We start from the raw sequence: 202,351 nt of genomic DNA, 5'->3' as shown, positions 1-202,351 counted from the left end.
AACGGATTGTTCTACAAGAGACCTGTGAGACAGAGTAGAGTAGGGGTTAAACTGTCTGTCTAGTATCCTGGAGACATGAGTTTCAATCCCCATTCTGCCACAAAACTTTACTGGGTCAGTCACTCTGTCTCAGGCAAACCAACATCAGAGGACTGTTGTAGATAAAATGGATGAGGGGAGAATAAAGTTGCAAGCTGCCAAACTGTCATAATGTTTTCCCTCAGAGTTTCATGGTAGAGGGTTACCTGTTGTTTTCTCTATATAGCAGAGACTAATCACTCAGCCCTAGGAAATTAGATAGTTGTACTGATCTGAGAACATTAAGGCAAAGTTCTTATCAGGTTGAAGGACAAGGGAAGACCTAACAGAAGCTAAGGAGATCTTGAGTGTATAAGTTGTCCTTACAATAATTTATGCATTAAAATTACAGGACTGAAAGTCCACAAGATATAACAAAAGAAATCAAGTCGATCGAGTCGTCAGTCTTGGTAACAGAAAGCTGTGTGTATGTTATGTGCTGTCAGGTTGCTTCTAACTTATGAATTATGACCTGCAAAACTATCCTTTCTTTAATAGCTTTACACAGTCTTGCAAACTGAAGGCCATGGCTTCCTGGCTGAGCCAATTCATCACATGTTGGGTCTTTCTCTTTCTCTACTGCCTTCAATTTTTCCTAGCATTACTGTCTTTTCCAGGAAGGTATTAACTATTAAAATTTGGCAAATTCATACTTATCAATTACACCCAGTGAACTTCAAACTGTTTTTCATCAGGTTAGCAATATACACATATACAAGGTCACACTATTTTCCTCTACATTAAAGGTAAAGGTAGTCCCCTGTTCAAGCACCAGTGTGACGTCACATCACAACATTTACTAGGCAGACTGTTAATAGGGTTGTTTGCCATTGCCTTCCCCAGTTGTCTACAGTTTATCTCCAGCAAGCTGGGTACTAATTTTACTGATCTGGGAAGAATGGTAGGCTGAATCAACCTTGAGCTGGCTGCGTGAAATTGACTTCCATTGGGACTGAACTCAGGCCATGAGCAGAGCTTGGACTGTAGCACAGCAGCTTACCACTCTGTGCCAAAGGGCCACTTTTTCATTCATATTAAATAACCAGAATTAAAGTTGGTTCTCTTACAAATAACTTACTGATTAAAAACCCTACTGTTCTGCCTATACCACCTTTGCAAGTACAAAAAGGAAAATAACTAATTAACTGTAACTGATTTGGTTGTTGTGGGTTTTATGGGCTGTGTGTTCGTGGTCTGGTAGATCTTGTTCCTAATGTTTTGCCTGTATCTGTGGCTGGCATCTTCAGAGGTGTATCACACTGTGTCCAGTGACAAGGGAATGTTTAGTGGGGTATATATTTTCCATGTCCCAGAGCGGGAACCAGTCAGTAAGGCCGTTTCCGCACGGGCGGAATATGGCAGCCTGGGGATGGCAAAAATGCCGTCCCCAGGCTGCCATTCTTCCTTCCACAGGCATGAAGCTACATCGCAGCAGCGCCGCCTTTAAGCCGCCTCGACCGGGAAGCTAACTTTTGTGGAAAACGCCGCTTTGAAGCCGCTGCCGCGTAAAAGGTGCCTTCCCCACTCTCCCTCCCTGCATCTTACTCTTGTCCTCGGGCCTCCAGCGCGTTGCTGAGTTCTGGGATTTCGCCCCCCTGCCCTGCGATGCGTGAGCAGGCGCGCAGGGCCGGGTAATGTCCTCAGGCCTCGGTGACGCAGTTGGGGCCTGCATATGCCGGATCGGCCTTTGGCGACGGCGCTTAGAAGTATCGCCGTCGTCCCGGCTCTTTCTGGGACCGTTCATGCGAACGGTCCCAGCGTCGTCGGGTCGGCGTCGAGTACACTGACCCAGCCGCTTCCGCCTCTGTGCGGAAACGGCCTAAGTGTTTAGGTGGAATTTACTATGCAAAGGTGTGGTTAACTGCATTGTATTGAGGGTAGGGTTTTTAATCCATTCACATTAGTATTTACATTTGCATTCCCTGCAGCAGCAACAGTATTAGTGAATGCAAATCCTGTTTCTGGGTGTAGTCCATTGTCCATGAACCTAGCATTCCCTTGGCCTTTGATTCTTGTGTTTTTAAGTACTGGTAGTCAACTTATGTCAGTTCTCAGAATCTGTTCCTTCTTGTTGAAGTTGTCTTGATGTTTGTGGATTTCAATGGCCTCCTTGTGTAGTCTGACATAGTAACCATCTGAATTGTCCAGAATTTCAGTGTTTTCAAATAAAATGTTATGTCCAGTTTTGTTTAGAGCATGTTCTGCTACTACAGATTTTTTGGGATGGTTAAGCCAACAGCGTCTTTTGTGTTCTTTAGCTGATTTGTTTTAAGGTAAATGTTAACCAATGAACAGTTTGTTAAGATAGTATAAAAGCTTTCCGCTACACACAGATTTCTGCCTGTGTGTACACCAAATATGCATTTTCAAGACAGCTTCCCACAATATGTGATTTTCACAATATTTGCATGTTATTGTCCACAATTGACTTAATTGTACATTACATTCCACATTCCAAGGAACAGACATCTTATTCAGCACATTAATGTAGAATGATAACCATATGTGAAATACATTCCCATCTTTAATTTTTAAAAAGTTGCTTGCTTCTTTCATTGTGAAGATATGTCTTCCCCCTTATGTCTCGGCACATGAAGGACTGGAGAACTTTATTTTTAAATGAAATCTGGGAACTCCAAGAATCTGTTGCACATATTGTTACATTCGAATACAAATTTTGTCAACGAAAATTACTTCCATATAGGTGGGAAAATCAGAATTTTCTATCTAAACTCTGGATCTTTCCTGAAACTTTACGACAAAGTTGGTTTGAGATAGATCAGAAAAAATCTAGAGAAAAGAATGGATCCATATAGATACTGGAAAAGCCATACTGACTGATGCAAAAACAAACAGACAAACCAGATTTCCAACAGCATTGAACTTGGGATGGCCAGGTTGAAATGGCCAATAGTAGTCTGAGAGTAGCTCATGCATATAGTTTGTTGGTATGTTTATCTCTGCCATGCTGATTAATGTAATTGTTTTGGATTGGGACCAGACAGAAAATTTTACCTACATGAAAGTCATCATTCTTCAATTAAGGAACTTCAAATGGAGACCCTAGCAGGAAATTTCTGAATTTAAAGGTACCACCCATTTGAACCAAGGCTTAAACAGAGATGACATCTTTTTTAGCCTTCACAGGAGTTAGATTACTTTACTATGTAGTCCATGTTATCATCAACTACAGCTGTCGAGAATGCTCACTGTAATTATCTCACATACGTATGAGTTTTCTACAGGAATGTCAAAGATTGCTGAATTTGGGCAACATGGGTAAAAAATGCCCCAATAAATTTGTTAGACCAAAAGGCTGCAATAAAACTCCAGGAAGCCACTTTTATCATTGTTGTTTGTTGTGTTTTCAAAATAAGGTTGGAAGACAGGGAAGACTGTAAAAGTTACATCAATTATCTTCTAACAATATCTGATAAATTAAAATTAACAGCATTAGAGTTTAACGAACAACCAAAAACTGGCTTTTTAAAGGGGACTCAATAAAAAAATTGATGCATTTGTCTTAGTTTTAGAGTGGAAAGAAGGTTTAACACTTGATGAATCTATTGCAAAACTTAGACAAAAATGTAAGATAACTGAAAGATCAGATCTGTGTGAGGGATTGTATTCAAAAGGATCGAGTTACACTGTGACTCAGAACAGTACAGGGATAGGCAAGCTTAGGAATACCTGTGGTCATTTTGCAAGAAACTGTCAGAGAGAAATGAATCAGTTAATCTTAGGTATACCGAGTCTGAAACTAGTAAGACAGGGATACCTGCTTTTTATTTATTTTATTTAACGTATATCCCACCTTATCCCTGCAAGGCTTAGGGCGGGTTACAGCATAAAACTTAAAACAATCAATTGAACTTTCAAAACAAAGTCAAACAAAAGATCAAAATAAAACAATTTAAAGAGCAAATATTTTTGTCCCACAAAATGAGAAGGGGCTTGCAATTAGAAATAATAGTTTAAAGTCTGGAAGATAGATAATGGACAGTGGATGCACAAGTCATAGTATTCATTCAGAAAAATTCTTCAAGAATATTGATAGAAGTGCAAATGTAACACATCAGGTAAGATTATGAGAATTCAAGGATCAGGGAATGGATATCTATAGTTTAATTTACCCAAAGAGACTATTGAGCACTTTACATACCAGAATTAGATTGCAATATTCTAAGTGTGTCAGCTCTAGATAGGAAAGGTTTTGCTATACACTTTTAAAAGGTAGATGCACAGTAACTAAAAATAATATACTTTATGCATTTATGCATTTGCCAATAATAGTCTGTATGAACTGAGTCTTTCAGAACCATGTGCAAATATAGCCCAGATGTGCACAGAACAGAATAGTCTGGAACTATGGCATAAGAGACTTGGAGATAGAGATACAAAGATGATCTCTGAACTACAAAATGAGAACCTTGCACATTACCAGGATAACAAAATAAAGTGCATAGATTGTACTACAGTGAATGATGTCAGATTCTCTTTTCCACTAAGAACAGAAAAGAGAAGCACTAGAGTACTGGACATTATACACAGTGATATTTGTGGACCTTTTAACATGCTATCATTAGGAGAAAACAAATATGCTCTAATATTTGTTGATGATTTTTCAAGGTACTGTGTAACCTACATAATGAAAGAAAAGAGCTTTAGCATGAAATGCTAAAGAAATATGCTGTGATGGAAACCAACAAATTCGAGAGAAAACCAAAGGTGCTTCAGACAGACAATGGCAGTGAGTATATCTCACACCACACACAAGAATTTCTTGATGCACAAGGAATTCTGCACAGAAGGATTGTTGCTCATACACCTGAGCAGAATGGGGTTGTCGAGATAAAACTAAGATATCTCCTAGAGATGACCAAATGTATGTTGGTAGGAGTTAAATTGTCTAGCAGGCTTTGGGCAGAAGCTATGGTCACAGCAACATATCTCCAGAATAGATTGCCCACAAAAGGCATCACAAAAACACCATACCAGCTTTGGCATGCCAGAGTATCAGATATGCAGCATATTAGAGCATTTGACAGCCAAGCATTTTTATACATTCCAAAAGAAAGAAAACAAAAACTTGATCACAGAACAGAGCCATGCATTTTAATTGGCTATGTACCCGGATGCAAGGGATACAGAGTGCTGAATACCAGAATAGAGCAAGTCACAATTAGACATGTGGTCTGTTTTGATTAAAGAAAGCAACCTGATCAGAAAGAAATCATTCCAAGAACATCTCAACCACTTGTTAAGACACTAACCCTCATGTCAGAACCAGAGAGATAATTTCTCATACTGAATACTGTGAGCCCCAATTCTGATCAAAAAACTTGAGATACCACAGAATGCAGAAGAAGTGCCGTAAAAGAATGCAGCAAAAGAAGGAGATATGGATGAAGATGTAACAAGTGATGTGGTAGAGGAGGTACAGAGAACAAGCCAAATTCCTGAACAACCCAGATGCTCATCACCAGTGGCTTGGGGGAGATGGTGCCCGGGCCCGCTCCCCCACTTACCTTAGTTCAGCTGGCTGAAAAAGCAGCCTGGCTGGGCTACCAGCTAAACTGAGGTAAGTGGAGGGGCCTGCCCCCCATGGGACCCTGTGGGGTCCACTTACCTTAGTTCAGCCAGCTGAAAAAGCAGCCTGGCTGGGCCAACAACCACTTCAGTGGCCCGGCCCTGCCAGGCTGCTCCAGGCCGCGGGGCCTGGCTGGTTGGGCAGGGCTGGGCAGAGACACCCAGCAGTGGCTTCTGCCAGGCCAGACTTTTTGTATATGGGATATATAATAATAATGTTTGTATGATTTTAATATATTGTTGCACACAATTTGATGAAATTGTACAATTCATTGTAATATTTATTATATATGTATTTTTAGGATCATTTCCTTTAGCCATTTGGCTAGATAATAATATTCAACAAGTGTAAATAGGTTTATTATGGAATATTGATGCACTGAAGAAGACAATGTCAGTCGAAAACACCTGCACGCAAAGCTTTTTGCTCTGTGATTGCCACGCCTCTTCTGTGACTGCCACGCTTGTGCTCTTCTCTTCATGATCACTCTGCCGACTCTTAATTGGATACACCTGACTTCGAATTACCTAGTATTTCAAATGGTGGTGATTACTAAAGACTTTTGAGAGAATTGCTATTCAGCTATATGAACATTTTGAACTCTTATGAGGTGCCAGTTTATGAATGCAGTGTAGATCTATTTTGCGCAATGTTTATTGATTCCTAATACACTTTATGTGATCTTCTGTGTGCTTTTCCATTGCTACTTGCCTCCTGTGCTTTGCGGTTTTTGCCTTGGCTGGGCTATTTGTTTCTGTTGGTGTTTTGCCGCTGCGCATTCGCTTTGTTTGGTTCGAAATGCCTTAGCAGACCTGATGCTTGGAAGCAGCAGCAGCAGAAGGCTATTGCTTTCACATCCTGCATGTGAGCTCCCAAAGGCATCTGGTGAGCCACTGCGAGTAGCAGAGTGCTGGACTAGATGGACTCTGGTCTGATCCAGCAGGTTCTTTCTTATGTTCTTATGTTATGTCTACCAACAACAAAAAGATCAGATATAGCTACTGCAGTTGGAATCTTAAGCAGAAAAGTCAGTGTACCAACACAGAGTGACTGGATTGCAGTGAAAAGAGTAGTAAGGTACCTTAAGGGGACTATAGATTTAAAGTTATCTGCTAACAGCAGTTCTACACTGACTTGTTATACTGATTCAGACTGGGCAGGTGATACCACAGACTATAAATCAACAAGTGCATATTTATTTTTGTATGGGAGTGGTTCTATTTCATGGGCCACAAGAAGCAACAGTTCTATCAACAGAGTCTCAATACATCGCCACAGTAGAAGCATGCAGAGAATTACTATGGCTGAAGAAACTGCTAAATGACTTTGGAATATGGAGCAAAGATGCATTATCATGATGGAGGCAAACCAAAGTTGTATCAGACTCTCTCCCAAATAGAAAAAATACAGGTGCGCACCAAACACATTGGTGTGCGATACTACTTAGTGCATGACAGTAGAACAGGGCATCATAGAAATGAATATTGTCTGACCAATGAGATGACAGTGGATATTCTGAATAAGCATTTACCAAAGGACAGATTTGAGAATCTACGCATCAAGCTTGGACTTATGAGTTCTTGTATGCAAGTCTAAGGGGTGTTAGTTTTTTTTCATTCTGGCATACAAGCACTGCATGCTGGGAGAATTTTCAAAAGGTAAAACATTATACCTGTGTCAGTTAAGTCAGCTGACTAAAATCTTAATTCAAGATTATGTTCTTATCTGTTTCTGAGAGTTCAGACATTGTTTATTGTTCTGCTTGAAACCTGAAACCCATAATATGTAAATATGAAAAAGTGTTACTTTGTGTTTTTTAATGTAACAAAGTAAGTAAACTAACTGGTTGTGGTGGGTTTTCCGGGCTGTGTGGCCCTGGTCTGGTAGATCTTATTCCTAATGTTTTGCCTGCACCTGTGGCTGGCATCTTCAGAGATGTATCACAGTACAGTAAGTAAACTAAGTTTCAACAGTTCATATGAGGGAAAGGATGACTTATTTACCAGAGAAAAGTAATTAGCTGATCTTAACTGATGCAACAACTTTAGTCTCCAAACTTTCCTGCCTACTCTGTTAGGCATCCTATGAATCAAAGAAAAATTAGCAAATCCAATTTTAAATTATTTTTTCCTTTACTGCATTGTTTTCTAATTTTGTAACAAAGTCTTATTGTATGGTTTATTGTACATCTTATATTGTGTTTACCACATTACTTTTGGATCTCGTGATCTACCTTCAGTCTCAACAAGAAAGCTGGACTGTAAATAAATGCATTGTTTTTGCAGCAAAAGATTAACACAATAAGCCCAATGGAATTTGTAGCTACTATTTCAACAAGGAAGGGTTGTTTGTTTTACTTACTGGAAAGTGGATTCCCTTTGACTTACTTGCAGGTTTGTTTTCCATTTCTATATACATAATCATTCTTCCACTAGATAAATTTGTTTTTAAAATATTGAAACCAGTTTTAGGGAGAAAGCAGTCTATATGTTAGTGTATCACTTGTTTATTAAAAGGCCCTGATAATCACATGAGGCACGACAGACTTTCAGCTACATTTTGCTGCAAACCTGCTCACAGCAGGTAGCTTACTCAGTCTGAAAATTAATTTCAAGAAACATGACTGACCACTGAGTAATTTAGCAATAGTTTTTGCTGAACCTTTTGTGGTAAACAATGTTGTTAGCCGAGCAGAAGAGTGACTAGACTTCAAAATGAATAGGCCTACAGGCAAGTACTGAAATACTTCATTGCCCAATAGTATGCTAGAAATTCTTTTATTATGAGCAAAGCACATTAAATTCCTAGGCAGACTCCACACTACCAACATGAGAAAACAGAAACCTACATTTAATTCTCCTCTTTAGCTCAGGAAAACCAGAGGCATGCTTCTGAATTCTGTGTCACAAATATTTTGCAAATTAAAATGATTTAAACAAGCTGTCACATAGTTAAACAGAGCAATTTTCAAAATAAAGACTCAAATGTATAGCAGACTATCCCCAGAAATAGGCAATACCCATGTCGGTGGTAGCATTTGTAATGCAGCAGCAGATGAAAATACTTCCCCTTTTTTTTCATGACCTGGGGGCCCACATACTCGAAGGACCGCCTCTCCCTCATGTTTCTGTGCAGAAGCTTTGTTCTTCCCAGCAAGATCTATTCCCAGCAAGATCACATTCTGCAACAGCCAGGGCTCACGATTTTTTCAGTGGTTTTTTTCAGATGCTTGTGTAACAGCCTCCCAGAAGAGGTCAGGGTGGCTTCTACCCTCCTGGCTTTCTGGAGAGGCTGTAAAACAATTATTCAGTAAAGCTTTCAGGGTATTCAGAGTTTGTGCGAAAGGGAATCTCTCTCTAGTTGTGCATAAGATATTTTTGGATTAGTGCTATAAGGTCATTTTAATGTATTTTATATTTATTCTTTTAGTGTTTAACTGTTTTAGCTCTGCATACAGTAATGTTTTATTTCAGTGTTGTTACTCATTTTAGATTCTGGGCTCTTTGGTGTAAATGTATAGCTCCTTTCAGGAGTAATCAGGGTGAAGAAATTGCAGCCCTCTCCTCTCAGTCTTGCTGCAAGTTTGTGTACTGGCAAACAATGAACACCAGGGATCCAGAGACCAAAGCAATACTGTTCTTCCAGATTCAACTCTCCTCTGCTTTATCTGAACTGAACTGAAACCTTTAATGGCATTCAGATAACAATAATACATCCTTTTTAAAAATACAAATTTATATTATAATGTATCAGGGGATCTTACATTTTAACCCCTAAAAAAATGATAAATTAAAAACTAAATAAAGTGTTTCAAAGGTTACATTAAGAACACCTTGCAATTAAAATACAGATGAATCTGGCAGTCAACCCTAAGACTTCTCTTGAGCCACTGTCCAGAAAGAAGAGGGATTTCTGTTGGTTCAGGAAATGCTGCTGTCAATCAACAAAGGTGCTGGTGGAACTTCTCTTGTTGCATTACATAAAGGACAATGGCGAAGTCATTATTAGGTAATAACCGCTGCCTCCAGATGCGGATCATAGTTTTCGACATCCTCGCCAGCATGATGCTGGCAGGGATGATGGAACTGAAGCACATAATATCTGAGAGCGAAGCCTGACAATAATAATCTATGGTAGGATATGATGAATTGACTCTTCACAATTCATGTTATGGCGTATTTTCCTCACCAGATCTCAGGGAAGATGGCATGATTTTACATCTCGCCAAGGAGATTGTAAATCGGAGTTTGGGTTCAGGAAGTAAATATAAATAGTTTGATATATTTGTTTTCCCTAAAGAAATGCCAAGATACAAAGGTGATAAAAATACAAATTTATAAAAGAGCATATAATAAAATAGGGATCTATATTTTAACCCCCCCTCTAAAATGATAAATTAAAAACTAAATAAAGTGTTTCAAAGGTTACATTAAGAACACCTTGCAATTAAAATACAGATGAATCTGGCAGTCAACCCTAAGACTTCTCTTGAGCCACTGTCCAGAAAGAAGAGGGATTTCTGTTGGTCTGTGAAAATGCTGTTGTCAATCAACAAAGGTGCCAGGAACTTCCCTCTTGTTGCATTACATAAAGGACAATGGTGTAGGTCACACAGGTGTCAAACTCGCGGCCCTCCAGATGTTATGGACTACAGTTCTCATCATCCCCTGCCAGCATGATGCTGGCAGGGGATGATGGGAACTGAAGTACATAATATCTGGAGAGCCGCGAGTTTGACACCTATGGTAGGATATGATGAACTGACTCTTCACAATTCATGTTACAAATGCAAAGCCTTTCATGGCGTGGTATTTTCATCTCCCTACCAGATCTCAGGGAAGATGGCATGATTTTACATCTCGCCAAGGAGATTGTAAATCGGAGTTTGGGTTCAGGAAGTAAATATAAATAGTTTGATATATTTGTTTTCCCTAAAGAAATGCCAAGATACAAAGGTGATCAGAATCTACTAGCCTTAACAATCAGACTCTGATACTCTAAATCATAGGGTCTGTCTCTGATTGTGCTAAACACTTCATTAGAGGACAGCATAACTAAGGTGTCTACCGAAAGTCCCATCCTTCCTAGTTGGCCCTCAATATGGGTCCACCTTTCTGAGGAATGCAATATAGTTAGCCTGGCATGAAAGACTCTAGCTCTCACAGGTGAAACAGAGGCAGGACCAGTATTTAAAAGTAATGCACCAGGCCCTCATTTCAAGTAGATGCAGCATCTCTGCTTTATCACCCCTCATCATTTTCCAGAAAAAAATTAACAACTCTCTCCAAGCTCTAGGGTCCTTCACAGGCTGTTTATTTTCTCTTCCTTATAAGTAAACCTTGAGTACGGAGATAGTGACAAAACTTATAAAGCCATGGGCTCACAATGAAAAATAGGTAACATATAATAATAGTCAATCTCTATTGAATAAGTGCTCCTTGCCAGGCCAACAACTGTCTGAAGCATTAGTGGAGACATGGGGACATAGGCATTGTGTGTGTAGTGACATCATATCCAGGAAAAAATTGAAGTGATGTTAAGTTGCTCTGGCGATCTCTGGAAACTCTAGTAAGACCATAGACTTTCTGATGATTTCTAGAATGTGGTATTACTTCTGGGTTTTCTGTGGAGCTGATGTCATACTGCATGTGATGCTGGTGAGGTTTTTTCCTCCTGCTGCCATTCTGAGCTGAGATGGGCAGCAAACGTTGCCGACAGGAGGTCTTCTGCTGCAGCAGAAATCCTGGCAACTTTGGTGATGCTTTTAAAATTAATTTAGAAGAAAAAAGTCAAACAACTTATCGGCTGTAACACACAAACACATCACCTTTCATAATCACTTCCATTTTCTCCGTTCAGAAATGGAATTCAAAGGACATGTGAAAAGAATGAGATAGTGATTATTTGCTCATTACATACCTGGATGTTTCCAGTATCGGTGAGATGTACAATCCATCAGAAAATAAACTGAGCCACATGCCTACTTAGTAGATTTGTTTTAGGAAGAGTTGAACGGGTTCTCCTTTAAGTCACTGGGCCGAAACTATGGTATCTGTCAAAGGTGGGGGTGGATCTAAAGTCCAGGGCTCCAAATTATTACTGGGTTATTTTTAAGAAATGGAGATTTGCATGGAGATCTTGTTCCATAGGAAATAGTTCTTTACTCCTTTGAAATTAAAAATGCCTGAAAAGGATAAATTAGACAAACATCTCTTAAAATGGATTAGTTCTTCCTTTATGACATAGCTAACATTGCCACTCATATTATTGTAATCTTTAATGTTAGCAGTTTAACAGGGCAGCACTTGGAAGTGGTTAACCACAGTTATGCTGAATCAAATCCGGCAGAGCTTTAAAGCTCAGCACATGGACCTATCATGACAGAAAAACTATATCTGAATAATCAAACCAAGAGGTTGGCATTATTTCCAGTAACAATAATGAAAAATCATATGCTGACTCTCATGATGGAATTACCTTTTTAAAAAGAAGCTAAGAACACAACTAGGAGCCTTAACAAGTTTTCTTTTCTATAATATACCTGACTCAAATACAGAATATCCATAAAACTATGACTCTTTGCAAGCCAGTGACTGGCATTACTTAACCCAGAAGACACACAGCACTTTCCCCATAGACTGGGAGAGGAGCAAAAAAACAAACACAATTATGTGAATCCAATTTCAATTTATGTAGCCAATTCCTGCCCATAATGGTAAGGCCTTTTCCTCACACTACACACAAAATTAAATAATTGTGCTGCCCTTAGTATGGCACTGATAGAAGTGCCCTGCTTGCCATGGAAATGGTTTTTTCTGCCTGTATTTGAAGCTGCACACCAGTGGCATAGCGCCAATGGGGTGGGGGAGGGGAGGCGATGCCCCAGGTGAAGCTATGGCAGAGGCGTGGCCGAGGCATGCAGGGAGCTTTCCATAATGTTCGGGGGCAGGGGCACAGGGTGCGCATGTGCCCCAGGTGTAGTTTCCCCTCACTCCACCCCTGATGCAAACCCACTAATTTTAAAGGTGGTGGTCTGGCTGGGGTCCATAAGATATTAAAAGTGTTTTCTCTTGTTATGGAAAATGCTGTTCCCATGACCACTTCCATCTCCAGGGTGTGACCTGCAATGGCTACTTGAATTCAAACTGGTGGTGAATAGTCATCACCCAAGGCATACACTCCATGATTGTCAACTTCACTGTCTTCATTGCCTGAGTCCACTAAGTTGGCACGTCACTCTTGATACTGCTGTCTCACTGGTTAGGGGGTGGCAGCTGTGAGTTACACCAGCACACTAAATGTCCCCTGCAATGGCAGCACCAGTGAACTGTCTCTCAAAAAAGACAACAGGAAGAATGAAGCAGGGCACCACAGTGAAAAAAAACCTGTTGCTGCCTGCCCTTGGAGAGGTCATGAAACTGTAGTTTTGGTGCCAGCCCAGCCCAATCCTGCAAATCCTTTTTTCAACTCCTCTGAAACGGCTATACTTGTTACACAGCCAGTTCTGTGGCCACAGTAATGTCCACTACTGTTTTAAAACCAAGCCCAACAGATAGCATTGTATTGCCTGATCAAGTATGCTTGCAACAAGACTGTCATGCAGCATTCAGTTTAGGGAAAGCTCCAAAGTCACAGAATTCAGTCAAAGAATGCAACTCTGCCTCAAATTCAGAAGTAGTTTCATCTGTTTCTGCTGGCAACTGAGAAATTTATGGGATTGGTGGACCGTTGCTGAAGGCTTACATGACGTTGTACCAGAGTAAACAATTCTTTCAGAGTTTTCTCATCCAGAGGTGCCACCAGCTTTCTTAAGAGGATATATTAATATACCAGATAGCATTCTGAGAAAAATATATTAAGTGTTTTACATTTTGTGTAAGTACAGCTTTTTAAGTAGAAGATAGAAATGTTTAAATGTAAATGTTTTAAGATATATGTTGATAGAATGTCTAAACTTTGCTGTCTAGATTGAGAATTATGTTTCAATGGTTTTTTTTGTATAAGAAAGTCTTTCTTGAACTTTTATAACCTTTCTACTTCACTGTAAAAGTCACATGATCCTGCATATCTCTGAAGCTAACAGGCGGATGTCTTGTCAGCCTGCCAAGAACTTGCTAGGTGTTCTCTGCACAGTCACTCATGTGACCTGCAAATAGGACATTGCTCCCTCCCCTTTCAGCTTTCAGTGGGAAATTGACCTAAAGTAATCTAGGGCTACATAGAAAGCCTGTCTTCCCAGGGGGCTGGATTAAGATGACCTCATTATAGTCAGGTGGGGGGGGGGGAGTGAGATAATGCTTAAATCCCTATAAATTGAGACATTTCAGTTCATTCTTTGTTCTTCAGCCTGACTCTCCAGCCAGGTTGTGAGATGCCACTGGGCACCTATAGTCTGGACTTAGAGCCAGGATGCAAACTGCCGCTGGACTCTTGGGCATGGCTTCCAGTCCATCCTATGCCATGGGACTTGGTTCTTGCCTGGCAGGTAACCTTCCAGTTTCCTGCTGGGGTGGAAAGCCAATAAGCTGTATTTTTGCCTTCTTGGTTTTCCAGCAAGAAAGTAAGTTTGTTAGGTAAAGTTTGTTTTATTCTATTTGTTTTCTCTTAGAAAATTTGTTTTATTTAAGTCGGTTTATTTTTACCTATTTCATTCCTGATATGTGTCAAATAAATATCTATATTTTTAAGGCTCCGGAGTCATTGATTGGGTTTATGGGCTCCAGGGGTTTTCAAAGCTGGGTCACTAGGGTGTGACAGCATTTTGATTTGAACCAGATAAGCAGATGAGCTCACAATATGTCTTTTGCCCACAAACACTCAAAAATAAAGATTTCTGCTGGTTGGCATCTTTAGTCTTGTTAGTTTTATAGAAATGTTCCAGCCTTTCATCATACCCAGGCCATCCTTTACTCCACCAAATTCCAGCATGACACTATACTCAACACAGCCACTGTAGCTTTTTCTATAGCATCCAACTCTCAGACAGAACAGATCTTTGTTAGAATATAAGCAAGGCCTGGTAGCAACCAACCAAAAAGAAAGGTGAAACTAAAGCAAAGGCATTTATTTTAAAGGATCATGTTAAAATAACTATAGTATACCATATGATAAGGAAACATCAACACATTCATGACTGTTCATGATATAACAGTGGGCATTATGCATGGAACACTTACCTTGGAGCTCCTCTCTAAGCAGTACGCTTGTAGTGGGTCTCCTTGCATTTCTCTGTTTACATGCAAGGAGGCAGTCCATAACGTGCAGTGCAGTTTGTCTGCTGAACTTTGCTGGCTCTGTTTCTGGTGTTCAGTTCTCTTAAAGGCACAGATCTCACCACAACTGGTAGCCTCAAGACTGCTGCCTTTGTAAAAGTCTGTAAATTACTATAATACTGAAATTACTGTTATTGCAGTTATCTAGCCCATTCCAAAAAGGATCCCCCCCAAATGAAAGAGGCAAAGCAATTTCCTGGGCACCAAGGTGCTGAAAAAGGGTATCATGTGTCCTCCCCCTTTCCACTCTACCCCTCCCCCCTCTCTCTCCCTGCTGCTATTGCTGCCACATGCGAAATAGAGGCTTGTTTCAAAGTAGAGGCTTGTTGGAAATAAAGTTTTAAATACCCCTCCTGATCATTGGGAAATATGGAAGTTGTGGTGCGGAGCCAAAAAGGAACCATACTTGTAGCATTCCTTGCAAAATCCAACTCCCTGTTATTATTATATTGAGATATCAATATCTTGATATGAACAGTTAGAGAAGAAGGAAGGAGCCAGCAACATGGAGGGGGGAGGGGAAAGGCATGTATGGAAATGCAAGGGAGTGGGAAGCTAGATAGGCTGGCTGTGGGTGGAAGGAACATGTCCAAGGCAACACTGTGCTTGCTGGCGAATCTGTCTGCTCTGGCAGGAAAAAATAAATTAAAAATACGCTACAAGTAGAGTTACTAGTCACAAAGAGAATGGAAAGTGAAAGCAGGACTCGAGGAAATATGTCTGCACAAGAAATCTTGCCATGACAGACGTTCACTCTCATCGTGCTCAAGACATCTTGTGCATAGTTGACCAGTGGTACCTCCCATCTGCTTCAAGTTGCCAAAGAGGTACAGTACAACATTTAAGTTATTTTCCCCTATCTGCTGCCTATCAAACATGTGGCATTTGGAAGCACTATTTCCCCCAGTTCTGTAAAACTGTAATGAGGAACTGTGCTGGAAAGGCAGCCTGCACAAACAATTAACCACAAAAGCCAACAACAAAGATGGAGTGGTGGGACCATAACATTTGTCTTGTTCAGTAATCTGCCTCTGAAGTCCACTGGAAAAAAGTGACTGCAAGAGCAAGGTAGGTAAGTAAAGGAAGGGTGAGCAGGTGCCTCATAGTATGTCCCTAGCATCTTCAATACACTCCTCCTAAACAAACCAAGATGCATGAAGCACTTAAATCCAAGCATGGAGTGGCTGTCCACTGCCCCTTGCTGTGTTGCCTCTAATACCATAATTAGAGTTGCCTGGGATACATGGGTAATGGCTATTGGTGTTGTTACATTGTTTCTACTAGTTTTGTTTTGTGTTTGGAAGTACATAGAGTTGTAACAGTGTTGAACTGGTGTAATGCCCAGTGTAATATCCTTGGTACAGCAACCAGTGGCATAGCACGACCATTGAATTAGTCTTTGAGTATACAGAATGGACTTAAATGATCTTGTACTATTACTCACAGCTTATTAAAAATCTCTCACATCAAGCAAGTAAAAAAACAATTTCACAGAGCTACTGTCAGACGCATAGCAGCAATGGGGACATCCGGGGCAGCTTGTCCCAAGCGCCGCCATTGCTGTCACGTGTTGGGGGGCCGGGGACGGAGTGGGGCATGTCAGGGGCATTTCAATGGTGGGAGGGTGCGTATGGGCAGCTCATGGCCCGGCACAGTTCCCGCTCCCTCGTCACTGGCTACTGTATGTTTGAACATGTTGGTTCAGCATAACCGATATGGCATACCACTGGGATACTGTTTCATTCACAAATATGTGCTAAGTATGAGGATAGGTAGAACTATTTTGCTCATCTCTAATGCTGAGTATGGATACATAATAGTAAAATGCTATCTGCGAAAGACAAACAAAACCCCCAGCCAGCTTGGTTTTAAAAGTATTCTAGACCTGTGTGGTAGTTTTGACCATTTATTTTACAACTTAAAATGTTTCCGTTTGTTTTTGAATCTTTTATGTAAATGCAGATTAATAGTTGGGTGTTTTTTAAATGTTGGCACATAGAAGAGATTACTTATTCCAGTAACGATGTTATTGGGTATAATCCGGTTTCTGTTGTCTGATACACCCGAACTGCCTCCATTTCATACCAACCTTAAGCAGCTTCATTTGAAAAACGAGGTGCACTTGGACTGGTCCCAAAGACTAAACTAACAAAAGGGCTTGCCTATTACATGAATCCTGGGAGGCTATCAAAAGTCATTCTCTTATCTATTCTGGTTAGAAATCAGAAGCTGGTCTATATTTATTTCATTATTTGAGTTTCCCTGTCCCCTTTCATTATACAGCAGTGCTTTTTATGCAACCTAAAATGAAAGGTAACCAAGATCCTCCAATACAAGGCCGTTTCCGCATGGGCCAAAACTTCAAAGACCTGGAAGGCGATAAGCGTAAAACGCCCCATGACCCCCCAGGTCAGCCGTTAAACTGGTATGCGGCGTTCTTGCTGGAAACTTGCCAGCAGCGCCGCAACCTGGCTGGCTGCCTTCCCCTCCCCTCAGAGCAAAGCGTCCAGGCCGCCCTTTAAAAACAACCCTTTCGCGGGAAAGGGTTGTTTTTTGAGAACAATGATCTTCCAGCGTGCAGCTGTGCGAACAGCAACCCCGCCGGGAACCGCAGCTATTTCCCTTCCCTTCTGCCAATCCCCGTCGTCTGCCTGCTGGCCTCCGAAGCCCCTCCCCTCACTGTCCTCCGACCCCTGGAGGTCCGGGAGGGCAGGCGTCGAAGCGGGGCTTCGGAGGCCAGCAGGCTGTGACGGGGACAAGGTGAGTGGGAAAGGGAAGGGGGCAGAGGCGGCTCCATGCGGAGCCGCCTGTCATCCGCCGGCCTCTCCTGAGGCCGCCCGCACGCTTGCGTGCGAACGGCCTCCGCCCCCATGCCAGGAGAATTCTTGCCAGCGTGGGGGCGCCTGGGGGGCCGTGCGGAAATGGCCCAAGAAACTGTTTTAATACATGATACTAAAAGCTGTCAAACAATTGTTCTGTCCCATCACCAGTACCTGGAAAATGCCTGAAACTGTGCTAATGATGATGATTTGCAGGATCTGCGGGCACAGCACAATATGTATGAAAGAAGCCAAAAGTCAGCAACAAATTAAACAAAAGCAGCAAACATCGGTATATAGTGCAAAGCTTACTTAAGGAACTCACTGCTGGGGGAATTAGAAATGATAATAGTTATTTTGATGATCATCGTCAGTTGTCAATGTGGCTAAATGTGTTCAGGACATTTAGGAATAACGGTAAAAAGAAATCTCTTTTTTATAGAAAATTGGTCTTCTTGTTGCTATGGTGTCAAAAAAGAATACCCTAAAATGACGAAAGTATCACTATAGTTTGGACTTGACATTCCACCCCAGTTTTTGGTGATGGCTACAATCTGTGTAAAGATAGATAATTAATCTAAAGAGCTGTTTTAAAGTTTAACCCAATTAAAAAAACTATTTGTTTTTATTTTCAAAACATTAATTGTAAATACTAATCTATTTCCCTCCCCATCACTTCCATTATTCAGCTTATTTATAGCATTATTGAAAGAACGAGCTCCTTCTTTCAGGATAGATATTATATCTGATATTATATCAGGATAGGCATATTATTTTTTATATATTTTGTTTTTCTCATGTTAGTATTCAGCTTTTGTTTCAAAGGTGCAATTTACCTGTGTGCACAGGCAGAGGGTCACAAGTATCTATAAAGTGATCTTCAATTAAATCAATGTACTGAAACCATTAGTAAATTAGAATTTCCAGCCCTGCTATAACTTGGCACAAGGGAGGACTTTCCTGTGGCAGAAGAGTTTTTGCTGTTTTCTCCCTCCCTGCACCTTTGGAAAACCCATTAAAGCAGAGGTGGGATCCAACCAGTTCTCACCACTTCTCTAGAAGTGGTTACTAATTTTTTCTGAGTGCCAAGAAGGGGTTACTAAAGCAACCTCCCTGCCCAATAGGGACTGGGGGTGCGTGTGTGTGACGGTGCCACTGTTTGAATCCCACCACCATCGGAACCTGTTATTAAAATTTTTGGATCCCACCACTGCATTAGAGGCAGTGTGGCACTGCCTTTGCCATGTTGCCACCCCCTGCTATAGCAATCTGAATTGTGCTGTAAAGCAGTTAAACAAAACAAATACACGTATGTGTAGGAGTACTGATAAGTATTGGTGAGGGGATACGGAACCAAACAAAAAACTCTTTGCCTGCTGGTGGAAGATAGTAATAGATGGAAACAGACAAAACTCCCTGGGGAGGGAGTTCCAAAATGTTGGAGCCATGAATAAGAAGGCCCTTTCTCAGATTATCACCCTTCTAGCCTCATGTTTAATATTTAATTTATAATGAGTAGATATAGTTTTATTGTATTTATTATGAAATTGTATATGCATTGTCTTATTGGAAATAACAAGCCAGAAAGGGGAGGGGTGGTATAAAATATTAATAAAATAAATAAAAAATAAAAGATCTGAAGCAGGTCTTCTGAAGTTGCCTGGAGATACTGGAATGGATCCTACTTTTCTTTCCCTAAGTGGGGAATGATGGTCTGAAAGAAGTAAGCTTGCTTCAGAGGAAAAAAAGTATGTTTTCCTCTGGAGCATGACTACTATCTTAGCAAAAAGGACTCATAGACTCAAACACAATGAAATAATAATACCAAATTCTGAAGAGAAAAAGTTCCCTTGAGTTTCAGTTCTTGGCACATACCAATTCAAAATGTATAGAAAAACAAATAATTATAACGTGGTATTGTTGACATTTGGTACACTTTCTGCTCTTATGACCTAGTAAGAAATTGTGATAGCATTTGTGCCCTTATGGCACAAATAATAAAGCAAGCATTTAACTTTGCAAAGTAGTGGTTGGACACCCAGTGATACGGTGCTTACATTCAATTTTATGCATATAATTCTTAATAATCAAGGCTTATATACATAGCAAACTCAATAACATCTTGTTTGTCACTGTGGCTTCTACAAGCTCTCAGAGGGTGGTTCTGATCTAAAGCGCTACTTTAGGTGTATTCAGGAACTATGTGTACTCAGTGGCATTTTTATTCTTTGAAATACAGACTCCCCAATGGCATACCACAACTCCTTTTTAAGCGTCACACAGTTTGAAAAGCAATTTGCTTTCCAGCATGAGCAAGCCCCTCATATTTAAGAAGTACAAGACCAACTCTACTTCAAATTAGTCATGTGTTTTTTTGAATCTGGGCCAACAGGTATATAATGCTACCCAAAATTACCAAATACAAGGGTAATTCATGCCTACCAAACAAGGTGGTCAAGGAATGTGCTGTGTAAATGTATAAAAACATGCCTTCTTCTGTATTGACGTAGCTTGTAACAACATGGGCTAGGACTGGGTCATCTCAATTTCTTGTGGAGTCCCTTTGATACAACCAGCAACTACCGAATTATTCCCCAAACCTAAAACAGTGCTTCTTATTTTCTTGAGTAATTAGATGCTAATGATCAATGTCTTCTCGTGGAAAAAAAATGTCTCCCTGGTGTGTGTGTGGGTTCATTTTTATGCAGTCTAATCATATAGTCAACTAAGCCTTTTCTTTGCATATTACTCAGATTGGATTTTCCAGAGCTGAGAATTTTGATTTGTAGAAATAGATTCATATTTGTGACTGTGTTTTAGGCTGTACAGATACTGGAAAAGCCCCACTGATCCATGTTGATTAGCAACAACCAATATGTCAATAATTATTTAGTGAAAAACAGAATAGGGGCTGTCTCAAGCATCTAATAATCATTGTAAGCCTGTTTTATATTGTTCTATAGTAGTTTATTAATATTTCTAACAGATAAAAATACTGTGCTGGACTAAATTTTAGTTTCAGTGTAGTCCTATGTATGTTTACTAAAAAGGCAAGTCCCACTGAACTAAATTTACTTTATTCTCAGGCAAATGTGAATGAGTGCAATTCTGAACATAGTTCATGTAAAATCCAATTGATTTTAGCAACATTTACTTTAAAATAACTATGTATAGAACGAGGTAGCATTGTGAACCCGATAGAATTGAATGAGTAAATGTTTTTTATTATTTTGATGAAAAGATCATGGATCTTGCAACTTTTTCAAGCGTTTACACTGGGTTTCATAGAATAATAGTAGTATGTGTTTCTTTATATGCCTTGTTCTTCACCGGATACCTGTGTCTCCTCTAACAAATAATCGCAAGAACAAAATATCTTAATATACCTTCTTTAGCAGGTATTAGTCTGCATCTGTTATTCATTTTACATGGGAAGAATCAGGCCTCAGCTGAAAGACACTGAAACTCAGAATTGTGGGATTTTCAATTGTGGAACCATGGACTAGCTCAGGCTCATCCAAGTGAAATGGTATGTGAACCTTAACAAACCTTTTTTGAGTTTTCTTCTGATCATTTGTATGTCCTTCTCCTTGGGGAAACAAGATTACTGTTTGGGCCTCTAAGTAATGGATAAAATACAGTCAGCGAGGAAAGCTACTTTAGAGACAGTAAATAGCAACATATAAAGTAACAGACATTACTCAGTTTGATAATAACAGATTTCATTGTTCCAAGAATAGTTGAGCTGTCATACACCTGGATAGTAAAGAAATAAGCTTCACTTTTTTCTTTAGGTGCTATTAACCAGAGAACCTTCAGGAAAACATGAACCTGCTGTACACTGAGTCAGACCATTGGTACATTGGTGCATTGCCCAGTCTGACTGGTGGCAGCTCCCCAACTGCTCAGTCAGGGAGAGGTCTTTCCCAGCATGCGCTATTGTTTTAAGTGAAGAACCTGAGGCACGAGCCAAGGATCTTCTGCCAGCAAAATGTGGATAGAGCTAGGGCTCCTCCCTCAATGTTGTGCTTCTGCACTGATGGCATTAAGCCAGTGATCATCAGCACATCACAGTCTATAAATAAGCATTGTGCAAAGTGGCATTTACCCCCCCCCCCCAACTACTCTCAATCAATTACACTGATACTACCTTATGTAGTATTGTGGGAGAAACATCAACATTCTCATCAAGTCCTGTATTCTTTGCAAAATTTTAGCAACTGGCAGTTACAACTGGATAAACCTCTTGGTTTATCAAATGCTCTCTTGGTTTGTTTCTAAGAGAGAGAAAAATCCTAACATCTTAACATTCCCTTTTAGGAAAAATTCTGGAATACTGTGATGATTCTGGCTTTTCTTTTTTAATTTCTTTTCATCTCCATCATAGCCTTTTAGATAGTGATTATAACTGCACACAGTATTCTTAAGAGGGCAGCATCATAGAGTTATGCGACATTATTATGCATAGGCTCTTTTCCGTCTCTTTAGTCATCACTCTTAGCACAGATTCATGTTACTGTAGCAGTACTGCAGAGATCATGTATGTTACAATCTCTTTTCTGGGTCGCCACAATAAATATAGACCTTGTAAGTGTGTGTGTATGGACTTCTTCAACCTTCTGAAGGATTATTATTCTGCTTCCATGTAAAAATGAATTTATGCTTGTAAATATATACCATGGCAATACAACTTCTGTTCCCAGTGACAACTCACATGTCCTATACACAAATATGAAGACACATATTTGGATTGGGTGTTATCGATAGACAAACACACTTCATCTTCCCTCACCACATGGCAACCAAAACATAGCACTGTCATTCACCCATTGTTCATTCATCATAGATAACTTTGACTTCTTCCCTATAGGAATCTGGAGGTGACTACTGGGTTGCATTAATGAATTATGCTTCTGACACATTTCTTGGAGTCAACAAGATCATTACCTCTTTTTATACACACTGAAATGCTCATAGTTGCTCCTTCACCAGGTATACTCTGGTTGGGATAAAGATCTCTGAATTGCAATGAAGTACAAGAAACTTGGGGGAATTCTAAGCTGGTTGGTTTAAAGACAGCCACTCCAGTTTTTACTGATGGGACCATCTCTTTAAGTTCAATCAATAACAGCAGGCAAGCTTCTCCAGGTGGAAGTGCTTAATCAGAGGTGCACAGCAGCAGCCTCCTATTTAAAGAGAGAGATAGAGAAATAAAAACACCCACTTTTTGCAGTGCAGTGGTAGAAGGACGGTTGTGGATGTATTGCTGGAGCAGAAACTGCAGAAAGGTGGAAAGGAAGTAAATTGACAGGTCATTAATAACTTCTACCAATCCCTCCTTTTGAATGAGGAGAAAATAGCACAATAGCCATAATAGTGCATTGCTGTAGTACTACATATGCTAAATAAATTGAGATGAGAGAAGTCTGGGACCAGACCAGAGTGCATACACAGGAAATCAATAGGTGGGTATGAATTTCATCTGGACTGTAATAACAGAGTGAACCAAGCATCATGGAATAACTCTTGTGTAGATTAGGCTTAGATGGGTTCTTAACCCCCCCCCCCCCCGCCCCCTGCTTTTTACTGTTTTCTGAGACAAAAATTTAGGTTGTTACATCTGTAATTTTCTCCCTTCCTCAATTGTGTTTGTGTGGATGCCACAACTTTGGTCTCTGAGGACATACCTCAAAGCCACCCTTTATTCTTCTTTGTGGAAGTTATACTTCTATTGATTTTGCAAAGTGTTCTGGGTATCCCAAAACCTGATAGTGTATCTTCATGCAATCTGATTCAGTACATTGGGTAACTGGGTTTTGGGATCCTGGGTAACCACAGTTCATAAAAATTACATCATAAAAAGTGCGTATTTATCAGGTCCTGATGGCACATTGATACAGAACCTCAAATGCCTTGCACAGATGTTCTTCAGAGTAAATAATTTTAAGCTCAATTTCCCAAGCCTACTCTCTAATAAATGAACTCTGTAAGGGTGATCTGACTTTACTTTTTTCTCCTGTGCTGTGTTTTAAATTTTCTACAGCAAGGGGTGCATGGTTAGGGTATCTTTAGGCAGAACTAATCTTATGTGATGGGATCATGGTGCGAGGCGTTAAGAAGGCCATTTGGCTGGAGCCTCACATTTACCAAAGGCCTAAAATGCAGGCTTTGGATATTATCTCCAAATGAAGTTATGCATACGATCCTAGAGATACACTGACAGGAGTGTGTCCTGCTGCCAGACTGCGTGATCTGAACTGCACATGCTATGAAGTCATATCCTCCTCCATTTAGAGGCAGCGAGGCCAGGATCTCCATTTAGAGGCAGCTGGGCCCCTGTGGTAGTGTAGGAGGCCATGCCAGGAGCTCTCCTGCCTCTGCCCTGTACTTCTTCATTTTCTGATATACTGGGAAGTGGCCTAGGCCATTCTTGTCCTCTGAGAGATCCTGAGTCTGAACTCTTGATTTGGGATATTAGAAGTGGCTTACTGTTCCACCGAGACCAGTTTCCTTTGTAAGAATTCTAGCAATCAGAAGATACTAGGTGCTCAAACATAAATGACAAAGTTCCTCACTAGAGACTGTTGAGAAAACTCAGCAATGAAGGAATAAGAGGGGAAGTCCTCCTATGGATTAAAAACTGGTTGAGAAACAGGAAGCAAAGGGTGGGTGTAAATGGGAAGTTCTCACAATGGAGAGATGTCGGGAGTGGTGTCCCCCAAGGATCCGTTTTGGGACCAGTGCTCTTTAACTTATTCATAATGACCTGGAAGTAGGGGTGGGTAGCGTGGTGGCCAAGTTTGCAGATGATACCAAATTATGTAAGAGGTGGTGGAGAACCACAAAGGGATTCTTGGCGCAAGAGCTCCAAAGCGGACCTTGATAAATTAGGGTGGAGTGGGCTCAGAAATGGCAAATGCAGTTCAATATGTAGCAAAATGTAAAGTGCGATGCACATAGAGGGCAAAATCCAAACTTCATTACATACATGCGCTTACAGGGGTCAGTGCTATCAGTCCTGAACCAGGAAAGGGATTTGGGCGTCTTAGTGGATTAGTCTCCATGGGAACTGTCCAACTCAATGCATGGCAGCTGTAGAAAAAAGGCAAACTCTATGCTGGGGATAATTAGAAAGGAGTTGATAATAAAACTGCAAAGGATTGTCAATCATGCCCATATATATAAAGCAGTGAAGTGCGACGCGCGACTTGGAATACTGGTGTTCAGTTCCTTGGTGTCGCCACATCTCAAAAAAAGGACATCGAGAAGAGATAGAAAGAAGTGCAGAGAAGGGCAAGAGACGAGGATGATTGAAGGATTGGAGCACCTTCCTTTATGAGGAGAGAGGCTGCAGCGTTTGGGGACTCTCTTTTAGTTTGGAGAGGAGACGTCTGAGGGGGGATATGGATTGAAGTCTATAAAATTATGCATGGGGTAGAAAAATGTTGACAGAGAGAAATTTTTCTCTCTTTCTCACAATACTAGAGCCAGGGGGCATTCATTGAAAATGCCGAGGGGGAAGAATTAGGACTAATAAAAGGAAACACTTCTTCACACTTAGCGTGTGATTGGAGGTGTTTGGAATATGTCAGCCACAGCGGGAGGTGGTGATGGCCCACTAACCTGGATAGCTTTAAAAGGGCTTGGACAGATTTATGGAGGAGAAGTCAATCTATGGCTACCAATCTTGATCCTCCTTGATCTCAGATTGCAAATGCCTTAACAGACCAGGTGCTCAGGAGCAGCAGCAGCAGCAGCAGGCCATTGCTTTCACATCCTGCATGTGAGCTCCCAAAGGCACCTGGTGGGCCACTGCGAGTAGCAGAATGCTGGACTAGATGGACTCTGGTCTGATCCAGCAGGCTAGTTCTTATGTTCTTATGTTCTTAAATGGACTGTAATTCAGCAGTGAACCATCTACTCATGATTTAAGCATACGTTATATTAAACCATTCTGGTTATCTTGTAAATATCATAATGCAGATCCAGGAAGTCCTGTGCTGGGCGTGCTAGTTCTGTGGTTCTAGGAAGGCCAGGGCTTAAAATAAATGTCATTGTCAGCAGAGACAGATGTGTCATGTATTTGCATAGTGATCTTGTAGAGTGTGCATGTTTTAAGTGGGCCATCCAAACCAGGATCAATGAGTCCGAATCTTCATGAAAATGGGGCTTACTCTGGATTGCCAGAAGGACCTTGGGGTTTGTTTTTGTTTTTTAATTACAACTGATCTTCAGATAATAGAGATCAGTTGCCCTGGAGAAAATGGCTGCTTTGGAGGATGGACTGTATGGCTTTATATCCCAGACAGATGCCTACTTCCCAAATCCTACCATTTCCAGACTCCACCCCCATATCTCCAGGTATTTCTCCACCCCTGATTTGGCAATCCTAGTCAAACCAAATCCTAACTACCATCTGTAATTTGTGGGACACAATATAGCTGCTGGATATGAAAAGTCATTTGTGGTCTAAAATAGAATAAACCAACAGGATTTTGTGTAGGTTTCCTAAGGAAGCTATACCACCAATTGGGCCTGTGAATACTCATGGTGCTGGCAGTAAACCAGAACTAGAAATGAAAGAACATGAATTTAAGACTATACCTCTTTTCGGTCATTATTAGGGGTATCGGGAAGATGATGGCATGCTGTGTAATCACCATTTTATCAGAAAGGGGCAGTATGCATATTTTCAGTTAACATGCATCAGATCCCTGATTTTTCCAGCCCATTTCAATTGTTACATTTTGCGAGTGCTATGGGAAGAACACAATCCACAATCTTTCCAATACATATGGGTATACCGAAGCTGAAAACGTGTGCTGTTCGTTTCAGACAAAATGGTGACCGTGAGTATCAGCAGAGTCGTGTGTACCACACTCAGTGTGTGGTAAACTGTAGCAACTGAACATGGCAAGGAGACACGCCTGTACTGCTAGCTGTGTGGAAAGTCGCTTTTGGAACAAAATGTGCCAGTCTCTGTGCTTGGAGTCTGAGGTAGCCTGTTGACTAGAGTATATAGATGGGTATGTTTCTGCTGCTGCCCTATTGGGATGGAGATTTGGACAGGTACTGTCAGCTGCCTGTGTGATGCTTGAACGTGCCTGCGCGTGAGAATGGGACAGTAGCGAGTTTACCACACGTGAGTTATTTATAAGCAGAGAGGCTAAGTATACACCCGGAGTGGGAAGACTAATAACGTTTCTGGTCTAAATCAGTGGAAGTACCGGAGTGTTGCGGGTTTAGCAGATCCAGGGTGCGACTGGCCAGAGGGCAAGTGTCGGCGCGGCATGGCTTGAAAGCATTTCGGTCGCCCGGTGTTGTTCTGGCTGGCTGTGGAATCCAGTCCGCAGTTTCTGTGTCTCCTTCGCAGTCTCTGTCTCTGGCAGCGACGGAGGGCGGCGCGGCCAATGCACGGAACAGCCAGTTGTTTAAAATCCTTCTAGAACCGTTTCTAATTCCCCCTTGCGCCGGGGAAGGGAGAGCGGGAGGGGGAGGAGGAGCCGGAGGCTGGGGGGGAGGGAGCCGGCGGAGAGGAGGAGAGAGCAGCCTGTCCTGGTCTCTGCCTGTCAATCACGACGCAGGAGGCGTGTCCGAGTGCGAAGCGAGCCAATAGCGCGTGTGTGTGGCGGCGTCTCCATGGTGACTGGGCTGTTCCTGGGGAGGCTGTGATGGGTTGACAGGTGCGTGACAGTCGGAGCTCTCTGCAGGCATGTACGGCAAAGGCAAGAGCAACAGCAGCGTCCCGTCCGACAGCCAGGCCAGGGAGAAGTGAGTACAGCCCGCCGGACCGCACAGATTCACTGGGCGGGGGGCTCGCAGACGCCCGGCACAAAGTAACTTTCCCGCTTGTGGCAGAGGGGGCCACGCACGCGCTCGGGGAGCGCAGCCTTAGCGCGGGAGGGAGTTGGGGGGGCGGGGGACGGACGCCACAAGTCGGGGTGTAGGGAACTGGAGGGGGTGTTTGTCTGCCTGTGCGCGTGCGTGTGTGTAGTACAAGTGAAGCGCGCGAGACTCCTGTCCAGGCGGCGATGGGGACTAGCGGGGTCCCTTCCGAGGGGGGTGGGGCCGGGTGTCTGGCACTCTTTCCGTGCTGGCGGGGGACGGGACAGGAGGTGCCCGAGCCCCGCACAACCCTGGGAGGGCGACGGGAGGCTGTAGAAGAAAGTGTTTCCCGCTGACTGTGGCGCCTCACGCCGCGGGGAAGCTTTGGGGTAGTGTTTGCGTTTGGACTCCAAAGTCCCTTTGCTTGGTGGGGGTTTCCTCCTCCCTCCGTGTCCACCAAGGGTCGTAGCGTGGGTTAGGAAGGTGAGGCGGAGGTGGTGTTGGAGTAAATTTGGTAACAAAAGAGCTTGAACTACGCTGGTGTGAGGCTTCCGCTGGGGAGAGAGGGAGTAACAGAACAGAAGCCTCCTTGCGCCGCCTGTTAACTCCGAGACACTCAACTTTTCTTTTTCTTTTTTAATCAGGACCTTCTATCTTACTCCTCTTCTGCACCTCCTTTTCCTTCTTCTGCCTTGAGTACTTTCTTCTGGCACATCGTGGCCTACTAGGTTGGGAGTAGAAGACCCGTGTAGTTAATTTCAAAAAGAAAAGGGCTGCTGATTTTCCCCTACTTTAAATGCAGTGCCTGTTGATGGGTGGAGGGCTTTTGGGATAGAACACGTTTCGAGACGGAGGTGAAATCGTGTTGTCTGTAGAGGGAGGAACGGAAGTAACGTTTGAGACTGGGTTAGGAGAAGAATGGCAGAGGTGGTCAGGGTGCTGGTAGATAGATGCTTCTGTACCTAAACCTGTAATAATTTTGTTGAATGAAGAGATATTCTGACCTACATAAGAATATATTATCTTGGAGTGCTTCGATTCCAGCTATTTTGGAAGCACTAAGAACTTTTCAAAAGGAGAATAAGTTTGTTGTAAACAAAGCATTCCATATTTACTTAGTATGCAAGCAGGATACCATATTTAATCATTTTGTACTTGCTGAGCTTTGATTGTAAGTGCGCTTGTTCGCTTTAGTTTGTTTGCAAGACTTTTTAAACTGGAGAATTGATCCAAGTGATTAAATCCAAAAGCAGTGTCAACAAATCAAAAGTGCACAAAAATGTGTAGTTGTGTTTTTGGAAGTTGTTACTTGCAATTGTGAGTCATTGCTGAATCTGGATTTCTGAAGCTTCTTTCACTTCAAACTGTAAATGCAGCTACAGTGTGCCTCATAGGCATAGTAGAACACAGGGAAGAGATGGTTGTGAAGAATGGTGTTTCTGATAGGATGAGTATTCTGGGAGATTGGTGGAAGAAGAAAGTAGTAACTTTCTGTCTCCTTGCACCAGTCATCTGCATAGGTCTAGGACAAGGTGTGTGAGGTCATGGGCTGCTGACCACAAATTTTCTTCTAAAAAGTCATTGAGCTTAGAACTTCACTCAGCATGAGAATGAATATGTTAACCATGTTGATATATTTCCCTTGGGGCGGTTTGCTGTGAACCTTCACCTAAAGGGTTTCCTTGCAGCATTTTGGAGAGCATTACTTCCTGATTCCAGACAAAGAAGTAGGCCAGATCCTTTAATCAGTTGTCAGTTGTTTGATCATTGTATGCGTATGCATGGGAAGAGTTCAAGGGAGGGGACAAAAAAGTAAATAGTGTGACTAAAATATAGAACAGAAAATAATGGAACAATTTTAATTTTTTAAAGCATTGAATTGTTTCAAACAAACAATTCGAAAGAAACTTCATTCTTGTTTATATATAATTGAATCTAATATATTTTGACTAAAGTTATGAACTAGTTTTGGATTTGTGATTGCTTCTATGTTTAGCTATTATCAGTTCATAAACTTATGAAGTCTGTTGCAAGGTGGAATGAATGGGAGTAAATATTAGTAAAATAAAGGCCTCTGTTGAATCTTTCTGTAGAAACATGGGTATGGGTGTTTTTGTTTTTAGAATGTGTTTGTTGCCCATTTGTTCTGCTGGCTACACAAATATGTTATATCTTTGTTTGTGATATAAATAATTTTAAACAGAAGACCGTAAAGTTAACACGGACACCGAGTCATAGGTACCCTCAGAAGAGAAGTTAGTGGAACTGCTAGATGGTGCTATTTGATATGAATACATTCACTTACCCATTTATTTCAGCTTGCTCCAAGTAATATGTATTGCTGTTTTACAGTTTGCGTGATCCAGTACAGTAATTTAAATAAAACAACATTGGGTGCGATCTAGCACTCTCACCTTTGTATCAAGTAAGGAGCATTGTTTGGAAATTAGGGAGAAATTGTTGAACTATTGATTCCACCATTTATATAGGATATATATTTTGTGCATATAATCTTTTCAAGTGACTTTCAGTGGATCGAGGCAAAATGATCACTCTAAATATCTTCTTTAGTGATGTTTTAAATTAAGAGTTCTGTACATTTGTTTTCTTATGGTACTTTTCTGCCATAGTACAGTTTTCACTCTGGGGACATGGTTCTATAGAGAGCAGTTGTCATATCAAAATGAGGACAGTTAAAGAGAGTTCAGGGAAACATCCTTCTGTGCTTTTTATAAACTGATGATAAACTAACTTCTCCAAATAAGTGAAACTGAATTTTTTAAAATATCTGAAATACTGTTTTGAAACAAATCTTTATAGTTCTTGTTTTGACAGAAGATTTAAGTGTTTACACACAAATGCAGTGATACATCAGCATAATACAGCACTTCTGGGTATAATCTGGGATCTAGTTTGTGTTCTTAGTCCATTTTTAAAATGGAAATACAAGGGTGCTCACTTGTCTTCAGAATTAGAGTGACTGTTTTTAAATGAGCTTTGTGGGATTCAGCGTGTTTACTTAATCAGATCAAGAAGAAAGTGTATTTGTGCTTGACAATACTTCCTAGAAGTTTAATATTGCCATTTTGCTAATATAAAGTTGTACCTTATAGTTCTGCTTGAATTTGTGGTCTAAGTCAATGTGAACATTGATACAGTAAATCTGGATGAGTCTTGTGTACCTACAGAGAATGGAATGTTCTTTGTTGTGGTCTCAAAGTGGAAACATAATGGAGTTGTCTGTCTTTTTGCTATACTGCCATACTTTGTTTTTGAAAATAAGTATGTTGTACTTTAAATTGGGGATCTCTGTGTTGTAAATTATATATGTATAATTTATCAACACTTGCAAGTCATTTTTCAGGCAAACCTATTGTATCCATCTTGATATAAGACATTGCTAGTTGCAGGAAAAATATATTTGCAAAGAGTTTATGTAGGCACTTAATTCCCTGGCATATGCTGTGTGTATATCTGCTTGTCCACACGGAGAATCTCTGTTGTAAGAAAACGCAAGCATGTTGATATACTAAAGACTGCACTTAATGAACAGAACTACCATTGCGAAGGGATGCCTCTGAATTCAGCTTTAGTTTTCTTACTGCTTTTGTAATTACATTTGCTTTTCTTGTGTCCTGACTATAAGAGAATTTAATTTTAATGGACCTCATAACCAACATTCATTACAATTGCTGATGAGTGCATATGAAACAACTTTAGGAAAATTTTGCATATTTCAGCAAATTGCTGGATTTGTACCTCTGCAGGAGGTCTTTGGCAGTGGGTCTATAATTACTACTCAAATAAATAACTACTTTAGCATTATTTTATAATGCTAAAATAAATCTTCAGTATAAATCTCTAAGACTGCCTAATAACCACTGTTCTAGAACATGTAAATGATTTCAGGTTGTTTACCTTGAGAGATACTGTTGTGAAGCATGTTATTTTCTTGCTTCCCCAGAGTATGATGGTGCTTCTTGACCACCTAGTTTTTCCCCTCTTTCCTTCAGTATTTCCCAAACCTGCTGTCCTGATGTTTTGAAAAAAATTGTAGCAAAGCTGGAATGGCACCCTTACAGATGGGAGACTAGCTCTTCCTAGTACTGCTCATATCAATGCCAATTGTCCAACTTCAATCCCCCCCAAAGGCCTTCCCCCACTTCCACTGGAGCACTAAAGCAATTGAATATAGTTATAGTATTAAAATTTGCTAATTGTTTGTCATGTTCTCTGGATTCCAAGTTTTTTTGTAATACTAGGTCTTTAGCCCCTTTCATTGTGGAGATAACACCTTTTCCTTAGTCTAGAGACTGAAAAAAATGAAATTTTGGAATTTGGAAAAGCTGACACATTATTAGAAAACCATAATGCTATAACAATACTCAGTTGTTGGTGCTTCCCCCCTCCCCGAATCCCCTGATGGGCGTGTATGGGTGTCTACTGCCAGGGCAGAGAAAATGAGCAGGACGCCACCCTATGGAAACCCTGTTTCTGCTATGCTGTATTGGCAGCTACAGCAGTGTTGGGGAATTGCCACAAGCCAGTTCAGGTATGGAAAACTCCTATGAGATTAGATTGTAAGGATCATCTGTGTACTCTTTGGTGCACAGATAAGTCAGTTTTGGGAGAGGAAAATTTTTGGGAACTCCTATACTGGGACTCTCCTAGTATAACGACACTCCTAAAAACTTTGCTTTGAAGAAGGGAGAGAACTTAACATTAAAGGTGACTCTTTTTGGTAAAAATGTGAATATATTGTCACTAAACATTTATTTAGTGCCAGCACAAAATGTTGTTGGACCTTGACCAGAAGGCTTGGAATCTGGATTGTAGCGGTGACTGAGGGTTTGTTTAAGTTTAAATTTCTTTTAGAGTGTGCTGATTGGCTCTGATTATTTTCCTCAAATAACACAGATACTATGTTTTGTATAAGAGAAACAGTTTCAAAGTAAATATTGTAGAAGTCATCTAAATTCATTGCTCATTTAAATTAGTACATCAAAAAGCAGTTTCCTGTATGGAAGCTAGGAAGTCATTTTAACAAGCTCAGGGCTTCATATGCTATGACCACTGTGTGCAGAAGTGCCCTCTGCACTGATGTAATCCAACTGCTACCACCAACATTGACAAATCCTCACATACATATGTGAGCTGGATGCAGCATAATCTAAAAATTAGCTCAGGCAATTATAAAACCTTGCAACTATAAGCAAGTCAGTGATACTGTGGCATTTGTCATGCTCACAAGCGGTACAGCTTGGATTCACAGGGACTCAACTTCCTGAACCAATGCACGTACGGTCAGAAGGAAAACTATTGTGCTGTGTTGAATATCAACTGGTTTTAATTGCTTTTTTGGAGGTGATGGATCTGAGAACTGAAGGAAAAGTGGATGCACAAAGATGTATTTTGCTAACAGTCTTAGTAGACTAGCCTCTGTATATTTATCAAATCAGTATTTTAATAGCGCACTTTGTAGGACTTAATTCAAAATAATTGGAACGTGTTCATGGGAGCCAGTATAGTTATGACTTCTGGCACCCTAAAGACTAGTTGCTAGTAGAGAGCAGTGTTAACATTGGAAGCGAGAACAGGATTGACAGGATAATCTGTTTAAAAGTTCCAGTAGATACTTGTTCTGCATAACTTTTCTGTTCCTTAAGTTTCAGCATGTATGATAGACATCTCCTCTACAGCTGTACTAGGTTTGATCTGAAGTAGTGGATGATTTATGTAAACCTGTTATAGGTGTCTGTAAATAGTGTTTGAGGCTTGAAAAAGGCCTCTCTAGCTTTCCCAACATCTCTTGCAGGGGGCTGGAGATACCATTAATAGATTCAGATGTCTGTTCTGGGCCTTTTCCAGGGTTGAGGAATCATTCCAAGCTGAAGTTTGTTTCTTCGACCGGCACAGCATGACTAAATTCTTATTGATGTATCTTAATTTCTGTTATTTAATCATAATTACTGTTGGTATAGCAACATTATTTAAAGTTTTTATATAACCAAATACTTGGATGGTCAACTTCATCATTTCTAGCTTGTTTTTTGCTGTTGTTAAGGGAAAAGCTTTAATTGCTATTCTTCCTTGAATATGAATTTTTATTATGGCTTGTTTTTCTTTATACAGAGGCACTAAAACAATTCTGCAAAGTCAGAATTAAATGTGCGTAAAATGTGTAATTTGTACTGTTCTACTGTGCCCATCTTTCTTAGATTTTGGCTATATAAAATCATAAAATAGTAGGTTATATATTGATGAGTGAGAGCCAGTGAGATGTACAGAAAGTGAGAGCCAATGTGATGTTCTGGTTAATTTTGGACTAGGATTGGGAAACCCAGGTTCAAATCCCTACTTGGCCATGGAGCTTCTTGGGTGACCTTGGGCCAGTCACATTGTCTGAGCCCTGACCGGGGCAAGTACTGGTATTTGGATTTGAGAACTCTAGAGAATACCAATGGCGTGATGTGGAAGCAGGCAATGGCAAACCTCCTCTGAATGGTTCTTGCCGTGAAGGCCTTTTAGGGTTTCTTCAAGTCAGCTGTGGCTTGACAGAAAGAAAAGGAAGTTGCCAAACTCTGTGGGGCTCCGTTGAATACAGAGGACCTTGCATTCTGAAGCTTCCCAGTTATTCCTCTTGAGTTGGGATTTAGAATGTTCTGGATATGATTTCATAGAGAATGGGGTGACCTCTGCATGAGTGAAATCTCTTTGGCACCCAAGAGTGCCTGAAGAAGAAGAAGAAGAAGAAGAGGAAGACAAAGAGGAGGAGTTTGGATTTATATCCTCCCTTTCTCTCCTGCAGGAGACTCAAAGGGGCTTACAATCTCCTTGCCCTTCCCCCCTCACAACAAACACCCTGTGAGGTGGGTGGGGCTGAGAGAGCTCCGAGAAGCTGTGACTAGCCCAAGGTCACCCAGCTGGTGTGTGTGGGAGTGTACAGGCTAATCTGAATTTCCCAGATAAGCCTCCACAGCTCAGGTGGCAGAGCTGGGAATCAAACCCGGTTCCTCCAGATTAGATACACGAGCTCTTAACCTCCTACACCACTGCTGCTCTTTAGGATAGCATAGTCTTGAGGAACTAGTGTTCTTTTTTTAAAAAATGGAATTCTAATGGGTTTAAAGAAGGCAGTCTATATGACGAGCATCTTCCTTGCCTGGAAGAATGATTTACTAATATTTTTCTCAATACTATTAACATAAGCAAATCAGTTCCACAGTTTTGTTTATAGTTGGGCAGTGAAGCCAGAATCCTCATTGTGTTTTCAAATAACCTGTAATACTTAAGTAAAATAGATGGTGTCTTCTGACTAGTGATTAGCAAGTAGAAGCTTCTAAAAACAATAAAAATTCTATTTATATGTTATCATGTGAAAAATTGTGGTTCTTATACTAGTAGTAATGTGTCTTGACCCCTTGTAAAGGCATCAAGACACTTAGCCACTCACTTATCTCCTTAAATTCTAATTAATATTGAGTTCTCATAAGTGATTGTGTTTTCATTTGCTGGGATTGCACTGTAATTTGATTGTGAAACCTATGGCAGCTAGAATCTACACAATGGCTTTCAACATGGCTTTCTTCAACATTTCATCCCATGTTAAAAATGATCACATGTGCAGTTTCACAAAAGAGACTCAAAGTTATATAAAGGTACTATGTAAAAGCACTCTATTGAGTCTGAACAAGGAAACTAGTTTTCCTGTTCCCTGACATTGCAGTAAGAAGTTATTTCAAGCCACTTTACAGTCAAAACCCAGTTGCTGCCATAGCATTTATATTCCAGGTATCGAGAAGAAATGTCAGAATCAAGCCATTGAACAGAAAGTTGTTACTCATCTGTTCTTGAGATTAATAATTGGCAAATCTAGATATGCTTTTGTTTGTTTTTTAATACCTTTCTTTTTTATTCCTCTGGATGGAGACAATTTTGCTTGTTGTAAATGGCAGTAATACCTGTTTTCTGGGCAATTGTGAAAGAAAAACCGGTTCTTCTGTGTATTCTGCCTCTCCACTTTGAAGTTCCCCTCCCCCGTTTTCACAGCTGTGCTACCCATAAAACCAATTCTGCATAAAACCCCTTTAAACAGTGAATTGGCTCACTATAATGAAATTACTATGTCTTGCTGCATGAACTGCAGGTTGTGGATTTGTTCCTGCTGGTATGCTTATTCTTCAGATTTAAGCTGTGATCCCTGAGTCTCTTAAACCAGTTTAAGGACAAACACACCAGCTTACATTGTTTGCTCTGCTCTTCTGTTGTCTATCTTATTTCCTTCATAGCAATTGCGTTATTTTCCATGCTAGGGGTGGCAGCCCTCCTCTTCTCTGAAGTTCACCACTGTAATCTTATTTTCTTCCCTAATGTTCACATTTATCATGTCAGCAGGGAGGCAAACCATTACACTTTGTGATTTGGTTCTGGTTCTGCTATAAGTAACGTAGCTTCATCTTGATTCTGGGTCAGGCTAATAAAGTTCACTGATAAACTTACCAGTTTTGTTTTAATTTACAAACCAACCAGTTTTGTTTTAATCATCATGGGAAAACATGAGCATGTTTTGGGAAATTATAGAGGCAAGCCACTCCTTTTGAGTGTTTCCCCATGTTCTTGACAGGCATAGAGCTGCTGCACATTTAAAAGAAGGCCTGCACCAGAGGCATAAGCAGGCTCTTGACTTGTGGATTTCTGGCCTGGGGTCCTGACCATTGCACACAACAAACAGAAGAAGGCCTGCCACTACTGGAGAGGGAGATAGTTAATTACCTGAAAACCAGGAGCTAAACTGACATAGAATACATGTTGGACATCACTAATATCAGCATGTCATAACTATTATCTCAGATTACTTTGTGGCTTCTTTGTGGATGTTACCATATTGAATGTGTGGGATGGGGAAGGGGTTATTAGTGGTTATTAGTGGTGCTGAGAGCAATCTACCTGGAGCAGGATGTTTGATGAATGCACTATTTCAGTGCAGATTAGAGCTAGTAGTTTGGGGTGAACTTTAACAGATGGTCAGTATTTGACAAGAATGCTTTTCTCCCATCTAACCTCCATAGTATCCTGAGAGTTGACAGCACAAGTGCCCTATTTCTTCCACCGCCACACTAATACTGTTCAGTACCAGATCAGTGAGGCACCAAAGTGCATGCCTCTGCAGAATGTTACAGAAAGAGAAAATTGACCTGGCTTGCATAATAGAGGCATGGTTGGAAGAAAATTATATTGTTTACCATGGAGCTGGGAGATGTGTAAAACGATGCTGGTGGAGAACTCAAACTGAATCTGTCAGGTCATGTTGTAAACCTCTTTGGAAGACCTGTGAAGCAGCTGTGACAGTGACAAAGAAATGTTACTTCTCTGTTAGCCAGCCAGCTCAGGACCATCCCAAATGTTCAAAATAGCTCAGCATCTGGTGACTCTGAAATCTGAGCCTTTTCTATCTCAGGGAGAGACTATTGTGATTAAGTTGTGATACTTTGGGAGAGATTTTCTCTGATAAAATATTGCAAATACAGTCAGTAATATAGTAAATACAGTAATATAGATCTATCAGAAGGAAATGCCGAATACATCACTTGGTCTGTGGACTTTTTGGACTCCATTTTTGTGATGGATATTAGTAAGATGCTGGGATCTGTAATGTCCATTACTTGTGTCTTGAATCCTTGCCCATCCTGGCTGCTAAAATCGTGTAAGGACCACCTAACAAGCCCTTAGTATCTGACATTAATTAGTTACTAACACAAAGCAGCTTCCCTCAGCCATTCAAAGAGGCAGTTATCCATCCACTACTTTAAAAATTGTCCCTACAGAAGCCAATAATCAGCCAGTGTCTAATCTTTCAAAGTGATTGAGAGAGCAGAAGCAAACTCCAGGTCTTCTTGGGTAAGTCATCTGCTCTAAACCCTTTCCAACCTGGCAGTCAGATCTATCTGTGGGATGGGAACAGAGGCGTTCCTCCCATTGGGCAAAGTGGGGAGTTGCCCAGGACCCCCCCCCCCACTTGTGGGTGCCAAAATGCAGGTTTGTTTGTGGGATTTTTTTTTTGTATTTTCAGTGTTTTTTCCGTTTTTGGCCTGCAAGGGGTGCAGTTTTTAGGTTAGCAGCACTGGAATTTCAGGGATTTTTCAGGAGACTCTCCTGATAATATCACCCAGGATTGGTGAGGTTTGGTTTAGGGAGTCAAAAGTTATGGACTCCCAAAGGGAGTGCCCCATCCTCCATTGTTTCCAATGGGAGCTAATAGGAGATGGGGGCTACACCTTTGAGGGTCCATAACTTTGGACCCCCTGAACCAAACTTCACCAAACCTGAGTGGTATCATCAATAGGGGCTCACGAAGATACTCTAAAATTTTGGTGCTGCTATCTTAATAATTGCACCCTTGACAGCAGGGACCCCCTAAATTTCCCCAGATTCTCCTTTTAACTCCACCCCCTTCCTGCCAATGCTTGTTTTCTTTCTTTCTTTTATTCTCTCAATGCCTAATAAAGGTTATTATTATTATTAAATTCACCCCCTTCAGCATGGATTTAAAGGGAGAATCTGAGGTCCCCAGTTTAAACATTGAAAGGGATGCTGTTTCAGGGTGGGGGAGAATCCACCCCAAAATAGCATCACGTTCAATGTTGTTTAAACTGGGGACCCCAGATTCTCCCTTTAAGGTGGATTTAAAAGGAGAATCTGGGCTCCCTTGTTTAAACACCATTGAAAATTATGCTGTTTGAGGGTGGATTCCAGCATCACTTGTTTAAACTAGGGAGCCCAAATTCGACTTTTAAATCCACCTTAAAGGGAGAATCTGGGGTCCCCAGTTTAAATAACATTGAAAGTGATGCTGTTTCCCCTAATTGGGGGGACTGGATACAACACCATAAAATGTTTTCATAGCAGTAATAAAACATTTTGAAAGCATTTTTAAATTGTTTTTTAAAAAACATTTCTGCTGTGTGGCATGGCCCATTGCTGTGTTCAGATTTGTGAGTTGGGGCATGTTCTATAATGTGAGGGTGACTTTGAAAGGACCTGATGGAAAAATTATTGTTTGGTCACGGTGGGACAGGGTGGCCACCGATGGGGGGGCATCAAACTCAGGTTTTGCTCAGGGCTCCAGTTTGCCTAGGTACGCCACTGGATGGGAATAGCCATGTTAGCTTTCATTAGCAACTTTTGTCTGAATGTAGACAAAGGCCATGCCACTTCATTGGCCCTACAAGATTGATCTGCAGCCTATGAAACAGCCGGCCATATTATCTTGTTCAGATGTTTGGTGCCAAAGTAGTTATTGGACATGTTTTGGATTGTTTAAATTGTTCCTCATTAATAAGACTCCATGGGAGACCAGTTGGACACTAGTTATCATCTGTATGGGACCTATCATATGGGGTTCCATGGGACACAATCCTATCTCAGTGATCTTTGATCTGTGTGTGGAGCCCTTAGGACAATTTCTTTATAATTTTGAGGTTGTCATGCTTTCACTCAAGGACCCAAAGCAAATACAAGTTGAGTCAAGGAAAACAGAAACAGTAACTATTATTTGAACATGCAGCTTCCAGAGCTGAACTAAGGCTATTTATGGGATGGTGCCTGCTGCTGTAGCAGTGATGTGAAGTCTGCAGGCACTCACAGCTGCTGGTTGTGGATCAGCAGACAGGCCTCAGGCAATTAGTTGTGTATTTCAGCATCTGAGCTGGACTTTCTTTGTTCTCAAGGTCTTGTGGGCATCCATGGTTCCTTTGCAACAGATCTCTTTCCTTCATGAATCCATCAGTAATCCCAGGTTCTGGTATTGGTTCATGAGCCTGTAGGTCTTCTAGTCCAGTAGCCACAACTGACCACAATTTCCTGAATGTCAGAGGGTCAGGCACTTCTATATCCAACACCATAATGTATTTATCCTCTGATGAGGACTTATCAGACCCAATCCTGCCTATCATCAGTATGCTGATGTTTCCCATCTCTGTGTCTCTTTATCCAAATCTTTTGGTGATGCAGTGGAAGAACTGAATCACTGCATATTTGTGGTTAAATGATTAAGAGTGAACAAATTGAAGCTAACTCTTGGAAAGATAGAAGTAATGCTGGTTGGGAAGAGATGTTGAAGAATATTTTGCTCCCGACTTTTAATGATCCTTGTTGACGTGGCTGAAAACCTAGGGGCTATCTGGATCCAGCCTTTCTGTTGAGGGAGCGAGTTAACACAACTTCAAAAAATGTTTTGTTCCAATTCAGTTGAGTCCCAAAGATGCCCCCCTGCCTTGATACAGCTAATTTGGTCATTTAGACTCATGCCGTGGTAAAAGTAGTTTTGGGCTCAATTCAAATTATTGAATATCAATCACTTCATGCCCATGGAGGCTTGCATCTGCTGGACTGCCTATATTCCACTGTGACAGCATATGAGCAGGGCCTTCTGCAGGTTCTTTCTCCCCTGCAAATGGGCAATATCAGCAACTCCCTGTAAATGTGGATTCTCTATGGTGGCCTCCATCTTGTGCAACAGCCTACCTGATGAGGTCAGGAAAGCTTTTACTCTTCTGGCGTTCTGCAAAGTATGCAAAAATGAATTATTTAGGAGGTTTCTTTTACACAGGTAATAGGGCAGTACTGCAGTGAAATGATTCAGAAAGATGTTATGTTAAAGGGTTGAGGATAGTGAATTATCCTGCTGTGTATTCTGCAAAACTATTTGGTCTAAATATAATATGTAGTTTCTGTGACATGTTAATACTTTTGCTTTGTTCAGCTCTGTTTCAGATTTCTGCAATACAAATGCTATTGTACTTATTGGATGTCCCATCCTATTGATTTTATTGAATTTGACTGTGGAATCCTCCTTGTGGCTAAGTGAGAAATAACGTAAATAAATATATTGACTTGCCTTTATGCAAATACAGTGGAACCTCGGTTTTCATTGCCTTCGGTTTTCATTGGTTTCAGTTTTCATCGATTTTTTCAGTGAAAAATTTGTCTTGGTTTTCATTGATTTGCCTTGGTTTTCATTGATTTGCAGTAAGGTGCCGGGGTTTGTGGAGAAAAATCACCCAGACAAAGCTGTTGCAGGTCATGTCTGCAACTTATTTAATGACAATGTCTTGCCCCATTTCAGACAAATCTTAAAGAGGCGTCAGAAACAGACCTCTTTGGACAGCTTTCTGGTGCGACATTGGTCCACTGGCTCTGAAGCTGATCCTAGTGTTGTTTGTTACTGTTTTCAGCATTAAACACTATGTTTATTCACCCAAAAATGTGTTTTTTGTATGTTTTTTGGAGTGCTTAGAACGGATTAATTGGATTTACATGATTCGTATGGAAAAGTTTCATCAGTTTCGGTTTTCATCAATTCTTTTTGGACAGATTACCAATGAAAACCAAGGTTCCATTGTACTATCATATTCCTTATACTTGACTGTTAACTACAGTGTTGGAAATTTGGAACAGTGGAAAGGTAAATGGGAATGTAACAAATAGAAAAATGTATAATCCTACATTATTGAGGAAGCATTTTTTTTTAAAAAAAATTAACCTAAAAATGTGTCTACTACCCACTTAGGATATTCTTAGGGTATATGGGGAAGTTTCCCTAGAGCTCATCCGTATGTTGCAACCAAAACAGAACATTGCTTTTTTGCTTGGTTTTATTAAGGTAAACTGTTCATGTGTGAAGCAGCATTGTTGTAGTGTGTAACCTTTTCCTTCAATGACTCTTCCTGATCGCGGGAGGTAGTATGTACCTCCATGTTATTTTCTTTAGGAGAACCTTTAGTCTGAAAGAACGTGTGTGTTCCCTTTTTTATTTAGGTCCATCATGGTGAAGGGGTGGTAGATTAATTTCCACAATTTTCTTTTATAATTTATCCATTGGTTGGCTGTGTAGTATGGTTTATTTTCCTACTGCTTGTATGTGGAGTGTTTCTTTACTTTTTCTAAAATGGTGCCTACCTTGTTTGTACTGTCCCTCCCCCTTTTTACCTGGATTTTCATAAATTAGATAATCCATAACCATTATTAGTCCTGTGCATTTAAAAAAAATGGAAAAACTCCCCCTCAAAAACAGTCAGTGGTGTGCACAAGTGTATCACATTTCTTTCAGTTGGTATAAAAATTCTGACCTATTTCTGTGTTACCATAGATATTTGTGTACATAGCACTGCATTAGTTTAAAAAGTGCAAAGACCTTATTAATTTTGAAAAAGAAAAAGCAATACATATGTAAATGTATTGCCCTCTTAAAGAAAATATCTGTTCTGGTAATGACTGAGAAGAATTGCTTTATTATTTATAGTTTCACTTTGTTATTTATAGTCCACCTTTCTCACTGAGATTCAAGGTGGATTATATAGTTTCGTTCACCACAAAAGCCCTAAAGATAATGCCTAAGAAACCAGACTTCCCATTCTAGCCCTTTCTGGGTTATCAATATCTATCTAGTAGAGAATAATCAATATCTAGTCGAGAAAGGACCTATTTATGAAGTCTGATAAGTGAGAATTAACCTAGAGATGGTTGGGCTCATCTAACTTCCCATCCTAATAACTAATCAGTTGATTTTAAACGGGATCATGCAGAATTCAGAAACTTCTCCCATGTCCCAGATGGTCTTTAAAATTAAGAAGGAACGACACGTGTATTTGCACTTCTGTTTTAAAGTGGGAAGGGTAGTTTGTGCTCTTTTAAATTAATTGGGAACACTAAGTGCATTGTGGCATGCGAACAAGGTTTTTTTTTTTTTTAGAAAAAATTGTGTACTGTGGTCCGAGGAACACATAAATTGTTTGTGATTTGCTGAAGTGGAGGCCTGCCATTGTCTATATTTTTGTATCTAAATGGAAAAATAGTTCATGTGAACAAAAAGAATGAAACGTTTAGTAATAGCAAAATACATGTGCAGAGCAGTCTTTACAGGCTCCAGAGATCTGAGCCTTAAAAATAAGGTAAAGCAAATACCTTTATAATCTGGAGTCAGTAAATTTAATGACTGTTGGAGTGAAGAAAACCTGGAAGCATCCCTTTTAACAATTTTTTCTTTTTAGTTGAGGTTAAAAAAATAGTTCTAGCATATTTTGTCATTGGTTTCATTCCTACTGCCAGAGTACTAATCTCTATTCTAGTAGTCATTTTGTTTATTGCAGGTGTCGCTTTTGCTTCAAACTGGCTGTCCATTTTTAAACTAATGTTCCCCTCTCAATGTTCCCCTCTTATAAGATGACTTTTTAATGCAGGAAAATCTTATCAAAAGTTGGGGGTCGTCTTATAGGCCAGGCATCCCCCATCCCCTGCTTGGACTTGCCACCGCCTAGCCGATCGACTGGCCACTCCGGCGAGGGAGCTCCCTGCAGCCAGCCCGGCAACGATGAGGGCCCAGGGGCATTCCCTGCTCCTGCATCAGATGGGCTAGGGGACTCCCATGGCGGAGGGAACCCCAGGGGACTGCCCCTTCAACAGCGGAGCTTCCCCTGTCCTCTCCCCGGGCTTGCCGGGGAATGGGAATTCCTCTGGGGGGGACCCCCATTGACAACCTCACGCCAGCGGGGATCAGCGGCCTGACAAGCGTGAAGTCCCGCGTGACAGCCAGCAACGAGGCAGAGGGGTCTGCTCTGTCCCGCCCCCATGATGATCAGTCGGCCTCCACCGAGGCCAAGGAAGGCCACCTGGGGTGCCGCCGCCGCCGCTCTGTCCCACCCCCACGACAATCAGCCGGCCTCTGCCGAGGCCAAGGAAGGCCATCCGGGGTGCCGCTGCCGCCGGGGCTCTGTCCCGCCCCCGCGACAATTGGCCTGCCTCTCCTGAGGCCAAGGCCACACAGGGTGTCGCCGCTGCCTCTGCCACGGGGTAGTCTTTTTTTATATATATATATATGTACTTTATTTAAGTTTCAACATATTTCAACATAAGTTACAGATATAAACAAGAATATTGAACGTAAAAGATGAGAAAAGAAGAAAAGCTTGACAAACTAGTACAAGATTATTTCAAATAGCAGTAATAAATTGTACTTTTTACATTACATTCATGTAATTGTGTTTGTTTCCATTTACTGCTATGGTTGCTATTACCTAACCTATAAAGAAAGAGAGAAAGAACGAACTACCAACTTAAATAAGAAATTCAAAATAAGGAAAGAACCCTATCACCATCACATCTAGTGGGAGAACTTCTCCTTGAACAAAATTATCACTTAGCTTGCGATTTTGACAGTTTCCACTTATATATCAAGTATGTAGGCATATATTGCTTATCCTGAACTGTTACATATATTTCCTTATACTAATCTTTGCCATCTTGCAGTTTATTCTGTCTTATAAAGTACTTATATTCTACTGATCATCTTAATTTACATTACAGTATATCTTTCCTTAATTTAACCTTAACTTTCACTGTAGTGACTACTATAGTGACTACTAGTTGATACTTATATACAGCTTATTGTCCTTTCTACAAATTGTATCTTTGTTTAATGAACAGTTTCCATTGGTCCCATTTTGACTTATACGGTGAGTATGTGCCAAAATCTATATTTTAACTGGAAAAGTGGGGGGTCATCTTATACCCCAGTCGTCTTATACGCCGGTATATATGGTATAGGTTTTTTAAATATGTACTGTTGATTGTTTGGTAAAGCATTTTAAAAGAAAATGAAACTGCCCATTAGATTATGTTCATTATACATTTGAGCTTTATTCCTTTGAAGCAAGTAGACAACTGCCACTAGTACCCCAACTCTGAACACATTAAATGAAATTAACTCTTCTTGGAAACTTTATTTTTTATTTGGGTAATTAGTTTGTAGTGTAAAACAAAATAACAGTCCAATAGCTCCTTAAAGACAAACAGAATTTTTCAGGGTATACGCTTTCATGAGTCAAAGCTGATTTCATCAGATATTTTTCATACAAACATAACTGTGCATGTTGAGACATGAGCTTAGAACTCAATATACTCCCTTAAATCAGAATTTAAAAAGAAAAATATGGAGACTTTGTTCTTCATTGGTTAGTCCTAGTGTGAATTTGAACTCTTCTGTACTTGATCTCTTCCAGAGCCTCATTTTGAGAACCTCCATAAATTCCTTTCTTTACAATATGTTATTGAATCTAATGGGTTGAGGTTAGTGTGTGATGAGGATGAGGTTGTATGGAGAGCAGACCGAGTGGTACTCCTTTACTTTTTCAGGGTGAAAGTGTCATTTTCTTTGTGTTTTAATGGCCTGTGGAAGGGTCAGTGGCAAGATTAGAAGCTTGTGAAAGATAGCTACATAACTATTAGTAATGCCGCTCTGTGGTTATGGGTGCGGGTTAGCTGAAAGTTTTCCTGTATCATACCAATTTGAAGAGTTGTTTTGTCTTATTGCATTCTCCACTCAGTGGGTAGTGAGGTGGAGAGAGATACAAATCAACTTGTTGCTCATTGCATCTTAGTGGCAAGTTCGATCTCATGATTTAAAAGCTACTGCTATAAAGTTTAAAAGTGTTTATTTAATTGACTGCTAAGTTTCTGTGGCTTCAGAATATTAAGTACAAATGTATCACTACAATGACGATTCAAAAGCCATTTTTTTTACTTACATGGGAGGAATGTGCTTAGAAATATTTGTTTAGGCTTTATAAGTGAGGTATGCCCTTTGAGCACCCATGAAGGGGTTTGTGTGTGTGTGCTGAAATTTGAGCTCCCTGTTGCCACTCTGACCTAGTCTTTGCAGAAAGCTTCTTTCCCATCTTCCAGCCCCAAAGAACTGCTTTAAATGAGGAATGAATTTCAATGGAACTGAATGAATTAACAGTAAGTCCTGAATGTACAATACAATAGTCCTGAGTTTACATTCATTTTAAAGTATTTACAGTTCTTGTCTCCTAGGAAGAATATCTCTGGCCTCTTCCGCACATGCAGAATAAGCACTTTGCAGCTGTGCGGAACAGCAAAATCCACTTCCAAACAGTTGTGAACGTGGATTGAAAGTGCATTATTCTGCATGTGCAGAAGGGGCCTCTGCCTCTTATTAAAGCCTTGATTAGTTTTCTAGCAATCGGTTAATGTGTTAAAACTGCAAACATCTACCAAGTTTGAAGGCATATACATATGCTCTGGTGGACCTTCTGAATTTCCTTTTTTTTTTTTTTGCATTGATAACAGCGAGGACCTCAAACATAGGCAAATGGGATAGAAGTGTAACATTTCAGTAGAATGAAGGCTGGATTTTATCATCTGTTTCTACTAAGAGTCCACAACTTTTTTTGAGCCTGCAGGCGCCTTTGGAATTTTGAGAAGGCGTAGTGAGTGCTATCGCAAAATGGCTGCCCCAAAAGGCAGAGCTAAATGGAATTCCTCCTGGGAAGAAGGGGAATTGAGCCACACACCAAGGAAAGACCATGTGGTTACTAGTCTTCCTGGTCCTCCAGTGGAAAACTCTTTCATTTAAATGAAGGCACCCAGTAACAAGTTCTTGCAATAGCCCTGTCCACTTTCAGAGAAGCTTGGAAGGTATCAAGGGAAGTATTTTCAAGTGCAGCATGATGTCATGGTTACCATTGGGGAACTCTGATATATATGAATAAAGCACATTTTTCCTTGATACAGAAGATTAAAATTTAGCACTTTCATAATGAATATTACAAGCTCATCTAGCTCAAACTAGCAGTTTATCTGGTCATGTGTCCTGTTTCTACCAGCTATGTACTTTTGTAGTACTTCAGCGTCCATGTCATCTGTGTTATATACATAATTTTAATTGGATTCTGATGTGTGAGCTATGTAACATCAGTTAAACATATTTCAGTGAATGTGCCTAGCATGCACTTCCTCGGGTTTTTGGAAAAATGGTTTCAAGTGCCATTTAGAAGTATAATCTTTTTATTATAGGGTTCTATCTGTATATTTACAGATGATATCCAAAGAGTACCTGTAGTAGTGCACTGCCGACCCAGCAGTGCCGTAGTAGAACGTTGGGACGCCGACGGACCTGCGGCCTTGCCGGTCGCATCGCACCCCCACTCCTCATCCCCCATGAGTCACGGGTCGTGAACTGTCTGGCTCAATCACCGGGCGCAGGGACAATGATCTTGCCCCCAGGTGAGGATTAGGCTCAGACGCGTACGCTCCTCTCCGCACGTAGCCAGATGAGATCACGCATCACCTGATGATCCTCTCGACCTCCAGCTCTCGCTGAACTCCCCAGTCCTCCCTCCCTGCACCTGATAGAAAGTAACAATAAAAGGTGCCAGGAACCCGGCCAGGCGGGAGACTCGCTAGGAACCACCGACGTCGGTCTCCGGCTGTGATCTCCACCAGATGTTATCTCGTCTAGTCTGGATTCTTCGTGACGTGGGTGGGCCTTCCTGGCTAGTGCCGAGAACCGGAATCCTCGAGACCTCCACCCTGCTCACATTAAGCCTGGGAGGGCGATACCCGAGTCCGTGGATTCTAAATCCAGGGACCACCGTTTGGTGTCGCCTGTCCTCTGGATGCGGTATCCAGAGACAGCGTCTAGGACACTCTCGTCCGGCGGAACGCAGTGAGTATGGGAGCTTGCAAAGCAGGGCTTATGACAAACCGTTGGCCAGACTGAAATCGCGGCCAGGGTCAGTAAGAGAAGGGAGCTCAGCAAGGCCAGTTCGAGATTGAAGCTCGAAGTGTCCATGGTGTTGCAGAGGGGACATTGAATCTTAAAAGGACTGGGAAGACATCGGGCGCCTCTTAGCTGCAGAGCCTCGTGGCAGCCGATTAACCAAGCTGCTACTGTGATGGAGACAATGTTTTGTCGCCATCGGCCACTGCGGCTCCTTATGAGCGCCCTCCTTCGATCTTTCACCTTCAATTTCAGCAGATTTCTCTATCCACCGGTGGGCCTGTCCTCCTTCTGCCCCCCCCTCCATCCTTCACCCATTTCCAAGAGCTCTCATGGCTCAGCGCTGCTCCGCTTCATTTTCGAAGCCACTGCACCTCCGTCAAGCGCCCGCGTAATGGCGGGTTCAAACTCTGCGCCAGAGCGTGTAGCCGATCTGCAGAAGAAAACCCTGGCGGGCTGATGCCGAAGATTCGCATTGTGCCGTCCGCTACGATGGGGAGGAGGTGCGTCATCGTGAGTTGTCAGTACCGCCCTAAAGCTATATAACATCCTTGCGAGGCTCCATAGAAGCAATGCGGGGCCATTAAAGTCACTAGCCCTCAGTAGAGAGGCATGTTGGAGGCCATCGCCAGGAACCACCCTAATGGTTCAGATGACTGGGAAGACCACCTTCGCATGCTCCACCAGGCCCTGCAATTTGTGAGTCTGGGAAAGTGGAGTTCCGCCAGCAGTGCTTCAACAGAGCCGCCACCTCTGTGGCCACCGCCCGCTCAGCTTGCTACGGTTTCGATGCTTTTGCCAATCCCGCGATCGATTTGTCCTGAAGGCCACCCTTGCAATTAAGCCTCTGAGTGTATATAAGGCATTTGTCCAAAGTCCCAATGCCGGCCAGCCAGCAGAGTTTCTCCTCCATTAAATAAAACCCCAGAGCCCTATGCTGGAATTTGTAAACAGGCTCCAGGAAGCGCTCAAGAGGCAGGTAGATGGCGAGGAGGCCAGAGCGAGCTCCTCATGCTTCGCAAAGGCGGCTTCCATGGAACATGAAGACAATCAGGCCTAGGCAAAATCCACAGACGGCGGCCTTAGCTTAAGGCTTGCCAGGACATTGGGTCCTCCGCCCGCAAGCTAGCCTCCTCGCGCAGCACTCCACCGGCGGAGGAGGATGACGGACGGTGTAGAGCGGTAGAGGCTGACCCGATGGAGGAGGTCCAGGAGGAAGGCCGCCTAAAACCGGTGCCGTTGCCAGAAGGGCTTCCATTGGAGGCGACTGCCCGTGGAAGCCCGCCGGAAGTCCCAGCCAGGACCAAGGAGGAGAGTGCTAGAGACGGGCCAAAGCGCCCGGGCCCTGCCAAAGAGCCACCCCTCGTGGCATCTGGCTCATGCATAGCCATCTCATACAAAGTTCCCCACGAGGTTCTTGTAAGCCCCAACTCAGTATGGCGGGCCCATCCCTGCGGGACAGTGCGGGCTGTAGTGCTGCCAAAGGCCTCTAAGCTGAACAGGGACTGTTCATGATCCCGGAGTGATCGACTCCGCACCAAAGACCCATCCACCTCCAGGTCTGGATCAAATATCCCACAGGAGCTGCCGGAGCCAGCTCATCAGCTGTTCTTATCGCTGCGCTGCCGGCCAATAAAGGCTACGAGGCCCCAGCAGCGCCGTACACCGCGTCGCGGTGGGGCGCTATCAGGAGCTCCGTCCATATCTGGGCTTCGCCGCGAAGGATGTAAGTTCAAAGGGTATGGTGGACACGGTAATGATGTTACCCGTCATCAGAGCGGCCGAATTAGCCCGACCAGTGGCGACCCGAGGGGCTTCACCCGCACATCTGGGGTGAAATAGAGCCATGAGCCAGACATCGCCCGCTCACGGTCAACAGCCCAGGACGGCGGCGGCTGCAGTCGCCATCGTTCTAGATATCCTGTCAATCTCTGGGGAAGAGACCTCATGGAGTCAGGATTCGCTTGACTCTGGTTTGGGGCCGGAGTAGAGAGCGCCACAGGTCATTGATCCCAATCTTGCCCTCAGAGCTATTTTTTCTAGCTCCTGGGAAGAGCTGTTTCCCTCTCCCTCCTCTTCTCCTTCTATTTTTTAGGCCAGTGGCGGGAGAATTATTGGCTGGCTGGCCTCCCTGGATTAAAATCTGGGCCGATCTGATACCGTAACTATCAGGACAGGCCCCGGATTTTAAAAGGGGCTGCCGCCATTATACTAATACCCTAAAGGGTTGCAAAACACAGATCTCCCGCGGTTGGGTGGTGTGGTGTTTGCCTGCTTCCGTGACGCCCTTAAGGAAGCGGTCCGGTGGCTAACCAAGGATAGTCGATCCACAAAATTTTACATACCATCCAACTGCCATTAGCCACCAAGGTCCACGGTAAATTGCTCCTTATGAAACCCCCCTTCCTTTCTCCTTTGTGGTATGCGGGAATTTGCCTCTAATTGCCTGATTGCTTCATTCCCGGATGCACCCATCCCCAAAGGTGCTCCCGGCCCCTTTGTGTTGCTGATTAAGCATGCATACCCACAATCCCCAAGGAGCTAGCCTGTTCCTTCCCTCGAGGCTCCGGACTTTCATGGCCTTTTTCCCTGATGGCTCTGAAGCCAATTCCCACCAGGGTGGCCACCACCTCCCTGCCCTCCCTGTCAAACAACTAAAAAAAGAAAGAAGAGGAGTGTGGTGGCCCCAGGAGAGTGCATTAGAAGCAGCCAGCCCTACAGGCTGCAAGAGCAGCCTCCCTCCTTCCCATGTGAAATCTAAGCACTTGCTTCGTCCCCAATCTCATGCATCCGCTCTAGAGCCCCAGGCCTGTGGACCCAGCCCAGCCCAACCTGGGGAAGGGGTGTGACTCAGTCCCTCTTCCACACTACAGGTTTCCCGTGGACTCCGATTAAACCCAAGACAGGCCAGCAGATGACAGAGAAACCAACCCCATCCGGAGATGGAACACATCTCTCCTAGAGGATCCGCCCAGCGATCCCGGCTTAGGAAACGCCCGTCGCCAAGCCCAAAGACCCGAATGACCTGGGAGGCGTCAGGCGACCACCAGCCGAGCCCTAAGCTGCTGCTCAGCAAGGAACCCGAGGCAGCCGAGAACCTGTGTGCAGCTCTCTTCGCGATCATCACCACCAACTCAAGCGACCACCATCCTTTGCCTGCTCTACTTGCCTCCTGCCGATGGCGTCGTACCCCTGGCAAGCTTTCACCAGGCCAACATCTGGGAGCAGTTTGCTGCCGCTACCAGCGTCTCATCTTTCTGCCTGGAGCCCAGTACCCTAGAAATTCGGGGAGCCTGTTAAGCTCCTGCCTGCTCCCCGTCTGCAAAGCACCGGAGACTTCCTAAGCGGAGTCTGGAGGCTGGAGCCCTTCAGATGCCTCATCCATCAGATATTCTATGGCCTTGACTGGGGACGTCGTCCAAACCCTCCGGCTGGGCTCTTTCCCTTGTCACGCCAAGGCAGTGCAGCTAACCACGGAGTCCAACACCTGCGCCCGCATCACGGCGCAGCGAGCAGAGGAAACCGACCCGGGCCCATTAAATTGACTCGGCCAGTTGGAGACTTCTGCACACACATGGAGGACATTCCCCGGTGGAAACATCCCTGCTCCCCAGGGGCTGGTTCTGGACCTCTTGAGGGGAGAGGGCGTTAACTACATCCCGACTCCCTGCGGAACTCTTTGCTGCCTCAGTCACCTCACCATTGTCCTACCCCAGGCTCCCGCGGGAGGCCAGGCGCCCGCCGCCCGCTCAGCCCTGCCTTCGACCCCTCCTGGCGGGCGGCGGTGCCTTCCCCTCTCAGCGGAGTTGTGTCTCCCTCGCCTTCCCTGGTGGGAGTCCCGGACTGCGCTTCCCACCACAATGCTAAGACTATTGGCGGCTGGCCTGTGCCCTTCGCAGAAAGTCCATCAGCTCTACCTCCACCGGCTCTGGATGCCCTGGCCTCCGAGCAGCAGGAACCGTCAAAGCGACCCTGAACTGTCGTGCGCTGTGATTATTTGTTGTTACATCACCAAGGAGTTGTGAGATATTACATAATATGTGTTGTTTTAATCTCTTTCTGATAATTCCCAGATTGATCCACATGAAGTCGTGAGTTGCAAGAAGTTGTATCTAATCTGAAGTATGATGTTTGCCCCATTGGTGAGTCAAGCCCCTCTGGAGCTGGCCGGAGGATGGTTGGCTGTGTACAGCTCTGCATTGGTTAATTGTGTGCCTTGTTATGGATCTTGTTTCATTCAATGCGTGTCTAATATTGCCTGTAGCATTAATATGAAACCCAGCTTTTCCTTACGCAGCCAAGTTCTAATGTTGCACAAGCAGCTTAGTCAACTTGACCATCACGGCCGGAGGAGACAAGCGTCCTTTAAGTAAGCCTTAGGCGTTTATTTGAATTTTCTAAAATGTAAAAGGAGGAGATGCTTGGTAGTGCGCTGCCATTAGCAGTGCAGTAATAGTAGAAGCGTTGGGGCGCCCGGCCGGACCTGCGGCCTTGCGATTAGCATGCCACCCCACTCCTCATCCCCATGAGTCGCGGGTGCGTGAACTGTCTGAAGCTCAATCACGAGCAGGGACAATGATCTGCCCCGGAAGGTGAGGATTAGGCTCAGGCAGCGTCGCTCCCTCTCCATACGTAGCCAGATGAGATCCGCATCACCTGATGATCTCGACCTCCGGCTCTCCCGGGGCTGCAGTCCGCCACTCCCTGCGCCCGATAGGTAACAATAAAGGTGCCAGGAACGTAGGCGGGGGGGGGGGGGGCTTCGCTAGGAACACGGACCTCCGGTCTCCCGCTGCTGGCGATCTCCACCAGATGTTATCTCCGCGTCTCGTCTCGTTCTTACGCTGACCGCGTGGGTCGACTACAGTACCTAAATATATGCTACATGATTTTTGGTCCAATTGAACAACTTGGTCCAGTTGCATGAGTTAGTACAGAAATGTTTTGTTTTATGGATGCTAGATCTTGTGATTTCTTCATAATTTTTAGTCAGTGGCTTTCTGTCATAGTTGGACTATTATACAGTAACTATGAGACATTAAACAGGGTACCCTAGGTATTCTTGAAAATTGGCATGGAAAGTAATAACTGTCTTGTCAAGCAACAGTTGTTTTACTCTCTCATAAACTGGTTCATTTCAATACCATTTGTGTTGCCTATCCTCTGTTGGCTTGTTCCCAGGCTGAAGAAAAAATGTGTATATGACTACACCTCTAAAAGGTGGTGGTGCTACTACTACCACCACCACCACCACCACCACCACCACCACCACCACCACCACCACCACCACCACCACCACCACCACCACCACTACTACTCAGAAAAGACAAACAGAAGTATGCTTGACTAAAAATTATGAGCTCAAGCAGCCTTTAGATCTGCATTGCTCTCCCTCTGCAGCTGCCTGTTGAACTGATTGACGTTCACAGTAACAGCTAGTGATACGTTATGGCATGATATACATTATATCAACTGATGTCCAAAGAAGATTTTGAAAAAGAAATTATGCTGGACTAATGTAGGCTCCCTTATGTAAATATAAACACTGCTGTGGTCCCAAGTTTCCTTTCAAAAAATCTAAGGGAAATAGTACAGTGGAACCTCGGTTTTCACCGCTAATCCGTCCGGCGATGGGCGGCGAAAACCAAAAATGGCATACTCCAAGGTATGCCGTTTGCGCATGTGCAACACTGTTTGCACATCTGCAATGCAGGCATGCACTGATGGTATTCAAAAGTTGCCTCGAAAGCCGAGGCAACCACCAATCTCCGAGGCTACCAAATGGCCGGGGACAGCCGGCGAAGACTGAAACCATCGATCTCTGAGGGCAGTGAAGACCCAGGTTTGACTGTACTAAAATAATGCAGGATCTTTCAACAGTAATTGAAGATAAAACTAGTGCTGTTGAAGTATGAACCTGATACTGGTAGGAGCATATCCAGCTGTAAACTACTGGTAAGTTGTCAGTGTAAACACATCTTTAGCTAGATGTGAAAGTACCTCAAGTTTATTATACATCCAGTAAAATCTAGTTTCAGTTGTCTGCTTTTGTTGTTGCTTATTTAAATAATCCGCAGACACATTGCATATTGTATCGGCTTTAAAATAAAAGGTGTGAAATGAGGATTTTTAGAAAGTGACTTAACTTTTCTGTGTCTTTTATTACAGTATGTTCGCTGAATCAGTACTCAGTGACATGTATTGATTTAATTCTCCAGTGACACCCACCAAAAATAGCAATGGCATATTATAAAAATTGACATCCCCAAATTTATTTCCTTTATGTTATAACAATAAAATATTAAACAATATAAAGAAACAGTTGTAAATCAGATGGCAAATATTCTGATTGGCACCTTGGTTTAATTTATAATATGTGATATGAAAAGAAATTGAGAGTCCTTTCTATACAAACAGCCTTCTCAAATCATGTGGTAGACTTTTTTGATAGAACTGGTAATAGCATCTGCTGATAATGCTATGTCCTGTCTTCATGTGATAGACAAAATGTATTATTTTCTTTTAATTTAGCCAGTTAGATGAGTTTTCCAGGTCAGTCTATAGGGCTACTCAACCCTCCTACCCCATGAAGCTAAGCAAAAAATTCATTGCTACAGGAGTTAGCCTTTCTCTTGAATTTACACTCCTCTTGTATTTATACTGTATTTCAGTGTGTGTGTGGGGGGGTGGGGTATAGTTGTGCACAGCCTCTACCTACTTCTGGACAGCCTCCAGAAATAGTCATAAGAGCCCTTCTGTCTCATACTAGTGCTTTTATATAGCTGTTGATTGATGCTCTGTATACTGGAACAGTCTTTCCTGTGTTCCTTTTTACGGAACTTAATGTAATAGGGGAGAGGTTGGTTCATGGGAGATAGTTGCAGGAAAATCACATGCATCCATTTTGGCAGCTGCTACTAAGCGAGGAAAAGGAGACCGCAATCAGTTCACCACCCCACTTCTATATTCCTAAACATTAGTACAATGAAAAAGCAGTGGTCAATGGAGAAAGAGGTGTATGCATCTTCTATGGAGGTGATTATGATGCTACTGGTTCAAGGTTCTGAATGACCAGATTTCAGTTGGTGCCTGGCACCTGATGGTTGTGGCTATGGCTGGGTTATATGTTGCCCTATTTACTGAGCTGTTTTGGGATAGACCCAGGTTCTGAAAAAGGATTGGGATTGAGAAAAACCTGAAAAGCCCTCCTCCTTTTTAGTAGAAAATGGTAGTTGCCTGATCTTTGGAAGTTCCCAAAATTTTTAAAACTCTGAATCTAAAGGGTCATACTTCCAATGACAACACTTACTAGAAAAAGAATTGTGCTGTGAAAAATGCTCTTGATACAGAGTTTGCTCTTAACTAAAAATACAGAGTGTTGGAATGATATTGTTTGCCTTATTCATAACCTCAATTATAACTCTTAGAATTGTGGTTTTAAAAAGCTGGCTCTTATTTTTGAGACGAACTTTCTTTCTTGACCTTCAAGTACATGAAATGGTGACTAAAGTTGAGTGGAAAAGAACTACATAATTGGGATGCAGAATATGACATCTCAAATGGATTGCTAAAACTGATTAAAGAACAATGAAAAGCAGAATGTGCCTCTACCTTCAGTTGCATTGGTAGTGTTAGTACAGCTTTTTTTCTCTTCGGGCTTTGCAAAATATTCCCAAAAGAAGCTCATAATCGGTAGTTAATTACTTAAAAGTTTTCAAAATACATTTTAAGCTTTCAAGCTTTACACTTCAGTTCTACATAGGAACTACTGTATCGCTCACAAAGCTTTCCTTACCAGAATGGGAAAGAAAACCCAATTTGGGCATAATCCACAAGCTTGTTGTGACACTAGTATGTGCTTCCCTAGTAATCTTCTGCTTCTCTTGGACTTGGAAAGCCTATGGCAAACGTCGGGTCCTGAAACCACAAAGTACATACTACCGTATATACTCGTGTATAAGTCGACCCGCAAATAAGTCAAGGCACCTAATTTTACCACAAAAAACGGGGAAAACTTATTGACTCGTGTATAAGTCGAGGGTGGGAAATGCAGCATCAGTTGAGGCATCAGTAGGTTAAATGTTTTTGAATATTTATTTCAAAGAAAAACAGTAAACTTGCTCTGTAAGTGGAAAAGAGGGTCAACAAGAACAATATGGTATCAACAATAACCTTAAAAGTACAAAAACCTTAGCTCAACCAGCAACCAAGCTAAAACACAAGAGTTAAAATCCTTCTAAACTTGATTCCTCATCATCATCTGTATGTCCAAATATAACCCAACTTAGATTTTAAGAGAGATATTATCAGAAATGAAAAATCTACTATTAGCTTCCATTGTAAACAATGGGGGATGGGGCATCCCCTTTGGGGGTCAATAACTTTGGATCCCCTGACCCAAACTTCACCAAACGTGGCTGGTATCATAAAAGAGAGACTCACTCCTGATGAGACCAGCCAGAGTTTTATTAAGTTTGGTTCAGAAAGATCCCAAAGTTATGGACCCTCAAAAGGGTAGCCCCATCTACTAATAGCTCCCATTGAAAACAATGGGGAATGGGGGCACCTCCTTTGGGGGTCCATAACTTTGGACCCCCTGAACCAAACTTTACCAAATGTGGCTGGTAACATCAGGAGAGTCTCCTGAGCGTACCCTGAAATTTTGGTGCCTCTAGCATAAAAACTGCAAAGTAAAAACACACACACAATTTTAATGACCCGCATATAAGTCGAGGGGAGCTTTTTCAGCATTAAAAATGTGCTGAAAAATTCGACTTATACATGAGTATATACGGTACTTTAGTTTCAGGAAGCCGCAATCTCATGGCAATTTATATTTTACTTGTTATGGTTGTTCACATGGGTCGCATGTATGCCATTATATGGTAGGTCTGTTGTGTTTTGATCACTGCTACTTCCACCTACCAATGGTGTGCTTGAGCAGGGGCTTATATACGGAAGCCACCATATATAAGCGCAAGCACTGAAAACCCCTCGCCTTCCCTTGCAGCCTGGCTGGGTCCAGCAGTAAACTATGTGTACTATCTCTGAAGCCCGCGTGGACTTTGAAGACGGAGCTTGCAGTTTAAAGCTGGACCTAGCCAGGCAGAACTGACCTGACTGGGTCCAGTTTTATACTGGACTTGGCAGGCGGAGCCCAAAGTTTAAAGCTGAACTCGTCTGGAGCTGAGCAGAGTTCTTTGTGGAAGGGGGCTGGGCCCAGGGCACACTCTTCAAGCTGCACCCAGGGTACTCACCTTGGTTGTCCCACCCTAGATACACCTCTGTGCTTGGGTCTTGCCATGGCATAACTGTCTGCATTGGTGTAGATGTCTGTCAAATCAATTCAGTGGCTAACAAGGAGTGTGTACCTTTTGATGCAGTCTTGATTACATACAACACAACAAAAAGCGAACCTACTAAATGTGAAGGTCATTTAGCAAAGTGCTAATACAGCTTCAGCTTTTGATGTACTGAACTTCAAGTACCTAATGAAAATAAGGGAATACTTAGAGATACTGAAAAGTATAATGTATTTTTTAACAGTTGCCCAAAATCAAAGATCAAGGGAAAAGGAACTACAAGAAATCATTTTCTTAGTTGTCCTCTATTTGTAGTCAATGTTTCTAAAGATTGATAGCCTTGTAAATATATGAAACTCACCTTAAAATCAGCAGCATTTCAATGTTCCTCATAAAGTAACTTATAAAAACGATCATTGTTAAGCTAACAACATGATACCTGTATGGGAAACTGACTGTGGTATTGAGAGGCTAAGCGGAAGAGGACATTGCTGAATTAGCAGGTTACTACAAACCTGTGTTAAAATCTGCCATATAATAACTTTAAAATGAAAGAAGGGCATCTTTCTACAGAAGTGCATTCCTTTCCCAAGTCCCCCAAGATGTTGAATTCACCACCACCATATGCATTACCTTTGGCTAGTCTGCTTGCATTTACTATTCAGGCTTGTGGGTTAGCTGCATCTCCTATTCGCACATCTAAAAAAAAAGTTTCAGTCTGTCTTAGTCAACACTGAGGTAGGTTAAAAAAAACCTAAGTCTTGTCCTTTCCCCATATGTAAGACAACTGCCTGTATGGTATGCTTGTTGTTAATCAGTCTCTATAACAGTAGCAGGATCTGGGGCCAGTCACAGTTTTCTGGGATATATATTGAGGCAAGAGAGACTTGCATGCACTTCAAACATCAGTTGCTGCAAAGGAAGGCTTTAATATTAATTAAAATGTAGCTAAGATACAAAGAGGTATTATGAAAGACATAAAAGAAGACATTATTTATGAGTGATCCCTTTAGTCTTCACCATTGAAATAAGCAGATACTACATGTTCACAAACTACATTTACATCCTTATGTGGTAAAGTTAAACGTTTTAAACTTATTTAAATTCTTTGGGAATATTTGTAATTCATGCACATTTTCAGTAAGTGTTCATTTTTTTGAGAAAGTGTGAACATTAAGTCATTACAGGCAGATTTTATAACCTGATTGGATAAAAGTTTAATTTTAAATTGAGCCCCTGGAATATATTTACAACTACCTAAGATGAGTTGCACCTGCTCCTGCAGCAGAAGAGTTGCATAGGGAAAGTTCATTCTGCATCTGGTAAGAGCCTTATGGTGAAAGATTTGCAAAGAACTGAGGATGTGATTTCAGTTAATACAATTTATAGATCTGCTGTGTTCAAAATCAACTAATGTTCATTGGCATTCACTTGTCTTTTTTTCTGCATGGCCAAAACCTTTCTGTGAGAAAGGTTAGTGTGAGACACAATGATGCGTCACCATGCTAAGTTTGGCAGACACACATATGTTAGCACTGCCAAACCTGTACTTGGAGCACAGTGTAAAATTCCTGTGTTCATCCAGTTGCTCCTCTGCATTGACTTTGAATCATGACTAATATGTGTGAGTTCTTTTTTTTTTTAGTTAGAATGGTAATACTCATCTATGTGCCTAATGGGGCATTTCAAAGAGAATAATGCAGACATGTTCACCAATGCAGACCTGGATGAATAACTGATCTGTCTTGCTGTGCCACTGTAACAAATGTACACATTGCAACACTAGTTCTAAACTGAAGTACTTGACTACATGAAATTGCCTTACATTGAGCCAGACCATTGGTCTGTCGAGATAAGTACTGTGTGCTCTAATGGCAGTAGCTCTCCAGGGACTTGGGTAGCAGTCTTGCACAACTTACTCTGTGTTCCTTTAACTAGAGATTCTAGGGATTGAACCAGGGACTTTCCACATGGAAATCAGGTACTCTGCTCTTCTGTTCTGTACCGCTGCATTCTAACATAGCCTTAATTGCCTGTCATTGCTGTTTTGAGTTAGAGAGTTGGAGGATCATGTTTTTCTATTTCTCATAAAGTTAAAAAAAAATCTCCTGGGAAAGAATCTGATTGTTCTGATAAAGTTCCTGTAAAGTTGTAAAGCTACCAAATCTCAGTAATGTATTTTAATATCTATTTGTTTTCATTTTAAAACCCAATAGAAGTGTCTTAAACATGATTCGATACAATTACTAGATGATAGTGTCCAGTTTTTATATGACAGGGTCCTCAGATTCATTTTGCTCTGAATCTGTATATTAAACACATGTGTACTGATAGCTTTTGGTGCTGGACATTTAAGGAATATTCAAATCTAGCTGGCAACATGGTTTGGAAAACTCTTTACTCTTAGATAAGAAAAGCTTGAACTATTCTTTCAATGTCAACTTAGCTTTCCAGGCTGATTTGAAAATATGTACGCTTATTGCTGTACCCTAGGATGGTGCTGTAAAGACCTAGGAGATTTCAGAATGTTGTGGTTAATACTACTTATTCTTGAGCATTAGGTGACTTTTTATGCTAAATTGCTGTTACTGTATTATTAATATTTTGTTTGCAGTACGTATACCTAATCTTCGGGGCGCTTAAATCCATCTTGGAAAGATGAAGCCCTGTTTCTGTTTGTGTTGACTATAAGAATACATTGCATAACACACTTAGTTGACAGTTGAAGAGCTTATGATTGACAGTGATGGAACAGCCTTATTATTGATTGGCTTTCCTGGAAAAGATATATATTGTAAGCCATTTCCAAAGTCAAAGACCTAATTCACATTTGATTGTTAGATTAGATATTGTCCTATGGATTCAGCTGTACTTTGCTGCAAAAATTCTTAAGTTAAAGTTACTTTGTTTAATATATTTTGACCTTAGAAGTACTCAGTGTGCACCATGAATAAAGTGCTGTCTGGATAAGTGTTGGCTGATTGTATGAGGTGTGCAAAATGTGAACTAGCCTTAAAGTGTTGGTTTGTGAAGTTCTTTGTGGATCTGAAGTGTATTAACAGAGGTAGCTCTGATCACAAAGGTGGAGGACAGGGAAACCATTATTTAATCTTCGTTGTATACGCTCAGTTGTTCTGAATTTTCTTTCAAATCTGTCTAAGCAGGTATTGACCAGGCCAACTTCTGCTTTGCTTATGAGATCTGACAAGATCAGCCCTTGTGACTGTATTTGTTGTATTCCTGGAAGCCCCAGGGAAAGAAATAACTGGAGCAGCAACAAAATTTAACCTTCGTACTATATATCACAACTGAACTCTTACCAGTAGCCACCAGGAAAAAAGCTACATATGACAGTTAGTATGTAGTTCAATCTAAAATGGTCTTATAATATATCATGAAATGAAATTTTTAGCATCTGTCTTTGAATAGAAAATCGTGAATAGCAAGAAGCTTAAATGGGCAGAAGTGTGTAACTTCCTACAATTTGTGTTGATGCTTTGACCAACAATTGTGAAATTAAACATATTCAGAAGTGCTTTACAGTGTAATAAGAATAAAAAGTTAGGTCAAACCCCCAAGGAGAAAACACTTTAAAGTTCTGTAGTGGGGCGGCAATAGAGCAAGGGATGGTAAGAAGAAAAGAACATGCACCAATGCAATTTCATATGCTAGTATGTAAAGGATAGTTTGCAAGAGAAGATTAGAAAACGTAATTTTCCAAATGAATTTGGCAGTGAAAGTTGTTTGTTCCCTATATACATTTTTGAGAGGAAGAGGAAAGATGTAGGAGTTAGTTTAGATAGTCATCTTTAATATCAAGGTGTTTTTTTTTTGCTAACTTAAGGGAGGGGAGGAAGGCCATCTGAGATGGATTCAGTCACTGCCTTCAGCCATGGGCCTGACAGAACATCTCCGTCTTTTAGGAATTGTGGAATTGAAGTAAATTGGTTGGGGCCTGAGTTTAAAAGAGATACTGGGAGATTTTTAAATAGATATTGTAAGCATTTTCATTGGTAAATAGCACTTGCAGGATCCACGTTTGAGGAAAGAGAAACAAGTAACAATATAGAATTTCTGGCAATTTTGAAGCCTTGGAGAAAAATGACATTTTGGAGATAATTGAAATATGTGCAATACTTGCTTTCCTATCAAACCTCAACTTTTTTTTACTGATTAAATAACAGAAAAGCAATGATGACGACAACGACGATGATGATACATAGCAGCACCTGGTGACAGCAGGATCACTGAAAAAGAACACTTCTATGAAATGGCACAAACTATATGTTAAATTTAGAAGATTTAAAACTTGGTGATTCACTAGATTACATGCTGATAAAACCTACAGTCATTTGAAATATACTCTTTGAAAAGGTTATACAATTCTGTGTAACCTGTTAAGAATTGCATGGACACAAATAGAGATAGATAGTGGCTTAGTAGCAGAACAAATGCTTTACAGACAGAAAATCTGTGGCATCTCCATTTGAAGGTTATTGGGTGGTAGATTATGGAAATAGTTTGCTCTGTCTGGATGCTGGAGACTGCTGCCAGTCAGTAGACAATATTTATCTAGATTGATAAATGGTCTGACAATATGAGGCAACTGTATCTTCAGTTAGTTTGGAAATGATGGGCAATCTTATATTCCAAAATACTCGATTGTTTTTAATAATAAGATTATGGCTATTTTCTTGCAATTACTGTTAACTCCTATTTTACAGGAGGAGCTGAGGCTGAAAAACAGACTTGTCAAATATATCCATTGGATTTATAATCCAATCAGGGTTTGGACACAGGTTCTTCATAGGTTCTGACCTCAAACTCTAACCTGCTCATGCATGTGTTCTAGTGAGCATATACGTTGAAACTGAAATATTTTCAACTTAGACATTAATTCTTCTTTCCCCCCTTTAAGTACAAGAGCTAAGCTTTTTCTGGAGGCTCTGTTGAATTTAATATGTTTTACCTAAATTGGATCAGTTAAAAGAATAGACATAAAAAGCAGGTAGGAACTTTCCCCATTGCTGTTGAAGCTATGTCTAAACAGTAGCAGTAAAATTATTCTACCTTGGATATAGCATTTACTTGTTTTATATGAACTGAAAGCACATTTGAATATCCAAAGGCTAAAGGTATTTGAACTGGCTCTTAAAGTCTGGTATTCTGAGTACTGACTGTGGGATTGGAGGGCTCTTTCTGTTGATCCTACATGATGCTAAATACAATAAGTTGAGCTTCACTATATTCACTAGGATTCAAAGATCTTATTATTGGCGGGAGGGAAACAGAACAAAAAGGCAAGTTTCTGGTTCTGGTGAAACAGTTCCTGCTGCCAAAAAGACCAGTCTATTTATCTCTAGATAAAAACCAAACTAGAGGAATGTTAAATCATTCTACAAATTCATATTCTTCCCTGAGCTAGAGAACATCTTGTGGGTAATTCCTATGTTGTGGGTGATTTTGACCATCCAATTGGGGAGATAGGAAATAATTTTTTCTCCCTCTTCCAGTTGGAGTGGGAACACCCCTTTCCCAGTTTCATTCCTGGCTCAAAGAATAGCACGTAGCTAGATTACCTGTGCTAGTTCTTTCTTCTAATTCTAATTGAACTCTAATTCTTCCTGACTCTCTGTAAGTCTCATTTCTAATTCTCAAGACTTCTGTCCTCTCTACCTCTCCTGGCTCATCCTCTTTTCCCCTTCTCCTTTTTCTGAGGGTTGATTTCATACCAGCTCCATCTGGCTTCAGCAGAGGGAGATTTTTCTTCTCAAGCCAGGACTATGGAAAGGAACTGTAACTCTGACTTCCTCTCTGAGGAAGACATAGACTGCCCACTGGAAGCCAGGTCTCCCTCAGATGCCACGGGCACACCATCTGTGGTGTCGCACAAGAGACTTGACAATGGGACGGCCATTTCAGGGTCTGATGCAAACAGATGTGCAAAACTACAGCCAACAGACAAAATGGCTGCCTCATCTTCCCGTCACTGTTCTTGAGGGTTCCAGCAGACAAGCAGAGGATACCAACATGAGCAAGGAGGCTTGCAGCTCCCTATGCCATGACTCTCCAGCAGACACAAATTGGTAATCCCTCCATCCCGAAATTAAAGAGACGAAGTAAAATGTTTGATAATTCAGGGTATTCTGGGTCTGCACTCCTGAGACCAGATCATTGCCTCCCTAATTCCTTTCAGAAGGGACTCTAGCCCACAAAGGGACATTAAAAGCTATCCTTGCCTAAGGAAGGAAAGTGCCCCAGGGAGAGGCAAGCCATAGCCCACCAATGCAGCCCTTAAGAGAAATCACCTGTCAGGGAACCTTGCCCTATTTCAAAAGGTGAGTCAGAGACCAGGGAAAAGGGTAAATTGTTCGCTGAGGAAGGTGGGGAGTTAAATGATTCAGAGGTGCCTGAGAAAGAGGCTCATTACTTCAGGGGAGAGAACTATCAATATTTCCTTGCCAAATGCATGGCAGACCTCCACTTACAAGGCCCTGCAGGAGATGAGGAACCTCTAATCACAGATAGGGAATTCCCCCACACCATGGTTCTGCCAAAGAGAAGGTGTTTCCTTTCCCCTCCTTTGAGAATAGGATGAGGGCAGAATGGAAGAAACCCATGGCAAATAGACAGTTCTCTAGTCACATCAAAAAGTTTCACACATCTCCTCCATGTGCTAATGAGTTCTTGCAGGTGCCACTAGTGGATGCTACGGTTCCTGCCCTACAATCCTTTGGCTTGCTCTTCAAGGATGGTGATAGTCACATCAAACTGGTCCGGCAAAGTCCTGGATTAAATATTGGTCAAAACCAAAGACAAGACCAAGGCCATGCCAAAGAGTCTTCAGACAGATGATCTATGGGACATCAGTCCTTTCATTCACACCACACCTTTCCCAGATATTGCCAGGACTTCAAAATGAATTCCTGGAATGAACTCAGACAACAATTCCAGGAGGGCCAGTATGGTCTCAAGTTTATCCGCAGACACGACAAGCCTGAACACAACAACAAATCTGGCAAAGCATGATACCAGGCCATTTCTAATAGGGGGAAGGGTAGCATTCTAAGTCAGACATGGATTCAGTTCTGGACAGACAGCTGGGCCATCGAGGTGACCTCTTTGAGCTACAAAATTTCTCTCAGATCCCCCCAAACCACATGCTAGCTTCCTCCCCTCCCGTTGACTCAGAAAAAAAGATTAAGAACCCTTTCAGCAGTCCACCACCTCCGGAGATCCAGGCCATTGAGGCAGTGCCATCATTGGAAAGAGGAGATGATATTTTTCACTGTTCTCAAGCGAAATGGTAATTGGAGGGCCATCCTCATCCTCCAGCTTATCAGTCACTTTGTGAGACCAAGACACTTAACTGGTTCTGAACATCATGCAGCAGGTCCACCAACCTCATTTCTCTTCCCTTCTGGGTTTGCTGACATCCATCATGGATGCCATTCAATGGGGGAGGTTTCACACAGGAGCCTCCTGCAGCTGCTAGCACCATACCAAGTTGACTTAATTTAGAAAAAGCGCCATCTCCATATTCGTTCCACGCCAGGACATGCATCCTCATTTGGTGAATCAAACTATTGAACCTTCTTCAGGGCAAGTGTTATTGGATTCCCCACCAAATCAGGTATTTACAGATGCCAGTCTTCGAGGTTGAGGGGCCTCGGTGGAGGACTGTCTAGCTCAAGGGATCTGGACCCCAGGGAGTCTGTTCTACCAATCAACAGACCTTCTTAAGAAGACACTGCTCTGGGCAGTCCCGTAAGATATCCTCCAGCTTAAGGGAGAATGACCATTGGTATTTACCTGTGAATGGTCATTCTCCTTTGAGCGGAAGGAGAACATTTTGTGGGTGACTCCCACCATCAAATTGGAAAGGCAGGAAATAATTTTTTTCTCTTCCTGTTGGAGTGGGAACGCCCCTTCTCAGTGTGTGTTGGGGTCATATATAGCAGGTGTTATGCCTTATGAGAGCAGCAGTGGTGTAGTGGTTAAGAGCACTCTAATCTGGAGGAACCGGGTTTGATTCCCCGCTCTGCCACTTTAGCTATGGAAGCTTATATGGGGAAATAGATTAGCCTGTGCACTCCAACACACGCCAGCTGAGTGACCTTGGGCTAGTCACAGCGCTTCGGAGCTCTCTCAGCCCCAGCCATCTCAGGGTGTTTGTTGTTTGGGGGGGGGGAGGAAATTGTAAGCCCCTTTGAGTCTCCTTACAGGAGAGAAAGGGTGGGGGGTATAAATTCAAACTCTTCTTATAAAATGTCATTTTCCCATGGAAAATTTTTGATCATAAAACCAAGCCTAGGTGTGTGTCACTGTGTTAGCTCACATTTATTTGTTATCCTTGTGTTTCTCCTTGCCTCCCACACATACTTTTCCCCCTTTATATTTTCCTGAAAATCAGATGGTGAACTGCTAACAAAGCAGCAAACACAACTTTGTCTGGTTTGCTTAGGAGGCTTCTTCAGTCTTGTTTATAACTACACTTCTATATCTGAGCATTTTCCCAAGCCTTGATTCAATACCACAGAGTTTTTATTTTTTTGGTTTAAGTAGTTACTTGTGGTCTTTTGCTTCATGTTATGCTCTCAAATAGTTACTAAAAATAGTGTATAGCATCTGGTGCATGTAGTATTTTGTACATTTATACTGCATTGTTTGTGGTGGTTCAAGACACTTCACAAATGCTGATGTAAATCATCACCTCAGATGTGATTATTGATTTGATTTTGTGTGTGTATTAATAGTTAGTGGGTATGGCCTTAAAAGAAAAAATACTTCTGCTCAGCAGTGTCTATGGGTTCGAGTCTAGACCTTCTATGTGCCCCTAAGATATCTTTCTATAGCTTTTGACTTCGTTTAAAATCTAAAAAATGTCAGAAGTTGCAGGATAAAATAGAAAAGAGCTGGAGTTGAAATGAATTTGCACGGAAAACCTCAGACTTTTGCCTTTGGGAATTTTGATGCCAGATATTCTCCAAATAATCTTTTGAAGTATTTCAGCCAATAATATTTGATAGTTAATGGTACAGTGATACATCTGTGTAGTTTCAGATATTCTGTATGCCACTAGAACACATCTAACATTTCCCTGTGTAAATGTAGATGTAGAACACATCTAACATTTCCTTGTGTAAAGCAACAGTTACAGAGTCTTTTGTGGAAACTTGTCCACCATTTTTGATGTTTTAGTTATATTGTCCTTGAAAAGAGGTGAAAAGAAGTTTGTTTTCCTAGGAAGCTGTTTGAAAATCAGTTTATTTGATTGTCGCTTAGACATGTAGTACTACTTGACTGATGAGTTAAAAAATTCTGACAGCATTTGATCCAACATGAAATGATAATAATCCTTGACCATCTATGAGATGTCATGTATAAAGCAAACTACAAATAAATTAAAATGCCCACAGGAGGAAAGGCAGTATGATATAGCTCCTTGGTGGCGAACCTATGGCACTCCAGATGTTAATGAACTACAATTCCCATCAGTCCCCGCCAGCATGGCCAATTGGCCATTCTGGCAGGGGCTGATGGGAATTGTAGTCCATGAATATCTGGAGTGCCATTGGTTCGCCACCATGGACTTAGAAACTAGGAGAGAACCAATTTCTAATTGGAGAGCACTGACAGAACCCAGGGTAGCCCCTCCTCCAGGCAGGCCTTTATTGGGCACAGTCCCTAGGAGGATTGCCAGCTCCAAATTTGGTAAGTCCTTGGGAATTTTAGAGGTGGCGTCTGAGCAGGGTGGGTTTTGGGAAGGGAAAGACTTCAATGGGATATAATGCCATAGAGCAGGGGTAGGGAACCTGCGGCTCTCCAGATGTTCAGGAACTACAATTCCCATCAGCCTCTGTCAGCATGGCCAATTGGCCATGCTGGTAGGGGCTGATGGGAATTGTAGTTCCTGAACATCTGGAGAGCCGCAGGTTCCCTACCCCTGCCATAGAGTCTATCTTTCAAAATGACCATTTTCTCAACTGATGTCTGTCGCTTAGAGATCAGTAAATTTCAGGAAATATCTAACAACCATCTTGAGGTTGGCAACTCTTAACTTCAACGCAGTCTGGAAGAACTGGCCTAGCCACACCTATGCAATCAGAGGATGGACCAAGGGCTGATGAGAGAGGGCTAAGGATGTATAAATGCTTCTCCTCCCCTTTGGTGAGATGTATGTGGAGTGTGATAAAGGACTCTTAAAACCCCCCATGATGCATAGTCTGGCAAACTTTTTTCCCCAGTGCATGTATTCTGTCCATCTGTGGCAAATGCTTCTAGGCTGGACCAGCACATGCTCACTATTCCTCTACATTCATTGTCACAGTACATAAATATATTGTGAGTACAGGGCTTTTGTTTTATGCCTGTCACTGTGCCTGTCAATCTATTGCAGTGGTCCAGAAATATCATTTGCTGTTGAGAAAGGTGTTTCTCCCTATGCATCTAGTAGCCATTATTATTGGTGCAACTGTTTCTGCAAGCTGTCTTTGGTGTGTGCTTATAACCTTTGACTGGAATGTAGTGGTTTCCTTTCTGATAGCAGCAGGTTGCCGAGAACACATGTTATTGTTTCAAGGTCTGTAATAGTGTCTTCTTAGCTTTTTATACAGACTCTTTCCATGTGTACTAGAAGGGAGGGCTGTTGTTCAATTAATGTTGGTTGGTTCATCTGTTAAACTTGCCTAAAGATGCATATGAATAAATTCCACATTTTAGTGGAAGAACTACATTTAAAACAGATCAAAACCAGATACAACTACCAATATAAAATTAACTACTTCCAAATGGCCTATGAGCTGTAATAAAGAATGACTACATTTAATACAGAATTGGACATATTTAATACAAAATTTCCGCAAAAGAGAACTGCTTTGTTTTCTTTAAGAAATAGTATAAGAACTTTGAAATATAAAATGTAAGAGAACATGGAATTACATTTTCCAGTTTCTTCTGAGGAAAAAACCCCTTATTTATAGTCAAAAGAAAAGACTGAATTAAAAAGGAATGGTATTAAAGGAGTGCTTCTGTATATGGGAGGTTCTATCAAAGCACAGCCTTGTAGAATTACAGCAAACCTTCACTTCCTTTGGCATCTTGTTCCCAACAGCTGCCAGTTACATGTAAATGCACTATGTCCTAGAATAACATAAGGACTGCTATGCAGAGTTCTTGGATAAAGCAGACCTGAAAGTGAAACCTGACTCAGTAATAGTTTCTCCATCATTGTGAGGGGGAGCAGCCAGTGACATGACCCTCTGTGACTTGCCCAAGTGGTACCCAGGAACCATTTTAGGTAGTTACGCCTGGGTAAGACTATCCCACACTTCCCACTGGATGATCATCTGTATTACTGTTTCACCAAAAGAAAAAAGCCAAAATTGTAACTTCATTTGCCACATGTGTTTTTGTTTTAGAATGCTCTATTTGGATCCTAGTGCCTACCTAGCACACTAAGACCCAAACGGAGCATTTTAAAACAAAGATGGTCCAGCACATGGTGAAAGAAGTTACAATTTGTTGTTGTTTTCTTTTGGTGAGACAGAGTATATTAACCTGTAGTTACAGACATTAATTAGGCAAGTAAAACTTCATGGCTAGGAGTTGTCTTTTCTTTGTTTTACCTGCTTTCCTATGTGGTTTTTGGCTTCATAATACCAAATATTCTTTATCTACTTTGAAATTTTGAAAACTGTTTTATGATGCATTTCTGTATTGTTTGTCTGAGGTTACTTTCTTTATGGAAAAATTAGCCTAATATCTGTGAAGTTGTTTGTGTATTGAATGATGGAGAAGCTGTGAAACTGAATCTTGAGCAATTCTTCCATGTTTTAAAAGGACACACGAAAAGATTGAGTAGATAATTTAAATTATAAAAAACGAGGGCTTGTTTTCACTTCCCATTTAGCTAACTACATTAGTAAATAGAGAACCAGGAAGCAAAAAAGAAGAAGGTAGGACTAACTTTTGTTAAATTTGTATGTGCTGTTTTATGCAAAATTCAAGATTTGCCCATCATGTCATTCCTGTAAAATTAAAGAGAAATAAGAATATGTAAATTACTTATATTGTTTTGTCTCTTAATTCAGTAGTTGCCTTTAACAACAAAGAATAGAACCAGCAGGTGAAAATCTTATTACCATATAGCTACCAAAGCCTTGTCTTCTTCCTCAGAATGCTTTTCAGTTCCTTGCAGAGATAACCTTCTGCCTTAGCCATCTGTTAAAAGGACGAAAACACTTTTAGATATTTCCGGTACACATGATGAAAACAAATGATTATAGCTATTCTTATAAGATATTGCAGCTCTTTCATGTGTTCTTGAACTTAGATATTTTTTCTTCCATTTTTCTAATGTTACATGAATAATTCTTTGCCTGTTCTCTTGTTCTACTAATTAAATTAGAGGGACGAGAGAAGAAGTTTTAATTTTGTATTTCTTGATCAAACAGCTTCTGAAGGAAACCCAGAGCAAGCAAGTCTGTTTGGAAATTTATGCTTCTTCCTTGGAAAATAGATGCAGAAATACTTAGGTTCCAATTAAATATAGCATGTAAGCACATACAATATTATTTTAGCAGCCTGCCATTTCTCTGGAGGGCAGAGAAATGGCAGGGAAGCAATGTGTCGTCTTTTTTCTGCCATTGTTTCCTTGGCCCACATTCATTTTCAAGTGAATTTTTTTCTTGCTTGGTTCTAAATGTATGACATACTAAGACACCTTTGGTGAAAATCCACCTTGGAAGTTGATCTGAAGTAGAGAAATGGATCGATCACTAACCATTTCCAGCACCGATTGTCATTCTAGGGAGCTTTTCCATTTTTTTTTTTTAAAATGACTTTTGGGGTAGTATTGTGTTTGTGTATGATGCTGAGTTTGACTTGGTGAAAACAAGAGTTGAAAGTCATCAGCTTAATACTGTCAAGCTTGGACGTATATCCTGAACTGAAAAATTTATCTGAGACAAAAGGTGGTAGCAGCAAGTGAAAACTTCACAATCAGGATTTTCCCTTCAAAATATATTGTTTTTATTATCAGTGTGTTTCAGCCAGTTCCAACTATTTTCAAAAGTTAAATTTAAAAGCAGCGTGGCAACAGGTTATTTTCTTCATTGCATCCCTATCCAGGTTAGGAGTAGAACTAGGAGAGAGAGAATGGATTGCCTGCTCCATCCATCTCTTGAGGCTGCTGAGAAGTTCTCTGATCCCTTGGCTGTTAGCAACAAGAATCTTCTATTTGTAATTAATAGTTTCTGCTCAGTGACTAGAGCCTAAGAGACTCAACAGGGGTTCTTGTTCTCTTACCCCAGTGGCAGTCTAGCCTAAATGTCATAGTAGGAGGAAGAGACCAACCAGTTTCATTTGACCTTCCTACTTTTCACAAGAATGGTACTTTTCACAAGAATGGTAGTGTAGGCACAGCAATTGGAGCAAGGCAGTGGCATAAGTGGCAAAGGATCCTGCTTCTGGCTTAGATTGAGCTATTTCTTTCCAAACCCAGAACCATATCGTCATATATATCCCAAATCATGGGGTTCAAATAGCTTGCCTTTCTCTCTAGTAGCTTTATTCCTGTCCACATAGAGTTAAGGGCGGGGGGGCGGGGGGAGCTTCATGTATCCTCTTGATCATTCTCATTATGGAAGAACACATTTTAAATTGATATTCATGTGAGCAGATCCATTCCTGTTCTGTGGTGATGGTGCGCAAAACTGGGTTACCTTACAATCTGTGGCCTTTCTACCTAAGGAATGTGGGAATCAGATTTTACAGAAGGAGGAAAAAGTTTTGTTCAGATTCAAATTTGGTTACACATTGCTACTATTTACCTCTCTCATTTTGTACCTTTGTGACAAAAGAAATGCTAAGTCACTTCACATCAATAACATATTTATGGAATATAAAAGCATAAATGAACAATCCAAAAGCAATGGTAGTATAATATTTTCAATTGCAATTAGATGAAACATCACAGAGTAGTGAATAAGCTCTCCCTCAGGACTTGGTGTGAGACTGGAATTCACTGAGGGAGTTGAACAGTTGCATTCTAGAAAAATACCCATTTTATAGATGGGGAATATTTGAGGTTGTAATGGAAATACTGGTTGCACACATAAAACAACAGAGATGTTCTACTACAGGGTCAAAGCTCATCCCATGGGCTTTTAAATAAATACTCCTGTATTTTATTCTTTGTCCTGAGAGTGTTGAATTGAAACTGTACACACATTCACATTACCCGCCCTGTCAGAGAGCCATTCAGACATGCACAGAGAAAGGAAAACAGTGGAGCCAGCAGTCATCATGGTTCACTGCAAATTACCTGGTAGTCTACAGGTAAAGTGTTGCCAGTATTCTGGGCAGTCTCAGGGTAGTCCTTTGCCTTATTTGAGTCACTTTGAGTGAGGAGCGATAGGGGTCACTTTGAGTGAGGAGCGATAGGCCAAGCCTCCTTACTAATCAAGCAGTTTTCTAAAGAGCAAGAAAGAGGGGTGGGATTTCAGTTGCTAACACCAGTGGTTGAGCAAGTTGTATATGTAAAAGAGTCAGCCTTTTCTTTGTTTTTTGTGGTTTCCACACAGGGACAGCCTTGTGAGCTTTCCTTTCTCCTGGTATGACTGCTGATAAAGCATGGTGGTTGACCGGGTTTTCACATGGCAGACTTTCTCACAGTTTCCCTGTCCCGGCCCCCAAGCAGTGGCCACCTTTCACATATTTCACAATGGTATATCAATATAATATTGTACTCATTTTTTAAAAAAATTAAAAGCTGGGGGATGGGTAGGAAATGACTGCCACTTGTGGCCAGCCATCCAGGTTTTACTGCCATCTTTTCCAAATCTTTGGTGTAAAGCAGCTTTGGGAGAGATCAGTGAAAAGCCAGAGAAATCCTGACGGGTGTATGGATGCATCATGATAAACTTCCCAACCACATTGAATCTGAGGGAAATAACCTGTGTAAAAATGGCCTTGGTCAGTCTTCCTTCCTGCGCCCTCTGTTCAAACTCCAACAAGTTTCTCAAGTGGAATAGTCAATTGAAGAGAGAGAGTGTGGGGGTGGGGGGTGGATGGTGGATGGTGGCAGAGCAGCAGTACTGTTTTTCTGTCCCTTCTGCATGATTATACCTTTTCCTTCATCGAGGTTCTCCAAGCCATTTTAGGACAATAGATCGCAATTGGAATCAAAACAGTGTAGACTGAGAAATGCCTAGTGTAGTGTTCAGTGAAGATAAATGTGCCACATACATGCTACATACATATTTTAGGAGAAGAAATTGTTGAAAGATAGTGTTCTGAATAAATGTAGGTCATTCTTGTGCCATTCCCTGGAGTCCTGTCCAGGCAAATAGCTGTCATCTTCTTTTTATTTCTTTTACATTGATTATGTGCGCTTTCTCTTCTTTCCACTAATGTTGCCTAGGCATGAGAAGATACACTCCTCTCTCAGAACACCTTTGGGGCAAGGAGGGAAGGAAGATAGGGAGAGAGCGGCACAGCAGCAAAAGGAAAACCATTTCAGTATTCTGAGTGGTTTCTGAAATCATGGAGGCTACTATGCAAATCATCCTAGAATCCATCCGTGGGAAGTATATGCTGATGAGGTCTTGGTCTGGCAAAAGAACTGTCTATGATGGGCAATGGAAGCCAAACTGTTGAAACAAGTAGAATTATGTGTACTGACAAAAATATACGTAGTGACATCCACTGGTTGTATGAATGAACTAAAAATGGACTAGAGAAGTGGCTTCATTTAGCAGTGGTGATTGTAGTTCTTGACAAGTGGTAATCAGGCTTTTGTAAGAATCGGAGAGATAAATAATGCATATTCATTTAGTAGCCAATAATTGGATAATTCCCTTAACACCTCAATTAATTAATCAACTTATTTCTACAGGGTTTATAATTTGAAAAACTACTTTTATAATGAGCAAAGTCATTCGAACCTATCTTTGGATACACAAAATCAACATCATCCATTTTTCTAAAAATAATTGCCACATAAAATTGACTAAATAAAAATAATCAAATGATGTCCTTACCATATCAGAAGAGTTTATGATGCATTCCTCATCTGTTTCTGCTGTTGTAAAGTAGAGATTCAGTCTGTATTCAGTGTTCATTATTTTTCTGGAAAAGACGTGGATTATTTCCTCTCAGTCTTGTCATGGTTTTGGGGATCACTGAAAGTGTGACTGGTCTGTTATGTGGGTCTGCTAACTGATACTTTCTGACATTGAATTCTCTAAAGATGAAGCACAGTGCTTCAAATCTTTGAAAATTTTCTGAAGAGATTGTTGGTATTTTTATAGCAATTTTATTGTTGCCTTTTAATAACCATATCGTAAGTTAAGCAGTGTGTGTGACTGGCTTGAGGTCACCCAGCCAGCTCTTTACGCTATGTCATTGCGAGATCATTTTTGATATCTTTTCTACTATGCGCTTGGGCACAGCGGCCCTAATCCAGTGGTGGCGAACCTATGGCACTCCAGATGTTCATGGACTACAATTCCCATCAGTCCCTGCCAGCATGGGCCATGCTGGCAGGAGATGGTGGGAATTGTAGTCCATGAACATCTGGAGTGCCATAGGTTCGCCACCATGGCCCTAATCTTTACCAGACACATCAGCCCATGTCCCTTTTATACATCTACAGCCATAGAGGTTTGTTACGCTTTCTGACTTTCACTCATTGATCCTAACTAAACATCACCTGTGAAGCTTCTTATTTTCCCATCCTGTAAAACCAGACCTGGAAAATATTTATTGAATTATTTTTATAATATTCTCAAGCAGATGAGGACTAGACCTGAATGTCTGAAGTTTCTTTCGTCGAGAAAACTGAAAACTTCTTTCACTGTGAGAACAAAGTGAAAAGCTGAAGTAGGCAGGAAGGAAAAAACACACAAGCTTAGCAAGATTTCAGTAGTTGCATAGCCAGAAAAACTAGTTCTGTGCCTTGAACAATTGAATCAACCAGCTGCTCTCTTGCCACTAGACAGATAGTCTGCAGTTTCATAAATGAAATTAATTGACTGGAAAGCATGGAAGGTAGAATGGTTGAAAGAACATGCCTATCACATTTGACTTAAGAAAATGCTAATGCATACGAAGAACTCATTGCAGAAATGCTTAAGATGAAATAGATCCTGATGTGCTTTGCTATATCTGAAGAACTTGTGTCGCATTGCAAGATGTTGGTTATCCATATATTTGTGTCTGACAAAGGGAGCTTTGACTCTCAAAAATTTTTATCCCCCAAATCATTGGTCTCTAAGGTGTTACTGTACTCGAATATAGCTCATCCAAATATATTGCTTGATTTCTTACAAATATCTCACTTTTAAAATTTGTTTACTAAAAAGAAGCTAAGCATACTAAAGCCCTATCCAAAGGAGGCGCTTGCACTGGCAGAGGGGTGGATCTGCTGGCAGGCGGCTGCTGCAGCCCTCCACAGTAGTGGCATGCAGTGCTGAATGCCACACCAGCAGCTCTGTGCCCCCCTGCTGCTACCAGTGTAGCGGGGCAGTCCAGGGGTGTGGTTGGGAAGGAGCTGGCACAAGTCAGCTTCCACCTGGCCATTGCCCCTATTATGCTGGCGGCCGGGGCTACAGGGAGACTTTTTTTTTGTTTTTGACCTCTCCACACTCTGGAAAGCTCCCTTGGGAATGGTGGGGCGATGTGGTTGTGACACAATGTCCAGGCGCCCAGTCGCTTAAATGGGCTTCCTATCAGGTCACACTGTTCTTTACGAGTATCACACAATTTTTCCGGAAAACCCGCAATACTCCTTGTAACCTAAAAATGTAGGAGATTGAAACACAATGTTTTCCTGGTCTCAATCCCCCTCCTGCTGTGCCAACTGCAGACTTTGTCAGTTATCTGTTTACTATTTTCCTGTGAATCTGTGTGAACCAGAATTAATAGAGATACCTTTTCATTTTTAGACCTATGGTTTTGGTTCTATATGGTCAGTTTATCCTCAGAATTCAGGTGGAACAGCTGTGTTAGCTCTCTGCGGCAAAACCAAGGAGGAATTTGTGGGGCTGGTACCTCTTTGTTTAACTTCTGAATGAATTTTTAATTTTTTAAATTTGATTTCTAACCCGCCCTTTCTTGGTGCAAGCTGAGCTCAGTGAGGCTAAGAACATACAATTCCGTCTTCAGTTTGTAGATTCAAAATTTAATTTCTTCTGAAGTGACAGCAAAGGAGAAGTTGTGTTTTATTTTTCTGACAGGGTTCCTATTAACAGCTGCAATGATTTATTGCATCTTCAGGCTGGCAAAACTTCACTTGTTGAATTTCTGTTTATCGTGCTGCTGCTGAAGATGCGTGAAGTCTCAGTGGAAAAAAATAGTATTGGCTGCACACATGCCCAAGTCTGTAAGATGGATCAAGAAAGCTTCTCGCCATTGTTCAGGCAGAATTGCATTTTCCAGTATTTATCACATTAACAGTATGTACAGATTAAATCCAAAAACAAACCAAATCTTGCATTAGAATTTTATCAAAGGCTATTCACCTAAATGTGCATAAATCCTTCTGAAATCATTGGAATCCTACTTTTGAATACTCATGAACAGGGTCAGAATGAAGATTTCTACTTGAGGCTTTATTATTATCATCATTTTTACTATTGTTATTGTTGTGAGCAGCAGCAGTAGTAATATTCTCTTTATACTGTGCATCTTTTTATTATGGGGCAGCCATTATTTTAGCAATAAGATTATTTTGTTTAGAAGTGGTCTCATCAGAGCTCCTCAGAAGTCAAGAGAGGCCTGGACCGCTTCTGCTGCTGCTGGACCCAGTATAGAGCATGTCCTTCAGCCACTGACAGAGGAGGATATTAATTCATTGTGTTCACTGTAGGGAGTGTAACCCAGTAATGAGACCCAAGTTTAAAGTTGTACATTGAACATTTTCTTCTTTAAATCCAGTCAGTGTATCTCTGTGATTGTATGTATTACCTCATTTAGCAATAATGTGAAAAAAAATCTAAATTTGAGGCTCTTTATAAATATGAGACCCTGGGCCAAATGGTGCTCCTGATCCCCTCCCATGATAGGCTCTTGATCTCATCACAAATAGTACATCTGAGTTCTGAATGATGTTGGCTAGCTCTTATGATAAACAGGAATCTGGAGCTAGGAGAGTAAAGCATTCAGAAGGTGATTTTGTTGAGAAATACTCTGTACTTCTAAAATTATAGCTATGTTGTATTGTTTACTGTAAGCATGGCTTTGTGTGGATAAATATAGATTAATAGAAGCTGAACAGTTATGAGCTAACTGGACCTGTGCCCAAGATAATAAAATATTGACAGACTGATTTTTGTATAATAGCATTCTTAGCTTTGCCTATGATTTTTTCCACATAAACAATTGGAAGATGTTGGTAAAGTAGATGAAACTGAGTTTGCTCTTCTTTGTATTTCCTTTCTTTGATAATATATACCTCAGACTATAAGTTTGAACTTTGCAAGTCAATTTTTCTCCTTTTTTTATTTCCAGGTTAGCATTGTATGTATATGAATATCTGCTCCATGTAGGAGCACAGAAATCAGCTCAGACGTTCTTATCAGAGGTATGTTTCTTATCATCTTTTATCTTTTCAACAACTTTAGATAAAGAGTACCATACCAGATGGAAAAGATTTAAATCAGCCTTGTAAACTATAGTTCAGCAGTTGTCAATCACAATTTACATGAGCTTACTTCCCTTAACATACATTCTTTCACCTGTCAGGATTTGACTTTGCTAGTGTGGAGAAAGAGAATGGGAAGCTGCAGGACTTTTCCTTTGAACATTTCTGCAGGTGGAAAAAAGCAGCTGTGTAGTATGGTTGCTTGTCTGTGTGGTCCACTTGATACTAACTGGAGCCTTGCTTGATCACCTGGAAACAGCATTTCCATGTCACCAGCTGAGAATTTGTTTACAAGCTTGATTGAAGCAATATTGAAACAATTGTGGTATTTGGTAATCATGTCAAATTAGATATTTTTCTATATCCAAAGTAATATAGCTTTTGCAGGATTCATAAAAATTAGTTATGCCAAAAATGTGGCAATCCTCTGAATTCTCTGATTTTTTAGTATCATTGAATATGTTCTCTGGATAGCAACCCTAATTCCTGGCAACAATATCCCTTTTGGGGGTAATGTGTGAGTATTGTTTAATGTCAATAAGTCTTTTCCATTCTCAACATTAAATAACTTAATTTAGAGTAGCAGAAATTAAGGTAAACATATCCAAATATATGTAGAAACATATCCTCCCCCTCCCTTGCATACTACCCCTGCCTCCCTCCCTCCCCTCCCCTTGCAGGCCACCCCTGCTTCCCCTCCCTACACTAGCGTGGGTGGGCCATGTCCAGATTCCAGGGCCCCTCCCCCTTTTCCCTTGCATGCCACCCCTCACTTACTCCCCTCCCCTCACTCCCCTTTCCTTGCATGCTACCCTTCCCCCTGACACAGGGCTGCTTTTGAAGAACTCTCAGAAACTGGAAACTGGAAGCCATTTAATCAGCATTGATTTCAACTAGTTACTGTCAATTTCACATGACTGTGGATTTTACTTCCATAAGCATTGAACTTCTCATCTTCTCTCTCAAGGCTTTCTCTTTCCATACAATCTTTGTTTCAATTGACTGTGTCACCCTCCAACCCTGCTCATGATCCTTAACCTTTCAGCTGTACCACTCTTGAGCATCCTAGAGTCTCCTGGAGTCTCCTGCTTTTTTCTTTCTCCCATGTATCTGATTTATTGGTGGACTCCCTTCCCAGAATGCATGTGTGATGTCACTTCTCTTACATGCTCCAATTCTTAAAGTTCTAGCTTTTGTGTGAAACCTCTGGCATACTCTTTCAGTGCTGGCCCCTGATTAAAGTAAGCCTCAATACATGTTATTAGAATAAACCATATTTTCCCCATGTTCATTAATTCTTTCATCTTCTTCCCTTACTTTCGTTATGTTTCTTGTGCCTAATTTTAGCTTGTACGTTTCTTGGTGATGATCTTGTTTACTTGCACTCTATAAAGTGCTGGCCACATTTGTGATGTGAAACAAATGAAAATAAAAACTCTGTTGGCTTTTGAGAGAGCCACTTCTAAGATTCATTAACTGTTTCTTCAGTGAAAAGAATATGTTTTTGTGTGGCCAAACAGTAGTGTAATCTTTATTCATGCGCTAGATGTGAAACAAATGAAAATAAAAACTCTGTTGGCTTTTGAGAGAGCCACTTCTAAGATTCATTAACTGTTTCTTCAGTGAAAAGAATATGTTTTTGTGTGGCCAAACAGTAGTGTAATCTTTATTCATGCGCTAGATGACTTATTTGGATGGTAGGAGAGGAATTTACCCTGCAGTGAAGGTATTAATAATACTCTGATTGGCATTAATACTTTGATTAGCATGGAGATAATAGAGAGAGATATTGGGATTCTTTCTTGAACTAGAACTCACTTTTGTCCAATGGAGTTGGTAAGCAATTAAAAAAATGGAAGTACCGTTTCAGACAATACTAACTTGTGGAATTCCCTGTTACAAGCATGGTAATGGCCATTAGCTTTTATAGTGTCTAAAAGAGTGTAGGCAAATTAATGGAGAATACATTGGTGAACAGCTAGCAGATATCAGGACTATGTGGAACTGGTGAAGTCCACATACTCCTTTGCCTCAGATGCTGAGGCCACATGGGGAAAGGCTGTTGCTTTTAGGATCTGCTTATAAGGTTCCCAGAAGCATGCAGCTGGTTACTGTTGATAATGGCCTGCTGGATGGGCCTTTGGATTGATGCAGTGGAATTACCCTTACATTTCTTGTGATTGAGTTTTACAATCCTAATAGCAATAGCTGCAGGAGAGATGGAGAAAAATCAATGGATAGTAAGGGAGATGTGTGGGAGTATGCTTTTATATTTATATACTTTTGCTAAATTGAAAAAAGTTTAATCACTGTTTATGGTTTTAGATAAGATGGGAAAAGAACATCACATTGGGCGAACCCCCAGGATTCTTACATTCTTGGTGGTGGTAAGTGTTTGCTTTCTGTTTTCATTAAAGCTTGACAACATCATATTAACTTTGTGCAGAAATAACTGAAATATATGCGGTGTCCTCTGGGAAATTTTTTTAAGATGAGGAACATTTAAAGGAGAACAAAACATCCAGTCTAGTAAAGAAAACAGGTAGAATAGTTCTTTGCTTTTCAATTAGTCTTGCTTGGTTTCTTTTAAGAAGAAAAGATCTTCAAAATCATTACATTGTTTTCTCCTCTGTGTAAGATACTTAGAAATACCTATACAAAAGGTAGCTTCATTTGTCAAATAGGTGTTTACAGCAGGTCCAGTGGAAAGGACTACTAATAAATTGTTAAGTTGGATATTTATTTAGGTAGTTCGTATGCTGCTTTTCAACCCATTCTGGAGGCTGTCATGGGGATGACAAAAATAAAAAATTAAACATCAAATGTAAAAATATCCCAAAACTACCCATGTATATACATGGAGCAAGTACAAGTACATCCAGTAGTCCGTCAAATAATCTTGCAGAACAGAAATTTCTTGGGTTTCCTCTAGAGGGCCTGCAGCAATGACAACAGTTTGAACTTTTGTGGGGGAGGAGTTCCACAGCTGGGGGTGGCTAAAAATGCTCTCCCATAGACCAGTCTTGCTTCAAATAAGGCATACTCTGGAAGAAAGGGCTCATACATCGGTCTCATTGCCCAGATAGGTTGGTACTAAAGATCAGTGCTGCAACCTTGAATTGAGACCAGATGTAAACCAGAAGCCAGTGTTGCTGTAGAAGAATTCATGTTATATGTTCACTCTGTCAGGATCCAGCAGGGACTTAGCTGCTATACTTAGTGCTAGCTGAAGCTTCTGTACAATCTTGCAGGGCAGCTCCACAAAAAGAGTGTTGCAGTATGAAGACTTGCTTGGCCATTGCTAGATCTGCTTTCTTCAGAAAAGCAGTTGGAGAAGCTGCTTCAGCTTCGTAATGAGATTTGTAATGATTTCTGACATTTGACTGTCCAGGGACAATAAGGGATCAAAGAACCCCCTCAAACCACACCCAGGCTTTCAGAAGGAGTGTAACCTCAACTAGAACAGATCATTAACCTGTTTGTACATGAGCCCTGTTTCCAGTCCATAGTGCTTCCACTTTGTATGGATTAGGGGTAAAGTTAAACAGCACTGGGAAGAAAAATGGAGGGCTTCATTTTTTAAAACTTTATTTAAACACCGCTACCATGCCAACATGGAATGGTGGCACAGCAGTAGACCACTATAGCATTGGGGGTGGCAGTGGGATCCTGACAGACAAATCCCACCCTTAATGTTGCAGAGGTCTATTGCCATGCCATCACTCCATGTTGGCATTGAAGCAGTGTTTAAATAAAGTAAAAAATAAAATGAAGCCCGCCATTTTCTTTCCCAGTGTTGTCAGTATTCCATTCCCTCCCACCCCCTTCGAGGGACAATGGGAGGGATGGAAGCCTCTCAGTGGGACCTGGAGATCTCCTAAGATGCAGCCCATTTCCTGATTTCCCCAAAGCGGCTCTCCTGCATAAGGAGGGTGAGCAGATAGAGAATATCTGGTGCCAGCAATGCCTTTCACCTTCCAGCATCTTCAGGACCTCTTGACGAAGGACGATCTGACAGCCTCTGGATGTGTGTTGACCCATGGAATTGCCTTCATGAGACATGGCAAAGAAGCCTCCTCCTCAATTGCCACTCCCCCTTCCTATGTCTAGACAAATGCTACACCCAGTGTTAGCCAAAATGCTGCCGTTTGCCCCTTTTAGAGTGGGGAATTAACGAAGGGCAGACCTTGCTTAATGAGAGGCCGAGGAAGCTTGGAATCTTGGTTGCCAGAGTTTACGGAGAGTTGCTTTAGCAAAAAATCCACATGAGAACTTGTAAAAGTTTTACAAGTTTTATTAAGAGGAAAATATTAAAAAAAACATGGGCACATCATAATCAAAGCAGTGGGACACACACTCAGTCCTAGGATATAAAAAGTTTTGAGTGGGTAGGTTTGAAAAAGCAGAGGAATTTGTCAGGATAGGTTATACTACCTTATCTTGGAGCAGAGTGGTCCAATGAACAGAACTTAGCAACCCGTGCTAAGCTCAAGCAAAGAGAAGCAGAGCATTGGGGACAGTATCAACAGACAGATGTCCATGAGATACTGAACACTGAATGTTCTGAGAGGGGGCTAATTATAGGGAGAAGTGGGCCCTTAGTATTATGCAGAGTGACCCTTAATCTCCCAGGACAAAAAGCACCCTTGTCTTTCTGGGGAAAGAAAAGAGGATAAATAATCTGATGGTTTGAGTACTTGGCTTAAGTGGCTAAGCCTAGAAATGGCCAAAAGTGGGAAGAAGCTGATTCAGTTACAACTGTAAAACAATGGCAGTGCAAATAAGGTGGTCTTTAGAGGGAAGTTAGTCAGAAGAAGAAATCGAGATTAGCATTGTACTGGCAGGAACACCTTGGAGCAAGCACATTAGCATGTTTTTTGTCTTAGCGAGGCTGATAGATCAGGACTTGAGGTGAAAATAGCTTTTTCTAGTAGAAGATATTGTTTTTACCTTAATCCCTTTAGGAAGGCAGATTATTAATCCCTTTAGCAAGGCAGATAAGGACGAGAGTAAGTTCTGACAAGTTTTACTGTCCTTGTGGGTATACTAGCCAATGCAAAATAATGGTACTTTGGCCCTGCACTGCCAGGCACCCCAAGGGTTGGCTGGATGGGTAGAGACAGGGCTCCTCCTATGGGTCAGTCTGGTTATACTAGGACACTCTTATGAAGGTGACCATAGAGAAGGAGCACTTTCTGTGGACACTCAACCCTTCTATGTCCCTTCAAATTTGCATCCACATAGTCTGTCTGCAGCTGCCTAAACAAGACTGGGGGGGGGGGAGAGAAGCTTTGTTTCGTGACACTGACCTCTGCTGCAGAAATCTGGCTGGCCATGGGGACCCACAGAGGCAGAAAGAAGCTTTCCAAGGCACCCATTTTGTTCTGCTTTTGACCTTTTCAGGTACCCTGAAAAGGGGAAGGGGCTTTGGTTACTTCAGAGATAGGAATTCCCACATCCTGTAATAGCATATATAATGACTTTACAGGACATGGATTTGTTTCTGCTAGTTGAGGACATTTGCACTTCCATAATTTTTTCCTGAAATTCCAGCCATTACGGGATGTAAAGGGAACTTCACAGCTGTTCCCTCTATGGAGCTTTCTCCTGTGAATCTGCTTACTGTGAGTTGGCTGCATGTATGCCTAAGGGCTCTGGGCCTTGGGATGAAAAGGAGGTGTCAGACCATCTATTTGGAAGGCGTTGGAAGGGTGGCATTTTATCCAATATGGCCAGCTGGAATCTTGAGGCACTTAATAGGTGCGGCCCTTATCCTTCTTGCCAACAGTCCCTTAAGACGTCCATTCTCCACAGTTTTATCTCACTTTGGCCCTCCATTAGCATATCCAAATGGGACCAAAGTTCTAGGAAGCTGTTTGACCTCTGCAGGCCTTTGTTTTGCTAGGCCTTCTTATAGTGACCAGCTTAACTTGCCCTTGCTGAGAGGCAGACTTTCTGTGCTTAAAGAGACTGGGATCCTGGGAACCTTTCCTGGCTATCTGTTCCTTCCTCTACACACCTCTCCTCCAACTCTGCACAGGCGCTCCACTTTGCTACCCAGTTCAGAGAACTCATTGAGGGCAGCCTCAATGTAACCCCAATCTGCTGGATTTGTCTGCCCACCCTTGATCTCAACCTTCCTGTCCCCCTGCTCAGTGGCCCAGGCTCCTACACTGCTGCTTTGTCTGCACAGATAACATCCTGTTTGAAAGAACAGGGAGATGAAAACTATGGTGACCATAAGATACAATGAGATGGTTTGAGTACTGTGGAGCTTTTGTTTTAAGAATACAATCTAAAGTGCAAGTTATGTCCTTTTTCCACTTTTAGTGTTTTTTGGGATCTCTACTGTGCAGCTCCAGAAAGACGTGAAACGTGTGAACACTCAAGTGAAGCTAAAGCCTTTCATGACTACGTAAGTTTCCGGTACTTTCTACATTCTGTAGTTAACAGGAGACGGGAGACTAACACTGATCTTGTACACATTGCAAGAATTTACTTTTAGCAGACTGGAAAGGATGCATCCTGAAGAGAGAGAAATAGGTAGTTGTCCTGTAGATAAGATTAGAGGTTGTTATACTTTGATAAACTTGATTGTATATGGCAATGGTAAAAGGGAGGAAGGAGGGTATGTAGGCAAAAAGTGATTTATAGGGAAGAACAGAATTATATACCCCTATAAATGATCCATCAGTACTGCGTAGTGTACCTAATAGAAAAAATAGTTTTGGATAACTGCCCCCCTCCTCCCCCAAAGTTAAGAAACCTAATCAAAGCTCCTGCAAATATTCTGGTAGCCTGCTTATGTAAGCGTTACGAAAAGGGTTTGGCACAATTAGTTAGGTGCCTCTTGAGTGCAAACTGTTTTATAACAGGTGGAGGCAAGACCACACTTGCACAGCTTTCATTAGTTTCAGCAAGATTTTTCTGCATGAAGTTGTTCATAAATTGTCCTCTGGCTGTAGCACGAGGTTTTGGGGAGATGGCAGTTAGTGTGCTTTGATAGTCATGGTTGCAAGCATGTACATGTGAGGCCTGGATTCATCCCTGAAATCTACTTTGGCTGCATGGTGACGGTTTCCTGTCAGAATGAGGGTTTCAACGGAAGTTGTGAAAAACAAAAACATGGATTTGGTGTGATTTCTGTGTCAGCTTGTACTATTTGAGCAAAACCTAGAATCGTTAGTGTAGAACTTATACAACTCCTTTTCCCTACCTCACAGTTCTCCTTCCTTTTCATCCCCCGCATTCTGCAGGGAGGAATTTAATTAGCTGTGGACAAAAAACTCCTGGTTGCTCAACATATCTTTGCTGAATAAGTCACAGGTTTCTAGGACTAGAATTTCCCGACTATTATTGGTTTCATCAGAACATTGTTTATTTATTATTTATTTGCAAAATTTGTACCCTGTCTTTAAGCCCTTACACAGATTGCCGAGGCAGCTAACAATTTAAAACACACATGTTATGAAACTATTACAATCAGCCCTCTTCCACACATATACGAGTGACTTAATTTAAAAAACAAAGTAAAAATATTCACTGAACAGTTAAAAATATGTATCAAAAGTTACATAGCTTATGTGGATTCTGCCAGTACTGGAGGCTTACTATGAGCTGCAATATTTGCACCCTCCACATTTAAGTCTGTTGGTGGTTATGCCAGCATTTAAAGGACTTGTCACTTTGTATTATGCTGTGTGCTGCTCCATGCAGTATATTCAGTGTTCCATTTATGGGTTAATTGTTTATGATATTCTGCAAGTAATGCACAATCTAGCCAAGATTCAGCATTTTTATGTTGTTTTAAGTACTTTTGATTCAAAGCAAGTTCTAAGTGCGTGAATAATGGTAGTAGCAACATTGCAAGTATACTGTTCAGTGATATAACTCAGTTGTAGTAGTCTACATCAGATAGCTTTACATTCTCTCTTCTGATGAAACAAAAATGTTGTCCTGAAAATGTGTTGTATCCTCAGAGGGAAAAAAACACAAAAGGGCTTTCTCTATGGCAGGATGAAATCACATAGGGCAAAAAAACTGAATGATGGCAGATGCTTTAATTATTTGACTGTTAAGGACCGCATGTTTGGAGATGGGTGTTCTTCAGAGGCAGAATAACTTCTGGGGAAGCTATCATCGCTTTCATATCACATCTTTATGTACTTCCATATTTACTTCCAGTTCATTTGCTACAAATGAACAAATGAAGCTGCCTTATGTGGTAACCCTATGTAGATAATCTGCTTGTGTGGTAATTCACCATGAAAATAGGCAAAGTGGGAGTGGGGCTGGGCTAGTGTGCTTGTATTCAATCTCCCTCCTCACACAGTAAGCCAACACACAAATGGGCTATCTTCACGGGGTTCCTGAGTCAAACCATTGGTCTGTCAAGGTCAGTTTTGTCTTCTCTGACAGTGACTTCCAAGGCCTCTGACATCTCCTGTTACCTGATCCTTTTAAATGGGAGGTGCTGGAGGTTGCTCCTGAAACATTCTGCGTGCAAAGCAGATGTTCTTCCACTGTGTAACAGCGCCACCCCACATTAGAGTTTTATGGGGTTGTTTGTTTGTTTGTTTACACCTTAACTTCCCTCCTGGTTCAGGGTGGCTGTTCCTTTAAATTGGAGGGTGTCTCAAATTTGTTTTCAGCCTTCCCCACATAGTTGAATGCCTTTAGAAGAGAAGACTGGAGATCTAAAGTGTTTGGGTCTGTTTATAAATGTGAAGATTGATGTGGTATTTTGGGGTGAAGGAAATTGGACAAGTTGGTGAGAGGTTTGTGACTGAATCTTCTGAGTGCTTTAATTGGTAAGTGGAAACTGTGTGGGATCCAATCAGATTGGCACTAATTCAGATTGCTACCATTTTCTCAAGCAGCCAACTAGACTTGCTATTTGGCCTGTTGATACTAATGCATAAATTACCCTTTTTCTAACTATTCCCCAGTAACTATTTGCCAATTAAAAGTGCTTGAAATATCAATTCATTGATTTCCCAGCATCTTGTCAAATCTGGTTCTCATCCTTGCAAATGCCATTACAGCCAGACCGCCCTGTTGCATGGGAGAGTAATTTTCCCATGCCAGAAAAACCCATTTTCCCATGCCAGTCCCATGCCAGAAAAACATGACTTCCTTTTATATTCTGAGGAACTTTATTACGCAGTAACTTAGTTGATTATATAAAAATCAAGAAGCAGACAGCATATGTCCAACTTGTTTTAGATAACATCATGACTATACTGGTAAATAAGCAGTCCATGCATTAAAAAGGCTGGTCATGTAAACTGTATCCATAGTGATTCATAGATGCTGGAACCATAATTTTGTTTATATTATTCTGTGCAGTTTCAGTTTTTATGCCCCAGAATCTCTAGGAAATGTGAGGAATCTATTGTCATGCTGTAATTGACTCTGCTGTAGTGGTGTTTGACAGTTAACAAAGGAGAAGTTCATTGTGGGATACAGCTGAACAAAAAAAATACTGTTGCTATGCTTATAATTGTAGATGCTAGGCTCAGGGAGCAATGCCACTTGAACTGTACCATTGGAGAAGTGATTCATGTGACTGTATATAGCTAATCCAAACATATGTGATATCGTGATGTGGAATTGCTTGTTAAACAGTTCCTATAAATGCTTTTAAAAGTACACATTTTGGAAAATTCGACTAAATGCTTGCGATTTAAAAATAAAATTCCAGCATTACAGATATGTATATGGATTTTTTAAAAATGTAAAGTTTTTATCATTGATAAATATTAGTTTTATTGTTGCTGTAAAGGCTGAAGCAGTGAGTAAATCTGTAGCAAATATGAAATATTACATAGAAATTGGTCCCTTCCGCACTCGCAGAATAATGCACTTTCAATCCACTTTCAATGCACTTTGCAGCTGGATTTTACTGGGCAGAATAGCAAAATCCACTTGCAAACAAGTGGATTGAAAGTGCATTATTCTTCATGTGTGGAAGGGGCCTTAGAATTACTTTTTATTACTCAGTATTCTTGCTCCAGCTGATGAAAATCTTAGCCCATACGTATTTCTGTCCAAGATATAACAATTCCATTTTTTTTTAAAAAAATGTGAAGTTTGGGCAACACGACAAAATTAATGTAAGGACTGAACCTTAGCTTGAATTAAACTTCTATTGATGATATTTATTAGTGAAGCTATATAAAAGAGAAAATGGATTAAGGGAAAGTATTGGGAAAGTATTAAATGTTATCAGTTTGTTTATTTGTTTATTACATTTGTACCCTGCCAAATCTCCCTGAGGACTCAGGGCGGCTTCCAATAAAATATATAAAACAATATAATGAAATACAAGTTTATAAGGATTCTATCCAGCGACAACTAAGCATTTAAGTGAGATTGAATTTCGATGTGGGGGCAGGGGGAAGCCTGCTGACTTTGCGGTAGGCACTGGCCCCTGGGCCAGCTCCACGTCCTTGCTAGCGCTGATGGGAGACATTGCAAAGGGGGGGGGGGCAGTAGCATTGTTGTGGTACCCCTGGGACGTGTTCACAGCACCCCAGGGTACTGCAGAACCCTGAACGGTATCACACTGGGAATCACTGGTCTACAGTATGAAGTTTTCTGTGCCATCTCTAATTGCTCATTTTTTCCTTTGGAAACATGGCTGAATATTTGAAAAATTTGCTGTATATTTTGAATGCGAATAGGCTTGCCTCAAGAAGCATTTTACTCATTCTAAGGAAGAAAATGATGTGGCTGGCCTCCACCAGGGCTTTTAGTGCCTTGGCCCCAGCCTGGGGGAACACTGTGCCTCTGGCCATCTGGGCCCTGCGGGACCTTGGGCAGTTCCACAGGGCTTGTAAAAAGGAGTTGTTCCACTGGGCCTTTGGGGGAGATGGCTGCTGATGTGTGTGTGCCATTCCCTATATAAGGGAATGATGGGGCCACCCCCGGGGAAGTTTAGCTAGCTTGCCATCTGAGTTGTTTAAACTGTTTTTAACTTTTATTATATTTCTGATGTTATGATGTTTTATTGTGGTTTGTGGGGCGGTATTTTAAATATGATAAATAAATAAATAAAATTTCCTAAGAGTTTCAATTCAGTTGTCCCAAATTTGTCAATTCAGAAAAATTGGAAAAAGCACACATTTTTAGGGGTTTTCTTCTTGGGTCTCACATCTCTAGTTAGAACCTTACAGATTAATTAGACAACATTATATTTTCTCCTCTTGGCTTCATTTGTATATCTCTTTATAGAAGTGTTTGCTTTTTTACTGTTGTTTCTAAGTTTTGAAGGTGAGTGGTGTTTTGGAATTCTGAAGCATTAGCTTTGGTTTGATTTTTATTTTGTTTTTATTTTGTTGGATGTCATTCACCTTTTATAGTTCATTTCGGTAGTATAAAATATATTAAGCTTATTTTTTTAACTTGATTTGAGTGTTACAGTTTTAGAGGTGTTTCGTTGTCTGAAATGTTATTGTTTAAGAGAGTATTATTTATTTAACCCTTAGAGCAGTGGTTCTCAACCTTCCAAATGCCGCGACCCTTTAATATAGTTCCTAATGTTGTGGTGACCACCCAACCCTAACATTTATCCATTTTCCAGATGGAGAACACTGATGCAGAGAGTCTTAGGCGACCCCTGTGAAAGGGACTGCAACCCACAGATTGAGAACCACTGCCTTAGAGAGTACTATTTATTTAAAATACTGTTTTATCTATTGGGAAGATGTTTTTGTTACTAGCCCTGTATTCTGCAGTTCAGCATGACTCCTAATCTTTTGTTGACAGAAGCTGTCATTCTGATAATTTTCTTTTGTCTAGACCTAAATCCCATGTCTGCTAGTGTAGTGGTTATTCACTGTTGTTTTGTTTCTGTCCTAGTAGTACAAACAAGTGACAATGACATAAAGCTGTTTCCTTCTGTGTTTATCAGTAACTCCATCATGAAGATGTGCCAAGTCACTTCAACTTATGACTCTATGATTTAATGTCCTCCAAATTGCCCTGTTGTTAACAGTCTTGTTCAGGTCTTGCAAACTGAGAGTTGTGGCTTCCTTGATTGAGTCAATCCATCTCATGTTGGGTCTGCTGCTGTCAACTTTTCCTAGCATTATTATCTTTTCCAGTTAACTCTTGTCTTCTCTTGATATGACCAAAGTATGATAACCTCAGTTTGGTCATTTTATTTTTGAGGTAGAATTGAGGCTTGGTTTGATCAATAACCTACTACTTTGTCTTTTTGGCAGTCCATAGTTTCCATAAAACTCTCTTCCAACATGGCATTTCAAAGGAATTAACTTTGTTCCCGTCAACTTTGATTGTTGTCCAATTTTCACATCCATAGATAATAATGGGAATACTGTGGCATGAATTAACTTGATCTTGGTTTTCAGTAGCACATCCTTACACATCATTCCTAGCTCCTTCATGGCTGTTCTTCCAGTCTCAATCTCCTTCTAATTCTAGTTGCTGTCTAGTTTCCCTTTTGGTTGACAGTTGAGCCAGGGAATAGAAAACCTTTAACCATTTCAATTTCTTCATCATCAAACTTAGTAAAGTAATCCCTCTAGTAACATAACTTTAGTAAAGTAAAACTTTAGTAAAGTAAAAGTACTAAAGTACTAAACTTTAGTAAAGTAAAAGTACTAAAGTAAAACTTTAGTAAAGTAAAAGGCATTACTTTTGTCATCTTGATGTTCAGTTGTAATCTTGCTTTGGCACTTTCTGATTTAACCTTCATCTGTAATCATTTCAAGTCTTCATTATTTTCTGCCAGTGATGTGGTGTCATCAGCATAGCTCGAAATGTTAATGCCCCCCCTTTGCACTCCACCTTCATCTAAATCTAATCCAGCTTTCCTTATAATATGTTATCCAAATCAATTGCCCATATGCAGAGATAAAGTACATCTATTTCTGACAACTTTGCCAATTGGAAACCATTCAGTTTCTCCATATTATGTCATAACAGTAGCCATTTATCCAGAGTACAGACTATGCATCAAAACAGATACTGTGGCACACCCATTTCTTTTAAAATCAGTCATTTTTTTCATGATCCACATAGTCCGAAGCTTTGCTATAATCTATGAAACACAATCTAATTTTTTTCTGAAGTTCTTGTATGCGCCAGTACTGAACATAAATTTGCGGTATGATCTCTAGTGTCTCTTCTGAATCCAACTTATTTATTCATTCATTATTACTTTTGTACCCTGCCCTGCCCCACACAGGCTCAGGGTACCTAACAACATTTAAACACAGAATCAATTTAAAATCAATAAAACCAACTCATAATTTACAAAAATGTATAGTGCTGACTACTGTAAATCACCAAGGGGAAGTGGTGGGATTTATATCTGATAAAAGATGGAAAATGGGGGATATCTTTTGGGCCAGAGCCTACCAGGAGGTTTTCACTCACCAAGCATAGTGATCTTCGGAGCACGTAACAGTCCCACATATGCTGACCCCAGAAACTTTAGGACCTTAAAGGTAAGTATCAGGACCTTGATCCAGTACTCCACTTGGAGTCAGTGCTGCTGGCAGAACACTAGTATAATACTTGCCTACCACACAATCCCCATGAGGATCCTCACTCCTGCATTCTGCACCAGCTTGCAGTAATCTTGTCTAGAGGTGACCGTTGCATGGATCACGTGTACATATATGCATAAAAAAGAAATCAGGTTGGTTAAAAGGCAGTGAGTTAGAAAATTGTGACTGTCCCCAGGTGAATCAACACTGTTGGTGCTTACACAGTTGAACCTTGTTGATTTTAAACTGAGTTAGTTTGAATCTGCTGTGATATTTAAAAATACTTCTACTCCTTTCTGAAGCACTAGTTAATAGTGTTCTGTTTTTTGTGGGATCCCAGAACTAAGCAACATACAGTGCAGTGAAACTGAAAAGTGTAAAATTTGTAAGGATCACTTGGAATGCTTAATTGGCAAAGTGAAATCAAATTTGTCAGCCACTGGAACTCACTGAATTTGTTGACATGGATCAAGTTTAATGTTTTCTATGAGTCTTAATTACTACTGCACGTAGGCAACTAATTGTCAATTGTCAAATGTGAGCTTTATTTTTTTAAAAAAATCTGTTTTTCTCAGCTCTCTGTAAACACAAGTGAACTTTTAAAAGAAAGAAAATATGTGGTACAATTTGTTACCTTAAGAAAAACAAATTCCATTGGTAGTGGTGCTTATGACACCAAGCCGATGAGGGTCAGCAATGTCTGTTAAAAAAAAAAGCTGCTGCTTCTGACAAAGGCATCCACTTCTATTTTAATTTTTAATCCTGACCTGCCATGCATTCAGATTCATTGCCTGTAACTGTACAAGAATCAACATATTATTGCATGTGTTTGGTGAACCATGGAATTAGTTGTGCATTCATTTCCAGTTACTTGGTTTCTAAATGTATTCTTTTGGGACCTAAACAATGCCATGTTGTCAATATTTTTTGTTCTAGATGCTCAGTAGTTTTCCATTTAACATTATTCCAAGGGTTTTTGAATTGCACCCAACTGCCTTTATGATATCTTCTTGAAGGAAGAGAAAAAGTTCCCATATTAATATCAAACAGTGAAGGCCATGTTCCCCTCATATAGTCATTCGCAAATTTAGCCTTTGGGTTTAATAAACATGAGCTGTTGTGGTGTTGTTTTTTTCTGGATGGTTTGGTACAGTTCAGTTAAATAACACTACTCAAAATAAGCCCGCCTTCATTGGTTTTCAGAAACATGAAACTGCCTTGTGATACTTTTACAGCTGAATTATCCACATTTAGAGTACATTTGTCTAACAAGTGCAGTTGCTGTATGGTAAGAATATTTTTACCTCAAGCATAAAGTCAAACTATGGTTACAGAAACTTAATTATGGTTTGACATGAAGTCAAACCAGAACAAGTAGCTCTCACTGGTATTTCCCTAAATATGTGTTCTAAGGGAAGGGGGGCATGCTTCTTTCCGACTACATTTTGGTCCCTTTAAGCAAAGGCTGTTGTATTATAGAAGACTGGAAAGTTAAGCTGAAGGAAGTAAGAAAGATTCTGAATACTAATGTCTAGCAGAAACTGCTGGGGAGGGGACAGAAGGAGAATGCCTAAGTTCTGCCATCATCATCATCCTCAACATCATCATCATCTTTATACCCCACCAGAGGTGTATCTAGGGAAAATTGAGCTCACAGCAAAATCTGAACGCCCCCCCCCCCCCGATCCATTTTCCTTAGATTTTGCCCCGGGCTCATTTTCCCTAGATGCGCCTTTGCCTAGGTGGGATGACCAATTCTACCACCACCATGGACAATCCTTCCACCTGCTCTGCACCCCAAAGGGGCATCTTCTCCTTGTAGTGCAAAGCTGTGCCAGGATCCCCATTGGTTGGCGGGTTTGCCCCCAGGCTAGTGAGGCGCAGGACACTGAAGGCTCACACATGCTTACTCGCGAGTCAGGCAGGCAAGCCAACCCTGAAGGCACCCCTTACCCTTTGAGCGCATTGTGGCCCATGTCAGTGGATGTTCTTGTAGTTAGTTCTGTCTGTAGGGCTTGATGGGTTGTTAGAAGGGGAAAGGAAAACAGGCGTTTTGTTTTGCCCACCTAAAATCCGAGGTCAGCAAATGGCATCTCGGTCCTTTTCCCCTCCTTGAGAGACCTTTAGCACATCTTTAGAAGAAGAAGAATAGTTTGGATTTATACCCCACCTTTCTCTCCTGTAGGAGACTGAAAGGGGCTTACAATATCCTTTCCCTTCCCCCCCTCAACAAACTGTGAGGTGGGTGTGGCTGAGAGAGCTCAGAAGAACTGTGTCTAGCCCAAGGTCACCTTCCCTAGCATGCCACCCCTCACTCCCTCCCCTTCTCTTGCATGCCACCCTCCCTCCCTCCCTCCCTCCCTCAGGGTGGGTGGGCAAGGTCCTGATGCCGGGTCCTCTCCCTCCCCTCCCTTGTATGTCACCCCTCACTCTCTCCCCTCCCTTGCATGCCACCCCTGCCTCCCCTCTCCCTCCCTCCGCTAGGGTGGGTGGGCAAGGTCCAGATGTCGGGCCCCCTCCCCTTTCCCCCTCCCTTGCATGCCACCCCTCCTTCCCTCCCGTCCTCCCCTCCCCTCAAGGAATAAGAGGGGAAGTCCTCCTATGGATTAAAAACTGGCTGAGAAACAGGAAGCAAAGGGTGGGTGTAAATGGGAAGTTCTCACAACCCAAACAAGATGGCCTCCAACCACCCAGGAGAAGACCCCTTCACGGTGAGTATCCAATGGGTCATTCTCACAATGGAGAGATGTAGGGAGTGGTGTCCCCCAAGGATCCATTTGGGACCAGTGCTCTTTAACCTATTCATAAATGACAGGGAAGTATGGGTGGGTAGCGTGGTGGCCAAGTTTGCGGATGATACCAAATTATGTAGGGTGGTGAGAACCGCAAATCCCTAGATAAGCCTCCACAGCTCAAGTGGCAGAGTGGGGAATCAAACCCGGTTCCTCCAGATTAGAATGCACCTGCTCTTAATCACTACGCCCTTTAGCAGAGGGGACCAGAGCAGCAATCCGGAAAGGGTCAAAAGGGTCCCAGCCTTACCGATATTGTGGGATTGCTTGGCAACCCCTAAAGAGGGTCATTGTGGAGGTCCTCAAAGGGCTTATATTTCTTAAAACTAGAGGTGTTGCTTTTGTTATTTGGACAGCGCTTTACCTCACTTTTTCTTATTTCAAATTTTCCTGCAAACATGGGAGCGTTTCTGCAGTATGTCATAAAGTTACAATCTCTCAGGCATCTAGTTCTCTGAGTAAAAAAACTATTAATATTTTAAAAAAATGAATGGCCATTCAGTTCTGCTAGAGGCAACTTGTGGTCAGAAATTTTGCTAGGCCAACATAGGCGAGAAGTATACCATAGTGATCAGGCAAAAGCCAAGCTGTTTACTTCATACTTGTGGGGCTTTACACATGGGATTATAGCATCAAATTCAGTGTACCGTTGGGATTTTAACTTGCATTTTAAAGGTGTTCTAGTGTTCTTCAATAACTGTGGTGACTGTTATGCTGAAAATTTACAAAATGATTTACAACTTTTGGTTTGATGGAGTTTTTATGAAACTGTTTCTGAAAAGGTGGTAAGACAGTATTAATCACCTATTAGGGAAGGAAGGGCCTGGGATCTGAATTCACTCTTTTCCACGTGCTTCATAAATTATGGGTGTTGTCAAAATTGTGCTGATCATCTGTCGCATCTTTGTAAATAGAGAGGTTCATATGGGAGCAAAGAATCCTTATGAAAACCTACTCTCTCTTGTGATTTTTTTTGTTTTTGGGAGATGTGGGGGCTAAGTAATGGGTGTGAAATCAGATAAGACTGGGTCATTGGGATTTATAAGTGGCTGAAATTACTTGAGTCACAACACCTGTTAATGAAAAAGTGACATGAAAAAATATGTTTTAAACTGACTACTGTATGTTAATTATAATGTGTGATAATGAAATTTTCTATAAAGGTCTGTTGGTATTTTAAATCATTAGGATATAGTTAAGAAATGTTACTAGAAGAAGGGCTAGAACAACCTGAAGGTTACATAAAGGAGCAGAGTCTTCTGAAGACAGGATTTCTTTATGCCTCTGGTCATTGAATTATATATATTTTTTCTCTAACGTCTCATTCCCACTCCACCTCTTCCAACCTTAATTATGCCTGGTGATCTGCTACATGATGTTTCAAGTCTCTATGCCTGGGGTTTTGAAACCTTGTCATGTGACAGTGAGAGCCTGCTGCAGTCTAGAAGCAAATCATCTGACTTTCATAAGTTTTAATTAAAGAGAAAAGTGGAAGAACCCTTTCTCATTCCTAGGCACAGGTCCAGGAAGACTATGGAAAATGGATGAGCAAGCTGTAAGGGAGGCTTTTTAAAGGAAGTATCTCTTAATAGCAGCAACTATCTGAAAAGAAAAATAGAGCTATTCATAAAAACTGAAAAGGTAATTCCTGAACTAATCATGCCCCCTTAGTGGCTACTTTGCTAAGAACTGGGTAAGTTTCCCATCTGTGGGGTTGACCTGGTTTTCTCTTTCCAGGCTCTGAAAAGCTTTGAATCTGCACTATCCATCAATAAACATGGCCCTTTCATATTCTTTATTACTTAAATGGTTTTTTACACCAACTTGAAGATTCTCCTATTTTTTTAAAAAACATTTGCTTTGATTTGTAGAGGACTTTTCATTATCAGATGAAATGGGTGAAAAATATAATTTGTATTAAATTGTGTATAGAAATAAATCTATACCCACAACATTTTTTTTATAAAATTGAAGCTGGGAATTGCATCACACAATTCCTATTCACAATGGTCATTAGTTTCACATACATAGCACAAATCAGTAATATTGCTGAAATAAAAGAAATGATGTCTGAATTCTCACAAAACTTCTAACACACCTGTTGGTTGCTTTGTTTCTCACTGTGACACAGGGGCCTTGCTTTAGAATATAGTGCCATCATGCAAGGTTCTGTGATCAGATAGGATACCTGGTGCTTGCTCAAAGTCACTGTACTCTGTGAACAGACCAAGCTGCCCAGAAACAGATGCACACTTTTGCGTTCTGTCACAATGGCTGCTATAATGATCTCTGAAGTCTTGTGAAGCCGTCTTGCAAGACATTGGGTGCTACGTTGAGCTGTTATAGCAACCTGGCTAGAGGGTGGGGTCGTCTCTAAACTCAAACCAGAGGAAAATGAGAGCAACTATATTCAGAGGGAGAGGAACTCTAGTGGAGCGGATGGGAGGAGAAGAAGAGAATCAGAGGAGATTCCACCCCTCAATTCATCTTCATCCACCTATTATTGTAAGTGTAGAAGATAGCCATGTTAGATTGTTATATGAGTCCAATAGGACCTTAAAAGATTAAAAGTTTATTTCATGCTGAGCTTTTGTGAGTCAGTGCTTACTTCCTTATACTCATAGAAGTGTACATCCATTTGGCCTGGTTTAATACCCAGCAGAAAATCTTCCTTTAGTTTATCTAAGAAAGTGAGACCTGGTTCAAAAAAAGCTTATGCTGAAATAAATTTTATTGGTCTTTAAAATTCCTACTGGAATTCATGTTTGAGAATAAATTGTCTCATGTGGAGTTTCAAAACAGAAGAGCTGGTTTCATGCCCTGGTTTTTTCAACCTTTAAGGAGTCTCAGAGAAGCTTACAATTGCCTTTTCTTCCCTCCCCACAACAGACACCTTGTGAGTTAGATGAGGCTGAAAGAGTTCTGAGAGAACTGTGACTAGCCTAAGCAGGCTTCACCTGTAGCAGTGGGGAAACAAGCCTGGTTCACCAGATTAGAGTTCGCTGTGCATGTCAGGGAGTGGCAAGTCAAACCTGGTTCTCCAGAGGATAGTCCACTGCTCTTCAGGAGCAGCAGTGGCGTAGGAGGTTAAGAGCTCATGTATCTAATCTGGAGGAACCGGTTTTCATTCCCAGCTCTGCCACCTGAGCTCTGGAGGCTTATCTGGGGAATTCAGATTAGCCTGTACACTCCCACACACGCCAGCTGGGTGACCTTGGGCTAGTCACAGCTTCTCAAAGCTCTCTCAGCCCCACCTACCTCACAGGGTGTTTGTTGTGAGGGGGGAAGGGCAAGGAGATTGTAAGCCCCTTTGAGTCTCCTGCAGGAGAGAAAGGAGGGATATAAATCTAAACTCTTCTTCTTCTTAACTAGTATACCATTCTGAATGCTATGTTCAAGGCAAGAGGGACTGAAGAGAACTTTAAAGTGTCTCGCTCTACAGCTTACATTTCTTTTTCAGAGGAAGAGAAGTCCTGATTTTTTGGTAGATCATCAGTTACTATTATTGATTGTATTCCCATAGTGTTGTGGCAGAATTCTTCCAAAGCTCTTTTGACCTCAGTTTTTTAATAGTTGATTTTTTTGTTCTTATAGTCTGAAAAATCAAGTTTTACATCCAAGTTAAATCTTAAATTATTCAGCTGTTTAATCCTATTCCTACTTTTTCACTGTTGCTTAAAAAGCAACACAGCTTCCTTGAGGTATTTGGTTGGCTAATGGATACAAAGTACTGAACTAGATGGATCTTGGTCAATTATAGTATTGTATAAATAATGATTCAGCAAGTGTTCTCAAATAACTGCACTTCATCCAGACGTCCCAATTTGGTCATCACACTTTATGAAACAAATGCATTCCTAAAGATCTCTCAGGTATAAACTAAATGGGCTGGAGGATGATCAATGTCTTTTAATGATCAGGCATGTAGAATAACATACAATTTAAAAGAAAAACAGTGTTGAATAAAAATAGTACATATTTTCACAAAACTGTACCAAGCGAACACAATTGCTTGGAAATCTAATATGGAAAGTTGCTGTGTTGCCAGTAGGTGGTGGTGGCAGTGAGCCACTATGATATGATTGGTGATTTTCAGTGCAATAATTTTGTCTGATTTTTTTCTGACTTTAATCCATAAGATTTTATGCAGGGTTGGGGGAGAGCTGTAGAATGAATTCACATGATACAGCAATTGTGTGGTCTTTCCAAAATTCTACTTGGGAGAACAGAAATGAACCCACCCCTTTATGAGTAATGATTTCTAGCACTTAAAAACCTTGAAATTCAACTACCTTGTATTATTATTGAAACATTTATATCATGCTGTTCTTTTGTCATGGAAACCCGTGCCACCTTGTGTTCTGTGTTGCAAGAAAGGCAGGATATAAATGTAGTAATAATCATTTAATAAATGCTAATTGAATTGAAAGGTTTTTGGTAATATATTGCATTTGGTCAGCATTTATTTCTTTGCAGAACTAGTTTTTCATTCCATGCAGACAAAGTAACATGTTGCAACTTGTTGAAATTTAACAGAAACGCTTCTTCAGTGAAGCTCCCTTTGGAACTCTTCTCTTTGTTTAACTAATGTATGTGGCCCCTGAAATCATCACTTTATGTCCTAATTAGTACAGTGTTTCAGAGGCGGAGGCAGTTATCTCAGTTGGTAATTCGATGTGAATTTATGTATGCTAAGGTAGTATTTTTTCTCCAGGTCAATTTACAGCTCCATATGTGACTTCTGCTTCCTCTTCTCTTCTGTATCAGAGGAGTAATCAGAATTTTCTTAGGAGTAAAAGAACCAAAGATAACCAGAAGGTCTAAACATCTGGTCATTGAAAACCCTTTCTATAGTGTTAGAAGTTTGTGACTTTCTAGCATTCTAGCATTTGGGTTCAAGGGAGAACCAAAAAGTAGTGGACACTTCTTTTCATATTTTACTCCAAACTCTGTACTCCATACTTTACTTCCATTGTTAAGCTATATGCTACCACTGTCTCTTGAATCCACATGGATCAATTTCCTTGTCTACCACCCTTTAGCATTGCCTTCCAACTCCCACCATCTCACTGCCCTTGTCCAGTAATCAAAGCTCCTAGTTTTCCAGGCATCTCTCAATTTAGTGAAACAAAGCCTCACAGTCCCAGTGATGCTCCCTGAACTCTCAACAGAGTTTGGGAAGCCCTGTTGGATATGCATAGCTTCAAGGTTTCCTGGATGACACATCGGCTTTTGATCCCTTCCAGTCCGGCTTCCGTGCTGGGCATGGGACGGAGACTGTTCTTGTCGCCGTCACAGATACACTCCGCATGCAGCTTGACCAAGGCGGATCGGCGCTGCTGGTATTGTTAGATCTTACCCTTGGCGTTTGATGGCAGTCGAACCATGACCTTCCTGACCCACCTTGCCTAGCTTGCCTCGAGTCGCGGGGCACTGTCCTTCAATGGATTGCCCTCCGTTTCTCGGGGGTCAGAAGGCCTCAACAAGTGAGATGCTGGGGATGAGGACCTCCCGGAAGGTGCCAGCTTAATTGCGGTGTACCCCAGGGGAGACGCATTATTATCCCGCTGTTGTTTAACTATCTACATGCGACCCCTTGCTCAGCTGAAGTCGCGAGGAGTTTTGGGCTGTCTTGTCATCAGTATCGCGAGGATGACACTCAGCTCATTCTGTTGTTGATGGAGGGGAACAGCCACCGCCCCTGCAGCTCTACAGCATTGTTTGGAGAAGCCGGTTAGCTGGTTGGATTCGCGACAGAGTAGGTTAAAACTGAATCCCATCGAAGAGCCGGAGAATCACCTCTGGCTGGAGTGCGTGAGGGGAGAGAGGGATGTTTCAGCTGCCCGGTGTCGGGGAGGGAGGTCACATTGGCACCGACCCCCCCTCCGTGCGCATAACCTAGGGGGGGTCCACCTGGATTCGTCTCTATCAATGGAGACCCAGGTGGCCCATATAACCCGGGTTGCTTTTTTCCTACCTGCTCGCCAGAGCCCGGCGGCTGGCCCTTCCTCTCCCAGACCGATCTGGCCACAGTGATCCATGCAACAGTCATCTCCAGACCTAGACTAATTGTAACTTGCTCTGGCTGGGCCTCCCACTTAGCCGTCTGACCGAGGAGAGTTAAAGAAAAACTGGTCCAAAATGCAGCTGCGCGTCTGCTTACAGGCAATGCCACCTGGGGATCATATCCAGCCTGAATAGCTGCGCCAGCTGCATTGGCTCCCAGTGGGAGTTCTGAATCATCTTCAAGGTGTTGGTGCTGACAGCGCTTTAAGGCCCCTTCTGTGACCCTGGGACCCTTCATTATCTTCGGGACGCCGCATCGCCCCATATGTCCCTACTCTGACCTCTTAGGCTCCTCGCGGAGAGCCAAATCTACTGGTGGTCCCTGGCCCTCGATGATACGGCTGGCCTCCCACACACAGGCCAGGGGCTTTTACAGCCCTGGCCCCAGCCTGGTGGAACCTCTCCCACCAGCCGTCCGGGCCTCTGCACCCAGGAGACCTTACTGAATTCCGCAGAGGCCTGTAAAGAGCCGGAGTTGTTCCGCCCGGAGCTTTTGAGAGGATCCAGCCGTTGATGAATTGCCCATGTGGCCTTTACATCTGTTGCCTCTGCCATCTGGGGTTTGCTGACCTTCCCCTGAAAGAGGGTTTGGGAATGGATCTGTTGGGCCAGCCCTTCATTGCGTGTTAGTCTTAATCTTTATACTAGTTTTATTTTACTGCTGCTTTTAACGGTTTTAGCTATTTTATTTGTATACGTGCATCCTTATTTGTATATGTGCATTGTACTGTACACCGCCCAGAGCCCTACGGGGATGGGGCGGTATAATAAATCAATCAAATAAATAAATAAATAAATAAATAAATAAATAAATAAATAAATAAATAAATAAATAAATAAATAAATAGCTTAACATACTGTGTATGATGTCTGAGGAATGAAGTGAACTGTTATGTGCTCCTGCTTTTTGGGGCAGTGGAGGTCAAATAGCCAGGGAGAGATGGATGCTGGGGACCTCCAAAGTCATCTGACTTAAATCACCATTAATCATGCCTTCAGATCAGCTGCAGGGGCAGTGTTCAGAATAACTAGATATTTTAAAACAAGTGTGAGTTATATATTGAAACATAATTGCAAAGTAGTGGTCACACATCACTGTATCGCTGAGAATTTTCTAGGTTCTGGTATAGTTCTTAAGAGTGGTGGATTCTCATCTAGAGAACTGGGTTTGATTTCCCATTCCTCCACACAAGCAGTGAACTCTAATCTAGAGAACCATGTTTGATTCCCCACTTCTTCACATGAAACTTGCTGGGTGACTGTGGACTACTCACAGTTCTCTAAGAACTCTCTCAGCCCCACCTACCTCACAAGGTTCCTATTGTGAGGAGGGAAAGGGAAGGTGATTGTAAGCTCCTTTGAGACTCCTTTCAGTAGAGAAAAGCAGGGTATAAATCCAAACTCTTCTTCAGTTGCTGAATTTCTATTAATTGTGGCTAATCACTCATGTTAGCTATTATAGTGAGTTGTTATAGCAATAGCCAAGAATCACTTGTCAAAATAACATATATCATCTCTGTCCACTCTTTCAGGCTTCCTGTATGTTTGATTTTGTTGTCTTTTTCTGTGCTTAAATTCTTACAATAAAATCAGCAAGTTTTTAGTATTTGGATGTTTCAGCTTTCTTGCAAAACCCTTATGTTTATAGATTCAAGTGTCAAAATAAATGTATGAAATAGAGTTTTGCCTGATGATGTGATGAACACAGGCCTCAGAGAAATAATGTTAGATAATGATCGTATCTTAATATAGTTTATATCTTAATATCCATGTAAAATACATGTGATATCTTGGATAATGAATAGTTTATGATCGTTGCTTTGGGATGGGGAAAAGGGATGGTAGTGTTGCTTTGGAATTTGTAGTGGCCTTAATAGTCCTTAAGGAAGTGGTTCTATGGAGCCTCTGAATTGAAATAGTATTCAAAATTATACTGTGTTATGTCAAAATCTGAGACCAACCGTGCATTTTTGCATTGATGACACAGTAGATGGTGTTTATTAGTGGCACAGTGACAGTGAATGTTTGAGGGCTTCAGTCACCCCTGCCTGGAATATTTGGCTACCTAGGCTCAGTTTTGAAGTTTTACAGTTTTTTGTTCGTGTCTTAGTTGAAAGGTGTTTTATTTTTGCTGATTCATTAGAACATGAAACAGTGATTTAGTGGTACATAAATGTCCCGTTTATGCTTTATGAAGCAGTTGAAATGTAATAAAGGAGATGTCCTTGAAAAGTGATAACCTTTAAATTTGTTCCCATATCCACCTCTTCTGTGAAAACTTTCTTTTAAAAATCATGTGATTAGGTTGTGTACATGGAAGCAAAAAATGTCACATAGAGGTATAGAAAGCAGATATAGATTTATCAGTTTATTTTCTTTGTCACCGTCCACTCCTGGCTGCCTCTGTCCATACTTTGTCATCCCAGTTGGTTTAATTTTTATGTGTTCAGATGTTGCTATTAATTTACTGCACATGTTATTGTTCTTGAACTAATATTTTTCCCGCAAACCTAGAGGTCATTTCAGGTTTTCAGAGCTGTGAATTGCATCTTCTGCTGGCCTCGTTGGACAGACTTGGCCATTGCTATGGGGGCAGGCCTAGGTATTGGATATAAGTATTAACCAACGATTCTCACACAGTGGAAATTTAAGAAAACATAGCTGTATTGAGGCCTAATTAACATTCTACTTCAGGGTCAGCATTCTACTTCAGGGTCACCAATACAGTCACCAGTCATGATGATAAATTTAATTTTGATGACCAGCAGTGAAGCTCCTTGAGTAATAAGGGTTTGTTTTATCAAAAAGCTGCTGGCAGTATAAGAATCCAAAGGGTATATCTAGTGAAAGTAGTCTCCCTGAAAGCAGTCTCTTCTCAATAAATGGTAGACTTGCATGATTCAGTTAGCACAAGCATTAGAAGCTGCTCGTTTGTAGACTTTCACCAAATTGCCAACCATTGCTTCTTTGCTCCAGCTCCAGTATATTTTGGTGGCGCATGAGATTTTTTGGCTTGCAGCAGATATAGTCTAATATAATTCAGACTGCAGTTCTATGTTTGTGTTATCTTGAAGAAAATCATTCCATCATCCCTAATTCACTCCAGCCCGCATCCTCATGACTATTTGTCCAATGTCGGTTCCAGGACCCCAAGAATTGGGGCGTGTGGGTTGAAAGGACTTCTGGATGCATGAGTATGGCAAATATATGCCTTCATCACTTTCTTCCATTGATGGAACACTTGGATTAAGGCAGGAAGGTAAAGGAAAAGCTATAGTAGGCTGGAGAAATAGTAACCAATTTGAAATCAAAAGAGAGCAGCACCTGCTCATATTTTCCCTAATAACTTCATGTTTTTCAGAAATAGTAGCATTCTATATTAAACACCCTAGAGAAAGATTTTAAAACTATTTTAAATTATGTCAGCTGCACTAAAGCAACAAATTCCCCAATTTCTCATTCTGATTGTCTGGATCTTGATTCCGTAAGCAGCCACACTTTTTTCAAATTCACCTAATTTTATGAGTCTCACAATTATTTATTTATTTATATTTATTTATTTATTGTTTAGACTTTTATACCGCCCAATCCCCTAGGGATTTGTACTTAAAGCTCAGGTTTCTGCTATATTGACAATTGGATGATTCCTATTCTCAAGTTAAATCATTTTGTGTAGATAAAATTTTTAATGTGACTCGTATCTATCCACAGTCAAAAGATGATATAGTTCTTGGTACAAAAGATGGTGTATAGCTCTAAGAGAGATACTCCCAATTGATGTGTTTTCTATTTGTAAATCTGCATCTTTTATTGCTGTACAGTAGTTAGTTAATTCAGGATACTTTATTAATAGAAAAAAAATAAAAAGCAGTGTTACAAGCTTGACTTTTTCAAGGGCATGCTGGTTGTGCAAATGCTGTTACAGAGAGCTCAAAATCAGGAGTCAGTGGCCTGTTTTGTGAGCATCCTCAATGCAAGAGTTAACATGTAAAAAAGCTACCTGTGTGATTATACCATAACTTTAGCTGGAAAGCCATTTAATTTGACAGCATAAGGGGAAGGAACTGAAGGAGGGGTTAGAGAGCATATAGCCAGTGGCAGGAAATAAACCTCTATATAGATTGTGCAATTAGCTAATCAGTTTTTTAATGTTTAGAGGGCAAACTTTAAAGAAAGAATTTTTTTTTACATCAGAAATGTTTGGAAGTCCAGATTCATTCAATTAATAAGAAAATTGTGAAGGTGAACAATTTTATCCATATCTATTTTATTTTTAGTCTGTTAATTAATGAGACAGGGTTGCAGTGCTGTATGTTGAATATAATGGTAGCTGTATTGCTTGAGACATATATCACCTTAGCTGCTGAGCTGAGAAGGTTGTATGGAGCATGTTATAATGGATTAACTCACCTAATATCCCATCACTATCGGCTGTTTTTCATATTTTTAATCAAATAGTATCAGTATCTTTTTAAAATTCCTTATGTCTCCTTGTTAGACTAATGTGCTTTCCCTTTATTCAGGAAGTGTCTAATGGCATTTGAGGGAGGGAAAACTCATTAGCTTCCTTCCTGACTAATGTAATTTTTATTTCCTGTTGTAACTGTGGTCTCTGCCAAAACTAACAATGAGAACTGAAAGCATTATCATGTACAAAACATTTCTTGTTTGGTCAAGAATGCAATTCGTGAAATGCATTGTTATCATTCAACCAGCAAACGTTCTACATAATATTATATGTATATCTTTATGTACTTTTGCTTGTACATGTTTGGGAAAAATTGTTCACAATATGGGCAACTCAGTATACCTAATGTATGTCTACCTGTATTTCCATCATTAAGCAAGATATGTTCAAGACTGGCCTTTTATATTTTCTGTAGCTGACTTCTGAAACAGACTTCTACTTAGGCTGTCAGCCAAGATTAAAAAAAATATTCCAGTCACTGGGCCAAAGTGGCTTTAGCTTCCTTGGCTGACAAAAGTATGGTTTCAGTCAATATCTTAAGAGATCTCTGAACCATCTCTAAAGTCAAATTCAACTTTTGTCAGGTGAGTAAAACAAGACTGCGCATTCAGGTACCAACTATGTTTTAATGCTAATGTTAACCATTTTTTCAGAGAATGAGTTCATTTTTGTAACTTCAAGTATACTTCTCTTGCTGAAGAAAACACATTTTTAAAGCAGTTCTTAGTAGATACTTAAATTGTGTTTGGAATTTATATTACCCTGTTTCCCCGAATATAAGACATCCCCGGAAAATAAGGCGTAGTAGAGGTTTTGCTGAAGTGTGAAATATAAGGCATCCCCCGAAAGTAAGACGTAGCAAAGTTTTTGTTTGGAAGCATGCCTGATGAACAGAACACAGAAAAATAAGACATCCCCTGAAAATAAGACATAGCGCATCTTTGGGAGCAAAAATTAATATAAGACACTGTTTTATTCTCGGGGAAACACGGTACGTTGAAGGCAAGTCAGATATTAACTAATTCTAATTGAGGCTTGAATACACATTTGTCTTCTACATTATTATAATAACTGATCAAATTTGGAAAATTAATGATGCTCTGTAATAGCCTGACATTCAGATCTGACTATTGTTTTGGCATATCTGTCTGGTTTAGAGTTCAGGAATGTCAAGAAGAAGGTAGTGGAGTAATGAGAATGATTCAGCAAATGTGTACAACTTGCTTCCATCTGTCTTTCTTAGAAACTGATAAACCACTTGCTAACTTGGGGGTGGGAGATTGGTTTGGTTTGATTCTGTATATGCTGAGTGGCTCTTGCTTGTTTGTTGCATGTGATTGTACTTGGGACTGCCTATGCTAGGCATAGGTGCAAACCTTTTGCTTGTGTTTATTGGTCTGTAGGCAGATAGTGTTGCAGAATGAGAGAAGTGGAGCAAATGCCACACTCCCTACTCTCCCCCAGCAACCAGGAGGATCTGCCACTGACCAGAAAGGAGGAGATGATTTGGTTTCATGTTGCGGTTATGAGGGATGAGTTAGGAACCTCCAAATCTTTATAATGTCACTTAATAACACTTGTGAATGAAGACGCAGTTAGGAAACACAGAGAGGATAAAATATTTCCAAATGTGTCGCATTGAGGTGAAGTGTGAGAAGGATCAGGATTTTAATTCCCTTGCTTTTGTGTTCTGTTTTTATTTAAATACAGACCCGTGGCTTAGTTTTCTCCGTGAAAATTGTCATGGAGTATTGCTTGGGTGATAGGCATAATCCCTGAGAATTATATTCCACTTGGATGGTCTAAAACCATAGCTGAAAATCTGTTTGCTGTTGAAACCAGTAGGAATAAAGTAGTGCAATAAAATGGCCTCCCTGGATGAGCATAAGGAATTATAGGGCTGATAAAGGATAAAAAATTTGAGACTTAAAAAATTAAAAAAAGTTTAGCTACATCTGAAAATGTAACATAACATTGAAAGAAATGAGAAAAACTGAAGAAATGGCATTTGATTTTACGTCTGTCATGCTCTCAAGATGCAGAATTTACTCAGCAAAGATTAAAAGGCTGCAGAATTCACATATGTAATAATGCTCTAAAACTGTCTAAAACTTTCAAAGTATTGCTCAGTGTCTCCTTACGGTTTTGCTTGATTAAATTATCAAACCTTCTTTGTGTTCTTAGATTATTTTATAAAATTCCTTTAAATCAAAGTGTACAATAAAATAAAACAGCACTAATAATCTTAATATGAGCACCTGGTTCTATTTTACTATTGATTTATGAATATACTAACTAATTAGATAGTATATCCCTGTTCTTATTCTGGAATCAATGGTTTTTAATTTCGGGATTTATTTACTTACTTCATTTATACCCCAATGAGAACCAGAAGCAGTTCACATAATTCTCTTCAATTTATCCTCTGGAGGCCCTCTGGAGTAGGTTAGGGTGACAGTATGTGGCTTGTTCAAGGTCACCCAGTGAACGTCAATTTTAGAGTGGGGATTCAAATCAGGTCTCTATAGTCCAATAGTCAAATCATTGAAGTGACATAATGCTACGATTTTCAAAAGAGGGTGAACATCTTATTATGAAAAAGAAAAGGAAGTAAAATCAGTACCGAATGGCTCATGGTACTAACTGACTCTAGAAAGATTGACTAAAAAACGAATTCATTTTTTTCTTAAACATTTTAAGAATCGTGCCAACTGCAATATACCAGTTAGATGAGCCTGTACGAATCTAGAGGGGTCCTGTTCAAATTAAATATTTAAATACAAAAATAAAATAATAGAGTTTATTTTCACTTTAATTGATAAAACTAGAGAATATACTTACACAACTGATCCAAATAACTGCAAATATTTTAAATTCACTGCCTAGTTTCTGCTTAATAGCAGAAAAATAATTTAATTCTGTATACATTTTAAATCAAATACTTTTGAAAATCGCGCTTTCCTTTATTAATACTTGTTCAGACTTGTAGCTTTTGTAGGTTCATTGGAGGAGGATGTTATTGGTTAGCAGTGTAAACAGATTCTCACTGGTGTTGAACATTTTGGAGATCTCATTAATGAGGTTGTTTATGCAACACTACATTGAATTGTATATATTTATACAAGAGAACTCAAGCCATTAAAGTTTCTAGATTCTTAAAATGTTGTATTATTACATTTATATCCCACCCCTCCCCTACCAAGGCAGGCAGGGGGCGGCTAACAATACAAAACATTTCAACAATTAAAATATATAAATTAAAATCAGTTGGTTAAAAGGATAAGCTACAGTACAACCAAAATATTTCAATGGATTTAGAAAGTTGTAACTGTTTAGGATTATGCTTCAGATCATTCTGATTTTTATGTAAATAAATACCTTGTATAGAATTTTATCAGCAAAAGTTACCTGACTTTTGCAATGTTACCATTTCCTTTCCATTTCAAACAATATTTGTTCATCAGGGAAAGTGGTGTTTGGAATTTTTTGATTTATTTAAAAAAGAGAAAACAGCTCAAGACCCTAACAATGAGAGATTGTAGACATTCAAAGTATGTTTATTTGAGAGGAGACAAAGCCATAGCAGGTGACAGGTACAGTTTTGCATCACATACAACTTGCCAGTGTAGGTGAAGTGAAAGTGCCTGTCTGATTAGATAAACCTGACTTTGGACCACAGATCAAATTCATCTAAGGCTTCACGTATTCAAGTGTCAAACAAGACTTCATTGTATGTATTGTTGAAATCTTTCATGGCCAGAATCTACTGACTGTTTTGAGTTTTCCAGACTGACCGTGGTTTGGTAGTTTTGCTTATAACATTTTGCCCATGACATGCCTTTGAAGATGTCAGCCATAGATGCAGGTGAAACGTTAGGAGCAGAAACTATCAGATCTTGACCCCACAGCCTGGAAGGCCACAACAGCCAAAAGAATTCATAAAAATACAGAATGCAAATTAGTAAAGATTCCTAGTCCATAGTGATTATGCTGTGATATATTGGGCAATTCCTTTCATAAGAGGTTCTGTAACTTTATGTAGACATTTGTGTGCCTCTACCATGTTTTTTTAATGTTCTGGTGCTGCTTGCATCTCAATAACATGGATGGGAGTTACTGCACCTTTATTTACATTGATGCTGAATTACTGGTAACCCTTTTATAATAGACACACTGGTGTTTATTCTTTGAGCATTCAGCATGCTTTCAGTTTGTGGTCTTTTTCTCCCCATTATTATTTTACCATTGTGCTACTTCATAATCATGTTGGGTACAGGATAACCTCACTGTTGCATGATCAATGTAGGACAGTGTATTTTTTGTAGAGGCATTAGTCTTTTGCCACAGATAAGAGAGTGACTTGCCTTTCACTCAACCATGCCCTCACACCTGGCATCCATAAGGTCTTACATGGTGCACCTCAGTGGTGGGATTCAAATAATTTAACAACCGGTTCTGGTGGTGGGATTCAAATAATTTAACAACTGGTTGTTTACAACCACCATTTTGACAACCGGTTCTGCCAAAGTGGTGCGAACCTGCTGAATCCCACCACTAGTACACCTGTGTTCAAATGATTCTTACTTCATTTTGAGTTGCTTTACATATGCAAACACTACTTTTAATGTTGCATTGCTGCAACAATACTTGTGCTTTGTCATATCAAGTGTCATCTTTGCAGAGGGTAGTATTGAAGAGACCGTGCTGTAGGCAAATGCACTTTAAATCAACATACATTTTAATAAAAAAGGTGAACCACATACTATGGAACAGTATGTAAAATTAACTCTTTGCTTGCATAAATGACAGATAGTACTGAACCGAATACTGTGGAAACACAGCTGCTAAGTAAGACTACACAAGAAAGCCATTGAAATTCCCAAGCACCAGGACAGTTTCAACGAAAAGGAAGAGAGTCTGAAAATGAACAAAACCTGGTTACCAGTACTAAACCTGGTTACCAGTACTAAACAATACCAACCCAAAAACCAGAAGACTTTTCAAATACTATTCAGCAATCCACCAGATACTACTACTACTACTACTACTACTACTACTACTACTACTACTACTACTACTACTACTACTACTACATCATTAAATTTATAACCCGCTTTCCCCCTAAGGGCTCAGGGCGGTGAACAATAGAAGAAAACAAAACTGTAAACATAATAACAATATAAACAATTAAAACAATTTCAGCATATATACAATAAAACCAGGAACCATAAAACAGCTGACGGCATCAGATATCCCTCCCTCTTGCACCCACGGGAGGCCAGATGGATTGGGTGTGATGGACTCAGTTTGGCTGGCCAAACGCCTGGCGGAACAGGTCTAAGTGCTGGGGCCTGCGGAGCCTCAGCAAGTCACTTGGGATACCAGGTCTCTCTCGGGAGCCTGTTCCACCAGGAAGGTGGTACTACAAATTTCCTCCTCTGCCACACCTCACTCCAGTTTCTGAGATGAGTCACTTTCAGACCACCAGGATGCATTTGAAGCTGCTAATGAACTCTACCCAGATACATGCTAATGCAATTGCAACTGCAAATGAACTTCACCTAGACACATGCGAGTGCACCTCCTCCTCCTCCCACCCATGAGGTGGACAAAATAGGTACTCTAGTTCACAATCACTCCACACTGTGCCACAGAAAGGAACACATCTTACTGTGACATGCCTCTGAAGATGACAGTCATAGATGGTGGACAAAATGTTAGGAGTAAAAACTATCAGACCATAGCCACATAACCCAGAAAACCTGCAACATCTAATTGTCTGTTTTATTTTCTTATACTGTGTATGTTCCTTCTGCTGTGTATGTTAATCTAACTTCCAAATCTTAACAAATCTCAGCAATGTATATATAATCCAGTTCTACCCTTATTTGTCTTGTATGAGGCTAATCATTTTATTAAGTTACTTTATAAATAATTCTGGGCTACACAGCTGTACAGTGGTTCTCCATCTGAAGTAAAAAAGTGTTTTCCAGCTAATGAAAACTGTGAAAACAGCATATTTTAAAAGTGGAAGATCTGTAAAGACTTGCAGGTGAGAGGAAATCCTTCTCCTTTCCCTGTTCCGATGTTTTGTAGAGCTGCTTGGCTTTGAAACCACTGTGAAAGCCACTGCCAGTCACCTGGAAAATGTGATTTTTGCAGGCAAGGTAATCAGTGGAATTTTAGAACTCAAACAGTGCTCTGTATAATTTCAACCACATCTCTCAGCCCTAGTCCATTGCCACAAGATCCCAATGTAAAGGTAATTTGGCAGTGGCTTGGGGCAGAAAGTTTGCTAAGTGCTGACTACCCCAAATCAGTCATAAGCGGGATAGGTTCTGTCATCCATTTTTTACAAATCAACTGTTGTGGCTTGGGGCTGAAAACGTTTATCTTGCACTTTCAGCCTCAAGTCATTACTAAAGACCCCACAATCCAGGCAGCAGCTGGAGCCATTTTGAATTGGACTATTTAGGGTTTGTGCATAGACAGATATCAGTGTTCCGATTTGAACCTTTTTTTACCCTTCAATTCTGTGTTCAAAGTTTTTGTTACTTTGTTTGCTTGCTTGCTTGCATACATGCATGCTAACATGATGGTTAAACCTGATTTTCCGAAATATTTAACTTGGCCTGGGTGACCCCTCCTTGAGATTTTTTTTTGATCCACACAAGTGGCTGTCTGGAATTGTTAAATATGATTCCAACATATTTACAGAACATAGTACATGGCTTTTGAAATCATACTTGAGAAAATGATGCTCCATACATCAAATTGCAACATCTTTCCAGTCTGCAGAGACTTTAAAAATTGGGAAAATGTTGGTGCATAAAAGCCAGAAGTTCTAATTACAGGATCATGTGTAGTGTTACAAATCTTGTACAATAATTAATTCTCTGAGAATTAATCCCTTCAGATAATAACTCTTGGGCCATAGAATTAGGGGAAATGAATGTTTGCTTAAAAGTTAAGCAAATAAGCTTAAATTTCTGTGATATTTTTGTTTGTTTTTTGTATTCTTCCAAAGTTGTTCCAGATTACAAGGTTTCTTTTTAGTTGGTATCATGAGAGTGGCATAATAGATCACAAAAAACTGAACTGAATTCTTGTAATGGTATACTGTACTAGTTCCCAGAACTTTAGAACCTCTCCACTTTTTATTACCACATGTGGAAATTGCAAGCATTACAATTTGTACAACACCAACAAGAATCATATATTGCTTCATTACATTTATTTAATTTATTTAAAACTATTTTTCTTAGATTGGTTATAAGTAAATGTAAGTGTAGAAAACAGTTTTCTATGTTTTCTGTTATTGCATTCTAAAAAAATTTTCTTCAATAATTTTTCACTCTTTCAGTCTTTTCCCCAGGACTGAAAGAGAGCTTTTAAGCAAAATAGGTTTATTTTTCAAAATCGCACTTACTGTTAACTTCCTATTCATTTGATCTAGTTAAATTGATTTTCAAAATGTCTCAGGTGAAAGCAGTGAAGTGAAGTGATCTTACGTACTCATGTACTTTAAACAATATTAAAGAATTATTAAAAGAACATCCTATTTAATAGCTTCCTCCAAATTTATAAGTGATTGGGAAGCTGTTAAAATTATGTTCTCGGCAGAGCAATGTAATGTCTTGAGATCATGCTATGAGTAGATAAGCAGTTACACCTATCTATGTATATGTTGCTGATTTTTATTTCTCCCTTGTCTCCCCCCCAGCCCTCCAGCCAATTGGCATTTTAGGAGACAGAAAATAGTCAACTCATTTGTCCTTCCCTTCCTGTTGTTATCTTTGGACCGTCCTCCATGTGCTGTATGTAGGTGGTTGTTTCATTTCTTTCGTGGGTTGCTGTGCTGGAATATCCTTTACATCTCAATTCTGATGTATGAGATAATTATCTCACAAAATGTAGGGTTGTTTATATTTGAATGGTTCCATCCAGTTTTGAAAACCAAATATTCCTTGCAATATGAAGATATGCAGCAGAGTAGATCCACCTACATCCAACTGAGCTTCCTCCTATTTTGTTGCCGCATACACTTCCCTTTATCCTTGTAGTACTTTACACGGACTGCTTGCAAGTAAGGAGGTTATTCTTTTATTTTCTCTGGATCATAAGTAAGCTGCAAAGCTCTGAAATCCTCTCTTTTAAGTCATCATATTGGCTCCCTGTTTATAGTAAGCTAGATCCAATTATTCCAGAATGCTGAACAAATAATGACAACATTTTTGTTAGACAGTGATTTACACACACACAAAATTAATAACTTGGTTAAATAACATGGGCCTGCTATAAACTTTTTGGATCACCACCAGATTTCAAATGATATAATCAACTGGTGCTGTGGCATCGCAAGTAATTTAATGAGCATAATTGTCAGTACAGTGTGATCATACTACTAGTGACTTCAAATTTCTGTAAATAGTGGCTCACCCTGTGTTATATATGTGTATAAATCAGATGTTGAAAGTTTGTAAGTAAAAATACATTTTGGCATAAATACTCTTGGTCTGCATCCTCAGATCAAGGAGGATCAAGATTGGTAGCCATAGATTGACTTCTCCTCCATAAATCTGTCCAATCCCCTTTTAAAGCTATCCAGGTTAGTGGCCGTCACCACCAAACACCAATCATCGCGTTAAGTTAGAAAGAAAAAAAAATGTTTTATAGAAGGTCTCATAATTCTTCCCCCCAGCATTTTTCAATATTAAGATGCCCCCCTGGTTTTAGTATTGTGTGAGAGAAAAGAATTTCTCTCTGTCAGCAACTTGTTACTCTAAGCCCAATGCCACTTAATTTTATAGACTTCCAATCCATATCCCCTTCAGACGTCTCCTCTCCAAACTAAAGAGTCCCAAACGCTGCAGCCTCTGCTCATAAAGAAGGTGCTCCAATCCCTCAATCATCCTCGTTGCCCTTCTCTGCACTTTTCCTATCTCTTCGATATCCTTTTGGAGATGTGGCTAAGCCAGGGAGCTAAGACACAGTTACTCCAGAGTGTGGTCCACTGCACTGCTTATATATAAAGGGCATGACAATCTTTGCAGTTTATTCTCAATTCGCTTTCCTGTGCATTCGGATAGAGTTTGCCTTTTTTACAGCTGCCATGCATTGAGTTGACATTCCCATGAAACTATCAACTAAGATGCTCAAATCCCTTTCCTGGTCTGTGACTGATAGCACTGACCCCTGTAGCATGTATGTGATGTTTGGATACACTGATATATTTTTTCAACTGTGATGCCTTTGTCCCTCAAATTCAGTGTTAGTGGTAGATGATATGCAAGGATAAAATTGGAAGCTGCCACCAGGTCTCAATTATAGCTGTCTGTAAGCAAGAACTGAACTGGGGGATCACACAATGCGACTTGGAAGAAAATTGTTACTGTAAATATGGTTGTCTTTAGATAGAAATGATCATGGTCTCCTGAAAACTTGAGGATGACGTTAAGTGTTACTTTAGGGAATAACGTATTTCTTTGAAGTATTATTGCAATTCATCTTAAAGCAATAACACTATATGTCTTCAGCTACTTATTTAAGTAGCATACTTTAATACTCTCAGGCGGTGCTCCTAAATTCATTTACTCTTGAAATAAGTTCCATTGCATATGGTTTGTAGTAGAATGACAAATTTGGGTATGTGAATTAGACCCATGGGATCTATTGTAGAATACTCACTTCTGTTCTTTACATAGCACAGAGTAAATGCTACACTGATCTTATGAATCAACTTCAGCTGCCACAACAGAAACTGTTGTTATCATTCTGTTAATTGAAGTTGTAACTGGCACTGAGAACAGAACAAAGAGGTTTTAAGAAATCGTTTGCTACAGGAGAACAATATTGAAACCCCTGTTGGGAATAGTGCTACCACAATACCCCTAGTGATTGCCAGCATACTAGTCATTGGCACTTCGTTCTTCACAATTATAAAACCTTCATGGAATCTCAAGAATAATGTCAGAATGTTTAAATTTTTACTGCACTTGATATGCAAATTCAATTTACTCTGGTAGTATCTTCATTGTAGAAAACTATTCTTGCTAGATATATTTACCTTGTATTTTGGCTATTCTTTATTGTTTATATCTTAAAAGGATTTATTAGTTTGTCATGTAGCAGGTTTAAAAGGACATTTTTCTATAAGCAATTTTTTTGTAAAAGAATTCCTATTTGCAGCAATCTAAAACACCTGTGGTATTTATAGTTTAATACAGGTGCCTGAGGAATGAATTATACTGAAGTAAAATTACTGCTGTAGATGAAATGGCAAGTTATCCTGCATCTAAATCATGCAGTTGGTTCCCTTACTTTATTTATTATATTTTGAATTTTTATGTTGTTAAAGCTATATATCAAGATTTTTCATTGTCTTTAATATTTGCACTCAAGTTCTAAATGAGCTTCTAAAAGACCAGATTGAAAGATTGTATTTGACACAAATGTACAAGGAGAGGTAGATTATAATTACGATTACTGTAGCCATTTTTTTAAGAGAGTACAGATTCTATTGGCATAGGTCCCACATCCCCAGAATGGTATTGACCGTTACAGTCCTGCTTCACAATCACCAATAAAAATAAGAACCCCTTTTTCTGCTGGCCACGACCAAAGGCTTTGATTTGGTGATTAGTTTTTTTCTTTTTCGAAATATACAGTAAATGTCAGAACATTAATTTTATTTGTATTTGTAAATCACTTCACTTTTATGTCTTCCTGTTAATAAAAGGAATATAGTTAAAACAATGCAGTCAGAAGCCCTATGTTGTTTCTGTTTGTCAAAACCATGGCCATACAGTTTCTCTTCATTGTTATGCTTAGTTGCATTCCCTTCCATCCAATCCAAAATCTGCATCGAAAGGTTTTCTTGTGACAGGGCAGGTCTGTTCTGCTTCTATTTATGAGGCCCTGCAAAAGTGACAAGGACAATGTCCTTGAACCAGTGGATGTCTCCTGCTATTTCTCTAGACACCAGTCTTGATTCTGGTCTTCTTTTGCTGTATCTTTCCTATTTATCTGCAAATTCCATTACCTGGATGAAGTAAGAACCATTAAACCCAGGCCACCAGTATTCATGATACAAACAGCGTGTGAGGATCAAAGCTTCCTCCAAAATCATCATTTATGGAGGAGAAGTCGATCTATGGCTACCAATCTTGATCCTCCTTGATCTCAGATTGCAAATGCCTTAGCAGACCAGGTGCTCAGGAGCAGCAGAAGGCCATTGCTTTCACATCCTGCATAGCCAAGGAGTTCCCAAAAAAAAAGACCCCTGGTGGGCCACTGCGAGTAGCAGAGTGCTGGACTAGATGGACTCTGGTCTGATCCAGCAGGCTTGTTCTTATGTTCTTATATAGATGTTTGTCTATTATGGTTTTCATCATTCATCCACAACCTCTTTTATTCACTGCTCATGCTAGAACTAGTCTCAAGACATTCCTGTTGGCTTTGGAATCTATCAGACTTTGTTTCTACTTTTCATATATCATACATATGTCATCAGAATTCAGTGCTATCTTTCCACCACAGCACTTCCAAACAGCTGTGCTACCATCCATTCTTTGGAAAAAGTTCTATTCTTCCTTCAAAAAGGAGCCATAGAAAAATACCAGCTTCTTAATATATCACTGGCTTCTACTCCTAGAACTTAATTATGCGTAAAAAAAGGGAGGATTATGCCTGATCTCAGAGGAGTCAATGAATACATTTTCCAGAAGATGTCTTGAATGGATTACTTATCCACTCTTTCACTTTTTCATTCCAGCACTTGGTTTGCATCTATAGACTTTCAGATGCATATTTCCACATTACTACAAGGCCAGATATGGAAAACAACTTTGATCTGGAACTCTACAATTAGGTGGTCATGCCTTTCACTAGACAAGGAATACAGTTTTCCCTCAACACCCTCTTCTGTCCCCATCTATCCTTCATGTCTCTCTACATCCTATGCTCCTTGATACTCTCTGTGTGTGTTTTACAGAATTGCATTGGTATGTTTATTATTTTTGGTTCTTCAATAAAAATTGTAAATCTTCTTAAATTCTGGTTTGTGTGGATTTCTAAGGGGAAAGACCTCTATAAAACATAGGTGTAAGATTTCCGCTTAGCCTCTTGCATTGCAAAGTCTGTTCCTACTAATTCCCCAAACTAAAAGGGACCAGACCGGATTAATTTGGGTAACAGTTATATATTTTCCTTTATAGATATAATTGAGTTCTTAAGAAATTCTTTTTTTAAAAGGGGAGCAAGTTTTATGTGCAGTATTATTTTACAAAAATCTAGTGATGAAGACAGTTAGGCTTCTAGCCACTTCTCTAGACTGTGGTTGGCTTAAACAGTGCAAGAAACTTGGATTTCTCAGGAATGAATTGAAATAGACTAGACCTTTTCTATTCAACCTTTGTGTCAACCAGCAAATATCCTCCCCACTTAAAATGATACGGTCACTGTGGCAGAAATGGGAGTCCCTTAGGATGTACGGTTCCTAAGCATTGTGGGTCTTGCAGATTAAAATCAATGCTTCTTCATCCACAATCAAACCATGGATTATAGTAACTTTAATAACATTAATTAACTTAATTACATTTGTTAATTAAAGTAATGAAGCTTGCATTAAACTGTGCAAAGCAAATAATTGATTCTCTGCTAGCCGATAGACTTCTTGAAGCATTTGGAACTGGAACTATGTATAGTTTGACTTACTGTTGTTCCAAGTCCCTGCATAGGTGTTCATATTGATGCTTTTTAAATATTTTCCCATTCATGAAGTAAGTAATGATGACAGCTAAACAACTATATCTGAATGCTGTTGTCCCTTTTCTTTATTGTGAGTACTTCTAAGTGTCTGTCTTGCCTTTAACTATGAGGCCATATTGGGGACCCCATTGCTGAAACGTATTCTGAAGCAATCCAGTGTTTCTGTGGCATTGCATCTGTGCCATGCTAGAAATCTGCTACAGTGCAGATAACATATCATGTTGATTTTCTGAACCTGTTTTAAACGTTTCTGGTCCTGGGAATATGACAATCATATGAATAGAGAACTACTTCCATTTCTGACCTTTATTAAAGAATCTTGCTATAGGTAGCAAAAAGTATCCAACTCCATCATGAGCTTTCAAATCATTATGCCATAGAAAGTATCTAGATATAGCTGGAAGTAACTGACCTGAACCTGCTTTAAAAGTTCAGAATTTTTATATTGAAACAAGTGCTGATTTCTTTTTTGTAGGACAGGAGATAGTTATACGTCATTCTTTCTGTTTACTGTATGTTATACTGTATCTTAGATACTTATCTTAGATACTGCCATTATTAACTTATTAAATTTTCCCAAGTTCTAACTATTACTATTTCTCCCTCCCTCCCTCTTTTAGCTGCTTAAACCTCTAAATTACGCACGCATGCGCACGCGTTCACACACACACACACACACACACACACACACACACACACACACACACACACATACACATATATGTAGGCTAAACTATACTCTACAGCAGGGGTCCCCAAACTTTTTAAACAGGGGGCCAGTTCACTGTCCCTCAGACTGTTGGAGGGCCGGACTAAAAAAAACTATGAACAAATTCCTATGCACAAATGATTGTAAAATGTTTGATTTCACCTTTCAGCCTTTCTGTGCAGTTGGTCTATTTTTTTTAGGAACAGTGACCAGAAGTATGTCTAAATTACAGGGGTGGGCTCCAAATATTGTTGGGGCGGCTGTGGAATACCTTCCCCTGTAAGCAGCGGAACTTTCCCTCTAATGAAAGCATTCCCATGCTAACCCAGGATCCAGGTATCTTCCTGGGTTCTTTCCTCCCTAGCAGCCACAGCGATCGCATTAAGCCAGCCTGGCTGGAGTGCCAATGGGGAAGTGAGAGTGGAACAAGAGAAAGCACTGAGAGGAAAAACAACACATGGAGTAGCTGAGAGGGGAGGGCGGAGCAGGCGTTGCCACATGTAAGGTTTCCAACTCTGGGTCAGAAAATTCATGGAGATTTGGGGGTGCCATCATGTAACTGCAATCAACAGCCGTTGGGGCCGGTTCCTCCTCTCCCTCGAGCCCCCACTGCACATGAATGGAGCCATCGCTGCCATGCCTGGCGGGCCGGATAAATGCCTTCAGGGGGCCACATTTGGCCCCCGGGCCATGAAGGCTTTAGGGACCCCTGCTCTACAGCATGGAAGTTGAAGCTAAGGTCCTAAGCTGCTTTTTTCTTTTTGTGGGATCCAAACAACCCTGTTAGGATAAGGATGCTGTGACGGATTAGGCTTTTATATTGTTAATTTGAAAAGGTGAAGTTCAGCCAGAGCAAGAGCACCAAGTGTTAACCAGAGCGCCACCTGATTGGCTGGCTGAAATGAGGTAGCCAGGAGCCACCGAGGGGAGATAAAGCAGGAAAAGCCTGTCAGAATGACAGATGAGGGAGAATTGGGAGATTTCAGAGTTTTGAAAGTAGCTTGTGAACTTGTGTGACATATAAATCGTGTCAGTCCTCAGGTTCAGTCAGGGGAGATCGTGTCTAAAGGCAGAGAGAGCCAGAGACAGATGGAGAACGGCTAGGGGACCAGTATTCTCGAAGAGACCTCAAAGACTGAGAGGAAAGAGCCTTATTTTCACTAGAGGCTAGGAGGCCTGATGGTGGTGGAAAACAAGAAGGAAGCTTATCTCACAGGGACATTCCTAAGACCACACAGAGGGCTTGGGTGTTGTCTCAAGAGGAGACCACACCTCAATACTAGAACCAGAGAGCCCATGAGGGTGCGTTTAGCTTAACTAGTAGAGTTAAGTGTGGGTTTAGTGAAACCCCAGACTTTAATCTGTCCCAAACCAGTGTGAGACCCTTTGGAGTTAAGGGTGGAAGTTTTAGGAGAGTGTTCAGAACTGTGTTGAAAAGGTTTACCCTAAACAGAGACACCTGTGCGTAAGTGAAGTTATCTGGAAACTGAAACAATCATATTTAAGTGAAGCTATATCTTAACTGTAACTGAAACAGCCATTTAAGAAACTGCATTTGCTCTGTAACATCTAAGTATATATCTGCCTAAAGAAACCAGAAACACTTAAGTACCTCTCTGTAATAACAACCCGAGAAGAAAGCTTGTAAAATAAAATCTAGTTTCGTTTTATCTTTCAAAAACCTCTCTCAATTCCATATTTTTACCTCAGGAATGGTGGCAGCATATATATTAGTATTCCTGACATGATTTTTTACTAAAGGGGCTTGTGTGTGTGCGTGAGTGGGAAGTGCTTAGGCAAAAAGGCAGCTATCAAATATCCACCCCCAGCAACATGTTTCCCCCCTGTTGGGCCTCTGTCTTTCTTCAGGGAGTGAGAGGTGTTGCAGATGGCTAAATGGAAGGAGGGGGGTTGTCTGGGGGGCTGTAAGTGGAAGAAATATCAAGTTCCTATTCCTATCTACTACCTTTGGCACCTGTGATAACAAATAGCTAGTGTCTCACCCTGCCCTTCTCCTTGGCAGAAGGCACAGAGCCAACAAAATGCTGGATGGAAGCTTTGTGATCTGAGCTCCCAGTTTTGAAAAATAATTATTATCAGGTGTGATTCTGGTCTGGACAGCTGCATAGGAAAACAGAGGTTTATGTTCCTCTCCCCCATACCATTTTCCCGACCTGAAACACTTCCTGGGAACCATGATTTGATTGAGCCTTTTCAAGATCATTTATGACTTTAAAAACAGCACAGGTGGGGGAGGGGAGGTTCAATCCCTGTTTCTGTGGTAATCTAGCTCAGAATCTGGCTCCCTTGTGCCCGATGAGTATGCACTAAGCTTCCATTAAAAAAAAAAAAAAAAAAAAAAACCCTTCTGCCCTTAGAGGAGCTGTGTGGATCATGTACCCTTACTCCAGTGTTAGTGTCTCTGCATTTGTCCCTAACACAACCCTGCCTGGTCACAGCCAGTTGCATAGATACAAATTGTTAATCTTTCCTAAGCTTCATTTCCACAACACACCATAGGCCAGCCACCTCATAGTTTGATTTTAACTTTACCTAACATCCCTACATTGTGTTCAATAAAATGTTGTTTTCTGCCATGATGCAGTTCACACAACGCTTGTTCTCAAGGGATCTTTGCATTACAGCTGAGGCTTTCCCTAAGGATAGTTATGAGCTCAATGAAGTTCTGTCTTCAGTATTAAAAACAATAATTGGGTAAGAAAGTCATAATTCATTCTATATGACTATGTTCCTTGAAACATATAATCTAATTTCAAACAGACAGAAGTTCAAGAAAGCTTCCCATGATATGGGACTCTGAATTCTGATTTCAATGTGTTTATGAAACCATGATCCAATTTAAAAGCATAAATGCAAAACAGCAAGGTTCTATTGAATTTAATTTTAATAAGTGTACAGATTTTGATAATTTTGCTCAGACTATAGGTTATGAAACCTGTTAATGGTTTCTGATGATAACACTATAATGATATATTGATTATTTTACAAGGCACACTCAGAACATGTTTTGTCACTGAACAGTAGCTTTTTACCTTTCTTGGTCATTTGGTTGACTTTAATTTTTTGCTTCTATGTCTGACGAATTCATGAGATTGGCAGATGGAATTCAGATAATTATGACATAGCTTTGATGAAGTAAAATTTCAGAATACTGTGTTTTTCAATAAAATAAACTTTTTAAAAAGTATGCCAAGCAAAATTGCTCAACTTCATCTTGTGTATTAATTCTCCTTTTTAAAATCTGGCTGTATGGTTGGGGCAGTCATCTGTTTTCTTGAGGCTGTAGTCCAGAGGTAACATTTCTATCAAACCACAAGGGTAAAATTGAAACATTGTCCATAACTTTTGGACTCCACTATCTCACATACTATAAGATATAAGACTGTAGAAAACTATGCACCTTAATCATACCAGCACCAGAAAGAAATAATGAAGAATATAGATTCAGTATCTTCACATATCATTAATTGTTGACAAGTACAATTCATTGGATCTTTTCTCAGATCTGCTATAATGGAGCAGCCAGGCTAAGAGATGGCCATTTAAAAAATCCTGTGTATTCTGGACTGGCTATTGAAGGCAGCTGCTCATGTTCTTTCAACTCCTCCCCACCCCCCACTTGTAATCAGAGGGACTGGGGTGTCTTCAGAATGTTGAACCCCGTGCTTGTTGTTTTAGGGAAGTTGCATTTTTTCATGATAGTCCTATTCTAACTACAACTGGAGGAAGATGATTTGGCAGCGAACAAGAGGCTAATGGAATAGCCAAGAAGCCAGCGGTCACAGAATGAAAGTGCCACCCCTTGGTCATGGAACCCCTCAGTGGCCACAAGAGTTGCTAGGGCCATGAGCTGGTACTAGCTGCTTTATCCACTCTCAGCCCACTTTAGATTTTTACCTGGTATAATTTAATAACTAAATGTTTACTGATTTTCTTTATGCTGAATATTAGAGAAGTCTTACAAAATATGACCTCATTGTGTTTCTCCTCATCCACTCTTTTGTTTACCTTCAGGGGAAATAAAAGCATCACCTTATGCCAGCCTAATCAAATTTAGTTTTCTTATATTCTCAAAATTACATGGCACACTTCTTTAAGCTGGTTATTGTGCCAAAAGCTTGAAAATGGAATTTACAGGTGTGCATTCATATACTAGGTGCAAAAGTGACATCCAGTGGCCAGTTAAGTTAATTAGAAGTAGTATTCTATAGAGCAGATATTAAACACAGTAAATATTATAACACAGTAAATATTATATTAAACACAGTAAATATTATAACACAGTAAATCTTGTGTTATATGCTCATGGGCCTGTTGTATTATAAAATGCACAGCTGAGAGGTTAAACGTAACTCACAGTGGTGGGATTCAAATAATTTAACAACTAGTTCTGGTGGTGGGATTCAAATAATTTAACAACTGGTTGTTTACAAGCACCATTTTAACAACTGGTTCTGCCGAAGTTGTGCGAACCTGCTGAATCCCACCACTGAACTCACTTCTTAATACAACGTTGGATTCCTCTCTTTTTTCTCTTAGGCTCTCTACTCATTTTGATAGTGTTCAAAAGTAGCTGATGTTGTATTTTGCTTTACTTAATTTTTTTGGAGCAAAGAAACATTAGTTTAACAATTCAGTCTAGGACAGAGAATGTAGCAGAATCATGAACAAAATTATGATCCATATCTCTGATATAACTTCAGCTTTAAAATATAGCTAAATCCATCTATATTGCATTTTTAAACGTATTATTTCTTCAATTTTAGAAAATGCTTTAAAAGTTTTGACATCCACAGGAGCTTCTGGGAGGTCAACTGCCACCACTCCCATTTTTAGATGGAGAATGAAGGCAGAGACAGAAGTGGGGTCTTGCCCAGAGTCATTCAGTGGATTCATATAGAAGGCATTTGCTGCATGCTCTCCTCCTCCAACTTTCTGTTAAGTGAACCATGCTGGCTACTTGTCTGTTTATTCTGCATCATCAATGTGTATGGCAGGTCACGGAATCTAAGACTGATTGGTATCTGTATCTATCATGTCTGTATCATTGAATGTTTGACCTAAAGTCAGAATAAACATATAAAATAAATAAAGGGAGGACAGGGGTGTGGAGTTAAACTGAAAAAAATGTTTTCAGTCTTGTTATATGTACTTAGCCCTCTTCCCTACAGAAAATAAGCCTAGGGGAGTATTAGGAAGATTCACTGAGTAAATTGACTTTGAGAAGCCATTTGAAAGAAGTGATACAGGTGGTATCAGAAGATGTTTAGGGCAGGGAAGTTCAATACAAAAGGGACAAAAAGGAACAAATAGTAGATTTGTTCTGGAGAGGAGGGGTCTTTCAGACAATTCAGAGTGTTCTGCTGGAGGCACAGCTCTTCCCCTCCCATAAAGCCTGGCCAGAATTTTAAGGTGGGCCAGATATTGTACCTTTCATGCAGTAACAGTGGTTAGTGGGAACAGAAGCTGTTCCTAGCCTGAAATCTTCGTCATTCCTTTTTCATTTCGTTTCATAGTTGAGTTGTTGCCAGCAATAATCTAAAATAAATAAGTATTTTAAATGATCTGTTTGTTTACTTGGGAGAAAAGACAGGTGGCAGGGAGGAGTTCTGTCCTTGCATCCCCTGTGCTTGCTTCCCTGAGAAGTTGTTTCTTATAGTTAAAGGGCCTGGCTGGAGCAACATGGGGTGTAGCTTGGGGGACTGCTGCAAGAAGAGGCAATTGTTAAGAGGTTAGGACTCCTTTCCCCTTTGTATAAGCAGAATTGCCTTCCTTCCTTACATTATGTCACCCTTTGGATCCAAGCCAGTATCCCAAATATTTCTGGATCATATTCTGCATTTGGATTTTGGATGTTTTGCCTGGCAAATACTAACGCTTGTTGGTTAGCCAAATTCAATTTGAGGCTGAGCTTCAGTAGACCCATACCCAGCCAAATGGATGAACTGGTCTTCAGTTAACTAAACGAATATTGGGAATTCTTCCTTACTAACTGCCTTTCATGTGCAATTATAAGACCATTTATTCAAGCAACTTATGTTTGAACAAATAAAGTAACAGTTTTGCCTTATTATTTTTGATAGTGAGAAGTATTGATATAAAATTGAGGAAATTTTTGAAAAATGTCTTATAGAGAGTATTACTTTCTGCTTTACCACACTGTGTGGGAGGCAGTATCTTGGTTTTATGCCTATTGTGCAATGACACAGGTTTATTTTTCCTTTGTTCTTTTCAGAGCGCTGCAGCAGCTCCCAGTCCAGTGCTAGGAAACATTCCCCCAGGAGATGGCATGCCAGTAGGTCCTGTACCACCGGGTTTTTTTCAGGTATTCAGACAAATTATGATTATAGGAATTTAGGACTAAGAAATGGGTCCTAGCATTATTTGGTGCTGCTGCAAGACCTATTTCAGCTTATACCATGTATAAATGCATTGTATTTAAATATGACGTCTGGGGTGTTGGAAGGGAATTGGATAGGGCATCTCTGGTGAGTAAGGCAAAAGATTATCCTTTTTGAAGTGAGGAGTTGAAATTGTGAAGCAGTGCAAAATTAATCTACAGGGATGAAATATTAGATGTACAGTAACTTCAGAGTACCAGCAAGGTTGTGGTTTCTGGACTAACCTAAAGAACTAGTGCTTGCTTTACCCTTCCCATTAGCCTTCATTTACCTGAGATTGTATAATGTTGGTATCTCAGGGGCTAGCATTTCTTGTGGGAGACTGGTATCTTGAACTCCAAAAGCTTGAACTGGCAATATGTGTTCTTAACAGGAGAACATGATTCTGGCTACAGGTCCCTTCTTCATTGTTTGATGGTCTGCTGTTGTGGTTTAGATGGGTTAGGGTTAGGGTTTAAATGCGGTACTGGAAACTTGTTTTATCCTACGTTGCACAAGGACTGGCTTCCTGCACTTACGTGGATGGAAGTAGAAAATTGCTGTGACTAATTAAATCTGTTAAATGAGGAAAAAACATGATCCAAATGGTCATGATAGAGAGCGTCTTGTTCCTCAGAGACTGAGAAAAAGGCCAAGTCAGTGGGAATGCATGTTGGATTCATTGCTTGTTCCTGAATGAAGGTTTAGAGCACAGTTAGAAGTCTTGTTTCTATGTGTGAATGAGAGAGAGAAGAGAGAAGCATGCAAAGTTCAAAACAAGATATTTGCCTGGAGGGAAAGAATTTCATTAAGTAATGTCCTGTGTAATACAAGATAAATGCATATTGGTGACTGACTTTTTTTGAGCAGAGATGGAGATATTGTAGAACTATTCAGAATCAGTTGTTCCCAGGGTAGGTACAAATTACTTTTTAAAAAAAGACATAGTAGATTTTTAATTCAAAGTTTTAAAAATCTAACTTGTATTTTACATTTTTCAAAATTTTAGTAAATAGTGTATGCTTAAAAAGTAAAATCTGGTACAGTACAGACATGTTACAAATTTACACTAATATCAGCTAATTTCTCAGTTTTTATCAACGGTATTTAGTTAAAGGCTAGTTTTCTATGAAAGATTTAACAGGCAGAAACTGTTTAACTTTTGATGTTAAGAATATAAACAAATCATGTGTATATTATTGTGAGCTTCCTTTTGGATCTAGTGGCAAGTGGATCATCTCAGGCATGAGATCTGTTAACTTTATGCCCTCAAATCAGTTCCCCGACCTCTGCAGTATTCTCAGCAGTATATGAATATCTGACTGGAATGTTTAAATTTAAATTAGAGATTTGCGTGATCAATGTGTGTGATTTACACCATTATTCAAATCAATCTACACTGGTTACTCTGTGTCCAAATTGTGATATAAATTGTTCATTCAACAAATGTATTTGTTGGTGAACAATGTCAGTCTTCATTTGTACTTCTGTAAATGCTTATCATTGATTTAGTTAGTCAACCCTTAAACTGTAGACAAAGAAAAACCTTTCCTGGTTGCTTCTATCTGTCCCTGTCCTCTTCCTTTCTTGATGTGATTGTAAACAATCCATAGTTAAAATGTGAAGGTGGAATTTTACCATCAATTCAATAAAATAGGTTATAAACAAGTTAATTACCAAGCACAGCATGATAAGGAAAGCTGGTTATTTTGTGAGGGAATAGGAATTTGTTTTGGCAATCTAGGACATGCTATTAATATTAACATTGTAAGTCTAATGTATTTTAGTGTATCTTCTCATCTGTGTAGGATTTCTTTGGCACTCTGGTGGTTAACCCTTGGTTGGCAATTAGCCCAGTTTGGTCCATCCTTTGCTCAGTATGAAGCATGCTACACTATTTTTCTACACTTCTAAAGTAATATGAGACTTATTATGTAGCCCTGCATGCAGAGGACTATACAAATGATGTTCAATTTATGCTATTTTTACACATAAAGGTGGGTGTCAAATGAATTACAATCTTTCTCATCATGCTTCTGTGCAAAGGTTCTTGCATGGTTCTTTTAAAGGATTATGCACCTGATTGTCCGATGAGCAAAAGAGTCAGCTGCATTGTCTGAACTGGGCTCAGATTCAAAGAAGTTTGGTTCTTGTGTCTGCTTAGCTGATGCACGATATTGTTGTTTCCTTATTGGATGAGGTGTTTGTAATAGAATTCTTCTAAAGTTAAGGCCTCAAAATGGCAATTAAAATTAGAAGAGACAAGCAGTTGTGATCAGTTCTATTTCATTCATTGTTATTTCTGACTTCAAGCAGGCTAAATCCTACTACTATCCAGTATAACGTTGAACTGCTTGACATTAAGTCTGACATTCTTTCTAGTAGCTATAAGATAATATTCACAGTTCCTAAAATCTCCTTAGTCTCGTGGGACTCTTGTCAGTGTGCAACATGCACAGATTTATCATATAAATATGTTGTCTTCCATTTCCCTCAATATATTGATCTTTGTTCCAGATAAGACATTAAGCTGTGGACTCATTCTACTTGGGGAACTGTACCACATTCTAAACAAAAAGCTAGTCACTGCACAATGATAACACGGACTGAAACTTCAGTATGGTTGCACTAAAAAGAGAAACAATGAATAGCCATATAAAAAAGAGCAAGGCATCGACTGTCAGAAGGAAGAAAAATTACTCTCTCTGGTCAGAAGCATTTCTGTGGCCATTTTATTGTTGTTCATTTAAAGTTCGGAAAACAACCGAATTAAAGTACATACAGTTATTTCTTAAGATGAAGTGGTATCAAGTGTAAAAATGAAATTCTTGCATTCACCACTTCTATCAGTCTAGCACAGTGACAATGGTACCAGGTCCAGAGAACAACAGAGAGGCTCATAGAAAAAATGAATAACAGTGGACAAATTTGTGTCAAAGTTACCAGTCTCTTCTGACATGTATAATTGCAGAAAAAGATTGGATGTGTTCTGTGAATGATTCTCAATTAACATGGGTCAAAAGCAAACCCAGCCACAGCTGCATAGACTGTGTACATTGGGGGTCCCATTACATGAGACATGAAACATCAGTTGGGTTGCCTCACCCTAACCTATGTCTCACATCTGATTGGGATTCACCTTCAAAAGAGCGGGAGGGTTAATCAGCTGCAGAGCATAGCATGAGAGAATTTAACCCTTATTCCCTTCCATTCTGCATTGTTTTCAACAGCAGAAAATGGTTTCCAGGGGCCATTTGTCCAGTTCTGGAACCACCCAACCCAACTGGTATTTCATGTCTCATGTAATAAAACTCTTAAACTTTCAATAAGTGGCAGAAACCTCTGCACTGAGTTTTCATAATATTCAGGTGTTTTACAGACATCTGTGTTTCATGTAGATTCTCTGGTTGATCTTGATTTTCATCGCATAAGGAACTGGATCCAACAGTTCTCTTCTGTTCAGAGCTTTTTGTAGTCATGCTCCAGTGGGAAAGCCTCTTAATTAGCTGTAGAGAACAGGATCCCAGCCTATGTTCCTGTGTAAGAAAAATAGCTGTTTCACATGCAGAATCACTTGTACAAGGCCAGGAAGGTTCATATGCATAACTGTACATTTTAGCTTTGGAATCACAGCACCCAACCATATCAGCATCTACCAAATAGTTTTAAATTGCCTATCATTAATTACCATTCTCTTATTCTGTAATGTCTCATCTTCAGTGGGCAAATAAACTGATGGTACTCCTATGACAATTTTCATTTCTGTGTACTCTCTCTTTTTGTGCTACTTTTATGCTACTTTTTATGCTACCTTGCTGAGTGGAAGAAAATCCAGAGCAGCATTGTGGGGTACATTATTTTCTGAAGAAAAAGTACAGAAGATTCATTTTGTATATAAATGACAGGTAGAGCAGACATGTAAACAGGTACACATCACAGTTCTAGCATTAAAGCAGCAACCACACCCACCTGTCTTCTTACAAAGGAGACAGTCACTTTTGCAGGTTCCCAAAGGTGTTTCTTGCCAATCAGCGTACGAGGATCTGTAAGATGTTGTGTCAAGTCAACATGAAGTCCGAATGTACATAAGGACAGCGTGTTGCCAAACTCACACCCCACCCTTTCCTATCCTCCCATTTTGCATGTAGCACAGTGGAGGAATCCTGATTTACCAGTTACATCTGGCTACCTGTGATGTACAAATGCAAGTAAATAGCTAAACAGGAGCTCATTTACTCTCACACCCCAGGATACAACCATGGTTTGTGGGAAGAGAAGCTCATTTCAGTTAAACTGCTTTCTTGTATTTGTGCAGTACAAAACTGGAGTTAGTTTTAAATCAGTATTTTTTTTGTTATATATAAGGGAGATGTAGAGATACATGCAAGCTCAGCAAAAAGCTGGTTTGTGCACATTCTGTTTAATGCTGGCTTGATGTGATGTCCAAATGCAGCCAGAGACTTCTCTGTGTCTTCAAGATCCCTGCCACTTTAGAGCAGATGATAAATCAGACTTGCAGTTTAGAACTGTCGTCTCATGTTGCAATTGTAAAAGGCAAGAAACCAGATGACGAAAAAGCTGGAGTAATGATGAACTTGAATGATTCACGTGAAGACTGATATGTCTCAAACCATCACTTTCAGAAGTGCCGAGTTTGCAAAAGTATATCTGGTAATAGTTCTGGGTGTTCAATATATTGATCAGTAAGAATCATGAACTGATGTCAAAAATATAATTTTGGTATTCAGAGCTATGTTTCTGGCTCTGAATCACTATCCCTATCAGTATAAAGTTTTACAGATTACCTCCTAGACAAAAGTCTTGTGGTTGATCTATATGCTTTTTTAAAGAAGTAAGAACCACAGGTAATAAATAGCTATTTACTGTGCGCCACAGATAATGAATGTTCATTTCAAGTATTGTTCTGTTTGGGTGAATAGATGGAATAAACATTACTTCCCATAGCAGAGAAGATCAGAACAGAAAGCTTTTCAGTGGCTAGGAGGGTAGATAAGTAATATGAATCTGTCATCAATGTGATCATAATGACGTTGGCATAGTGGCTGTCATTCCCCATGGTCTTCAGTTGATACTTTCCTTTTAATTGGAATCTTAGATTGATGGTGTGTGTAGAGTGGGAAAGGGCATGGTTCACCTAGGGAAGTTTCAGTTGCTTCTGCTTCTGTAGTAATATTTTGTGTTCCATTTCAAATGTAATGTCTACATTAGAAAATAAATGAATAATATGATAGAATCTGTATAAGAGAGAATTAAGACTGAGTCCAACTACTGAACCATTTTTAGATCCATCACATTTCAAAAATCGTGCCCTGTGTTAGGACTGAACACTTCGTCTTGAAATAGTCATTGATAGTAATTTGAAATTGGTATGTGCTACCTGGCAGTGAAATTCTTTGACAGACCAGACTGCATCATCTAATGCACACATGTTTTCTAATTTCTCGCTGTTAGTGGTGTCATTACATTGACTGTTAACATGTCATGATAGTTTCTGTGAGGAGCTTTATTGGCTGCATAGCAGTCTCAAAGAACAAATTTGCAGGAACCTACAACAATGTGATGCAATGGAAAGCATCACAAAAATGCTGTTTTCTGTATCACATTTGGCAGTATAGGAATAATTGCATTTACATCATTGCTCTTTTCATTTGCAGATAGTTTTAATTGTAGAACTTGAGACTCAAACTCTTGTCCCATCTTCATTTTGTGTAAGACAGCCAAAGGACAAGGTCCAGTGCTTCTTCTCTCTCTCACCGATGCTTATACTTAAGAAGGAAGCATGGGGATGATGTGAAATTCCACCTACAGCCATTGACTGCCAAGGGATGCCAATAGAGGGATCCCCACCAACACTGGCAGATTTTGGGGGCACAGAAGAGTACAGCTGGAAAGGGAGAATGAGAATACCCTATGGACAAACTAAAGATCAGTGTTTTGGATCTGGCTCATCGTATTTTTTCCATCCAGAAGCAATCACGCAGACAATAGAATTAACTTTATAATTTACTCAACGGAAGCAGTAGCACTGTTATAATTTACTCAAAGGAAGCAGTATGGTACTTAAAGCTCTGAGAGAAACAGATCTTTCTTGCACATACATTTTTATTTTGTGCTGTTTGCAAGCTAGCGACTAAATGGCTTACCCTGGTGACTAGAAATCATTGATCTGCTTACAGTAATAGTTATGAGCTGTCTTCTTCCAAAATATGAATTGTATAGTTGATCATCACAGCTAGCAACAACCAATGGTATTCATAGAATGGTAGATACAGATGAGGACAGAAGTGTTGACAACAAGATTGAAAGTCATATTTTATATGTTGTTCTTATGTAAAGGCTGATGGAAAAACTATGTAAGATTGTCATGCCATCTAGTGGCTATTGGATTCTCTGCATTTGCCTTTAAGAGTAATGCAGACTTGTTGTGTTGGAGCTGAATGACTATTATAGTATATGTTCTTATTATCACCATGATATACTTACTGTAGTATATTAACTACAGTAAGATGGATTACAGTAGCTCTGTGGCCACTTCATTATTCCTGATACAGGCCTCTGAGATTACTAAACAGAAAGCTTAGGGTGAAGGCTGAAACACTTCAGCCATATATATTAAAAATAGTGATATGTTTTTGTGATGTCCTATAAACTAAGCTTTTCCTCTGCCTGAAAGATTCACCTGAAGTATCTTAATTTACCATGTTCTGAAGATGTCAGTAGTCCATTCAACTTGCTTACAGTGTAGATATATTTGGATAGTTCTCTCAAACTGAGCAAAGTTTATGTTCTTGCTCTCCCCCCTCTCACTGCAACTACACCCACCCAAACAATCTTATTAACCCCTAGCCACCACCTTATTCAGGCTTATCCAAGACAACTTGGGGAAATACAGAGAGCATAATAGCAAATAGTAAGGTTCATCTTAATTTTGCTGACAAAATGTAGCATGCTAACACAAAGTGCCACTGTGACTAATCAATATTAATCAGTTTCCTAATGTGATTTTTATTCTTGTTTGCTGTATTTGCTATGGTTTGTTGACTTATTGTCTGCAAACAGGTGTGCAAATTATGTGGTGGAAAAATATTGATACACTGATGAAGGATGGCTAGCACTTTAAGGATGAAATCTTTATCATCTGCAAAAACGTCTTGTGTTTCCTGTTACTCTTCCGAGTAAATCCTTGATTATTCAGTTCAATTCCTCTTCTCTTTATTAAAACAGAATGGCCCCATACTGGGAAGACAGCATGGTGTATTAGTTAGAGTGTCAGGCTGTCGTTGTGGAGGCTGAGACTCAGCTCTCCACCCTCACGAAGTTGACTTCATAATCTTATAGCTATCACATTTTCTAATTCTAACTTGCTTCACAGAGTAGTTGTGAGCATCAAATACATGGAAGGGCCATGAACACAGTTGTGTTACTTGTTCTTTCCCTCTCTGACAGCAAGATGCTAAGGGAAAAGGGCAGCAAGCAGTGGTTTTCCAGGAAACCTTGCATTGGTTGGAAATGAGTACAGACCTGAGGGGAAAAAAGCTGGGAAACTATTTTGCGGAAATGTACATATGAATGTAGGGTTCTTACTGTGCAAAAATGCTATTTGAGGGGTGGATCCAGCCATCATTTCCTCTGTTAAAAAAAGGAGAGGGGTCTCTTTTGACCTCTAGAAAGGCTATGCAGGGGGGCATTATGGGACCTGCATGGACAAAAGCTTGTGCGGGATGGGAGAAGGGAAGTGGATGAAAGTGAGAGGGAAATCCAGTGAAACCAAACCTTGGAAAGTGAGAGGGAAATCCAGTGAAACCAAACCTTGCCAATGGTTGTGGCAGAATTGAAAGTCTTCTTAGGAGCAGCATCATGAAGGATTTTTTCCTCCTGTTCAACAAAGGCAGCCTAGAGAAAATGCCATCCGATTTTCTATTAGTCAGCCGTTTTTCAGCACTTTTCCAAAGCTACTGTCTCCTTCAGGCTTTGTTTTCCCAGAACAAAACCTTGGCAATTGCTAGATGTAACAGATTCAAAAGATTACAGACTTGTACTTATACATGTAAATTTTATATCCTGCTGACTTCCAAAGGCATACTGTAGTTAACAGCCAAAATTCAAAGAAGGTGTTTATTCTTCCCCATTTTCCCATGCAGTTGTTACAAGGTGAAATAGATTTGCATGGCATCTACAGCCAAAACCACTTGTTTCAGAATGAATGCTCCTGCTGGTATATTTTTAAAGAAAGCTGTGGCTACTCATGTGGCTGTCTTATTGCATGTGTGATTACTGCATATCATGGCCATAAATGTGTTTTTCAGAAGCTCTTGCCAGCCTTAATTCAGAGTTCATTGCAATTCTACTAATGTGAAAGGACTTCACACAAGGATGCCTGTTGGCAGAAAATATGAAACAAAAAAAAATTAATGCAGAAATTGAATTTTTGCAGAAGTCTGACCATATTAGAAGCAAGAGTGCAAGAACATCTTTAAAAACTTCTTTTAAATGTGTCTTCTAAATGTTTGACTGCCACATAGTCTGGGAATATGCCAGACCCAGCAGTGTGGGTTTCTATTTTGTGAATTAATAGTCTACCCCATTGCTACTAAGTTTGGATCTTCAAGCAGTAGGGTATCAAACAACCAGTGACTTATTTCCCTAGGGACAGAGGGTACCCTCTGTCACTGGGCGCCACTGATCTGGTCATGTGGGGGGTGTAAAACACCCCCCACGTGACCAGGAAGACAGCAAGGCAGCAGGAAGTCCTGCTGCCTTGTCTTCTGGCACCCTCAGTCCCGCCCATGTTGCCATTGACATGGGTGGGGCCAAGGAAGCCAGAGGACCCCCCCAAGCCTTGCCCCCCTCCCGGCTGCCAGCTCTCCCCAACCACCCCTCCCGGCTGCTGGCTCCGAGCTGGCAGTCCCATCTGCCCTCCCTTCTGGGGAGGACAAAAGCAACTGGAAGGCTCCATGCTGGGGCCTTTGCTTTTATAAGCTCGGGGACATGGCTCCACCCCCAAGTTTATAAAAGGAAAGGCCCCAGCACGGAGCCTTCTAGTTGCTTCTGTCCTCCCCAGGGGCGGGGTGGGATGGGGTGTGAGGCCAGGGCGGGGAGTGGACCCCACCTCAGGCATAGTGGGGAGGTGCCCCGGGCACCATTTCCCCCCCCGGTACGTCCCTGCATACAACTCTCTTGCCTGCCACAGGAGGACTGATGTTTTGCTACTGTGTTACATTTGGAATCTTATGACATCATCTGAAGGCCTGAGACTCGTGTGTGTGTGTTATTTTCAGGAAGGATTTGTTGGATGCTCTTTATCCTCAGAAGAAATTTTATATTGCCTTGGCAGTTCACCTACCCTATCTCTGCATGCTGGTAGACTTGAGTAGTGTGGTGAGATTGCAAGTAGACATCTGTTACTTGCATTGTCTGTTTTATAGCATGAAAGAGAGTCATGTGGTGCTGAGAGAAGGCAGCATGGTGTAGTGATTGAGAGCATGTGGACTCTAATCTGGAGAACTGGGTTTGAGTTCCCACTCCTCCACATGAGTGGCAGACTCTTATCTGGTGAACTGGATTTGTTTCCGACACCCACTCATGAAGCCTGCTGGGTGACCTTGGGCTAGTCACAGTTCTCTCAGAACTCTGCAGTCCCACCTACCTCACAAGGTGTCTGTTGTGGAAGGAAGAAGGGAAAAGGAGTTTGTAAGCCACCTTGAGACTCCTTACAGGACAGAAAAGGGAGGTATAAGTCCAAACTCCTCTTCTTCTGCCACTTCAGAATTCATGCGGGGGACAGTCATTTGTTTGAAAGGGTTCTGCCATCAATATTACATTTCAGTTGGAAACTAGTATATTAGGGACGGGATTCGGCTGAAGTTCTTTACTCCAACATGTTAGATTTCCATAGCCTTGTGGCACAGAATTACTCTAGTTAGCAAATTCCCTGGGAATATTAAACTATTCTCAATGTTTCACTTGGCTCTAAGAAAGGGACTAGAGGGGGTTAAGTCTGTAGCTGACGCAGCAATGAAATTTTAAAACATTCTAGCTGATTGTGAAGAGCAAGACTTGAAAAACATTTTATAAATATGTAGCAATTATTTTAAGTGATTGCAGCTCTTTGCATATCTGCTGTGAAAATATATTTAAGAATTTTCTGGTGGGAGCACTTATTTCTATGAGCAACTTAAAAGTTTTTGCCTTTTTGCCTTCTACTATAAAACACTCAAAAGACAATTTTGTAGAGTCTATTCCTGTAATCATTAGAATATTGTTTATAGGAATCTGACATGTGCCACCACAAACTTTAATCTACCCTTGGTAACATTTTGCAATATCCCTGGGTCTAGAAGAGCCTCTCCCTCAGGAGCTACTGTCATTGTAGTATTAAGACATTTTTAATCCTAAAGAGAACCAAATTAATTTAGCTTTTCAAATAACAAAATTGTACCTGCACACTTATATAGTTAGCCATACTAGGGTGACTTAGCTTCTGTATGTTGACCAAAGTCAACCTGTCATCAACATGTAATAAGATTATCTCCACTATTTAGTCATATTGGGAAATGAGGTTAGTACAGATCTGTTTGATTTTTTTAAAGCCAAGTTATCAAAGGGTACTAATGTCCTACCACTTCACCCTTATGCCTATTAGCACAAGAGCTCCAATGTGGATGACTCTGATTTAAAGTCTTTGTTGTTTGTAATATACAGGAACATCTACACCTATCTATAGCAGGACTGCCACGGGGACAGTCTCTCACGAGACAGGCATAATGCATAGTCCGAGAATTTATTCATTTAGAGATGTTTTAATGCCATCTCTCCAACAAAATATTATAATTAATAGAAATGCTGCATTACAACCCAATCATATCATAAAAACATAGACCACTCAGCAGTTTAAAATAACAATTTCCAGACTAAACTGATTTTACCAGATCAAATTAATTAAAAGTGTGGGTAAACAGATAAGACTTGGCCTGGCTACTGAAAGAGAGCAACAAAGGTACAGGTGGAGGGCATTTCATGATGTGATTAAATACCATAACCTCAGTTCAGTTATTTTAGCTTCTAGGGAGACTTGATTTGATCTAGAGCCCTCTTAATTTTTCTTTTTGGCAGTCTATTGTACCCATGAATGCCTAGAGTGTAAAACTTCCTAATATGGATCCAATTCCCAGTAGAAGCACAGCAGTGTTCAAATTATATGCTGTATACATTCTACTGTATTTGGGAGCGGGGGGCGGGGGGGGGGGAGAGACCGTGTAATTAAAAGCCTGCCATGAAGCAGTAATAAAGAGTCAGAGTGGTGTAGGGTTAAGAGCAGCAGACATTAATCTGGAGCAGGGGTCGGGAACCTTTTCCCCTCAAAGAGCCATTTGGCTCACCACCAAATTTGGCTCACCACCAAAGAGCCATTTGGCTCACCCCCACCCCACCCCCCCACCCATTCGCTCACCCCCCGTCCGCTCCCCCGCCGACTTGCTCGCTCGCTCGCCCTCCCTCCCCCCACCCGCTCACCCCCCCGCGGGCTGGAGATGTGCCGCCCTAGCTTCTGCAGAGGCGGTGAGACCCGGCCGGCTCGGCCTGCCCGGCCGCCGGGAGAGCGCCCGCCCCGCAAGCAACGGGGCGGGCAGGAGCCAAAGCCCGCGGCACAGCCTTGCCGGCCACGGGCTGGAGATGTGCCCACCCTGCTTCCTGCAGGGCAGGCGAAGAGGGGCCCGGCGGCTCGGCCTGCCTGGCCGCCGGGAGAGCGCCCGCCCCACAAGCAGCGGGGTGGGCAGGAGCCAAAGCCCCCACGTGCGGCCTCGCTGGCCGCGGGCTGGAGATGTGCCCGCCCTGCTTCCTGCAGGGCGGGCGAAGAGGGGGCCGGCGGCTCCGCTCATGGAGCCGCAGAACAGCGGCGGAAGAGCCGCATGCGGCTCGCGAGCCGCGGGTTCCCGACCCCTGATCTGGAGGATCAGATTTGATTGCCCAATCCCTCACATTAAGCCTGCTGGGTGATCTTGGGCCAGACATAGTTCTCTCAGAACTCTCTCAGCAGGCAATAGCAAACCATTTCCAAACATCTCTTGCCTTGAAAACTCTATGAAGTCACCATGTCAACTGTGATTTGATGGCACTTTCTGACACTGCCAGTGAAGCAGAACTTCAATTGTACCTTTAGGTACTTAACACAGACAGTGGAAATGCACAGTTTTCTTCATAATTGCAAATAACTGATAACATTTGAATACTTACTCTAATGTAATGCCAGAAGAAAACCACAGCAGCTATTTTCATTTCTGGGCATAATTTTTTTTAAATGTGTTGTTCATAGAAATGTTCAGCTTGTGTAAACTGTTAATTATGCACAGAAAAATCTCTTTGACTACAAAAATTAATCTTGTCTTAAGAACTGATATGACAATGTTGATAAAGACTATTCATGTAGTGGGCCTAGTCTTGTTGGCCATCCCACACCTGTGGCATGTTGCCCTCTATCTGCATGGTCAAAATACTTAATGTTGTGGTATACCTATCACGTGGCTCAAGTCTATATACATTGATCTTTAAAAATATTAATTAAAATGCACAAACTAGGGCATTGCTATTTAGATTCTCTCCCCCCGCCAAATTACATGTACACTCTTTCAAGGAAAGACAATTTAAAGCCTAGCATGTTGTGGCTTGTTAGAAAGTACATTGAGTCACTCTGCGTTCTTACCAAACATGTTCAACTAACACAAATACAGCATATTTATTAGGTGGCAGCTAAGACTTCAGTAATTAAGGCATACATTTGTTTTAAATTCACACTTAGGAAATAGGAGAATACTTTCTCTTATTTTCACTGTGTTGAATCCTTCTGTTCTTATTGAAGAAGAGTTTGGATTTGAAGAAGAGTTTGGATTTATACCCCGCCTTTCTCTCCTGCAAGGAATCTCAAACTGGCTTCCAAAATTCTTCCCTTCCTCTCCCCACAACAGATACCTAGTGAGGTAAGTGGGGCTGAGGAAATCCTGAGGGAACTGTGACTAGCCTTCACGTGTAGCAGCAGGAAAACAAATCTAGTTCACTAGATAAGAGTTCCTTGCTCATATGAAAGAGTGGAGACTCAAACCTGGCTGTCTTTGATATACATATGCAAAACAGGACACAGCTGAACACGGGGCAATGAGGAAGGGTAAGAAATTCTGTGAGTAGAGTTCTTTGTGCTAGTGAAAGCTGTGCTGCATCCATGCTGCTTAGCTCTCTTTGAATACAAGGGTCCCATGTACTCAGAAATGTCTTTTCATGGATCCAGTGATAGGGAATGGGAAGTTCCACTTCTGTGAGCAAAAGGAACTCACAAGGTTGGACCCCATAATGCATTAACAAAATGACCACAAATCTTTCTGGTATTCATCTTCCTTTAGCAGTTCTTTATTACCCCAAGAAACTTAACTCTCAGGGTTGCAGAACTTAGTTTGGGAGGCTGCAGTGGGGAGGGGGGAAAGGGCAAAATTGGCGTTTTTGTCTTTTCAGTCAATATTTCTGTCAGCACAGCTGAAGAAGGAAGTAATAATTTCACTCCACTCTCCTTCCACTGCAGCTTCCTAAGTCATGTGACTATTAGGGCCTTCAACCTGGGGAACATCAAGTCGTATATCACTGGATCTGGGATTACCAACCCATAGTATGTAGGATTCAATCTGTTGGTGTTGAGCTACATCAAAATTGCAGGCTATATATATAAGTTAAATATAGACTTGTAACTTTTTTTTGAAAATCTGTTTTCACAGTGGAAACAAAGTGAAATTGTGCTTAAACTTTTCCTTGCCAGCAATTTCCTTATTTCAAACTTACACCCAAGCTCCTGGGTGGGAGTGGTACGAGAAGGAATTTCAGCCTCTTCCAGAAATTACTTTTCTTCCTTAAAAGGGCTATCAACGAGGGATGTAGATATAGATTTTTGCTGGGGGCGGGCCATGCCCCCACCTGCCTCTGGAGCATGACCCCGCCCTCCCCTACCCCCCCACCAGCTGGGCTCCCAGCTGACAGCCAGCAGCCCCTTCTGCCCTCCCTTCTGGGCAGAGGCGTGACTAGGGAAAATGGAGCCCCGTGCAAAATCTGAGTTTTTGTGCGCACCGCCCCCCAATGGGCGGCTGCAGTGATGCTGGAATCCACCCCCAAACAGCATCACTTTCAATTGTGTTTAAACTAAAGAGCCCAAATTCTCCTTTTAAATCCACCATAAAGGGAGAATCTGGGGTCCCCAGTTAAAACAACATTGAAAGTAATGCTGTTTTGGAGTGGATTATCCCCCACCCTGGAACAGCATCACTTTCAATGTTTAAACTGGGGACCTCAGATTCTCCCTTTAAATCCATGCCGAAGGGGGATTTAAAAGGAGAATCTGGGGAAACCTGGGGGGTGCCTGCTGTCAGGGGTGCAGTTGTTATTAGCAGCGCCAAACTTTCAAGGTATCTCAAGGAGACTCTCCTAATGATACTATCAGGTTTGGTGATGTTTGGTTCAGGGGATCCAAAGTTATGGACCCTCAAATGTGCAGACCCCGTCTTCTATAGCTCCCATTGGAAACAATGGGGGATGGGGCACCCGCTTTGAGAGTCCATAATTTGGACCCCCTGGACCAAACGTCACAAAACCTGGGTGGTATCAGTAAGAGACTCTCCTTATGGTACCACCCAGGTTTGGTCAGGGGCGTACCTAGGCAAACTGGTGCCCGTGGACAAAAACTGAGTTTGGCGCCCCCCCCCCTCGGCCCAGCGTATTGGCGGCCACCCTCCCCCACCATGATCAAACAATGATTTTTTGTACCAGCTCACAAAACACCTCTCACTCCCAGCAAAACATACATGGCTCTCTCCCCACCAACTCTTTTCCTAATTTCCTAATCACAACAACCCTATGAGGTAGGTTGTTAGCCTGAGAAACAACTCCAAAGCCAGTGCAAGTGGGTATTAAGCATGTAAATCTCTCACAAATCACCCCCAGCAAAACATTTACCAAACAAATGTCAGCATCATCTCTCACAAAACACCTGCAGTGGAATCCACCCCCAAACAGCATCACTTTCAATGGTGTTTAAACTAGGGAGCTCAGATTCTTCTTTTAAACCTACGTTAAAGGGATAATCTGGGGTCCTCGGTTCGAACAAAATTGAAAGTGATGCTGTTTGGGGGCGGATTCTCCCCCACCCTGAAACAGCATCATTTTTCAGGGTTGGAGATTCAGATGAAACAAATAGCAGATTCAGCTGGAATCTGGGCAAATTTGGGCACATTCGGACAAAAATTGTCTGATTATGTCCTGCCCAAATATGAACAAATGTGAATGCAAGGTATTTGAACTTTTGGGGGTTATTTTTGGTGGTTTTTTTGGCCTGCAGGGAGCACATTTTTAAAGCTAGCGGCACCATGATTTCAGGGTACCATCCAGAGACTGCCCTGATGATACCACCTGAGTTTGGCGATGTTTGGTTCAGGGGCAGCAAAGTTCTGGACGCCCAAATGGAATGCCCCCATCCCCATTGTTTTCAATGGGAGCTAACCTGAGATGGGGGCTACCCATTTGAGGGACCATAACTTTGGTCCTCCTGAACCTAACTTCACAAAACTTGGGTGGCATCATAACAATAGTTAACAGGTGATACCCTGAAATTTTGGTGTCACTAGCTTTAAAAATACACCCCTTCCAGGCACCCCAAGAAATTTGCCCAAGATTCTTTGTTTTGCAGTGACTTTGCTCCATTATAGCTAATGAGGAATTTCTGAGGCAGGCTGCACATTTTTGAAGATAGAGGCACCAGACTTTCAAGGTGGCTCCAGGAAGCCCTCCTGGTAATAGCATCCAGGCTTGGAGACTTTTGCTTCTGAGGGTCCAATTTTATGGGCCCCCAAAAGGCTTATTTTGTTTCCCTGCTCCTGCACATGAAGCCTGCTGGCTGAGTTCTCTCAGAACTTCTCAGCGCCCCCACCCACCCCCAAAAGCAAAGCTCACCAAGCTTGGATGCTATTACTCAAGGCCTCTTGGAGCCACCTTGAAAGTCTGGCGCCTCTATCTTCAAAAATGTGTGGTCATTGCTTACACACTCAGAAATTTCCCAGAATCTGCCAGGCTTTTCAGCAAGTTCTGTGGTGGGAAAAAATATTTTTCCCACCATAGACTTCAATGGGGCTTTCTGTTATGCCCAGCTCTGTGGTAGAGGTTTCAACAGGAGGCACTGTGGTAGTGGTCTTTCTCTGGACTCACACAAGCAACCCTGCAGGAAATAAGTGCCCCCGCACTTATTTCCTGCAGAACCTACTACTGTCAGTGAGTCTCCTGAAAGGAACCAGCCAACTTTGCTAAAGTTTGCCTGTGATGGCCGAATGCTGTGGGCATCAGGTTCATCTTCAACTCGATGCCCACAGCATTTTCCTCTTCCACACACATTTTAGCAAATTTGGCTTGTTCCTTTCAGGAGACTCACACCAGCATCTACAGGAAATGCCCCCACCCAGAACAAGATCCCTACCACAGTGCCTCCTGTTGAAACCTCTACCACAGAGCCATCTGGGCATAACAGAAAGCCCCATTGAAGTCTATGGTGGGGAAAGTAATTTTTCCCACCACAGAACTTGCTGAAGAGTCTGGCAGATCCTGGGGAATGTCTGAGTGTGTAAGCGCTGGCTGCACATTTTTGAAGATAGAGGCGCCAGACTTTCATGGTGGCTCCAAGAGGCCTTGAGTAATAGCATCCAAGCTTGGTGAGCTTTGCTTCTGGAGGTGGGGGGAGTTGAGAGAGTTCTGAGAGAACTCAGCCCACAGGCTTTCATGTGCAGGAGCGGGGAAACAAAATAAGCCTTTTAGGGGCCCATAAAATTGAACCCCCAGAACAAAGGTCTCCAAACCTGGATGCTATTACCAGGACGCCCTCCTGGAGCCACCCTGAAAGTCTGGTGCCTCTATCTTAAAAAATGTGCAGCCTGCCTACACACTCAGAAATTCCCCATTGGCTACAATGGAGCAAAGTCACTGCAAAACAAAGAATCTTGGGCAAATTTCTTGGGGTGCCTGGAAGGGGTGTATTTTTAAAGCTAGTGGCACCAGATTTTCAGGGTATCATCTGTTAACTATTCTTATAATGCCACCCAAGTTTGGTGAAGTTAGGTTCAGGGGGACCAAAGTTATGGTCCCTCAAATGGGTAGCCCCCATCTCAGGTTAGCTCCCATTGAAAACAATGGGGATAGGGGCATCCCCTTTGGGGGTCCATAACTTTGCTTCCCCTGAACCAAACATCACCAAATCTGGGTGGTACCATCAGGACAGTCTCTGGATGGTACCCTGAAATTTTGGTGCTGCTAGCCTTAAACATGCGCCCTCTGCAGGCCGAAACATGAAAAAACACTTAAAAACTTTAAAAACACACAAACGACCCTGAAATGTTGGCGCCCCCCATGTGACCAAATGGGGGCACCCGGGGACAGAGGGTACCCCCTGTCCCTAGGCAGGAACGCCACTGGGTTTGGTGAAGTTTGGTTCATGGGAGTCAAAGTTATGGACCCTCAAATGTGTAGCCCCATCTTCTATTAGCTCCCATTGGAAACAATGGGGGATGGGGCACCCCCTTTGGGAGTCAATAACTTTGGTCCCCCCAAACCAAACTTCACAAAAACTGGGTTGTATCAGTAAGAGACTCTCCTGATGGTACCCAGGTTTGGTGAAGTTTGGTTCATGGGAGTCAAAGTTATGGACCCTCAAATGTGTAGCCCCATCTTCTATTAGCTCCCATTGGAAACAATGGGGGATGGGGCACCCCCTTTGGGAGTCAATAACTTTGGTCCCCCCAAACCAAACTTCACAAAAACTGGGTTGTATCAGTAAGAGACTCTCCTGATGGTACCACCCAGGTTTGGTGAAGTTTGGTTCTGGAGTCCAAAGTTATGGACTCTCCAAGGTGTAGCCCCCATCTTCTATTAACTCCCATTGGAAACAATGGGGAATGGGGACAACCCCTTTGGGAGTTCATAACTTCGGGCCCTTTAAACCAAACCTCACCAAACCTGGGTAGTGTCATCCGGAGAGTCTCCCACAACATCCCTGAAATTTTGGTGCTGCTAGCCTAAAAAGTGCACCCCCTGCAGGCCAAAAACAAAAAAAACCTTACAATATTTTAAAAATCACCAACGGGGGGCAGAGCTTTGGACATGTAATGCGGGTTTTGAACCTGAGAAACCCCCCCCCCTCCCTTACCTACGTCCTTGCTGTCAACTGAATGTTACTCTGTTTGGTCATAATGTGTTTTGAGTGTTTTGCATTTTATTATTTACCTAGCAAGTTCTGTAGCAGGGATCCTCAACCTTTTTGAACCTGCTGGCACCATTGGAGTTCTGACAAAACATGGTGGGCACAAACACAAAATGGATGCCACAAAATGGCTGCTACAACTTACCTGCATCCATTCAGTGAAGATCCCTGTGTCAGGGTGGCAGCTGCTGCCAAATAATATTTTCAAAAGCCAATCAAATTTCCAAGAGCCAATCTGGATCCTTGCTGGGAAAAGCTCCACTTGACCCTGCCCACTTTCCATTCTTTCCATTGAGTTTCCCACAGAATTAATTATGGTTTGGATGCTTAACTTGTTTCTGCATACTCCTAAAAATCAGGGCCATCAAGCAGAAGTTTGTATATCATGTAGAATTTTTCCATCTGGAAGAACAGGTTGGCATAAATTCAATCAACAACCTTTTATTGGCATAGTTAAAAGAAAAGAAAATTTTACAAAGTTGGGTTCATAAGAGAATGGAGTTACATGGCTTGCAGTGGTTGGCATAAACTTATCTACAGCGTATTATGTTGAAATTTATGACCACCTCAAAGTTCAGAGTTTGTTAATTTATTTTTTCGTTGATTTCTATCTCATTCTCCAAATCATCCCAGGGTGGATATGCATCCCAAGGTATTACAGAAGTAGTATTACTTCAGCATAGGTATCTCTCAAGTAGAAGTCTATAAGTTATAAATAAAATCCATTGCATGCAGTTTCCTTTAAGAACATTGTAACAGTAAACACAAAATCAGAATCAGCATGAGTTTCTATCAGTTTCGTTAAAGTACTCCAACTAAAGTACACAGAATGCTCATTGATTTTTCTGAATAGCAATATCTACCTACAGTTGTTTAATTCACATAGTTGTAACTTTTTGTGTAGGCATTTCTGGTTAATGCTCTGTGGAGATCTGAAGTTAGGTGACCATGCATTCCCACCCTTGAAAACAGAAGGAAGCCATTTACATCCTCTTTCCCCTGAGGTGAAGAGTCCCTACTCACGTTTGTCAATTTTTTTTTCATTTTCATATTAGGCGGGTGGCACATTTTCATATTAGGTGGGTGGCACAAGGAGGCCTCTTTTTCTTTACAGAGAGCTCAGTCCCCAGATGCTAGTTTAAGAAATGCTGGTCTGCAGTTTTAGGCAGAAAAGATAAGATATCCATCTCAAAACAGATAAAAGCCAGTGTAGTATAGTGTTCAGAAATCTGAATAAGGATTTGCAAGGTTCAAGTTTAAACCCCAACTCTGACTTCGGCCAGCCACAGACTCTCTCGGTCTTAAAGAGTTGTTGGGAGGTTAAAATGGAGGAGATGAGAACAAATAAGTTGCTTGGACTCCCCATTGGGAAGATAGGCAAGGTATAAATGAAATAAATTGATTAAAAACATTACCAGTGAGGACTCCTTCCCCCTCTCATAGTCTTTATAAGAGTATACTATTGTTAAAGCAAAAGTAGTGTATTTGCACCTTAGGATAAAATTTAAAAATGAATATTCATGGCAACCTTTTGCTATCAGGGGGTGCTTAAGTAAGAGATTAAAAATTGATAATGTGATGTGAAAGGATAATGTGAAAATACAAGTGTGGATTACCAAAATATTTTAATCCCTGATACAACTTCCTTGGCATCTATATATTTGAATCCTTAATGTCTTTTTTCATTCATATCCATTCATCAGTGCTGGTGTGGTATGCTCGTCCATTGTCATTCCACTTCATTAGCTCATTCCATTACAGACAAGGTACAAATTAGTTTTTCATTTGTTATGGTACAATGTCTGGTAGCTTCCGCCCCACTTCACTGCTCACAGTTTCCAGAATCCTGTTGCTTTAGGCTGTTTACTTGTCTTATAGCATTTATAACCCTGCTGTTTTTATTTATTTTACTAAGTAAAAGGTGTGTTAATGTTCTTGGGGATTGCATGCATGCCTGCCCAAACTGCTGTGCTACTTGTACCAAGGCATAACTAGAAAATCATTAAAATGATTATTTGAAATTTTCTGCAGAACATGTGGTCAAATGTTTGTGCTGCTGTATCCAAAAACAATGCTTCTATGACATATCCATGATGATACTGCATAGATTTTGGTTCTCTCCATTATATACCTTACTTTCAAAATGTGATAAAGCAAATCTTTGGTGTTCTTGGGAAGGGAAGCAATGCATAAGAGCATCATAAAGATTATACTGTTCCATTTCTGTTATACTTAATTTGTGGAAGGGGATTGGAATAAAAAAGCCAAAATGAAGCCAGTTCTTTAGATGTGTTATTACAATGTGAAAACAGGAATGGTTTTTTATTTATTGGGTGAAGTATGATGTTGATTCTCATTCTTTTCATGTTTACAAATTTTCTCATTCAGTTCATGAATTTCTTTTAGAGAACCAAAGCAAATATTGACAAACTATTAATTTATGTCCCCTCTTTTTGACATTTTAACACATTTCACACTATATATGGCTGTAATTTTTTTTTCAATACATACAAGACATAAGTAGATTTGAGGGTCATCGTTTCTTTCCTCCTGATCCTAAATATTTGTACCCAGCATCACTGTAACACTTCTGCAATCAGGTATTTCAGTATGTTTTGTGTTGTCCTAATGTTGCATGATGTGTCCTAATCACTGGTCTTAGGACCATGTTTGCACAAGGCCATTTTTATGCAGTTAGTGTATCTATTGGCAATGTGGTCTACTAAATGGGTTTTGGCCATCACATTTGGAACAGACTTTGTAAAGTACTCACATTGATACTAGTATGTTGAACTGAAGAGAGCAGTGTGTTGACCTTCAAAGGAACTGATCACTCAAGTTCTGCTTAATGGTCCATCCTAAAAAAATGTGGGAAGGTTGGAATGAAATAGGGAAAATAGCCTAGAACAAATGTCTCTAATCTTTCCCCCAATTTTATTAATCCATAGGGACCTGCAGGTTCACAGCCTTCACCCCATGCACAGCCCCCCACTCACAACCCCAGCAATCCCACGATGGGACCTCATGGTCAGGTAGGAAGGTATACAAAAGAACCCATCTGAAAAACCTTACTTGCAATTGCCAATACAATGATGGTTTTCTCATTTCAAATCTGCCATTTAACTTTCCCTCTCTACCCAAAGTGGTTCATATTTCAGACCAGATGCTCTGTAGTATTCATCTTCAATACTTTCTTCCAATAGTACATTGAATCACATTGCTGTGCCCCTTTTCATCATATTCTTACTTATTTACTTAATAAATGATGTGGTTTGTTCATTTCACTATTTTTGTAATTACTTTCCTAACACTTTTGTACTTGGTTAATGGCAATGTTGGCATATAGCATGGGCAAGCTCTTTTGCCATTACTGTTTTCTCATTCATTTTGGTGTTACATACAATTTGTCTGATTTTATCATTTCTGAATGTAGCATAGTTTGTGTGTTTTTTACTAAAGATTCATTGATTTTTAAAAAACTCATTATTTCAGAAGAATAATTACATTGGTGACATTGAAATACCTTCTGTGTATTGTGTGTTAAGCTTGCCAAAACATGTGATGCTATAATGCTAGTAAATTGTTCAGAACCACTCCATACATTTCAGAAAATTAATCCTTGAAGTTCCGTTTACTTTTCTGTAGGCCTAGAATATGATTCTGTACATTCTTTTGTAGCTAATGATTCTTTTTTAGTTAGTGATTTTGTCGTTAGAGAGAAGAGTAGAATGTACAATCTGGAACAGTTGTGGATAAAGCAAAGGGGTATTTCCAAACTGTGCCTTTACTTCCTTTGCTCAGTGCTTGTGGAGATAGAAATGGTAGGGAGCAAGCAGCTCGGGGGGCCATCAATCTTCTCCTGCCATTGACTGACTAAATTTGATTTTGTCAGAAGTTCAGCAATTCCCAGTTTCTTGTTGTCTAGGTACTGTTGCAGTTTCAGGTTCTATCCTATCCCTTAATGATGTAATACAATTATTTTTGTCTGCTCTAAGGTTATGTATTAAAACCACTGTAATCTCCCATTGGCTTAAACTGATGTCTTGTTGCTTGAATGTGGGCTCAGAAGTTGGCAGCTGTCCAGGGCTCATTGCGGGAAGTGAGCACTCCCTGAAAGAAATGTCTTCTCACATTACTTGTGGTTGCTCCTCTGTCCCTTCCTTCTTCAGCTCGAGCCATTGCTTCCTGATAACCATTTGAATCCAACAGCATTATGCTGCTGTAAGATTTTATCTGTAGCTAATCCTGAGATATTAATAGAATAAAAGGAAGGTTGTATTTAGCTTGCAGTCAACTGGTGACAGGTCCTTGTCAGTGTGACAAAGATGTATGGACTGAATTTGGCTTGCTCAAGGAAGAATGCTAGGCTGGTTTTGAACATATTGACCATTTTTCATATACCTAGTGAGCAATTTAAACACCTGAGTGTTTAACACCATAGCGGCTTGAATTCTGAAGGTTTAGAAAAATACTATATTTAACTAGGCAGACAAATTATGCTGTGTCTGTAAAGCTAACATAGAAGTTAGGAGACAGTGATGATATGTCTGGGACTGAATTTGAATATGGGGTATATGTTAATACATTTTTTTTGCACAGTCTGTGTAACAGTTTGTGGCTATATGATGATGTATCGATGTGCACAGTCATCACACACCTGTACATTAAATATATGACATGTGGCAGAATAGTGTGCTAAATATTATTGCCATGATGATATGAGACCCTGGTGCTAGTGCAGGGGTAGGGAACCTTTAACACTCAAAGAGCCATTTGGACCCGTTTTCCATGGGAAAAGAAAACACTTGGAGCCGCAAATAATTTTTGACATTTAAAATAAAGATAACACTGTATATATTGGGTTTTTAAACCTTTTTACTCCGCTCATTCTGAGAAGTGCATGGATGCGTCCACCCTGCTGCCTGCAGGGCAGGCAAGGATGGGGCCAGCGGCTCAGCCTCACTGGCCACCGGGAAAGCGCCCGCCCCGCTCCAATGGGGCAGGCGAGAGGGGAAGCCCGCAGCGCGGCCCAGCCGGCTGCGGGCAGTTGGTGCACCCACACTGCTGCCTGCAGGGCGGGCAAGGATGGGGCCAGCAGCTCGGCTCGTGGAGCCGCAGTACAAGGGCAGAAGAGCCGCATGCGGCTCTCGAGCCGCAGGTTCCCTACCCCTGTGCTAGTGGAACACACCACAACCCACAGTGCCAGATTCACTATTTTTAAGTACAGAAAATTTCCTTGCATGAGTTAAGAAGTTGCTGTTATGGTTAAAAACAGAGCTGTGCCAGATTTTTATTTGTTTAATTTTCATACTGAAGTTTGCACATTTAACAGGCAGCATTTTGTTGAGCATCTAAGCAAATCACATGAAATAAAAGCTTTTGTTTTGTTTTGTTTTTTGCTTTCCTGAATTGTGAAATAAAGGAATTGTGCAATCCCTGAGCTAATTTCACCAGGGTCAGTAAAGGATTTCAGCTTGTTTAGCTGAAATTTAGATAAAATCCTTTTTTACTTCTTTAATCCCTGCTTTAGCTCTACAGTAACAAGGATTGTGGGGAAGCTTTACAGATCATAAAGAGTATCTGTCTAAATTTTAGTGCTAATTACAATTTATTCCTGCTAGTTCAGGCTCAACTTTTTTTTCACTGAATTGATCACAGACAGGTCTAATTTTAGATGTAAGGAGTTCTTGAGTTCCACTCCAAAGATGCACGATTGGATTGCTGCTAAGAGAGAAAGTTGCTGTAGGATGTCTCTTGTTCCAAATTATAACCATTAAGTGATATCTCCCTGCCTGTCAGGAAGAAAGGAAAGAGAAAAACATTTGATGCACATTTGAATATAGTTCTAAGTCAGTGCTTCCCAACCTAAGGGTTGGGGACCCTAAGCTGCTGCTGAGATTTTTGCAAAGTGTATATGAATCCATGCATGCACTAAGTACTGTCGTTTTGATCTTTTTGTCTTTAAGTATTTTCACAATCAACAGATACTAATAGTACTGTTACTGTTATGTGGGGAGGGCATCTACAAAGTTTTTTGACCTTTAAAAGAGGTCTTCATACTAGAAAAGGTTGGGAACCACTAGTTGAAATGAAGGGTAGTATCAAATCCCTCTGTTAAATCAATTTAAAATGAGTACATTTCTATTATTAATGCAGCCATTTCATTTTTTAGCCATTCATGTCTCCCCGGTACCCAGGAGGCCCCAGGCCACCTTTAAGGATACCCAATCAGGTAACAATCCTTTTTACTAATGAAGCACAAGTGGAAAAATGTACTTTATACTACAAAAGCAACGTATTTGCTAATTCAACAGGACATACACAACTATTTGATGTAATGCAACAAAACTTTAGTTAGACATTTGCTTCAAGTGTGTACTTTAAGCAGTTCCCTATATACGAAGTCAAGAAGGATTTGATCTTGTTTATCTGTTTGTAGCAAAGTGAAACAGCACTGTAGCACTTGAGAAAGTAAGTGTCTCTGTGACAGGTCTTCCTCACCAATTACATTCTAAGGATGTAAATAACGCCACCCAAAAACTACTACATTTTTGAGGAACAGAAACGTTGCCCCCCTAACTTTATTTACTGTATGCATATCATATAATCTTCCTTATCACACTTTCTTTAGCCATAAGTCAGGTTTATAAAGCATTTCTCAGTGATGATATTTTTAAAAACTAAACCCAGGGTCTCTCTGACAGTTCAAGCTCAACAGGACTAATGTCAAACCAAAGACTCTATGGAGAGGCAATTGAAGGGGGCACTTTTGCTAGCCCAGCAATCTCAACAGGACTGTCAAACCTGGGAATCACAGCGGGACAAATCCAAGCAAAGGATGGGGGTGTTGCAAGCCTAACAGAACAAATGGCAATATACACAATGCCCAGTGGAACCCAGTGCTTCTGTGGCAGTACAAGCTCATCAGAACCAAAGGGAAAACACAGCAGAACAAAGCCAAGATTGAGTAGTGAGCAACACTGTAAAAACATAAAGCGGGTCTTGCAAAGCAAAAAAAAACACCCTCTTGAAACTGATGTTTGGGAGAGCCCAAAAATACCCAAAAAATGCCAGTAAGGTATTGATGATTCTTTAAATCCCAGATCAGACCTTCTTTTTACCAGAAGCACTTTCATCTTGTTGGGACTAAGGTTCTATTTATTAGCCCACATCCACTCCAAAATTGCCTCCAGGCACTGGTTCAGGGTTTCTACAGCCTTCCTGGGATTAACAGGAAGTGGGAGATAGACCTTAATGTCACCCCCATATTTCTGACAACCCTGCCCAGATCGTAGAACCATAGAATTGGGAAGGAGTCATAGAGACCATCTGATCCAATCCCCTGTTCAGTACAGGATTAGCCTTAAAGCATGCCTGACAAGTGTTTGTATAGCCGCTGCTACACAATTGCCAGTGAGAGGGAGCTCACCAACTCCCCAGGCAGGTGAGTTCTAATGCTGAACTACTCCTACTGTAAAAACAAATGTAATGATATCTGCCCCTAATTTATACCCATTATTGTGAGTCCTGTCCTCTGCTGCTGATAGGTTCATCTCACTGCCCTCTTCTAAGTGACAGCCAGGTGCTTAAAGAGAGCAATAATGTCCCCTCTCAACCTTTTTTCCAAAATGAACATTCCCAAGCCCCTTGCCCTTTACTGATAAGTCTTGGTCTCCAGGCTCCTAATCATCCTTGTTGCACTCCTTTGTACCCCTCCATTCTGTCCACGCTCTTTTTGAAGTCAGGCCTACAGAACTGCACAAAGTACTCCAGGTATGGCCTGGCCAATGTGATGGACAGAGGGACTATGACATCTTGTGGTTTGGATGTTATGCCTATGGCTCACCCTGAGACCACATTAGTCTTTTTTTTTCTCGCTGCATCACACTGACAACTCACAATTAGCTTACAGTCTGCCCATGCCTCAAGGTCTTGTTCACACACACTACTACTCTGAATTGTATTCTCCCCCCCCCATCCAATATGTGTGCTTCTCATTTTTGTTAGCCAGATTAAGAACTCTGCACTTATCCTTGTTCAATTGCATCTTGTTCACATCTGCCCATTTTCCAAGTGTGTTCTGATCTTGTTGAATTCTGTGTCTTCTGAGCTGTTCACTATTCCTCCCAGTTTAGTGTAATCTGCTGATTTAATTAGTATTCCTGTACCCCTCATTCAGATAATTTATGAAAAAGTTGAAAAGTACTGGGCTCAGAACCAAGCCCTGTGACACCCCACTGGATACCTTATTCCAATCAGATGACATGCCATTGACAAATACACTTTGAGTTTGTTTCCACAACCAGTTCCCTATCCGCCTAAATATCCTAGGGGGCAGTCAGCAGTCCTTCAGATGATCTATGGATGATCTCATCCAGCAGTTTCATGTAGATATTAAAGAACATATGAGGTAAGATTGAATCTTGCAGGACCAAAAGCCAAATGGCGAGGTCTGAGCAGCATTCTTGTAGCACCACTTTATACCTTAAATTTTAGGTTGATAAACTTGTAGATTCAAGTAGGCCTAAGTTTCTGTCCTATGTAATATGCTGTAAAAGTAAAATAAAATGTGAATGTTTAAAAAGGATACAATTTATATTTATTTCCTAATGATATTTCTCTTTATAGGCACTTGCAGGTGTCCCAGGAAGTCAGCCATTATTGCCTAGCGGAATGGATCCAACACGACAACAAGGTTCTTACATTTATATTAGATATGACAGTTAGGTGTTCTTTTTGTTTCATGCTGTGTTCTCCATCACTATTTTCAGTAGTTGGAGGGTCAACAAATTGGTACTATTGAGGGGAACTAGTCGGAATATTTCTCTTATTGTGTGACAGTAAGTGGAAATCCCATGGACAAGATAAACAGAAACATTCTGTTTATTGTACTGCTACTCAGTTTAGTTGATCTGTCTAAATCTTGAGTTTAGATAATTTTGTATTGCTATGTTAATTTTGCATCATAGCATATCTTCATTGTTCTAAATCCTGTAGCTTGTATCCTAATGCTCCATTCCACTCAACCTTCCTCCAGCCTAAGGAGCCTTGGTCTAACAGAAATTGCTCTTCTGTTTGAAGGCTTCTGAGAGTGGGAAGTAGTATAATAGCTCAGAGTGGAGGGAGTTGAAGGGGGTGGAACTGGTGAATTTAGGCAGGATCGAATCCAATAACTGTCATTTGAAAAGAAAAGTATTTATGTCATTGTTTGGTGCATTAAGGTTTTGTAGAAGGCACCATTTTAGAAAGAGCATGAGAAGAAAAATTTCTTAGGTAGTGCCTTCTATATAAATGGCAAACCCTAATATGTATATTTCACATTTTTAAGGTCATCCAAATATGGGCGGGCCAATGCAAAGAATGACTCCTCCTAGAGGAATGGTTCCACTAGGACCTCAGGTACATTGCTTGAGATTTCAGTTCTCAGGGTTATGTTGTTATAATTTCCTTTCTTCTTACTTGAATTATACTACAAGTATACTGTGATTTTGTACAGTTAGATTCAAGTTCAGTAGCACCTCAGAGACTAACAAGATTGGGGGGGAGAGGAGCTTTCAAGAATCAAAGTTCCGTTTGTTAGCTGCTAGGACAAGTTGAGATCTGAGTCTTTGTATCCCCCTCAGAAGATACGATATAGTGTTCTCAGCTTTGGATTGGGAAATTTCTGGAGATTTTAAGCCTGGAAACGGTGGGATAAGGGGAAGAGAGGAACCTCAGCAGCAAATAATGCTATAAAGTCTACCTTCCAAATCAGCCATTTTTTCCAGAGGAACTGATGTTTGTAACTTGAAATCTAGTAATTCCCGGAAACTGCCACCCTGGTGGAATAGGTGTTGTAAAGGTACAATACATATTGTAATCAACTTGATTAAAGCAGAGGGGGAATGCTTGGGGGCACAAAAATTGATATTTGTAGTGAGATAAGAATCCTATGTCCCTGTTCAGCCCTGAGAGGTTCATTGTTCTGAACTTGCAAATGATTTCAAGGTCAGCAGTCTCACACTGTAATTGCCCCTTGAAGTTTCCTTGTTTGAGTACTGCCACTTTTAGGTCAGTTTGGCTGTAAACACTAGATTGGTATTGTCAAAGGCTTTTCCAGCCAGAATCACTGATGTGTTGTGAGGTTACCGGGCTGTATGGCCGTGTTCTAGTAGCACTTTCTCCTGACGTTTTGCCTGCATCTGTGGCTGGCATCTTCAGAGGATCTGATGGTAACAAAGCAAGTGGAGTATACATACCTGTGGAAAATCCAGGGTGGGAGCAAGAACCATTTGCCTGCTAACAAGTGTAAAGGGTGCAGTTAGCAAGCTAGATTTGCATGGGTTGCGTGGGATCCACCCATTTAGCATGTAACCATGAAGATAGCATGATCAACAGAAGAAGAGCTGCAAGACAAAGAAGAAACAACTGGAAAGATAAGCAGCCACCCAGAGGGAAAGTGTTATTACCATACATCAAGGAAATCACTGATCATATAGGGAAACTGGTGAAGAAACATAACCTCGAAACAATCTACAGACCCACTAAGAAAATTCAACAAATGCTACATTCAGCAAAGGATAAGAGGGATCCTCTAACTTCTGCAGGAGTCTACTGTGTACTATGCAGCTGTGGAAAAGTCTATGTAGGGACCACCAAACGCAGCACCCAGACATGAATCAAAGTACATGAAAGGCACTGCAGACTAATTCAGCCGGAAAAATCAGCAATAGCAGAATATGTTCTAAACCAAGCTGGGCACAGAATATTTGAAATCACAGAAATTCTGGACCACTCTGACAACCACTATGTCAGACTACACAGAGAAGCCACTGAAATCTACAAGCACATGGACAATTTCAACAGAAAGAAACCATTAAAATGAAAAAAAATTGGCTATCAGTACTGAAAAACACTAGAATCAAAATAGTGACTAATGAATACCACCCAGACAAAGGATGTCTCCAGGCAGTAAGCAATCAAAGGACTAGTGAACACCACATAGATAAAGGATGTCTCTAGGCAGTAAGCAATCAAAGGGATCAAAAGGCCAGGCTGCTACAATGCAGATGCCCTCACTAATTGATCATGCAATCTTCATGGTTACTCACATGCTAAATGGGTGGATCCCACCGAACACATGCAAATCTAGCTTGCTAATTGCATCCTTTACACTTGTTAACAGGCAAATGGTTCTTTCTCCCACCCTGGATATTCCACAGATATGTACTCCACTTGCTTTACTGCTATCAGATCCTCTGAAGATGTCAGCCAGATGCAGGCGAAATCAGCAGAAAATGCTACAAGAACATGGCCATACAGCCCCGGAAACCACACTAACACCCCACTAGATTGGTATGTTTAAGACAGTGACTAGAGACATGTAGATAGTTGGCAATCAGAAGGTTTTGGTATTTATATACAGTTGTATTTAGAAAATGTATTTCTTGTATGTATTGGTTCATAGTCAGGTTGATGGTGGAGTATAAGCTGTTGAAGACCTTGTGAAATTTCTCCAGTACTTCTTTCCCATGTGTCTAAATGATGAAAATGACATCAATAAATCTTAGGTGCAAGAGGGATACAGATTTCTCAGGATGTCTGTGATGTCTTGCACATAACTGGAGGCTTCAGTAGCATAAGGTCTGAGAATAACATCCATGTATCTAGATACCCCTACAGTGATGGTGTCTATGCCTGAGACAATAGGACATGTGTTTCCAAACTTGTATATTTTGGACAGAAGGTAAAAAATTCCTGATTCTTGTGGTATATCCATACACATCTGTTCCTCTATGTGTGCAAACAATTCCTTCAAAATCCTGTTTAGTTCTTTTTTGGTATTCCTGAGTAGAGTCTGAGAATAGATGTTTGTAGAAGAGGTATTGGAGAGTTTCCTTTTAGCTTCCTAAATGTAGTCTGATATGTCTATAATGACAACTAATCCTCCTTTGTCAGCTCCATTAATAATGATGTCTGGATTGTTTCTGAGGTTGTTTATTGCATTTCTTTTGTTCTAGGGGAGGTTGATTTTGAACAGAATTGCAGTCAATTTCTGTGACATCACCTCTGTATCTGCTCCATTACTTGATCATTTCAAGGTCCATCTGGTCCAATACTTTGTTTCCAACAGCAACCAGTGAACTGCCTCTGGAAGCTCACAAGTAGAGCCAAAAGCTTCTCATTCTTGCTTTCTCCCACTGTCTGAAATTCAGTAATATTCTATGCTTAGAGATTGCATTTAATTGTGATAAATGGTCAGAAGCTGTGAGTTGATTTGTCCTTGTCCCCAACTTACTTCAAATGAAGTATGAGCTCTATTGGCTGTGGAGAAAACAGCAACCGATCAGATAAAGGGAGCTGTCCATTTTGCTTTCCTGCTTCTTCTCACTTTCAGCCTTCTCCTGTGGTTGACCTACCTACCTTCCCTGCAGGCAGCAGGAGATTACCTGGTTGTTATATGTGTCAGTGTAGAAATTTGGGGGGAGGGGTTTCTTGGAAAATGACTATGCCAGGAGCCTCTGTTTCTCCTGCTCTGTGGTTTCTGTGAGATGAGTTTTCCCCCCATTAAATAGGCCAGGTTTTATAACTGGTTAGACCACCATTAGTTCACAGGAACAGGGCAGCAAGGGTTAATTGGCAAGCAGACATCTACATGATGGCAGGTGTGTCTGGAACCACCCATTACATGCCTTGCAGCTGGATATGCTGTGAAGGAGCACTCTTGGTGTTGAGCATAACCTTTTGAACCTGGTAGTAGCATTAGCAGCATATCTGATGAGAGGGATGTAACTGGGCACCACTGTGTGTGGGCAATGATAACAGGTTTGGAGCCTGGGTGAATCTGTTCAGAAGGCAGTTCGTGTGGATGGTTAGCACAGCCTGCTCTCCATATCATTAGTTCATTAAAATACGCAGTGACATAAATCAGCCATTTACATAAGCTGAATACAGTGAAATAAACAAACTAGTTGAACCCATGCTTAATGTCTCATGTTTTCATTTGGGATTGCCGGGGCAAGCAGTCCAGGATGCTTGAGTAAACATTCCTGAGACAAACTAGAAGTGTCTTAGTGATGAAAATCTTATTCATACGGTTTTATGTGCCATATTAATTTACTGTATTCCTTTTACAGAAAATATTGAAAACATACAACTAGGTCAAAATATAGTTACTTTGTTCCCATCATATGTACATAATCAAGCCTTCAATGTATTGCTTTCAAATAACATTAAACCACCTTTATGTTGCAGTTTCTGGGATAAATTAAAAAAAATGTTAAAAAGAAAGATATACAGGAAAGAAACAAAACAGAAAAAAAGTTCAACAAATTCTATTTGATCATTCAGAACCTATTTATACAAGTTATTTTTATCAGTCTACTGCAACTCTTTCTCAAAACTGCCTTTTTATATGGCATTTGGATATTATCCATTTCTTTTTTGGAAAAAAAATTGAATATTTACTCCAATTTATGAAGAGAGTTGATAATATTTAAAATCTCTTTCATAAAGTACAATCATGAAACTGATTTGATTAAGCGTTTCAGGAAAAGAAAATAGAAGAATGTGAATTGTTAGGTTTCTAATAGAAGAAAAATAAATTATGTCGGAAGGAAGGTAGGACTTACTGTAAAGGTTCTACTCTGGGGAAAGGAGGCCTGTCAACTCAAACTTCCTGTCTGTGGCAGTGGAGTTACCCAGATCTTCAGTTTGGGAACTCCCCAAACCATAAGTAAACACACTTGAATAAATAATCTGAGTAAATAATATAGCCAACAGTCCGGGTTAAGCATGAGGAAAAACACAGCATCAAGTCAATTAGACAGGAAAAATTGTAGAAGGATTCAGCCAGAGCCAGGGGTAGGGAACCTGCGGCTCTCCAGATGTTCAGGAACTACAATTCCCATCAGCCTCTGTCAGCATGGCCAATTGGCCATGCTGGTAGGGACTGATGGGAATTGTAGTTCCTGAACATCTGGAGAGCCGCAGGTTCCCTACCCCTGAGCCAGACTGAAATATTTTCACCGTCTCCCAAAGAAGGGTAGGGTAAGATGTTTTTCTTCCTTCAGAGAAGAAGGAACCTTTCTCACTCTGAGGTGGAGGGTATCTTATCATGGATCATAAGGGGATTGGGTGGAATAATAAGAGATTAGTAAAAACCTGCTAGATTATGATAAATGTTCATTATGTCTAGATCCAGATCTTTCTTTGCACAAGGAGGACTGATTTCTGTCGATTTCCAATTTCCATTGTTGTATGTGATTACAGGAACCTGAATCCGATGGGATAGTAGCACAGCAGGAAGGCGGGAGGAGTTTCCAGCTTTCCCCTGGGCTATTGCACTGAGTGCTTACACATACATTCCGCCCCCCTTAGTGCAGATAATTGCCCCTCCTTCCCCCACCCCCATCTCCCCATATTGCTTCCAAATTGAATTCCCACAGGTAACTTGAGGTTGGCATCTTGGATCGAGTCCCTGTGACAATTACATGAATATGAAATGTTTACAGCAAGCTCAAATACTGCAATGTATATATTTTCTGGTGAAGTAAATTTCTTTGGCAAAATATCTCAAAATAATCAACTTTATTTCATGGTTTTCTTTGTTTTATTTTGCTAGATAGTACTTGAGTTTGTATGTATATGTTCTTTAGAAGTGCCATATTGCTTAATTTAAATTTCTGTCCTAAAGAATTTTTTTACAAAAGTGAAGAGCATTGACATTTTTTCCAAGAACAGAGAGTTCTGTGACACCAGAAGTTCATGGAGGTACATCCTACCTTTTATGTTAGGTGGGGGAAGATAGTTTAGTTGTGCTTTGCATGAAGAAGATCCCCAGGTCCATATGCTGCCATCTATAGGTAAATGGACAGGGATCTCTGGGTAAACCTTTCCACTGCACTGTCAGAGTAGAAAAGCTGGCTAGATGGCCTGACTTAATATAATGTTGCAATTCTGTGTATATTATGAAGGTGTAAACCCAATTCAATCCAGTGGAACTTACATTTGAGAAAGTGCACCTGCTTGGAATGAATACTACTCAGACTTCCTGATTACTGAGTTAAGAAAAGCTTTTAAGAAAAACGTGATTTCATTTTTTTAAAAGAGTAAATAAAAGTGGTGCATGGACTATTTTTTATAGTTCAGGTGAACTTTTTCCAATCTCTTGAGATACTGACAGTGAAACAGGAAACAAAACAGCGGCAGCATTGAGAGAGGTTACTTTTGAGGTGCAAAACAGCCTCTGCTGAACACATATGTAAAAATCAGTCACAAGCTTCTGAAGGTCTTAAAAACACTAGGTAGCAAATTCCTTTCCATTGAAAGGCCAAGTTGATAAACATTTTCACCACTGGTGAGTGTTTTTTGTGGAACACTTCATAAGAGCTATTTCAACACACATTTTGGCTTTGATTGGAACTTGGCATTGGACTACTTATACACACTCCAATACGATTTCACATCCTTTAAATAATTTTAGTACTTGCTATATATTAAGAGAGCATAGAAGTAATTATTTGTTATAGATAAAAAATACCCACACACCCCACAGCTGAAATTATTAAAATGTGGCATTAAGACAGACTTCTAAAATTATTCATCTGACTGAAACTGCCAGTATGGAATCCTTTCAAATATTTTTAGAATCTTGAGTGATCTTCCATGAAATGGCTGTTTAATAATCTTCGGGAATTAAATATGGTTACTGTAGCTTTATTGTTAGGATAATAAGACTTTTAGGTAATGCTAAATAGATTCATTCTTCAGAAACAGTGGAGGAATAATTGTTCTGAAAAAGTCAAGCAACTCAAATTCTGAAAATGAATGACAATGCCCTATCCAATCTGCAGATGTGTAGGGAAGTCATTAACCTGCTGTCCTTTCTTTCCCCCCTCCTCTTTGGTTTTGTTTTTTTGTTTTGTGGTAGTCTGACCCTTGGTTATCATTGCAGAACTATGGAGGTGCAATGAGACCCCCACTGAATGCTTTAGGTGGCCCTGGAATGCCTGGAATGAACATGTAAGCAAAATAATGTTCTACTATGACACTTATAAGAAGATAATCTTTCTCTTTTAAATTAAGGCTAACGGCAGTAATGTATGTAGAATGTTATTTGATAAACTGCTTGAACATTAGCAATTGTGACAATTAGCAATTTTGCTCTTCATCTGGCATAAAACTTTATAATCTATGATCCAAAACTTGTTCATTAAAAACTAAGATTCCCTGCTGGAAAGCTGCATTGGAATTGAGTTTAATAATGTTTTTTTCTGTTGTGTTGTATTTAACTTTCATTTATACCTAATAAGGCAAATATAAAGAAGGTCACTGTTTTGGTCTTTAAAATACTTGTTTGTGTCTGAATTTTCTTTCCTCAGTAGTTTTATGGTGGTGTAGGATAGTTTTAATTATTAGTAAAACAGCTGTATCTTTGAAACTTATAGTACTATTAGTATATTTTATTTGGTTTTCGACTTTGTAGATGATATCTTACTTTTGGTTTCGCAAGACATGATATTTGAACCTTGTCTACTACCGGTATATGTAAATGTGTAGCATTTAAAGTATGTGAAGTTATATGCAGAGTTGCCATGTTTGAGATATGGCTGATAGCGATGGAGAAGATGACCTTCTCAAATAACACAATTTTCTATGATCAGTGCTAAGTTTAAACGAACCAGCCTACATCACATGGGTAAACAGAGGTCCACCTTTGTACCTGCACAACTCTCTATCCAATATGTCCCCTCCACATGAAAGAAACCGTACGTGATGACTATTTTCTCATTTGGTATTGAATCCATTTTGAGGGAAATGTTTTTACATTAATAAAAAACCTCTGTGAGCTACCCTAAGGTAAAATGCAGAGATTATGCAGACATGCCAGTCAGCTCAGCTCTGGGTAATCAATCGATGCAAGATGCAAGAAGTCGAAGGCTTTCACAGCTGGATTCAACTGGTTGTGGTGAGTTTTCCGGGCTGTGTGGCCGTGGTCTGATGGATCTCTGTTACACACTGTGATACACTTCTGAAGATGCCAGCCACAGATGAAGGCGAAACGTTAGGAACAAGATCCACCAGACCACAGCCACGCAGCCTGGAAAACCACCGCAACCAGTCAGGATCTTGGTCATAATACTGTTTCCAGGAGAACGTAGGGTTAACCTGCTTGTGGTTGACTATTGATGTTCATGGAGTTTAGATGAGCCAGCACCAGAGCTAAGTTTAATGTCATCTTTGTGAGAGAACAAGCAGGGAATCTGCAATTGTAGATGCAACTGAAATTTGCAAAAGAACAAGATAAATGTACCCCACCCAGGTCTAAGTTATCTTCCCTGTTAGTTTTATTATACAGATTAGATGCCACCTCTCCAGGGATCTGGCCAAAAGTAAATTATACAAGTAAAAAAAAAATGTAAAAAGTAACCATAATAAATTACTAATAAAAAACCAAACCATGGGTATAAAAACAAAAAAACACCATTAAATATCTTAAAGTTATATCTATAAACAGCCTAGAAGTTGACCACAGAAATAGCTTTAATAGATAGACCGTTTAAATTAACAACTGGATAAAGAGAAATGGCTTGCTGCCTAAAGGATAATAGGCAAGGCCACAAAAGGAGAAGGCCTTTTAGAAGTGCCACAACTGGCAAAAGCCCTGTATCTGGTTGCCACTAATCTCTGAAAGCAGGAACATAGAGAATAGGGTCTAGGAAGAGGATCTTAATTAGTGGCAGTACAGGAGGATACTGCCCAGAGCTCTTTAGGACTTTAAATATGAGAACCAGTATTTTGAATTGTGACTAGAAGCATAACAGGCAGTGAACAGGCAGCTCTTTCACCACCATAATACTGTACACAAATCCCAAAATAGCTTGGTCATGGCATTTTGGACCAATTAAAGTTTCTAAAATATTTTAAAATTCACCTTCACTGATGTCTGTGCTTGATGATATCAAAACATTAGTTGTTGTGAGCAGATGACACTTTTATATGACATAACCATAGCTGTTAAAAGATGCTATGTGTTAGAGAAGAGACCTGAACTTCTGTGAGTACCCTCTGCTGGCCATTCAAGGTAGGCCCCCTTGGCCCCATAGGGACCTAGCTACCCTTCTGGAACAAACAAGACTTGCCTCTGGCTTCTGTTCATAAGCTCTTTACTTCCTTCAGGCAGTTAACAGCACTCCTGCAAAATGGAGCCCATGCACCACACCAACCTCTTTCCCTGCTTCCCTTTTATCCTTCTCAGGAGGTTCCCTCCCTCCTGGGAGCTCCCTGCTCCAACCTGCTAATGGTTGGTGAGTTATCTGTTGAACCCTGCTGGCCTGGGACTGGCTCTTTAGCTTTCCAGACCCTCCTCCTCAATTGCAGCCTGGTTGGGGCTGTGCCAGCCCCACCCCACTCTAAGGCTGCTGAGGACTGCTGATTATAACTTGGCCAGGGCTGTGCTGCCTCCCCCCTTTTCTGTGGAACTGCTGAGGCTCGTTGTTGCTGCTCAGGCTTCCTGCCGTTTTTCTGCAGTTCCTCCCAGCTTCTGGCTTCCTGGAGATCCTTTATTATTTTGGTAATTCCAGGGGGGGTGGGGCGCCAGTTGTGGGGTGTTCCTGGGTTCCTGGGTAGGCATTTGTGGAGGGGGGTGGAACAGCTGCTGGGTGCTGGGAGGCAGCCCCATCTCTGGACAACCTCCAACTGTACAGCAGCATTCAGCAGTACCCCCTGTTACTAACCTATTTCTTCAGGGAAAGTGTAACCCTTCACAGACAAGCTGACTCTTCAGACATTGATCTGCTTTGTCATTGACTAGCAACAATGTCATTGTGCTTCTGGCTTGGAGTGCCATAAAAAGGAAGAAATCCAGAGTCATTCCCAGATTTTTGATAGTAGGTGTAGTTGTGAATTCCACCCTATCTAAATTGGGCAGCTGGAACCCCAACCCTGAGTCACTCCAGCCCAGCCATAGAACTTCTGTCTTCGATTAATTGAGTTTCAGCTGGTTCTGATTCAACCATTTCACTGCTGCCCCCAGACCACTGCCTCTAAATTATCTAGGACAGTGTCCAACTGGCCTTCCATCAACAGATATAGCTGGGTGTCATCTGCATATTGATGACAACTCATCCCGAAACCCCAGACCAACTGGGCAAGTGGTTCACATATAGATGTTAAATAACGTCTATAGACCTAGTTGTCAAGAAACTGTCCTGTCTGGGTAGCATTTAATTGCAAATCCTCGAATGATCTCTTCCAGCATTTTCAGCTGTATGTCAAACAGGAATAGAAACAAGTTAGAATCCTTAGAGAATCCACAGTATAAATACAATGGGGCTGAACAGCAGCCCCCCAGAATCACCTTCTGATATCAGCCAGCCAGGAAAGACAAAACCATTGAAGCAAGATGCCTCCTACCCCCCAATTCCACTAAAGCATGATGCCTCCCACCCACCTCTTAATACCAACCTAGCCAGCTTCTTCAAAAGAATACTCTGGTGGTTGCTATCCAGTAGGATGAACAGAAATGAACATATTATCTCACTTCCAACTAAGATAATTAATCAGGGCAACTAAGACCGTTTTTATTCCTAACCAGATTACAATATATCTAGATAATCAATCTTTTCCAACATTTCCTGAAACTGCATAGTTAACATCTGCCTGAGCACCTTGCCCAAATGGCATTTTGGGCACGAGGCCATAATTATTTAAGTAATTAAGTTCCATAAATGTCTGATGATCCTAGATTTTACTTTTAGAGATCTTTGTGATTTTTTTAAGAAGTCAAATGCAACCCCTTCCCATTCTGCTAACTAGCCTTAGCTATTGTGAAACTTCCACAGATCTTCATGTTTCTTTTGAAAGGTTAACCATAGAGCCAGGTGTCTCTATATGAGAAACCACACAAATAAGCTGAAGAAGAAAGCAGTTTTGTTTTTCCCTAATATACATCTGGAATAACTTATTTACCTTATGTTACCTAGCACTTTCATTTAATCAGCCCACTGAACTACAATGATGGTATTGAATTAGAGGACGTATACATCAATGAAACATCAAATAATTTTGTGGCATGTTGGAGATTAATAGTGCAAAATAGTCTATAGCTATTCCAGTGTAAGATCTTTCAGTGAGTTTAGGCTAAGAAAAAAATCTATGTATAATTACACTAACAAATGTACTATGGCATAATATTTAGAGACACTATTATTGTTTCTAGCTAGATTGAGCTGAACTGTGCTAATATATACTCCACCAATAATACTCCACCAATTTTGTTTTTTATTTTATTTTTTTACAATAGCTACAGGTTGAGAATGGACAGGTGTGAATTTGCACAAAAGAAAACTAATATGCTTATTTAGATAGCATATTTAGTCAAAATACATAGATAGTTCAAATTAAATTATCATGTGATCTTTTATATTTTAGGGGTCCAGGAGGTGGTAGACCTTGGCCAAACCCCACAAATGCTAATTCTGTGAGTAAATATTGAAATTCTGTTGCAGTTATGCCTCTTTAAAATGTAAGTAAATAAAGAATAACAGCATGTGAGTGGTTTGTTCATATTAGAATTAATTAGCAGAGAAGAGGGCTACATCAGATTTTTCCTAATCTGAAACGGAAGTTTTCTTTGACTAGGATAATCCCTTATTCTTTGATTATCCTATACATAATTCAGTGTTATAAAATGGTCTTTTAGCAACCATATTGCTTACATGAACATCATTAAAGAAAATTTAAAGGTTAATATTTTGTTAGATGTAGCCAGTTGAATAAGGGTACAGTTAAACGTACTAAAATGGTATCTTAAATAAGGTTTGACAGGATCCCTTTTTGCTGGCTTTTGTCTTTTAGATACCATACTCTTCTGCATCACCAGGGAATTATGTAGTAAGTATACTTCTCTCTTTGTGGGTGGGTGCATGCTTGTTTTTATTCATTAGTATAGATGTTACAATTTATTTAGGTTAAGAAATGGATGTCCAGATGTTATAGAAAAGCCCATGTGTATTGGTTGAGAAGTGAATGTCTGATCTGTTTTGTGTCATTGTGTCTGCAATCTATCTATAGCACATATGTTGAGGTTCATTAGTAGAACAGTTAGCAGTCTGGCCAAAATTGCCCTGAATGCTGTGTTTTACTTTCACATATGTTCTCTAACTGGTACAATGCATAGATAGGCTCCAGTAATGAAAAAGTAAAGTCAGCTGTTTCAAAGGACAGAATAATTGAATGCAGTAATTTGGCAATTGCATTTTGAAGGGCCTCAAAATCATCTAAAACTAGTGTTACAAATATATTTTCAAGGAATGTTTCACTTTGTTGTTATTTAGTGACATGAAAACTGTTAAGTTCACTTTGCCCCTTGCATTGTTTTATTTAAACTCTACTAGTTTGCCTCACTAAAAAAGGAATGGGTCTCATTCTGAGCTCTTCTGCATATGGAATCCCCATGACAGTCAAAGGAAGATCTGTTAGAAGGGGGAAATGAACCATTAAAAAAAAAAAACTTTTACAGTCAAAATTTTACAACCAGTGATTTTAGTGTGATAATGCAAGTGTGAAAATGCATTCATAGAAACCATGATCACAAGCAGTTGCCTTATCCAATCCAAAATGCACATTTGACATTCTGCTCCAAAAATATACTTTATCCCGGCAACATGTGGATGTACAGTACTTGGGAGGTAGGTGAAGAGCTAAACTTTTCCACTTTCCCTGATGCTGAATAACTTGGCACCATAGGCAAAACATCAGGCAAGGCAAATTGATGCCTTCCTCCAAGACTGACTACAGTTCCAGAGTTATGGGAAAGAAGCACAATTTTCCCAGTATCATTTTATTTGGGAATTTTAAATCTGCTATTCTCTACTAAATGCTGACTAAAAATGATTTATTAAAAAAAAACAGAAAACATCCGTATCACAAATAATTAAACTCGGGTTACTTCACCAATCTACCTGTTATCAAAAGACGAATCGATGAGGGGATTTGAGCAGCAGTTCTGCCTTTATGGTCAGACTTCTCCCAGTGAGTCAGGACATACTTCGCCTCTCCCCATTCCAAACAAGGAACTCTATTTCAGAATTATATTTTTTTACTTATTTCTTAGAATCTGAAAGCATTATTTGGTTTGGGAGGCAGATTTAGAAAAGCAGGCTTGGTATTATCACTAGATAGGAAGAGCAGAAAACAATAAAAGGCATGAATAAAGTTGGCGAAAAAATTGCAATTCTCCATCTTACCTCTGTAAAACAAGACAGGATTTTAGATACTATCATGTATTCATTCCTACTTAAAATATTGGTTTTATTGTGGAAAATGTTAAACACTGCTTGTTTTATTTAATTAATGTTTAAATAAAAACAATGTTATGTCAGTTTTGATGTCACTTCTAGATTTTACTGTAGCTGCAAATGTGGTATGAAAACAGTTATGCTGACTCTGCTGAGTGCTGAGGTGGTTGGGGCTAAAATAATTAGAAATGTTTAATTAAAAACAATAGCTTGCTTGATAATAATGTCATTCTGATTTGATGGTTAATATATTAACAACACAGAAAGACTTTAAAAAGGAAGGAAAACATGCCTTTAGAGTCTAATAAATTTTGTGAACATTAAATGAGTCGGAAATCAATCTCATCTTTAATGTAATGTATTAGCTGCAGTTGTACATATCTGTGTTCAGATTTTACAATTTTGATGAGCCAGCATTAACAAATAGTAATCGTCATTCATTTATTAACCAGCATTGATCGATATAATAATTGAAAACCTTGTGATGTATTGTACGGACTTGATGAAGGTTGTATGAACTGAGAACAGACTTTTTGAATACTATTTGCTCTGGCCATGTGCTTAGTATGCTATCCCATTGGAAGACAAGGGGGAATTGCCAGGAACCCATACAAACCCCTTGCTTGTTGAGATTGGAATATTGGACTTACTGTAAAGGTTCCTGCTGTTTGTGGAAGAGGCTATTTAAGGCTATGCATGGGTTTTCCTTCTCCCATAGTCCCTGGTGGCAGAAAATAGGTTGCTCTTTCCATTGCTCAGTGGTCAGAGTACTCTTCAATTCAGAAATTCCTGCATTTGTTCAGTGATTGCAATATGTGTCCAACTATGAAAAAATGCTAGAACATTTAATTGTGATGTCTGAACCATAACAAGATAGGATTAAAAACAATGAATTCAAATACAGGGGGAGAAATATACATTCCGCCACAATTAACAACATGGCCACAGAGGAATGAAGGAATCCATTTCCTCTTCTTCAAACAGAAGTAAACTTCATAAGTACAGTGTTCCATTCTTATTTGAAAAGCAGGAGGACATCTTGGTATGCTTGGATTGTTACGAAGCCTACTAGAAAACAATGAGGAAACAACAGCTCTCTGCCAACCAGACAAAATTTGACCATCTGCTGAAGGACCTGCTACCCAAAAGCTGCATCAGTCAATCCACCTCTTTACATATATTCATGACAGATGCATTAGTGGTGAAACCCATGGAAGTAGAGGCACTTCTTAATGAATGAGCAATTATTCCCTCAGGGAACTGTAGACATGAGATGTTTACTCAGTGGCAACACATTCCTTCGGTCACCTGATGAATTCTGCCTTGTACTTTCTTGCTCCTAATTATATAATAGGCCATGAAAAGGGAGTCTTATTTTTTGGTTGAGAACTGTTCAGGTAATATAAATACATAATGCTGTGCATGAGTCCAGAATATGCCAGTTCTTTTCTTTGGCATGTACAGGCTTTGAGCAAGAAGAAGAAAGATAGAACTCCTGTAATCTGTAAAAGAATGAAGTCACCTTGAGCCTAATGGAGGGATAAAGAACCACCAGATCTTTGTGCAAGATATGTAATCTCTCTGCTCTGGAATGGGTTCCCAACGTTAATATGCATCTTTCCAGCCTCGGGGGGGGGGGAAGGATTTTAAGAGTAATGGGTTAACTTTCAGATAAAAGAGATTTTTTAATCCTAAATTCAAAAGAAGCAATAACTGATTTGAAAGGAACCAGAAACAACCCTAATACTATTAAGGAAAATTTTAAGGCAAAAAAGTTTATTCCTTCATTTTAACTTCTTATTACAGACTCCTCATTTTAGGATAATAAATTCTCCATTAGCTGCTTAACTGAGAGGGCTAGCATCTATATAAAAAGGCATGTTCTAAAAGATGAATTCTCCACTAGTTTCTCAATCTGGAGAACTAGCATAAATAAATAAATTCTAACATATCTTACCTCAGTTCTAACTCTAATACAATATTACAATATTTTCACCAGTTTTCAAGAACAATGTAACAATAGCATGAGCTGGCCACTTCTCATCTAATTGGAGCACTCAGGTTGGCAGGTTTTACACCAGCATTATTTAGACTTACTCAGAAGAGAAGGTAGAATCATAGAGCTGGAAGAGACCAATCCCCTGCAAATGCATCAACCAATCCCCTGCAATGCACAAACACAATATACAGACCAAACACATAATCAAAGCACTGATATTGGCAACCCAAGCAAGTAGTCATGATGAGAGATTGAGGTAGATAGAGGATAACAGGAAAAAGAATTAAAAGAATGAAAAAGCGGCCAGAGGCCTTCCCTGGAGCTCAGTTCCTACTTTTTATGCCTTGCCAGGCCATCCTCGTACTATAGACTAATGTGACAAGTGTCAAAGCAATCAAAAATAGTTATGCATGCCAGATTTGTTATACGGCTAGTTCTAGATCTCTACCAGCTTGAAGTCAAAGTTTTCCAAGTACCTAAGGTCACTCAGCTGAAGTCCTGTCACAGGTTCTGATCTTAATTTGATGGTTTAGTGCTGCTGTTTTAATGTTTTATTATTGCTATTTCATATCTGCTTGAAATGGTTTTAGCAGTTTAATGTCATACTATTTTAAACTGTAAATTGCTTTGAGATACTTTTTGGATTAAAAGCAACATAGAAATGTTTAAAATGAATAAATCCAAGGGACTATTGTTGCTATTTTGTAGGCAGCGTCATATACTTTTTTTGATCGGGGGCTGGGGGGGGACCTTTCCCTTTCAATTTAGATTTCACAACAGTTCTGAATTTAATAATTGTGATTTCACCCAGTATTTTCACATGCCCTTGAATATTTTATTGAGTATAGTTCGTGAAGGATAAGTAGAGCGTAAAGCTTCCTGGGTGAATTTCCTGTGTCTGTAGCCCAAAAGTCCTTGTCTTTTGTGTTAGGTTTCTTGAAAGATATCACATTTCAGATTGCTGAACCAATAAAGGGTTTTGCAATATACAGACCAAAAAAGGCATGGCATGGACCAAATAAAATAAGTGGGAATTGAACAGAACTGAGATCACAGGACAGATTATGGCCATGCTTTACTCAGGATCCAAATAAGGTTGTCCTTGACTGGTTCAGCAGGTAGTGTCCATAGTATGAAGAAAGAGACCTACATAATCCAGAATACAACTTCATATGGAGCAAAGTACAGAATAGGTAGTGAGAGGCACCCAGAACAGTGAGGATCATTGCATTGGTTTAGTACCTTATCTGTTATTTCTCTGATATCTATTACACTGAGAAGCTGTAGCCCTTTCAGTCAATACAGGCAATCTCGGTTGGGGAAAATAATACTGTATTGAGTTCAGCTAATTAACAGAAGGCTGCTAAAGCTTTGGGGGCACAGGAAATGTTTAATGCAATTCCATGTCATCTACTACTACTTTGTTGTATAAAAATAAAATGTCTCTTGTCTTTTTGTAAGAAAAGCCATGCGCTTGGTTGGATTATCTTTTTTTTTAATGTTAATTTAATGACTGGTTCTTTTTAGGGCCCACCAGGAGGTGGAGGACCTCCAGGAACACCCATCATGCCTAGTCCAGCAGGTATCTTAATGTTATCAGAAAATATGAAGACAGTTAACTGTGTATTTAATATCTTTTAATTTAAAAGAAAAAAATGACTAAATGATATGCAGCTGGTACTTTTTCCAAGTTGGCAGATACATATCCAAGGCCTACTTGCACTTATTAAAAATGTTTCTCCAACAGAGCAGATTTTGAACATTTATTATGCTAGCTTTTTGGCAACAAATTCTATATATTGCTTAATGAGATTGCTAGGTACAATTTGTAGTTAGAACACATAGGAAACCCTCAAGGACTTAGGGAGGGTCACTTTTCTCTGTATCTGCCTCCCCATTACTATTTCTTATTTCTCTCCCTCTGACAATCTACATTCATTCATTCATTCATTCATTCATTCATTCATTCATTCATTCATTCATTCATTCATTCATTCATTTATTTAAATTTGTATTCTGGCGCCCTCCCCTTGAGGGTTTAGGGTTAAGGTTTCTAGAGATTTCCTAGAATTACCACTGAATTTCATAAAACAAAGAGTTGTCCCCCCAGAGAAAACAACTGCTTTGGAGGATAGACTATTTTATATTCATCTGAGGCCTCTCGCCTCCCCAAACCATACCCTCCTCAGACCCTTTTGTTCAGATAATGCAGCTCAAGTCACCAGATTTAACTAATCTCAGATTTGGCCGACTTTGCTATTAATATATAAATGATTATTAACAGCAGCACAACAATGTATATTTATTTGTTTGTTTATAACTTTATTTATATTTAATCCCTGCTCTTTCCCAAAAAAGTTAGGCTCAGGGCCACTTCCAACAGATAATACATACATATATTTTTATTTATATATACTCTCTTTCTCTCTGTCTCTCTCTCTCTTTCTCTGGATAAAACATAGAATTAAAACTATAATCATTCACTTAAGAGATGGCATTCTAATACATATTAAATACCTTAGGCCCCTTCCACACATGCAGAATAATGCACTTTCAATCCACTTTGCAGCTGGATTTTACTGGCCAAATAGCAAAACCCACTTGTAAACAATTGTGAAAGTGGATTGAAAGTGCACTATTCTGCACATGCAGAAGGGGCCTAAGAAATGCTGATTCTTCGAATTGGTGAGTTGGTTTGTAAATGGTCACAGACCACAATGACCCAAAATTTGCAGAGATGGGATTAGAGCATATACATACACACACATATATATACCTATGTTCTGTGATAATTAGGAAATATTTACTTATCTAAAGAACTATTTATAATAAGATAACGCAAACAGATGATTAGATTTTATATTATCTGATATTTGAAAGCTAATATTTTGAAAATTTTAAATACCAGATTTGATTTTTAATCTTACTTTTCTGGGCTTTGAAAGAAATTTGTCTGAAAAGTAGAATTTTACTGTAACAATGAGCTCAGAACAGTAACCTTAGATTTCAGTCGTATGATATCAACTCTAAAACAGGGGTCTCCAATCTATGTCCCTCCAGATGTTCATGAACTACGATTCCCATCAGCTGTCCCAATTGGCCATGCTGGCAGAGGCTAATGAGATTTGTAGTTCATGAACATCTGTAGGTCCGTAGGTTGGAGAGCCCTGCTCTAAAAGATAACAATGGCATAGTACAATATAGACATGTGGAGCATTGGCTATTCAAGCTAACAACCTATCTCAAAGGAAATTTGTTCTAATTCAAAATTGTAACAGTGTTTTGATTAGATATAGCCAACTTATGTTTGCTTCTCTTTCGTTCTTCCGTTTTGAAAGCACAGATTGTTTCTCTTCACTGCTATTACTACTTGGACAGATATTAGGAAAGTGCTTAATCATGACCCCTTAGTAGAGGCAATCTAGCAGATATAAGTATCCTTCAACTTGAGTGATCTGGATTTAAATTCATTCTCAGTAGTAAGCTTACCTGGTTATTTTGGACAAGCCACTCACCCTTACTTCTCATACAGGTTTTAATGAATAATGTTTCAAGATTGTTGGGAAGACAAATATTGTATTTTCATTGCTAAAGTAGGGAAACTTCTTCTTTGGGACTACATGGTATCTCCTTTGTTCTTCTTTTCAGAAAGCTTCCATCAAACAAATTCTGTGGCTCACAACCATAGTCTAACAATGACTATTTACTCTTACAATTGCTTTATTGGATGTTAACAATATGTGTTAGTACAGCTTCAACATACTTCTGAAATGGGTACTTCCATTGTATAGGTTAGTTCCAATGGAGTGTTTCTGCAGGTAAAAAGATTGGATAGAAATTCTTTTATCTACAGAAATTTTTATTTTGATCCATGTCCATTATTGGCACTGTCTGAATCTTGATTTAACATTTCAATTCAAGTATTCACTATTTTTTATGTCTGATCTTTCAAAAATATTTTTGTTTCAGATTCAACTAACTCGGGAGATAACATGTACACGCTAATGAATGCAGTGCCACCTGGACCCAACAGACCTAATGTAAATATTAGTTTCGAATGTATGTGACTGCCTGCCTGCCTGCCTGCCCGCCCGCCCGCCTGCCCATATAGATATACCCTTAGGCATAATTGCCTAAGGGATGGAATGTCACAACAATGAATTTCCCACCAATCACCATGCAGGACTCACTTCCAACCATGGAAATGAGTCCTGCATGGTGATTGGTGAGAAGTGTGTCCTCATTCCACCTTCCCCCCCACCCAGTGGAGAAAACAGCGCCATGGTGCAAGCCCAGTGGGCCTTCACTTTGATGCCCACTACTCCATCGGGCTACCACCAACCTCCCAATTCTTCTCCTCTTCCAACCCACCCCCCAAATCAAGCCTGTTGGGCCTGTTCCTTGGGGTCCACTGCTCCACCAGGCCTGTCACCAGCCTCCTGGTTCTTCTCTCCATTACAATGGGCTTTATTGCTAATATTATATATCTCCATGCACAGTCGGTGTCCTTTTTTAAACATGGTACCTGTGCTTTTAAAGTTGCACTGATTTTCCCCAGTTCCCCTCTCAGGACTTAGGAGAGCTCCCTCCCACAAAATTTGCCAGTAGTCAGTACTATGCAATATATGTACCACACAGGTGATACTCAAATTTCAAGGTATTGTAAATGTACCTGAAAAAGGACACATGAGAGAGGTTTCAAAAACCTTTCTTTTATATGTCTCCCTTCTAATATTCCTTAATGTGGAATACATTAATTACATATATATTCAATGCACTGAATTGTTTGTTCTGGCTGCAGTAAGCCCCTGCTCTTAGGTACTTATTTCCTCAACAGTGCTCCCTATGTGAGAATTGGCAGTTTAGGCCATTTCCTAGCCATCTGAATTTTTAATATTTAGCTATGCTACAGGCAAGTAAATATACACAGATCATTCATTCTAGTCTAATTTTTGATCTGCTCTGTAATACAACGTATATTGTGTTTCTCAGGGTGAATTACTTATTAGGATGTTTGTTGTGTGATAAATTTTTCCACTTTCCAGTTTCCAATGGGACCAGGATCTGATGGGCCAATGGGTGGACTGGGTGGAATGGATTCGCATCATATGAATGGATCACTAGGTAAGGATAATACATCTTAGTTTTGTAGTCTGCAGTAGGGAACTTGTTTGATTCAGAAGACCTCATCTGGAATTTCTGTCATCATCTATATACTAACATCTGAGGATATTTACATCCAGTGACTGGGGCTGTGAACAGGCAAGACAGATCTTTCTGCAAGCCTGAAAAAGCCCCCCCTCCCCCGGTTTGCAGAAAAATGTGAAATCTATACAAAACAAAACTTGGGGGGGGGGGGGTAAAAATCCAAAAATGATAAAAGGAGCGCTTTTAGCTTCAAACAACAACTTCACTCAGTGGTTGTTCCTAGGGAACCACAGAGTTCCAAGGATTGATCCTGTCAGCAAATCAAGGGGTGGGGGCAGACACCTTTTCAGGCCTGTTCTGGTCTTTGAAGGAGCAGAGTTGGGTTGCTAGTTCCAGGTTTAGAATTTCCTGGAAATGTTGTGGTGGAGTCTGAGGAAGGCAGGGTTTAGGGCGGGGAGAGGCCTTAGCTGAATATAATGGTATAGAGTCCACCCTCCAAAGCAGTTACTTTCTCTGGGGGACAGATCTCTGTTTGGAGTTCAGTAGTAATTCCAGGAGATCTTCACTGAAGATTTGAAACTCTAGGGCTGGAAGTAACCTCTAGGTGTCGTGATACACTCGACTTGCATGACTCAACTAGGCTTAGCTGCTTGCTACTGTTCCCCACTGTGGAAAAAGGAAAGGTATAAATCAGGGGTAGGGAACCTGCGGCTCTCCAGATGTTCAGGAACTACAATTCCCATCAGCCCCTACCAGCATGGCCAATTGGCCATGCTGACAGAGGCTGATGGGAATTGTAGTTCCTGAACATCTGGAGAGCCGCAGGTTCCCTACCCCTGGTATAAATGAAGTAAATAAATAATAAATGTAGCTGAAGATGGGAGACAGGTAAAAAGTAGATTGGAGAGAAGGAGGCAGGGAAAAGGGAGAGGATATAGGAATTGCTGGGAGGAAGGAAAGAGTAAATAGTGTGGGGAGAGGAATATTGGGGAAAGTGATATGTCCTCCAGAAGTCTTTGAGGGTTCCCTACCATGCAAGTGGGTCTGGTCCAGTAGCTGGCATCACACAACTGGGCCACAGTTTTCCTAGGTAGAGGTTGCCAGGGGGACAAGGGAAAGCTGAAGAAAGTGAGGTAAATAAAAGTAGGTTGACCTTTAGGTAGCAAAGAAACAAGGTTGGGAACTGCAGGTTAGGAAATACCTGGAGATTTGGGGGGCATTGTCGGGGGGGGGGGGTTGAGGAGAGGAGGGATCTCAGAAGATATAATTCTATAGGAACCATCTTCAAAGTAGTCATTTCCTCCAGGTGAACTAGGGTTGCCAAGCTCCAGATAGGGGCTGGAGATTATCTGAAATTTTCAAGTGTGCTCCAGACAACAGCGATCAGTTCCCCTGAAGAATACAGCTGCTTTGGAGGGTGGACTCTGTGGCATTATACCATGCTGATGTCACTGCCCTCACCAAACCTGGTCTTCCCAAGACTGCTCTTCCAAATCTTCAGGAATTTCCTAACCTGGAGCTGGTAACCTTAAGGAGGAACATATCTTTATAGTTGGGAAATCTGTTGTGATTCCAGGAGATCTTCAGTTGGAGGTTGGCAACCCAGAAGGAGAGATGGATGGAAGCAGGAAAGAAGAGAAGCTATGAATGTTTTCAGGAAAGGGAAAGAGGGGAAAGTGTGTGGGGAGGGGATTAGTTGCCTTCTGCAGATCTGTGTGTATCCCCACTGGTATTTTTGGATTTTGCTGTCCAACTAGAGAATTCGACATTGAAAATGAAATTCCCCAACTGTTAGTAATACCTGAGGAGACTGCACTCAAGTGTTCCAAACATTTTCTGACTGCCACCCCCCAGGCTTCTAGGCCATGGCCCTAGTTGCCCTTCCCCTAAACATACGAACATGCACTTCTTTCTTGGTATTGGGTCTACTGCAAATTCAAAACAACAGTGAGGAGAGTGCTGGTGCTATTACTTTTTAAAAAAATCTTGCTTTGCAAATAAGGGGTTCTCCCCTCCCCTCGGGCTACACAGTGAGGAGAGTACTGCTACTTTTCCTTAAAAACTCACCAGTCACCACATGGCAAAGATGGAAGGACAAGACCTATCCCCTGTTAGCTGTCCCAGGAATCTCTACTTCCCTACCATCCTAAAATTCTCTGCTGCCCCCTACTGCCCCCAAATTCCTCACTGTCTCCTTGATGTTTCCACCGTCCCAGGGAAGTAGTACCGCCCACTTTGGGAATTGCTAAACTGGAGAATTATACATTGAAAATTAAATTCTCTGACTGTTAGTAATACCTGAGGGGGCTACAGTTAAGTGTTACGAACTATCTTCGAGTAGTTCATGAGGTGAATGAGCCAGGAAATCTTTGTGTCCTCACATGCTCTCCCCCTTGTGAACAGAGCTAGGACTTCCTGGATTGAAAGAAACCAGACATAACATCAAAACTTGTTATAAATTACATTTTTTTCCTTGCTACAAATTGAGATTCTAAAGCATATTTTAATCATAGTTTATAATCAAGCAGGGTACCCACAATTCATTGAAATGCAGGGTTTGGCCATCACAGCAAACAAGTTTTTTTTAGATTTGGCAATTTCATTTTCAGCTCTGTCGAGAAGCAGAGGGGGTTGTTTGACACTGTAATTCCTGGGTCATTTTCATTACAAACAAACAACATTTGTTCATGATATCTGAACATAGTCACATGTTTATCTGTCCTTTGTTTCCTTTCCTGTACAAAAAATTGCACTTGCCTGTATTGTAAGGAGAGAGCTTTCTAAAGAAAAGGAGCTCTATAATTGCCAGGAATTTCAGAAGCTCCGGCATATGTCATGGTAGAAGCTAAATCACAGTTTCTCTTCGCTTTTGGATGAAAACTAGACCAACCATAGACAGGTGAAAATTACTGTTCCATCAAATGAAAATGAAAACTAAACTGCTTTGTGGTTTTAATTTAAGGCTCCGGAGACATGGACAGTATCTCCAAAGTAAGTACATTTTTAGCACAATCTGTCTTAATCAAGTTTAATATACAGGTTAAAATATAGTCCAAATAAATTGTTTTTGTTGGACTAGCATAATTTTCAAGCAGACATCATTTTTGGAAGTAAATCCAAATCACTAGGATCTACTGAAGGGATTTGTTAACATATCAAAAATTGTCCCTAATCTCCAGTCCTTTTTAAAATTGATATATCATAGCCTGGTTAATTAAACTAACTTGATATAATGTTGAGTAGACAAACATAGGCAACAGTTCACACACTGGTTTAGATCTCTTCCAAGGATTTGTCACATCTATTAGAGTTTTTGTCTTTCTGAAAGTATAAATGTCTACAGTAGAACCACTGCTCCATTTCAGAAAATATTTTTGAAATAGTCTGAGTTCAGAAGTGCTTAGTTCAGAAAAAATTCTGATGTGAGCAATACATGGTAAAGCTGCATTGCTTCCATTACAAGTTCTTGCCATTACTGGCCTGGAATTATTGAGAAACAGTGCAAATAGCTTTCATGGCTTGTCTCACAGGTGGGTGGTGACCACTCTATCTGTTCATGCAAGTTGTTTCTGCTTTCCATTCTCCCCTATAACAAAGTGCTGTCAGGGCTGGCAGAAACTATCAGAAGGCATTGAATTAAGATTCATGCTAATACAGGATCCCAACCTCCCCTCCCATAAATTACATTCCCTGTACATAAGGAAGAGATACCGGAAAATAATGTACATTTGGAAGTGTTTTTCTGCAGTAGGCAGTGTGATGTTCAGATGCTGGTGGGATTTATATTTTCATTCATAGATTTTTTAAAAAGAAAATTGTATTTGAAAAACTGTTCTGAGGCATTTAAAAATGATCTTGAGCTTACACACCTGACTTTTCTGTTGTTTTTCTGATAGAACTCGCCCAGTAATATGAGCATGAGCAATCAGCCCGGGACTCCTCGTGATGATGGTGAAATGGGTGGGAACTTCCTAAATCCTTTTCAGAGTGAAAGCGTGAGTATGCTGTCTTTTGCTTCTTGGTTATTGCTTTAATGTCTTTGTTTAATTTAACTAATACTCAATTTCAGGCTTTAAAATACTCACATCTAAGCCTGCAGTCATTTATATGTACATAACCAAGGTTATTTCCCACATATCTGAAAGGTTTAGGACTTGAGTCCCAAGTGGTAAAGGAATGAAACAACATTTTCTGTATTTGCAGAGTCTGTATGGTATTTCTTATTGTTAGTTAAAAAACATTAAAAACTGTCATGTTGATGTGGCCCTAGTATGTGCTTCATGGTATTTTTCATATCTGTTATCACATTTTTGTTTTGTGATCAGTGAAATTCTCAGTTGCCATCAAGCCATTTATCAACTCATGTTCTGTTTGTCTGTGGCAGATCCAAGACAGTCAGACTTAGACACAAGATACCAATAATACCAACAGTAGAAAAATCACCAAAAGATTGCTTAGGATTAGAGTATAAGTTGAAAAGTGGCTCAGCTTCAAAACCAACTTTTACCCAACTGTGCAGATTAGTATGCTACCTGTTTTTCTGTTGGTTTTCAACCATAATAAATAAGTCATTCATTTGTTATACTAGCAGGCATATGTTTAACTAAATTATTTTGTGTTATATGTTCTTGTCAACCACTATAACTCAAAACATGGACATCCAATGTATTTGAACCTAGAGTATGGCTGTTGTCTTAGGAGAATCAAGAGTGACTACAGGGACACTTTAAAATGCCAGTTATTAAAAAGAACAACAACTGTACAGGATTTTATGCTGCCAAGAAGACACTAATTATTGTGTTTTGTTTCGTGTTCTACCAACTTGGTGACAGGACTTTAATTAATGCCTTTTAAAGGTCTGCCTTTCAGTCTGAAAATAATGTTAAGTTCATTTTATGATGCTTATTTTGGTTTTTCTTTTTTGTTTGGTTTTCAATGCTTAGTCTTAACTGACTGTTATGCTTTTTATTCAATTTTATTTTGTAAGCCGCTTGGGCAAGTTCCCTGAAGTGGCAGCAGAGAAGTGCACTCAGTAATAGGCAATATTCTTCATGAATTCAGGTTGTCAGTAGCCCTACTGTCCATGCCAAAGTCTGCTGTAAAGTTTTCAACAGGTTGTTTGTAATGGAACAGATATTTGCACCCTTCCAGTCAGATATTAACAATGTTATAAAATAATTAGTGGAAATATCTTGCAACAAATGTGAATCACTTGTGAAACACTGCATTTCATCTTCTGTTTACAGGTGGTTTGTGCAGCCTTGAGTTTTGGCCCATTTAATGTATATCATACACCAATTTTTTTTGCTCAGCCTTCTACCAAATACTTTGCAAGAATCAGTCATATTTCTATCATGGTGATGTTTCTGGAGTAAAGCATTACCTGTTCTCTTTTCATTGTCATATCAGTGTTGGTAGTTTTCTACCAACTGATGGGAAGTAAATAGATGTGAATATATAGTATTCTTTTAAAATAATGTCACATGCTCCCATGGACAAAATAGCATCATTTAGATTAGTGGTAATATGAGGAAGGAAAAGAATTCCCAAATTTAATACACTAAAAATGGTATCCGTAAAAGTGTAATCTTATTTAGAGTTACTCCAATCTAAACCCAACCCTGCATAGGATTATTCTGCAAGTATTTGAGTATTCTATTTGATATTTACTTTAGTTATCAGCAAAATAAGAATGAGAACATTCATAGATTATTCACTGACAACTGTATATAATATAAAGGGTCAAATCAATGTAATTTTACATTAAAGAAGCACATGGAATTAAACTTGCATATATTTTGGTAAAAGTTACCAGCAATAGCTTATGTACAGTACTGATGAACATGTTTTCCAACTAATCTTCAGAACAACTACAGTGGAACCAATGAAAACCAAGGCAAACTTTTCAATAAGAATCAATGTAAATCCAATTAATCCGTTCTAGGCACTCCAAAAAACATACCAAAACCACATTTTTTGGTGAATAAACATAGTGTTTAATGCTGAAAACAGTAACAAACAATAACACTAGGACCAGCTTCAGAGCCAGTGGATCAGTGTCGCTGTCCAAAGCTGTCCAAAGAGGTCTGTTTCTGACGCCTCTTTAAGATTTGTCTGAAATGGGGCAAGACATTGTCATTAAACAAGTTGCAGACAAGGCCTTTACGATACTTTTGTTTGTACATCTTGCATGTCACATGTAGCTGTGCTTGAAAATAAATTCAGAGTGGTTAACAGTATACTAAGCAGAGACACATATTTACAAGCCCATTTACTGCAACAGAACGGTATAACTTTGCTTAGGACAACAGTGTATATGTGGTGATTGAGTCGGAGATAAGGTCAGATAGAAATCCTTTAAGTAAATAAATGATTTGTGAATTAGGTTGCATGACATCAGCAAACGGAGTAGTCATGTAGCTTCTGATATTGTTTCTTAAAATCACTCCAAAGGGTGAAACAAGTATCTAAGATCATGTTAATCCTTTTTACCCCTTTCCTGATCTGAGATACAAATTATAATAAAAAGAATCTACCAAGCCACAAACACTTGCTTTATAATGCATTTAGTGACTGTGCTATGCATCTTCCTGTCATCCATTTCATGATGCTTGTCTTAGACTGTTAAATATGAAATCTACTTTCCATCATATTTATTTAAAAACAATGAAACTACTATTGTCAAACTCAAAATTACTATATAGAACTTAGTAACAGAAGACAGTAGACAATCCAAATCTGTTCAGCAATATACAGTGAAACTATTAAACAAATCTGCAACAAAGATACGGAACATGCAGCTTGACTGGAATAACCTTGTACCATTGATAAGTGGATCTTGTCACAGCATCTGTGAAGACACTAAGAAGGAAGAAGATCCAACTTCAAATGTATACAAATGAAATATCTTGATATCTCACTCACCATCCTATCATGCCTTCTCTTACTCTTCTCTTTCTTTCCTGCTACCCCAGCTCTCTCTTTCCTTCTCTTTCTGCACCACTATCCCAGCTGTCTTTTTAACTTTCTGCCCTGCTACCCCAGCTCTCTCTTACTCTTTCTTCTCCGCTACGCTGTCTTTCTGGCCCCTGTACCCAGCTGTTTCTTTCTGCCCACTTATTACAACTCTATCTTTCTGCTGCCCTCCCCCAGCGTTCATTCTGTCTTTCGACCTGCCTACCCTATATTTTTCTGGCCTTTCCCATCACTTATTCTTTCTGTCCTATCCTAACTCTTCCTTCCACTCCCCCCCTCCCCCCACAGCCAGTCCAATTCTTGATAGCTTACCTGGACTGCACTGGGGGTGTGTGCTGAGGCATCTTCCTCCCCACCCTACTCAGCCCTGCTCTCAACACCCCAGCCAGAGCTGTTGTGGGTATAGCAAGGCCTTCCCCTTCATATCAGTGTCAACTGCTGTTAAAGCAAATGGTTGTGGGAGGTGTAGTCCAGCTGAGCCCTTCTTTGCTTGGAACACAGCATCCTCTGGACTCCATCTTCCAGAGTCCTTCACTTTAAAGAATGAGTTGTTGGGAACATGGCTTGCCTTTTATATAGTAGGATTATGCACTAGATATTCTATCAACATCCTCTGGTATTGGTGTTAGGACCATTGCCCCATAATCATTGCACCAATAGAAATATATCTGATTCTTGTACAGTATCACATGGCAGACTTTTAAAAAGGTATTACAATTTATAGTAGATCAGCAAAAACTCCAGGCTTCATATATATCTTCATGCTCAAGAAAAATCTGAGCTTTTAAAATCTGGATACATATTTTGCTCTATCCAGTCATTTTGTCAGCTCATAGGAAGAAACCAATGTGAAAATAACATCCTAAACTAAAATTATATGGAGTAAATATTGATAGTTGGTTTGTTAAACGTATTCTGATAAACTTCAGAAAGTTTTCCATCTTATTTTGATGCAAGCTCAGTGGGGCTGATGAAAACTGTACAGTGAAATGAAGATCACTATGGGTCACTAGAAACAAAGATGCCCTCTAGTGTTCTTTTGGAAATAAGCATGATACTGGAAAGAATAGATTCATGGGAGGATTTTAAATGATTCTTCAAAATAAGATCATATTTGAAACTTTATTTCTAAATTCCTATTTAATTCTACAGAATAGTTTTCCACTCATAAAGGACTAACCAACAGATTTAAAACCTTGCTGTTTGTCTTGAATCGTGAAACAATGAGTTCTAATTCAAACCAAACAGGAAGTTTTAATGAAACAACTTCTGTACTCAAACTTCTGTACAACCCATGATCATAACTGGTAAGGCCTGATGAATGGTTTATCCAAGTCTACTGCTCTTATCCATGTCTACTGTGTAACTCATACTCATCTCATAATCTGCCATAATTTGGAATGCTTTATAAAAAATGGACTGAACAAAATTATTGAAAAGTGAGAAAAGTTGATCACTATTTTGTTACATAATAAAAGATTTTCTCACTTTGTCTGATATTACTGATTTCCCATTTAGCCAGCTTCAGAAATTTTCTTGCTATTAGGTAGCTAGCTACAAATTGAATGAAGAGATTGGAATGTTTTTTCTAAATTTAGATATGTAAAATGTTATCATTCTGTTGGGTCTTCGGGTTTTTAATCATCACAAACCTTACCGAAGCTTTTAAGATAGGACAGATTACAAATCCAGTTAAATGTTTAAAAGATTTTTTTCTGAAGGTCTCTATCAAAATTTACCTTTGTTCTTTATGAGGCACCTCAGTATCCTTTAATGTAGCATTGAGAACTGAAATCAATTTTCCTGATGTAAAATATCCATTTTAATCAAAAGTTCTGTTTAAAACTCAGGACAAGGTTTGCCATTGTATTTCACTTACTAATTAAATAATTTTACTTATTAACTCATTTCGCAACATAATTATGGCTGGTATTCTTTATTGTTAATAGTAAATATTCTGCTCCAAATACATCCAGTGGGCCAACCTTTATACTGAAATAACAGAAGTTCACTTCAAGCACATTTTGTAGAATAAAGCCAAATTCCTAGGACATCTTAGGTCGGTGCCATAAGCGAAACATGCAAAATAAGATGCAGAAGAGCTATGTTTTTCAGTCAGATTCATGCTTAGCAGATTTCATCTTTTCCTGTCATTGCCCTCATAGTCAAACTGAATGGTCTTTCTATTGAAGTCCTTTCCCCATTCGGCAAATATCATGGAGTGCTAATGTGTCAAGGCACAGTAGGCCCAATCCACCCACCCACAGCCACTTTGAAGGAAAATTAGAGGCATCTAAATTGGTCCTTAGACACAGGGAAAGATTCTCATAAACCAGATATCTGATCACTAACTAAGCACAGAATTGTCCCAAATAGCAGTGACTGGTTTGTATTTCCCCCCATATTTCTTGTTCACACGCTTTTCATAATGAATGTCTGATTACGTGCCATTTGAAATGGAAATGTATTTTCCTTAAGATAGAGGTAGACGTATACACGTCACATGAAAGTTTGATTAGGATCGCAAGAAATGAATGAGCTGCTGCTAAAATGTGGATTCCTATTTTTCAGTATTCCCCCAGCATGACAATGAGTGTGTGATCCTTACCAAGTCTCTTCATGAAGGCTGCACTGAGTTGGCCCTCTCCAGAGAGCTACTAAAGAAGAAAAATTACTCATCCCTGTGTACAGTTTGACAGAAAATATCTCAGCCACAATTGGACCCACCATTTTTTTCTTAACCATCTTTCCAGTTTTGTGAAGAAAGTGGGTCCTGATCTGGTTTCAGCAACTATAATAAGTGGCATATCAGAGCTGCCCAAGACTGAACTGCAAACAGTTATCTGTGTATGTATATGTAGGGATAGATGTATGTATGTGTGTGTGTTAAAGAGACATAGATATGCGCACATACATATATAGGCCTGCAGGACATTGTAAAATAATATCACATGACATCTTAAGTAGAAGTAAGAGATAGGGACTTTTATTCCATCTTTTTTCACGTTTACATTTTAACTATTAAAAGAACTGTTTCCCTCTCCCCATCTGAACTGTTTTGTGCTGTGTATATCACTGCTTTTGTAAGTTATTTTTTTAAGATCTCTGATAAGTTCTGTTTTTTTGTCAATGTCCGCCATCATGGATAGGAATAAAACTGCTTATAAGAGGGCTCTCATACAGTTGTGTTTGATACCGGTAGCTATGTGCATTGCAAACCACACTGTCTCAAGAAAAAGAAAAAATGCATTAGTTTTATTGAGCAAGTAAAACTTGTCCCTTTGCCTTTAAAAAAAAGACCCAAGAGCATTGGAGGGATTCTTATGCTGGTCTCTCGGAAGCCTGATACTGTGATCCTAAACATACCTGCATGGTGGTAAGCTCTATTCATAATGGCCAGATTTGCTACCAGCTTAATATGTTGAGGATCAGACTGAAAATCCTTCAATAGTTGTTTTCAAGGGAAGTCTGAGTTAAGTTTCATCTTCTTGAGCTATGCAGATCAAATACAGCATTACTGTGTTGGACTCTGGCTTGATTGCTGTAGCATCCAGCAAGAAAAGTGGCAGGTTTTATTCTTCTGTCTTTGCAGAATAAAAAGCCTATTTAGTATGATCTTCCATAGGTGTAGTAATTAATAAAATGCAATTTTATTGGCACACTTTTTGGTAACAATACATCAGTGTCTCTTCCTGGCCTGCTGCCAATAGCTCTCTGTGATCTGTAGCTAGTTAAAGGCCCATCAGCTGTGATGTACCAGAAGGGTCGGAAAATCCTTTTGCCCCAGTCCCACTCACTGACTTCACTGAGCAGCTTCTCCCTCCGTCCACACTTCCACTTCCCTGCTTTATTGCCAGTTATTAGTAACTGCATTAGAATTCATTACATGTTACTATAGCCTCACACATTATTGGGATTATATTGTTTATGGAATTATTTAACAGATGCTAAGGCTGAGCTTCTTCTGGTATGGCATATCTGGTAGTACAAAACTATGGAATTATTTAAGTATGCTAAATGTGAGGAAGGAGGATGAAAGCACTTTGTTCACAGGTATGCATGGAAAGTAGTATTCCCCTACCCAACTTCCAGCTTTGTATTTTATTTTCTTATATTTCCCAGCCCATGAAATCTTATCTGTACCACTCTTGGCCACTGTTGGTGCATGTATAAATTGAATTGTTGCCTTATTATGATTGGTGTACATTTGAGATGATTGGAAAGCTTAGTTGGAATCCCTCCAGTGTGCCTCTGTCAGAAATCTGTTGAAAGAATGTCGTAAAAAGAGCAGTGCTTGAAGTTGGTCACCTCCCCCTCCCCCCACTAACTCTATAAGAGAAGGGAAGCTCTCTACTTCAGTAATCTTAAATGAACTTTTCTTTGAAGAAAGCATGACTATTTTATAATAGTTAACCTTACAGAGCAGAGTTAAGCAATTGGGATGCTTGTATCTTTGCAGACAAAGGCCTACAACTATTCAAGTGGATATAAGAAAGAGAGATCTAAAATGCTCTCTTTTTTAAATACTTAAGGCATGTGAGAAACTATGCACATTGTTTTATTGACTACAGTTTCTTTTGATGAGGCACATGAGCTGGGCTTAACCGTAATAGCAAACAAGGTTTCTATGAATCAAGAACTATGTAATTACTTGGATATGGGGAAGGAGAAAGAAAAGGGAAGACAGGAACACACAGATTCCCTGGCCTCAATGACATAGCTGTAAATCGTGGTTTGCCATTACAATTGAGGGGAAAAGATAGGTGGATTTCCAAGCACTGATTTCTCTCTAGTGCACCACACATCCACGTTTAAAGTATATTTTATAATCGTGTTCTAGCCTTAATGCCAAGGGTTTTTTCCCTCTCAAAAAGAGCATTGTACTAGAGTAAATTAGGATGTAATAATTTCCGTTCAGTGGCATGTTGATGGAATGATTCCAGCAGAGGGCTTCATGTGAAAACCATTCACTCAAAAAAAAATGTCCAATGATTTTTAAAAGGAAATTAATGGATCATAATGGTACATTTTTTCTGGAAATATTTCTGGAGGAAATCACACAAATAAGCAATTCTACCATTAGTTTCATATATGCACCTCTCTGGACATCTCTAACCCTTAGTTATACACAGTAATGATCTAGTATAATCATTGATACAATGGACTGTGTTTAAGGGTTGGTTTTCTAATCTAGAATATAATTTTATACAGTTCTTTAAAGTTAAATGCCTGAAGCACATGGGCAAACAGGGAGGTCAAAAAGTCCCCCCAAAACCCCTTACCAACACAGGAGTTGGGGGTTAGAAAAAGAGCAGGCATTGGCCCACCCTCTGTAACTGGGTCCTGTTATCCTTGCAAGGGGGCAATGGTGTCTCACTCCTGCCATGCATAGGACCAGGTCCCTTTCTCCTTGCAAGATGGGCTGGACAGTCCACCTTAATGGCAGACCCAGAGACCGAACAGCAGAAGTGATGGAGTGAACATGTTTGTCTTATAAACTGCTGGAGAGTACTTCAAAACTTATTTTATAAGCTGGAGTAAGGATGGTATGGTCCTATTTCACTTTAAAATTATTTTAGTGTTCATAAATGTAATGTATGTAGTACTAACAATTTTCCTTCAGCTAGGACTTGCCAAATAATGTGCCTCAACCACAAGCTAGAGAGACCTCTGCATAAGCACCAAGCATAGGCTAGCTCTTTCAAGCATTTCTCTCTGTCATAGTTGCCAAATTTATATTTGGAAGCCTGCAGATTTTGGTTTTAACTCATCCTGTGCTCATCAGTTGATCCTTTAGATACCACTGTTTTCATGTCATAAACAACAGTCTATAATCTCTGCATTAAAAACTTCAAAAGCCATTAAATATGTAATTAATATGTAGTGTGGAAATGGAAGGGCATGGGACCAGTTATTTGACAAGGGACCAGTTATTAAGTTGTATGTTTTATTTTCTCCTTTTGCTTGGCATCACACATTTTAGTGATACTGCACTGAGTATTTTCTCCTTGTCATCAAATATCAAGTATTATAAACATGTTTCCCAATTACTGTTTTAAAGAAATGCCCAAGTGTCATTTTGGAGGATTTGGCATGCAGCATTTAAGCATTAAATACAACTAAGGTAGGTTACCAAGATCTAATTCATTTGAAGTTGTAATACAATTTCATCATCTAGTAATCTAGTCCATTTGAAATTTTCAGAGTAATATTCTAATATATGAGTAATATTTTAGTGCATGAATATTAGAATTTTCTTTTGAACAAGCTCGAATTTGGGACAGAAAATAAGATCTAATGAAAAAGGACCCACATTTAATATGAAATAACTGGATCTGAGCATAAATATATTCTGTTTCCCATGTCATAGGTGTTGTCACATTAAAGATTTTACAGTTTACTGTGATGACACTAAGTACTCTTGCCTCACTGATATACATGTGGAGATATGTGGAAGCATAGGCTGCCCCATTCCATCAACCTTGGGAGAATGCTCCCATGCAGGTGGTACGTGGATGTTATATCATCTTGAAATTTGACAAGGTTTGCTCAAATGGAACTCCACGTGGACATTGGAGCTCACTTGCTCACTGGAGCGGTTCTTGGAGCTTCCTTGGTCACTGGGCTGGTTCTTACTGGACAATAAAATGTTCAGATTTTGAAACTGCATGCGTTGTTAATGCATGAGTGCTGAGCTTGTAGAATATTGGTTCCTTGTCTTCAGCTTGCTTTTTTAAGCCATGCAGAAACAGTTATATGCCTTAATGTAACTAACTTTGGGGAAGACATGTGGCTTTTTTCTGTTCCATACTACCCCAAACTATTTTTCCATTCTATACTACTCAAATATTTGTTAACCTGAAGTATGTAATCATGTATCCTATAGTTAACATCTTAGCAACTTGCCTAGATTTCTTTTGTAGTTTTACATGTAAAATATGCAAGGAAGCCATTCTCTTATAAATGGGAGAATTTGCCATAGCTATATATATCTTTTTTAGAATACACCATTTTACCAAAGTGCAATTTTTGTTTTCTAATATGACATAATCCATTTCCCGCCCACATTTCTTTTGAGGAAGAGAGGGTTATAAATATTTTTTCTTGCAAAGTTAAATGACATCTCAGATCATTAATTCCTCCATGTTTTTTTAAAAAATAGGGCTTTGCTATGTAGCTTTCAAAAAATCTGACCTAAAATCTAATGCATATGCCAATAATCATGTGTAATCTTATGTTACTAAATTAGAAAGATGTCTTTATATGTTTGGGGCATGATCCAAAGGGCCAAACATAGTTTTCTGCACATGCATTTCTCCTTCTACCTAGCTGTATTTGAGTGTCCCCTTTGCAACAATGTGAAATAACAGTTGGGAGTGACACAGCCATTGGTTGCTGGTAAATAATGATATATACAAATACTGAGTTACACTAAGCCAGGGTCTCCAACTTTTTTTAGACTCCCAACTTTGGAATTCTGATACAGGGTAGTACCCTGTTTCCCCGAATATAAGACATCCCCTAAAAATAAGACATAGTAGAGGTTTTGCTGAAGTGCGAAATATAAGGCATCCCCCAAAAGTAAGACATAGCAAAGTTTTTGTTTGGAAGCATGCCCAACGAACAGAACACAGAAAAATAAGACATAGCGCATCTTTGGGAGCAAAAATTAATATAAGACACTGTCTTATATTCGGGGAAACACGGTAAGTACAACCACAAAATGGCTGTCAAAGGAGCACAAAATCTCAGGGAGTGAGTTGAGTGCAGACAAACATTGTGAAAAGGGGGTGATCAAAAACATTATAGAAACTTTGGTGATTTATGCGGAAAGGATCATAGTTACAACATTGCTGGGAAATCCATGCATGCTCAAAAATGGTTATTTATTGCTGTAGTAACTGTAGTTTGCTCATGTAAAAAAAAATCAACAGAATATCAGTGAGTCCTTAGAAATTGAACACTCCCAAATGGGGGAGGGGAACATGCACCACATGTTTTGAATGCCGAGGGTTCTAGCCCTGTTGACAAGAAGGTATATCTGTTTGTAAGAATAAGTCAGTATGCATTCCTGAGGCCAGTACTTAAATAAATGTGCAGTTCCAATCACACATTCAGTTGTACATGCATTGAATGTAATATGAGAATTACTCAGTGAATGCATAAAGAAAATGAAGTGGACACTATACACAGATTGTTCCAAAGGGAAGTTGTGTTGGTGTACAGCAGAAGAGCTAGAATTAAAACTCATACCCAGCAAATCTTGTTGGTCTCTAAGCTGCTACAGGATTCTAGTTATTCACAGACTGTACAAACATTCACTGTAACTTGAGAACATGGTTTCTATGTTGAATAGGAGATATCACATTTAGTGCTGGATGCCTCCAGATAAATAAAGATAGCAGTTACTGGAACAGACCTTTCTTTCCTCCAATTTCTGGAGATTTGCTACTAGCTGGAGGAGACAATACTGAACTTGTAGGGTCAATACACTTAATATAATACTTAATATTATACTTAGCATAAACTGGATTATACATTCAAGTTTGTGGATATTAGTTTTATTTTGAATCCTACTTCCCTTTTCACCAAACAAATATTGTTGCTTCCCAAGCAAGAACTTTAAGATTATCAAATAGTGCTAGGCATCAGGAGTTAGTGAAGCAGTGAATTAAACTTCAATTTTTACCCCATCTATGCCCACATATATACCTTACCTATATGACATATGAGTACTTTCTTCAAAACATTCTTTTTCATTAAGAACATGAAGCCTACTGAATCGAATATCTGATGAAGGAAGCTTTGATTCTTGAAAGCTTATACCCCGAAAATCTTGCTGATCTCAAAAGTGATGCTGGACTCTTATCTAGCTGCTCATCCAACATGGTGCAGTTCTCTTGTTCTCTTGTTTATATATATACTCAATTCTACATATTTAACTCACCGCTGCAATTCCCAGAATTCAAATCTCATTTATTCTGTACCTGGGAAAAATGCAGTTCTCACCAGATTTCCTCAACATAGTGCCCACCAAGCTTTTCAGATAATGGGTGAGACCACTGTAAGGCAAAGCTTGTTATTGGGTGCTCTGGTAAGCACCTGGGCTTGGGGTATCATTCCCCTTTTAGGCTTTCCTTTTATTCCTTCTTATCTTTCCTCCTTGCTCAACTCCCAAGGGGTTTCCATCATTTCATTTTTACTCTTCTATCATTCTTTTGTAAAGGGATGGGTGGGTGCTGAGGCAGCCATTTGGGGTTTGGTTCCTCTTCTACAAAAGCCATTTTGGAATGGTACTCACCACACCTCAAAATTTCAAAAGTTCCTGGAGGCGCAAAAAGTTTTAGGATCCCTGCACTAGCTAATATGTTAGGTGCTGTTGTGAAAGGAGGGTAATGGAAGAGTTGGTCGGCTAAGCAGTTCTCTTCTTGTTTCCTAATTTCTGTGCTATTTTGTGAACTCTAACATTGTAGGATTTATTTTTTAATTCTGCAGCTGCTGAATAAATCCCCAATTTCTTGCTCTGGACTACGTAATTACTGATACCTTTAGAAATTTACTGAATAATGCTATTATTTCCATTGCAAGTTCTCCTTTTCACCCCCACCCAATATATAGCAAAATAGGCTAAATGTAACAAGGATGCAAGCATCTCATGTAACATCAAAAACAGCATGGGGCACTACCTGGGCAAATTTATTTAAAACCCACCTTTTAACTGGTACAGTAAATATAGCTCTTCGCCTCCACACGCAAATATTTCCCGTGTGTGTTTGTTCTGTTTTTAGACTTCTATTTCTCATAGCAACGTATAAGGAATATACATGCATCTTTACATTTCCATGAAAGTCCTGTCAATACGTAGACAGGTTTTTGGAGAAAATGTAGGTCATCTTCACTGGGGTGCTGCAAAACCCACTTGCGTAAAGTATGGTGTTTTTCTATGCAGACTCCTTTTTTAATATCATGATTTAGAACAGTGGTTCTCAACCTTCCTAATGCCGCAATCCTTTAATACAGTTCCTCATGTTGTGATGACCCCCAACCCTAACATTTATCCATTTCACAGATGGAGAACACTGATGCAGAGAGTCTTAGGTGACCCCTGTGAAAGGGTCATTCAACCCCCAAAGTGGTTGCGACCCACAAGTTGAGAACCGCTGATTTAGAACAGTCATATGAGTGCCATAAAAGCGTGGAGGGCAAGCACCACAGCAACTGGGGATGACAAGGCAAAGGCAGCAGCACACTGCCTCCAAAGAGGTTTCAGGCAGGGCAGAAAGGAGGAAAATTTGAAAACCCTCCTGCCGCCTGAATCTCCCCATAGCCAAAACAGGCTTAAGGCTGTGGACTCAGACTGGAATGCTAGTGATAGCCAACTAATGTTGCCTCCATCCCTAGGAACACCCCACCCCCCGCCCCCGCTGGCATCTGCTCAGATGCCAGTATAGCTCTGCGGTGGGCCCCACTTCCACACCTTTTCTCTCTCCACTGCCATGAGTGCCCCTTACTCTGGAAGAGGAGGCAAATGTCATAACGGCCCTCCACCACACCCAAAGCCCATTTGGCCCACCACCATCTGGAGTGAGTTGCCCAAGTGGTTATTTTATCTTTATAATGCATGAGGAAATTTACACCAGGACCGCAGGCAGGTGGACAAAATGCATAAAAGCTATTAAGTTATTTTTTTTAAGTTCTTTTCCTCTCAGTGAAGACATCTTCCATTGGAAGAGAGATGTCCTGACAACAGAAGGCAACTTGGTTAGAGATGAACTCTGTTAGAGAAACTTTGAACCCAGCTCACTGTTCCTATTCATGAATAGTCGTAACTAGTTACAATATCACCACCCTGCTGGGGTTTCATCTTGTACAGTGCAAAGGTCAATTGGGAGATCAGACTACTTAGCAACGTACTAAACTACATTTGTTCAATTAAACAGCAGGCGTTAGCTACTATTTGGCACAACAAAGAGGGTAATGGAAAATTACAGTATCTATAAAATTAAACTATTTTCAGAAATAATGCAGAAAGCGAAGAGTCAATAGGAAAACCAGTTCAGATGAAATAGAAATCGACAAGCTAATTATCATGCAACCAATGATTACAGGCCTGAATGATCACAGGCCGCCTTTCAGTGGGGTTGCCATCCTATGTGCTGTGTGCTTAAATTAGGAAATCTTTTTTATGTTCCTGATTTTAGAAGTCCATGATCCTGCCAGGGGTGTGATTTACTTCTCAAAATAGATTTCTGTGTGAGAGATTCTACGAGCACAACAGGCTACAATAGAGAATCCTATATTTAGTAGAATAGGTGCCAACCCAGGATCTGGGCTTGTGGAGCTCCATCTGCTGCCCATTATTGGTCAGCAGGGGAAGAATGGATGTACAGTTCTATGGAGTTAATAGGGAAGATATAATGAAAATGCATTAAAATTTTGCAGAAATCCAAACACTTGTATAATTATAGTTTATTTTTAAAATTGAAAATGAAATGTTTCCAAGAAGCTGTTCATAAAATTAGCTCAAATTTTATTATGTGCTAGTATGTTTAGTAAGACATTAGAACTCAGAACCAGAATATAGCCTTAAAGAATTCTATAAACCACAAAGATTTCTTCTCTGCAGGCTTTAACTGAATAAACTCTTCATTTCAGAAAAGACATTCTTTAACGGGTTTTTTAAAGTGACGATTAGTTTATGAAACGATGACAGTTTAACTTATTTCTCTTGTTGAAATATTCCCTTGAAAATAATTCTGGCATCTGCTTTTTATAGTGCTTAATGTTAACAGAAAAGCATTTGTTCTTTTTTGCCTTGAAAGTTTTTTTTCTCCTGAAAAGCACCTGATGGGTTATTTCTGTTTCAGTTGTCTAGTGCATCACTAAACTATTGTCAAACTGTTAACGTTTGCACAAGTTATTCTATGTAGAAAATGTATTTTTTCTTTTGTTACTGGCATTATAAACATCCATAACTATGGATATGCTGTAAATTATTGTAGGTTTTTGTGTGAGAAACCTTTGCCACATATTACTACTGTCAATTTATTTTTTGAAACAAAAGTTGTTCTTGATTGTATAGCCATATGTATTATACTCATAGTACATGTTTGGTCATCAAAAGTTACTGTCCCTTCCTATATAGTTAAACACATGTTAAGCACGCCTAATGTTTCTGAAAGTTATTTCATATAACTGATGCAGTAATCATTAGCATCAACAGATTCTAGTATAATGTTATATATACCAACCAGTCCATTTTTGAAAGAGCTTGCCAATTTTAACAGGCAAAATGCATTATAGCAAACTTAAATTGTTTTATTTTTTGGTCTGTGCATCTGGAGGAAAAGAAGAGTGACATACCTATACTTAGACTTTTAAGGTGAAAACTCCATTTGGCAATCAATCTAGCAAATTTTCCTTGTGGCTTCTTTGCAGCCTCACATAGATGATTTAAATATAATTTCAAATGAAGCATAAAAAATCAGTGTTGAAGTGGAAAGCATTACCATGAAGTGTCAGTTTCTATAAAATGAGCGAAGTAAAAATGTTACAAACGTGCATTTCCCAAAAGCCGAGTTCCATAGTACTGGAAGAAGGTTGAAAGGAGCACCTAATTTTTCCCAACACAATACAAAACATCCAAAACTTAGTCTCTGAATATCCATCAGTGCTGGTAGAGGATCACTTTGAAATTAGCTTCTCCACCCTCTTCATAAAAGTCACTAAGAGTATCCTCTTAAGTAATTTCAGAAGCAAAGCAATCTACTGAGACCCAAAATGCAGCAGCTCTATAAAACTGTTTATGCTCATCCAGATGCTTTTCTTTTCTTGTGGGATTCAGCTTTTGATTAAAAAGTGAGATTTCAATGAGTTAAAGGACAGGTTTATCATGAGGCTTCCATATTTGCTTTCAAATTATTAACAACATTCTTGGTTTAACAGTCCTAAAGCAATTTGACACCCTTGCTGAAGGGAAGCTGCACTACTCCCCTGGTACCCCAGATATGTAAACACACATAGGTTTCTGTGATGTGGTACACTAACAGGGCCACCAGAACCCTTTATGGTCAGTTACCACACGTACTAAATGACTATTGTACACAGTTGTGCAGGTAACCCAGGTTTCACATAATTTACGTTTAAATATTTTACATAATAATTATGTTAAACAAGCAGCTTTTTAGTATTGTCTGTTTACTGTGTATATGATGCATGCTAATCAGAGCTGATACTGAAATATTACAAATATTCGATGCTATTCTGTGGAATTTACATCCTGATTTTAAACACTTTTAACTTGGAAGTAACTTAAATGGGCTTTGCTTCCAGACTTAGATTTTATATCAACACCGTGGCTTAGTACTCTGAAAACATTTCCATGTAGTAAAAATCCATAAAAAATATTATCTCCATTATTTGAGATTATTGTCCTTCCAGGTCAGAAATATCATGAAGCACAATTTTGAACATTGATCTCGTAGCCTTGAAAGTAAGTTTGGAGAACAGAAATGCTAATCTACCATCAAATGAAGTAAGGTTGACTGTGGTTAAAGAAAATATATGTGCCGAAGGATGAGAGAGCCACACTGATCATCTTACTGTCTTCATTTTGGTCATATCTTGAGAACTGCACCATTACTATGGTCCAATTATTGCTGCTGTTGCCACTACCAAAAACTACCCCTTTTCATCCTAACCTACACTCAGCAACAACAAGGCTCCTTAATTATACGCTTGAGCTGGCTTTCATGTAGAGAAAACAGCCATGCCACTAGAGTTATACAAGAGTTCAAACCTTGCAGAAGTTCAGCAGCAACTTGTCTCATGAGTTAGGGGGTTCCAGCATAACCCCAGCAGAATGGAAAGGAACAGCATTGCAGGCATACTGGGAACACCAGGCCCAAGAAAAAGCAAATGAACTGACATTTTCAGTTCTATACATGTCTGTGCATATACGCCCTAACTTACCACTGATTCGCTATACTGAATTTATATCTTCAACAGTTAGATATAATGTATTGTCAAAAGTTTTCGGTGTGGGTTTTCTAGGCTGTGTGGTCATGGTCTGATGGTTTTAGCTCCTAACATTTCTCCTCACATTTCGCCCGCATCTATGGCTGGGATCTGGGTGAAACATTAGGAGCTAAAACCACTAGACCACGGCCATCCAGCCCAGAAAATCAACAGCAGCAAATTAGATACAGCCTTCCTTTATCTCCTTGGTATTTATAGATAATAGGACTTTTCTCTGGGAATGGTGAATTGCAATGTAGAAAACTTAATATACTAATAAATACATTTTACTAATATCAGAACCTTCATATTTTTGGATTATTAGTTCTAAGGTACCATCTTCTAGAAAACACAAGAAACGAAATGTGTACCAAATTATTCAAATAGCATTAAAAAGCAGCAATTTGCAAAGCAGTACAAAATATATGATAATCCTAGTTTAATGTGGCATCCATTTATTTTAATTATTATTTTTGCCATACCAATATGTTTTTCACATCTGATTTAAGGGCAGTTTGGGATGCAAAGTATTATAAATGTAACCAGAATTATTTACAATTTAATTTATGCTAAGTGTTGAACTATAACTTATTTTCCTATAATTCTTAATGTATTAGCAGTCCGAAATTCCTTTTTAAGTAGTTTCCTAGCCCCTTCATTATTTGAACATTTTCCTTGGACATGGATACAGATGACATCTCATTCCACATCCATCATGCATAGCAGTCCCTTCTTAGAAGTGCCATAAGATGAAATCCAAACTAAAACAGGCCCACTTGTTTTCCAGTAGCTTTTGTCCAAGTGACCTCATGTACAGAACAATAGGAAATGCTGTTCAGAGATAAATACGTTTTACATATATTTCTGTTTTTCTTTTTCACTCGTGCTTAATTATTTACAGTACTTCCTTGTCATCCTGTTCAGTACTTGTCTTTAATTGCTGAAAACACGTATGATGTCTCATTGTCATTAAATGAAAAAACTGAGTATGCTTGGTTCATCAACAGATTTCCAAACAGAAATGTCAGACTGTGTAAATGCATCTTATCAAAGTTTTATCTCGTATTGGATGAAGCTTGAATCCCAGTGGAACCTCCTTGGATAGAATCACGTGGATTGTGGTTAAACAGAGAGCAAGGTGGAAAAATCATAATAAATACTACTTTTTAAACGAATAATTCTGTGGCTATTTAGAGCATGTTCAATATTTTTACTGCACACTTCTTTGGTCATTACCTTTCTATGTAGTGATAAAGCACTCTGTGCGAAGTAACCAAACAAGCAAATGACCTACTTTGCACCTGTCCACCTAGTTGTCTGAAATGTCATTCAAGCCATAAATTTCTTTAGGATAACTTGTGTTTGTGCAATCAAGGCAGTTGGGTTGGTAGCTGTAGATTGAAAAATGGTTCTCCATGTACAGCCAGTGTAAATGGTGCTTGAGCACACACATTCACATAACCACCATGAAGTCTGGTGTCTTTTTTGAAGCGAGCTATCTCTTCAAATTCCACCTGTCATCCCCTAAGGTCTCTTTTAAAAAATCGAATAGGGCATAAATATTTAGTTTGAAAACAAGAAAGTGATACAAATACCTTGCAAATAGATTTGATATCAAAACTCAATGCCAAGTAGTAAACATGCAGACATATTTTGGCATCAAATCTTTTAAACTTTTCTCTAAATTTTTATTTCATAAAGTATAATTTGGGATTAAGTGGAATGTCAGAACATACTGGGGAGTTTTAAAAATAGATCACTCAGCAATCATTTTATAAAGTTTAACTTCGAAATGCACTATGATTTATTACAAAAGTATATTTTCTTCTGCTTGAAGATATGGTTGTTCCATTTTGTGATAGGTTTAAACTAAGCAGTTAATTTGTTGCACTGTGTAACTGCATGAATTCATCAATTGTACATATATACCTGTGCAACATTATTTGGGGTTTTGTATTTGAATTTCAGTATTGGTTATTTTTGTATTTTCCTTTACCTGTATTGGAGCTGTAGTGGACATAATTTATACATATGATTTTAAAACTGTTTTGCAACTGAAAAGTCTTCTTTAAATTGTAAAATTTTGTTGATGGAAACTCATTAAAATGGTATAAAATTATATTAACAATTGTTTTGTGTTTTGATGCTCTCTGTACATAAATATGTATTTATCTGTTTTAATGGTGTCGTGTCTTGCAATTTTGGATACATTTTAGAATAAAGTTTCATTTTTCAAAAATAAGTTGCATTTTTCAAAGCTTTATCTTTATCACAGCCCAGAAGCTGTTCTGAATAACGTTATTTTTCACTTGTTGAATTGTTTCAGTATTTTTACTATACTATGTCTGGAAGCTGAAAAGTTTCTTCAGGTGCATGCAAGGAATTGGACAGCTCCAATAAGATTTTTAAACTTTTTTCTTGGCGCAGCAGAAACATGCATTTTCAATACTAATTTGCAAACGTGAGTTGTAAAAGGTTTTCCTATGTTATATCAGGGGCTGCCATCAGAGAAACGCAACATCTTTGCAAAATTAGTTCACAGTTCCTTAGACTGAACCATCTGAAAAAGAGTGGGAAGAAAAGCACGCTAAAAAGTTACCAACTGACTAATTCAGATGGCTTTTTAACGTGTCATATATCTGACTTTGGTGTGTGGAAGAAACAGATACCCAGATAAGTGTCGAATATTTCATGAGTTTTTAATCAATGTCCTAGGATAGCTGAGAATTTTAAACCAAACAAGGCAAATGTTTGTTCAAGGAGAATTTTTAAAAAATGACTTCTACATGAGAGAAGCCTAGATCTCTGTAAGGTCTATATTCAGAACTCCAGATGGCACTCTGCCACTGGAATCATTGTGAACTCTAAACAGTCACATGCCCAATGGCAGAGTGCCATCTCCCTCAGTTCCACCTGAGCTGCCACAAGTCACTCCATAAAAAGAACTCATAGTGGGATGGGAGGGAGAGAATATGCTCCTGTACAGAAGACCATGATAAACATCAGTTACAGGTAAATGAAACCCTGTTTCCAGCTTTGGTCTTCTGTACATTTCCACATTGGCATCCTAGCAAGCTATTCACAATCCTACTCATTTCACACAATTCTCCCTCCAGAGGTAACTTCAGCAGAACATCCACCTGTGTATAATTCCCATTCTAACTGGCTTAGGAATTCTTCTTTACCCAGAAGATACATTCCCTACCCTTTCAATTATGGTCACCTGTAGAAAGTCTAACCACTATTTCACTATTTCACCTTCAGCTTTCACCACTAAATCAAACTCCCAATTCTCCTGTCTGTGTATTATTTACTTTCAGCTCACACTGAACTCAGTAAATTTCAAGTCAGATTCACTCCTTGCCTGACCCCCTGAACCAAACTTCACCAAACCTGGCTGGTATCATCAGGAGTGTCACCTGATGATACCCTGACATTTTGGTGCCGCTAGCATAAAAACTGCATCCTCTGGCAGCCGACAAAGTAAAAACCCTAAAATATTTTTTTAAAATACACCTCTCTCGTGTATAAGTCAAGGGGGGTTTTTTCAGCACAAAAATGTGCTGAAAAATTCGACTTCTATGCGAGTATATACGGTAAGTCACCATACAATAAATGGCCAGCCACTTCACTGCAGTTGTTGAGGTATATTTTGAACTGATCAGAGTATATTATTTATTTAGGGGATTTATATGCTGCCTCTCTAGAGATCTGTTCAAGGTGGCTTTCAATGACACATTTCCAGCCCATTTTTAATCCAGAACATCAGCAGTTTCTTGGCTTTAAGTCAATGTAGGATGTTCTATTTTAAATGTTTTATTTAAATGCTTCCCCCCCCCCAATGGGGACCCAAAGAGGCATACAACAGTACAAAATACAATTTAAACCCAAACTACACTGAACTAAAAACAAAACAAAAAACAGCAAGATACATCTATTAGTATCTGTCCTAGTAGCAGAATAAACAAATACAACAAACAGCAGGTACAGCTAGGTTTCAGAAGTGACCCCCTGATAAGAAAACTGGGATGTTACAAGTATGTTGCTATATATCTGTGAAATATTTGAGGCTGTTACATTTGAAAACATCTCAAAAGAATTAACCAACCAGCATGAGGTAAGCCAACTATAAGACAAAGCCCAAAAGAAATAACAAACAATAGAACACCACTAATTGTTGCCTGTATTTCGCAGCTCAAACCAGTCCAATCCTGGATAATGATCTGTCAGGCTTCCTGGATAATGCCACTTGTCTCTCATGGCACTTCAGCAGACATCTTGCACTGCTTACAGGCAGCCACTAAACCCGTAACAGTTTCTTACTAATAAAATGGACTGCCTCCCAGAGAAACAAACCCTTGGAGCAAACATTATACCAGATGTTTTAGAGGTCCAGATTATCTGGACCCAATTGTCCATCCCTAGGCAAAGGGTTTTCCTTGTAACTACGTACTCTAGAATCAAAATTGAATGAACCAGAGTACATGATTGGCAAAGGAAGAAGTTGCACCTATCACACATGGTTTATCTAAACACAGAATGAATCCCCATAGCAGTGGTTTATCAATGATTAAACATATGTATTTAAACATTTTAACTCATTCTTTTTTTCCAGCTGCCCCCTCATATTCTATAATGTTTGTAGCTATATTAAAATTATAACTGTATAGGTTCAAATGGGCTTATTTTTAAGCTATCCCTACAACCTTGAAATAAAACCTGAATTTCCTACACAAAGCAATCATACATCTTCCTTCTTTAGAAACTAGACATTGCAGAGAAGTTGCACAAGTCCTTAAAATAGCAGTGTTTCTTCTCTGCAGCTATAAGGTCTGTGTGTTTTTCTGTTTCTTTTTCATGCCAGAATCCTTCTATGCTGCCTAAAAGAGACCTCATTATCCAGGCTGAGCACATGCTGCTCTAGGGAATTCAAGAAGGCTTATACGTGAGCAGATTTTGACTTTACATTTCTCAGAGATGCCAGAAGCTTTGCAGCTCCTAATCTTAAAGCAAACAACAGATACACTAAGGGCAAACATTCTGGTCAGCTGGGTCAAACTAAGCTTAGATAAATTTTTACCATAAAGGAACAATTATAGTAAAAAATATTCTCAATTAAATTTCAGAGTGATTCTGTTACTTTGGACACTAATTTAGTGATTAAAGAAGAATTTGGACAAGTTGAACTCCTAAAGCAGCAAGTGCCCTTTTCAGTTTGACACTCATACTCTATGAATATTGCAACTCAAAAAGTAAAGCTGGGAAAATATACCCACTGCATATAGTTTATACACACACATCATTATACAGCGGTTGCTAAAGTTGTATGGGGAACCTTCTAGGAATTGATTACTGTGCTATCACATCAGAGATTCCTCACCAAAGAGAAAGTCCACCATGATAACAGAGAAATCTTCATTGTTAAAACAACTGAGACTGGAAAGAAACTCAAGAGTTGAAATCAGCATAATGATTGGTAGATACTTTGCCACCTGAGGAGGGGAGAATCAGTTTGCGGGTGCATAAAGACAACACAGACAACCATCTCATATGGAATAAAATTTTGGTCACAGTCTGTTTATTGGTATGCTGGCTGAAGGAAGCAGAGGCACAACACAGGGGACAGATCCGACACTGGGCAGTACATCTGCTGCCCTCCAGTGATCACTGGGCAGCCCATCTATTGTCCCCCAGCAATAACCTCCCCCAGCTCAATGCATGGGGGAAAAACCAACACCCGGAGCAACGAGATAGTGGGAGCCATCTGGGTGCTGGCCTCTGGATGAACCCCCCTTGCTGCCTGGGGTCATGAGGATGGAAAGCTGAGTCAACCTTCAGCCAGCTACCTTGCTGTGGAGCCTGCTTTTGATTTTCGCTCAGGAGTGCTCCCCCACCCCCCACTCCCGTGTCGAGCTGGCCCAGGCACTGTGAGAGCTGCATGAGAGTCCTGGCAGCCCTCTGGAAGAAGACATTGTTAGCGTTGCCTATGGAGGAATTTGGTACTGCTATGTTGATGGTGGAGGGGCATGAGGAAACAAGCCAACCTGCCCCATGTGGTGCAGAGTTTGCTCTGGCTGTGAGCCTCCCGCCAAGAGGGAAGTGAGGGTTGGAACCCTCTCCGGCTCCTAGTCCCCTTCCTTTGGCATGTGAGCCATAGCGTGCCAGGTAAAGGCTGGCCCAGGCATGCTGACAAATCCATCTGCCCCGCCACTTGCCCCATTGCCAGGGGGCTCAAAGCCCACCCCCAATAGATGCTTGAGGTGTGGCCTGTTGCTCCCATTCCCCCCAGATGCTGCTGGAAAGCTCCCCAACTGTTAGCTTAGTTGCTGGGGGCCGCTCCTGTAACTGGACACCAGGCGCCTGGGGCCCAAGCATCTTGGAGCTGGCTGATGGCTGCCTACTGATCTACCATCCCCCAATATCTCTGATTGGTGGCCACTTGCGGGGGCACCACTGGAGCCTGGAGGCCCTGGAAACCTTGGCTGGTGTCCCTCCCCCTGACCCGGGGAGGCCCTCTTCTTCCCATTGGGGGCTCGCACCATGGGGGCCTGTGCAGAGCGCCCCTTGGATGTCACAGGCTTGATCCTGCTTTGAGCTGGCGGGCTCCCCCATCCCCACTAGATGGTAGAGGGGGCCCTGAGACTGAATGCAGTGCAGCCCTTGCTGGGTCAGCAGTGTTTCTGCCATGCTTGCCCCTGCTCTTAAGGTGCCTGGTGCTGCCTGCAGCCTGGAGGGGCACTCACCTAGGTTGCCCCTACCTTCTGTGCTGTTCCTTCCTGCCATTGGAGCTCCTTCCCCCTCCCCCACTGGGGCTTCTTTGCTCTTTTCCATGGCATCTCCCGCCCAAGCTCCAAAAAGAAAAAAGGGGGGTCCCTGTTACAGCTGGGCCTACTGCAGCAGGCCCCTTGTTGTCCTCCACATGCCCCTCAGGGTTGCACTGCAATCCGCCAGGCACAATCCACCAATTCCCAATCGCTTACTGCTGCAAGTCTGCTGCTGCTATCTTACTCAATACAGGCCTCCTTCCATTGCCTAGAAGCACTAACCAAAAAAGCCACTTTCCTGCTGCTCCACATGGCCTGATAAACGGCTGCCAGGTGACCCGAGGGAGAGAGAAGAAGCCATCGTAGCTCGAGCAGAAGAGAGGCACAGGAAGGCTCAGCCTGCCCTTATAAGGCTGCGGCCCCATCCCCTCCACCTACATAATGTCCTCACGCCAACAGCAGAATGGCTATGCCTGCTGGGCTGGATGCCGGTGCTGAGACTACCCCTCTCCCTGCCCTCTCCCAGGCAGCAACGGTGGCCAAGGTAATTCTCAGCAGTGCTTTCTCCTCTAGGATACATCTAGTATTCAACTGGATTATCTAGGAAATGAGCTTTGGGTAAAGTACTTTAAGGGAGAAAGTGCCTGGCACTGTTCCTGGTTGAGACAGGAAAAGCTGTTTGAATAAGCAGCAAGACTAGAGAATAGAGAACTGATTAAGATGATGTTTTAAGAGACGAGGGTTTTTTAAAAAAAAGAATCTGAGGAGACAGAATCTGAAAAGCTATAACATAAGGAAAAACTCTGTGGAGGGGACACGTGCTTGAAAATTGGATGGTACAAAACACTAAGGGTGTGTTAGAAAAAAGACACCAGTAGTAATGTGGCCTATTACTACAAGAGCATAATCCAAATAAAATTGAGAGAAAGAGAAAGGGGAGGTATGGCCACCCCAATTCCCAAACCCATCCGTTGAACTACATACTGTCCATATCTTTCTACCCAGAATTACTGTCCTTATTTATCTCTGAAATCCTTCAACTTAACATTAAACCCATTACTATTTCCTTTTTTTAAAAAAAAAATTATTGTATCATTTGAATTTTACAGTATTTTCCTTCTTCATACATTTTCAAACGATACTTCCCTCCCCTTTTCTCCCTCCCCCCATTACTTCTTCATAGTTTTGTCACACAAACAGCAGTAAGTTCATACTCTGTAGCCTCTTCTCCCATATTTCTTCATCGACTCGAGCTTCTTTCATCCAGTCCACGTATATTATCCATATCTTCAAAATTTCATTGTTTATCTTGCCACAACTTATTTTTGGATAATATATCGAAAATATCAAGTGTCACTTGTTCCCAGATATATTCTAACCATTTCTGAAGTGTCCGTTTTTTCTTTCCAGCCCAAGGCTATTGTTGCATGTGCTGCTTTAATCAATATTTTATACATATAACTATATTGTTTATCCACCTTTCTGTCTTCCATTACACCCATGAACATTAAGTCATTATTTAAATCAATATTTGTCTTCACCAGTTTTTCTCGATTATATAAATAAATGTACAATTTGTCCAAATTTTTTACTTCTGCACATCTCTATCCACATATGGCTAGTAATATGCCTCTTTGGTCTCCATGCTGTGAGCTGCTGCAGCATTTTTAGAACTAAGTCCTTTTATCACGTATGCTAGTTGTTTTGGTGTTCTATACCATTTTAATATCACTTTTCTTTCTAACTCCATATATTTCTCAATCTTTATATTTTTCCAACTGTCTATTAATTTTTCAATATTACCAATGTCTAGAAATCCTTCCTTCTCCCATTTTTGTTTCAATGTTTTTATCCTGAATTGTTTATCACCTACCATATATTTGTATATATGCCCTAGAATTTTCCCTTTGCACCCCATTACTATTTCCTTTTCCACCAGGTACCCATCAATCACAACCTCTACATTATTCCACTCATTCACTTTGATCATGGCCTTCATTTTTAGCTTTTTTCAGTGGAACTTTCTTAAGGTTTTTAATAAACCACTAGAACATCTTACACAGATGACAGGATGTAGTTTGATTGTAGTTCTATTCAGCAACTGTAATTCTACTGTCTTCTATTTATGGGCAATTGTAATACTTTGCAAACAGGTATTATGTAGTGGACACTGTCATTTCATTCATCAGATTTTTAAATTTTATTTATTTTACAAGTAATGTTCTCATCTATTTCAGAAACAGCAATTTAAACTCATTTCATCCTAGGTACTGTTGTTCTGTTTTTAATTTATTTGCAGTGTTATTCTATAATATGCAATATAATTCTATACCAAGACCAGCCATTCAATCTTCATTGTCCCTTCAAGGTTTTATTTATGTTACTGGTTAGTGTAGTGCAAACGTTTGTAGTTTTGATTTGCATGACTTGTTTTTCCCTAGTATTTGACTTTCTGCTGTCAAAAGAACCCTCATATTTTAGGTGCGCCTGTGTTTATGGAGCAATGAGCTACCCAATAATAAAATATCTATTCTTCCTGGGATTTTCCTTCCTGCAAACCACTGCTTGTATACTTTCATTCATATGTCTTCACTTTATATTTAAAACTAAAGTTTCATAGAGAAATGTATGGATGTCAGAATGCAAAAAACTAAAAAACTGAATGAATTAATTAAAGCTGAAGCTACCGGTAGTTAATTAGGTGACTACATGACACAGGCGTATCTAGGAAAAATGGAGCCCGGAGACAAAAATCCCCCCCCCCCGGTCTACTGCCTGGAGCCTGCGCCAGCGTCCAAGTCTACCACCTAGAGCCCACGTCGACATCCAAGTCTACTGCCAGGGGCCCATGTCCCCATAGGCCCGTGGTGGTGAATCTATGGCACTCCAGATGTTCAAGAACTACAATTCCCATCAGCCCCTGCCAGCATGGCCAATTGGCAGGGGCCGATGGGAACTGTAGTCCATGAACATCTGGAGTGCCATAGGTTTGCCCCACTGCCATAGGCAGTACGCCCCTGGATTTCGTTCTTTTCTAGTCACTGTTAAAAATTGCAGAACCGTCCCGACCTCCCCTACCCACAAAAAAGTATCCCCCTGGATGGTACAGGAGAGATTTCTTTAAATAACGCATATGGCAGTACAATAAATTGGCCTTGATTCAAGAATAGCCTGGCCCGGTATTTTGGGGACACAAGACCACTTAGACAACAGCAGCCTAACTAGAGAAGGTCAAGCCTTGGTAACTGTGTTCTTTTTTTTTATCCCCAGCATTACAGTATTTACGAATCTGGGATAAGACGATTGTGAGAAAAGCAACATTTTTTAAAAATTATTTAGAACATTTCTATCTTGGATCTCCAGAGAACCTGCTCAATGAATCCACCAAATTATGCTCTCCAAAGCACTGACCAATGCCTCTTATATTAAACAGCAATCTTTGGCTCATTCCGCACATGCAGAATAATGCACTTTCAAACTGCTTTCAGTGCTCTTTGAAGCTGTGCGGAATAGCAAAATCCACTTGCAAACAGTTGTGAAAGTGGTTTGAAAAAGCATTATTTTGCGTGCGCGGAAGGGGCCTTTTATTGCTTTTTGTGAAAGTGACTCACACAGCCCAAAGTAGCAGTAAATATGCATCTTTCTGGTCTTGTAACAATGTCCTCCTCAGCAAAATTACACTTGTCTAAGTCAATGCACTAAGAATTGTGCAACTGTGCTTAGCATGGCACTGCTGCTTGTCTACATATTGTTGCAACTGTTTAGGTGACCCTTGCAATAAACTACATGACATATTAATTCCACTCCCACTTATGAAACTCACCAAGGTGATCTCAAAGCAGTGCCTCAAAGTTTAACTTATTCAGACAGGAGAAAATGTGGGAGGAAGACTAATGTGCTAGCTAATACTGAACATTCACATGGCACTTTCCCCATATATTAGCGTGTTGTAATCCTAACAACAGCCCTGTAAGAAGATCAATTGTGTGCAGAGGTGGGATCCAACCAGTTCTCACCACTTCTCTAGAAGTGGTTACTAATTTTTTCTGAGTGCT

At 40.2% G+C, this 202,351-nt stretch overlaps 1 protein-coding gene across 12 annotated transcripts; it reads left to right on the top strand.

The window, feature by feature from the left end:
• The first annotated feature begins 27,370 nt into the window (after positions 1-27,370).
• Positions 27,371-185,089, top strand: SSBP2 (single stranded DNA binding protein 2). 12 transcript variants are annotated; one of them, XM_048502966.1, is made up of 18 exons: positions 27,371-27,530; positions 75,975-76,047; positions 78,433-78,494; positions 82,438-82,522; positions 122,684-122,773; positions 144,063-144,146; positions 147,287-147,346; positions 149,743-149,809; positions 150,443-150,513; positions 157,025-157,116; positions 161,527-161,575; positions 161,953-161,988; positions 166,921-166,975; positions 169,363-169,433; positions 170,439-170,517; positions 173,504-173,532; positions 174,438-174,536; positions 183,578-185,089. In XM_048502966.1, exons 1-18 carry the CDS (start codon positions 27,472-27,474, stop codon positions 183,620-183,622), a joined length of 1,206 nt encoding a protein of 401 aa, XP_048358923.1. In that variant the 5' UTR covers positions 27,371-27,471; the 3' UTR covers positions 183,623-185,089. The 12 variants fall into 12 exon arrangements, with proteins under 12 accessions (XP_048358923.1, XP_048358927.1, XP_048358925.1 ...); XM_048502968.1 differs by having other exon boundaries at positions 27,384-27,530; positions 157,049-157,116; XM_048502969.1 differs by lacking the exon at positions 183,578-185,089 and adding an exon at positions 180,088-180,694 and having other exon boundaries at positions 27,384-27,530; positions 157,049-157,116.
• The last annotated feature ends 17,262 nt before the right edge of the window (positions 185,090-202,351 follow it).

This window comes from Sphaerodactylus townsendi, linkage group LG07, assembly GCF_021028975.2.
Source record: "Sphaerodactylus townsendi isolate TG3544 linkage group LG07, MPM_Stown_v2.3, whole genome shotgun sequence".
Lineage (NCBI taxonomy): Eukaryota > Metazoa > Chordata > Lepidosauria > Squamata > Sphaerodactylidae > Sphaerodactylus > Sphaerodactylus townsendi.
The sequence above is the reverse complement of the archived record's forward strand: the minus strand, read 5'-3'. Positions and strand labels throughout refer to the sequence as shown.

Bases quoted from the DNA above. Each gene is read 5' to 3' on its own strand.
- SSBP2 (XM_048502966.1), top strand. From the start codon at position 27,472: ATGTACGGCAAAGGCAAGAGCAACAGCAGCGTCCCGTCCGACAGCCAG. The intron at 161,576-161,952 runs GTGAGTAAATAT...TTTGTCTTTTAG, and splicing joins ACCCCACAAATGCTAATTCT to ATACCATACTCTTCTGCATC. The intron at 170,518-173,503 runs GTAAGGATAATA...TTTTAATTTAAG, and splicing joins TCATATGAATGGATCACTAG to GCTCCGGAGACATGGACAGT.